Genomic DNA, 214,592 nt, shown 5'->3' with positions numbered 1-214,592 from the left:
ATTCCTATCTGAAGAACTCAAATGAGTGTATAATGTCCAAAATATGAGTGATGCAAAGAGAAAGGGTAAAAACAAGGAATAGAGTGACACACTAGAGATTGTGGAAGAGTGAAGAACGTGTTGTTCATTAGAAAGCACACACAGGCTCAAAGGAAGTGAGAGAAAAGCTTCAAGAATTAAAACTGGTTCTTGGTTCTAGACAACTTCCTAGAAGGCCAGCATATCAGTAAGGTTGGGTTCATCTGTATATGGGGGAAAAACCAAAATAATAGTGGCTTCAACAAGCTTGAAATTTATTTCTCTCTTACATTAAAAAAAAAAAAGTCCAGAAGAAAGCAGTGCAGAACTGTTAGAGCAGGTCCTTGTGTGAAGGATCCAGGTTCCTGCGATCTTGCTCTTTTACCATCCTTAGTGTATACGTCTTGGTCCAAAGAGGTTGCTAGGACTCCACCTATCTCACTGGTGTTGGGCTAGCAGGAAGGAGAAATGGGAAGAAAAAGATGTGTTCTCTCTTTTAAGGAGACTTCCCAGAGATCACTCATACTCTTTCTACTTATATCATGGGAAGAACCTAGCTGTGAAGGAGAAGGGGGAATGTAGTTTTTTAACTGGGTTACTAAAGAAAAAGGGGTGAAAGGATACTGGGTGGCAATTAGTAATGACCAACAGAGCCAGTATTAGGCCTTACATTGCCTCTTATATTCCTTCAGGACAAAAAACAGCATTATGCATAAAAAGTAACTTTTTAATAAAAATTATCTGTAAAGTTAAGAGGAAAAAAAGACCAAGCCAAGCTGGGAATAAACACAGATTTGCTTAGGCTAAAGGACAGGGACTTTGACAAAATGACAAAGGTGACTAAGTAAGCCTCTGATTCCCCTATTGCCCACATCCCAGCCTGTGGCTCCCAGCCGTCATCTTCCTTAATCCTCACATCTGCTCTGTGAGGTTACCATTATTATTATTACTATGCCAATTATACAGATCAAGAAACTGAAACACAAACTATGGAAAGAGGGAAAGATAGAATACTGTATTAGAACAGGAAGTGTTGGCTTGAAATTTGAGGAGATATCAGAGTGAACTCGAGTTCTAATATATACTGATAGCTAAATATATTCAAATGAATATAAATAAATAAAAATAATTCAATGGCTTGGCCACCCTGCCCAAGAGACTTCAGTTAACAAAAAATAAAACATACAGCTGGCTTGGAACTTGCTGTACTGCTCACAAAAAAGCAGAAAAATCAGCGTATTCTCCAAATGGATTTGTATTTAATTTTGACTGTAGATCACCTCACTTAGCCCCTACAGAAAAACCTATTACAAATCTATTTCACTTGTCACTTGAAGTAGGTGATTTCTTTTAATATGGAATACTAAGGAAAATCTCTAGATTTGTAGCATTCATTATTTTAGGGCCAGATGAACTGCTTTGAACTCTTCTGATTCAGCAAAGCCCCATAAGCCTTGTCAGAGTACTCTGGATGTGTTATTAAATACATAGGAATTTATTTTTATTAGTTACCCCAAAGATACAAAAACCAGGGTGGTTGTGCCTCCTCAACACCAAGTGACTTCAAAATTAAAAGAATAAAATAAACAAGAACCTTTACTTTTTACTTTATAGATTTTTGAACTATTAGAATATTTTAACAACAATCAGTTGTATATATAATACAAACTTTCAGTTATTAAATATAGGAAAAAAGGATGGTTTAAATTATAAGGTACCTATCATTATCAATGGCATTTCATTTTGTATAGGTCCGCTAATCAGGAGGATTTCACAAAACATGGTGTGATGTCTATTGCTGAAGACAAGCCATGAGGTGAGTGAAAATTGCAGAGAACTTGTTTGTAGTAAGAACACAGATAAACTGAGGGTTTAGTTTAAACCAATGCACTTGTACTTAGTTTAAACCAGTACTTGTACTTTATTCTTGAAGTGCAAATATTATAAATTGCTTTGAAGAATTTTGTAACCCTTCTTTGTTTAAAAACAAATAAACATATGGAGATTCCGTTATTAATTAGCAGTCAGTGCTAATAGCCACCTTATAAACCAGCCACGTTACATCAGAGTTTTACGTATATATAAATGTCTACACACGGTTTTGAGACAATAATAACCTATGTTTTAATTGAGTTCTTGGATGCCTTTGGGGATTGCAAAAAAATCCTTAAGAACAACAAAATTTATATTCAACTAATATTTACTAAGCCCCTATTTTTTGCTAGGCTTTGTGACATACTAGCTATGTGGGATAGGTAAGCATTATTCACATTTTACAGTTGAGGAAATTAGGTTTATAAATATTAAGTAAGTTCCCAGGGTCACAAAAATAAATAAGTAATAGAGCTGGGATTTGAAGCTAGATATTTCATGTACTTAAGAAAAAAGTTTCATAGTTTAAAACATTATTTTTGAGTTTCAAAACTAAAATGTACACATTGTAAAAGAAACAAACAAACGAGCTTGATCAAGACAGAAGAATATAAGTAAACTTTGAAAGTCCATCCACCCCTGCTCCCATCCCTCTTTCCAAGCATAACCACTGTTAGTAGTTTGGCATAAATCCTTCCATATTTTTACTTTTGCCCAATGTGCTTTTCATTGTATCACACTTCCTGTCTACTTAAAAACATTAATGAATAGAGAAGGTTGAATTTACTATATATTTACTAGTATACCCCTTTACCCTTAAATAATAACTGAAATGGTCATTCAACTAATATTAGGCACCTAATAGTAGAGACTCAAAGAACAATAGAATTCACTCTCTGTTTCCTAGAGATGCATAATCTAGAGAGCAGTAGTTCTTAATTTGGTTTTAAGAGAGTAAACATGAACTCCTTTTGAGAATCTGATACGAGCTCTGAACCTTCTCTCCAGAAGAAAACAAACCTACATCAAGTTTTGTCTATGGATACTCTGAGAGTGTATGAACCCCTGCTCTGGTAGAAGTAAGATTTTTAAATAAAAAATTTAACATAAATACTGTAATAGAAGTGTGGACAAAATACCATGGCAACACAGAAAAGCAATAACTTAACTCTACTGAGACATGTCAAGAATGACAGGGAAGAGTGATACTTGCACAGTATCTTGAAGGACTCGAGGAGTTGGACAGTCAGCCCAGGGTAGGGGAAAGATGTCCACTGAGGAACAGCATTTACAAAGCCTGGGGCCTAGAAAGGACAGAGAACTACAAGACTGTCTTTGTGATAGGAGCCCAGTTCGCGTATAAGAGTGACTGAAGATGAGTTTGCAGAGCTGGGCAAAGGCCAGATCGTGAAGACAGAAGACTTTTGTGTTAGGATGTTTAAACTTTAGGAGTCACTGAAGAATTTTGATCAAGATTCTCATAGGTAAGAAGTCTATAATTAATAAATGACTAAATGAATGACCATGGGAATAATAATTTGGATAATAGAATAACATATAAAAAGGAGATGAAGTTATTTGATTCAGATTTGTTGAGAGAATCATTGATGAAATAATGTACTATTAAAAAGATATGTTGCTAAACATCAGATGGAATTCTTGGAAGGTCATTGCTTTTACAAAGGAGATTGGGAGAATAAAGCTCGGAAACTGTGAGATAAAACTCAAAATTCCGGCAGCACATTGGCTGCCTCCTGCGGTGTCTCCTGTACAATCAAGCTAGTGTCAGTCACTCACGGTGTATCACTCCTGGTTGGCCACAGCCCCATGCCCTCTGCTGTCCTCCACTAACTCCACTAACTCATGGACGCTTCGGTTTCTCAGTGACTCTTCCACCTGCAAAGAGTAGGAAAGAGAAAGCGGGTAAAATGAGTCAGGTTCTCAGGATTTCTACACTGAGCTTGTATTGCTTCTATGTTTGTAATTTAGGTTTTAAAGTAATGTAGTTTAACACAAGGCTTATAAATACTGTCCTAGCTGGTTCATTTCTATTTGGCTGTACTAACCTGATATACCGAATATACCATATTAGTCTCACCTACTTCTTGGCAGTAGCTTCATAATTGAGGCAAGACTATAAAGTCTCAGGACATTTTACTTGATAATATTTATTTTTCATTTAAAATTTTACTTATCTGATGCTATAAAGGCTTTGAAGATGAAACTTGTACATATATTGTATATGCAATTTTATGTGTAGATGGATCATAACAATTTTTTTAAGTACAGAGAAGCATTTGGTCTTTGCCAAAAGATAGTGCTCCAAAATATTTCTCAGTCTACATGCTTAGATAGTGAACTTTTATTTAAACAAAATTTATAATTTAAGTGAAATAGCATTGATTTTCTGTTTGCCTTTTCTAGCTCACTAATTTTTAAAAAATGCATCTCTTTGCTATTAATATGAATAAATAAAATTCTGTGTTTTTTTTACCCCAGCTTTATTGAGGTATAACTAACAGATAAAATTGTAAGATATTTAAAGTGTGCAATGTTATGATTTGATATATGTTGTGGAAAGTCCCCCCCCCCACCCCATCGAGTTACTTAACACATCCATCACCTCACATATTTACTTTTTCGTGTGAGAACATTTAAGTTCTATTCTCTTAATAAATTATACAATACAGTCTTATCAACTACCATATTCTATATTAGATCCTCAGACTTTATCTATCTTATAACTGAAAGTTCGTATCCTTTTACCAATTTCTCCCTATTGTTTTCTTTAGGGAAATAAATCATTAACCATAAATATCCTTTGGAATTATATTATATCATGTTATACTATATTATATTATACTATATTATATTATTATTGTGTTGAGCACCCACTGCAAAATATTCTCAATGTTTTCACGCCTGTGATTTTCCTCAGGGAGAGATACTAGTAATGTGGTATGAGAATGCAGTGGAGGAAGGATTGAATATTGATGGCTTGGAGGATCCCGGTAGGCTTTATAGAGAAGGAGGTGCTTGAACTGAGGCTTGAAAGATGATAAATATTTCATTAGGTAAGAAAAAGTATTTGAGGCATAGAGAATGAGAGGAAGAAATGTAGAGATGTGTTCGATGAAATGCATGAACGGTGGTCATCTACATATCTATGTCATATATACTAACTACTACAAAGTTTTAATTGAAATACTATAAAACAGGGAAATATCAAATAAGTTCAGCTAGCCCGGTCATTAGTTGTTATAAGTAGCAAAATCATATCAACTAATGTCCAGCTGTCTACAGGGACCACAGGGAGCCTCACGTAGGCAGCCTCTCCAAAGTTCAGAAGAAGAGGGGCCCCAGAGGATATGGTGAGGTGGCGATTTGCAGAGTCAATGAGCTGGAGTTAGTGAGAAGTGGCTCCTGAGATATAAAATTCAGGCTAAAAACCTGGCACTCATTCAAAGGGATTTTTGGACAAAGCTAGTCCTGATAAGTATAGTTTTCTCCCTCTCACATTTACAGGGCTCTTTTAGTACCGCTGATAAGAGTGGTGCTTGTGCACCCCCTTGATCCAGCTCTAACCTCGTTTTCAGGCCCGAGATTGCCAAACAATTGATTGCTGGGGGCTCCCTCCCTCCCCACAGCTGGGCTGAGAGGCCTCTGCTATGGATGCCTATTGTCTGTTCTGGCTCCTACAGTCGTGACTGGCGCCTGCACGACCCTCACCTGAGCTAGGAGCTTCAGCCCACAGAAACTTAACAGATGGTCCCGATCCTTGAAGTCCTTTGAATCTAGACCCCTCGGGAGGGTCCAACGTTTGCTTTTTCTTTTAGCTCCATTGGTCTTAGGCTAGGGCTTCCAGCTTTGTCCTGGGCAAAAAATTGCAAATAGTACTATTTACTACCAGAGACTTATAATCAGAAACCGAGCTAATCAGACCCTTAGAGAAGTAATTTTCTCAAGATCAAGCAACTGTTCAAATCCTGGAGCTGGGATTTGAATCCAGATCTCCCATACTTAAAAGCTCAGATTCTCCATCCCCACCCCCTGTGGGCACCGAGCTTGGTTATCAGTGTTGCTCTCAACTAGCTAAAGTGTTGGCTGACACACCTGAGGTGCATTTAAAAAAAAAATCTCTCTAGATCCAAAGGAATAGAGTCATAGTGTTGATGACAGGTAGTGAGACTGATATATCTGAGCCAGGGAACTGATCTGACAGCCGTTTTATTCCACTTATTTACGAGGCCCACCTCACTGAGATTCAAACAGTATTATCAAATTCCGTAGTTACCATATTTATACAAAAACTTGGGACTCTGTAATAAGCCATTTTTATTATTCCCGTCAAAACATGAGCTTAAGACTTATTCTAGTCACTTAACCTTTCAACCTCATTTTCTTTGTGATGTGACAGGGTTTGGCTAGCTGATCTCTGTGTGTTCTCTCTGTTCTGATTTTCTTTACCATTATATGTTGAATCTTTAGTTTATTTTGTAAGTAGTTCTGGTGGGTGTCGTTTGGTCTTTCCAAACTATGACAAAAAACTCATTTATTCAACACCTATTTATTTGGAGCCTATTCTTTTTTTTTTTCTTTCCAGATTTGGTATGTGTTATTCAATAGAGGTTAAAACACATTGTGAAAAATCACGGGTACAACTCACCAAATATTTCCCATTCCCCCCTTTCCATGCACAAGGTTGGATTGGATAACCTCTATAATCTATTTTCAATCTAATCTTCAATTCCACCAACTTATTTGGAGCCTATTCTGTACTAAACCTTGTTTTAGACCTAGGAGAGTATAGACTGAAAAAAAAAAAGTCCAAGCCCTCATGATTTGGTAGGCCAAGAAGGATAATGAAAAAATAAGTAGATAGCACTGTCTTTTGGTGATAAATGCTGTGGAGAAAAATTAAGCAATGAAAATAAAAAAGAAAAAGACAGGCAGTGGACACTGGGTCCTGCTCTTATGTATGTGGTCAGGGAAGGCCTTTCTAATAAAGTGACATTTAAGCAGCGACCAGAAGAAGCTTTAGGCCTTTTTTATCCTAAGGGATATTGTAGATTCAAGAAGACTTTGAAGTTGTCAAGAGATGCAAATAAAATGGGCCCTGGTAGAGATGCCTAAAAGCTTGAATTTCAATCTCACTTTTCCTCTTTACATCCTTTATGTCCCGGGATTTTCGCAATAGAGCTTTTATCACTCCTAAGATTCTGAACATTCTGACATTTTAATGTACTGCATCTACTTCTCAATTTAATTTTTGCCAATGGGCTTTATGGCTATTAGCAGTAAATTTAAAAAGTTATGATAACTGAATTTACAGGATTTTAAGAAGTAGGGATTTGTTTTACATGTAAACTTTGCATCCAGATTTACAGTATTTCTCTCTTCAGCTTCATAAACCACAGGCTAGAGGGAGAATGTGTGAAGAGTTAAAGACTCAAGGTCTGGGCTGGAAATACTGCTTTCAAAGGGGTAGGTTTTTTTGTTTTGTTTTTCCTAGATTCATCTTGCACCTACTGGCTCATTCACTGCCTATCACATAGTTTGTTTTGGAGACTGAGCGCAGGCCAGGAGCATGGATCCCCAAGATGAGTGGCAGACACTACAGGCTGAAAGCAGGTTCTCTGGGTGTTACAAGGAAAAAAAGTAGGCAAGTAGTTAGGTTCCTAAGGGGTATTCCAAAGTGGGTGGAGGAAGAAAAGGATTGACTTTCCTTCTAAACCCAAAGCATTAGAATCTAATGTATAAATAACAAGGGCTAAACCATTGCAGACCATCCTATTTTACCGTAGGAGCCTATAATCTGAAAATGCCCTTTGGGGCTGAGATAGAGCATTAAACCCTGTTGTTCCACTCTCCTGGCCTGGATTTCCTGTGGCCAAATTCTTCCTCACTTAGTCGCTACATCCATGACTATTGATTACCAGCTTCCTAGGTAAAAGAACACTTAATTATTAATAGTTAACTCCTAATAATTAGAGGAGGATTATGTGCTAGATAGTTAACCATTGACAGTGTTTGGAAGGTTTATGATCTTAGTCAACAAACTTTTATTGAGCTTCATACTCTATGTGAGAACATAAAATGAGCACCAGAGATCTAAGAGGTGGGAACAATAGCCTCTTTTTTTCCGAGAAGTTTATAATCTATTTAGAAAATGAGATTATTTTTGTAATATAACTAACAGTAGAAAACTGTAGTTTTGTTTCCAACTGAGTTCTACAGATATTCCAAGAAAGGAGGGAAAATTTCCCATGGAATTGAAGGGGTCCATTCCAGAGGGGAAGAGGCTTGGATAGACTTTGGGGAATGAGTCAGGATTTGACAATTGAAGTGGGACAAGGAGAGCAGAGCAGGTAGCAGGGAAAGGGAGAAACCAGGTAGGAATGCCAGTAGTGAATAAGCCGCAGGAGGCTGGAGTATCTCCTACATATCAGAAATAAGACTACAGAGGAAGGTGCAAAAACTTTAGGCTTTTATTATATTTTATTAAGAGAGCTGTTCATGTTTTTGAGCAGGATCAAGAGATAATCAGAGTGATATTTAAAGGAAAAGAATCTAGTAGCAGTGTACAGGGTTGATAAACTAATCAGGACGCTCCTATCACTATTTGGGCACACAGCAGTCAGGCTTGGACCAAAGAGGTGACAATGAAAAGGGAAGGAGGACATTTAAGAAGCTTTATAAAGCAACATTCAGAAGGGTTTCACTACTGGTGGATTGTAGGATGAGGGGAAGGTCATTCTGTGTCAATGCTGCTGCTAGTGACAGAGCCAGGGAAACCTGAAGGGGGGCCTGGGTAGACTGAAGATGACTGATGTGATTTTAACAGGTTGGGTTTGGAACAGCCAAGTGAAAATATTTATTGGAAAGAAATGTAAGTGTACTCAGGGATATGCATTTAGCAGGGGAAAAAGTCAGAAGAACAGCCAGTTTTGTTTCCTTCCCTCAACATAAAGCCCTGTATACTAAAAAGTAGCTAAAGCTGCACAGTGTAAGAAGTAGGGATTAGGAAATTGTAAGCTGCTTAGCATGTGCTGTCTTTTTGTTTGGGGGTGGGGTTAGATTGAACAAAAGGCCAGTAGTGGAAGGCTGTGGACAAGGGAGGCCATTGGTTGCTGCATCACCACGTCACTGAGTAATATTTGGAGATGCCTTGTTAGACTTCAGCCTCAGCAGTTTAGAGCTGCAAGGATGCTGAGAGCTTCCTCATACTAGAGAAGAGGAAATGGAAGCCCAGAGAGGGTGCCTGGCTTTCCCATGGCCCTGCATGAGTGAGAAGTCAGGGTCGGCTCTGGCAGCCCAGTATTCTTCCCATTCCCCATCCTGCTGGTCAGCAGGGCACTACCGTCCGGACTCTTGGGAAGATGTTTACATAGTTCTACAGCGGGAAGCCTGATGACAATGTTCACAGGTTGCAGTATCAAAAAGCAAAATGATGACATACGGAGAGTTCTAAGTACACAGCACTGAGGGTAGGAAATGATGCGAGGCAGCAGGTGAGTGCCCTGTTACATCACCTTGTCTACAGGAACCGTTTTCCAGTGACATCAAAACAAGATGAAATGGGCATAATCTGCATAAAATGATTTCCGTATAGTGTGCTTAAGCAGCCCTAGAATAGATTTCAAGTGAAGTTGTTCAGTGTGGTTCTATATGTACTTTCGAAGGTTCTTTAGAACAGAATTGCTATCCAACTATCAGGGATGGGAGAAATATGTAATGTAGTTGGAAGCAGGAGAATGGAGCACTAATATTCTATATTTCATTTATTTATTCTTGTCCCAACTTGTTCCAAAAAACGAACTGCTGTGGGCACACAGCAGTCAGGCTTGAACCAAAGAGGTGACAATCAAAAGGGAAGGAGGAAATTTAAGAAGCTTTATAAAGCAACTTTCAGAAGGGTTTCACTACTGGTGGATTGTAGGATGAGGGGAAGATCATTCTGAGGTCTTAAGCCTGTGTCAATGGTGCTGCTAGTGACAGAGCCAGGGAAACCTGCACGGGGTGCCTGGGTAGACTGAAACAGTACAATAATTTAGGAATCAGAATATAGTTTCTTAGCAAAACCAGTTTCAATGTGTTCTAGTCTCTTTAAGGAATGTTTCTAGACCTTTTCTCCCTGTGCCAAAGGTACCAGATATGTTAAGAAATTACTCATTGGTTGGGTTCAGTATTCCTTAGTTCTAGGGAGGGCATGTATGAAATAGGCTGAAATTATAAAAGAAAGAATCAAACTAATGATGAATTTACATTTTTCACTGATCAATAAAAATGATGACTTTTTCTTGTATGTAGTTTACTGTGCTGTTGGACTCTAATAATAGCTGGTTATAAGTTATAAGTATCCTTAGTGAGGACACATGACAGTTGAGAATGGCCAAGGCAGGCTTATGAAGAGTCTGAGACATGAACTGTCCTTTGAAGGTCGAGCAGGACTTGGGTCAGCAGAGGGCAGAGTGTCTCAAGGCAGGGGACCGGCAGGGACTGAGGTCTTTAGGTGCACGTGCATATGGCCTGTAAGTAGACTAGTCCTACACGGAGAATGCTGTAGCTTCACTGGCAAGGGAATTTGCTGACCCTTGTCCATGGTGCACGGGTGGTGGGCTGTTCTTCCAACTGAGGTGAGAGAGTTGCAGGGTTTGTCTATGATTCCCAACTCCTGGAGTCTTTTCACCAGGAGGTAGTGAGAAATTACAATCATTCTGAAAAGTAAATTTTACTCTATTCTCCTTTCTAGCAGTACTGAAAGTGCCAAAGGCAGATCCAAATTGGATGTCATTTCATCTGAACTATGAAAAAAATTCTCTCAGGAGAGACAGCAGTACCCTGGTTTCCCCTCTCACCTAAAAAAGGCTTTGGTGACTGATGATCTATTTCACAAGGTTTTACTAACTCAGCTTCGTGATTCCAATGCTGTGAGTCCCACAACTGCCTCTGCTCCAGCAGGAGGAATACTTCCTGAGGACTAGTTATGATTTTACCACGTTGATATACCCTTTCTGCAAGTTAGGGTCACCCCTAGGGCTGGAGGGAGCTCTCTCTGGAGCTGAGAGTGCTTTTCCATCACAGTTCTCTTGGGGGCCTCCCTTGCCTTCATTGTCTTCCTTCTCTTCCCGTCAGGACTGACATAGTGAAAACAAAGTGACATTCACTTTTTCTTCTTTTGAAGTAGCTATTTACCTTGTTTTGGGGCAACTCTGTGCCTCTTGTTCAGACTGTCTCCCAGATGCTCTTCATTCCCACTCAGATGAATCCAGGCAGAGAACCTATTGGAAAGGCTGAAATTAAAGCGAGTCAAACTAGGGTAAGAAAAGAGATAGAGCACATCTTCCTGACCAGACCCATAGCCCATGAAGCAGTCAGGCTCACAAAATCGGATTCTGATACATTTATGTATGTGAATCAATAAAACAAGTCAGAAAAACCCCTGGAAGTAATAAGGTCTGAAATCTTTGATAGGTTTTGATGTCTTCAATGAGGCATTCATAAATTTGAAATAATTATCTCTAGCCATTGTTTTGTTTGTGTGTGTGATAGCATTCTGGTGTTCTTTTTTTTCTGATTCATGTGGACACATAGCAACTCATCCAAATTACTCTACCCTGACTGATATTATTAGGTAATCAAAAAGAATTAAAGTGGCAGTGGAGTGGATGTAGGACGATCTCTGCTATTCCATGTATTGACATAAAGAACCTCTGTGGCTCCTGGGCTTCAGAATTGCCCATTCTCTGTGCTTTGTCCTCTTCTCTCTGGGCATTGTGAGGTTGCTGGCAATGGTGGTACAGCAGTTATAACTAGAATGGGTGTGGGACCATTTGTTAGGAAATCCTGCTCTCTCTTGGTCTTCAAACCCAGTGGTGGACACAGGAGATATATTTCTGCCAGTGAAACTTTGCTTGATAGAATTAAATCGGATTTTTTTTCCTAACAACAATCATCTCCAGGCTAAATTATTTCTATATTTACCACTAATCTTTTTGCTTATGTGAAACGTGTGTTAAAAAACCCACATCTCTCTTGTCGTCTATTGGATGAGAATTTAATCCCCTTGCACATTCATTTGTTGAGCACATGCCCAGAACAGGGCTAGGAGCTGGAGATACACAGATGAATAAAATATCCCGTCTGCTCCCAAGTGGCTCACAGTCTGGTGAGGGAACTAGCATTCTAGCAGTTAACTAAGGATGCAGTGGGGGCCTTGTGACCTGGTTCAGTGGCAGGGGCAACACTGTTTCTAGCAACACTCATATTTGAGAAAAGGTCAAGGGGGAGGCTGACCTGAGGACCAAGGACCATTTTCAAATATGACTACTTATTGTTTAGGATGTCTGGTGGCACAGATCTTTTTTTATTCTTTAATTTATTGTCTTTGCCACTTTAAATTGTTAGGTATTCAAGGATGATTTGATTATACATGTATTTGGAAGTGGGTATAAAAAGTGACATTATCATTGAGGTATCCTAATTTTAAACACTTGGCATATATGCCTGTGTATTGTGAAGGTTGTCTTATCTCCTTATCATTTTGCTTCTAAGGGCCACACTGTGCTCTTTGTTTTCTTGCTGATTATGATGTCGATTAATAAATTATATTAATAGATATCTAAGTATCAAGCCATTTTTCTACTCTAGAACAAACTCTATTGGTCATACCATTGTAATTTTGTTTTCTGATATTTTATTTAGACTATTTCTATATTTATTTAGGCTATCTTAGAGTAGATTTGGTAACAGAACCTCCTAAAATGGATTTACTGGAATTTACATATACCTATTCTCTGGTATGGATTAAATAACTACATAGCCATTGTTATTTATAGAAGTTTCCTATTTTATTATTCTGGGTTATTTCTTAGTTTGGGGGTAGATGTTTGACACCCCCCTTGCAATATCTTCTATAGTTATTCTAGTCAACTTTCCAAGGTCATGAAATATGATACTTCATGAAATGTATGTTGCTTTTAAGTTGTATTAAAAAAAACAACCCATTTCATAATTTTTTTAAAGCATGTTTCTAATATTACAAAGGTCACATAGATTTTCCTCTCTGAAAATGTTTGCCGGATTTGTCCTCATGAATTACTTTAGTTTCAGGGGAAAATAATTCTGTATCACCCTCCCCCCAATAGAAAAAGTTCTCATTCTCCTAAATTAGAAATGTACACTAAAGACCCATTCAATAAAGGACACTGAAATGGAAATTAACTCAAGTCTGCTTTCAATTAATTTTAATTCCCCAAAGTGCCAAACTTTCCTTTTCTGTCACAGCAGTAATTGGAAAGTAATAGACAATCCTAAGTTTTTGTGGTCTTATGCGTGTATGTGTGTGTGGGGTATACCTTCTAGGTCAGTCTGGGGGAGGGTCAGGAAACTTTTCAGTAATCTTTAGGTTTCTATTAACTTTATTATTTGAATTGATTTTATAAAAATCTGACCATAACTCCTTAAGTTAGTGTTTCAAAATTCCTATTTCTCTATTGCATTAGTTTTAGTAGCAGAAACTAATTTTAAAAGGAAAACCTCACTCAAAAGCTGCAGTATATAAATCAGACAAGAACAGAGAGACTCTTGTTGAAGGGGATGGGGAGGGAGACCCAGAACCCCACAAGCTTGGTGGTCTTCTCTCTGTCAAAAAAAAAAAAAATCCTGAAGGCTTCAAAGAGTACAGTCTGAAAACCATTGCTCCATATACTGATCAGGCAAGGTTTAGAGATCAGGCTTTTTCTAAAAACAGTATTTTCCCAAGGGTCTGCCAAGGCCCAGATGGGAGTTTTTAGAGGCTAGCACTGCTATTGTGGAGATGGAAAGAAAGGAAGAGGGTTGGGGAGGGGGAGAAGCCATGTTAACTTGGTGAGAAGAATGGGGCAGCAGCGTCTGACTGTTATTTATTCCACTCTAGGCAGTGATTCAAGGACTGTGAAGGGCAGAGGAAAGAATTACTGAGCTCAGAGAATTGCTGGGCTCAGAGAGTGAGGGATTCCCTCATAGAAAATGAAGAGCAGACTACAAGTAAGATCTCAAAAGGAATTTTACAACATAGTAAGGCTCTTTCCACAAAATCATACTATGTTTCCTTGTAATCCTATTGTTATTCTCCCTTTTAAAACGTACTTTTCAGTATATATTACTCATTAATATGTTCATACTCTTGAAATAAGTAGTTCTCTTCTGGAAACCTAGCCTAAGGGGGGAAAATGTCTTAATTATGAGGGAAAAAAAGCTATATTCCTTCTTCTGTTCACTTATTGTAGTGAAAAACAGAAAACTATCCTAGTATTCAATAATTGGGGGAGAAAAAGAAACAAATGACAAAACAATAACAAATCTCCTCAAACATCTCTTTTATAGTAATTAAATATAATGATGGTGAAACTGTTTGTAGAAAGCCAGGAGTGATAAATGTACCAGCTCTGAAATCACAGAGACCTGAGTTCCAATTCTGACCCCCTCTGCCATTTCTTATGTGTGATCCTGGGCATATTATTACCTCATTTTCCCAGGCCTCAATATTCTCATCTATAAAATGAAGATAGGATACATGTTAAACAGGATCAATATGAGGATTATATTAAACATTGACGGTATAAATAAAATATGAAGCATAGTGCTTGGCACATAGCAGCTGTTCAGTAAATATAAACCTTTCAAAAAATTGAAAAGGATTTAAAGATCAGTCTATCTTTCATAAAAGGCACCTATGAAAAAAAGGTGCCTTTGAAAAAAAAGGCACCTATGAAATGTTTTCATAGCTATGTTCTGTTATCTTTTAAAGAACAGGTAATTCCAATTTAATTGAAAATTTTCTAGATTATAGAAATATATAGAAAATTGTCTCATTTTTTCAATTTTTAAAAATTACTTTATTGGGGTGACAATTGTTAGTGAAATTACATAGATTTCAGGTGTACAATTCTGTATTACATCATCTATAAATCCCATTGTGTGTTCACCACCAAGAGTCAGTTCTCCTTCCATTACCGTATATTTGTATTGTCTCATTTTTAAAGAAGCTTGCATGATCTTAATGCCCCCACAAACAAAATAAAAAACAATAAACCCACCATAGATCAAAATCATTCATGAATATAGATGCAAAAAATGTCTAAATATTAACAAATAGAATCCAGCAGTGTATCAAAAGAACTATAGCCTATGACCAAGCAAATATAAGGAACTATATCCTGTGACCAAGAAATATAAAGTTCATTCAACATCAGGGAATCAGCTAAATTCATTACAATAATAAACTTATGAAGAAAGCAATTCTATCAATAGCTACTGAAAGGGTTAATAAAATACAGTATCTGTTCTTAAGAAATTTCAGTAAAATAGAACTAAAAAGAAATTACTTAAGCATGATATAAATTATTTATCAAAGATAGCAAATATCAATCTAAATGACTTTAATCCATTTACATGAAAATAAAAAATGAATAATGATATTCATTGTTACCATTATTAGAAAACATTATCTGAAGACTCTAGCAAATACAATAAGATAGGACAATGAAATAGCCAGTATAAATATTTGAAAATATGATAAAAGTCACCCAGAAAATGAAAAAAGTTACTTACTTTAAAAATCTTCCATAATTATAAAGGAATTTAGTAAGGTAGATGAATAAAAAATAAATATACAAAAAAATAAAGAATACAAAAATAGCTACAAATGAAAGTGTGAAAAATGCCATTCACAATAGCAATAAAAATTATAAATGCTTAAGAATAAATTTCACAGAAAAAGTATAGGATATTTAAGAAGGAAACTACAGAGGAGGATGGTAGAAGAGGGTAAAGGGGACCAAATATATCGTGATGGAAGGAGAACTGACTCTGGGTGGTGAGCACATGATGTGATATACAGATGATGTATTATACAAATGCACACTTGAAACCTATGTAATTCTACTAACCATTGTCACCCCAATAAATTTAATTAAAAAAAGAAGAAAATTATAAAATTTGATCCAGAGAAATGGAAAGAACTACATGCTCTTGAATGACAAGATTCGATGTAAGACAAATGTCAGTTCTCCTAAATTAATATGTAAATAATGCAATTCCAGTGAGAATCCCAGGTTGTTTTTGTTTGTTTGTTTGTTTTTTGGTAATAGATAAAATAATCTTGGAGTTCATTTATTCATATGGAAAAATAAATGTCAGGTAAAGCAAATTATAAAAAAGAATAATAGGTGACTTGCCTTGTTAAATAGTTTTAAAACACCAAAGTACATCTATAATTTTTGATTTTGGAATAGGAATAGAAAGATAGATCAGAAAGGAATAGAGGGCCCATGATAAATCTCAGTGTATGTGATAATTTAATATGTAAAAATAATATTTCAATTCCATGACGGAAAAGGATGATTTATATAATAACTACAGTAGGTACATGTGACTATCCATCTGGAAGGTAAGGAAACTAAACACTCCCTTGTGCCATATATAAAAACAAATTCCAGATGAATTAAACACTTAAAAAATGATAAAAACACTAGAAGAAAATTTAGAAAAACATATATTAAAATCTTGGGGCTGCAGAAAGCTTTAAAACCGATACAAAAAACATAGAGCAATGAAGAAAAAGATCTATTTGTTTTTATAAATTAAAAAAATGTTCCAATAGCAAAAGTGACCACAAAGTCAGAAGACAAAAAAAAAAAAAGACAGAAAAATATTTAAAATTCATATGACAAATAAATATTAATTTGTATTATATAAAGGTTCTTACTAATTGATAAGGAAAAGACAGACGACTTAATATAAAAATATGCAAAGCAGAGGACTAGATAATCACAGAAAAGCAAATATAGATGTCCGGTAAGTATATATAGTGATGATTGCTCAATAGCACTAGCAATCAGCAAAAGTAACTATGAAATACCACTTGTCACTCATCTGACTGGCAAGAAATAAAAAGTGTTAACATCCACTATTGGCAGGAGAAAAGGTATTCGCGTAATATTCCTGGGGGGAATTAGAATAACTATAGCCTTTTTGGAAAGCAGCCCAGTCATACCTATTAAAACCCCTTATAAGTAAAGAACCAATATGTAAGGAAAACGTACATCAGTACAGGAATGATTAATATAGGTTATTCATGCCATGGGTATTATGCAACCATTGAAAATAATTTATTAGATCTATACCAATTAATTTGTAAAGATTGGTACGATGTATTATTAAAGGAGAGAGACAAGATGCAGAGATGCAGAGAGGTAGAGTGTGAACCTACACTGACAGCCCCACCCCATGTACGTCTACACGAGCGTTCTGTCTATTCGTTTGTGTGTGATTATCTGAGGATGGACAAAGGGATGGAAGGACACCCGCAGGTAGTTAACATCGACTGGAGCTGGGGAGGAATACTCGTACCTCTGCTCAAATGGCCACAGTAAAAATAATAGGAGTAATAATGATCACTCTAATTTTTAAGAAAAAAGTAAAATGCTCATGCTATAATGTAGATGAAAAAGTAGATACAAAATTGTAGGTGAGCTCCTATAAACATTAAAGAGAAAAAAAATTGGCAGGCACGACAACCAAATTATCATGATGGTTGTTTAAGTAGAAGCATTATAGTTGTTTTTTCCCCCCTCTATATTTGTCTTAATGTAATTTTTTCACTTTTGTAAATAAATAAAATTACAATTCTAATTCACTTTCTGTTAACCACACACTTTTTATTGTCTTAAATCAGTGACCGTATGTACTGTGGGCTTGATGATGTCCTTGCTCTGAAAAATGTGTGTTTACATTTTATCTATAATATATGGAGGGTTTTTTGTTTGTTTTCAATTAGTTGTAAGTTAAATAATGAAATCCCCAGGAAATAACTATCCATAAAAATATGGCTTTCAAGACTGTTTTTTCCCCAACAGTAACTGAAATCACTTCTAACAACAATTTTTAAAGCTGTGTGGCTTTGAGTAGGTCATGTCTCTTACCCCCCTCTAGGCCTCCATTGTTTCACCTATAAATGAAGAAGTTGGATGAAATAAGTTTCTCAAACCCTTTGACTCTAACATTCTGTGATTTAATTATATTAATCATGGAATGCATCAGATATCAAATACATCAGCAATTGCTAAGGAGAAGAAAGTTTTCATCCTAATATGCTTATATTAGCTGTGAAAGACATTCCGATAGCTAGGGAAGATGTTTTACTTTGGCTTAATTTTCATGCTCACATGAAAAATGTGCAAGATTGTAAATGGCATGTGGCCTTGACTCCTTGATATCTCTCATTTATTTATATGGCTGTTGATCAATGTTTTTTCATCTATGTGTATTCTCCTGCCCCCGGCAACTTGTTATTTTATTTTATTGACTTCAATATGGGAATGAAAAGTTTTAATTCTACTTTTTAAAGGTATAACTTACAGAGGATAAAATGCACCCAATTAAAATATGCATTTTGAAGAGGTTTGACAAATTTAGGCACCTGTATAAATAACCACTACCACAATTAAACAATAGAACATTTCTATCACCCTAAAACATTCCCTGTACCTTTTATCAGTTAAAACCACACTTCCTGCCCGAGGCAACTATTCATCTGCATTTTGTCACTTTAGATTACATAAATCTTTTCTAGAGTGTGAACAAAGTTTTAACTTATGTTTTCTCAATCTTGGATAGTGTTAATATATTTTGATTGTTTCAATCAGGTTTCTTAGTTGCAAACAACGGAAAAAAATTCTGGCTGATTTCAGCAGCAAGGGAATTTGTTGAAAGGATATGGGCAACTCATAGAATTGCTAGGAGACTGGAGGCTGGGATTATGTGGCCAGCAACAATGCCCCACGTTATACACTACCTCTGTTCTGGTGAGGAACGCACCAAAAGCAGCAGTTTGAGTTACCTAAACTGTACCAGGTCAAGGTCACTACCATTACCCTTGCTGCCATTGCTGTCTTAGGAACCTTTTATATTTCTTGGAAAGTGAAAAGTATACTAAATATATGTGCTTTAGGAAATCCTTCTGTCACTGCCATGAGTGGGTATATCTAGGTGACAAATCCTAGGTCATGAGTCCATCATGCATTAGCTGCAAGGGAGGCTAGGAGAACCTGGCACCTCCCTCTACAGTGGGAGGCATACTATCGAGCCTCACAAGGTGGGGGAAGTCCCACCTTATGGGTTAAATTCTAGATGGCTAAAAAGAGGGCCATCTAGAAATAAAAACTGACAGTGTTTATTTCTTTGTTAGACTGTACTCTGAATTTGTGGCTTCATGTCTAGTGGTCACTATAGCCAGGCCACTTTGGGTAAGCATCTCCTGGGTGTACAGGAGTCTACCAGATGCTGAGAGTGTGAACAAGGCCATCAGGAAATTTACTATTTAATGAAACAGAAACAGATGTATTGGTTTTCATAGTTCCTCAAGTTTTACTTAAGATAATTTTCCTAAACCTGCTAATAAAATCAGTGGGTCTAAATTAATTGATTTGATTCAAAAAAAGAATGTACCATATTAAAAACTAGTATAATTTTAACTAATGAATTTCATACTTATTTACAAAATATTTACCTTTAAGTCTTAAGCTAGTTACTCAACATTTTCACTCTTACGAAATTATATAAACCTGAAGTTGCTTCTAATAGCTGTGTTCATTTCAATTTTTTAAAGTTAACCACAAAGTAAGTCCAGTTAATTCTCCAGTTTTACTTGCTATCCCTTACTCTTGATTTCACTTGACAGGTCCAGGGAAGAGGGGGTGGCCTGATCCAGGGGCAAGAAGATGCAATGTTGAAGAATAAGCTGGAGGAGAGAAGCAACAGGCACCATGGAAAAAACCAAAACAAAGCAAGGTTAGATGTTTTCCCCCATGTCTTTCTTCAGGGCTCAATATTTAAGAAATGTAGGTTGTAGTATTGTCTTGTCATTGTCTCAAAGCATGGTAACATGTTAACTTGACTATTCTCATTTCCTTATGACAATATGATGACCATGAAGAGCACAGACTTTGTGCTGGAGAAATAGAAAATGCTGTCCGTATAATTTGGTCTGAGTAGTTACCTTACTTTTCTTAGCAATGACATTAGGACTGCCTCAGAGCAACCTGCTCAGGAAGGCCAAAATGCAGATTCAATGAGTAGATATCCAACACTTTCCAGGCTGGCCTAGATATACGGACTCTCTCTTTTAAACTTTACCATATAGAATCAAACATATATAAGTGGGCTTCTGTTATCAGCTCCAATTTACAGATGAGGAGACAGTAACTAAGACGTCAGGCTACAGTGCAAAATGTCAAAGTTCGATCTGAGAGCCTGGTCTCTGTTCCCAAGTTCTGATTCTTGCCATTTTACCAGGCTGTTGGGACAGCATAAAGTGGGCTAAGTAATCATTACTCAAGTGTATGTGGGAAGTTTGGGTACTCTCCAGCTATCTGGGCTTTATAGGGACAGCCTTCTGTGTGTATAAGTTCTGCGCTGAGGTTATGTACTATTTGTGAACTTAACATGCTGAGGCTGGTTAAGAAAAAGTTTCCTGTACCAGCATGTCTTAGGAGAACAATATACACATCCACACAACCAAATGTTTGCAACCAGGGCTTTTATGTGTAACTGCTTGATTCATACAATGGTACACAACGGAGATGTAGCTAAATGGACGAGCCAAGAGCTGCAAGTTTTACATGAATTGCTTTGTCTTCACAGCTAACCAGTATGGTTCTGAAAGGTATATTCTAGGCCAATCTTTTTTCTCCCTGGGTTTTAAATGGTTTTTTTATAACCTACTCCTTCCTTTGTGTTTGGCTCGTGTTTCACAATCTCTAGTATTGACAAGGCTGTTTTCTTTCTGCTGGCATCCTTCCCAGACCCTTTCCATTTATAATGCCCTTCTATCAATCCTTTTGCTCAGGAGAACAGCAAGACTCCTTTAGCTGATCTAGGCAGTGACAGGAGAGCAGTTTAGAAGTTTGGCAAGATCAGAGACAGAAGTGGGGTATTTCAAGTAGGCTTACAGAGAACAATATAGTGATAACTGGGCAGGTGCCTGGCCAAGCGCACCCTTCCTGACTATAGCATCATCCCATCCGGTAAACTTAGTCCCAAGAACACAAGGGAGACCCTCCATGCGCACTACCTCCTGGCTAATTAGTGATTGCTAATGATACAGTTTGGTTGAACATGGTTTTCTACTACAAGTTATATCAGGTACATATGATTTGGTTATTAAGATGTGACTATAAAATCACTACAGCAGTTTATGTTTTGTTCTTGTTAAATCATTGGTTCTTACAGGCATGGATTTAGGATCCTATAAGTCCCCTTATTCCCTGCATGTGTCTGAAGAGGATAGGGACAGAATGAGTCATGTTGATTAAACAAAGCTCTTTCTCCCTACAGGAGAGAATGAACATATGCCAATGAATAATCCTTCCACACAGATCTACCAGGTAAAGACAAAGAGATTGTTTTGAACTGTCCTGTGTGTAATAGTAATGAGTATCTTATAAACTTTTTAGTGCTCACAAATGCTTCCATATCTATCATCGTATTTGTTCACTTAACAAGTTCACTGGATTTGAGATAGGCAGGGCAGAGAGCACCATTCCCACTGCACTTTTGAGAAAACTGCTTATTACAGGACAACTCACCCAGTTTATAAAACACAGCCCACCTCTCCCACATCAACTATGTTTTCCTTGCCTGTTGCCACCGTCACTGGCCATTATACCGGGCAGTAACACTTCTGTCCGAGAGAAAGAGAGAGCAAGGTCTGTTTTTCTTAGTTTCCTATCTTAGCAGGGAGAATTGAGAGTTGAAAAGGGGTTAGCAAAAAACACAAAGAAAAAGAAAAGGGATTAGCATTATAAATGTTCAAATATGGTGATGGAAAAAAAATGTAAGTTCCTTTAAACAATGGGAATTGGATTTACAAGGAAGTTAAAAAATTCTGGAAAACATTTTGTAATATGTTTGCAGTGAGGGTCTCATTGGGCTGCTTTGGCTCTCTAAATAGTATTCACTTGGCTTCTATCATCCAATTGTAAATTTAAAGTAAATTTATGTCCTTAAAAGTCATGGAATTTTATTCAGACATAATTTGTAATGTAAAAAAACAGCTTGGGCTAGGGAAACCCATGATATTCTCCAGAGTAAGACAGTGTTATCTGGAATACATGAGAAGGAAGAAAGAATTGATAAGGCATGGTGGAGGTTGGAAGAAAAGGTGATTTCAAAGTTGGCTCTAAGGTTTTAAGCCCTGATAACCAGTAGAAAGAATGAGTGGTCTCCCGAAAGTGATATAGGAATTCAGAAGAACAGATAGTTTTGGGGAAATGTTATTTAGATTTGTTGAGTTCAAGTAACAGTAAAGTGAAAATAACAACTAGTTGCCAGAAATATCACGCAAGAGATTATTGGTGTGGACCCAAATAGGGCAAGCCAGCACAGGATTATGTGAACATTTTTAATTGTGTTGCTCCTAAACCCAGACAGGCAATGTGGGGGGATGGAGGAAACAGTTTCATTTCAACTTAATGCTTATTAATTGAACAGTTGCTGTGTGCAAAGTTTACTGCTTGGCCTAATGGGAGATGAAACTGACATTCTCACTGAGTTTCAAGTGTCCTGGCAAACACATACAATAAGTAGCTCATACAAAAAAAGCTGTTGGAAGGATTACAACAGAAGCATTGATAAAAGTCTATGGGATATGGGAGAAGGATGAATTAATATTGACTGAAGGATTTGAACCAGGCATTTAAGGACAAGTTGACCATTTGGTAAGTGGATATGGGGAAGGGTATTTCAGGCAGAGGGACTAGCTTGTACAAAGGCCGGGCAACAGAAGAGAGTCTTCTCAGTGCTGATTTGATGTCTCTCTTGTCCAAGAGTTCCAAATGCCTTCCCAGCCCACCTCCCCTATATTAACGTCTGACCTGTGCATGGCATTTCAATGAGGGTGAGTGTCTCTTTAAACTCAGGTATGATTTAAAGTCTGTTACAGATTTTATGTAGGTCACTCCCTGAATGTTGGCTAAATATAGCTGCAGTGGGGGTGGCCTCATTCTCTTACTGTATCACAAATCCAAGTACATCTGTTCACAGTGGAACAAATGAAGCAGTGGAAGTGAAGTTGGTCTATATGACCTCTGAGATGCTGTGATTATAACCCTACCCTTGCTTTAAAAGAATGCTTTCTAAGCCCCAGTTTGTTTACTCCAAGCAACATTTAACCAAAAGAAGACGAAGGAGGAGAAGTAAAGAAAGAAGAAGAGGAAGAGGAAGGAGGGAAGCAGGGAGAGGTTCACTATAATAGAATACAATCTACACAAAAAAGGGAGAGCAAAAGATGACATTTGAAGCAAAATATGACATTTCAGCCACTCTCTATCTTCTTATTTTCTTGACAGACCTCCCTCCCTACTTGACATTATAGTAAATATTAACTTGTTTGTTTTTTAATTGTCTTTCTCTAGAATGTACGCTCCAAGGGCAGGGATTTAGTGCATTTTGCTCTGTTGTATTCTCAGCATAAAGTTCAGTACTTGGAATATAAAAATATTCAATAAATATTAGTTGAATGAATGGACTATCTGTAAGGTGTGTATATTGCTTTGAGCCAAGAGGTTTGATGCAGCCATTCAGTCTGGTGCCAAATGGTGTTTGGAAATTGTCTGGTTCTTTGGGGAAAAAAAGAATAGATTTTCACTTCATACCCTAATCAAAATAACTCTAAAGTGGATTAAAGGATTAAATATAAAAAATAAAACCATAAACATTTATAATTAGTGAATATTTTGTCTCTGGATGTGAAATGTCTTTCTAAGTAAAAAAAGCATCGGAAGAAATGACAATGGAAAAAGTTAGAGTTCATCCACAACACAATTAAAAATTTTTCCAAGGCAAATATATTTTCAATAAATTCAAAGGCAAATAACAAAATTAGAAAAATCCTTAAAAAATATTACAAAGGTTTAAATATATATAATAGAAATCAATAAAAAAGAAAACTTCTGAGACCTCAGAAGAATATGGGCAAAGAACAAAAAAATTTACCAAAGTGGAATTACATATGAGAAGAAAAGGTTCAGCTCAAACAATGATTAAAACAAAGATTATTATTTTTTGACTGCCAAATTAAAAAGTAATAAAATAATTAATAATAGTTCTCATGAATGTGTATACATTGGTGGAAACTTTTACGACAATTATTAGTTAAAATGTAGTAAAAGTGTTAGAATGTTCATACCCCCACTTGAATCCCTGTTCTTTGGATGGATTTGACCTCCTTTGTAAAACTAATTAGGTCACAGACACCAACAGGAGAATGTGCACTACCATCTCCCAATTCATTCCAGGTAGAATTATTGCCAGATCAGGAGAATCAGTTTGGATACAATGACTGCTCCTTAGCTCAGTATATTTTCTTTTATTTGAACCCACGTCTGTTTTTCACTCATCCTTTGTCCAGTGTACATAGCCCTCTCAAAGTCCACCCCAATCTCTTTTCCAGAGTCAGACTGGGCTGCTTTATCCCTGATTACTTCATTTTGTATATGAATTTAAAAATTATGATTCCATTAACATGAGAATTGGGGGAGGGTCCCACAATTACAGCAACAGATGTGATACCTGCAGAATTTAGTCCTAGCTCAACTCTTACATTAAAGATTTGAACTCCAACTGTGTTTTTGGCTGACTTGCAGCCTTAGGAATGAAAACACTGCAGCTTCCTCCAGTTATGTTATCTATGTTTCATATATCTTACCCAAGACATATTTTCTAAATACACTAATTCAGGACATTACACATCATACACTAAGTTTCTAAGAATATACAACCATACTATTATAACTTTCAAACCCTCTGATTCAATACACTCGTATTTTGTATACATACTTATTAATTAATTGAATATATTGTCTCTCTCCAATACAGTGAGACCCTCTCTGCAAAGGGTTTTCCTTTGGGTTAAATATTACCTAACAGCCTTTGACTCACAGTAATTTCATATTTAGGAGTTTACTCGAAGGAAATAATCTGAAATTCATACAAAGCTTAAAATAAGAAGCATAATATATCAGCATTATTTATAATATAAAAAAATTACAAATAACGTAAATTTCCAACAAGAGTGAATGGGTAGCTAAACTCTGGCACACGCATAGGATGGAATATTATGTAGTCATTAAAAATAGACACTTAGAAAAATGTTGAAGGATATGGGAAAAGGCTTATAAGAATGTTAGGCAAAAAGGGGAGAGCAGAATCAAAAGGTATCTGCAGTGTGATTTCAACCACATAAACATCTGTATGTATATGCATCGAACAAAACAGAAGGAAATACACCTAAACATTATGGTTATTAAACATTAAAGTAATGAGATTTGGGGTGATTCTCTTTTTTATTTTTTATTTTTCTCTGTAATGAAAATAATTTAAGAAAAAAAGTTATGTGCCAAAAGGACCTCTAATTAAAAAACTATGGGAACCAGTCCTACAGTAATAGGTTTCATCATTAAAACTGCCATTGAAAGTTTTCTAGGATTTGTAAGTCCTGTCTGAGCCTCGCTCTCCTTTTACCATTGAAGAATGTCTTCGACCTCTAGAGAAGGGAACTCTACTAGGCCTGCAGTGCATCCGGGATCAATAAGATCTCTTTCGGGCATACCGGGCTTCCTACCAGCTTCAACAGCTCCCTGTAAGAATGACCTTAAGGGTCAACTTCTGCAGGGAGTTGTAGAGAAGTAGATTTGGGAAATTTACTCTTGACTGTTCAAATACCTTCCTCCCCACTTTGTGTTTTAAATCATTGCATTCCTGGGGATTACTAAAGAGGCCTATCATTGAGGAGATGATGCTGGCAGGAAAACCATGTTTCTTTTGTAGCAACCTTGGTTAAGGGGGAAGCCAAAACAATTACCCTGGCATCCTTGCCATCATGTGCTGCCTCAAAATGCCTGGGTTTTTGCTCTTATAGAGCCTTTCACCAGGTGTGGTAGGATTTTGGCATGTCTTGTGCAGGTTTCTCAAACGTTGACATTCATGAGTTTGCAGAATTCTCAAGGCACAGGCCCAGTCTCCTGAATTTGTCTCATAGTAGCTTTATGACTTTGATAATGGGACTGAAAAGAAGGACAAGTCTGTGTAAAAAACAAGTTGGAAAAACGTGCATACTTTATGAAAATTTAGTGTGAGGTATCTTTGGTAAAAAAAAATAAATTGGAAGATGTTGACTAAACTTCGTCTTATGAAGAGTTAAGAAGCCAAGAAAGTAAGAAAATTGAGAGAAAGAGCAGAAAATAGGAAGAATTCGAACTCCTCTCCCCTAATTCTTTAAGCCTAAGATGCCCTCTGTGGTACCCTAGGCTTCCAAGTACAAGTCTTCCCTGAACCTGCCTCCAGTGGGAGCCCGCCTCCAGCGGCAGGATGGAGGGATCATAACCTCTCTAGAAAATCTTCATGAAAAAATCAACGAGATGAGGAACGTGTTCAGCTCGCTGGAGAACAAGGTAGACACCCATTTCTAATCCTTCGGGTGGGCTGTGGGCTGTCAAATAAGAAAGCTGAAGAGAGAGCAGAAAAAAGATATTATGTCCATGAATAGAGTATTTTATAAAGCAGTAGTGTTACTTCAGTGGCAGGTACCTAAGGGGCTCAGAGTAATATATATGTAGGAAATGGGCTCACAGTTCAAAATGGTTTCAAAATTCTCAAAGTCCCTATATAAACTGGCTCTTAGAAAAAAATTTTGGTAGTTCTTAATGTTTTGAAAGCTGAGGTTCTACAGGTGAGGAACACTCCTTTCCTCTAGGAACCTGCTTGCTGCCTTTTGGCTCCTGGGGAAAACTCCACATGTCACCTAAGGGAGCAGTGATAATGAAACCTATTTCTGTAGGATACTGGTTCCCTTATTTTTTTAAAGCAGAAACCTGCATGAATTTCAGAGCACCTGAATGAATGTCAGGTTTTCTTCCTTCAGTTTTGAAACTTGCATAACTTTTGCTATGGTATTATACAAGGTGTGACAATTAAGTTCGCAAACTCATCTTAGAAAAAGTGCTACATACTTGACTATCACTATTGTCACCTTCAAATACTTCCCTTGGGAAGCTATGCATGGACGCCAGCGCCTAGTCCACCTTCAAAGCAATTTGAGAACTCTTTTTCTAGAATGGCCATCAGAGCTGTCGTCATACTACCCTCGATGTCCTGAATGTCATCAAAATGTCTTCCTTTCAATATTTCCTTTATCTTTGGGTAAAGAAAGATGTCATTAGGGGCCAGATCAGGTGAGTAGGGAGGGTGTTCCAATACAGTTATTTGTTTACTGGCTAAAAACTCCCTCACAGACAGTGCCATGTGAGCTGGTGCATTGTCATGATGAAAGAGCCATGAATTGGCGAAAAGTTCAGGTCGTCTAACTTTTCCACGCAGCCTTTTCAGCACCTCCAATAAGCAAACTTGGTTAACTGTTTGTCCAGTTGGTACAAATTCATAATGAATAATCTCTCTGATATAAAAAAAAAGTTAGTAACATGTTGCAACAAGTTCACAAACTTAATTGTCCACCTGGTATAGTTGTGAATTCTGTTTATTTTGGTCATAGAAGATGAATTTACATAATGAGAATTACCAGATCAAAAATAGTTGATCTGGTGATTTTAATCCATCATGATGACTGAATTAGGACATCATAAGATTAATTAAAATTAATTGGAATGAAAAACAGTTTGCTCATGTTGTTTCCCAGTCTTCTGGTCCCAAATACTTGACAGGTCCTGATTTTTCCTCTCTTTGGTTCCTCTTATTTCTCCCTACACCCTGCTCTCAAAAGAAACCTTTGTGAAGCACAAAACCCTATATTTTAAAAATGTGGTATAGGAGACTAAATCATTGTACAGTGGGAGATGCCATTGCAAGTTGGAATCATTTGGACAACCAGATTCCAAAATGTTTAGAAATACACACTTGAAAGAATTTTGTTAAGTTACCTGGATTTTAATTTCTATCCCTTTAAAATCAGAATACTTGGTGGATAATTTTAATTATAGAATGAACCTTCTAATAATTCTGTTTTAAAGAAAGACCTGAAGCTAAGAGCTCTTCTATTTGGCAGAGTATAAGATCATAAATGTTAAGAAAGTAATGTTATCTTATTGTTATTATTAACTTCCTGTCTATTGAAAATGTTTTTTTTTCATTCGTTCAATAAATAAAACAACTTTAGAAGTGCTCCATCTTCTCCACATTTCTTTTTTATTTTTCCTCCACATTTCTGTTTGCGCTGTACTTTTTGATTTGCCACCTAAAAGGAGAGAATTAAAATGTCTTGAAAACCTTCTAGTGTGTACCTAGCATGGGCCGGGACAGGCACCTTACTTACATTTATTTGTTTTATTCTCAAAATGGCCCTGTAAAACAGGTGTCACTAGTGTTATTTTATGTCTGAGGAAACTGCTCTGAAGAGGTTAACCAACTTGCCTTAGGCCTTAGTACTGTGGAAGAGCAGTAGGGTTTGCACCCTATTTAACTCCAGAATTGACCACCTTTTCATGGTATGGAAGTTGACAACAGAAGGTCACTGTGTGCACTCCTACAAGAGCAGACTTGACTGCTGAAGAGGATTCATATCACTACCAACAACCTGCTGAGTTCCTACCATTGTAGAGATTTCTATGCCTTCCTTGTGGATTGCAGCACACTGCCAATGAAAATGCCATTTTCTCCTTTTTCATGATAGCATCAAAGAATATAAAATTAAAAAAAAAACTTCCCTTTCCAAGAAATTCTCAGATATGCTTAGTTATTACTCATTTTATCATTTAAAATTTTAAGGAAAAAAACAAGACTTTCTTCATCTTCTGCTAACAACCAGGGATAATATGACCCAGCCCTTTTTTCATGGAATTTGAAGAGTTATGGGATCAAGACTATCTTGCACAAGCATATGTTGCTTTTCAAGTAAATCTCATTTTAATCAAAGGTGTTAGAATAAATAGTAGATTGCAGATGCACTTGTAAACCTAGTTACTTGCTTTGTTGTCACTATCAAGCTTCAGCATGTGCTGTATAAACAGACCCTCTTTTCCCTAGATGAATGTGGCCAACGTTGCCTTAAATTGTCGAAACTTTCATCTACCGGGAAGTGAGGTCTGTAAATTTTCAAGAGCCTGGTTTCTCAAACAAAAAGGAAAATTCAAGGGGTCAATGGTACTATCTACAATTATTTATAGCAAATCGAATTCACTCTTTGTGTATTATTTAGTTGCAGGCCCTAGCGTCTGAACTTAAAACTGGCTTCACAGAAGCGATGCAAGAACTGTCAAGAATTCAACATGGAGAATATGCTTTGGAAGAGAAGGTTAAGAGCTGCAAATGTTCTATGGAAGAAAAAGTTACTGAGATGAAAAATTCATTAAACTATTTCAAGGTAGGCCCCTCTTCTACTTCCCTACTGAAGAAAGAACTAGAAAACATGTTTTTTTGCATAGCAGCCAAATAAATATAAGAATCTTCCCTCTGGCTCATTTACTAATTATCATGGGAAAATATCTATTTTGTTTATCTTTCTTGGATCTTTGTGTTAAAATTAGGGGCCAAAATGGAAGTAAATTTTTCATCATTCATTCATTCAACAAATACGTATTAAAAGCTTACTGTGTACTAGGTACTATTATGTTATATACTTTTACCTCATTTTCCAGATTAAATACATATTGATTCTTATTTTTTAGGAAGAGCTGAGCAATGCCATGTCAATGATCCAGGCCATTACTTCCAAACAAGAAGAAATGCAACAGAAGATTGAACAGCTTCAACAGGAAAAGCGAAGAGAATCTCGAAAAGTGAAAGCCAAGTGAGTTTCTTACAAGAAAACTGACCAAAGGCAAACCCAGAAGCAGTAACTTGTACAGACAGAGGCACAGAGAACACTTTCCTCACTATCAGTATGTAGCTAGCTAGCCACTGGGATTCATGATTGAGCATGTGATAGAGAGGCTAGAGCCACATAAGCTGGTTAATACTAAAAATGGATGGTAACTATTACATGGGAAATGCACTTTATACAATAGGAAGTAAAATGAAAATTGTATGAAATGGCATGTACAATTTGATTTCGACTGTAATAACATATAACAACTAGAAAGATACATTTTAAAATAATGATTGTTGTGTTAAGAGAATCAAGTTACCAGTGATTTTTATTATTATTATTAGTTTTCTAAAATTTCTCTCATGCCACTATTATTTTACTTCTACCATGGAAAACAAATTTATGTTAAACAGTATATCAACCAGGTTGATTCAAGTGAAGTTTTACCTAAATATATGTACTCTTATTGTTGTATGCTTTTTAATATTATCAAACTTAAAATAGAAATACGGCAATAATATTTGTGTGACCCTGAAGAACATTTATGGTTTTCAGTTGAAGACCTGATGCTTCCTGGTACCTTTGTATTGCTTTGTTAAGCAAATGTTTATCATCCCAAGCAAATTGTCACCACTGCAAACTCTGTAAAGACCTGATGACAGGGAAGCCAGTAACAGAAAAATCAGAATGTAGACATTACAATTAGAAGGTGACTTATAGATATTTAAACTTTTCCTCCAGTTTTGGTGATGAATTAATGAAGTTGCTAATACTTGACCATATTTAATTCACAAAAACAAAAATTTTGTATGGTTCAACCTAATAATTCAGAAATTTTCTTGAATTTTTCTGAACTGAATCTCTTCCTAACCCATCAGGTATTAAGACCTTTTGCTTTCCTTCCCTAGGAAAACTCAGAAGGAAGAACATGGCTCACAGGCTGGGCCTGCTCAAGCACAAGGAAGTCCTTTCCGTTCAATCAATATCCCTGAGCCTGTTCTTCCAAGTGAAGACTTTACAAACCTTATGCCCTCTCAGGCCTATGAAAAAGGTACAGTTCACAAATCATATTGAATTAGTCAAGTATTTTTCCCTTGGTTCCTAAGGCTTAAGTAACAGTAAGAATGGGCCTACTTCCTCTATCCTTACTAGAGGAAAATGGTGCATTGCTCAGAATTTTCCCTCTTTGTCTGGAATTTAGAATAAGAATCCAGAAGATCTGAGAGGTCAGGAGAGTCTCTCCAATTTTAAAATATTATCTTTTTTGGGAAAATACTCATCTGGGTATTCAAAATTTAAAATGGGTTAGAAATACTTTGTTGCACAACCGGGAGAAAAGTATTTAAAAAAATTATTCTCTCTAATAAATCGTTTTATTTTCCACATTACTTTCTCAATTCTTGTCTCTCTGCATAGACATTTTAAAAATAGCTGTATTCTTAGCATATATAATATTGTGTGTTGTGCTTTTTTTTCAGCAAAGGTTTTACTGATATGAGAAAGTCATAGCTGCCCTAACTGGCAGGCAGTGATGTCAGTGGCAGTTTAACTCTGTATTCCTTTTTCTCTGGAAAATCACAGCTGGTCTGTCTGTGGGCTCAGTCACCAGCCACAGCCCTGGTCTGAGGGATGTGAGAACAAACATTAGAAAGTTGCACGTGGGCGGTACTGAAGAAACTGCCTTTCCAAGGGATATCTCAGTTTCCGTTAGTGACCTATGTTCAACTCAGGAAAATAAACAAAACAAAAAATGATGCTGCTTCTTTGTATCCTCAACAACATCTAGCAAACCACCTCTACACAGGATAATTAGTGTAGATATTCACAATGTTTAGATGAATTTTTCTCTTTTTCATGGTTGCATATAGAAAGTCTCCAAAAGAGGGTCAATGACTTCTCAACCAATTATAAAATCCTCAAGGGCAGGACTGGTGGTTTGCTACCCTTATGGCTTAATGAACATTTTGGCTCATATATTCAAAGAAAATACATGTATTTTGAATAACTGAATTTAAAAATCTAAATCAAATGGCTTTTAATCAGTATTAACTTCAAAGTACAGATTTGCTTTTTAAAACTTTTTACCCATTTTGAGTAGCTATTTTAGAGACTGATTGGTGGCACCTGGGAAAGAAAACTCACTTGGTCCATCTGGGGAGTGGGTTCACGGCAGGTGGCTCTAGTTTCTTTGCTCCCTGCCACGAAGAGCATGACATAAAAGGATGGTCTTATTAGGGAAGAATACAGGATGGGCTTGGAAAGCAGAAGTCAGATCAATGCCAGTTCAGGGGCAACTGAACATATTCACAAGACAGAAGATTAAAAACTATATTTGCAAAGTGCCCAGATGGATTTAAATGAGCTGTTCAGAGGCAGCTTCTCCTTCTTTCCCCTTATTTCGGAATGACTTATGTAACAGTTTATTCTACTGGGTAGCTGCAGAAATTAGGGAATAATGTACCATAATAAGGCATTCTGGATATGATTGGTGGTAGGTGATGTTAAAATTCAGGATTAAAGGGCCAAACTTTCAGAAAGGGTTTCCTCACCCACTGTTAATTATGAAATGGTGCCCTCAAATTCAGTAGCTTAAAATAGCAAACATTCATTATGTCCCAGTTTCTCTGAGTCAGGAATCTGTACACAGCTTAGCTGGGTGCCTTTGGCTCAAGGTCTCTCATGAGGTTACAGTCAAGGTGTTGGCCATTCCACTACCTCCTTTTACGTTCCTTCTATCCATCCTTCCTTCCTTCTATCCATCCAACCACTCACCCCAGGCATGGATTTAGGTGGTGGGATATAGTAATGAACAAAATAACAATTCCTGCCCTCATGGAGCTTTTGTTCTGAAGGAGACAGACAATGAACAAATAAATAAAATATTAGAACAAAATAAATAAAATATGTAGTATAAAAATAAAGAAACAAAGGTATAATTTTAGAGAGGCTGCCAGGTAAAAGACCTGAAGGAAGTGAAAGCTTACAGATAAGGAGAGGAAGAAAGGGAACAGCCAGTACCAAGGTCCTGGCAGGAACCTAACTGATATGTCCAAGGAATAGCAAGAAGACCAGCGATGCTAAAGCAGAGTGAACAAGGGAGACAATAGGAGATACAGTTTAAAACAAGGAAACAGCAGGCAGGGCATGGGGCAGATGTTTTAGGGTTTTATGATCATTATAAGGTCTTTGGCTCTTACACGGAAATGGGAAGCCATCAGAGGGCTAAGCAGAGGAGCAATGGGGTTTGATTTACATTTTAACAGCACCATTCTAGTTCTTCTCATCATTACCCTCCTCACCATCACAGTTAAACAATAATTTAGCTCTTACTGTGCACAAGGTACCATTTTAAGCAATTACAAGTATTAACTGATTCAATTCTTATGGTAGTCTATGAGGTCAGCACCACTATTATATATTTTTAACAAATGGGAAAATAGCACTTACAACACTATGTTGTAATTTCCTTCTTTCCTTCCTATCTTCCTTCCCTTCCTCCCTTCCTTTTTTTTTTTTTTTTTTTTTTTTTTAGTGCTGTCTCTCCCAGTAAACTGTGAAGTCTGTGAGTCTGTCCCCAGTCCCTAGCTCACAGAAGGTGCCCAGGCCATGTTAGTAGAAAACTGATTGAAAGCTTTCCTTTCTCTGCAGCCCAAGAGTCCAGATCCATGCATGTAGGAGATAGTAATGTGAAGGGAATGATGGGCCCCGGTAAGTGGCTCTTCTTTATCTTTTTTTCTATCAATTCTACCCTTTTCCTTCTTTCACCTTCCCTACTTCTACTCTCTCTGTCTCAAACCAGTTATGAAAGAACTCAAGTAAAATAAAGCATGCTAATTATTAATATTCCAAAATGTGTGCTAGAGTAGGTTAGTGACTCAGTTAAACCCAAGAACAGAGAAGGGATATGAGAGTTTACGACAAAACCAGTATTCTTGGTTCTTTCTGGCTCCTTTCAATGACCAATAAACTAGCATTTGTTGAGAACTCACAGGTGTATGTAGCATGACATAAGTTTTCTACGGACTACATATTTTATAGCTTAATTTGAAAGTTATTTACTAAATAGACAATTCACCAGATTATTTGTAGATTATTTCGTGTTCCCTCACTCACTTACTTCTTCCTTTCTGCGGTTTACCATCCTTACGGCCAAGGAGGACAAGTTCCAAAAGAAGACATTGTCTTTGGCGCCTTCTTCTTTTTCTGTGTTTTCTTCTGAGTAGTGCTACAGGCACTTCATGTGCTCACCTGAAAGGAAGTAGATATGGGGAGTCAATACATACTGCTAGAAATTCATTTATGAATTTATAAATGAATTTATAAATTCATTTTTTAAAACTCCTTCTTTAGTAGAGACTATGTGCCAAGAGTAGACCAGAGAGAGGTGATTCTTTGCAACGGCAGAAACTTTTAATCCTTAGTTGATGTATTTCACCCTCAAAGGATAGTTGGATCCAAACAGGAGCATAATATTTAAGAGTTAAGTTAGTAACAAATACAGTTAAAAAACAAACAAACAAACTCAGATCTTGATTGCAAGTGTTATTTTTCAGGAATGAACCCAACAACTCCAGAAACAGAAGAAAACCTCAAGTCTTGTCTCACGGCTGATATCCAGTCTAAGGGCCATCTGCCGTCTGGTGTGTGGAGGCAGCCTAAGGATGGTAAAGAATGGGGTGAGGAATATGTCACCAAAGACCATCCAGATAAACTCAAGGAAGTTGGCCAGGGCAGACACAGCTCTTTGGAAAATGTTTTATGTGAAACCTCTTTAGCTGGTAAGTCCCAAAGGGGAATGCAATCTGAAATTTTAAAGAACAGGATGGACCTAAGAGCTAGAATCCATACAATTTAAATTCAGTGGACATAAGAGACCACCTTGGCTCTGGTTTCCTTTTCAGATGAACAAACTAAAGCCTATAAAGGTGAAGGGACTCACCTGAGTCCATATGGCCAGCTGAACTACCAACTCGAGTCTGGGTATCCATGACATTTAGTAACATAGTGCTTTGGGGAAAAAAGGCATAAGGATGGTGTAGAAGAGGCAGAATTTTGTGAAGGGCACTATTTAGTCAATGATGCGGAATCTTCAATATATGAATCTTGTATCAGTACTTTGATACAAAAATATCATACACTGCAACAAGGTCTGTCCTTCCTTCCCCCCTCCATTTTCCCCTTCCTTCCTTTCCTTTAAATCATAAATTGTTACTGAATACTTACTAAGTGTCAGACAATAGCATTTCCCTCCAACTATTTTGTAGGAGGTAATTTTAAAAAGTTAATTATTGTTACCAAATACATGAAAAATTAAAACAGTACTAAAAGGTTTATTATGAAGAATAGCAGCAACCACTTTAAATTCTTTTGACAGTTTCTTCTGGTACTTGCTTCTATGTTTTTAAAAAAAGTTTATGCTATTTTTTTATCAGAACTTTATTGAGGGTTAATTCACAAAGCTAAAGTTCAAGCTCATTGACTTTTTATATATGTACCCCCCCTTGTGATTACTACCCAGATCAACATACACAATATTTCTATTACTCCAGAAAGTTCTCTCATGCACCCTTCCAGTCATTACCCACCCAAAGAACCACTATTCTGACTTCCGTTGCCATAAATTAGTTCTGTCTGTTGTTGAACTTCTTAAAAATGGAATAATACAATGTATACTTTTTTGTGTCTGGCTTCTTTCTCTCAACATAATGTGTTGTGTATAATTCATTCAGTAATTCATTCATGTTTAAAAACTGCATTGAACGAATTTACCACGTGTTTATCCATTCTCATGTTGATGGCCATTTGGAGTATTTCCGGTTTAGGGCTTTTATGAGTAAAACTGCTACGAATAATCTTGTACAAGCCTTTTTTTTTTTTTTAAGATTACAGGATAGGATTACATTTAACTTTAAAAGGAAATGTCAAGCAGTTTTCCAACGTGGTTGGAACATTTTATAGTACCAGCAATGTCGGAGAGTACCACTTGCTTCTTATTCTTCCCAGTATTTAGTATGGTCAATCTTTTTAATTTTAGCCATTCTCAAGGGTGTGTACTGGTATCACATTGTAGTTTTAATTTGCACTTCCCTGGCGACTACTGATGTTGAGTGTCTTTTCATGTGCTTATTGGCTATTTGTATATCTTCTTTTATGAAGTGCCTATTTAAGTCCTTTGTCTAACTTTTAAATTGGGTCGTTTATTTTTCTATTATCTATTAGTAGGATTTCTTAATATATTTTGGATATGAGTTCTTTGTTAGATATATGTGTCATGATTATTTTATTCCAGTTTATGGCTTGCCTTTTAACTTTCTTAATAGTCTTTTGATGAACAGATGTTTTAATTTTGATGTTTATCAATTTTAAACTTTTAAAATAGATTGTGACTTACATGTAGCTCCAAGCAATCTTTGCCTATCCTAAGGTTGAGAAGATATTCTGCTATGTTTTCTTGTAATATCTTTATAGTTTTAGCTTTCACACTTAGGTTTACAACTTACTTTGGATAAATTTTGGTATGTGGTATGAAGAAGGAATCCAGGTTCTTTTTTTCCCCAGATGGCTATCTATTTGCTTCAGTACCATTTATTGAAAATATTAATACCTTTCTTCCCACATTGAATTGCATAGGGAAAGTCAAGTGATCATATATGGGTAGGACTAATTCTAGATTCTATATTCCTTTTATTCCAATTAGCAGAGAATTTACATCTTGACAGTATTTTTTCCAATCAAAGAACATGGTATATGTTTCCCTTTACGTAGGTGTTCTTTAATATTTTTAAGTCACATAAAAATCTGTCATTTACATTTGTTTTTTTAAGCATTTGTCCTCTGCCATCCTACTCCATTGTGGCCCACTGTACTGCTGCCATCCTGGGACTCCCCAGTCTTCCAAGGAATTCCCTTCATAATTCTCATGTTACATTCCTGTTTGTTTGTTTGTTTTATCTGTGTGTTCTTGGTTTCTTGGTTTAGTCCTTGTTTTGATGGAACCTGTCATCCAGTAGCTTCCATATACCTTGTTGATAATTTAGCTAAATATAAAATAATTTTCCCTCATCATTTTGAAGCAATTGTTCCATTGTCTCCTAACTTCTAATGTTGCTATTGGCAAGTCCAATACCATTCTAATCCCCAGTCCTTTGTTACCTGATTTTTCTCTCTGGTAACTTTTAGGATCTTCTTTTTACGTTTGGTGTGCTCAAGTTTCTCAGTGATGTGCCTTACAATGATGTGAGAATCTTTTTCATGAATTATGCCGAGGACACTAGGCCCTTTCCTCTGGAAATAATGTCCTGATATATTTTTTTCTATGATTAATTTGATAATATTCTCTCATCCATTTTTGTTCTTTTCAATGGAATTTCTACTAATTTGATGTTGGATTGATTTTTCTCCACTACCATCTTTTTCTTCAATACATCTGTTTCTTGTTTTTTTTGTTTTGTTTTTTTGAGGAGAGGGGAGCAGTGGGCAGGGGATTTCCTTGACTTTATCTTCTACTCTTTCATCTTTGAAAAAGATGCCAAAAAGTTTCTTCTTTTTTGGATTGTTCTCTTTTTTTAAAATAGCAACCTATAATTATTAAATGGCTAGAGTATTTTTCTCATATTTCTTTAAGGATATTAATTATAATGTTTAAAAAATCTTTTCTTTCATTTCTGCATTGTCTCTGTTTTTTTAATTGAGGTATAACTGACATATAACATTATATTAGTTTTCAGATGTACAACATAATTTGACATTTGTATATGTTGTCAAATGATCACCACAGTAGGTCTAGATAACATCCGGTCGACATACATTGTTACAAATTTCTTTTTTCTTGTGATGAGAACTTTCAAGACCTACTCTCTTAGCAACTTTCAAATATACAATATTAACTATACTCACCATGCTGTACATTATGTCCCTTGCATCGTTTCTTTATTCAGGGTGTCCCCTCTTCTTTTTTAAAGAAAGATATACGTGTATATATTTTTTCTTTTTTTTATCTTTAGGGTGTAACCTTGATTCAAATGTCTGAGGATCCTTAGCTATTTATTTATATCTAAGATTTATTTATATCTAATTTATATCTAAATTTTTAAAAATCTGAAAATTCTGTCTTGGCCAAGCAGTGGGCTTCATTATTGGCTAATCAGGTGGCAAATTAACTTTGATAGGTGACCTTTTTATGTCAGTGTCTGTAGATCTTTCTTCCTTGAGCAGTTCAGTTTCTCCAGAGGAAGATCCTCTACTCTCCTCCCTGGAGAGTATGTTTGCCTATTTGGGGACCTGCAGAGGAAGAGGTTGAGGGGAATCTCACTGGTCATATGCAAGCCTCCTCTGAGTCCCTTGTTTTTATTTTAATCTCTACTCTGTTCTCTACTATAGCTGATGTCTTTAGCCCAGATACCAGAGATGAGGGCTTCTCTAGTTTAATTTTTCTCATTTCCCATGGGTGGAAAAGAAGAAACCATCTGGCATGGGGTTGGGGACCTGGAGGTTCAATTGCACTTATGCAGACTATGCCTCGTTTTCAGCATTGCCCCTTATTTGTACTTTCTGTTGTGCCTGGTGTCTCCAATCCTTGAGCCTTCCTGCTTCTCAGCAGATTTCACATCTGCGGATGAGAACACCATGGTTTTGTGCTCTTGACTCTGCTGAATTAATTACCATGGCTCCACTCTGTTTTCCATCTCCCCAAAACTTGCTGATGCCTCTTTTTATTGCTTTCAATATATTTTTATTGCTTTCTATCATTTTATAGGGTTTTGGGGAGGAGTAGTTAACAAAAATTCCCTCCCTGGTTTGTTTTTAAAGCTAAAAGACAGACTGTGGCTCTGGAACTGCTTGAATCAGAAAGAAAATATGTCATTAACATCTCTCTGATCCTGAAGATCAAGGCAACGTTCCAGGGCTCAGATGGAAAGAGGAATTCCAAAGAGAGAAGGTATCCATGTATCCATTGCCTTTGTTTTTCAGGTTGATTAAGATTTAAGGTAAGCTGTTTATTGTTTCCACTTTGGGAATTCTGGGACCTGTCAAGAGTTCCCGAAATAGCCTTTGAAAAGAGAATAGGCAGTGACAGCAGGTAACGTCTGGTTTTCTAAGCCTTTTCTGAAGCCTCCATAGGCTTCAGAAATAGACTAGCTGAATGAAATACAGAACAGAATGAGATTATTCCTTTTCCCTATTGGTGGTTTTCCCCCGTGCAAAGATAAAAGTTAATTTAACATATACTGTCTTTCACATCACAAACCACAGGCCTCAGCACTCTGCCCCTGTTGAAAAGTGACCTGGGGATGAAAATAACACCCACCACCACTACATATTTGACACTCAAACCTGAGGTCGCCGCATCTTCCCAAAGCAATAAAACAGAACTCCAAGTTTTCTCTAGAAAAACAGTGTGGTGCTCAGCAGCTCCTCAGGCTGTCTCAAGGCAGCCCTGGCCCGGCAGGGAGAGCTGGAAGCCCCAGGGGCATAGGCTGCCAGCAGATGCCTGAGTGATCTCGTGGGCTGTTGCTCACTGGTTGCAGGGTCACAGAACTTAGCTTTTTCTGGTCTGAGTCACCCAGATAGAGCCACAACCTTAGGATCAAACAGTCCTGTCTGGACACTTGTGCGGCGGGATTGCCAGCTAGACTTTTCAACGGAGTTCGAGGGCCGCATGCACCGGGAACTCAGCACGCTGTGTGCGCCGATCACCAGCAGGGGGCACATGTTTGATTATCGATGCCCATCAAACTTGGTTACATCCTGAAGCTGAAGCTCGGGAATTATCCTGGCCCTAATACTAGACTGGCAAAAGGAAAGTTATTCATTTGAAACTATAACTGGATTTTCCTTGATGGCTTTTAGTTTGTTTCCTTCATTAAGTACAGGACTGTGGGAGTTAAAATAATTTCGAAGGGCTTGAAAAGAATAAACTACTCATGATTTCATAATTTTACTCCTAGCAAGGAACAGGAAAGAACTTGAATACTTGATACTTTCACCTTCATGAAAAAGTGACCGCTGGGAGTCAGGTCTGGCTCTAGGCAAAAACAGTGAAATAGGTTAAGTGTGCCTATACTTCTTGCCTTCTTTCTCCCTCTGCTCTTCACCTCCTCCAGACTCTTCCCTGATTTCAAATAATATCCTTATTAAATTAAAAAACATTTTTAAGCCTGTTTTCAACATATGGTACAGAACGCACCGTAGGTCATTGTTCTTCGTGTAACTTATATGTTTCCACAATACAATGGGAGCATTATCCTTCTCCAATCCCACCCTGAAATTCCAAACTATTACTCCAGTGACAGTCCAGGAAGTACCCGGACTATAACCAAATTGCCAGCGCTCCAACTAAGCAAGTACACTGGTCACAGTGTAGCAGAAGTTTACTTTATGGAAAGAAAAAGAGAGGAAGGGAGGGAGGTAAGGAGAGAGGGAAAGAGGGACGGAGGGAAGGGAGGGAGGGAAAAAGGGAGGGAGGGGTAGGAGGGAGGAAGGGGCAGAAAAGAGAAGTGGAGGAGAGGAGAGGAGAGGAGAGGAGAGGAGAGGAGAGGAGAGGAGAGGAGAGGAGAGGAGAGGAGAGGAGAGGAGAGGAGAGGAGAGGAGAGGAGAGAAAGATGAGAGAAAGAAGAGAGAATCCAAGGCATATTATATAACTTATATGGACAACTCATCCCAAAGGCAGATCTCACCACGGTACCCTAACATCTTTTAGTGTCACCCCAGGAATATTACCCAAAGTCATTGACAGCTTCTGGGTGGGGAGCAATCTTTCATGCCTTGATCAGCACTGCAGTTGCATTGGTTGTGTTCTCTGTCATCTGTATGGTTTTCTCCAGTCCGACTGTCTCCTAGACACCCCTCTGAGCTGGACAGGGATGACTTAGATCTGGGGAGCCACTGCATCAACGTTAACAGTGCAGATCAGGCCTCTCTTGTGCTTGTGGATCAGCTGGCTTGTACATGTGACGCTTAGTAGCACAGGAGGTGGAGGGACGGCAGACGAGAGTGGAAGGAACCCTTGTATCACAGGGGGCTGGACACCATATTCTGCTGTTTGTGTGTCTTCTCTGAGCAAAAGCCACAGGGGAGTCTTTGCTTTACGTGGAGATGGATTGAGAAAACCTCCTATCAAAGTGGTGTCCTTCCTACTACTCTCAACAAAGGTCTGCTTGTTTGCAGTTGGCGAAGCACCCCAATAGTCCACTAATTTACTCTCATTGTATCCTGGGGAAATAGCCAAATAAGTTCGCTTTCATCTTTGTTAAACTTGAGGTCTTGAAAGCAGAAGGGAACCTACTTTAAATTCCTCTAAGTCACAGAGGTAGAGCTCAAATCCTTGCTGTAGCCCAACAAAACTTCGTTTCCTTCTATTTCTTCCTTCCTCATCTTTATAGGCCCCTGATCACATCACTCTACTCTGCTCCAGCCAATTCCCTTTCTTCCTCCCATGATTCTTTTGTCTCTCCTCTCCACCCCGTCCTTCTCTGACATCTCTCTTTCTCCCTTCAATTTCTCTGAAAAGAAATGAGGCATACTGAGAGTTCAGAAAGGGGTTTCTGTGAAGCTCCAGGAGTGTCCTTGTCCAGTGTGCACCTTAGAAGCTGAAGGAAAGGGAAAAAGGAACACTTTCATACCCCCTCCCCTGAGCTTTTAGTTGCCAACTTTAAACAAATTTTCCTACTCACCTAAATAGCAGATTCCTACCTGGTAGCTAAGAATGACGAAGGTCACCTTAGTGTTGTCATCCACAACACTAGACTCTTTTGCACATCTAATGAGAATAACTTTAAAATATTGAAAAGATTTCCCTTAGAATTTCCACTGTCGCATAAATGAGAATGGACCAGTTTGGCTTTAATAAGGCCTTTCAAGTGATGTGCTCTTTATTAGTTCAATACACTGTTACGTAGAAGCCATCAGTAAAGGGGTCTTTTTATATTCTGAGGACATCTGCTGTCAGGTCTACGATGACAAACTTTAAAATTTTTAGTCCTAAATGCAGATCTGTGACAGAATATTTCAACTGGGAAATATTTAACTGGGAAAATGGGACCTGCTGCATATATTCTTGTAGGGTCTTTTCTTCTCTACACCTGGTTGGTGTTTGTGTGATCCTATCTCTATTCTGTTTGAAGCCTCTTCCCTAGCTCTTTACGGTACCTTGTCCAGCAGCATTTGGATTTGCTTCATGCTCTGCAGGAAAGGGTCTTGAAGTGGCCACGTCAAGGAGTCCTTGGAGATTTATTCCTCAAATTAACAAATGATGAGGTAAGGGTTTTCTTTTTTTTTTAATCTTTTATAAACTTGAATTATATGCCTCTGAGTCTCTCTCGCCTACTATTCTTAATGGAGAATCTAGAAGCAGTTAATTTCAGAGTCAGAGGAACCACTGAGATCTAGTCTAACCTCCTTACTCTACAGATAATGAAATACAGTTCAGAGAAATTAAGACTTTGCTGAAATCACCCAGCGAGGTAGGCAGTTGTGATTAGATATGTAACTAGAACCGAAGTGTTTTAACTTCCAGTTCATCACTTTCCACTGTGCTATAATTGCTGCCATTGAATATGCATGTGGATGTGTGTATGCATATGTGTGTATTTGCATATAAATACATGTATAGATATGAGTATATATCCATACAAACATATAAAATAAATATATGAGGGTTTGTATACATGTATATACTTTTACACCCAATTTCATTCCTTAGAGATTTTAAAAAATATGATGGGCAGCTCTTTGTCTCAAATGTTCTTTGTTTTCACCTCTTTGGAGAAAGAGTGTAAAGTTTCAAAATCTCTGATGTTTCTACAAAAAAATATGATCCAGGTCAAAGTTGAAAACTCAAATGCCTATAGGGCCAGATAGTACTATACATGAGTGGAAGTAAGCTGAATTTAATCCAACATGGACTATTGGGAAGTGAACTTAAGTGGGACACATGCTTTTACAAAAGGAATAGCTACCGTGTTTCACCAAAAATAAGACTGGGTCTTATATTAATTTTTGTTCCAAAAGACATATTAGGGTATATATTCAGAGGATGTCATCCTGAAAAATCATGCTAGGACTTATTTTCCGGTTAGGTCTTATTTTGGAGAAAACACGGTACTCAGCTTTATCTAATAGTTATGCAGGAAAAAAGGATTAGAGTTGCCATATCTGATATTTTAACAGCAACTGGAAATCCAGAATTTTGTGTGAAATTTTCTTATCTTAAAAATATTGTGTGGGCTAATTAAAATTGGTCTGCAAGCCAGATTTTGCCTGCAATCAACCTCTGAAAATCAATGATTCTCAATTGTGGATAATAATACAAAGTTTGCAAATTATCCACTAGTATAGATTAGAATAGATGTAATGCTATCCTTGTCGTACACTTTTACTCATTTGTATTCAGTATACTTTCTTGGGCTGAGAATTGTTATATCTGTGGGAATATAACTATGGAAGCTGAGAACTTTTCCTGAAGTTTTCCTGAAGGCATGTTGCATTAGGTGAATATGAAATTAATGGAAATATGTAATTAGTGGAAAAAATTGAGAACCACTGACCTAGACACTATGAAGTTGGTTGGGCAAAGTTCCTCATTTGGATATAGACAATTGAAATTAAAAGTAATTTTAAAACCAGATATGCATTTTTAGTATTTAACAATCTAAAAATACTTTTTCAACTTACATGATTCCTCTCTTGCCTTGGTTTATCATTTCACTTTCTCTCATTAAAGCAGGCCTACTGAGTTTTGGTTCCTGAGTCCATAGGGATATTTACCTTAAAACCAAAAAGATAAAAAAAATAAAAAGGTGAATGAAAACACAAAAATATATTAATGAACACAATAAATCATTAAGATAATCTCTGCAAAGTACTTCTTTTTGATATGCATGACTTTAAAAAATATTAGCTGTTATCATTCCTGTTTCCAGGTTCTTACCCTGCACTTTTATGTTTGTTTTCAAGAATAATTTCTTGGATTATTATGTTGCCTACCTGAGGGACCTGCCTGAATGCATCTCTTTGGTTCATGTTGTGGTTCTGAAGGAGGTAGGTGAACTATCTGTGCACTGCCCTTTGGTTACGTGTGTATCTCTATGGTGTTGCTCATGCACCCAGGAATTACAGCCCATGCACTCTAGGCTTGTCTTGCAGGCTGGGAAATAACTTGAACAGAGCCACTGCCACTCCTCCGTGGGATTAAAGGAGCCCATTAAGGATCAGTGCCATTGTTTTGGTCCTTGCCCTACCTTACTGACCCTCTGTTTCATTCTATTCGAAGTTTAGACAAAGTAAACAGGTGTTCTAAGCAGAGTCATGTAACTTCAAGTATTGCTACTCCAGTGATATATTAGGTGCTCAATAAGCACATATAAATATACAACAATTCTAGTGAGTTTAGGTCAATAGGAAGAAACGATATACAGTTAAAAGTTAATCAAGTTTCACATGAGGTGAGGGTCTTACTAATTTTCTACTTCAAACCTCCACTGCTCCCAACTAAGTATAATCCCTACCACGTTAGTACTCAGGAAATAGAGAAAGGAAAAGCAGGAGAAGGGAAGGGAAGGAACACGGAGAAAGTCCAACGTGTTTCCTGCTGCCTGGCCAGCAGACCAGTTTAGTTTCTAATCATATTCCTTTCCCCAGTGCCATGAGGCTCCAATCCACCCTCAGTGCCTATTAATAAACGATTGTAATGATTACTTGCTAGAGAACCTGAATGAGTTCATTGAACTTAAATATAATTTATTGAGTATCTACTTCTGTATGACACTGTGCTAACATCTGCGGATGAGGAGGAATGGCGTAGTTTGGAAAGCTGGATGGAGTCAAAAGAATTATCTGATGTGCTCCTTGCTAGAGGAGTTGTCTCCTTGAGTATCTCCCTGAACAAGTAGCCTGTCCAATGAGAGATCAATGTGTCGTGAAACTCTAGAGGAAGAAAATGCTCTGGGAGTAAACGCTTCCTACTCTGGTGGGACCGAGACTGGGCTTCTGCAGCCTGAAGTCTAGGAGGGACACTGACAGGTGACTTTATCTTTTTTTCATTCAGGGGGATGAAGAGATTAAATCTGACATCTATACGCTGTTTTTTCACATAGTCCAGCGCATCCCTGAATATCTGATACATCTGCAGGTAGGTATGGCTGGGCAAGCCACCAAAGTGATTTTCAGATAAACTATTGTTTTTGGCTTCCAAGAAACACTGCAAGAGGTCAAGGGAGGAAAAATTAATATTTCTAAGAAATATTTAAATAATTTAGATTGTTATGATTACCCCATCCCCACCTTGTGGTATGAGCTAAAATCTCAATCTCTAAAAATGTTTGGCTCATGATACTCTGCTTATCCAAGATATTTCTATAGCAGCTCCTGCTGGGCCTTGAGCACTGTTCAGTACCTTGCACCTTGGTTCTACAGCCATCTACATGTACCCTCTAACCCCCAACTCCCAAGACCCTGGTGTCTAAGAAATAGCTAGATAACCTGCCCACTTAACTGCTATCCTATTTTCTTTTGGCTTGAGCCCAAGGGTCTATCACACATTGCTTCTGTCTTATGTCATAGAAGAAGCATGAAGAAGCTGATGAGCTGACTTCTTCACACCATTGTCCACAGGGGTTGGTGCACCTTGGAGAAAAGAGATTTGGGAGAGAAGGTCACCACCACCCACTTGTCCTGATTTAATTGCTACCTGATCTTCCTAAGTAATTCAGTGAAAACATCTTAAAAATGCTTGGGATTTATCTCAGGTATATGTAGCCCAGTATCAATATTAAAAAGGCTTTCAATTGTATCTGGCTTTAGATATTAAAATCATTTTCTCACAATAGTTATCTTATTTAGTTCTTTCAACAATCCCATGAAATAGGGATCATTATGACCATTTTTATTTAATCTTTTCCACAATCCCAAGAAATAGATGCCATTATTAGCATTTATTTAGATAAGGAAAGGGAGAGTAAAAGAAGTTAAGTAACTTGCCCAAGTTAACACACCTAGTAGGTGAAAAAATTATAGGCCTGAAACACAGGTCTTGTAAGCAGTATGGTAAGAGCCCTAGTTCTATTTGACTTGAGTTCAAATCCTAGCTCTATTATTAACTAGATTTGTGACCTAATGGAGATTACTTAACTTTGCTGTATACCTCAATTTCCTTGTTAAATGAAGGTAATAATGGTACCTATCTAACCAGCCTGTGGTAAAAATTAAATGAGAAAATATATGTAAAGGGCTTAATGTTTGGCACGAGGAAGCACTCAGTAAGTGCTAGCTTTTCCAAATCCAAGTTACATGCAGGTTCCACTACAGTACAGTAGGCAGTATAATAGGAGGGACCAGTAGGCCAGGCTTGATCCCTCTTCCAGCTTGTCTTTATGCCTGACATTTTCACCATTGGTCTAACTTATCTGGATTATAAGTATTGCTTATAAACAGTAATTGTTAGAATGACTCCATTACCTCAGACATCTAAATAGTAGATCCTTCTAATTTTTCACATGGAATTATCTTATGTTCTTATCCAACTCAAACAGGAGCAATAGCAACTATTATTTTCCCTTGGTGTGATGGACAACAAGAATAGCAAGTCTGACCTTCTAGCTTATAATTAGATTGGACATAGGTATGGTTGTTTTGATTAAATGGCTACCAAACTTTCATAACAGATCAAGGCAAGTTGCAGAAGAGACAGAACAACTTTTCACTCTCATTATGCATTGCTGTTTCCTTTTTCCTTCATCCAGAATGTCCTGAAGTTCACAGAGCAGGAACACCCCGACTATTACCTACTTCTGGTGTGTGTTCAGCGCCTTCGAGTATTTATCTCACACTACACATTGCTGTTTCAATGCAATGAGGATTTGCTTATCCAGAAACGGAAAAAGCTCAAGAAGTAAGGTTCTGATGGTGCAGTCTAGAGGGTTGATCAAAGGTTTCTGAAAACAGGGATACAGTCAATGTGGGTATCTGTCACAAGTAACTACATAATATGTTAAGCAGCTGACATGCAGTTGCAGAAGGTAAGAGAGGAAGAAAGGGAAGAGAGGTGGCCATTGGCTACAGGAGGGAGGCACCTACTACCTAGTGGAAATTACTTTATAAAAATAAGTACTTTCACTCTAATGCTTATACAGCCTCCCTCTTAGTTCATATTGCTAACTACCTCAAAAACAGTTGTTTCCCTAAACTTGCTAGGCTTAAAAATGCAGTCTAAAGGCCCGAATGTGGTTTATTTCACTAATTCAACAAATATTTATTGAGTACTTATTGTGTATCAGGCACTGTTCTATGCACTGAATATACTGTAATAAACAATAAAAAAATCATTACCACATGGAGCTTAGTATCTAAGGCCAGTTAATAAGTTAGTGATAAGTGCTATGGATAAAAATAAAACAAATAAGGGAGAGGGTGGTGGCTGCACAGATTTCATGCTAAGAACAAACAGGAAGGGCTGATTAGAGAGAATCTGGGCTTCAGAGAGAATAGAAGCAACCAATAGCAGAGCTAATGACCTGAATTTCCTTCAACCTCATCTCATCCCAATGAGGAAAACCGAAATCATTTCTGTGGGTACTTCAGACCAGAAAAAGGGGCTATCTACCAACCCAGGGCTCCACTAATGGAGGACATCCCAAATACCACCCCTTTGCCCCCAAATTCAATTCAGCCAGTTAATCAACATTTTTACTCCTGCCCAGTATCCAGCTTACACCCTATTATATAAGCAACCTGGTTTGTAGAGAGTCCTGGAAAGAGAGACAGAGAGAGAGAGAGAGAGAGAGAGAGAGAGAGAGAGAGAGAGAGAGAGAGAGAGAGAGAGAGAGAGAAACAAATGTCAAGCTGAGCTTCATCTGAGAAACGTTGTCTCCCTATGTTTCTTAGCATAATCTGTGTGTTCGAAGAGCCAATTTCCCACTGTATGGTCTGACAATTACTTCCATTCTGTTAGGTCATCCATGGCAAAGCTGTACAAAGGGCTGGCTTCCCAGTGTGCAAATGCTGGGCAAGATGCTTCTCCCACTTCAGGCTCTGAGGCTGTTCGTGATAGTGGAATCCACTCAGAAGAGATGCTGCAACCCTACCCTTCTGCTCCAAGTTCTGGCCCTGCTGTCACGTAAGCACCTGTTGCTATGGAAAGGTTAATGCCCTTGGGTCCCAGGCAGTCTGTGTGGGCAAGCAGTCCAATCTGAATTAGGAATATCACCAACAGGACTCATCCCTCCCTCTTACCACATAAGACCTTTACGTGGCAGGCAAGCAGCGGGGGCCAATGTTTGGATTCCAGAGGAAGACACTGATGTTAAGAGGCAGGCCTAGAGGCTGGCGATTACTTCCAACAACTTACCAAACATAACCACCCTCCACCTTTAGCATGAGTCTCTTTGGTTTTGAACAATAATAGAGTGGAAGAGAGTACCATAAGAAGACAGGAAAGCCTCTTACAGCCCCTCAGAAGGGCTCAAAAAGATATAGTGGAGAAAAGAGGAATCCCAGTCAGTGGTCAGTGGAAGTCTGGGCTCTGAGGATAAGAAACAGGTCTGAGGTAATCCAGAGAGAATGTTGTTTAGCCCTTTCCAATTCTCCTTAAGCTTCCTCAGAAAGGAACTTCACAAGCTCTGTCCTTCACTTACGACAGCTTCTCTGAAAGTTGTTCTGGGCAGTAGATGGATTTGACAGCCTTTTAAAGTCTCTCCATACAACCCTCTAGCACACTAAGCTGAATTCTCACTCAGCAAACTTCTTGATGACCTTTAGGGTAAGGATTAGACCCTTTACATATCTGGAATTCATTTTACGTCTAAAGGATAAGGATAGTCAGCTTGGCTACTTTTGAAACCAGGACTTCCAGAAGGATAAGGGAAACCCAAATTCAAAATTCCAAATCCCCACTTTACCAAATATAGACAATTCTCTCTTAAGAAAACTTACAAGTCATACAAGAAGCTACTTTTCTTTCCTATAATTACACTGAAGTAAGAGGTAGGCCATTGAGATTACTTGTTTTTAATCACTGCAGTTTTTAGAATGCCTTGGAAGGCACTTGTTGGAATTACAATCATTGGAAGGAGCAACTGATCAATAATGCAAAATAAGTTGTTTCCTCTTTCTGCCCTCATCTCTTAAAATTGAGATCATTTATCAGTGAGAGATGGAAGTGGAAATGTGGAGACAGGAGGGAGAAATTCCATAATCATTTTAAAACCTATGAGACATTAACTTTTCTATAAGTAGAGCCAAGAATCATTTTTTTCCTATAGAGAAAATCCTAAAAGTCCTGTAGGCAGAGAACTCCACACAGAAAAAAATACCTTTCCTGGGTGGAGAGTGGGAGAGATAGACAGGAAATAGATATTTACTCTGTGGATCACTTTAGCTCTTAAGATGATAAAACTATCTTCTTTGAAGTGCAAGAAATAAAACCTCAAACTGAAATCTCTAGAGATTATACCCAGACTGAACGGGATGGCTGCCATTGCAATCTGTGTTGGAAAAACAGCTAGAAAAAACCCAAAACAATCTTCCAAGTTAAAAGTGAATTTGAGTCAGATCAATATTCCATTTACTATTTCTTTTCACCTCTGTAAGTTTAAGACCTAATTTTCATCTTAAAATCACCAGAGAAAGATATTCAGTGTTAGCATTTAAATCTGTATTCTTTATGCATTTTGTGTGGTAGAATTAAATATGAATAAATAAACTAGCAGATTAACCATTTTGGGTCAGTGTATAGTAGTCTGCTCATATCTGTCTGGCAATTAAATTCCAGAATTGGCAAATCACATTCAATCCGATGAGTATGCTAATAGCCTATAAATTATCAGTTGTCCATGATTAAACAACAACAAAAACAGCTCCACGAAACTGGCATATTTAGAGTGACAGCCTTTTCATTTTGGTAATGTTTTTGTGGGTGAAGTGTGAGACAACTTATACAGCATGCTTTATAGCCACAAGGACCTTTTTAGTTTTTTTATTATGAAAATTTCAAATGTATACATTGAAGTTTACAGTGAACCCAATATGCCATCATCCAGATTCAACAGTTAAACAGATCGTACCACATTTACTTCCTCTAGGAATTTAATTGTTCTTAAGTGCTAAGATCCATGTGTCGGAAAAAAGTTGTTTCCATTGTTTTGTATGACTCTGCTAGTGCAAGAAAGGGAGAGAAGCGAGACAAGAGGTACCTTGGGGCCCTGACACTTGATGGGGCGGGTCAGAGCTTGGACTGGGGAGCGATGACCGTCCTTGGCCCACCAGCCATCTCTACACAGTGCCTCCGTGCTCAGACGGATGCTTCCGGCTTCCACTTTACGGACGGCCATTTTCATTCTCCCACTTGGGGGACCAGGGCTCGTGGGAACTCCTTAATCGGAGAGGCCTGTGGAGCTTGGTAGGTAACACACGCCGGTGCCTGGGAGGGGCAGAGGGGAGAGGCACTGGCAGTGTTGCGGCTCAGCAGTATCGGGCTCGAAGTGTGTTGCTCCTGGCCTTGCGCCGCTCGGTGAGGGGCCCCGCACTAAAAACTGTAAGCACACCTCTTTTGTATTCTGTTTCTCCTTTAAAGACATTTGATGCCCCCAATGAAGAAAAGCCAACAACAGCAAAGCTTGATGGAGAGCATGCAGCCCGGAAAGCCCAGTGAATGGGAGCTGGAGGGCAGAAAGCACGAGAGGCCCGACAGCCTCCTGACACCGGTGCAGTTCTGTGCGGCCGAGCAAGACGTGAAAGCGCTCTCCGGGCCCCTGCAGGCCATCCCGGAGATGGACTTCGAGCCCTCGCCGGCCGAGCCCCTGGGCAACGTGGAGCGCTCCCTGCGCGCGCCGGCCGAGCTCCTGACCGAGGCCCGCGGCTTCGTGCCCGCGGCCTACGAGGAGTTTGAATATGGCGGCGAGATCTTCGCGCTGCCCGCGCCCTACGACGAGGAGTCTTTCCAGGCCCCGGCCCTCTTCGAGAACTGCTCGCCCGCCTCTTCCGAGTCCAGCCTGGACATCTGCTTCCTGCGGCCCGTCAGCTTCGCCATGGAGGCAGAGCGGCCCGAGCACCCGCTGCAGCCGCTGCCCAAGAGCGCCACGTCGCCGGCGAGCAGCAGCGGCGCCTACAAGCTGGAGGCGGCGGCGCAGGCGCACGGCAAGGCCAAACCGCTGAGCCGCTCGCTCAAGGAGTTCCCACGTGCGCCGCCGCCCGAGGGCGTGGCCCCGCGCCTCTACAGCACGCGCAGCAGCAGCGGCGGCCGCGCGCCGCTCAAGGCCGAGCGCGCCGCTCAGCCGCACGGCGCGGCTGCCGCTGTGCGAGGCGCGTCCAGGACCTACTTCCCCCAACAGAGGTCCCAAAGCGAAAAGCAGACCTATTTGGAAGTAAGGAGGGTAAAGTAAAACCGAACCCAAACCCACAGCGCTGGCAGCCCCGGGCCTAGATCTCCAGGGAACAGCCTGAGCTCACCGAGGGTTGAGGGAAAGCGGGCTTGATAGAGAGTGGGAGCGGCCCGGCTGGGTGATGCCCGCCGGCCTGTTATGGCAGATACGGGGGGGGGGGGGGGGGGGGTGAAGGCTGGTACCGACCTCAGTTGCCCTCGAAGGCGAATGTTAGCACCCGTTCTGCAGTTAGCTCCAAGACACAAGAGCATGTCATGCTTAGATGTACCACGGCAAAGAGATATTATAGAAAAGACTTGGACTCTTCTGAGATCTGCTTACACCAGCATCCCCACACCCAGTGAAAGATGTTCTCTGGCTTCCTGCCGAAGCCGTAGTACCTTACCGTTCCTCTTCACTGTCAAAGCACTGCACACCTGTTTCTTCCTCTGCCTGTTAGGCACACCTCCTTTCTAAATGTTCAAAATACCCAACACTATGTGCCAGCTTACTCTACTCTCCAACCTGCATCAGCTTTGTAGCTAGTGGAAGAGGCAAGTTGCCCTGTCTCACAGTGGACAACCTGCAAAGTTCATTGCAAAACGAAGTTCATTTCCTATTGTTTTCCTTTTAACTGGAAAAGGGTGTCACATTACCTTACAGACTCCAGTGGAACAGGGACAACACAAAATAGTTAAGCACTGATTCACAAACACTTTTGGCCTCCATGTCAATGCTTAGTATTTTGATGTCTAACCTTGGTATCTGCAAGTCTTGGGCCATTTAAAGAGGTCAAACCCTATCCTTTAGTGTTCTGTCTCTAGGAAAGAAGACAGTATGCTTTATTGCAAACAGCACCTGACCAGGTGTCAGGAGATCTAGGTTCTAGTCTGATTCTGCTGCCAAATAGCTGTGTGCTTTTGGACAATTAACTTGGCTTCTCTGTGCCTCCAGTTTTTCTTATCAGTAAAAATAACACAATACATACCTTACCTATTTCACAAGGTTGTTGTAAGGATCAAGCCAAATAAGATAAAGTTAGTGAATATGCTTTGTAAAGTATGGAATGCTATAAGAATGCAAGATATTGCCAACGTCATGATTCCACGGAAAGTTTCTAAATAGACCCTAAAAGCCCACTTCTCAAAATGTGGTCCTTGGGCTAGGAGTGAATGTATTACTTGTGAGCTTGTTATAAATGCAGAATTGGGGCTCCACCCCAGACCCACTGAATCAGAATCTGCATTTTTAGCAAGATTCCCAGATGATTCATATAAACATTAAGTGCAGGTTGGCAGAAGCATACCTTAAATGACTGGTTTTCAAAATCTAAGTGTGCATAAGGATTGCCTAGGCCTAACTCAGAGATTCTGGTTCAGAAAGTCTGGGTTTGGGCTCAGGAATCTACATTTTAAATAGAGGCCCCAGTTGATCCTGTAGCCCCAGGACCACACTTTGATCTCCATTGTTTCGTTATGAATCTTAGTAGAATCTCAGAATCTCAGGGAATCTCTAGATCTGTTATTACAACCTCAAGTTAAGGTCTCAAACACACATGTTTCCTAAAAAAAAATCCATCAGCAAGCAGTCATCATCCAATTCATGAAACTTTCAGGGCAGTTTTTGCTTTGACTCGTTTCATTCAAAATTAAACATCTATTTTTGGTTATTTTTAAATTTCAGTCACCTGAAAGTAAATATTTTGTTCAGATGGAATATAATCATATATGCATATCTATTTTATTTAGTACATCTCTCATTTAAAAAGAAACTAGAGAGTTCACAAAAGGTAGAGTCTTATTTCTTATTTATTTTTACTTTATACTCCAAATACCATGGATTAAGAATTATAAAAACTAGATTAAAGGCATATCTGTAAATTGGAAATATTAGTTGACATTTACTTCTGAACAGATATGACCTCTCAAAAATTCCCTCCCTTATTTATATCTAAAATGTAGAGTTAGGAACGTGAGTTTAAAACTACTATTACAATCAAGGAACTTTCTTATTTTGTAGAAAGAGAAACATATCAAGAGATATGAGAGGACTACTAATGGTTTTCCAGCAAAACAGTATTCATTCCAGAATAAGAAGTTAATCTCTATACTCTTTAAACATTTGCCAATTTCTTTTATTTCCCGCTCTTTAACTCTTGTGATATCATAATTCCACTCTAGACTGTTTGCCTTGATACATAGAAAATACTTCTACACTCAGCAAAACAATTATCTCTTTTCAACTATTGATTTCTTAATTAGCCTAGTTTGCTTTAGTTGGAATAGGATATCCACTATTAGTCTTTGGGGATGGGAGAGGAAAGTGACAGTTAAAAAAAATATTGTCCCACAGTTAGGATAGATATTAACTCTGGAAAAGAGTGAAAAAACACCCTTTTTTTTGTGTGTTTTCAGGAGATGCATTTAGAAGACACCACCAGATTCTGTCCAAAGGAAGAAAGAGAAAGTGAACAAACATCTTTCAGCGATCAAAACCCCAGGCAAGACCAGAAAGGGGGCTTTCGCAGCTCCTTCCGCAAGCTCTTTAAAAAGAAGTGAGTAGCCCTTAGACAAGACAGCATTATAACTCATTTCCCTTTGAGCTAAGTCTTGAGGTTTTAACAGTAATAAGTGTCAAGTAGCCTGGTTTCACACAACTGCTTCAAGCTCAGTTCCTGCACCCAGTAGCCACGATTCCTGCCAGGTGAAGATGTGTCTCTCTGTAATCTCCTAGAGTAACAGCAAATCTGCTATCTTTTTGCCCTACTTCCTTGTTCTCAAAGTCATGTGTCCTGAGAGGAGTGAGCAGAGGAGGTCCCCTGGGAAATGAGCTGGTGACAATCAAATTCCTTTTAGACTGGGAGGAGTGGGATCCACTGTTGGGATTGGGGAAAATGGGTGGTCCATCAGAATCTCTCCACATGTGGGAAGTTTTCTAAGGCATCTCAGCACTTCCGCCTTCAGTTATCCTTATCGTGGATGTTAGTACATATTTATTGGGACTTCTGCTAGAGTCTTCCCTAGCAGAAATGATTGAATGGGTTGGCTTGGGCTGTAGTTTAAAAATCACTTTAATGGAGTTTCCATACTCCATAGGAGGCAAAAACAAGACATTTCCCTTCTGTGGTCCTTCTAAGATCCTAAGCCCTTGTATGAAATCATGCACCAGGCATTTTGGCCAGCTCTTACCAGCACTGTCTTACAGACTGGGAGACAGTGGCCTAACTAACTCCAGCATGAAATGCAAGGAACAGAGAGCTGAGCATTAGCGTTTGACCCCAGAGGGATTCTGCAGTCTAGCCACTGCCTGCCTGAGAGACTGCTCTCTCCGTGTCCACTGATCCTCAGGCCTACTTCCTTCTTCCGGAGAGAGATTTCCCCTCCTACTTAGTTTTGCTTGCTAGAGGAGAGTCTTGCAGTAAGTCTTCATATTTTAGTGGATGGAAAAATTAAGCAAACACACTGTTGCTGCCTTCGGAGAGTTGCTAATAAGTGAGGAAGCACAGGGAAACCACTTCCTCCTTGAGGGCAGAGGCTCCTGGCTGATTTAGATAATGATCTTGATGGAAGAATTGGGGGCAGGCTTTGAGGGAAGACTTTTTTTGGATGGTTTGTCTAATTCTTCTCACATTGGGAGGGTGGTACTGAGATTAGTGGGTCTCTGATTGTTGGACGGGGAAAGAGGAAGGAACAGCAACATTACTACACTCAGACATAACCCTATTCTATGAAGTCCCTTTCAGTTTTGCTAAGGTAGCCCCATGCATGCATAACTATTGCGAGACCCCCTTTATTTAGGGTGAGGAGATAAGAATTTTATCCCTCTCTCTAGGATCGCAGACTTAGACCTTTCCTGGCCCAGTGCCTACCTCTGTCAAGTTTGGCAGGGGTGGAGAGACCTTGAAGCAGACAACTTTCTAGTCTGACCTTGAGACTTAGGTTCCTAAAATTCTTCTAAGGACTCCAAATTCCTAAGGTCACTGCTTGAGCCTTTTTTTAAAAAATCCACAGTATCCCCCCCCAAAACAGCCACTTTTTGCCCACTGCTATTTATAATGACTGGGTACTGTCTGTTGGAGAGCAGTGAGCCATGGATCCACTACTGGTTTCTTTACAAGTTCCCACTTTTCAGAGAGAAGTAAGACAATGCTCTGCCAGTTACCTGAGGCAGAGGAGTAGACTTGTCCTCTCTGTATCCAGAGGACAGAACTAGGAGCAATGGGTACGAGGAAGAACTTTCTAAAAATGGAAACTGGATTTTTGGCTGCCTCATGAGGGAGTGAGTTCTCTTTAGTAGAAGCTGCAGGGATGACCCTGGCAGGAATGCTATGACGGGGACTCCACACTGGGTGAGAGATGGCCCCAGATAATTACTTGAGTCCTTTCTAGTGCTGAGATTTGCTTTACCTGTGGTTTGATTTTGTTGTAGATCAATCTGAGTAATCACAGCTTCCTAACATCTGAAACAAGAAATTAATGTGGCCTCGGGACCTATAATTGTAAAGACTTACCGTGTGGAAGATCAGATTTTATCATTCTATAGCCCCGCACAGCTCTTGGTACAATGCTGAGGACATGCTGTGTGGACTCTCCCAATTCATGTTGGTTACTTGCTTCCAGTCCTCTTGCAGCTTTTTGGGATTCTTCTTAGAGGGCCAAATGGATCCCCTTAGTCCTCTTCTCCTTTCTCAGAGTTCAGTCCCTCCTGTATCAATCATGTAATTTAAAACGTGAAATGTTACGTGGACAGCCACACGGATGGCTGCTCCCTCTGCAGGCTTTTCTGGCCATTTACACCTGGTGCAGGACTGTCAACACCATCAGGTGATGCTTGCTTATCGCTTTATGTGCAGGGTACCACGCGGGGCACTTTGGGGACTTGGCATAGGCTCATGAAGCAGCTTGAGTATTTTGCTGAGAATTTTCCTCCAAAAACCATGGAAAGTTTTCTCTTGTATGCTAAGGTAGAGAGAAAGGGCAGGGAGGCCCCAGCATAGCACACACAAGTCAGCGGCTCTTAACTCAGATGAGAACACACTTTCTTCTCATGAATTAGGCATTCTTTCTTACATGCACATACTCTGTGAGACATAGTCCCAGCTGTTATGTAGGGGCCGTTACAGAGGACTCTGAAGTCAGGCATGTGGACAGGTACAGGGAGGAACCAGAAAGATGTTCAGCTCATTTTCCTTCCATGTTGTTGGGAGCTCAGACTGGCAGCAAGCCCTGTGACTTTAAAAGTGGTTAATCCTGGGTGCTGGGACCATGCCCAAACCTGGCCTCAGAGGTCCAAAATGGACCCTGTGTCACATCTGGGGCTCACTGCCTACCCCACAGCCCTCTGGAGGCTCATTACTGTCTACACTGACACACTTTTTGTATCCATAGGGGCTTGTTTGGCTGGCGGCCCCACACACCCAGAATGCTGCTTCGGGATGAAGCTAGGCATGGAGCCAGATGCAGCAGAAAACCTGAGAAAGGGTTCTCTTCCCTCTGAGGCTGGGAGGGCCGAATGCTCATACCCACAAGGAGTCAAAAGAGAGAGTCAAGTTGACATCACTAAAAAAAAAAGAAAAAAAATTCCTGAAAAAATGCCTTAGATATTTGGGGGAAAGGACGATGCTCTGATTGTTTCTATCTCAGGCACATTTGTCCTGGCTAGATCCCAGGTCAAGTGTCTCTGAAAGCTGTCCAGAATTGATCAGAATAAAGACTACATATCTTAAAGTTTGAAAATGTTAAGTGACTTTAACATTTTTAAATGAGGATTCCTAGAAGCCAGGAACAGATGTAATGTGGTGCTGGACTGAATCCTTATCCCCCTGCCTTTGAGCAGGACGGAAGGCAAATTGCACTCTAGAAGGATCTATATGGAGGCTGTCAAAGACTTAAAAGTAGACTATCCTAAAATCCGAGGCAAATGCTACTTCATCTTTATATATAAATCTTACTCTTAGCTTAATAAGTATTCTTGGTTGGGAGTGCGACATAGGGGAAGAGGATTATGTAAGACAGTTTAGGGGTAGGGAATGTAAATGCTCCCTTTTTATCCTCAAATATGGGGGGAGTGGAAGATAAGGCATATGGCTTCTGAATGATGAATTCTGCTTCCTCACCCATTCTCTTCCTCTTCAGCACTTTGTAATTTACCTGCTGCAGAGTGTCTCCTTCCCTCCACCAGTCACATCAAAATGTCTCTATTTTCTTCATCACACACAGAGAGAGCACTTCGACAGGGCCCCATATCATTGAATGTCAGTGAATCCTCTTCTTTTGGTGTCTTATCAGCTGTTTTTCCATATGCCCAGCCTTGGCTATGGAACAGACCATGTAATTGAAAGTAGGCCTACTAAAGAATCAATTGATGATTTTATCCTCACCTTCTTCTTTACATCTGAAAGCCTATCTCAAGTCCTTCCCCCATTCTTATTCACTTTGGGCTCCTCTCTCATTTTCCATTTCATTTCCAAATACAACTTTAAAATTGAAGGAGATGGTTGATGGTAGATTACTCAGTCCTAATTACAAATGTTTCTCAATAGGTCATTTGAAATCAATCACTAAGTTAAGGGTCTTCAGTGTACTAGGTTCTGTCTAGCACAAAACAAGTAAATGAAATAGTTCTAGCCCCTTAGGAGTTTATAGTTCAAATATAAGGGTAACCTAGCTGCAAGGTAGAACATAGTCAGCACCCAACAGATATATATATAGCAAATGAATGCTCCTTGGTCACCCTGTAGTTTACTAGGGCCAACTGATTTGGCCAACAGGATGACGGTTCCCCTGTTTCCTTACTTCTCCAGGCGCATGTCTCCTAACGCATTCAAGGTAGACACTCTTTCCAATCAGAAAACCAGCCCTTCTTAGGTCAGATGGTTCTGTGGCACTGGATTCCACTCCTCATCCCTTCCCCGGCTCCAAACAAACTTTCAAGGCTTATTTGTAGCAAAACTATATTTGTGTGACCTACCCAACTTGTTTTCTTTCTCTGTCTCTGTTAATTGATTGGAAGGAAAGTTAGTAACAAGTCTGTTCTCTTTCCATCAAACACTTGGATGACTGTGTCAGAATGTACTGGCAGCACTCTACCCTTAACCAGCAAGTGTTTGCCTCCTGTCCCTTTAGGGTCTGCTCAGAGCTGCCCCGCAGTTAGCCACAATTGCCCTGGGAGCTCAAAAGCCATTTCTATAGAGAAAGGGAGTAAGTAACAGCAAATAATTTGGCCCTTTTTCCTAGATTCTGCAGGTGATTTCCTAGTAACTTAGGTATACATTACTTCAAAGCCTAACAGCCACACCTTTGGAAGAATCCCAGTGTGGAAATGGCCATATACTATGTAAGCATTATAAAGAGGTCAGTTAAAATGATCTTTTAAAGGATGAAAAGGAGCTTTTAGTCATGGCTATCGTGGATGCTGGATTTTGAAAAGGATTAGCAAGTTAGCCATTAATTAATAGTTCATATCAAACACAAAAATTCATACACCTGGAGACATATTGAAGGTGGTTTATGAGAAGAGCAGTTAAAAAAGAAAAAAACTAAGCTGAGTTTGTGGATTTTGAAAACTAGACAGGGCGATTTTGGCATTTGTTTCAGAAATGGGAACGCAACTGGTGAAGATTTCTGTGGTCCTTGGGGCTGGTGGTGACATCAAAGCTTTCCCATTTCCAGGTAAACACTATAAACAGTTGCATGTTGGAACCATCAAAGTATAACATGTTGGGTTTTGGAGCGATCAGATGTAGCTAAGAGGGGAAATGTGAGGTAAAGATGTTAAGGTTTGACTAATGACTTTCTGATGAGAAACTGCCATGTGGGGGAACAATTCAGAAGAAACATCAGTCAGATTCAAATCTTGCTTCCTACTTCCCACCCTCAAAACTATAGGCATTTCTAGTCTTCTGGATAACAGACCATATGGGGAAAGAATGAAATGGTCAAAAATACATCTTCCTAACCTTTTGGACACAACTGCATAATCAGGGATGATTTGAACGGGAGGTAGATGGGAGTTCTGAGAGTTGAGGGAAGGCCTGGAGTTTTAGGGTGGGATGTGGTGGCTTTCAAGGGAGAGTTCCCTGGGGGCTTCTGCAAAAAAGGAAGAAGACTTTCACCCCACCCAGATATCATCTTACCTGCTGAGTACCCAGATGTACTGGGCTTGAGAGAGAAATTTTCTTTTGTGCCCTGGGATGTAGTTAGAAAAGTGCTTCTTGTGGACCAGAGGTAGACAGCATGCTGGGCAGCTATGGCTTCATCTGTGATACCAAATATCAGGCTGAAGAGTAAAGAAGTCTAGTCAGTCATCAGATTTCCAGACATTAGGATTTTAGTCGTTTCGTGGATCCAGCTTCTTTCCTTGAATAATGTAAAGGGATGTTTGAATTCCGCCCAATTAACTCAGTAAATGATAGAGTCATAATTCACCTGTCTAATAACAATGAGAACTCAGAGCATACCAGTGATGGTGAGAGAACGTGTACTGCTCCTGTAGATAGTGGAAGGATGCCCGACTCTGCCTGCGCATATGGAGAACTTGTTCAGGTGTATAGGAGCTTTGGACAAAGAGAACATGTCTAACACCACTTTCATACATACTGCATGAGGTCTTTTGATACTGGTTCTTAGTCACTGGGTTAGTTTTACCCATTCTAGCTCAGAGTTTAAGCTAGCCAAAGGGCCCTAGCCTAGTGTATCAGAGGTTATTTCCAGAAAGCCTCCTCCCTCCAGGGACTTCTGACATGAACAAACTGGAGAAGGTGCAGAGCTGGAATGGATTACCCAACTGGCTTAACCAAGATAAAGGAAGAATGCACCCTGGACTGGGGACTCAATTGGACTGATCTGAGTTGTTGACTATTGATTGGGCTTGGTCTCCTTTGTGGTGGCTGAGATTATAGAATCTCCTCAATCTGATTACTGTACTAATTTCTGCATTCTACCAAATGTAGCATATATGTGTGGTTGGCTTCAATAAATCTTTCATTTAAAAATGAAAACAAGCAAAAGGAAGAGTTTGTAATGTAATGCCCAAATTCAGTAAAGGCCCTTGATAACTTTGGTTGAGAACAATGAATTCTATCCATTTTACTTTGAGGGCCTTGGTAATTTGTGGAGTAGTTACTTGGTTGAATCAAAATTGGATTTCTTGAATCTTCTGAGCTTTCATTTCCCTTTCGCAGTGTTATTACACAATATCTTACACTGACATACACAGTTGTTCCAATTATCCCCATAAAGCATTAGAAAGATATTCTTTTTATGTTTGCTGCAAATCTTAGATACACAGGTCCTGAGCCATGAAAGTCAGGAGAAGTAAAATTTATTCCAGATCTAGGAGGTAACTGTTTTACAAATGCAAAACAATTTGGATAGATAAAATATTTGAAAACAATTAAAACCAAATCAACCTGTACTTTATCTGTGTGCTGAGATTTTAGGTCCAGTGGATCAGAATACAGGGAAAAAACTAATGAGAACCCCTCAATGGATCCTTCACCCACCAAACAAGATTTCTTCAGAAACCGACTTGCTCTTGCAAATGACCTTGACCAAGGAACAGCTGTGTAAAACATACTTAAAGTTGTATTGTCAAGTGGTAAGATGAGGATAAAAAGCTTGTATATATCTGTGTAGGAAAATCTATCTATCTCTATATATTGATGTATACATCCCGGAGGAAAACTAATACAAATACTTACATATGAAACTAAATTAACATACAAACAAGACATTGAAGAGATGAAGATTAGTCTATGGTTGAGAGTTGGCTTTTTGAACCTCAACACCGGGGAAAAGGGAAACGAAGACTTCTCACAGCATAACAGAAAAACACAATAAATTTGGAGGAAAATAAATGTTTATAAGAACATAAACTTCCACCTTGCAGTTATTCTCCCAGTATAATATTGAGCACATTCATATTTAATGTGGATATGAATTTTATGCTTCCTAGGCATTTAGCTTAGAATTCATCCCAGTGTTCTTAGACTAATATACACTATGTTAGGGGCCAGTTCTGTCTTGCCATCTTGTCTTCCAGAAACTCCAAGGCAATACCTAGCATCCCTTGAGACAAAGGATCTATTAACAGAATTGTATTTTACATGTTGTAAATCAGAGTTATGGAGATTTTATGCTTAAACCACAATGTAGAAGGTTCAAAGCTTAAAGACACATTGATCTCCAAACAGGAAGAGAACCTTAAGAGTAGTATTTATCTTGTTCTATTTTTATGAAAATCAGTACAGGGAACTATGATTTCTTTAGAAATTGGGAGGCCAAAGAAATATTTTTCCTTGTGTGGGTTGTGCTGCAGATGGGAACAGTCCACAGTCCATGTTTTATCGCATACTCAGGATTCAGACATCCACTAGTGATCTTGAGTGTTGCGTACACTCATGACCAGATGCACTGGGGACAAAAAGCACTGATTTAGCCACGTCCTCTTAGTAAAATATTTTCTTTAGTCTGGAAAGAAGGTGGCAAGAGCATTAATGCTTTAATGGTTCACACACAGTGGTTGCTACAAACACCAGGCCGGAATGAAAACTTAGGGATGGAAGTAGCTTTTCCTGTTTTCCAGAAGTAAGTTGTAAAAAAACAAAATTCTTACAGCTCTGACAGAAGAATCATTGCAATGAGGCTTGCCTGGCTATGGGGTAATAAAATGTGCTCTGTTTCCACATGGATACGTCTAAGATGGTCTATGTCCTTGATATGCCCCAAATATCAGAATCATGACAGAAATAAAATTAGGTGTAAAGAATTTGTCTCTATTCCCAGGCAGTTAACTATAATAAATTATGGGCATTTGATTACTGTTCACTCAAAATCTTGGTACACAAACTGATTTCTTCAGAGACTGTTCCCCTAGTAATGCACTGTTTGAAAAAATAGGGGAAGTTTCATTTCTAAGTGTTACAAGTTTTCTTCTACTTGTCTGATGACTACTTAGGAACTCATTCGTTAGCACTTTGAACAATAGTTGGTCTGAACACTTACAGGATAGCTGCCACGATTTTGAAGTCTCCAGTATTTAAGTTTAAGCCAAGCTGTTCAGTTCCCTGAAATTAATGAACTCTTTTGAAATTAGATTTCTCTCTATTGTCCGGCCAGAGAAGTTTTCAGAGCAGTGCTTGATGGAGACCTATATATTTTAAGGGAAGAAATAGAAAGTGATATGTGACTCTAGATGTAAGTTTTAAACATTATAAGAACATAAGGAAGTGATTTAGGCAATGCTGAAAATATTGTTTTGGGACGTTTTCAGACATTCAAACTAGTCAAGAGTTTTGTACATAAACCAAATAACTTGTTTTCCAAAATTTATTGTTGTTTTTGAAGATCTTAGTGCATACTCTTTGATAAGTCATCTAAACTTGCTTCTAATCTATAGAGATTTTTATTCCTTTTTGCCTCATTCCCTTCAGAAATAGTAGCAGTAAATGCTGTTAATTCTCAGCAGGAAAGCTGAATGTGTTGTGTTCCTCGTGTATATAAACCTATCCATCTAATGATAGTGGGATCTACTGGATACCATCTGTCTTTCTATTAAATGGGTTGTTTCCACTTAGCACTAGATAGTAATCCCTCTCCTCATTATCACATTTTCCTTTTCAACTGGGGCAAACCCTTCAGCATGCAAACATTTCTCCCACTTTTTTTAAGCAAAAAAAAAAAAAATCTTCTCTTGACTGTTCTAGCTATGTCTCAGTTCCCTGTTTGCTTTTATAGTAAAACTTGCAAGAGAAAACTGCTCCAGTTCCTCACCTCCCATTTTTTATTAAACTCCTAGGCCCACACCACTCCCCTGAACTTGCTCGTCAAGGTCATCAGTGAATTTCTCCTTGCTAACTGAGTGGTCCATTCTCAGTCACCTTACTCTCTCTAGGAAATAGTATTTGACACGCTGACCACTTCCTACTTCTGAAATAATTTCTTTATTAGACCTCAGGGACAAAGTATACTCCTGGTTTTCATCTTTCTTCACCGGAAATTCTTTCTTGGTTTATTTGCTGGTTCCTCTTTTTTCCTCCCTCTCTTAATGTTAAGGTGCCCCAGGGTTCTATTTGCTTAGATCTCTTTTTCCCCCAGTTTGTTGGCTTTAAAATGTGATCTTTATGAAAGTGACTCCAAATTTTATATCTTCAGTCCAGAACTCTCTTCTAAACTCCAGACTTACATGTCCAACTGCCTCCTTGGCATCTCTCAGATGATAATATATTTATTGAATTTAACCCATCCAAGCTTGCTTCAACCCTATCTTCCCCACCTTAATGGTAACTTTGTCCTTCCAAGCCCAAAAACCTTGCAGTCATTCTTGACAATTCTATCAGCAAATTGGCTGTGTTCCAAATATATCAAGACTCCGACCTCTTCTCACCACTTTCGCTGCTGTCACACTGGCCAAACTGCCTTCTGTTGGGCTACCCTCCTTATTCCCATTCCTAACTCTTAATTATTCTCAATATGGCAACCAGAGTGGTCCTGTTAAAATGTAGATCAGATCGTGTCATTCCTCTGCTCAAACCCTCTAAGGGCTCTATTTCTTTCAAACAGAAGCCAAAGTCATTACAAATGATCTGGACCCCATTAAACTCTGATGGCATCTCCTGTTCTACCCACCCACATTCATTCCTCTCCAGACATGAGTAGCCTTGCTATTCCTCAGATATACTAAATATGTTCTGCCTCTGGGCTTTTGGATTGGCTTTTCCTAGTGGCTTAGCATATTCTTTCCCCTGATTCTTGCATGTCTCATTCCTTCTCCTCCTTCAAGTCTAACTTCGTCACCTTCTCCGTGAGGCTGACTCTGACTATCCCATTTAAATTTCACCTCCCGTCCCTGACATTCTCACCACCTTGTCCTTGTTCATAGCAGCACAATATTCTAATGTATACTATACTTATTTATTCTTCTTACCTGTTGTCCACATCTCCTCACTACATTATTAAGCCCATGATGATGCGGATTTTTGGCTGTTTTGCTATATTCCAAAATCAGAACTGTACCTGGAACAATAAATATTTGTTGAAAGTTAAATAGTCAGATGGGCCTTTATGAAATACTTATAATTAAGGTTACTCAAAACCAATTTAAGGGACAACAAACCTCAAACGAAGCTGCAAATCAAAATACGGAGACTTCAGGATGAAACATCAACCTCTTAAAGAAATCTAATAGCAAGACATATCCCTCATAACTTTAGTAGTTTATTAAGCAACTGGTCTGTAAAAGGCACTGACTGGGCTTTACACATATTATAGCAGGTCCTCAAATAACGTTTTGTTCAATGTTGTTTCATTATAACGTTGACGAGATGCTGTAGGAAATTAACACTTGTTTATATCAATTAACCTGTGGTAAAATCGGTTTCATTATATGTCGTTTTGCTTAAAGTTGCACAACCTATCAATGACATTTAGTGAGGACTTACATACCTTTAAACCTCACGATAGTCCCAAATGGATCTGTCAACCTCACGTATTGATGAGGAACAGACTCATTTTTTAAATAACTTCTCCAAAGTCACACATCTAGTAATAGAACCAGAATGTGAACGCAGATATGTGTGATATCAAAGCACCTGCTTATACTCTTGTACCACAATGATTCTTCCTTTTGTTGATGAGTCACGAAGGTAGAGAAACTAGCTTCTTAAAATGGGCTGTAGTTTTTTTCTTGCCTCCAATGGGACTCAAAAGTCCTAAAAGGTTAGAATGGGCATAAACTGCTTTTTTTGGAATCATACTCTGTCAAAGCTCTCCTTGTCTCTGGAAGCCACGTGCATCTATCTGCAAAGAGACAGGCTAAGCTGTGGGCTATACCCTAGAGACTTCAGCGCCCCCACTCTGTCATGAGCTAATATGATTAAAATAAGCAGAAAAGAAAACCAACTGGCTAAAATTCAAAGGAAGTGACGTGTCAAGAGCAAATTCAAAATCAGGTTTGACTAATATCAATATTAACGTTATTTTCACATAGCTGTTATTAAATTGCTAACCTAGAATATACTAAAAAATACATACTTGGACTTCACAATAGCCTACAAATGGAATTTGTACAAACATGATTTTGTGTCATTAAACCAGGGGTAAAAAACCACGAGTACATTTTAGCTATTCCTGAAAGCAGTCCTCCAAATACCAGGAATCAAATTAGAGTCAGTGGTCTCAATCACTAATTGTTAAGTCATCTCACTGCTGCCGGCCTCACTTGCTTCAATTTTTAAGTAGGTTTTGGATCTCTAAGGATTCATCAGTTTTTACATTCTATAGTTCACCATGAATAACCTCGCAGTTGCATAATTCTTTACCGTCTGCAAACTGCAAACTGTACTTTTTCATGACAAGCCTAGAAAGACTTGCTAAATGTCAGGCTGCCACGTTCCAGCAGATCTCAGCAAAACTTGCATGCGAAGGAACCGTGATACCATAAAACTTTTTATGGAACACAAATGCCTAAGTCCTCTGAAACTTCATCCAGGTGACACCTGGCCACTAAAGGACTAATCTTCATCCCAAGGGTCTCCCACTCACTATAATGATACTGAAGGAAATACCGAACTTCTTTTATGATATTGTGATACAGAAATAAGCACCTCCAAAGCAAGACCAGGATAAAGAGCAAACTATTTCTATATTGAAAATATGAGCTAAAATGAAAATCACTAATGACAAAATATTGCCCTCTAAAATAAATACATGCAAAAATAATACACTTGTGGGCTATGTAAGGCATTTTTCTTTATTATTTTTCAGTTTATCTTAGTAATGCCAGAAAAATAACAGCCATTATTTTCACTTAAAATGCAAACCAAATACTGCTGCACATAAGAGTACAAAGATTACCTACAAACATAGTTAGGTACAAAGGCCATAATAGATGTATAGACCACACTTTGTTTTTACATCAAAGTAAGACTTACAGAGCAAATTTTTTTGACAATTATTTTAGCAAATACTGTGCTACTAAACAAAGGCAAATACACATATATATACACGAACGTGTTTCAACTGAAGTTATACATGTCACTTTGACAAAGGCTTCTTCTCTGATGAGTTTCACCAGATGTTTGCACCCCAAAGTCCCCTGCCCTGATCCCGCCCCCAAATGCTGAATTGATCTGAAGAAAAAAATTAGAGATGTTCTTAATTAAAGGCACATTTGGCAGCTACTGAAAGTGGCATGCGTCTGGCACAGGTGCACTTTCACTCAATCCACACATTACGTCCACCTGTTATGCATCTTATTTCTTTGCGTGGTAGTTCAGTGTGATCCACCTTTTAGCTAACTTGTTTTATAATTTTGCAGCAATTGGCTACTTAATGCACTATTTCATTAAAGGCAAAAGGGAAATTTACTCACAGTTGACAGAAAATGCACTTTACGGTGTCAAAAATGGAAAATAAGGCATGAAATTTACAAAACAAGTTACAAGTGCTTTTGTTGTTTAGATTTATCATATAGACTTCATGCTTCTTTACTAGAGTTCAGAATATTTTATTGGCTCATGTATAAGGGATTATGAAGTGATTTTCAAAGTTAGTAATGAGATGTTTCAAAAGAAAATTGAAATAAACTAAATCATCACTTTCCCTTATAATTTTACTGCATAATTCTTTCAGCCAAACTGATTATTAACTTTGTGACGTTTATTTTACTGGTAAAGATTAATGTGCAACACAACAGGACCTGCACTTATATAACAGTCAAACAATATAGGTTAAAAAAATAAGTGAACCTACCCATAGCAGCAGAACACCAAGTAATAAATGGTTAAGTCTGTTTCTTTCTAAATCTGGAGGGGAAAAAAAAGTTTTTCTCAATATGTACAGTACTAATAAATCGGGACACCCCTCCCTCCATATGCATTATTTATTTTGCTGAGCCACTTAAAACTGAATTTAAGCTGTCATTAAAAGACAAGTGATGAAATACATGACTAAAGCAAGCTAAACGAGAATTAAGACAAGAGCATGATCTTAGATACCAACTAATTTTTGGTTTATGCAATTTTTATTTATGAAAAAACCCATTAAAGAATTTAAAACCATACTATAGCTTCCAACTGAAATAGTACTTGTTTACTAGACTGCTGTTGATTGTAGTATAATTTATGTGGCATGCTCTTTGCTAAAATCAACTCCCGTAAAACATTCTTGAGTTGTTAGAGCACAGTAACCTACGAAACACGTAATTTGATACCCAACAATCTTTAATTAAGCCAACTTTTAATATTTGCGTATTTCCTCATAATTTGTACTTTTAAAATACATTGGAAGACTGGAAAGAGTAAATAACCTGTCTTTCAATAAGTTTAGAAACATACTTATCTGTTCCTGCTTTTAAACATGCTTGGATGTGAAAAGGCTTCCTTTCTTTCAGCCCACCTAAGTAATATTTTACTGGAAATATTTTCATTGTGTGATCCAAAGATAATGAAACATCTATGAACATTTCCATTTCTAAAAGAAATGTTCCGTATTTTGGAATCCGGTTCAGAAAAAGTCATGCTGCATTGACTATCTTGCACTGTCCCAGATTCAAAAGCAGAATTTTGTGGTGATGCATTTATCTTCTCAGCCACTTCTTGTCCCTGATTTAAGTATGTTTTAGTTATTACAAAGAATAAATTGTCAGCTAGTTAATGTTCCACATGTGAAGGCAAGGATACATTTCTCTCACCTCCATTTAAGGACATCCAATTTTTTAAAATTAGTTACTACTTCAGCAAATATTTTTACCCAGATGTTACACTGCAAAATAAAAATATCCTCTATCCACAATGCATACAAAGCTGATGCACAGTGAAGTGGTCTCCTAGAACCACCGGGATTGAATGGTTCCCTTTGCAGAGAAGTATGATTTAGAACTCCAAATCTTGGTATTTTCCTCTTTATATGATCAGGCAGGTTGAAAACCCTTATTGAAGGCGAACACACCGGCCAGAAAGATATTGAGTGGGCTCCAATGTGACTTTTCTCAGTTTCTCATTTGGAGTAGGAATGGTGTAATTAAAAAAAGAAGCGATCAGTAAGACATATATAAGGAAATCCTAGGGACAATGAGGCTGGTCAATAACAAGCCATGGGAGATTCTGGAATGTGTATTATGATCAATTGTAGCAGCACTAGTAAATCGGCTTAAATACTTATTGAATGAATGGTCTTATGGACACTTTGCATACAAGAGGGGATTTGAAATTAATTTGGGGGGAGACTTAAAAAGCAGACATTTTACAAAAAGAAAAATGGCTACCATAATAAGAATGGTACAGATATTAAACAGATATTCAACTCTAACGAATAAGGATATGCTATGATGGATTTGCTCAATGACGGTGCAATCAATATTCTGGTCTTAGAGGACTGTATACTGTACTATTGTGATGTACATTTAATGCTCTAATAAATGTCACAGGAAATTAAAGCATTAGGTTTCCACCTAATGATACAGCACTTCTAAAAATGTCTCTAATGGCATGGTTAACAGAGCTGCTGAAATGTTGCTTCATTATTCAGAGGACACATGCACATACTGATGAACTGATGACTCTCTAAAGATGGAATACTGCACATCTCACAGACATTATAGTGGAGCTTAATAAAACTTTTTCTCTTCAACAAGCTGCATGCATTTCAGTTACAGTATTTGTTAGACGCAGAAGATCAGTACATAGGCTTAATGAATAATCCATATTATGATATTAATGATGTAGGCGGATGTTCTACTATGAATAGTTCTGATAGAGCAAAGACCTCAAGCAAGGTAGAATGTTTAATATAAACTTTAACAAGCTGTATACATGTTGCCTAGGAAATTAAAAAATGTACAAAATTCTGCTTAAAAGATACCCATCCTATTCTAACCAAATATTTTCCTACATGCCAAACTGCAACTTTAGATCATTAAGATGAATACATACATCCAGAACTTGAAACCAAGGCGTACCACAATACGTGCTTTTATGCTTAGTGTTGTTGCTGTGTGTGTGTGTGTGTGTTTCAACTGAAAGAAATAAGAATCAACCATTTTCGCCATAGAATAATTTAATATATGCCAGCCAAACAAAGTATTTTTATCTTTATTCAATTAAATTAAAACAGACCTGCCAAGTTTATTATATAACATTCACTATATACACATGATTTAGGCAATGCAATGTAATTCTAGATATGCTGATTACTCAGCGATTAGTAAAACATGAATGGTGTCAGTGATGCCCAGCAAGTACTAAGTGCTCCTTGTCACCGTGGGTGACCGCATTTCCACAGCATGGTTAGAGAGACAGCGACAAGCCAGGACATGGATTACCAGTAAACTTTTGTGGGGGGAGGGGAGAAATGACAATCGCATAGATTAACAGTCTCCTAAATGTAAATCATATACTTGACAGTTTTTAAAAAGTTCTTCTGTCATGTTAATGACACAAAAATTCTCATTTGAAGGCAACACCACCACGTTTTGTTTGTATAAGGACGGTGGGTAGGGGAATGCTCTTAAAATTGATATAATTATTCTTAAAAAAAAAAAAAGTACCTCTTTGGTGAAGCCTCGGTACCCATTCATTTCATTCAATTCACTGTAATAATCTGTAAACAGGACTGTAGTACAGTGCTGGGCCTTGATTCCAACAAGGTCAGGTACACAGCCTTTCCTCACAGTCCTTTGAATGATTTTTAAGAAAATATTCTAAAGTCGGACGAGTGAAAGCAAAGGAAAACAAAGGAGGATATGAAGATCCCTGTTTAAGATTTCTTTTTAAAAAGTGCATAATATTTTGAATTACAAAAACTGTCATCATGTGGGCCTGCTAGACACTAGACTGTATTCCATCCCTTTAATGACAAAGATCACTTCACAAAAACAGGACTCTGGCCCACTGGCTGGAAAAAATCCCTTTAATTGAGTTTCAGGTGCAATCAGCTGTCCAATTCCTCTGGATTAGTCTTTCCATATTCTAAACGAATACCATTTTCATTTTATAATTATGTCTAGGTTAAAATTCATTGTCTTTACTGCATCTTGAAGTAGAGTCGTTAGTGTTTGGAGTTCTCATTTTACCTCCTCAGTGCTGGCACATTCAGTGCATCCATTGCCAGCAATGGATCTGGGGGTAGGAAAACATACACCCTGGTACAGAGGACTCAGGAAGAATGGGCATTCTCCAACAGTGGTGGTCCATCTCTGTGCATGGATGGGTGTGTATGCTCCCTTTTGTAAGTTTTGGGAGGGAGTTTAGGGATATGCTGAGAAGTGCTTTGTCGTGGAGGAACAGGTGGCCCAGCAATGGAATGAAGGTCCACTTCTTGTGTCAATGGAGGTGACGGCAGATGCCTTCTGGTGCCATGAGGAGAAGGTGTCTGAGGAGGAGGTGGGGTAAAAGGGGAAGGGCTGTTTGGGAAGAAGGCATTGCCGTGATCACTCTTTTTGCCCAAAGGGGGTGGTTGGAGATGTAGTGGTGAGCTTGAGAAAACATCAGGTGTCCTCACAGGTTCTCGTGGTGGTAACAAGGGAGGGCTTTCAGGAGCATCTGATATAGAGGTCCGGTCTGATATTGAGTATCGTGGTGAATAAGCTTTTGATGTGGGTTGCCTAGGAGGAATTGCTGGGGGGCTGTCCAAATGCTTAGACATAATCTAAGACAAATGAAACAAATAAAACACATTTATTAATAATTTAATTTATGTAGTACCATGAATATCTTAAGAATTAAGTTGGGATTTTCAAACATTTTATTGGAAGAGCCCTAGGTATGGATCTGGGAACTTTGCCATATGTTTTAAATGGGGAGTTATGCCAATTCATAAAAAAAATTTTTTCTCAATGAAAATTTTTTCTCAATGAAAAAAAAATTTTTTCTCAATGTTAAATTTTTTACTGTAATTAGTTGTCTCAAAATTTTGTTGTTTGTTACTGCTTACCTATCACTCAATCTAAGACCATTTCTGATTTAACATAAGTTACCTGTTAATTTTACAATAAACGTACTATATTAACCTTTCATGATGTTCTGCAAAGAGTGCCTTGACTGGTCCAGGTGCTCTGCCCTCTGGACACTTTGAGAACCACTGAATCAAGTTAACAATTGGTAAAGAAAGAAGTTTAAATAGGTGGAAAACATAGCTATTTTCAGCCTTTTAAGGTCTCTTCTAACCCAGAATTTTCATGAAAATCCCATTTAAAAGTAAGTCAGATTCACTACTAAGGGCTCATACAGGTAATGTTTAGTATATGCTAAGATACAGTTTCACTTAAAATGTACTTTCATATAAAGCTTCAGACTTCTTCTCTCTGTGTGTATATATTTTTGAAGAACTGCTTGAGACTATAATACTCTTACTTTATAGATAACACTGTTTTCTCCTTGACAGTACCCCATGATTTAGATTTACTTTGAAAATATACCAAAAAAACTCCACTAATTTCATTACTGCATGGTAAATCCATATTCAATCCTTGTTTAACCTCACTTAAGCCTAAATACTGAGGTGTTAACCTGATCTAGTAAAAACTAAACTAGACACAGCAATTGAGCACAATGTAACGTTAAGACCCCCAATTCTAGGTACCAGGATTTTCTACTTCACCTTAGATGGTGACGACTCCGCTGGGGCAGACTCTGGTCGTCTCCGTGGAGGGACAGGAGGGGGGACGGGCCCTTCGTCAGTGCCCTTGGTTAAACTTATAGATGATACTGAAGCAGATCCTGTAGGATGTTAAAATTTTTTTAAAAGTTCGTAGCAATTTTATTTCATCTATTAATCCTGAAAAGGCTCAACGGGAAACTGCTTATATTTATTAAAAGAAATGTACAGAAGTACCAAAAGCAGTTCAATAAACCAATATCCAATAGTATTTCCTTTATTAAAGCAAACTGCTATAAAAGCATGCACAAATTTTTCAGCAGAATTTTCAGAAAAAAAAACTGCCTAACATATTCTGTAATTTTGCTTCTTGAACAAAACAACATTCCTATTGTTAATCTATAATTGGAATTTTAAATTTGGGTCTGATTCTCGTATTTCTGGGATAGCAAATTATTAAAAACCTTTGGAATGGTAACTTTTGTTAAGCTTTCATGATGGGCTCATTTTTTTCCTCTGAATGCATACATATATATAATAAAGTCACTGGATAATCCTTGGGATTCGTTTCTGATCTTAACCACTGTCCCCAATGTTTCTCCCCAAGGACGTCAGGGAGAGAATCTAATGTCTGCAGGAAGGGTCTCTTGTCATTTTACTTAGGTATAAGCTCTCCTTGCTGGGTAAGCAAAATCAGGTTCATCAGACTCTAATCTAAAAGTTTTTATTGTGATGGAGCTATTCAAGATGACTGAAGCAGCCCCGATAATAAAAACAGAAATTATGCTAGTATCTAACGAACCTGACTTAAGAATAAGTTGATGAAGTGGCACAAAAAAGGTGAGTAAAGCTTCTAATTGGAACCTATCTTACAGATATTTATGATGACAAAGGCATAATATAGGCATATAAATAATTACACTTTGAAAGAAATCATTTATGTAAGTTGATAGCTAGTTTATGAGCACTATAAAAAGATATGTAAAAAATACATAAATGATCACTCAAAATCATACTTGATGGGTTCTTTTTTCCTTTAATTATTGACTGCTTTTATTTTGTCAAATGTTATAACAATATAGAACTTAAAAATAGTACTTTATGTACTGATGTGCAAATGAGCAACAGTTTGATCACCTACCGTATTTCTTAAGAGACTATGTAAGTTAATTTAGCTTATAACTAGTATTTTCTGTTGTACACACATTTTGAAATCATTTATATAAAGGACAACAAACAACATTAACCTATTAGCTTAAAGTTGATAGAATAATTTGGAATTGGTAACCTACTTTAAAATTAAAAGTAAATATCTACAATGGAGCTTTATTTTGCTTAACAGTGATGAATATTTAGGCTGTATAATTTAAGTAGTTGCAATTATAAGATAGTTCTCCTAAAGTCAAATAACAGTTATTTGCCTACAGTCTGCATTGTCGCCAGGCTAAGTGTATTTTGTGGTTTAGACACGCATGTAGCTGCCAGCATTCCCATATGCGCATGCATGCTCTTGCTTTTTTTTTTTTTTTTTAAAGTTGAGCATTAAGAAATATTTAGACCTCTACAGTTGGAAAAGAAAAATGGTTAAATGTGGAAGCCACCCATACAATAATGTTCTTTTAAAAGAGAAAAAGCTTTTACAAAAAGCATGAAAAGTATGTAAGTTTAAGCAAATAATTTATGATCAAAAGATAGCATAAGTGAAGGCCTCACTTCTAAGATGTTGCAAGCAAGGTACCAATGCTGTCAGACCCAAGAAGAGTTTTAGCAGGAAAGGTTCACTTGGTTTAATTTTTAAAGCCAAAGCGAAAATTATGAGTCTTAAACCAAATATACTAACTTGGGCCATGGGACAGTGTAACTTGGATAAAGATGGTATCGCTGCCTGTGAAAGGAAACAAGAAAAAGTAGATTTTTTTTCTTTCAGTGATATATTCAACTCATCTGTAAAAATTTATTTTTGATAAAAATGTTATTTTTGTCATTCTAGTTTAAAGAATGGTATAACAGTCTATAGTGAAAGCTCATTACTACTTACTTTTGAGAAAAATAAAGAATTAAATTGAGTTAATATCATATTGGGAGTTTTGAATATTCCTTTTAGATTCACTAGTTGATGTCATAATAATTAAATGAAAAGCATTCATGAGAAAACTAAAATATCCCATATTAGTGGAAGACTTTTAAAAAATATATAAACCCAATTGAGCAAAGAATTCAGCTGGACATATAGAAATATGTCATGTGCTAAAGATTACATTGAAAACTCAAATTTGTGAAATAAATAGTAAATAATCAATGTTACATAAATTAAAAAATAAAAGGGATTTCTTACTAATGTTACTATTATATACCTTTGAAAATGTTCTTGAGGCATATATTCTCATCATAAAATAACTACAGCTTTGGATATTACCAAACAAGCTTGAAAGTGATATATTTATTTTCCTTTCATATTCTTGAACACCTTTTTCTTTAAAAAAAAAAAAATCAACAAAATTTGGTGCTTAGATACATGTTATATAGACAACTCACTGATAAACTTAGAATGTCTAATTTCAGTAATGTTAATTCTTTTAAGAAAAAAATTGAAAATCATAAAAGCCAAAACCCCAAGGGCATTGAAATAGAAAAAAGCAGACAAGAGGCTAATCTATACTGGTTTTAAATCAATATAGTCATTTATGTTACACTGCCTCATATTACCAATAGATAATATCCAACAGACTAAAATAATTCCTGTAATACTAGACTGAGCTGATTTTTTAAAATTCAGATTTCTCTAAGTTTTGCATAATAGGCAGTAACTGAAATAATTTGGACCTCGGTTTTGTCCAGCTTTTTTGGTCAGAACAAGGATAATTTTACATTCCAGGCTCATCTGGCAATAATATTAATTTGATTGGTTATATAGCTACAGTGGTCTTATTTCCCAGACAGCCCAAACTTCAAATAATTTACCCGATTATCTCCTTTCCACCTGTACTGATATTTATTTGGTGGCCACAGTTACTAAAGGGTAGCAACCCAGCTAATTCTAATAATCTCAGAAGATTAAAATTCATTTTTATACTTTGATGTTAAATGAAGGTATTGCTCTGTCAATGATTCTCCTCACTACTTACTTATTAGGCACCTATGACGTAACAGGGTTAAGGGAGTATCCAGCGCTAGTTTTTACCTACTTCTGTATTTTCTGCTTGGAAAGGAAATAAATATGCCTCCTGGAGAGAAGCCTCAAGAACATGGTAGTACAACTTAGTAAAATGTAGAAATAGAACTTAGTACAATATACAAATAAAATCAAAACACAAAGCTCAGGACAGCTACACACTGCAGGCTTTTAGAAAGAACGATTATACCTATGCACACACACTGCACACAGATGCAGGCTTGGCTTTCATCCTATTTATATACAGCATTCACGCCTATGGCAAATTTGGGGCACTTTTCAAATTTGCTTGCTCTCACAGCTGGGAAAATGCTATTTAAAAACTCTTACAATTATACAAGTTTAATCAAGAAATACATACTGAAAATTCTTGTCAGCCGGTACTGAACAAATTTATTGATAATGACTTAGGGGTGAAACCCAATGAATTAAAATAGTAGTAGCTAAGTACAAATCCCAAACAATAGATCAGTGGTTCTCAGTCTTGGCTTGCACATTAGAACCCCCTGGGGAGTTTTTAAAAAATACTGATGCCCAGGTGCCAGTGCCAGAATAATTCAAGAGTGGGCTGGGAAAATAGCTATATTTTTAAAGCTCCTCAGGGGATTATAATGTACAGTCAGGTTTGAAACCATTGTTGAAGACACTCTCTAATTTATAAACGAGTCATTCTTAAAATGGACCAAGCATTTTCCCATAGAAAACATATAAATCATGGATAACTTCTTTAGTTCACAAAAGCCTGCTAATGCAAATGTATTTGAGATTAGAAACTAATTACCTACAACAATCTTCTTTAAAAAAAATGCCATTGGGATTTTAATGGGGATTGCATTAAATCTGTATATGGCTTTGGGTAATATGGCCATTTTAACTATGTTGATTCTTCCAATCCATGAGCACGGAATGTCTTTCCATTTCTTTGTGTCTTCTTCAATTTCTTTCAAAAATGTCTTATAGTTTTCAGCATATAAATCATTCACATCCTTGGTTAAGTTTATTCCTAGGTATTTTATTCTTTTTGCTGCAATTGCAAAAGGAATTGTTTTTTCTATCTCTTTTTCTGAGATTTCATTGTTGGTATATAGGAAAGCAATGGACTTTTGTACGTTGATTTTGTAGCCAGCAACTTTACTGTATTCATTGATTGTTTCTAATAGCTTTTTGGTGGAGTCTTTAGGGTTTTCTATATATAGCATCATGTCATCTGCAAAGAGTGACAATTTAACTTCTTCATTCCCAATTTGGATGCCTTTTATTTCTTTCTCTTGCCTGATAGCTCTGGCGAGGACTTCCAACACTATGTTGAAAAGCAGAGGTGATAGGGGACAACCTTGTCGTGTTCCTGAACGTAGAGCAAAGGGCTTCAGCTTTTCACCATTAATTATGAGATTAGCTGAGGGCTTGTCGTATATGGCCTTTATTATGTTGAGGTATTTTCCTTCTATACCAATTTTAGTAAGTGTTTTAATCATAAATGGATGTTGTATCTTATCAAATGCTTTTTCTGCATCAATTGATAGAATCATATGATTTTTGTCCTTTATTTTGTTTATGTGATGTATCACATTGATGGATTTGCGAATGTTGAACCATCCTTGTGCCCCGGGGATGAACCCCACTTGGTCGTGATGAATAATCTTTTTAATGCATTGTTGTATTCGATTTGCTAGAATTTTGTTTAGGATTTTAGCATCTGTATTCATCAGAGATATAGGTCTACCTACAACAATCTTCTATGAAGAAAATCCTTGCATTCCAGCTTGAAATACCTGGAATACCTCTTCTGTTGTCAAAGCGTCCCCTAAGGGGTGGAGCTAAACCTCATCTGTAGCACAGCCCGGGTCAGACCTTCGGCTCCCTGGTATGACTAGGCAGCCTTCAGACAGGAAGGTCCTAAGAGCATTTCATCCTCCTCTCTTCCTTGCTATAGCAGCTGGTGGTCTTTCCCCTTTCCCAGCCACTGTCATTATCACCTGAGAGGTGAGCAGAACTCTGAATGTGAGCGTGTGGGTAGCAGCACTAACCAGGGGGCCAGTTTTCTTCTCTCTCTGTCTTGACTACACAGCTTTACATGACCGTTCTTGCCCATTCTGTGGTTATCTTTGTGTAACTTCTACAGCATTATGTCTTCACCATTCATTGAGCATTTACTAAGCATTTAAACATCTCTGGTAAAGCTTGCAATCTTACTGAGATGAAAAAATGATTGTAGTATAAAGAGAATCACAGCATTTAACAATGGTTAAACATTTAACTATGGTTTTCTTTTTACTATGATTGTTTTTCATTTCTCAGTAAGATTGTATGCTTTACCAGAGAAAATGTGTAGTGCTTGGCAAGGAGTGAAATATACAACAGATACTGTCTGAATATATTAATTACTGGTTTTAAAGTAAATTCTTTGGGATAAAAACTTTAAGAAGCAAAAAAGTACTATTATAACTAATCAAAATTCTAATCAAACTTTGCCTTTTTGAAAACCGTAAGCAGTGGAACTTTCTGCTGCTTCGTATTGAGTGGAATATGTTCAGATGACATAAGAATGTAGGCATAGCAGCTCTTACCTGCCAGAACCTAGGGAAACAAGGAATTAAGGATTCACTTTGGTGGCAACGTTGGCAAGTAGGGCGCTCTGGTGACCTCTCCTCCCTGCTCCCCCCCCCCCCACACACAAGCAGATCTGTTAAGCAGACGTGGGGTCAATAGCAGATGAGGACCTTTAATACACATATGCCACTGGTAAGTTTTAAGTAAGGGACTAACTAAGCATTCAGGTAGTTTTATATTATGCTGGTTCATTTGATTTCAAAACCAGTTATTTTCAATTTTTATTAAGAGCAAAGGGAATAGTAGTAGGATGAAAGCCAAGCCTGCATCTGTGTGCAGTGTGTGTGCGTAGGTATAATCGTTCTTTCTAAAAGCCTGCAGTGTTTATTGCAAAGAAAGAGAAATTGAGAAAATCCTCAAGGTTAAGAATACAAAGCCTAACTCTTAGAACAATGGGTTTCTCCTAAGTCAGCGCTCCTCAACCTCTTCCCCCATAATGTCATGGTGTCTCTGAGTTTTGGATTCTATTCTGTCAGATACTACAGCAAAATTTGATCTATACCTTGAGCTAAGACAGCCAAATGGGGAGAGCACAAGGAAGTGGTTGTGAGAAGGTTAAAGGTGGATTAGATTCAAGTTATGATTTAATAACGAACAAGTGAAAAAAGATAGCGTGTTCTCAGTAGAGCTTTAAAGTTCTGTATGAAATTGATTAGGAAATTAATAAAAGCAGGGTAATCTACATATAAAAGGCAGCCTCTTCAAATGCTAGAGCTGAGTTAAACAGTTTGGTAGCCACAAGCTACATGTGGTTAGTGATCACTTGAATATGGCTAGTCCGAATTGAGATGTGCTGTGAGTGTAAAATGCACACTGGATTTTGAAGATTTAGAACAAAAAGAGAATTTAAGATATCTCATTAATAAATTTTCATATTGATTTCATGTTGAAATGACAATATTTTACAGATATTGGGTTAAATAAAATAAAATAAATTTCACCTCTTTTTTTTTAATGTGACTATAGAACATTCAAAGTATACATGTGGCTCACATTAAATTTTACTGGATAATACTGATATAAAAACAAGAAAGGGATGAGCAATAGTATGCAGACTATGAGATTTGAATGGCTGGGCTTGAAAGCATAGGCAGTGTATTAGCAGGCACTATATACCTTCTGCTGGATGGTATAGACTGAGAAAGGTTAAGTAAGAGTTTGAATTTGATAAACTGCGATATTAGAAACTACAGAGTCTGGTGGGAAGGAAATGATGTACTGAGTAGTATTCAAATATAATCATTTTGGAGGCAGCATTTAAAGCACTGGACTGATATTCCTTTCAGATTTGACGAGTTTGTTACCTCTGGATATGAGGGATGCATTTTAAATTCACCAGTTGAAAACAAATACTCAAATGAAGTTTAAACTACCAATTTCATCACAAAAAAGTATGATAAATTCAGAGGGCTGTTCCAACAATATTTTAAAAAATTTTAAGGTGCTGGAGTTTAGAATTTGTTTTATGTTTTTATAATAATATCTTTGGAAATGGTATTTGTCTACAAATTTACAAAAAACAAAAAAAAATATTCTTTTTAGGTCTAGCACATATAATATTAACAATTACTTTAAAGAACTTAAAATTTTAGCACCTACTTGAGTGAAAAGGGCTCGAATGATCAGAATCAAATACGCTGCAAACATCTGTGGTACTAGAAGCACCAGAAGCAGGAGGAGGTGTTAACGGTGTTCTTGGAGAATTTGGTGCAGATGCTGTACTTTCTGTTTCACTTTCAGGGATCCTACTATAACTAATTTTCCTTGGCTCCTGCTGCAGAGGTGTGGGATGTCTCATGGTACCTGGTCTTGGGTTTGATGGACGAACTCCAGGAGATTTTAGAGGATAGCTATATTTTTTTGGCTGTAGACACATCAAAAGAAACACAATACTTACAACACCATAACAGAAAGGAAGGTTTTTCTACATATATGCCTTATAAAATTCAACTAATATTTAGGAAAACCATAAACCACTAATAAAGAAGTGACATAATGATTCGAATTAACGTCTTCAAGTTAAAGTATTCCATAACCCTTGGCTATCTAAATTACTAGGGAATGAATTTCTTTAAATAATTGAGTCTTAGTCTTATAAGTACCAGAGTATTTATTATTTTAATATTTTTGGACAGAAATCTTCCTAAGATATGTTGTATATTTCTCTGGCTTTTTAAACAGACTATGTTGAACTAATTTAACCATGATGGAAAAGCCAGGATCATTATAAATTGTGATACCTTACTACCGTTTCCCCAAAAATAAGACCTAGCCAGACAATCAGCTCTAATGCATCTTTTGGAGCAAAAATTAATATAAGACCCGGTATTATATTAATTATATTATATTATATTATATTATATTATATTATATTATATTATAAGACCAGGTCTTATATAATAGTAAAATAAGACTGGGTCTTAACATTAATTTTTGCTCCAAAAGATGCAGTAGAGTTGACTGTCTGGTTGGGTCTTATTTTCGGGGAAACACGGTATGCTATAATACAGTGATGCCATTAGGATCATTTGAGCTATTTACAAATGCATTAAATTGCCTGAGTTTTCATCTGTATGTTTATGTTAGTTTTATGGAATTTTCTTACATAATGATCATTTCTCAGTGATATTAGCATGCCCCATTGGAACAGATTATTGCCAATTTGCTGTTTTTAATCCACCTTTTAAAAAACTGTTTTAGGCCTTGAGAAATATTCTTGTGAGGTAATGGCATAAACTTTAATTCCAAGACATTTATGAGATTTATCTTGGTTACTTAAAAGCCATGCCATTTATGTGTCTTCTTGACTGTCTTGTGAATAAAAGAGATTATATTCAGTTCAGTGAGGTGGTGATACTGTACATAAATTTGGCCAAGCACTGACAAGTAATAAAAAACAATGGAAACTTTATTTTCCCCGAAAAGGTATCTTAGCCAAACCTGTTATTTTTATGGCTAGTGATTCACAATTAAAAGTTCTTATAAGTCATTACTTTGAAAGAAATCCTAAGTACATACATTATAAGTGAACTAGTATAAATTAATCAAATTTCTTCTTAATTTTTTGTTTAAAAATAAAAACTTTCATATTTTCCTAATTTCTTCATCTATATCAAGATTTGTTCAGGTTAGTATTAATGCTCATTTATGTGGAACCAAGTGGGATATTCCTGAGCATACTTATTAAGCACTTATTCATTACTTTCATCCATCACATGGGTACTTCATCCCTGAATGCCTTTACAGAAAACTAATCTGTACAACACATATGGTAGTGATGGCACCACCAGATATAGATGACAACTGCAGAAAATACATAAATGAAAAAAATATATAAATATATGAATGCTTACAAATCTTGGGAGAGGCTTAGGGTTTCGTGGTTCTATTTCTAGGGATTTGTTGAAAAGATAATCTGTAAATTCTTTTTCCATGCTATTTCCCATTGGATTCAAGTTTTCAAAGAACCTCTAAAATAAATGCAAAGAAACAAACAATTATTAATATTAAATATTATAAATTCAGTTTGAAATTCATGAAAATAATTTAACATTTAACATAAGAAAATTTGAATTATTTAAATTTTATTTACCTTTTCCTCTTCCACAAAATAAACCTGCCTTTTATCAGGCAGTTTATAAATCAGAAATATGTATACTCAAATAATTCAACTTACTTTGATATCTGCTTCTACTCGTAAACAATAAGGCTGATTTTGGTACTGCTGAATCTCTCCTGTTATTTCTGCTACTTTCCTCCTTTTACTAAAGTTTATGAGCTCTTTTCCATGCCTTTTTAGGACTTCAGGGTTGCCTTCCTCTGTTTTCAAGATATTAGTCAGATAAATTCCTAGAAGATATAATTAAATTATTTCAAGGATAAAGAAGGGAAAAGCTAGTTTATTGTTTTTTTCTCAGTAATTGTAGGTATTTTACACTGTACCATCTCAATCACCATGACCAAAGAATCAAGGCACAGATTTCCATTTCATGAAAAACAACAAGCTAAATAAGATTATCAAGAAAAAGAGTTTTGTAAGTATCAAATTCTGTGACAAACTGAAGTTTTACAAATACCCAAGAAAAAGAGACCAAGTTTAACAAAATTAATAGATTTTTCAGGAGGAATAATCAGTTTTTCCTTAACCGCCAAACCATGTTATTTGATGTAAGTCATGGTTTTGTAAAAGGAACTTTAAAAACAACCTGTCATTAATAAACACATATTTTTGGCAAAAGGGGAAAACGTTAAATTCAGAGGATCATACTTTCTGCTTACTCAGCTCTTGAGGCCCCACAAGAGCTTCTTAGGATTTGGCATTCAGAGATAGTACTGTTTGGACAGGCTCACTCATGGAAATGTGGAAGGATCTGTAAGCCTGTCACACACAGACTGTGTATAATGTGTGGATACTTCTAGAATTAGTGACAACCTGGTAAGGAGCACCTGTTTCCACATCACTGCAGGCTGTGTACACTGGATGAAGGGAATGAACAACATAACAAGCACTTTACTTCTTTACACAGCCCTCTGGTGCCAGGAGCACTTTAGTTCCTTTCAGTTCTAGCATGAAGGTTCTGGAGTCAACTCTGCTGCTTTCTACTTGCGTGATCTTGTGCAAGTCGCTTAGCCATTCTGTGCCTTGGTTGTCTAATTTGTAAAATGAGGATAGCAGCGTTGTTGTGAGAAATGAGTAAATTCATATGTAGGTTTAGAATAGGGCCTGATCAAAAGTAAGTGCTTAATGAGCTATGATTGTGAGTGTTGATGCTGTTGTTGCTCTTCTTGCCCTATTCTCTATGCTTCTGACTTTCCCCCTACAGTGCTGACTGTGATACTTTGGGGGGAAAAGGAGAGTGTGTGAACATCTGAGTTCATTCATTCAGTACACATATACTGAGTCTCCACTGCATGCCAAGCACTGCATTAGGTGCTGCCGAGATTAACAGAAAGATGGACAAGACACACAGTCCATAACCACAGGGAGTTCAGAGCTTTGAATGTCGGCTATTATAGTACAATTTGGTAAGTGCGAGGTTAGTACTAACACAGAAGATGCCATGAGAGCACAAAGGAGGTGTGCCTAACTGCCTGACCTGGTGGGAGTAAAAAAGCATCACAGATGAAGTGATGCTTAAAGTAAGTCTCAAAAAATGAGTAGAAGTTTAGTAAGTGGAAGAAGATGGGAGGGCATTCTAAGCAAAGCAGCAGTGTGTACAAAGGCACTGGTGTGTGAGGAAGCTTGGAAGGCACACGCAGAGAAAGTGTGTTGCTTGGTATGGCTAGAGCACAGGGGTTTGGTGTGTGGCGGAGGAGGAGTGGCAGGGTGTGAGGACAGACATAAGCACGGGATCAGTAGTTCTCATCCCTGCTCCATCACTGCAGGTTGTGCACTGGATGGGGAAGAGAATGAACAAAAGAACAGGCACGTTAGTTCTAATCATGTGTTAGTGGTTCTAACTGCTTTTGTATTTCGGACATACTTTTAAATACTGGAATTTTTGGCCACATTCTTGCGAAGATTAAATGACTCAAAATCAATAGTGAACAAGTTAGCAATTATGAAACATGACAGACATCAGTGCCTGTTTGATTCTATAAAGTATCCAGTTATTAAGAGTATTAGTTACTTGATTATTTCTCAGCCCCTAGGCCACTCTTGATTATATGAGTAGACTTGTAAGACAAATTTCCAGGTGTTCTAGTAAGCACAGGCTCTTTTATTTTCCGTGGCTGTCTGTTGGCTCTTTTACTTGCAGCCAGTTATATTCTCCTCTACACTGTTGCATGAGCCACTTAACTCAATGTTCAGTCTGACAAATAAGTCCATAACAGTACACATATTTAATGCAGCCAAAATAAACTTTTCATATTGGTCACAAATTGATGGCCTAACTGTGAAGAGTTTGTGAGTAGCAGCACCTGGACTGGGTCATGATGAGCCTTTTTAAAAGAGCTTAACTTTAACCTAGTAGGTAATTAGGAAATTATTAGTATCTTTGCGTTCTAGAAAGATTACTCTGGCTGTACTGTGAAGCCAGATGGTTTACAACAGGCGTGTCCAAACTGTGGCCCACGGGCCAACTGCGGCCCGCGATCCATTTTTAATTGGCCCGCAGCAAATTCCAAAAATATATTTAGTTTACTTAAATAAACCAGGTGAGGCAATACGTACTTCACCTCGAGTGAGTGGCCCGGCTGTTTGTGTATTTTACCGCATATGGCCCTTGGTGAAAACCGTTGAAAAAAGTTTGGACACCCCTGGTTTAGAAGAAGTTAAGCCTAGAAGCAGGAAGATCAGCTAGCGGGATCAAATAATCCTGGTGAGATGATGAGAGCCTACAGGGATAGAATGGAGTGTATAAATGAACTGATTAGCTGGCTGGGGCAGAGGGTGGGGGCAGAGGGCAGGAAGGCTCAGCTTTGTGCTTGAGTGACTGAGTGGCTGATGATGTGACCGACACAAGGAACATGGGGGATAAGTTATGGGACGTTGTAGGTGTTAAAAGTATACTTGAATGAAGTTATGCAAATGCTTGCACATAGCGTTTTGGGAGCCCTCAGGATAAAATTTGGAAATCATTTTATGACAAATTAATGGCTAGTTAAAAGGAGAACAAATGATCAAAGAGGCAGTATCCAAACTTTGTTGATCATATACTACATCAGTAAAAAATGTGTGCGCATGCATCCTCAATGTTTATACACACATATATACATATAATTTTTGAATTAAAAATGTAGTACAAATATATATATATATATATATATACCTGAATATTACATACTGTTAAAGCTTAATTTTTTCAATAGGTCATTTTACATACCCTGTGGAGACAGTTGTTTAAGGGAGAGGGAAAGCAGAGTATTATGACATAAATAATGAAGAAGGGTGAGGTTTCACCTTCTTGCCGATACCCTTCCCAACCCTTCCAGGAAAAGGTGGCTGCTCAGGATTCTAGGTTCCCATAGCACTTTATTCACACTTTGAGTTACACATTTTTACAATACAGTATTATACTTACTACACGATACTTTATTTTTCTGCTCTTTCAAGGGGGCTTATTGAGGGTAAGACTATGTTTTATTTGCCTCTCTATTCTCAGCACCTACCTAGCCCTGGGCGGGGCACATACAGGCATCCAGTAAATGTTTCTGAATGAATGAAAGAAATATATTACTTCAGAATAGAAGAGAAAACATTTGAAGAACAGACCAGGATGTAAGAGACATATAGTCAATTTTAAAATGGCAGGAAAGCAAGAGAAGAGATGAGTCAAATTGACAAGAAACAGAAGGACACAAAAGAGCAAAGCCAAAGCTACAGGTTTAGATGTTTGTGCGGAGAGGTGAGACGTGGTTGAGGAAGGAATCTACATCTTTTTAACTTAGAAGAAATGTTAGTTTGCTCATACATATCTATTCTACCTATGAGTAGAAGATTTTAGTGTCTGTAGGAAAATTGGGATATGAACTAGTGGTCTGGCATAGAATTCATTTGAAGGTGAAATTGCCTGACTTTTATTCTGTAAATGGTGCACTGTCAGCAAAAGACCCAAATAAGAATTTAAGTAAGATGACAGAGAAAGTGAAAGTGTCAGATACTACCCCTGACCTTCCCATAGAGGGGAAAAACCAAAACCAGTATGCCGAATTAAGGATAAGAATCTGGCAGGAGTTTCTACAGACTACCTAGACAAGATGGAATTAAGAAACAACTCTACCTACTGGGTCAGAACCATGAAAGGCTGCCTGGCTAACTCCGAACACTGATAATCTTTAGCTTTGGAATAGCAAAAGTCTTCCTAGAGTAGCAGAAATGGCCAGATACAATCCAAATAAATTACTTAAAAAAACAGAGGCTCAACAACCAGGAAGATAAGCAGAAATGGGTAGGAAAGCTGGCAGGTAGGCTGTCTGTACCTATCAAACTACCTACACATTTGTATCATGCAGCTCACCTTAAACCACAACTAACTGTACTCTAAATCCAGGTCTGAAACGTTCTTTGTTCATATAACAACATGTTATGAAGATTAGTAGTTAGTTCATCTGACAGAGTACTGCGGAGAGTTCAGTTTGTGTGAATAAACACCCACCTATCAGGGTCATGGAGTAGCAGGGGCCAAATCGTGAGTCCAGAGGCTTTAGGATAGATACTATAAGTAGCATGACTATACGCTCAGTTAGTGCTACGTATTTTTCACTTTTTCTAAGCATCTGACATAACCCCTGATACTTAGTGGGTACTCGGGAAATATTTGTTGACAGACTGAATGAGATGAACATCAGACCTACCCAGGTCGCTCCCCAGCTCCCTTGTATGAACTGGCACCATAGTCACCACACTTAAAAGTAAATGCATAGACTTGAATGTTTTACCAGAAGGAGAAAATTAATGAACTCAATAGTTTTATCAAGAATTTTTTTGGGGAAAAAAGTCCTCATGAAAACAGAATAAATTAATAATGATAAAAAGTAATACATGACATAAAAAACAAAATCAGAGAGAATTTAAGATTTTATCTTTTGGAAGAAAAAAGCAAATTAAAACAAACAACCACAAATAGAAATGGGAAAGACATATCACAAAGGAGAGCAGTTTTAAAAATAACATTTTGTAGATATAATTGAATGCTAGTATTTTTAAAATAATGAAATGAGACAACTGAAATTAAAATTAAGGAAGAAATAAAACATTATTAAAGAATTATATTCTACAAAGGATTACAGATCCAGATGGTTTTTCTTTTGGAATATTTCAAAATTTAAAGGCTAGATCGTTTCATGATATTCCAGAATACAATAAATAAGATGGAAAGGTACTTAACTCATGTTACAAAGTAAATCTAACCATAATAACAAAAGCTGAAAAATATAGTATACAAAGAAAAACCATAAATCAATCTTAATTATGAGGATGGATGCAAAAATCCTAAATGAAATGATAATGAACAGAATTCATTTGTATATTTAAAAGATTAATCCACCATGAATAAATAGGGTTTAATGTTAGTAAGTAGGAAAGGTAAGTATTAGTAAATCTATCATTTTAATTTGCTAAGCAAGAAAAATGTTTCTCTAAGATGGCAAACTATAAAAGTAAATGTATATTGCTAACAAAAACACAGGCGATGACTATAAACTTTCTTAACATAAAAAGCATCTAATCAAGCAAATAGAAAAATTATATGTATTTCTGCTAAAACTGAGACTAAAACAGAGCTGTTTGTTTTTATCATTACTGTTTAACATTTATTCAGGAAGATATGATCAATGTTATAAGGCATAACACAGAAATAAAATCAAGGGAAGAGCATTATCATTATTGGCAGACATAATTAAATATTTAGAAAATCCAAGAAAATTAAAAATTGACTATTAAAGGGTTATAGACATAGAATGAATTCCATTCACAACCAAAGACATCTAAAAAAAAAGCTATGTATCATAAATTATCTTTCTGAATTAATTGATTGTTTCAACTGTATTATGGGGAATTACCCTCCTCCCTTATAAAGTTCATTTGGAAAAATAAAGAGACAAAACTGGCAAAGAAAATACTGAAGAAAAATTGAAGAACCGAATTTATCGCATAAGAAAATACTGTAAAGCAGAGTTTGTCAGCCTTGTCACTACTGAGCTATTGGACTGGGTAATTCTTTGTTGTGGGGGGCTATCCTCCATTGCAGGATGCTAGCAACATTCCTATCCTCTGCCCTAGATGCCTCTAGCACCTTCTAATTAGAACAATAAAAAATGTCTCTAGACTTTACTAAATGTTTTCTGGGGAGCAAAAACTGTCCCCATTTGAGAATCACAAATTATAAAGTGACGATCATTAAAACTGGGGCATTAGTATAAGAACTTAATGGGAAACTATTTATTAAAATAGGAGGTACCATATATAAATGGGAATGAAAAAGAATTAATAAAACAAGGTCAACAAAAAAATAATTTGGTGGAGAAATAAAATTGAATATTTCAAATGATATCTAAAAGAGACTTCAATTTGATTAAAGAGTTAAATATAATTTTAAAAGTCAAGTCATAAAGCTAGGAGAAAATGAATGAATATTAAATTACTAGACTGGAAGAATTTTCTAAGGTTAGAACCAATAGAAATCATAATGGGAAAGATGGACATTATAGAATTTACAAAGTATTTTAAGTTGTTAACATACGTTAAAGAATAAAAACTACAAGGCAGATTGGTAAAATATCTAGCTCAAGAAAATATTCTCAAATAGAGAAAAATATGAAGATATTCATTATAACATTATTTAGGAAAGCCAAAAAACTGGAAACAATGTATATGTCCAATCACAGGGTAACAGTTAAATAGTCATACCAACTTTGTGGAATATTATGCAGTCATTATAAATGATAATTATGAAGACTAATAAAACACAATATATTTAGGATTTAAGATATGGTAAATGAAGAAAGTAAATGATAGTGTGTACATGTTATACAATTATAACTATACAATGTGCGTAACAAAAAGATTAGAAGTAAATACAAATAGGTTGATTATAAAGCCTAAAAAATGTGGGAAAATATGATATGTTAATTGAAAAAATCAGGACATAACAATATTATATAAAATATAACGTAAAGCTACATAATATATAACTATAGATGAGAAAATGGCTAGAAGAAAATATACCACATACTAAAAAGACTAAACATCAGACATATAATAGAGATCAGAATTTTTGTAAACATTCAGAGGAAGAATCATCAGCACACATATACAGGCAGAGAAAAGAAATCAGGGTGAAAGACATATTAAAAATATGAAATATAGGGAAAGAAATGACAGAATAAGACTGTCATTATAAGAATAAAACCTACAGGAAGGGAGAGGATTCAGAAGGTAGATGTTTCAGTCTTAAAAGGAAGAAAACGGCACTTCCTTTCTCTGGTGCAGAAGAGAAGGAAAAAGGGGTAGGTACAATTGTGATGTGCCAGAAGGTGTGCGCCCAAAGGCACATGTGCAGTGATTTAAGCCATGTGAAAATGTTTACAAGAAACATGATTATAAATATGGATGAGTATGGCCATACCTATTTTGTAGATTGTAGAGTGTTTGGTTTTTTAAAATTCAATAAAAAAGATTTCTATTAATATACAAACGCAAGCAAGCATTATATAATATCAAATGGCTGCTCAAGAAATAAAAAGTGGAATGTATATATTGGGCTTCATCTTAAAACCTCCTAACAGAGAAAAATCCTAAGAGGATTCAGGTGATAAATACTTGTTAAATAAGTATTTTCTGGTGCTATATTAAACATGTGTAAACTCAGTCATTTAATGAAATAAGTGTCTTGTTTTATCCAGAAACACAATAAAAATTCAAGAAATGCTCACCAAAGAAAGGCACACATGGTGGATTAATAGACCTGAGTTTTGCCAAATACTTCTTATAGTGATCTTCACTTAATTCATGAGCTTCTTCTAAAATTTTCTTTTGGCGACTTGGTATTTGCTACAATAAACAAATAATATTTAGGGAACATAAGTTTACAAAAGGAATCAAAGGTTTTGCCAAGAAATGCCCGGCTAAGAGTAAAGCCCAAACAGAACTGTATCAGTTTGATTCTAAGAAGAATATTGCCTCAAAGAGACAATCTCCATGGGCTCTAGTGCAAACTTACAGGTAGATAGTTTATCTTGCCATTCCTCACACAATTATGTGAGCATAATTGTACATTATATTACAAATTAAGTGCTGAAAGCTTTTTCTTCTTCTAACTTAGGCTAGGATCTGTAAATATATTTTAATGAGAATGCCAAATTTTAAAAGAACAATCATTCAAAATTTTGATAATTCCATCTTTTAAACTGTTACTGAATAGACAGATGAGGTACTTAAAAATTAAAGATCATAACTGTTAAAATTCTGATTCTTAGAACAGGGAATGGAAGTTCATTTAAAAAAAAAAGTCTATACAAACCTACCTCAAACGTGTGGTCTAGCCTGTAAACAGGTGAGGAGTTCATAGCACTGACAACCTCAAGGACACCATTGAAGTTGTTCAGCTCTTGAAAGACTTGCAGAATCTCAATTATTCGACTCACCACAGCTACTCTTTCTTCTAAGTTTTCAGTTTCTACAATACATCTGGGAATCAAAGACAAAAAATGAATTAAAAATTTTGTAATTTTTCCAACAAAGATGTGATTTAAATAATTTAGTAAATAAAATAATGTACAGAGGGGTGTGGCTATAGTGTAACCATAGACATTATATATTCAGAGTGATAGGCAAAGGCTGGAAGACAAGGCAGTACCTTCAGTCGGGCACGCTGCTCGTCACTGTTTTCTAGACTAATACCATCAACCAGTCAATCGTTATTCCACTATGTCTGGCGCATCCTCTCTCAGCATTAGAATCAACTGCTGAGTCTAACATCTTGTTCAATGTATGCTAGTTTTTGGGATGTGGTTTTGTTCTAGGGGAATTTATTCTAGAATTTAAGAATTCTGTATCTCCTATTCATCTAATTGCAAGATTTTAGTGATTAATGCTTAATTTCTTCGACATATGGAATTAGCTACATTTCTAGGAATAGCTCTTTACATAAGCATTGTAAGATTAAAAGTCAGTGAAAGTATTTTACCACAATTAAGAATAATATTTTAAAAATTGCTTAGAAAGGAAAAAAGTCAATGAAAACAAAAACACTTTACATTTAAATACGAAGAATCCTTGGAAAGTATATGTATCCTGGTAAATATCTAAAAGTAAATATACTATGCTCAAAAAAAGAAAAAAAAAATTCCTCAGTGGACATTTACTTTTTATTTCTAATATTTGAGAGAATTTATTTACTAATCAGTTATCAGTAAAGAAAAAAGACATTTTAAACTTGGTTTTCAATAATGTAATATTAAACAGCTTATAATCTAAGAAAAAACAGAATAGATAAATGGAAAAAATAATAATATTAAACATTGTTAAGAATGTAAAGTTGCAGATTACATTATTCTCTGATGAGGCTGATATGACACTAAGAAAAAAAACCATTGCAAAACTATCAAAATAAATTTGCCTTATTATCAAATTAAACATAGCATGTTTACATGTTTAAAGCATTAGCTAGATATATTCTAGCTAACTGGTTAGCTGGACATTTAAAAAGGTATAAGTATAATATGTTTATATCTTTTACTTATTTCGGTTGATATTAAGTAAGTATATAAATTGATATCATCTGTGGAGCTTTTGTAACAATTAGATAAGTCTGGGGTGATTTATCCATAGATGACTTCAATTCTAATGCACATCCACAGCTAAGAACTACTGTGCCAAATGAAAGGAAACCTCTCACATCGAAATGGCAGGAATTGGAACCCTTGTACATTGCTGATGGTGGGAATGCAAAATAACATAGGCACTAAGGTAAACAGTATGGAGGTTCCTCAAAAAATTAAATATAGAAATTAAATTAAATATGATTCAGCAGTCCCACTTTTGGGTGTTTATCCAAAAGTATTGAAATCAGGATCTCAAAGATATATTAGCACTTCCATGTTCACTGCAATGCTATTCACAATAGCCATGATGTGGAAACAACCTAAACGTCCATCTATGGGTGAATGTATAAAGAAAATGTGGTATATACATACAATGGAATATTATTCAGCCTTAAAAAAGAAGGGAATCCTGCAGTATGCAACAACGTGGATGAACACTGAGGACGTTATGTTAAGTGAAATAAACCAGTCACAGAAGGTCAAATACTGCATGATTCTAAATAAAGGAGGTGCCTAAAATAGTCAAACTCACAGAAGTAAACAATAGAATGGTGGTTGCCAGGGGCCACGGGGCGTGGAAAATGGGGAGTGGCTAATCAACATGTATAAAATTTCAGTTATGTAAGATGAATAAATTCTAGAGATCTGCTGTACAACATTATACCTATAAATAACAATACTGTACTGTATACTAAAAAAATCTGTTAGTAGGGGTAAACCTCATGTTAAGTTTTCTTAATACAATTTTAAAAAAGGAAAAGAGCAGGAAACTTCTCAGTAATCTATTAAAAAGACAGGACAGAAATGAAATGGTCTCTATGTCTTATCAGTTATGTTTTCTCTTTACAGACATAAGTTTTAATTATTATGATGGGAAAAAGTCTTCTGCATACTAAAGTATAGTTATTTAAGTTAATAATGAAGAAATCAGGAAATGACACTTAGAGCGCAAACCCTAAAGTTTTACTTTTTAGAGACTAAGAAGTAATAACATAAATAGAAAGAAACCCTAACTTGCAGATTACTTGGAATATTTATTTCTCTTTAGGAAATGCTTTCAGGTCTTTATACACATTCTATCTAGTTCAGGTTCCAGTCATTCCCTTATGTCACTGGCCTCTTGTTCTGATAATTCCAGTGTGATCTGTGGAATCCTCATATCACCCTTATAAAATATTAGTCAAGTAATCACATTGTTATTTACTCAACAAAAATTATGGCCAATACACAAAACTCCACTCTCTGGCCACAACGATAAAATTTCGTTGAGATTCTGGACTTCTGAGATGATAGTGTAAGGAGCTCTGCTTATCCAATCCCTCTGTGAAACTGGTGAAAATTATACACACACACACACACACACACACACACACACACACACACGTGTATATTATGTATATAAATTCAGTAAGCGAGGCAAGAGTTTGTGGTATTTGAACTGAGACTGTCCCCCCAGCCAGAACCCCTGGGGGGGAGGTTGTCTATGCAGACTGCTGCAGCCAGGACCACAGGGCTCCCTGTCCACCCAGCTTGCAGCTGGAGGGCTTTCTTCCCTAGAGGAGCAAGACTTGGCATTTCTCCCTCATCTTGCCCCAAGCTGTGGGTCGCTGAGGCTAAGTCCCAGGTGAGTGCAGCTGAGAATTGGGGACTCCCTTCTTCTGCGTAACCCCAATGTGAAACAGAGGCTACCTTGAATGTAGCATACTGAAAATAATGGGAAGATAGCTCCTCCCTGGTTCCTGAGGCAGTGGCTCCATGCCAGGAGAAGGAAGCCAAGAGGACCTCAGACTACTGAGTGCGTACACACACACCCATCATCACCAAGCACTCAGTTCCTAGAACAGGAATGTCACTCAGAGAGAAGCTTGTCATTGTCCCCAGCTCCAGAGTCCAGGCTCAAACAGCTCCTAATCTCGTCATTTGCAACAAAGTGTGGAGAAATTTAAACCTAAGGGGCTCTCAAGAACAGTGAAGGCTGTGGTGAAGAGCAATTGGGAGATTCGTGGATCTAATGAAGATACAGCCTAGACTGCTGGCCAACTAGTTTGCAGGTGAGATCCAGGGAATAAGACATCTGAGAGGCGCCCTCCTGGAGTCAGAACAAATATGTAAACAGAGACCTCAGAAACCATTCCTTCAGAGAAATCACAAGTTGATTGGGTTAGTTTGCAGAGCAACTTACCCTACCAGGGAATTGCTGGAAACAGTAGAGAAATCAGCTGGCAATTAGAGCAATTTAACAGGTGGGTGTGGTTAAGGAAGGAGTTGAAGAAAGTCCCACCTATCCACTGCCTTCTTAGGGTGACGGTGGTGTACCCTAATCTGTACCTCCCAGAAAAGGAATATCTCAATCTCTAACATCTCAGTGTGGGGGGCAGATGGAGGGTAACAGGCTTCACTAAAATCATCCAGCTAGTCACTAAACAAATAAACAAGCAATAATAACAAGTCCTGGGGGGTAGGAGGGGCGGAACTCACAAGTTGCTACAATATATTATCTACAATGTCAAGTGCCCAACAAAAAATTATGAGGCATGCAAAGAAACAGAAAAGTATGACCCATTCACTGGAGAAAAATGCAGGAAACAGTAACTGCAGGTGAGACAGACCAGACGTCAGATTTAATAGAAAAAGATTTCAAAGTAACCATTATGAATATGTTCATAGACCTAAAGGAGAACATGATTTAAAAAGTAAAGGAAGGTATGATGACAATGCACATCAAATATGGAATATTACAAAAGAAATTATAAAAGGAACCAAATGGGGACTCTGGAATTGAAAAGTACAATAATTAAAATAAAAAATTTCCTAGAGGGACTCAATAGTAGATTTGAACTGGCAGAAGAAATAGTTAACCTGAAGATAGAGGTATTGTTCAGAAGTGAAGGCAAAATAAAGACTTCCCCAGATACACAAAAAAGGAGAGAATTTGTTGCTAGCAGATGTACTGTACAAGAAATACTAAAGGAAGTTCTTTAGGCTGAAAGCAAGAGACCCCAGATGGTAATACGAATCCACACAAAGGTCACAAGTAAAGGTAATTATGTGATTATATAAGACACTATAAATGCATATTTTTTCTCATTGCTTCTCTTAACTGAGTATATATTATTTAAAAGTACTGTATAAAATAATGTGTATGTAATATATTGCTGGGCCTATAGCAAATAGAAATGTAATATATGTATACTATATTGCCAATAACTGCACAAGGGACAGTATGGCTGTTCCTTGTGGGTGAGAGTAAGCTGTCATGGGCTAAGAAATGACAGCAAATAGTAAAGCAGTAATTATAACAACGTATTGTTAGATTTGCATAATTAATTATATGTAATGCACATTACAATACCACCAAAAGAGGAAAGAAAATAGAGCTATAAGTGTAACATTTCCATGTCTAACTGACATAGAAATATGACTGCCAGTATAAATATGAAGCTGATTCTGATAAGATAAGGTAAATTTTAAAGCAACCACTAAAAAAAGCCCTTCAAAAAACAAAATGAAAAAAATCATTAATGAAATTAAAATGCTACATTAATAAGAAAACTATTCACTCAGTGCAAAAGAAAGGAGAAAAAGGAACAAAAAAATATGCAAAGAAATTTATAACATACCTGACTGCTACGAAATGTAAGAATGTCAGTTAACACTTACTTCTCAAACCACAGTGTGAGATTAGTGGTGTGCCGGATCATTTTCAGAAGATTAGGAGAATTAATTTCTTTGTCTTCTTTTGTCCACACACTTCCAACTAATTCTGATGGCTGTACAGCTCTAAAATCATCAAGACATAATTCTACATGGTACTTTTCTCTCTAGTATATTGTTTTATTAAGCTCATGAGATAAATAAAACCAAACTCCCATATAAACTTTCCTCTCACACCAACAGAAAGGTTTATAAAAAGGTATAATAAAAAATTGTAATTATACATCTTTTTCTACATATTAAAATACTTTTATGCATGTAACTGTATACTTTTATTATTGCTTTATAGTAGCATTTTACTTTAGGCAAGGTTGGGATTTCTTCATAATAGCTTTCCCAGCACTTAACAAATATTATTTAACAAATTAGGGTCCTGGGAAATAAAATAGATTCTAATACCGATTTTTGAGAATAGTGATCTTTGGTTTCTTTTGTCATTTATTAAAAAACAAATAGTTTGAAATTCTAAAGAGTCCTCATTTAAAACAAGAAGACATTTTTGAAAGAGTAGCTATATCAACATAGGAAAACTAAAAAGGTTGTACCTAGCCATAACTTAAATTCACAAGTACAACAGCACTAGCTAACTTACTGAGCCCTTACTTTGTGCTAAATAAACACTGGACATATATTAACTATTTTAATCTTTACTACATCTCCAGGTGTTAATTACTATCATTAGCTCCATTTTACTCTTGAGGAAACTGAGGGGCAGAGGGATAAAAGTTACACAAGAAGGTTAAAGTTGTCCAAGAATACCAAGCCAGCAATTGGTAAAGGCAGGATCTGAACCTAGCTTTACCAACGAGGGGTGAATGCAGACAGAGAAGCTGTAAATCCAAACAAATCAAGGGGGATCAGAGTAAAAAAGGAGAGCCTTCTCTACGTCAGGCCTTATTATTAGCCATTATTTATGCCTTATTACAATCCTATATGGCAGAAACCAGTATTACATATTAAAAATTAACTCCTTTGAAGTAATTTGTTAGCTTGAATGCCAAATTACGTACCGATATAGATCTGATTCGAGTAAAGTGAGTTGCCGAGCAATTTCTATTGGGTGTAAGGTGAGCAGGTCAAAAGTCTCTATGTGTCCAGGTCTGCTTATGTGCCACTCAACTGTGGGAGGCGAGCTCTGAAATGTAATATTATGACCTGGTCCATTGTCTCTTGCAATTTTTTTCCTTTGGATTATTTTAGTGATGGATTCAACCCATTTTTTCATTGCTTTACCTGAAATACATTACATTTTAAACAACATTTAAATACTTTTTACTCAATATTTTATTTTTTAAAATACTTTAAATGATACAACTGATACCTGAATATATCTTTGTTACAAAAAATTCAACTGATCAAAATTTTCACAATGCAAGCTCCCCTTTACCATTTCCCTCTTCCCTATCCCAATCTCATTCTTCAATGGGTAACCACTGTTAATAATTTGGTATATATTATTCCATATCCTTTCTAAATAAAATTAGAAAGTAATTCATTTGTAGAGATTTTTCACCTCTGTTGTTCTGAACTTCAGTTCAAAATATTATTTTATAATCCTCTGAAAAGAGATTTATCTTACACAAGTGAGATTTATAAGAACAGACTACACACATTCATTGTTAATCTAATTAACATTGCAGTTTTATAAACCCAACTCTAGCATGAGTTTTTGATGTGGCTTTCTTTTGTACTATGCATGAAAGTACTATTATTTAACCCTTTCTTTTCAGATTCTCATTTAGAATATATGGTGAAAATGGAAACAAGTTTGTCTAAGACCTCTTTAGACCTATATAATCATAGAATCTTTAAAACTAGGAAGGAAACTTTAAAGATCATCAAGCCTAGCTCTTCATATCACTGATGAGGAAACTGCAGTACAAATAAAATAATTTTGCCCAAAGTCATATATTTGATGAGTGGCAGTGTAAGGAACAGAAGAACCCCTGCTTCTCGCTCTGTTTACTGCCCTGCTGCCTTTCTGCTGTATGCACTATTCACCGAATTGTGGCCCGGTCAACCTCAATCAGTGCTGTTATCACGGCACAATAATTCCTAAATTGTCCTCTGGTACACACTTTCAGAAAGTGTATAGACAGCATAAATTGAGACTTTTTTTCATCTAATTCCAAAATAACCAAGAGTTGACTTACTAACTGAAAATATACTGGGCCAACAGGGTGATTACTGAGTAATCTGTCGGTCAAAAATGTTGTTTGATGAAATTTAAACATTTTCAAATTGTCATGCTGGCACTATTATAAACACCTATTAACAATAATGAGCAGTAATAACATCAATTGAAAGTCACCACATAGGTACTTTATTACACATAAAACTAGGCACTTAAAAAAAACACATACCTCTTACTGTTCCAATAAATTCCTCCATTCGCTGCAAAAGAGCTGTATCTCTTTCAAAATCATAGAAGTGGTGCTCTACCCAGTGCCGACATACATTTAATACTCTATGGCATTAACACAGAACAATAATTGACTTACATGGGAACTCAGACATAAATGTTTATCACAATGAATGGTATAAATGAAAACAAAGTAACTCTCACCAAATTAAATCTTATAAATGGCTTACCATTTTCAAAATTCTATGTTGATTAAGACTTATACAATAATTTCTAATGATTGTTTTTCACTCATTTTACTTATTACCTCTCCTCCTTGCTTGGGAAAGATCCTCACTTACTTCAACTCTGAAACAAAAGTTCAATAAAGACTTACTCACTTCAGTTATTTAGTTAATGCTTACCGCAGTTGTACAGGCTGTATATATTCTTTTCTAAATCTTTTTAGTTCAGCACTCAAGGGTTGATCTCCATTCTCTATAGCTATGCGATCTGCTTCTGTTGGCTCAGGCTCTGGAATTTCAAACCTAACATAAAACAGAACAAACTAATGAAAATACTAGTTATATCAAATCATACAAATAGAAAACTATAAACCTTTTCACTAGTCAGCACAATCAAGAGAGCACTGTAAAAAATTACTAAGGGCATACACATCAGTGAAAACAAGTAAGGCTTCTATAATATAAGGGTTAATGATTTCACTTTTTTAAAAAAATTAAAACTTGCCAAAATAGGTAAAACTAATGAGAAACACGATAGATAATACATGCAAAGTCTAAAAATAAATGTGATTATAAAGTCATGGGACTGGTGTTCATTTTTGGCTTGTGTAACTACTCTTAAGTCAGCTACACAATACTTTTTAAGTGTAATGCTTAAAAAGTTGACTGCTTTTTGGGTAGATGAAACACTTTTTTATATTATACTATTTGTTCATTGACTAGCTCCATTTTTTCAACATGTGGTATATTTGAAAAATTCTGTTTAGAACATCTAAATCATCAAAATTTCAATCTCCAAGTCTAAATTATACATTTTGTATAGTTCTTTGATTCATTTATAAATTTGAAATTTCACATACTGAGTTTCCATGTTAAAAAGAATAGCTATTTTTGTATTTAAATAATCAAAACTAACAAATTATAAAATAAATGGTCACCTAAGAAAGATTTTATTTCTTATAAATGGCTCATGAACTGCAATTTAAAGCTCATCCAATGTTTTTCCAAGAAACATAAAAGATCTTAGTTCAATCTCTTTAAAAAAAAATAATTTAAACATTTTAAATTGACAGACCTTTCTATTATAAGACTCAGTAGTTCTTGAGGTTTACAAAAGGATCTGTATGTTGTAAGAAATGTCCGAACAAAATTGGGATCTAAGGAGAAAAAGGAAAAAATATCTTATTAAAGTCTTTGATTCAGAATAGTTAACACTATTGTTTATAGTTTCAGAAGAGACTAAACAGTCAATTTTAAAAGTCCCAAAATGTTTGACTACATATAATGCTTCAGACTTTGCAATGAACAACTAGCTTTAGTGCTTCCTAAATTAGTGGCAAAACTATGGATACTAAAATTTTACATCAACTTATTTTCTTGATCTCTGCACAACTCTCACTAGCTGATCTTAACTCATCATCAGCCACAGGAATGCAAAGGGAAGAACGGGAAGGGCAAAGACAAGGCATGAAAGCAAGCCCCACCTGCTACCTAGATCTCAGAGCATCACCAGCTGGGTTTCTCTCTCTCGTAAAGAGAAAGGCCAAAGCAATACGCCATTGCTTTTCCTGACACCGAGACTAGTTTACCTAGGATCGGTTATCTAGATTTCTTTCAATCATGTTAACAGAGCATACAACTAGAAATTGGATCTTACACTGTGGTAGAAGATTAAATTAAATGGTTTCTAAATTATTTGCTAGAGGTCTTAATTAAAACTGTTAAAAGCTGCTTACAAATAACTGTTATTAAAACTATTAAGTGTGCAAAAATAAGCTGATTTGGTTCTATTTACAACTTTTAATTCCTTTTATTCCAAGTAGTCACAATGAGAATTCAACCATAAAAGCAGACGTCTACAACCCCTTGCATGAGAGGACCTACTTTTCATTCACAGCTCCATGAAGTAAAACAGGTGGTTAACTGAGTGTGATCACATCCCTAGGCCTGGCCGACTCCAGTCTCCCTGACAGTATTCTCCCAAGTTGTGGAGAAAGGCTGCTGTCATCAGCACAAGAGACCTGGGCTGTCATCTGCAGCATAAAGAGGGGGAGAAACTACTTCCCACAATGGAAAAAAAAAAAATCACTTCTATAACTCAAATTTCATCAAGGTCCACATTTAGTTGTAACAGTCATTAAAAAGGAGGAGGGAAGAGTTCATTAACTTGAGTTTTTTACTGGGAGCATCCTTTTCCAACACTGTGGACTGGTAAGCTCTAATTTAATGATAAACTCATTGAGAGTAGCAGCTACCTTTATTTTTGTTAGCCTCTACACTGTGGATCCTTTATAAGAAGTGCAGTGTCTTTTATTAGCATTGGATTTAGCAAGAATCAGAATTAATGTGTTTGGAAAATTTCTATTTACCTAAAGTTAGCCTTAAAATAATTATATTAACTTTTCCCCCAAAAAGCAAATTCATGGATTTATTATAAAATAGAAATCAATTTCCAATCTATTGGTATATGTGGTCATCAAAATAATGAATTGATTTAAATATCACACACCCTTGAATTTAAGACTATAGTAATACCTTTTGAAGTTTAAGGAAAATTTAGTAACAAAAATACGTTGGTTTTAAATGCCTGTCTTCTCCTTTAGCTTTTTACCTTTTGAGGCTAGAGTGGGTTACTGATAAAGTAATTTAAATACGTACGACCCTTTAGTAATTGCCTCTCTGTTGGTATTTTATTGTTTGTCTTCAGTTACAGAGTTCCTCAAACGTTAAAGACTAATGTCTCATCCAGAAGAAAAGATTTTAAAACAGAAGGCTGTACAAGATTTTAAAACAGAGATTTATATCGATTTCATCACAATCCTCCCTTTCAAGAATCTTCTTCTGTTCTGCAAATCTATTTGTAAGGTGAGGTTACTGAAAACATCATATGTTTAGGAAGCAAAAGCAGTGGCCACTGCAGAGATGCTGAGCTGTCCCTGCAGGAGAGAGCCCAGACATTTAGTACAAGGTGCTCCAAATATCCCTGAGCTCTATTCCAAATTTAAGATGATCCGTCCTTTTTTAAAAAGAAAGTTTATTTCAGTCTAAAAATCAATATCCAGATCCATTTCTTCTCAAATGACACTTGTCAGGCTAAAAAGTTGTGGCTTATCAAAGGTACTTTTAAGTTGAAAAACAATAAAAGTAAGTTCTAAGTGAATTAAAATATGTTTTTGAAAACCTGGCTATTCTTAAAGGCATACAACTTAAAAATGGTCTTTTTATCTTAACTCCGAGCTTCTGACCACTTCAGTACTTTAGTAACTGATGACAATGCTGGGCAAGTAATGGTGTGCCTCAGTGTGACATCAGTCACACGGGGATCACATCAATTCCTGACGTCTGTTATGTAAGGTTCTCAAAGAGCATTCTCATAATTTATTCCATACGATTTCTGTGAAGTGAATGGGTGATAGTTTTCCTTTTCCACATATGAGCAAAGTAACTAAGACTTATCTAGGGTCACACAGTTGAGTGACAGAGATGGAACCATATCTAGATGGTGTGATTCCTGATTTGGTGCATATCACATAACCTCCTGAATTAAAGAATTCCTGAAGGTTTCCACAGCTGTGAGATCTAAATATAAAGAATGAATCCATGAATTATATAATCACTATAGAAATTTACACAAATGATTAATTCAGAATGTAGCTATAAACTGCTAATCTTGACTAAAGGCACTAGAAAGTCATTGAAAACTTAGTAGTCTAATTGTGATTCTGTAATTCTTGTTAAGCCTTCTTCCAGATTTTAGGAAGTAGCATCTGTACCTTCCTGTACACTGTATTCAGAAGAGGAGTTTCTGAAGCTGCCGGTGAAATAAACACTCCCACAATCATCAGTTGTACTAAGTTCTAAAATGACTCAAGTTTAAGTTGTTTTTAGCTGTGTTACAAATAAGAGTGGTCTTGCCAAAAAGGAAAAAAAAAAAAAAAAAGCCAGCAGAAGCTAAAAATAAACCAAGAAAATTTGGCAAAAGTTTAAGTACTTTCAAAAAATATCTTAGAGGCTCTTCATATATTCCCAGGCTTGAATTAATTTAGACTCTATTTTTATTCTAATGCAGTGGGAAATTGCTAATGAATGAAAAACTTATATTAAGAGAGGACATAACATCTGTATTTGAAATTTTACACAATAGGGTACATATTCCAGAAGACATTTTTATTTCTATTGATTTCCCTATTCAGTGATTGTAACATACATGATGTCACACTAACCACTGGAGACCTTTATCTAACCAATGATATAAAGGACTAAGATAATTTGATATTTTAAAAATATCACTAATAAGGACAGGTTATATAATTTTGTAAGAAAACAAGTACCTACTTACATTTATCAAGCAATGATGAAAGCTAAATTTTATATTGCCTCTGTTGGTTGGGGAGTAGCAGTTATTCACCTACATTATAAAATGATGTTTCAGAGACAAATGAAAGGCAAATGCATAAAAATACAAAAGCCAGGATGGTTGGTTTTAAAATACAAGCACAAATATATTTGGCGAGAAAATGAAAATCAACTAGTTCGATAGTCTCCTTCTCTTTCTGTTTATCACTTGCTTGTGGATGTAATTCCACAAACTTTTCTCAAACTAACCCCTAATGAATTTTAATATAAGCAATGACAAAAACTTTACCTGTGGGTTTTCTCTTCTATATGATTCTCAAATTCCTGTACTAAGATTTCGACCATGCACACTAGCTTCTCATCATCCTTCTCTATACAGCCCCTCTCTACATATCAGGCCCCCCTGGTAGAGCTACATACCAGCTCTCCCATCAGGTCCCTGCTCTAGGCCCAGCTGGTTTCAAACATGAGCTGTACTTACTATTATCTGCTAGTCTTCTAGCTGTCTGTCTTCTTCACTCTAAAACTATTCTTTGATAATATTTTATTGTACAATTCTAAATCTGAGGAACTCAGAGTATACTTACATTAATGTTCAGAATATAGCATTCTAGATCTGAGGTGATAAATTCAATCCTTTTTTCTTAAGTGCTTATTTTGATCTACACTTGACATTTTATTTGACAGGGTCAATGACATTTATGAAATATTTATTACAGAGTTATTTATGTAAAGAACACCCCTCCCCCAATGACCACAGTGAAACAGTTAATCAGGATGTCTGTTCACTGTTCATGTGATAATTCTCCCTTTAATACAGCCATTTGAAAAGCTACAAGAAACAATAAGCTCCTCAACAAGGATTTATAAACAATCACTCTTGAATTCCTTAAAAAAGGAAACACGCTATGCTGACGCACAAACACTTAAAAAAAAATCACAGTTTAAAAATAGAACAGCACTGCCCTATAGATCAAAAGCTATTCAAAAGATTTTTTAAAAGTTAAAACACCCAAACTGAGCTTATGTTGGACACAAAGTCAAAAGAAATCTGATGCAAGTTTTTGAGGATTTTCTATATGAGGGCATAAAATAGCAGTAAATACTTTAAAGAAAAATAATCAACTGACTTAAGTTTTTTCAATACCATTTTCCATAAAAGAGAGGTTCACCATGCTTGGGAAACACCTTTTCCCCACACTTCAGTATGAAAAGCTTTTATTTCCATATAATGTCACTTCTGAATTATTATCCCTATACTTCAAGGTTACCTCATTTCTCTAAAATAGAACATCAAACATTTTCTTTACCCATGTTGTTTTAAGCCTCAATATGAATTTGTATTTTATTTCCTATACCTGTAACTGAAGAAAAATTCCCACTCATCTCCTCTTCTTTATGCATAGTGCTTTGTGCTTTCTTACTATAGGTAAGGAAAATTTCCTCATATCCTTGCCAGATTCAGAAAGATCTTTCTAACTAGATAATATTCCCCCTAGCATTTGGGATGAATTCCCAAGTTCTGATATAGTTAGTGAATTACTGTATGTCCAGAAACACTGGATCTGAGAGATAAGCTATAAATTATATTCCACATATGACCCTGTCACAATCTTTTAAGCAAGTTAAGCATTTTCTACTTCACCTAAATTTAATTTTTTCTCCCAGAAAGCTTTCCTTTATAGAGCAAACAACACTGATAGACAAATGAATGAGTTTTGTTACAAACTAAAATTATCATGACCAGTATACCTAACTATATACTAAAATCTATGCATTAAAATGGCAGTTATCTATAGTTAGAACTTATCACCTATTTCAAGAAGAAAATCACTCTGACTATATCTTCATAGTAGACCTGTGCTTGCCCAGAAATGAACAAGCCATCTATAGTACTGACAATTCAAACCAACCAGGTTTGAATAACCAAACCAATTATCTTTATTTTTATTATTCAACAAACATAACAAAAATTATATTCCAATGAAAAAAATTCACCGTGTATGAGTCAGGGTAACATGGTGGAAAGCGTATTCTATTAAGAGTCAAGATACCTAATTTCTAGTTCTCATTCTGCATTTACCTGATGATATGCTTTCTGGCAAATCACATAACCTTCAGGGGCCTTGGGTTTTTGTCTATAAAGTGAGGGACTGGTCACCTCATCTAGCACTAGAGATCTATAGCTTTATTTTATAAATTATTGTTAAAACACTTGAGGGGTCACGTTGGCTGGGGCCACAGTGAAGACTGAATTAAGTTAAACTAGCTTTTCTTCTGTTTTTTTATGACAATGTCTGGCCAACCTATAATCTGAAAAAAATGTCTGTAAGTAGTGTTTATTAGTTATTAAAGTTTCTCATTGTATTATAGCCAATATCTTTTATTATAATCCTATACAATATAATAAAAATGTGCAAGTTAAATTTTAGCTTTTCTTCAATGCAAGCCACAACTTGCACGTATGTTCACCAATAAAAATACCTACTAACTAAGCAAACAAACAAACAAAAAAAACCAGACCAATAATTCTTAAACAAATGGGAACTCGATCTATTATCACTGTAGTGTGGATTCAGAGCCCATCTGAACTGGAAGAGACCTTAAAAAAATAACTGCTTTCATGTTTTACAAGTTTACAGATGGTCTATTAAAAACATTCTATATTGCCAGTAATAAGTTCAGTGATAGACCTTACAGAAGAGCCCAAACAAACTAATAATTAATATTAACTTGTGTGTAAAAACCACAACTCATGTAAGTTGCTTGTGGATTCTAGTTACACCAGTAATATATTTATGACGTAAGTTAAAATATTCAGTTAAGCTTCAAAAGAAGAAAAATGTCAAAAAAACTTAGCCACAATACTTTTAAAACCAACACTGACATTTTATTCCTCAAGAAATTAATGAAAGAAATTTAAAAAAAAACAACTTTTAAAAAAAGTAAAACAATCTTGTCAATTTAAATTTGATATACTTAACTTTGCCAAGTTCTATAAATCTAGATATTTAAGTGTTTCACATTAACTAGAAATACGACTATTTAAAATATTATTCTATTTAAAAGCTAAAAATCAATATAAATGAGAGCAACTACCAAAAATAACTACTAAAACGCCATTGCAAAAGTACTGTATCCACTTGGCTAGCATTGTATACATTAAGCAGAGAAGACTGCCAAGTTTATAGAAAAACTACCAGCTATGATTGTTCAAGTTTTGTTTGTTTCGAAGGGTCTTCATTCAAAATATAAATAAAAGGCACAGTTCCCCCAAAAAGAAATATTTAATTGTAGTTCTACAGCTGCTTACTAATAATCATAAATTTTGTGAAATACAGCAAGCAGTTTAAAAAAAATTTTTATGATTAATAATCGAGTTTTACAGAAACAATTATATTACAAACTTTGGAATCTGCAAGTGATTTCCAACTCAAAAACCACTGACTTGTGGTAGTAACACTAGTAAGTCTTCTTCAGCACTTGCCACTTTTATTTCTCTACAGGAAAAAAATAGTACAACTTCTCCCTTAGGAGTTTTATTATTAAATGTATGGATTAATTTTACTTTAAACAGAACTCAAAACAAAGGTATTTAAAATAAATGATGGACAGTTTAGAAGTTTATGCTAAAAAATTCTGTGAATCTTCTAAGACAAAAATCAGAACGATGTGGCAGGAAGAGCAATTTGAACTTTCAGAACCTTAAAACTTCCTGATAAAGAAATCTATGCCACACACAAAATAATAATAATTTTAAAATTTTCTTAAAAGTAGCCAAGAAATAAGTATTTCGCAACCACCAATTTTGGGTAATTTAATAAAACATTTTGTAGTTGCATTCTAGATCTTAAAGAGTATGCAGAAGTTGATGAAGAGCAACTAAATAGATAGGTCATATTAACGAAAGTCATACTTCTCAAAAACAGTTTCATATGTAAAAAAAATGACAGAATAATCTATTTCTTTTTCATGTAAAGTCCTAGATAGCTTATCTAAATTTCCTGTGCCTTGATTTGTTTTTTTGTTTTTGGGCCAGTAAAAAGAACACCCTGATTACAGAAGTTTCCAGGTGAAAAATCAATGGTAAAATTAGAATCCCAGACTTGTCTTTTTTCACTATATTCATATTTCAGCTACTGCCTGCTACTACCAAATGGTATGTGCTCAGAAAACCCAAACTGCTCTTAAAATTAGCATATGGAAAACACCATTATTTTACTATAGAAAAGGCAATCAAAAGAACTACCAATCAGAGGCCAATAAAAACACTGGCTTATTTGTCCCCGAAAAATGTGGACATAATGAAACACATTATATTTATAAAGTGCTTTGATATGACTAATAAAAATACTCAAACTTGATTTTACTTTTCTGCAAGGTGACCCTGATTGATTCCATGCCATATAAGTAGTTCTGACTGAATATTCCATAAATCGAACAGATTAACATTACTGAATGCTATTCATCTTTATGACAGTGAAATAATGGATATCTGTAAAAGTTTAATTTAAGTGGTACCAGAATAGTTTTCAGAGAGAAGTAAGAACCTATGTATAGGACTTTAAAAATTTAAGGAGTATTTTCCCAGAAATATACATCTCCTAGAGATATGACTATATTTAAACATATGGAGATGGAATTTAACTTTCACATTTAACTATTTATGAATAGCATTTATAAGAATTACATTTGATTATACATGTTTTTAATAAAAACATTCTCTAAAAATAAGTTTGCCTTTATATTTACAAAGAGCTTTCACATACAGTATTTAATTTATTCTTCCCAACAATATTCTAAGGTAGCTGTTGTGATGTTGATTTTTGAGGTGAAAAACTAAGGTTCTCAGACCTTAAGCAACTATGATAGAGTGAGGGTCTAAATCCAAATTCAACGCTCTTTTTACTATACCACACTCTATAATATTTTACAATTATCAAATTTCCTATTATGTAGAGCAGTTGAAGGTTGAAGAACATTAGATTATCATTTGTTACTTTATTAGGAGCAATTAAATTACTTTAAAAATGAATCGTTGTATGTGTTCCTTACCTCTCAAACACTACATCTGATTCAGCAGATAGCAATCTTCCTACGTGCTTTGGACATGTTTGTCTCTAAAAAGTGCCTTGCTAAGGTGAAACTGTTTTCTTAAATAACCTCAAGTTGTAAAAAGCAAAAAATACAGAAAACTTAAATGACTTCCAGGATTGCTAAATTTAATAAGTTTTAGGAATGAAAATTAAGAAAAAGCAATGCTGTGCATATAGTATGTACTACCAGCACAGTTTTGTTGATGGATGTATGTTAAAATTTTTACTGATCTTAATCTCAGTAATAGAAAGAAAAAAAGAGGTAAAGGAGGGAAAAGGTTTTTAGATCCTAATGATAATGATTTATCACTACTTTTAGTTTTGTTTCTGCTACTTTCTAACTGGGTAAATTTAGCCAAGTAACTTTATTTTCTCATTTACAACTCTGGTTGTAAAATTAAAAATAGTGTATGTAAATGTGATAGGAAAAAGTATAAAATTTCAAAGAAGTATAAAGTGGCAGTATTTTTGTCAAAGAAATATGAACTCTGATAATAAAGAGGTCTTTTGTTGCTAGTTTGCTTTCTATTTTAGGTTACAATGACCAGGGCAGCAAAGAAAATTGGCTTGAAGCAGGAAAATAAAAGTGATAGGCAACTTCGTAATTCTTACCTGCATACATATGGTACGTGAGCCTCTCTATAAGTTTAATAACAGTTCCCGCTTTGATAATTGGAATTCCAGCCTTGGGCTGCATGTTTTCTTCAAATATTATATTCTCTTCAGAGTCAGGCTCTGCAAACCTATAAACGTCAGCACTGGGGAGCCTCATCTGCTCCTCCTTCTCTTCCTGTAGCATGGTCACATCAAGCATCCTTTCTAGTGTACTCCGGTACTGTAAAGATATCAGTGCTGCCATCCAATTGTTTTTCTCTTCAGCTGACTTGGCAGAAAATATAACACTATTTTCATCTTTTAAAATTATTTCAAAAGCATGCTTGTATTCACTGGTGTCATCTTTGTCATTAATTTGTACCTTTCTCATAAAAAATTTTTCTTTAAGACGATATTCTGCATTGCTAGCACCAGGAAGTCTTGGTTGCCCATGATTTGATTTACAGCAAATCATTAAGCCATCAAAGAGAAATATGTGTCTCTCATGTTTGGCTCCTACACGTGTAAGAGTTCCTTCCATTATAAACTCATTGCAACACTGTCCAATGTCTTTTCCCTCCCAACCATCAATATTCTTCTGAATCTCATTCATTTTCTTGATTGCTAGTTGTTTCCCCTTCATTTGCTGACTATAAAACCGACATGCAGATTCACTGGGATAAAGGAAAAAACATTATTAGTACACAGGTGACAGAAAACCTAGAATTCACGATAATAAAGGACAGTGTAAAAGTGTATTTTAAAAAGTTACATTGAGAGGTTTTCACTAATTCTCCAAATATATTAGTGTTACAAAAGTGCACAATTTTGGAAACTGAAACAACACAGTAGAGAATTTTTTTTTCACTCTAAAAAAGAACAAGGATAAAATTCTACCCTATAAATTCAGCCACAGAATGTTTATTTCTACCTTGGCTACTACATACTTAGAATGACAAATATTAAAAGGTAGCCCAATATAGTGAAAAAAAGTAATTTAAGAGGTTTTAAAAAATTATTTAGAAATGCTTAAGAGGACAAGACCCAAAGCGTAAAAACATGCACATATTATAATTAGGAAACTGGAAGCATTATCATCTGAATTAATACCTCAAGTTGTATAATCCCTAAAATAAAGGGCACTAGTAATTTTACTTTGACACAACAATGATGTTGATATAAATCTACCCAACACACTTTACTCTACCTCTCCTTTAGCTTACCAGTTGATTCTCAGGAGGTCTTGTCTGGGAGTATGCAAGGAAAATGCACAATATGAAAGGTTTTCAAACAATAACAAATTCTCTTGGCTTTGATGTCACTTCCTCTGAGAGACCAAGCTTGTCACTAAAACTATTTTCTTCATTGTTTACATGGGAGGGAACTGAGATCCCTGAATTTATACCATAATATTCAAGGTGAAAAAGAAGATTATAAAAAGGCCAAAATATTTACCTCAGTCTTCGTTTTGCAAGACTTTTAGAACATATTTTTTCCATACCACTCTGAACATTAAGCAAAGCTGTTATTGCTTGTTTCAAACATTCCTTGTCTTCTTGATCTTCACTCTTTTCTTCTAACTGCTATAAAGTAAAAATGACAAATCTGAACCAATAGAACAGTTTGGACAAAATATAATAAGCCTATTTTATTTAAGGATAAAGCTAAAACTGATTCAACTCTTTCTACCACGACAAAATTTTTAAATGTGTCATAAAATATATTAAGAATCTTTTTCTTCTTTATGTATTACTATCCATATCAACATGCAACCAAGTTTTCCACATTCAAAAAAAAAGTAGAAGCAGTGTTAAAAGATGTCACACCCTTGTGACAGGCAGTAATGTGCAGTTTCTCACATTGCATATGACTGAAAATAATGAGGGACATAAATTATCTTTTTAACTGCATAGGACTTAGTACAACAGTAGGCACAGAGATGAGATTTTTTTGAAGTGTGCAGTTGGTCTTAGGTCAATGGGATAATAAGGAAGATAAAAATACAGAGAAGGATGAAATATGGTGGAGAGGAACTTGAAGACACAAAAACTAGGATCAAATTTTGATTTTCCCTCTGTGTGACCCTGGGACAAATTATTTTACTTCTGAGCCTCATTTTTCCCATCTGTCAAATGAGTTTTATTAAAAAACCTGCCTTGCCTGCTTTTTGGAGCTGTTACTAAAAATCAAAGCACTTTGTAAATGGTAACATATAAGTGTACGTTGTTTTCTTTGTAATCCTACTAGAGAATTAACAGTATCATGAAGAACTTTGTCAGTATTCATGTTAAGATTTTGACTAAAACTAGGAATATACGTATTAGTGAAACTCAAGCAAATTTTCTTAGGGGCAAACATACTACAAATGCCAGACAGAAAGTCTGTACTTAACAAGGATTATTGTCATCATCAATAACTACTAATTATCAATACAACAAGGTGGCTGTAATTCAAGCACGCAATTAACTGAGGTATGAGTGACAATAATTTATTAAACTGCTAAACCTGTTTCTGGCAGCCAAAAAGGAAAAGTTAAGGAATAACATTTAGTCAATGGCGCTTTCATGCAACATTTAAGAACACTTAACTCTACCATAAAGGAAAAGACTTGAGAAATAAAACCATAAAATATTTGATGTTATTTATAAAGCCTTACTTTTCAATGAGCTTCATTAGTCATTAGTATTTTAAGGGTTTTATGTTCTTGAGAGGTATTCCTTAAAGATCAACAACAAATTCCTTTCTGCTTCAACTGATAAAGATCAATTATGCATACACACGTATACTCATGACTTGTGAAAAGTAAACCTATTTCTATTCAATGCCCCAAACAAAAATCTATTCATAATAATTTTCAACATAAGGTTAAAAAATACTCAAATACCTTTTACTCAGAGCATTGTTCTTTACTATGGCCAGCTAAATTAAAGCAAGTCAATGGCCAAGTGTTCCTAAAGAAAGATACTAGATTTTTACTTAACAGATATTACTGGTAGGCTGAAAGCTGGCTCTAAGTAATCTCTCAAAGTTCCTCTCATCTCTATCCTTCTAAATTATTTTCCTCTCATTTGGCAGAAATTTTTGGAGACAACATGTTACCATAAACCTTATCAAGTTTAGGCTTCAAAGGCAGCAATCTAACACTGAAAACAATATTCAATAAGAAAGGGCAAGATTCTACATGGTGTAATAATGAAAGTACCGCTAAAGAGTAAACTATTTCATCAAGTTGTTTCAGAATTTAATCACTCAATATTCAAGTCAATATGATACATGGCAATTGTTTAGTCTTACAGAGTTGACACCAATAGGTAGCAGAATATTACTGAGTCTTTCGCATTCTATCATTTGATATATTTACATTATTAATTCAGGCAAACATACCTAAAAGTCATACAAAAGACAGTTCTAACACACATAAAACGAATTATGAAAGTAACAAATCCATTTAGACATGCATTTTATTTTTCTATTCCAAAAACGGTTCAAGTTTCTGAGTCATTTATCTATCATTTAAACTATAGCATTTCACATACAGAATATACAAGTGTCTCAAAAATGATGTTAATATACTTTAAAACCACAAACCCAAAATCTATTTCAAATCCCATAAAACTTTGTATGTAATATAATTTAAATGAAATAACTTTTAAATGTAATTTTTACCTTCATAGCATTAGTCAAGCATCTATTAATAAAATAAATTTCAATGCAATAAATGGCTTTTCTTTTAAGCATTCTTTCCTTCTTTTACTCAATATAGCTGATTTGGTTTTGATATATTAGTATGGGTATTGGTACAAAATAATTCAGGCTGACTACCATCAAAGGGGTAGTTTATTGTTGCTACAGAAACAAAGCAGTGGCAATTAGTATGTAAATGAGACTCCACAAAGCAACAACATCCTCTTGTTACCAAAGTGATATTCAATACCCTGCTTTTCATGGGTGCCTATTTAATAACATTCATTGATTAATAACAACAATTTAATTTTACAAATGAAGTTCATTTAAATAGTTAAAAATATCAAGTTCTAAGATTATATTGTTGTATATGAAATTATATTTAAATTTATTTAGATAATCATATTTTAAAGAACAATGAAAACTCATATGTTCTACAGAGAATATAAAATTTGCATTTTCAAAAGAAAGCAGCCACCTTTACAAGTGATTACTTCTTTTTCTGGTTTTTAGAAATAACTAGGAGGGGCAGTAGTAAATATGGCACATTGCCTGTCCAATGGAAACCCCAGGAACTAAATTGGATTAAATTTGAGGATCTCTGAACTGGAAAACAATATTCATAATAGTATTCAGGAGAGGAATAAAACTCAAGGTTGGTTTATATATAAAAAATAAAGTGTTGTACCTGATGCATTTTATAAGATTTCAACTAATTCACAAACATATAATAATCTCCCTTTGTTTAAAAATAAAAACTTGAGTTCATGTTTTTATTTCTAGAAATTAACTTTCTCCAACATGAGAGTAAATAAAATTAAGGAACTGCCATTTATTTGATGGTACAGGCAGACAGGACCAAACCCCAGGATTCCTGACTCTCAGTTCAGTGACCTTTTCAATATACTATCCAAAGAATTGAAATGACTTCAAAATACCTAATTAGAAAAGATTCACCAAATAAAACCTACTCCATTCAAACAGCTAAACTGCAATGCATAAAGATGACAAAATGTACAATAAATATACATCATAACTGTCTAAGTTTTGGGACATAAAAATAAAGATTTATCTTTATTGTAAATATTGTATACATATAAAGAGATCATCACAAAATGTGAGAACACAGCAAGGATTGGGATCATGTTTTACTTTGGAATGGTTACTTGGAGACTGCTTGATGAGCTACTAGACCAGATTACAATGTAGAAAATATAGCCAAGAGTAAATTTAATTTACTAGTCTCTTAACAAATGTATGGAATATTATCCAATTATTCCAGAAACTAACTAATTAAACCAACTGCTCCTGACTCTTTGCTATGTCATAACTCAATATTCCGTTAACGGCTGAGCACAAGTAAGACAATGACATGCAAATAAATTAACTATTCTTTTATGGTAGCAGCACAACTAAAAGGTATGGGTGAAGACGGTGAAATTCTTAACAAAAATGAGATTGATTTAGAGCTTGCCTGTAGACTCTAATTACTCATATTACTTTTTAAGTCAGGAAGTAAATTTCATAACCAGTTCCTTTTCCCACCAAAAGTTATTTTTTGAGTTAAGTGACTTCATGTATGAAGATAATCTCTTATAATACACAAAATTTCAACCAGTAAGTGATACTAATGATATTAACAGAATTTGATCTGCTTTTACTTAACCAGCCTAAACCCCCTAGACAAGTGAGCACGTGATCATTACCAAGGTTCTATAGATTACATGAAATAGTACAAATTTACAGTATAAATAATATAAATCTTCCTTAACTGTAATTTAAATAAAACAGTATCTTTATTAAATTAGCCACTGGTTGAAAACATAAAAATGAAATCATAAAACATAAATTGAGACATGACTTATAAAAACAAAATTCACAAGCTTTCTGAGAAAACTGACAAATTTTATTGAGATAATTAGGTGGTTTTTTGTATACTTTTAGAAAGTATTTGAATATTAATAGTAGTTGAGTGAAGGAAAAAAACTTCAAAAAGGCAGACCTATAGGGGAAGTAGTCAAGTCCCAATAAGAATTAATTTGACAAATATTTAATTAACTATCCATTATTTATTAGCAATGAAAATATAATAGTGAGCAAGCCAAACCAGTCCCTGCAGTTAGAGCTTAGCATGGAAAACTGAAGACGAATGACAGAGTGCTATGATGGGGAAAATACTGGGCACTCTGGAAAAACATTAACAAGAGCTTCTGAGCTAATAAAGGAAGAGAGGATAACAGGGAAGTTTTCCAGAAGGAAATGATTAGAAGACCTGAAGGCTAAAGGATAAGAATGATTAGCCTTGGGAAACAGAGGTACAAGAATGTACTAGGCGGAGGAAATAGCATGTGTGATTCAGAGACTTTTAGGACCAGGAGTGAGAGAAACTGGCTGAAAAGTAGAGCCTGGTGGATGGGAAAGATGAGGGGTAGGGAGAGGTGATGAATCAAAATGTTGAAGAAGTACATAAGAAGTACATAAGTCATGACTGCAAGCCTTATTAGAAACTTGGACATTAACCTGGGGAATGGTGAACCACTGAACATTTTAAGCTAGTGACTAATGTGATCAAATTTACAATTTAGGAAGATGGCTTTGGTTCGTTATTGTCAAGAGCAGATTGTTGGGGGAAGGGGAGATGAGAAAGGCAAAAAAACGAAAGGAGATTTGTGATAATCCAGATGAGATAATCATGGCCCTGATAGAGTATTGGAGGAAAAGAAAAGATGAATCCAAAAGAAGATTCTTTTCAAGAATGAAAAGGACTTACTTGGTGACTAAGTGGATGTGATGTGGAGAATGAGAGAGAAGAGTTGAGGACTCCCAGGTTTCTATTCTAAGCAACCAGTTAGATTGTGGATCCCCTCACTGAGAGAATGAGCATAGAAAGAATAGTTTTGCAGGGAAAGATAGCGAGTGTTGTAGAAAGTGAATTTGAGGCACTTGCACAATAAATAAGCAAAGCTGTTCAACAAACAGTTGGACAATAAATAGCCTACATTTCCCTATTTCCTTTTTTATACCCCACTTTGCATTGATTTCCTTTAATCCTTATGAGACCAGCATAAATTCCTGATTTTCTTCATACTGCTAAAAATCAACCTTTGCTGTAACAGGTTTGTTACCTGACAGCAAAGGGGTCACTGCTTTTTCTAGAGCAACTTCATGAGTAAATGATGGGGTTGGGGGTGGTGGCAGGAGAAGGGTGTGATGGGGTTCAGGACACACTACCCCTCAAAAAATGGTACCTTGGCATATTGAATATTTTAACTTGAAAGAGTTTGAAACAGCAGAATGGAGAGGGAAGGTTACTGACCTTCCTGCTTGTTTTCTCAATCTCCTTCAGCTTAAAATATTCAATATGGCTCCTATGCAGTGTAAAAACCACATTAAGTAAATTTATATGCTCTTCTCCTGCTAATCTGTCTTTGTCAGTTTACTTTTCAGACCCAGCCAGGAAATCTAAGAGGGTTGAGAAAAAATTTTCCTTCCCTATAGGTGCTTAGAAGCTGAAATATTTTAAAAAATAATAATAAAAGTAAATATATTAAAATAATAAATAAAAAAACTAAAACAAAACATTTTAATGGAGAACATTATGGCATGTAAATTATATCTCAATAAAGCTATGGTTTTTTTTAAAAAAGCAATAATTTAACACTCTTAGTAGATGCTAAATATCTGCTCTTCAGCTTTCTGTATACCTTTCAGAGTAGAATGTCTTCATTCTTAAAATGGGCTTTTAATGGATTTATCCATAAGATTGAGGGTAAATTCAATTTCCAGTCTGAAATATGCATTAATCAAAGAAATAAGACAATATTATGAGGTTTTAGAAAAAGTAAATGGCATATTTACAACAACACTTTTATCTACTGAATTCAAATATTAAATTTAAAAATACATTCAACCAAGAGAAGGGAAAACACAAAAATTTTGGCATCCAGGTGAGGGAAAAGATAAAAGATGATCAAGAAAAGTAAGAACAGTTTTTAAAAAATAAATACAACCGATGTTTAACCATGCCCAATATTAAAATCATATTTTAAATAGGATCCAGCTATTCCTCTTTGAATTTATTGAAATACATTTTCTAACATTAGCAGCTCTCTTGTCTTCCTGAGGAATCTGAGCTGCATCCCTTCACTGTTTCCCCTCCTCTAATTGTAGACACCACAGCCAAAACAAATACTGAAGAATTATACAAATTCAAGAACTTCCAGTAATAGTGGAATGAAGAAGTCTTGAAAACCCTCCTGCAGATAACAACTATTCAATCAGTACAAAATATAAAACATAACTATTTACAGACACTGGAAACCATCTAAAAGAAAGTATAAGCTAGTAGCATGATTACTCTTGAAAAACTGCAACTAGAAAGTGTACATGGTGAATGAAATTAGGAATTTCCCAACACCCCATGGCGACACTGAGGAAGAATGATAGGAAAAGAGTAGCTTTATAGGCTAAGGATGAAAGAGAGCAGAGTTTAAGAGGAAATTTAAGGGGAAAATCTGTAAGTGAATGAACTGCAGAAGGGTTGGGATGCAAAATCTGAGAGTAAACTCTACCCCAATACCTGGCTGACTGCTAAACTCTGCCTCCATGGGAAGACCCCAGGGAGCCTGACAAATAAAGCAGGCTGAGACCAAAGAAGAATCTACTATTGCAAAATAGAGCTGTAATAGGATGAGTTCTGCTGCTTTTTAAAAATTTAGTTTATTCCCCATTGTACACAGCTCAAGCAGAAAGGTGAAGCCTGGTTTAAGGTGCCAGGATACAGAGCCGGAGGCTGGCAGAGCAGCTGGAAATAAGGGGGAGTCTCCAGGTATAAGGGAACCACAGAGACAGTGCCCCCAAATCTGAACCTAATCTCTGTCCAAACACCTGTCTGACTGTCAAATAACACATGTGTAGGGAAGACCCGAGAGTGTTAAGGTTAAAAAAAGCAGCATATGGAAATTCTAAAAAGTGAACAGAGATATCAGCGGCTTCAAAACACAGAAGAGACAAACTGCAGCTGAGTCCAGGAAAGTTAACAGCCTACTAGAGTAAAAACATCAACAGTAAAACAAACAAACAAACAAACAAAAAACCCACAAAACTCCCAAACCAAAAAAAAAACTTCCAACAATCCTCTCAATCCTCAGCACAACAGAATTCAGAGTTGTTAACTAGCCAAAAAAGAGACCATATTCAGGGAAAAAAGTCAATTAATAGAAACCGAGTGCAAATCGGCCCAGATGTTGGATTTAGGAAAGACTTCAAAGTGGCTTTTATGATCATGTTCAAAGAATTAAAGGAAAACATGGTCTTATTGAGTGGACAGATAGGGAATCTCTGGAAACTATAAAACAATATCCAAATGGAAATTCTAGAGTAAGTATAATAACTAGCTCTATCAACAGATCAATAGAAATTACCAATTTGAAGAACAAAGAGAAAAAAAGATTTAAGAAAAATTAACAGTCTGAGAGACTTGTGGAACAACATAAAGTAGTTAAACATACATGTAACTGGAGTTCCAGAAGGAGTGGAAATGAGAGAAAAATGGTGAAAAAATGCAACAATAATGCAAAAGCAAGTTAAAATCTAAAGGGTAGAAAGGAGTCAAACTTTATACAGGAAATCAACACTAAAAAGTGTTAGGATCTCTCATGAAAATAAAATACCTTTTAAAACCATCTCTTTGTTCTTAGAGAGAAAATTACCAAAACTATAAAAGCACCTCACAGTAGTTTAATTGATTTAAAATAAAAAAACTGTAGTACAATAATCAGCTGTTTATTTATAATGGCTCCTGAAATTACACTATCCTATGCTTAACTTTAGATATTCAACATTTTTGGTCAGATATACCACTTTGGCTCACTGCTTTGAGCCCATCATTTCTGGATAAGAATTCCTAAATTTAGAAAGCTAGTTCACTCAAGGGAATAAAAGCTAAAGAGATCTCTGCTGGGAGTATTTTTGTAAGACTCAGAGAGAAATTATGTTTTCTAAATATCCTCTTATTGCTGGTATTAAGACATCTGTTCATGGGCAGTATAAAAAAACGGTTTTAAGCATACAGCAATTAAACCAGATGCAAAACATGAATTAAAAAAAAGTAGAGAAAAAATGATCTAGAGAAGATATTTGATACTGTGCAGCTTCCAAACTGGAAAAGCAGCAAACCAAAGCCATGAACAAGTGCATACAAGATATTCATAGAAAGGATCTACACAGCATATTTCTTTACAAAGAGTTTTTGGCACACTATTGTGAAGGACATGAGTAGGTGTTTAAACTGTATGAGGTAGCACAATTCACAGTTGCCTTTTCTAATTTGCTTTATGTAGCATTAAAAAAAAAAAAGGCTACTTTGGGAGGGGAAAAAAAATCTACTTTTAATATTTCTTAGTTCTTGATCCTAAGGTTTCCACTCACTGCACCATTCAGTTTTAAATTTTTATCTCTAACCCTTTCCCACAATTCCCGTACTTAAGCATTTGGGGCTACAATTTGTGTAAATTTGTGATGTTAAGGGGGAAAAGTGAAGGACTATACTTCAAGTCAGTCTAGTTCTCAAAAATCTAGGCAGTAATATGAACCAGGGATACCCAAGCTTAAACCAATAGAAATCTTTTAAATTTCTGAACGATGCACTTACAAAATAAAAACTGTTAACCCACCAATTAAAAAATTTTTAGTTTGCTTGCACTTGGAGTAAATAATTACTCTTATATTAAGATGATTAGGTTTTACAGCTTTCTGTACCTTCATCAAAGCTTCTTTTCTCACTTATAAATTAATAACTGCTTTGAGGTTTCATATGGCCTTTAATTCTTCAGAGTTTCCTTAGTCTTGGTTTAAAAATCCCATTATGAAGGATTCTATATAACAAACTTGTTTGCAAATGTCCCATGACTATGGTTTGTCATAATGAATTCTTGGTAAGGAATGATTTTTACACACCAAGTGCTTCCTCTTGATTATTCTCTTAAAAATAATCATCCTATATTACCTGGTGGTGAAGAATGGTATTTTGTTTGAAGTCTAGAACAGAGAGCTAAGAGATCTGTAATTCTACCTGGTGATTAAATCCTTTAATTCCCTTAGTCCTTTCCCAAATCAAACATTCCTACTTGAAAAATCTAACTGAAGTCCAAATGACTACAATGTAAAGAGACCTAAGAAAATGTAGGGATGAGAGTTCTTCCAATTTACCAAATTCAGAGTCCTTCTATTCATTCAATGATTCATTACAGACAGTCCATTTCATCATGTGCTCCTGCAAACTACAAACATGATTTCTAGTAATACATTGTCCATAACAAAATCATGATATTAAATAGAACTTTTCTTTAATGAAACATTCTTTTAAAGCTTAAGAAATAATAATAGTATTAGTACATGCCTTAATTTTATCTTTATGGGGCTAGTTCAGTAAAGGTAAATAGAATATCTTTATTATCTCATCCATTATTTAAAATTTTTGAAAAAATTTTGTTTTTAGAGACATATTATCCATAATCTAAAGGAGACATCATTAGATACATAAAATATTTAAAAGTAAATAACTTTGAATTACAACTGAATTATTATTTATATAGAGTTAGGTTCCCTTTTTCTTAATTTCAATGTACAGCAAGAAAAGGAAAGGCGCCCGCCTTTCCCCCTTTGGAGGGGAAGCAAAACCCTTTCTTTTTGGTCTGCGCTTCTTAAATTGAGTATTTTGAACTGTGATCACATGGTGAATTTTTACTGGGATTACATACAGCTCACTGTTTCTAAAGTAGCAATTAGCAGTTTTATAGAGATATTTGCAAACTTCAGCTATGAAAACTGGGTAATTAATATTCCCTATTTGCCTTTATTCCCACACTATCTAAGTCCCTGAATTTGCTGAGGTCCCAAAATGCAGACTTGGATGCATGAGTTGTTTCCAAGTAACTGACCATGGAAACAAAACGTAAGGGCACAAGATAAAAACTATCTGATCACTGCTTTAAAATACACCATTTAAACTGGAGAAAATATGCCCCTCTTTTGCAGATTCATTTACATTTGCTTCTCAACTAAAACAAGAAAATAGATACAGACTAATGTCCATGCGTGCACATATAATAATTCACAAAAAAGTTGGTAAAAAAATTGCATCACACTTGAATATTTTTCTTACCTTCAAAAGTTCAAAGTAATGTAGACAGTGGTAAACCGGGGCTAGAAGCAGCCTGGGTAAAACATATTGAACAGCTTCTTTGAAACCTTCGCCTATTGACTAGAAAACAAAGTGATTTAATTTTTTTTAAGTTTACTTTTCAGACATCATATATATTGATTTAAAAATTACTATACCTGCAAATAAAGTGCCGCTCCAGGCTTTGATAACTGACTAAGGAAACGATCATGAAAACCAGGTCGTAAAATATCTCGAGCATATGATTCATATGGATCAAATGCCAGTTCCTTAGGAAACAAAGAGGGTAAAACATAAATAATCTTTCTCCAAGGTAGAACATAAAAAACCTCATAAACTCAGAAAGATTAAATTATAGGCACATCTATGCCAGCACAATTATATATTTCCTTTAAAGCCTCAAAACAAAATTACATGGCTAGTTATCATAATTTTAACAGAATAAATCTAATATTCTCAAGTAAGAGAGTAAATCAATTCTTTCCGATGAGTAATGGGATTCTTATATGTTATGACACCTCAACAAAGGATTCTAGCAGAGTATTATCAACAAACATGTTTATAAGAACGGGCAGACTTTTGGTTTTGGAAAACAAACAGGCTTAACCTAAAAATCAAAGAACACAGATAACTACAACCAGATAAAGTACAAACATTTAGAATACTGGTGCCAGACATGTACTTTCTCATGGTCATTTCTTAGTGGTAGACTTTTACTTTCACATTCTGTAAGCCAGAGGTAACAGTTAATATCATCTAAAATTCATTTTTCCAGTTTTCACCAAACAATTTAATCCAAATTGCCAATAATTTTTACCATCATCAATCATTAATAAACCGAACAAGTGTACTGGTATATCTAAAAGAGTAGAATCTACTGGTTTTGATGATTCCTGAGGCAAAATAGAGTAGGTGTCTTGATTTTAGCAGGAGGTAGGATCTCTACTCTCTTCCATCCTGCGCCTTATTCCAGGTTGAAAAAAAAATATATTATGAATATGGTGCTCTAGATTCTAGCAAGAACTCATTTCTATGAAGGGTAATTCTAGAAGGAAGAAGAGGACATCTAGTGGAGGAATACAGCAGAACGAAGTAAGAGAGAATGACAAGAACAAGTGATATTTGTGGATTAACTATGCTTAATGTTTCTCAGATCGTTTTTTAAAGATTGAATAATAATGACACAAGGTCAGAAATTAGAAGACCTGAGTTCTGTTCTTTGTGAAATGCAATATGGCACATAAAGTTCCAAGTCATCCTGAATCCTTGAGCTGGCTCTTAGTTCATTTCCCAGTTTCAATTCCTTCATTTGTCTTTCCAACTATTTTCTATAATAATATAACATTGGAAATTACAGTCCAACCCATTGAGATTTTTCAGGAATGGACAGTTTCAACATAAACAACAGAAGGGAGTCAGGTATGAATAGAGTATATGAGACAGAGGAATGAAAATGTGGTTAGATGCTCATATCTTAGGTCTCTTGAACTCTAGAAATTATCATATACAGCAGATAATGTTTGCCCTCCTACCCTTTCAATAAACTCTAGTATATTACAGAATCTTTATGAGAAATATATGAAATGCTAGACAGCATAGTGGCTTACAAGCATGCCTTTAGAGTCACAGTGAGTTCCAATTCTGATGGTGCTGCTTATTCGCTGTGTGACCTTTGACAAACTACTCTTTCTAAGCCAGTTTCCTCATTGGAAAATGTGAATAATACCTACTTCAAGGGGTTGCTTTAGGAATTAAATGAGGTATCATATGTAAAGCGCTTACAATTAGGTATGCACATAATAAGCACTGAATAAATGGTACCTAGTATTATCATTCTAAAATAGCTAGTATCAGAAAAAACAAATAATCCAATTAAAAAATGGGCAAAGGACCTGAATAGACATTTCTCCAAAGACATACAATTGGCCAATAGATATATGAAAAGATGCTCAACATCACTAATCATCAGAGAAATGCAAATTAAAACCAAAATGGAATATCACCTTATTCCAGTCAGAATGGCTATCATCAATAAATCAACAAATGACAAGTGTTGACAAAGATGTGGAGAAAAGGGAACCCTCATGCACTGCTGGTGGGATTGCAAATTGGTGTATCCACTATGGCAACAGTATGGAGGGGCCTCAAAAAGTTAGAAATAGAGCTACCTTATGACCCAGCAATTCAGACTCTGGGTATTTGTCTGAATGAAATCTAAAACGCTAATTCAAAAAGATACATGCAGTTCTATGTCCACTGTAGCATTATTTACAATAGCCAAGATATGGAAGCAACCTAAGTGTCCATCAATAGACAATTAGATAAAGTGTCCATCAATAGACAATTAGATAAAGAAGATGTGGTACATATATACAATGGAATATTACTTGGCCATAAAAAGGATGAGATTTTATCTGCAACAATATGGAAGGACCTATAGGGTGTTATGTTAAGTGAAGTAAGTCAGAAACACAAATACCATATGATTTCACTTACATGTGGAATCTAAAAAACAAAATAAATGAACAAACGAAACAGAATCAGACTCACAGAGAACTGATGATTGCCAGATGGGAGGGGGTTAAGGGAACTGAGTGAAAAACGTGAAAGGATTAAGAAGTACAAATTGGTAGTTACAAAATAGTCATGGGAATACAAAGTATAGCATAGGGAATACAGTCAATAATATTGTAATGAATATGTATGGTGCCAGGTGGGTATTAGACTTATCAGGGGGAATCACTTCATAAATTATATAAATGTTTAACCACTATGCTGTACACCTGAAACTAACATAATATTGAATGTCAGCTATAATTGAAAAATTAAAATTAAAAAAATTAGAATAGCTAATATTGAGAGAAAAAAATTAACAACTGGGAATCCAAGTTCTAATATTTTTTAGAATAAATTTGTGGCAAGCACTTCTAAGAATCCATTTATAAGTTAATAGATGATTTTATGATTAGTTTGCTGGTTAAAATGCAATACTTATAAAATTCATTAAAATTTCAATTATCAATATACATAATTGTGTGTAACAATTAGAATATTCTAAACATAAAGAAAAGTACAGAGAACAGCCTAACATTACTATATTCACCATCCAGCTCAGAAAAGCAACGTTTTATAATACCTACTTCAGATTTTTTTTTTTAAAGAAATAAAACACTATAGATGTAATTGATCTCCTGGACTTCCTTTCACAAACTTATCTCCTCTCATGCTGATGCCAGAGGAAATCACTATCCTGAATTTGAATTTTCATGTAGTTTTTATATCATAATTACATATGTATCAAGAAACAAGGTGTTTTCAAATTTTATATAAGTATAATGTATATATTCTTCTGCAATTTGCTTTTTTACATTCAAAATTGTTTTCAAGATTTATCCATTTTGATTCATGCAGTTCCTTCCGATTCATTTACTTTTAACTCTGTATAATATTCTACTGTATAAATGTATCTTTTGGTAGGTAAATTTTTTATTTGGAAACATACACAGTTAGGAGAAATAATAGAGAAAGATCCTACATGACACTACTCCGTTTCCCACAGTGGTAACATCTTGCAATAGTACAATATAGTGCAGTATCACAACCTGGCTATTCACACTGAGGTGGTAAAATGCAAAATACTCCCATCACCACAAGGATATATTTACCTCCCTCCCATCACCACCTACTCTTTAGCCCCTAGCAACCACTAATCTGTTCTGCATCGCAACAGTTTTTCCTTTCAAGAATGTTACATAGATGGAATTATACAGTATGCAACCTTGCTGAATTGCTGGATTATATAGTAATTCTACGTTTAACTTTTTGAGAAACTGCCAAACTGTTTTCCAAACAGCTGTACCATTACACTCCCACCAGCAAAGTATGAGGATTCTAATTTCGCCACCTCCTCATCAACACTTATTTTCCTTTTTATTTTTGTTGTAGCCATCTTACTGGGTGTGAACTGGTACTTCATAATGGTTTTGCATTTCACTGATGACTAATGATGTAAGCATCTTTTTATGTGCTTGGTGGCCATTAGAGTATCTTCTCTGGTGAAATTCCTGCTCAAATCCTTTGCCCATTTTAAAACCGGGTTGTCTTTTTCTAAGAGTTCTTTATATACACTAATACTACACTATTATCAGATATATGATTTGCAAATATTTTCTCCCATTCAGTGTGCTTTTAACTTTTGACAGTGTTCTTTGAAGCGCAAAAGTTTTTAATTTTAAGTTCAAATTATGTATTTTTTTCTTGTGTAGCTCGTGATTTTGGTGTAATATATCTAAGAATCCTTTGCCAAGATCATGAAGATTTAGCTGGGCTTTCTTCTAAGCGTTTTATAATTTTAGCTTACGTTAGGTCTTTGTTCCATTTTGAGGTTATATTTGTATATGGTGTAAAGAGTTCAACTTCACTCTTTTGCGCTTCTCATAACTTTGTCTTTTTGTGAATAGTTTTAAACTTTTAATCTGTTCTTTATGGCTTGCACTTTCTATGTGTTCTTTCAAGAAACTCTTTTTTATCTCAAAGTCATAAATATGTTCTACATTTTCTTCTGAACTACTAAAGTTTTGTTTTTCTTTTTTAGATTTTAATCTATTGAGAACTTTTTGTGTATGATATGAGCTAGGGAAGACATTTTTTCTTTTCATATGGATAACTATAGTTCTTTTTTCCCTATCTGTAATTATAATCTATAAGCAGTATTGCTATTCTTTTGGTGATTTTCCTAAATGTTTTAAAAATCAAACATAGTTTGTCATCTGTGAATTCTTCTAAATTTTAAAGAGTTTAAAGTTGTTCAGTTTTCCTATCCTGAATACAAGTGTACTTTTTACACACTGTACATTTTTATTGCTGGTGCTTAAAAGTTTAGTTTAACCCTTCTTTTTAAATACAAAAAATTAAAATTTGTTTTTTTCAAATATTCAATAGTTTACCAAGTTTACCAACACATTTCTCACCATTAGTCCTTGTATTCCTGACTTCCCTAAGTACAACTTTCCTTCTTGCTGAAGAACATCCTTTAATACTTCTTGCAATGTGGGCCTATGGGTAGTAAACTCTCTTGGTCAACGTATGTCTTTTTATTTGTTCCTTACTTTTTCTCTGATTTTTTATTAAATTGAGGTATAACTTACATAAAGTCCATAATTTGATCAACTTTAACATATTTATGCAATGCATCTGTGTAATTATCTGTGTAATTACCACCCAGACGAGGAAACAGAAATCCAGCACCTCAGACAAGCTTCTTCATGCACTACAGTCAACCACCATTCTAACCTCTATGACCAAAGATCTGTTTACATGTTTTAGAACTTCCTACAAATGCAATTAGACAGCATTACGTCTTCATATTTCACTCAATACTATGCTGCCTTTTTAAAAAATCAGTAGTTCCTTTTTATTGCCATATAGCATTTCACTGTATGAATATATCACAAATTATCCATTATGAACACACCTGTTACAAACATTCTTGAAAATACCTTTTGGTAAACACAGGCATTCATTTCTGTTTGGTATATACCCAAGAGTGAAACTGCTGGAAGAATATAAGGTACATCGTTTAGCTTTAGTAGATATGCCAAACAGTTCTCCAAAGTAGCTGTACCAATTTACACCCCCTCTACCAGTTATGCAGAGTTCCAACTGCTCCATGGTTTTAAATTGCATGAATAATGATGCTGAACACCTTTTGTTCTTTTAGGAAGTACCTGCTCACATCTTTTGTCTATTTTTGAAAATAACTAAGCTGTCTTTTAGTTATTGATTTGTAGTTCTTTACATACTCTGGATATGAGTCCTTCATTGGTTATAGATATTACAAACATTGTCTCCAGCCTATAGCTTGATTTTATCTATTGTTAAAAAGGTGTTCATACATTTAATGAAGTCTAGTTTATCAATCTTTTATGGTGTTTTTGTGTCCTGTTTAAGAAATCTTTGCCTATTGCAAGGTCATGAAAATTTCCTATGTTTGTTTCTGCAAGCTTTACTATTTTAAATCTTTCTACTCACTCTAGAACAAAAGTTTAGTTGGGTAGAAAATACTATGTCCTCTTAGTACTTTGAAGTTATCACTCGACTGACTGCTAGCCTCTTCTTGCAGAGAAGCCTCCTGTCATTCTAATTGTAGTTTCCCTTCTCTCTCACAGTTTAAAACATGTTCTATAGTTTCACTGCAATGTTTTTGGCTGTGGGCTTATTTTTATTTACCCTGCCCAATATTTGGAATTCATTTTTGATCTGGGAGTTTGTGTCTTCATTTCTGGAACATTCTCAATTTTTATCTCTTCAAATATTGCCATCATTCTTTGTCCTGAAACTCCTACTAGATGTATACTGAAGCCTTTCAATGTAGACTTTATTACTCTTAAGTGATCTTTCGTATTATCTTGGTCTCTGTCACATTCTCAGTGGACTTCTCAATTCTTCTAAATCTTCCAATTTACTAATTTTATCCTTGAAGTAGGTTTGGAAAATGTTATACTACATAATGAGTTTTTATTGTAATGCCTTATATTTAAATTCTAGTATCTTCTGATACCTACTTGTTCTTGTTTCCTTCTTGCCTGTTTTGTTTCACAATGTTTCCTTTGTAAATGAATAATGTGCCTTCATTTATCTCTTTAAGCATCCTAAACTTCTTTTAAACTCTTTTTATGTCTATTGTACAAAATTAATTTCATCTAAAATGAATTTATTTTGTAATTGTTGATTTTGTTAGGTATTATTCTAAGCATTAGAATTTGTCTTGCATTTTAGAATTTTGTATTATAGGCTTCTTAGAGGTAGGCTTTACATTTCTGTTTTCCTTTTTTTCTCTCCCATCCCTTCATGATCACCTTTGTAGACCAGAACCTGCTACTGAAATGAGTTTTCAGTCGCAGGCTCTGGGATAATATTGGTTTAATATTGTGCGATACTTTAAGTTTTAAGATATATTTGTTATAATGTAGTGATTCTGTTACCCCCAGTTTTCTATAAATCCTTGTAGGCAGCAGGTTGGCAGATTTCCCCAGCATCCTATTAAAACCAGGGTCTTGGAACAAGAAGTCTTGCTCCGTTTCATGGGCACATTTAGTCCTTATTATCCTTAAGAGCTAAACACCCAGCTACCAACAGCTCACTACCTTGAGTGTCTATTCCATTTCTGATCTTGTTTCTGAGTTTTGTCATATATATTCCTTTTTTTAAGATGCTTTATTGACATCTGTGTGCTAAAAGCAAGAGTAGAGGGGCTGTAGTGAAGTTTAAACTTACCATATTATTTTGCCTGAAAGTGTTAACTTTTTTTATGTTTTACAAATTCAACCCTGTGTTATAATAAAAGATATAGTGGATTTTAGAATGACAACAAAGTGAGAGCTAGAAGTCTCTGAATGATTATCAATGTTAACTATTAGGACAAACTCATATATTTTAGCCATTTGAAATATCCAAGGAAAGGGCAACCATTTTTCTACACCCATGATACCTGAATCATCTAGGTCCTGGACTTCTTTCCTACCCTGTTTCCCCAAAAATAAGACCTAGCCGGACCATCAGCTCTAATGCGTCTTTTGGAACAAACATTACTATAAGACCCGGTCTTATATTATATATGTTAAAATAAGACCGGGTCTTATATTATATAATATTATATAAAACCCGGTATAATATAATATAATACAATATAATACAATACAATAAATATAATATAATAAATATAACACCAGGTCTTATATTAATTTTTGCTCAAAAAGACACATTAGAGCTTATGGTCCAGCTTGGTTTTATTTTTGGGGAAACACAGTATTTACTTTACCCCTCCTATTCTTAATAATAATGTGCAGTTGTTATATATTGATTAACTGACCGTGTGAAAGTGGTTAGCTAACTAGTTTAGGTAGGTTATTTTATTTAATTTTCACAAGAATCCTGAGTCCAATAATTATCAGTATTTCACAAATATAGATATGGAGGTTTCGAGATGTGAAATAAATTGCCGCCGGTCTCATGAAACTAGTAAGTGGCAGGGTTTAGACTGGAACACAAGCAGTTTGACCTCATATCCAAGTTCTATGGTCTTTTCATTGACGAGGTACTCATGGACTTTCCTTAGCCTTGCTATGTTTAGACAACTGAGTGTCAGCTGTAAATGCCTCCCCTCCATGGGATCTGATTTTTTACAATGGATGAGTGACTACTTTTTCTGTGTTTTGTAAGATAATAGAAACAACTGTTGACAATGACCCTCTGAGGAATGGGCAAGAAAGCTGAGTAGACAGCAGTTAATACTATGGCTTTAGCTGGAAACAAGAAGATTCCAATTTTAATGGAAATGTAGGTTTTTTATGCAGATTTGTTTGGGTATGTAATTGAAGCACTTACCTCTGCTAAGTCTTCAAAGCAGCTTCCTACTAATGGATGGGGACTGCCTTCATCAGTCATTTCTACAGTATCTTCTATATGGCCCAGTAACTTTACACTAAGTTCATGTATATCTACTATCCGACTAAATATATTTTCTACATCCTGTTGGGAGAAAAAACATTAATTCAGTTAGGGTGTATAATAAAAACAAATTTTTAGCCAATAAGTCATTTTATAATCATAAAATTTAACATGGCAGATACAGTTAGAAATTTTAAAGACTTACAAATACAAGTAAAAGGTAATTCAAGAACTTTTGCAATAATGTACAATTTGCAATTAGATTTCTTTAGGTTAGTGGTTGTCAAACATTTTGGTCTCAGTACTCATTCACATTCTTAAAAATTACTGAAGACTCTAAAGGGCTTTTGTTTATAATCCATCATCAATATTTATTATATTAGAAATTAAAACCAAGAAAATTTTTAAACATTAATAGCTAGCACTTTTATGAAAAGTAACTACATTTTTCTAAAACAAAAATTTAGTGAGAAAAATAACACTGTTAATGTTTTTGCACATCTCTACATCTAGTTTAATAGAAGATGGGGATTTTCATATGTGTTTCCATGTTCAATCTGTTGTGGTACATTGTTTTGTTAAAGCATATAGAGAAAATCTGGCTTTACACAGATAGGTAGTTGGAAAAAGAAGCAGTATTTTAATAGTCTATTCAAATAATTGTGAATGTCATTTTCTTTTTGTAGTTTCTTTATTATGTCATATACCATAAAATTCACTCTTTTTGAGGGTACTATTCAATGGTTTTCACAGAGCTAGCTGTTCAATCATCAGTACTGTCAAATTCCAGAACGTCTATTAGCAGCACTCTCCAGTCTACTTTTCCCCTCTGTCGCTGGCAACCACTCATCTACTTTCTATCTCTATTGGTTTGCCTATTCTGGATAGTTCCTATGAATGCAGTAAATACCTTTCATGGTATTATACCGAAATTCAACAAATGGTAGTTTCTTAAAGGTTAGTTGCAACGTGGAATCTGAAAACATATCATTTTTATGCTGTTACGTTAAAATCCATTGGACTATTTTGAACTTTGAATGAATCTTTTACCCATGTGTGGTTTTGTATTATGAATTTGGTCACTTAGAAAATATTGGTCCATTGAGTTTTACAGATCTTCTGAATGTTAACACATATAATACATTTCAATATACAATATTAAAAGACCAAATCCATTAGTACCATCACTGATTGTGGGAGTGGATGCAAATTTCACAAAATTCTAATTTCACTTGAAAGTTCAAATTTTATCACTTTCAATACTGCCAGTTATTTTCCTTGAAGTGACATGTGGGTACACTTTATTTATTCCCACCACCACACTTCATTCATTTTTTAGAAATGTCTGTTAAATACACACGTCTGAATAATCATAGTTTGTCAATCATTCTTTAAGGTAAAAGTAGTGAAAAAAGTTGCTAGTTGTTAGCAACTCAAACAATCATACTCTTACAGCGCTTTTCCTCAAGACAATGACCACACTTGGGTATGCAGCACAAGTGCTTTATGCGTGCTATCTTCTCTAACCCAGGCTTTCTTGTGGCACACGAAGCTCTTGTTCTACCAGTAATGACAAAGAATCTATATGAATCCATATCGTCCCCTTTTACTTCATTTATTCATTCTATTCTTCTATTGTTTTATTTTTACTAATAATTGATACACATACAAGAATACTCAATACAACACTTCATAACTTGTATAAAATTTTCTGTAGGTTAGATTCCTGGATAAAGATTTTTGTCATCGGGTATATATTTATAATATCAATGGATATTTTCTTTAAAAAAGTCTGCTTGTTTAAACTCTCATCAGTAGTGTATGGGAGTAATAGTTTTGCCAAGACCTTACAACACTAAATATTGTCTACCCTAACTTTCAAAAAGATGCTTAATTGAAAAATAAGTACTAATTTGAATTTATCCAATTACTATTTTTTGATTTGATTACTTCTATCAGTGACTATAATTTTTTGGTTAAATCAACTTTGACATGTGATTTGTATCCAATAAGATACACCTATTTTAAATGTACTTTTTGATGAGATTTTATGTAGTTACTTACTTATAACTATGAACATAATCAAGATAAATAACACTTTTATTACCATAAGAAATTTCTTTGTGTCCCCTCCCCTTTAATCACCACTACTACCCCCAGGAAACCAATGCTTTCTATCATTACAGAACTGTCTTTTCTAGAATACTAAATAGAATCATATATAATCTTTTGTGTCTAGATTTTTTTGCTCATGTTTTTGAGATGAATCCATATTGTTCTATATATAACCACTTCATTCCTTTTTATGCTAAGTATTATTCCGTTGTATGGACAGACCACAATTTGTATACCATTCACTTGTTGGATATTTGGATTGTTTCCAGTTTGGAGCGGTTACAAAGAAGGCTGCTATGAAAATTCATGAACAAGTTTTGTATGGACATGTTTTCATTTCTTCTGGGTAAAAACCTAGGAGTGAAATTGCTAGGTAGTACAGCTAGTTTCTATTTAATGTTGTAGAAACCTGCCAAACTCTTTCCTAAGTATTTACACCAAATTACGTTCTCACAAGCAAAGTGAGAATTTTATATTCCCACAAGGAGTTGCTCCACATTCTTTTCAACATTACGTATTATCAGTCTTTTTAATTGTCTTTTTAATAAGTGTATAGTAGTACCTCACTGTGGTCTTTTTGCATTTCTCTGATGACTATTGATGTTGGGCATCTTCTGATGTGCTTTTCAGTCATTGGCATATCTTCTGTTATAAAGTGTTTGAATTTTTTGCCCACTTAAAAATACCAGGTTGTTTTTAAATTAAATTGTAAAAATTCTTTATATATTTGGATGTAAGTCCTTTGTTAGACATATGTATTTCAAATTGGTTCTACCAATCTGTGGCTTACCTTTTTATTTTTCTGACAATGTCTTTTGAAGAGCAAAAGATTTTCACTTTAATAAAGTCCAATTCACTAACTTTTATGGTTCTTGATTTTTGTGTCTTAAGAAATCTTTGCCTATCATTTACTCCTTTATTTTTTAAAACAACTTTATTAAAACACAACTTACATACCATGCAATTTATCCATTTAAAGTAAACAGTTCACTGGATTTTTTTTTACTGTATAGATCTGTGCAAACTGTAATCTACTCCTTTTTTTTTTCTTTTTTCTTTTTAATGTTCATTCCTTGCCTTAACTTGAGTGCTAGTCTCAGCCTCTGTAGTAAGCATTGCTTCTCTATCACTCACCCATGGCTATGTGGCAACATTTCTGGAAATTACTAGATCAGTAATCCCTTCTCTAATTTTTAATGTTATTGGCTCCCTCCTTTGTGCTCCACAAAATACTGTTGTCATACTTCTATTATGGTAATTACCACAGTGTATTGCAATTTATTATTATTTATTAAATTTATTTGGGTGACATTGGTCAGTAAAATTATATAGGTTTCAAGTATATAATTCTATAATACATCATCTATATACTGCATTGTGTGTTCACCACCCAAAGTCAATTCTCCCCCATCACCATATATTTGACCCCCTTTATCCTCTTTTACCGCCCCTTCCCCCCTTACCCTCTGGCAACCACTAAACTGTTGTCTGTGTCTAGGAGTTTCTGTTTCTTTGTTTGTCTTGTTCCTTTGTTGTTTTCAGTTTCATATCCCACATATGAGTGAAGTCATATGGTTCTTGACTTTTTCTATCTGACTTATTTCGCTTAGCATGATAATCTCAAGATCCAGCCATGTTGTTGTAAATGGCAGTATTTCATCTTTTCTTATCATCGATTAATATTCCATTGTGTATATCTTCTTTATCCAATCATATATGGAATGGTACTTTGGTTTTTTTCTATGTCTTGGCCACCATGAATAATACTGCAATGAACACCAGGGTACATATATCTTTATGGATAAATGTTTTCAGATTTGGGGGGTAGATACCCAGAAGAGAGATTATTGGGTCATGTGGTAATTCTATTCTTAATTTTTTGAGGAACCTCCATACTGTTTTCTACAGTGGCTGTACCACTTTACATTCCCACCAACAGTGTATGAGAGCTCCTTTTTCTCCACAGCCTCTACAACACTTATTATTTTTCTTGTTGATGATAACCATTCTAACAGGTATGAAGTGATATCTCATTGTGGTTTTGATTTGCATTTCCCTAAGAGTGAGTGAAGTTGAGCATTTTTTAATAAATCTGTTGGCTATTTGTATGTCTTCTTGGGAGAAATGTCCGTTCAGGTCCTCTGCCCATTTTTTAATTGGATTTTTGTTGTTGTTGTTAAGTTGTATGAGTTCCTTATATATTTTGGATAGTAACCCCTTATCGGACGTGTTGTTTGCAAAAATCTTCTCCCATTAGGTTGGGTGCCTGCAATTTAATTTTAAGTTTACAGCTCTATCTTGAGTAGTTAAATTTGAGGGAAGAACTGTTTCTTACTCATCTTTGAATCCCCATTGCTAAGTATGGTGCTTAACGATATAGGCAGCACTGATGAAGTGCTGGTTGAATGACTCAAATGAGCTTTATTCTTTGAAGTACATGGAAGATTCTGTGAATTCATTTGCACTTATACAATTAGTCTAGCTTAGATTTTGTCTTTTAATTTCTGATGTTTAACTTATCGAAACGGTTGTAGCAACTTTATTTGTGATCACAGTTACTATGAATTAAATCTCACAATTACAAAAAAAATCGACAAATGAGTGATCATGACCCATACAAATTTAAATGTCATTGGTCATGTAAAATTAACAACACACGCAATGATATACATGTACACAATGATACTTACATTAGCTGAAAACAATTTTGAGTTGGAGACAAAGGGCTCTCTAAAAACTTTTATAATTAAATTTAGTTCCCTTATGTATTGTCGAATTTCTGCCATAAAAGCTTTTACCAAATCATAATAAGTTTGCTCTCCTGAGGTGGAAGGCTCTTCATCAGTTAAAGATAATATATTTATATCTTCTACATCTTGATGAAACATATCCATCAATACCTACATAGTCAGAGATATAAAAAACAAGTATAATAAAATATGAATCTATAGGCAAATTTGAAGTGAAGCACCCTAAGTTATTCTTTGAATACAGTTCTTAAATGACAAAAAGCAAACACGCAATTATTTCTTCTTGGATGTACTGCCACTGCCCCCTCCACAGCTTCTCTAAAATAGAATTCTACATACGGCATCACAAACTGACTCCTCCAAGTTCTCTTATCAATAGCACTATCTGTCAGTCTGTCTATTACTTCTAATTTGTTCCCAAATCCTATCTTGGATTTCTATCTTAGTTCTCTCGTTTTATACCCTTGCCATCACCACTCATTCCAGGGCCTCACTACCTCATCTCTGAATAATTCTTATAGCTTTCTAGTTGGCTTCTTTACCTACATTTATTGGAAATTGATCAAAACAAGTCCTTTTTTCCCCAAGAAGTCTACTATTATTACTCTTGCTGTACTTCATGTTTCCCCTTGTATGAACTACCTCGTCATCCCCATAACAATAAAAAAAATCTTATCTTGTATTACTTGTTGCACAAATGTAAGTATCCCTTCATCAACTCTGAAACCTTGTTATACTTCTCTTGCATCTCCTCACTTTGTGAGTACAATATGTACTCAAAAATATTTTACTTATCTGAGTCATTTAAAAGTATCAAATATTTTATATTCATTGAAAAATCATTGTTTTTAAAACCAAATAGTTATTCATTTAAAAATATGAAAACATTTGAAATTCTCATCAGATCAATGATTTCTACTCTATACAATCACATTCTAAAAGAACAAATAAACACAAAAACATAATTAAGTTGATTCAGTAATCAGAAAGAATATTTCAAGTCACGTAGAGTACAGTGAGAAAAAAATGGAATGAAATGCTTCATCAGAAAATGTTTTCTTTTCTTCCAAGTCATTTTTATAAAATAAAAATGCATTACAGTGCAATGACTGAAACTTTAGATTCAGACAGATCTGGAGGTCAAATCTAGGCTTTGAAATGTCTCATAATAATATGAACCGATTTCTTTACTTCTGTGAACTTCAGTTTTCCAATCATAAAATGTAGATAAGAGCACCATAGGGTGGTATCATAAGGACCAAATGAAATGAGTCACAGATATACTTAACTTTCAAAAATGATTGCTGTTAATACTACTAGAGTAAAACCATATAAGTAGTAGCTAAAGAATGCTTTGTATTGAAATAAAAATCTCAAGAGTTTAGTATTTTTACATTTTCAAAAATTGTTTTCAAGTAAATCCATAACCTTCTAAGTCTTCCAAACCAAATAAAATTTTAAGAAATTCACTAATAAGAGATACTACTGTTATTAACCCTACTTGTAGAAACACATAAAAGAAAAACTGTATGACACTTTTAAATACATCTGAAGACTATATATAATAATTTATTTCCGTTAAGTGGTATCTTGAGTACTTGCTATTAGATTATTGGAAATATACTCTGACACATAATATACAATTTTACTCTGTCTGAGTAGTATGTTAGCATCGAATAAGTCACAAATAAAAATTTAAGAATAAAACTTATAGAAGATCAGTATCCTACCTTATCAGCACACATTGCTACTTTAATATCTTGTTTTGTAATTTCATAATGCCGTATATTTCGTACATAATTCCCCACCAGCTTTAAAATGTCTGCAGAAATATATTCTAATACTGCTACTATATAAACAGAAACCTGGTGGTCAATTTTATAACCTAGGACCTCCTGAAAAATTAAAAGAAAAGCATGTTTAAAAATCATACACTATAAATTTGACACAGTGATTAAAAAAACATGCATACAATTTAGTTTTACTTTTACTGAGGTGTGTGATTATTTAACACCATTTGATTTTAAGTGGCTCATCTATGAATAATATACGTATTGCTACTTGGAAACGTAAGCTAAGAAAAGGTATGACAAAGTTACCTATGATCATGTAAAATATCTAAGAAGTATTATACAAATTACTAAATAGATAATCCTTAACTTAGGAAGAGCAGCCCAAATTTGGGGGTGAGGGTGGGGAATGCTCATTGTTATCTAAGTCAGAATACCTGGAATTAACTACGACAAAAGAGGTTTTTTTCCCTCTATGCAGAAAAAGAGTTAATATATTATTGGTATATGGGAATGTCTACTAGTCTTATACCTCTATCCTTATTTCCAAAGAAACCTAGGGCTTCCCAAAATCCTAGTAGCTCATTTCCAGTATCTGGAATTGTTTCTATGGCAAAAATATTCATGCTATGTCTTACTGAACAATAATGGTTATTAAAAGCATGTTAAATAGTCCTATTATTAGACTTCAAAGAGAGCATGGACTTTGTGGGGCTTACCAGCCCTGTGAACTTGGACTAAAAGTTACTTAATCACTTTCTGCCTCAGTTACCTCACCTACAAACTGCGGATGATGATAATAACTGTGCTGAGTAATAAAATTTAGAGATAATGTACGTAAGCATTAGCATTTTGCTTATGTTATAGCAGGTACAAAATTATTGATATCAAAAGTATTAAGGTTTTAATTATTATAATACCTATATTTTTAATGTGAGAGTTAATCAATAGTTTATTCATTGTATTCAATAAAATAGAAATATCATTATTAGAGTTTCTAGAAGTTATTCTTTCTATCAGTTCTAGAGAAATATGACCGACTGACTTAAATGACAAGTAGGACTGGATGGTTTAGGTTTAGGAAATTTTTGTTCAAAGATTACACATAATTCCATGGCAGTCTCACTAAGGTCCTTACGCACCTAATGATATGAAGAGTAAGATCTGAAGGAATTATAGGGACATTTAGGTCTAACCAACAAGAAAGAGGTTTTATAAATTATCTTTGAGGTTCTACTAACGTCTGAGATGAACAACATGCACAATTACAACTTTTCCTAGTTCCTTCAATTTGCTTGACTATTACTATTGGTATGAAATTACTTTAAATCATGTTGCCCAACTTACACTTCCCTATTATCATATCATCCGCTCCACAACATGAATTCCTAGAAAAATTAAAATGACAAAATTTTACCCTTCACTTGACTCTATTACCCATAAAATATACTCTTTGTGTTTGAAAATTATGGGTTTTATTTTGCTTTTAAAGGGCAAAAAGGCAGTAGTTCAGCTTTACCTTTAACAAAGGATGAATTTTTTCTACTGGGAGAGATAAAGGGTTTCTTCGTTTCCTCTTTTCAATAGCCGATTGGGCATCAGCTATTGCCCACTTATCAATTGGATGAGGGAAACTTTTTTGAACACGTTCCTTGGAAAATAGGAAAATTAACAACTAAGCAACAAATATATTAAACAGTACTCTTCGCTTATAATTTATTTTTAAAATCAAAGAATACCAAAAGCAGGCTTTTCACATGTGGTATAACTTATACTACAAATATACTTAAGAAAAGCTAACTGTCAATGTATTAGTTTTTTAACTAGGCAATTAAGAGACTAAACATTCCTTGTATTATTTAGGGGGAAATCACATTCTGAATTTCAACTTCACTGTGAAAAAGCTAATGACAAGAATGAGTAGAAGCCATTTTAAACATTACTTACATAAAAATTCAAGGAACAAAACCTAAACTCAAGAAGTAAACATCTAAATCCAATTATCATTCATTTGTCCTTACTTTCAATACAAACTCAAGTAACATTTTGCACTTGAAACTTCTAAGAATTTTTTTCCTTTATCCATCATGCAAAACTTGACTTCAAAACTATTTACAAATCATGGAAATCAAGGGATTACACTGGTAACAGCAATTTTAATAGTCATACACGGTAGCTCATTATTCGAGTCTGCATCCTCCATAGGCCATTCATTAATTTTTAACAAAATGCTTCATTTTAATTTCCAGCACTTATTCGTTAGAATTTCTACTGAAAGTAAAACACCTCACGTTAATGTAAAAGTGGAATTTCCCTACTTTAATAAACTAATTAAATTCACTTCAAACAAAAGGTACTTTTATCCTCTCAAGTTTTTAAAACAAGATACAATAATTAAAACCAGTAGAGGTCGCTATTACATAATTTTAACACACGAATTTTGAATTACTCACTATTTACCGTAGTAGTTTTTACTGTAGTAGTCAACTAGATAAAATTAAACATCACTCCTCATTATAAAACTAAATAAAAGTTGTCAGTTGCTATTAAAATGGAAAATAAAAAAAAGATTTCCATGTGATACGGGAGGCAGGAGGGCACATTTATTCCAAGACATACTAAGAACAAATTTATAAATTGAGAAAAGTTTAACCCATTCAAGTTTAATAAACTTTCTCATCATCTATGTTCAAGGCAAAATCAGCTGACAAATATAAGAAGTGATCATTTTAAGTCTAATTAATGGAATTAGAAGTATATGGAAAGAATTATTGTAGTTAAAAATGGAGTTTGCAAACTTTTTTAAATGCCTACCTGAAAAGCTATTTGCATTGATATCTTCTATTTATTTAAAAAAATGTTAGCTGGGCAATACACTAAAGTGATTTTATAATTTACTAATGGGTGACGACCTAGAGTCTAAAAACCACTGGTGTATAGTGGTGATAGAAAAGTAGAAGAGAACAGAAGCTGAACTCAATTTGACAATTCTAAATATACTGTCTTTGAAAAGAAATCATTGGGGGAATTACAGAGGCAAGCTGTAAGCAGGGGTTGAGGTGGAAGAAAAAGAAAACAGAACAGCAATCCCTTCCCATCTCAATTTTATCCATCTAATCCCAAATTTATCTATTGTTTTAAGAAAGAAGGGGAAAGTAAATCAGGAATGACAACAGAAGACAAGAAAGAAAACATAATAATGACGTACACATTTTAAACTTACTTATTAGTGTATTATTGGAATTAAATTACCACTACATACTTATGTAACACCAAGAGTCGGAATGTATGGCAAAAGATTGGTAGGGTCAAAAAAAGGTGCTTTGAATGTGGAAAGGCCAAGTGGAAAGACATACTTTATCTCCTCTAGTGGCAAACTTTATTTGTACAATTAAAAAAATTTTTTTTAAAAGAGCCCAAGGAGGAATGATTAATGAAAGATTCATGAATTAGAATTCTATTTCTCTGCTACTTTTAAGGTTAGTAATTTCATTTGTTTGAAATAAGAAACTTCACCCTAATTAACATTTAGTTAATTAGGAACATTTAGTGGCTTTGGAAAAAAATAAATGAGATACCAAAAAATGCTAGGTTTGAGATTCAGCTCTCTCTCTTATTAACAAAACCTTGTCTTTTGCTTTACATAATAAAGGGGTCTAAATAGATAATCTTGAAGATCAATTCCAATACAAATATTCTAGGACCTATGAAAATTCCTACACATGCACTTCAGTGCAAAACTCCAGACCACAGGTACTTTTAAAGTCTTATTAATAGTAACAAAAGCTTAGAATATGTGGGAGATTTTTTTTTTTCTAGAAAGGTAGAAAATATGGAGAAATGACTTGGGAAATCTAAATGTTAATGAAAAACTTATTAGACATAAGGACTCTTTAGGATGAAAAAGAAAAGAGTTTAACAAAAAATGAATGGAAAGTAAACTTAAAAAAAATTTAGGATATGATTCATGGGAAAAACAAAAAGTCTAAGAAAAAACAGTCCAAGAAAACCTGAGTTAAATGAAAAGAAAAATGTATCAGTGTCCTAAGAAATGAAAGTTGGTTAAAAACAGGGCACAACGGCCAGAAAGGGAAACAGGAAAGACATTACAAATGGAAGTCAGTCTAGTCAACTAGAAAGAAATAAAGGACAAGTACAATTATGAAAGGACAAAACGTTTTAAGAAATTACCAGGGAAATATCGCACACAAAAAATACTACTAGTTTTTGCTTCTATTATTCTAAAAGATTAAGTATAGACAATGAGGAGAGGGAGAACAAACCAGATTGGAATAATTTTTATAAACTATCTCTTAAAACTTAAATTATTTTGAAAAGAGGGCCAAATAATATATATCCCTCTTCTGCATCCCCAGAGCCTTCCTTATGCATCTGGAATACTGCCTGACTGATAAGATACTCAGATACTGGTGGCATGGATGAGTGAATATTGGCTACATCAATAAAACAAAATCCCATTCATTTGGACTATTATAGTTTACAATTTGTGATGATCTTAATACAACTTAAAACTTTTTAATTAGCAAAATTATAGAAAAGTATGTAAACCATCAGTTTTCAAGCACTTCTGAAGTATCTATTTTCCTAAAACCATAGGGCAACTAAAAATCATTTTCAGTTTTTCATTAAAACAAATTCTATAGGGGCCAAATATTAAGCAAGAATTGCCATTCTACTCTGAATTATGCTTATACTTTAAAGTAATCAAAATGTATTCTTTAGAAAGATAAAAAAAATTCATATATTCCACTAGCTCAGACTGATCTATTTTAATAGTATATTTTTATATAGCTCTCAAAATTTTTTTTTAAATTTTGATAAAAATCTTACCCCAGGATGTATTTAAAAGACTTGCTAAATTCATGGCCCTTATTATTTTAATAGAGTGTCACAAATGTGTTTTTAAAATTAAAGAAACGTATTAAAAAAATAAAGAATCCGAATGAATGAAGAAAATGGAAAATTATTTCCTGATAAAAGAATCTAAGAGAACATTATACAATTATAGTCATCTAAATATCTCTGTATCTCCATATTCTTATCTAAATACCCTTAGGGGAATGGTATAGTAAGAAGGGTATTTGACTATTGACTAGAAAAAACACAGGTTTCCATCTTTTTTAATTTTTTTATTCTGTTCCACCATTTCAAGGTTAATTGTCTAATATATAAAATAAGGAGAATAACAACTTCTACACCGGGTTGTTGTAAGGATATAAAGATGTATATAACAGTGCTTTGAAATTACAAAGCCTGTTACACAACTGATTGCTATTTCTATTACTGTCTTATATTCTCGTTCAAAAATTCATTCCCAAAAATTCATTCCCAACAACACCAAAGCACCAAAGCCAGCTCATTGGAATATCACATGGCTATATCTATTTTAAGGGCCCTGGTTAAATGCTTAAAAATAACAAGATAGGACAGAGGGTAAATTATCTTTGATATGTCAGAAATTTTCTAAGTGTTAAAAAACTATAAAATACCCTATATTATTTAGTCTTGAGTACCTACATATTGATTACATCTGTGAAAGTGGGAAGACTGAGAGACTCACTAGTAACTTTCAAGAATTCATCATCTCCTCCAACATCGGAAAATTATAAATTAGTTTCTATATTAATTAAAAGGAGGAAATTAAATAAACACAGGTATAGTACAACATACCTGTAAAGAGCTGAATTTGAGAATGCAATTGTTATCAAACTAGCAAATTCCTGGGATGTACCAACATCGGAATGATAAGCAAGACAAGATCTGTCAGTTCCATTCTAATACAGTCTAGGCAAAGGGTTGGATGTTACATTTTATAAACACTGTGGGAGAACCTAACTAGGACCCAAAAGAGCAAATAGAATTGTTAATGAGAAGAGTCAGGCAATCAGTTCTGTTCAATACCTACTCTAAAGCCCAATGTAATTAGTGTCTAAAGGAAATGATGAATAAAGATATTTGACGTTATAATTCAATGGGAAAATAGGATAAAAAATGAAATATGGTTTGAATTATTTAAGCAATCAAGTAAATTAGTATTCCATAGTACACAATCTTTTCTATATCCACAACCTCTGCTGAATGTTCCTTAATATCTCTGCTCAGCTGAAATCTGGATCTCCCCTGACAACTTCTAGAGCAGGAAGTGCCCTTGTCCCAAAACCCACATGAAGGTGGATTTAGCTTCTTTTCCACACCATAAGCTGCTTCTGGAACATCACTTTTAACTACGCATGTAAAGGCCTCTGTCATCCCATGTGACTTTATTATCTACATTAAGGACACATAAAGTCCCATGGCCTCTTAATTCAGCACCTGTCGTCCAGCCACCAACACATGGCCACACCCTATTTTGTAACCATGTTACCCCAGAAATCTTACATTCCAACAACTGTCTCTGATCCCAATCTATTCTTCTATTTCTCTCACTGAGGTATTCTAGTGCTACCAGTTCTCTGACCTTATTGGGAAATTCAAAACCCTGTTCCCTCCATGTTTTTCCAATCTGTCTGATCTCTCCTACCTGTCAGAATAGTTTAGTGGAATGTTTGCCCCAGAAAAGTCTTGGCTTCATTATTTATTAGCTGTGACCTTGGGCAACTTAACCTTTCTGGGCTTCAGTTTCCACATTTATTCATTCAACATATATTTCCTGAGTGCCTTCTCAGTGCCAGACATTGTTCTAGGTGGTGGGAATCTGGCAGTGAACAACAGTGAAAAAATTCCTGGAGTTTACATTCTAGTAAGAGAAAAAAATAGCACCATCTTCATGGGGTTATTAAAAACTTGAAATATAAAACAGAATTGTTTAGACCAGTGCATAATACTGTACCAAGCATTCACATATCAGCTATTATTACATTTCACTTTTTTTCTTATCCAATGTAGATTCTCTGATGTTCCTTTCAGCAGCTTCTCATTGGATATACCTATATATCACTTTCTCAGGGAAATGGAGCAGGGCCTGCGATAGATAGAGATACCTCCTCGCCATTCACTGTGTGCCGTAGAATTATTATTATATTCTGTGTGTTGTGTCCTGAAAAGGACTACAAAGCACTGTTTCCACACTCCTCTGCCCTACTGTCCGCCTGTTGTATAACCATGGTGAAATACCATTCAACTCAACTATCTTTTTTATGCCCACACTTGAGTACTGCAAAAGAAGCGTCACAGAAACCCAAAGATGTGTACCTCTATACGTTCGAGGTCTTTCAAGTCAAATGATCCATCATCATTGCCATAAAACAACGTTTATTTTTCCAGCTCTATCTCCCATTTTCTACAGTCAGTACTTCAAAACTTCTTTCTTCTCCTCTCAAAGTTTTGACTCCTTCAGAACTCAATTTAAATGCTTGTTACTGAGAGGCTAATCCTGAGGCCCAAAGCCCATATTATTAATTTGCTCCTTTTAAACTTTCCCACATCTCCTTTACTCATAGTACATCACATTATTTTACTGCTCATACTCCTATCTGTTTCTCCACTAACCTATAACCCCTAAAAAGACAGGGGCCATGTCATCTCTGTAAAACATTATAGAACTTCCTTCCTAGATTTTTAGGTATTTTCCTTTCTTCCAATTTGTGGAAAGGGGTCCACCTATTATCTAAAATACATGTAACAACTGAAGATCAAAAAATTAACTGAAATTTTTTTGAAAGAATAGGTGGCTTTACAAACAAAAGAAACGTTTGGACACAATCCACTCTTAAAAGTATAAGAAAAAAATATACATATACATATATATACACATACAGTATATATATATATATATGTATATATATAATTCTAGCATTAACAAGTATTTAGAGGCCAACAAAAGTTCAGTTTTGATTAAAAGCAAAACATGGAATAATTCGACAGCTAAAACATAAATATGCTATCATATACCCAATAAAAAGTTAAAATAAATCTAGTCTTCATTTTTTTAAACATCATATATCTATTTTGTGAAACTGAAGAGCAAACTCCTCTTTCATTGAAATTATAATAAACACACAGATTAGATATATATAAAGTAAATACAAGGCAAATTTATCATACCTCTACATCTGAAACACTTCGGGGCTGAGCTTGGCATAGCATATTTAATAACTGCAAAATTAATTCTTCTACATACTGAAGAGCATCATCACTAGACTCAAGAGTAGGATGCACTTGCCCCTGGACCTATAAACAAAAAGCAAGGTAATTAAAATGTAGGTTGTTTCATTTAATTAAACAAACGAAAGGATTTTTTTTTAATGTGGGTTTGTACTCAAGAACATGGTCTGGCTTACAAATACAGATTTGAATGTTACGTCCCAGAAGTCAGGAGTTCCCATCTTTCCCCAGCAACATGCACCATACATGCTCATTAACATGCTCCTGGAGAGTCAGATACCTAACTGCATACTTTCAATATTGTTTTTCTTAAACCATGGTTACCCCGAGGTGGGGGATTACAGAGAGGAAGGGAGAAGCTGCGCTAGGGATAAAACATGCAGTTTACATGGTTTTCGCCAAGAACCTGTGGTAGTTAGAACATTTACTCAACACACGGGTTGGGTAAACCTGAACTCCTATGGATCTCTGTCCCTGGTTTAACTCTGCCTTTCCCATAAATGATAAAATCCAAGAGGGATATGTCTTATCTTATTCACCAATGTAACTCTAGCATCTAGCACTGCGCAGGGCACATAATACAAGATTGATAAATGTTTGTTGAACACAAAGTCACCATATATCAAAGGACACAAAATGGGCACTTTCGACAATCTGTGACTATCTGTGCTTTAGGAATTTAAGTTGGTGGTCACTCGTTTATAAACGCCTACTAACCTTTACCTACATTTTCTTGACTATTTCTTTGGAGGCACCTCATGCCTCTGACCTCTGTAAAACTTACATTTTAATAACCAGCATGATATACTTTACTTGTATCTCTATGGGTCAAAATTGTTCCCTCCTTTTAAAAAGTGGCAGAAAAACAGTTCCAGGAGACAAACAGTACACATTTCAAAATATGCACCACTCTCTAAAGGGCAGTAGGGCACTAATGGGATGAAAGTGCACACTGGCCAAGGGCACTTAAGTACATAGATATGTATATATACCAAGTGTGCCAAAAAATATATATACAGATGACTTGTATTCATCTTTTGCTATCGGTATATATTGAGTATTCCAATCTTAATACAGCTCTTTCCTTTCTTAAAATGTGTATACATTTTTTTGGCTCTCTCTATATGTACATATGCACCTCATAATACTTTCTAAAGAAATGTATTTTAGATGCAAATAACATGACAATTCAAAACTCTGTGTGTGGGGGGGAGGTACTACATTAAGTATGATGTTTAAAACAATTTAAGATTATTTCACAGGTGAAGACACTGAGCCCCAAAATTCTTCAATTATTTGCACAACCACTTTTGATCATTTTCAGTATAGCTATTACCAGCCTGATTCTGACTGATCTGTTTACAAATCTCTCAACCCTATTAGATTACTGAATGGTTATGCAGTTAAAATCATGGATAGAATTTGGACTAGAACCCAGGATTCGTGTTTCTCAGTTCAGTGCTTTCCATTACCATGGCCATCGCACTCTGACTAAAGTGCATAAGTAATGAACTTTGTAAACTTATTCTTCTTCAACACTTAATATGATTAAACACCGTTTTTCTTTTAACTGGAACTTGGCAAAAGTTTTATTTTTATACATTGAATTGCATGCCTCCATTGGCTTAAATTATTTTCTCAGATACCATTTACCTTCATGGCTGAGTTACTTTCATCTAGCAGTAAATCATAACACCATAGTGGGCTTTTTTTTTAAGGCTTTTAAAACTTATTAATATCAGTTACAAAATCCATTCTACTTCTCTTATTGCTTCTTTTCCATTTCCTTTTAAAGTTCATTATCTTCCTCCAGGCCTCAAATATGGATACTATACTCATCTGTCTGCTGTTCTTTCCCCAAGTAATCTCATTTACTTGCAAATTCTGAAGTATCCCCTGTGTGGATGATTCCAAATCCATATCTATCTAGTCCTGACTTCTCTCCTGAGTTTTAGACCCACACTTCAAATTACTTGCTCGGTAGCTCCACCTATCCTACCAAACCTCAAATATAACATGGGGGGGGGGGTTTGGTGGGGGAAGAACTTATCATAAAAGTTGAACAAGAAAAACTGTATCTCACACATAGAGCTGTATTTCACAAATGTGATATTTATTATATATGATATTATATATATATGAAAAACACAGTATACACAGCCCCTGGTTTCAGTAAGAAGTGGTCCTAGACAATGTAGCTCTACTTGGGGGCTACATTCCTGTCCAAAGCTCTAGCATCACAAACTATAGCTACAGATTTATAAAACCATGTAATAGAATTAAAAGGGGCTTTAGAACTCATTTAACTCCCTCCCTCTATTTAGCAAATGAGAAAAAGGAGACACCCACCACCCTGTAACTGTGGCTAACTGTAAAAGTGATGCTGTAAGTACTGAACCTGAGCCTCCTGGCATCTAGGCCAGAGCTCTTTCTACTAAACCTCTGACTTTCAAACATGGAGGAGTCTGAGTGTCCTAGTAGCCCCGTCAACATAAGGAGTGGAATGCCCATGAACTGTACCTATTTATATAGTAGATTTCTATATAAGACTTAGCTTAAAATATGCTGCCATACTTAAACACTGGCATGTCATAAATGCAAACACACCACTATTAATCTTCATAATTTGAAAAAGTAAAATCATAAAGGATCGTGGATTACACAAAGGATCCCTAATATATTATACAAAATTATAACTGTACCAAATATCCAACATAAGGCTAAAACGCTAGAGATAAATATTAAAATGAAAATATTTCATCAACAATAATTCTAATTAAGTTTTTAAAATATTAAAGTCCTTTAAGGAAGTGGTTCAGGTACCGTAAAACACATTTTAAAAAGTGTTCAGGAAATTGTAAATTGATCAGACAATTTTTAAAAAACAATGTTCTTTGTTATTCAAAGAAACCCATGGAAACAACACAATTCTTCATTAATTAAGGCTCCATCTCCAGCTACTCTTCAATTTACACTTTATGTTGAAGCAATTCAGACTGTTTGTAGTTTGTTGAAATGTGACAGGCAGTTTTCACTCACACTGTTGTTCTCCAGGCTTATCAATTATTCTCTTACCCTGTCATCTACCTATTTGCCTTTCAAAGCCCAGATCTCTCCTTATTTGTGAAGACATCCTTGTTTCCGTCTCTTTCCAAGGCAGAATTAATCTCATTCATTTAACTGACTTATTGAATCTATTAAATACCAGACCCTCTGTCAGGTGCTAGATATACAAGGACACCTCATTTTATTGTGCTTCACTTTACTGAGCTTTGCAGATAGTGCATTTTTTACAAATCGAAGGATTGTGGCCACTGCATTGAGCACATGTGTCAGTGCCATTTCCAACAGCATTTGCTCACTTCATATCTGTCACATTTTGGTAATTCTTGCACTACATCAAACTTTTTCATTATTATGTTTGTTATTGTGATCTGTGATCAGTGATTATCTATGTTAGCATTATAATTGTTTGGCGGCACCACAAACCATGCCCATATAAAACAGTAAACTTAATTGATAAATGTGTTCTGACTGCTACACCGACTGGTCGTTTCCCATCTCTCTCCCTCTCCTCATGCCTCCTTATTCTTTTAGACACATCAATGTTGAAGTGTAGTCCAATAATAAGTGTTCAAGTGAAAGGGAGAGTTGCATGTGTCTCACTTTAAATCAAAAGCTAGAAATGATTAAGCTTAGTGAAGAAGGTAGGTAGAAAACTGATAGGGTTAAAAATTAGGCCTCTTGAGCCAATTAGCCAAGTTGTGAATGCAAAGGAAAAGTTCTTGAAGGAAATAAAAAGTGCTAACCCAGTGAATACACAAACGAGAAGAAAGCAAAACAGATTTATTGCTGACATGGAGACATAGTGGTCTGGATAGAAAATCAAACCAGACATAACACTCCCTTAAGCCAAAGCCTAATCAAGAGCAAGGTCCTAACTCCCTTCAATTTTATGAAGGCTGAGAGAGGTGAGGAAGTTGCAGAAGCAAAGTTTGAAGCTACCAGAGGTTGGTTCAGGAGATTTAAGGAAAGAAGCCATCTCCATAATTGGAAAGAACAAGGTGAAGCAGCAAATGCTACTGCAGAAGCTGCAATAAGTTATCCAGAAGAAAAATAATGAAAGCAGCTATACTCAACAACAGATTTTTAGTGTAGATGAAAAAGTCTTATATTGGAAGAAGATGCCAACTAGGACTTTCATAACTAGAGAGGAAAAGTCAATGCCTGGCTTCAAGGCTTCAGAGGACAGGCTGACTCTCCTGTTAGAGGCTAATGTAGCTGGTGACTTTAAGTTGAAGCCAATGATCATTTACCATTCCGAAAATCCAAGGGCCTTTAATAATTCTGCTAAATCTACTCTGCCTATAAATAGAACAACAAAGCCTGGATGATAGCACATCTATTTACAACATGGTTTACTGAACCTTTAAAACCCACTGTTGAGAACTAGTGCTCAGAAAAAAAAGATTCCTTTCAAAACATTAATGCGCATTGACAATGCACCTGGTCACCCAAGAGCTCTGATGGAGATGTACAACGAGATTAATGTTGTTTTCATGTCTGCCAACACAACATCCATTCTGTAGCCCAGGGATGAAGGAGTAATTTCAACTTTTAAGTCTTATTATTGAAGAAATACATTTCATTAGGCTATAGCTGTCATAGGTAGAGATCCCTTTGATAGATCTCAGCAAAGTAAATTGAAAACCTTCTGGAAAGGATTCACCATTTTGAAGCCATTCCCAACATTTATGATTCATGAGAAGAGGTCAAAATATCAGCATTAACAGGACTTTGGAAGAAGCTGATTCCAACCCTCATGGATGACTATGAGAGATTAAATACTTCAATGGAGGAAATAACTGCAGATGTGGTGGAAATAGCAAGAGGACTAGAATTAGAAGTGGAACCTGAAGATGTGACTGAATTGCCGAAATCTCATGATAAATTTTTAATGGATAAGGAGTTTCTTCTTATGGATGAGCAAAGAAAGTGGTTTCTCAAGATGGAATCTCCTCCTGGTGAAGATGCTGTGAAGACTGTTGAAATGACAACAAAGAATTTAGAATGTTACATAAACTTAGTAAATACAGCAGTGGCAGGGTATGGGAGGGTTCACACCAATTTTGAAAGAAGTTCTACTGTGGGTAAAATGCTATCAAATAGCATCACATGCTACAGAGAAATTGTTCATGAAAGAGTTAATCAATGCAGCAAACTATATTGTCTTATTTTAAGAAATTGCCACAGCTACTACAACCTTCAGCAACTTACCACCCTGATCAGTCAGCAGCCATCGACACAGAGGCAAGACCCATCACCAGCAAAACAATTACGACTCACTGAAGGCTCAGATGATAGAAGGTAGCATTTTTTAAGCAATAAAATATTTTTATTAAGGTATATACACTGTTGTTTTAGTCATAATGGTATTGCACAGCTAGCAGACTATAATACAGTGTAAATATAACTTTTATATGCACTGGGAAACCAAAAAATTTGACTTGGTTTATCGCAATATTCATTGTATTGTGGTGGAACCAAATCCACCATATTTCTGAGGTATGTCTGTAATGAGATGAATCAACAATAGTCCCTGCTCATATGGGTCTTATACTCTGCTCTGAGCTAATCCTTGTACTAGGTACCACACTTTTGTTACAGGGTTTGTCATACTGAATTATAATTGCGTGTTCCCTTGTCTATTTCCTCTATTTGGACAGTGATGCTACAATTGGGCAGGACTTTGTTATCTATTTATAGAATCATTTTTCTCTTTGCTTTTCACTCCAAACCTATGACATTCAGGGAATACTCAAAGTCTGTGTACTTTAGGGGTTAGAGGAATAAAATCTTTCTTTCTTGGAATTAAGATTGAAAAGGGGTGGTGGGTAAGGCTAGAGTCTGGTTGATTTCAGGAGTATAAACCCTTAAAGCAGAAACCATTCAACATGGTTTAGTTAGAACTAAAAAAGATGTTTATTACATAGAATCAAATGAACTGTATATAATCACAGTGGTGAAATGCTACGGTTTAAGATAAAAACAACACTTAATAGTGTTTATAATTCAGGCACATACAATTCAAATGTTAGGTGTGACACATTTCATGACACATAATTTCAGAAATTCAAAGTTTTGTTCATTGATGGTTACTAATAGCCAAATAAAACCTATTAGGTGTAAAATGCATGATGTCAACTGTTCTTCTAAGTTTCTGGACATTAACCTTCATCATATCTTAAATCTGTCAAATAATGATCATAAGGTTCATTCATACAAGAAACTAATAATTTATTGTTCTTCCTTAAAAACAACACTTCAAAATCTCTGATTGAAAAACATGGGCAATGGTAAATGTTTAAGATAAGCAGAGAGCACCAATTCCTGAAATACACAGGAAGATACTGTTCTTTATTCTTTCAAGAAAGATACTGTTAAGAGAATTATTTAATAAGCAGACAGAAGTATTACATTTCCTATAAGTTAAAATAAAAAACACTTATCTTCCATGAGATAGTATTACAGCTAAAGTGTCCATTCCATCTAAATGATACTCAAAGATATTTAATAGATCAAATGATCCAAATTATTCAAGACTATACTGAATTGGTTATCCTGACAAATCTTATGACAGCCTTTGAAGCCATCAACAGTGGATATTCACTGAGTGTGAGTGTGTGTGTGTGTGTGTGTGTGTGTGTGTAATTAAAATAAACACTTAGAATTGGGTTTAAACTAGATGTGAGTTTTCCCTTATACACAGTTTTCAAAAACGTATTTTATACTTACATTTATTGACAGAGAAAAACTCACATGCTTCTTGAAATACAATTACTTTACGTAATTAGGTAAATAAATGCAAAAATTTCACTAAAAAATGAATGATAGCCATGAATAAGAATTTCATATGACAGTATTCTTTTAAAGTATAATCATCATATTCAACTAAAGATGCCACCCATTGAATTTTAAACCTTTCTAAAGTACTGCATGCTTCTATGCTGACAGTTCATTTTGTCTCCAGTAATTTCGAACAAATTCAGAAGCAACTTTGTTGGCTATTATTGCCAGATTTTGTGGACTCTGAAAAAGCAAAGGGATTAGGTCTAAATCAATTCCTAGTTGTTTGATACATGAGGCCTCTAACTATGTTCAGGGAACCCCTTGGGTAAACTGTCAGAAAACAGTATTGTGAATTCTGATGAATCTTTAATAGCTTTTTCTAACCAATGGCTCTCTGAAGGATTAGAAAGGCTTCTAAATTGCATTTTGTCATATCTCAAGCCCAGATCTGCTACTTTTATTTATAACAGGAGAATCTGAAATAAAATTGGTATTCTCAAAACCTTTACAATAGCAAATAATAAAGATTTGGATTGTTAAATCTCTTTCTCAGTGTTATGATTGTTTAGTCAATATTTGATGTTTTAGATGCTTATTTCGCCTCATTCGGAGGTTTATTTAAAAATCAAAGCAGACATCCTTTGTAAAAATATTTTTAAAGACAAAAATGAAACAAATTAAAGAACTTTTTTCCATAAATAAAATGGACTAAAATATTTTCTCATTTCTTGGCGCCTGTTCATTAGCCTTTAGGTCCATGTATATAACAATCTTATTTTTTTCCTTGAACTCCTCTTATTTGCTGGGGACACAAAAATGAATGAGGACATACCACCTGCCTTCAAAGATTTCAGCGCACAGATGAGCTAGACATATAAACAACTGACTTCACACAGTGTGATGAGACCAATATGGAGTTACTGTATTTTGCTGCGTATAATGCACTCCCGTGCATAACACACACCCATGTTTTTGGCCCCAATTTTCAGGGAAAAAAATCTTTTGCTTTAATGTTTTTTTTCAAATTTTATTTGTTTACATTTAGGTACTTGTTTTTTGTGTTATAAAGGAATTTTAGCATTTATTTTTTTAACATATTATGGTATAAGAAATTTTACGTAACAAATAATTATAAAACACAAGAACAGATACAAGGTACAAGAAATTTTATGTACTGGTAACAAATTTATGATATTTATGTATCAGAGAAGGCCAAAACTCTTCATTGTTGCTTCAGTCATAAGTTCAACGAAACCTATTATTGTATTCCAGGGTATTATTTTGCATACGGATATCGTTATTGATTTCTAGAGTTACACTTTTAACTCATAAGCATAAATAAAAGAATTAAAACATTTATATACAAAAACATTATATATACATATGTATATAAATGTATATACATTTATATACATAACGTGCATCCTTATTTTTTCCTCACAAATTTGGGCAAAAAAGTGTGCATTATATCTGACAAAATACGGTATATTTAAGGTACAGTGATGACAAAAAATAAAAAGAGTGACCCTTGCTGATGGTGGGTAAGGAGTATCAGAAATCTTCACAAGTCAAACATACTTGAACTGGGGCATAAAGGATAAATAAAGTGCACTAGGCAGCAGATAAAGAAGGGCTTTTACTAAGAGTTAACATTAAAAAAGGCACAGGGGATGGGGATAAGGGGGAAGGTGAGGGGATTAGAAAACAGTCAGTAACCACAAGATGGCCACAGGGTTTTGAAAATTAATTTGGGGAATGTAATCAATAATGTTGTAAAGATTTTGTAGCGTATCCGATGGACACTTGTCTGATTAGGGAGACCACCTCAGGGATGATGTAGATGCCTGATCACTGCACTGTACACCTGAAGCTGAAACTGAACAATAATGAATGTCCACTACAAGTTTATATATGTGTGTGTGTGTGTGTATGCATATGTATATACTTACAAGAAGCAGAGTACAGCATTAGGAATAGAGACAGTGGAAATGAAATGGCTCTGTGCGATGTCAAAGGGATAGTGGATGGGCGGAGGGGGGTTCACACAGTGTGAGGGATATAAATGATAAACGTCTAAGTATTACTTTGTCTTGTGCACCTGAAACTAATAAAAAAAAAAAAAAAAGGAAATACAGCCCAAATGCATAGTTACCGCAACTCCATTTTGGAAGTAAGCAATATATAGCAATATATATAATTATGAATGATTTTTTTGAGTGCATATGTTACTTTTAAGACAGGATAAACATATCTGGCCTACAAATTATGTGTATCACACCAAACACTCTATACTCATTTCAAAGATGTTCTAAAGTTAGTTATAAAAACTAATTTTAAATAATATTTTTTTAGTTAAATTCAATAAAAACCATTTTTTCCAAAGGCTCAATAAATTAAAAAAAAAAAAAAAGGCATAGAGGCCAAGACAAAATGTGTTGGGAAAACTACAAGAGTTGGACCAAAGAGTACTAAGAAGGCAAAACTGGAAAGGACAGGCTTGTATGTCACGCTAAGAAGGTGAGACATGACCAGCGGAAAATACCTGAAGGGTTTAAAACAACACTGACATAATTAGGATCTGTATGCCGAAGAATCTCTCTGATGTCAGTATGAAGGATGGGTTAAAATGAAGATGAAGTTGAAGGAAGCAAAACAAGTTGGAAGGATGCTGCAAACTGCAAAAAGAAAAATGAATGCCTTAACCAAGGGCAGAACAGTGGGAGGTAGAAATCATCTGAGGAGGTGGGTTTGGATAACTGTTTTGGGGTATGTGGAGGCAGCAATGATAGAGAACCATTCATTTAACCAGGATAGGAAATACTCAGTAAAAGGATAATATTTTGCAAAAAGGATAATAAATTCAAGTTTAATACTTCAGTTTAAATAATTTAAAATTGTTTTTCATCACGTGATTTTGAATTTTTTATTGTATTTTATTTTTTTGGTTGTAGGGAATTATTTGCCATAGTGTTTCAAATACTCAAGTAGCAAAAACCACCTAACTATTGGGTGTTTATGCTAAAGATAAATTTACTTGTCTAATGACTATGTTGCACACCTGAAACTAATATAAAATATTAAATGTCAACTGTAATTGAAAAATAAAATAAATAAAAACACACAAACAAAAAAATAAATTTACTTATTAACCTACTAGCTCTTATAACTACAAGAAGTAAACAGGGCTTATTTAATGAATATTTGCAAATAATCTAGTCATCATTTTCAAGATTTTTTTTTTTTTACTAATGTTAAAAGTTCATGGGAGCAGCCGTTTGGCTCAGTTGGTTAGAGCACAGTGCTCATGGCACCAGGGTCACCGGTTAGGTTCCCACATAGGCCAGTGAGCTGCACCCTCCACAACTAGATTGAAAACGACTTGACTTGGAGCTGACGGGTCCTAGAAAAACACACTGCTCCCCAATATTCCTCAATAAAAATTGAAAAAAAGAAAAGTTCATGGATCTGGAGCAGTTCACCCAATCACTCACAGGAATTAGCACAAACTAGAATAAAATCTCCCAGCCTATGGTAGACTGAGGAGCAATGAAGGACAGGATGGTATTGTGGGTGGCGCCTACATTCAAGCAGCAAACAGATGAAAATGAGGCAAAACAAAAACCAGTGTCCAGGAGTTTTAAATGCTACAAATCTCAGAATACTTTGAGAAGACCAATTAATGAGCAATTAGCACATAATTGGTGACTTTTGAGAGAAGAGTAGCAGGAGCAGAACCCAAATCACAGGCAGTTGAGGAGTAACTGGGACAAGAGAGAGGGGAAGAGAATTATGAGAAATGCAAATTAAAGGAACAATATCATTTCACTTCTATTAGACTAGCAAAAATTAAAATGATCGATAATACCTATTGTTGATAGGAATGCTAGGAAAAGGATTATTCTGTTACTGTGCTAGTATAAATGCTAACTGATAACAGACTTTTTGAAAAGTAATCCAGCAACCATACACCATAGGGTATAAATATACCCTGTGGCCCAGCAAACACATTCTTGGGAATTATCCTATAGAAATAAATGGATATACATATAAAGATTTTATTGCACCACTGTTCACAGTGGCAAAAATCTAGAATTAATGTAAATGCCTATCAGTATGGGAATATTTGAATAAATTACAGAACATTATTATTATGGGCTGAATTGTATCCCCTAAAATTTCATATGTTGAAGTCCTAATGCCCAGTACTTCAGAATGTGACTATATTTGGAGACAGTATCTATATAGAGGTAATTAAGTTAAAATGAGGTCATTAGGGTGGGCCCTAATCCAATATGACTGGTATTCTTATAAGAAGAGGAAATTTGGACACACACACACACACACACACACACACACACACACACACACAGAGGAAAGACCATGTGAAGACACAGGGAGAAGATGGCTGTCTACAAGCCAGGGAGAGAGGCCTCAGAAGAAATTAACCCTGCCCACTCCTTGATCTTGGACTTCCAGCCTCCATAATTGTAATAAAAGTAACTTCTGTTGTTTAAGCCACCCAGTGTGTGGTTGGTTCTTTGCTATAGTAGCCCTGGCAAACTAATACAACTATGTAGCCATTAAAAAGAATAAATTAGAGCTTTGCCATTTAACAGATTTCTACGAGGTATTCTTGAGTAAGACAGAAAAATTTAAAGTAGAGGGAATGCTCAAAAAACCTCACAAATATACACACACACACACACGTGCATGTGCATAATGTGTTATATACATATATATATTTGTACGTGAACATGACAACATGGAAAAAAATATGGAATAATGTAACAGGTTATTAACATGGCTTAGAGGGTCCTGAAGAGCAAGGATATGGATGGGAGGGAAGAAAAAAGGGGAAAGAATGAACTAATCACCCCAAAAAACTGTACTGAAAATAATTGTGTCATATTTATGCACTTTTATAACATTTTATGTATAGGTGTATATATAATACAAATTTAATTAATTTTTAAATTTTCATTTAAATAAAAATCTTTATGATTGCCTTTTTTTTCTTTTTTGCTGTGTGTACTTTAACTATGGGAAAGACAATATTCAAAAGACCTTTCCCACAGAAAATAGCTACACACATTAAATTCCAAACATGTGTCAAGTGCCAAGTTCATATCATCTTTCATTTGTTTTGGTTTAAAAACAGTAAGTATGACCTTCCCAAACAAATTTTTATTACTTTCTGTGATAACAGAGTTCCCACCCATAAAACAAAGAAATGACTCAAGAAAAGAATCTATTTTTTCAGTTCTTCTTCAAGCATTTTCTTCATCTTCACACTCAAGTCTTCCAAATGTGGCAGAAATTTCTTATTAGTGATGTTCTGACACAGGTAGGAGCTCTGTATAAAATTCCCAATTTTTTCTCCCTGGTGCTCCTATCCATCCTATCCTATTTTAAGTAAGTTTTAATCCCATTCTAAGAGGCTTCTTTAAAACTGGAATAGAAATTCATAATACCTGTGTATCTACTGTCTATTCTTTGTCATTTTTCTAAAAGTTCCAAAAGATGGCAGTTTTTGACTTGACTATCTAAGGTTCACCAATTGATTGCCCATAACCTCTACGCAGTAGATTCTAAAATCTAGTGAATCAAGGACATAAAAACAGTGGGGAAACTTTTTCAAATTCAAACTTCTCCAAATAGATCAGGTTCCTTGAGTGTGATCACTAACAGTAAATTGATTTACTAGATGAACTAAATAGATTTATTTCTCCATAGTTATAGATACTTTCACATCTACAAGGTAAAATGCTCACTGTGAATTCCACTTACAAATTATATCCATTTTCATACTTTCTGAGTATGAAACATGTACACATGCATGCGTTCAACTTTGCTATATACTAAGAACATAAGATAGACACCGTCTCTGCCTTCACAGACCTTAGCCATACAGGAGGGGATTGAGACATTCATTACAAAAATAGCTACACAGTAAGAAGCAGAGTAGTAAAGCAGTTAAATGTGGGCTAAATTGTTTAAATCCAAATCTCAGTTCTTTCAATTATCAGGGAATAACCCTGAGCAAAATTACTTAATCCCGCTGATAACATTACATACCCATACATAGTCAAAGTTTACTAAATGTTAGCTGTAGCAGTACTATTGTTCTTATTAGAGGACGAGGCCATGAGGCAGCTATGAAAAGAGGGACTAAGTTCTTCTAGTAGTTCTGGAAAGGAAGATTACAGCAGAAACCCCATGGGTGAGTATAAATTAGGTGAAAAGTGGGTTGGTGAAGTGAGAGGAAAACGCATGTACAGATGAGAAGGAAAGAGTAAAGGAGATAAAATAAAATAAGAAGGCTAGGTAGGGCCCAGATCACTGGCCTAATGCCCCAGAAGCAGATGCATTCACTAAGACGAGAGATACTATAAGAAGAATAGATTTCTTAGTAAGCAGGTAGGGGAACAAGGAGATTGAGTTTTATTCCGGACTTCATAACGCTTGAGATGTCTTTGAGACATGAAATCAGGAAACAATCAGTTTAGTGTATGGGCAAAAACTATGGAATGCTTTAAATAATTTTTATCATATTATGCCTGTATCTTATCAAAATGGCAAGAAGTGGTTAGATATTAAATCATTGTAAAATAAAAATATCACAAGAAACCAAATAAATCTTTTTTCCCCTAGACATCCATATTGTCCAGCAGAAATTAAAGACATTTTAATGCTTTAGTAGCCCAGCAAAAAAATGCCCTTATCCTACCAATGCCATTATGGTAGATAGTAAGGCTACAAGGGGTGTAAGTGTATTTTTAAAAGTGCTTTATCTTACATCTTTCTGCTATTCTAGAACATGACTGGATGTCCCTGGCAAAGGAGAGAGTCTACCGATTCCTGGGTGCAACTACGACAAATACATTCTTCAAAGGGAAGCTCTAAAGGAATAGTCACATTTATGAAAAGTGTACTGTACACAAATAGTTAGGTACAGAAATCATTTCAATGCAAGGGAAGAAAACAATGCCAAAGAATGATTTATTTGCTTCACATTTCTTAATAACTGGCACTGATTAGTATTTATTAAGTATCATACGTTTATATTTCATAAAACACTCCCTTAATAGAATCAGTATATCCTAATTTTATAAATAGTAAGCATTGCCAACATAGCAAGAACAGTAGAGCTGTCAAATGATAACCTCTGATCTGCAAAATAAAGTATTAAGTCTCATGATTCATTTAGTAATTTCACATTTTTCAGTTCACAAAACCATTAAATCCTTGGGATTTAATGTAACTTATGTGTAACTTAATATAACTTTATAGTAACTTAAACAAGACCTGCTATTTTCTTGGAACCTGCCAATGGAGTCCGTAACAGGAGCTGCAGTCAGAAGCCCGGTCTTGGTGGTCTGACTTTAACTGTATGATCTTAGGCAAGTCATTAAATCTCCTAAATCTCAAGTTTCTCACCTGAAAATGGCAACATCATTACTCATCTCCAGATGATACTGTGACGATCAAATGAAGTCATATATCTGAAAGTACTTTAATTGGTAGCATGCTAAAATAAATAATTGTGAGTAGTCATTATTCACATTACTACATGCAGGGAAGTACAAAATGTAACAGCTAAACACAAAAACATAAATGAAGATTGTATGTACTTGAACTCAATAATCTGATAAATTTCTCTTTGAAAATACACCAACAAAACTGTTTATCCTATTTTGCATTATATAATGTACCTGAAAAGTTTTTGTTTTGTTTTTCTTTTTTTAATGAAGCCTTCTGAGCCCCATCCCGAGATTCTGATGCAGTATGCCTGGGGTGGAGCCAAGAAAGGTGCTTCTTTTTTTAAATTATAGTAAAATACACATAAAATTTACCATGTAACCATTTTAAGTGTACAATTTAGTGGCATTAAGTACATTCATACTGTTATACAATATAACCACTATCTATCTCCAGAAGTTTTCATCACTGCAGACTGAAATTCTGTACCCATTAAACAATAACTCCCCATTCTCTGGTAACCACTGTTCTACTTTCTGTCTCTATAAATTTGACTACTCTAGGTACTTCATATAAGTGGAATCATATGACATTTGTCCTTTTGTGTCTGGCTTCTTTCTCTTAGCAAAATGTTTTTAAGGCCCATCCACGTTGCAGCATAAATCAGATTTTATTCCTTTTTTAAAAAATCTGGTAACGCCCCATAATCTTTTTTTATACAATAGGCTATTTTTAGAGCAGTTTGAGGTTCACAGCAAAACTGAGCAGAAGGTACAGAGATTTCCCATACCCCTGCCTCCCACATGCACAGCTTCCCCCATTATCAACATACCCCACCAGAGGGGTACATTAGTTACAGTTGGATGAATCTACACTGACACATCACTATTACCCCAAATCCTTAGTCTATATTAGAGTTCACTCTTGGTGTTGTATGCTCTATGAATTTTGACAAATGTACGAGGACACATATACCATTATAGCATCACACAGAGTAGTTTCACTGCCCTAAAATCCTCTGTGCTCTCTCCACCGGACCTCCTTCCCAACACTTGATCTTTTTTCTATCTCCATAGATTTGCCTTTTCCACAATGTGTCATATAAGTGGACTCATACAGTATATAGCCTTTTCATATTGGCTTCTTTTACTTAGTAACTTGCATTTAAGGTTGCTTCACATCTTTTCATGGCCTGATAGCCCATTTCTTTTTAGTGCTCAATAATATCCTATTGTTTGGATGTACCACAGTTTATTTATCCAGTCACTTACTGAAGGAAGACTTGGTTGCTTCCAAGTTTTGCCAATCATAAATAAAGTTGCTATAAAATCTATGTGCAGGTGTTTGTGTGGACATAAGTTTTCAATTCCTTCAGGTAAATACTAAGGAGTGCAATTGCTGGATCACATGGTAAGAGTCAGTTTTGTAAGAAATCACCAAACTTATCTTCCAAAGTGGCTACACCATTTTGCATTTCCACTAACAATGACAGAGTGACTGTTACTCCACATTCTTATCAGCATTTGTTGTCAGTGTTCCAGGTTTTGGACATTCTAATAGGTGTGTAGTGGTAACTCACTATTGTCTTACTTTGCATTTATCTGATGACATATTATCGTGTTTCCCCGAAAATATCACCAAGCCGGACTATAAGACAGGGTTTTATATAATGTAATATAATACCGGGTCTTACATTAATTCTTGCTCCAAAAGACGCATTAGAGCTGATTGTCCAGGTCTTATTTTGGGGGAAACAGGGTAAGTGGAACATCTTTTTATATGCTTATTTGCTATCTGTGTATCTTCTTTGGTGAAATGTCTGTTAAGGTTTCTGGCCTATGTCTTAGTTGAGATGTTTTATTATTGTGGAGTTTTAAAAGCTCTTTGTATATTTTAGATGACAGTCCTTTATCAGATATCTTTTGCAAATATTTTCAGCGAGTATGTAGCTTGTCTTTTTATTCTCTTGACAGTGTCTTTTGCACAGCAGAAATTTTTAATTTTAATGAAAGTCTATTCTTTCATTGATCAAGACTTTGGTATTATATCCAAACAGGTGTCGCCAAAATCATCTGGATTTTTCTCCTATGTTACCTTCTGGGAGTTTTATAGTCTTGCTATTTACATTTAGAACTGTGATTCATTTTGAGTTAATTTTTGTGAAGGATGTAAGGTCTGTGTCTAGATTCATTTTTTTACATGTGGATGTTCAATTGTTCCAGCACCATGTGTTGAAGAGACTATCTCTGCTCCATTGTAATTGTCTTTGCTCCTATCAAATATCAGTTGACTATAGTTATGAGAATCTATTTCTGGGCTCACTATTCTGTTCCATTGATCTATGTATCCATTCTTTCATCTATACCACACTGCCTCGATTACTGTAGCTTTACAGTAAGTCTTAAAGTCAGGTAGCATCAGTCCTCCAACTTTGTTTTTCAATACTGTATTGTTTATTCCGGGTCTTTTGCTCTTCGTATAAATTTCAAACCACTTTGTCAATATCCACAAAATAACTTGGGGGTATTCTGATTGAGATTGATTTGTATCTATAGGTTAGGTTTAGAAGAACTGACACTTGACAATATTGAGTCTTCCTGTCCATTAACCTTTAAGTATCACTCCATTTATTTAGTTCTTTGATTTCTTTCATCTCAGTTTTGTAGTTTTCCTCATATAGATCACACACACACACATGTATGTATGGTTAGATGTATACCTAAGCATTTCAGTTTTGGGGTGTTAATGTAACGTGTGTATGTGTATGTGTGTGTGTGTGTGTGTGAGTGTGTATGGTTAGATTTATACCTAAGCATTTCAGTTTTGGGGTGCTAATGTAAATGGTACTGTTTTTAATTTGAATTTCCACTTGTTCACTGCTGATACATAAGAAAGCAACAGAGTGTTGTATTTTAATCTTGTATCTTACAACCCTGCTATAATAACTTATTAGTTCCATGAGGTTTTTTTTGATCCATTCTTTTTGATTTCCTATATAAGCAATCATGTCATCTGTGAGCAATGGCAGTTTTATTTCTTTTCCACCAATCCTGTCCCATTTATTTCCTTTTCTTGTCTTATTGCAGTAGCTAGGACAGTATGACGTTGAAAATCAGTGGTGAAAGGGCACATCCTTACCTTGTTCCTGATCTTAGTGGGAATGCTTCAAGTTTCTCACCATTAAGTATGATGTTAGCTAAAGGTTTTTTGTAAATAATATTTATCAAATTGAGGAAGTTCTCCTCTATTCCTAGTTTACTAATTTTTTATCATGAGGATTGGATTTTGTCAAATACCTTTTTTGCACTTATTAATATGACCATGTGATTCTTTCTTCTTCAGCCTGTTGACCTGGTAGGTTACATTAACTGATTTTCATTCATTCCTTTTAAAGATTAAATAATGTTCCATTTTCCTTGTATGTATATAGCATATTTTCTTTATCCATTCATCCAGCGATGGATATTTGGGTTGTTTCCACCTTTTGGCTATTGTGAATAGTGCTGCTATAAATGGTGGTGTAGAAATATCTGTTCAAGTCCCTGCTTTCAATTGTTTGGGTTATATACTGAGAAGTGGAATTACTGGAACACATGGTAATTCTACGTTTAGTTTTTTGAGGACGCACCATACTGGTTTCCACAGCAGCTATACTATTTTACATTCCCACTGGTAATGCACAAGGGTTCCAAATTCTCCACATCCTGCCAACACTTGTTGTTTTCTGTGTTTTTTGTTTTATAACAGTCACGCTAATGGGTGTGAAGTGGTATCTCATTATAGTACTAATTTGCATCTCCCTAATCATTAGTGATAGTAAGTGCGGTTTTGGTTTTTTTAAATAAACACCCTAGGTGATTCTGATATAGGTGGCTGGTCAGAAGACCCCACTTTTCACAAAACACTGATCCTACTACATTAGGAATCCCTCAAAATAGGGAAGAAATAAGCACAAAGTTGACTCAACAGGAGCCAAGTTGAAAGAGCTCCTAATGACCAAAGTTGCAACGCTGAGCAACAAAATAAGTAACAACAGTATAATAACCCACAGAATAAAATAATATATTTAATTAAATATTACTGTGTCTGTCAAACTCTTAACACTTAACAGTCCAATGTCCATCTTTAACCTGTTAAAACAGAGATAGGCCTTTTCCTAAAGACTTAGTAAGAATTTGCCTTTGTCTACTTGGGGCTCCCAATCATGCGATATAATACCATGACGACTCTGTAACTTACGGGGAGCAGGAGATGCATCTTTTAACCCATTTCCTTGGACTACCACTCAATAAATTGGTGAATTCAGTGAAACATCAAATATCATCTGAAAATGAAAATTTGTAGTTTATAATACATTTTAAGTGAAGAATATTAAGGACACCAAGCAATAAAAATGTACTTTTGGAGAAAAATGTTGAAATGTTACTGACTAGTAGCTTAATTATTTCAATTACCTAGATTTAAATCAAATCTGCCCTAACATATAAAATAATGGTTTTTCTACTTCTATTTTCCTGAAATAACTAATCACCTGTGTAGTTAGGTCCTAGTAAACTATAGCAGTAAAGACAATTTTCAGTGTTTTCTCAACAGGGAGGCACATTTATGTACTCTACAGCAGAGTATTACCAATCCAAATGATCAGGTGCCATGTGCATTTCCCCCAACAAAGGACAGAGTCTGACACGAAGGTGGTGAATAAATGTTTCTGACTGCAGTGACAAGTACAAGCAATTCTACTTGGGGATTCTTCTTTTCATACTCAAAACCAGAGATATGGTCTGCCAATAGTTTTTCCTAAATGAAGATCATTTAACACAATGTCTTACTTATTAGACACTGTGTTATGTTACAATATCTAATAAATTAGAACTCAGAGGAATAGCAGTAACAAAAGCCCTACACAGGAGACTGCCTAGAGGAACAAAAAGCAAGTTCAGTGTGACTAGAGCCGACTTGTCAGAGTTTGGAAGACAAGCTCAAAGAGATAGCAGGAGGCTAGATCACGTAAGGAGTTGGACTTGGACTTTGAAGTGGAACAGCAATGATGGAAAGACAATGAGAAAGCCTGCAGAGCCTTTTTACAACTGCTACTTTTAATTCAGGGAATAAAAAGTGCATTGCTATAGTTTCAGATTCCACACTGTAAGTAAGAAATTACCACTTGTGGAGTCTGATGTCAAAGAAAAATAGTCATATTTTTAAAAGCTGTAAAATGCCCTTTCCCTTTCCAACTATCTATATGCATGAGGCTGGATTTTAATATAGTTCAACTAAAATAGTAATATCACAACTGACTGAATGTGGAAGCCAATATGAGAATCCAGGTTTATTCTAAGCCAGACATTAAAGAGATTGGCAAAAATGTAAAATAATGCCACTCACTGATTCTTTTGTTTTAGAAAAGTTATTTAAATAAAAATGTTATTGTTAACATGTAATGAGTTTATTATTTTTAAATAAGTTAAAATTTTTTGTTTTATTTTAAAAAATATGAATTCATGGGTATAATCCCTATAAAGTATTCTTTGGGAGCCTCAGTAATTTTTTTAGGAGCATGAAGGGCTCCTGAGACCAAAAATTGGGGAACTACTGATCTACCAATCTACGATGTCCTGGAGCAGCATTTCTCAATCACCAGTAAGCGTTTTGGAGGCTCACTCCTTGTCAGATTAACTACAAAGAAATCTATTTACAAATAATTTAGTCAGCCACACACATCATCCCAGTTCCCTCACCAAAACCCCAAACCATGAACCTTTTAGTCCAGTGACTTTGAAAACTTTTAGAGGGGAGAGGGGAGCTGCCAAAAGAAATCTCCACTGAATCGCAATATATAATACAAATAAAAACGAAGCTACCCTGGTAAAAGTGAGCGTGGTGACTCCTGCTTCCAGTTCATCCAACCTCTCAGCTACCATGAAGGCCCCCTAAGGCACTTTCTAGGATTACACAGAATGCAGTTTTAAAATCTTTATTTTAAACTGTGGCTCAAATTTGCTGGTTACAAAATTTCAGAAAGCTTTGCTGTTGTTTCAAAATAATCATTTCAACTTCATCCTCCGGTAAACACCAGGTGTATGGTATTTGCATCTATATAGAGAACCATAAAATTGTTTAAATCTCACAGAGAAGTCCCAGACCCATGAGGATGTCTAAAGATTCTTGAGAAATAATTTAAGGACTGGAGAATGGAGTTAATCTGAAAAGGCTTCCAGAAGACACTGTAATTAGGAAAGCAGAAAAGTCCTGGCTGGAAGACGAGAGGTTCAGTGAGGAAGAGCTCAGGTGAGGCATGTTTCCTAGGTTCTAAGGAAAACTAACTGCTAGACAGCATGTGACTCTCAGGGACCAGAGTTCTGCAGGCTACATTCAAAAGCTTGTATTTAAGTCATTGAAATGACTCTCCATTCCTGAATCTGGGCAGAAGTGCCTTTCTTACTTCAGTAAGTTCCCTAACTCTTAGCAAAATGTAAGCCTGAAGCCCTAATAGGAAAACTTGCTTCTGAGACAAAAATTATTCCAGTTCACATAATCTGAGATTGATATAGAATAAGGCTATGTCATTGTTCAAAGACAGAGGAGTTGTTAAAAGTTTTAACAGTGAAGCAGAAAAATTATTTTAGCAACATTACAGAATGGTTGGAATAGGCTACTGGCTGTACAGAAGTCTAGGCAATAGCTGACCAAGGACAATTATGAAATAATTTCATAAATCAGTCAGCAGTGCTGTCACAATCTATTTTTAGTGTGTAATAGTATTTTCTATGCCTTTTACAGTTGGTGCCTGAGAAGCTAGATGTTTATGTGTAGCTACCTATTTAGCTACCCAAACTCCTATGAAAGAAACAATGCAGATCAACTAATTTAAGAAAAACAAAACAAAAATCAAACATACAAAAAAACATTACCTAACTGTTAAGATAATGGGCTAAATGAAAAAAAAGAGATTTTAGTAATTCTGTAATTATTAAAATGAACATCTACTAGTCTATAACCTAGACTAGTGAAAGCAAGATTGTCTTTTCCCTTAAGATTTGCCGGAAAGATTTTTAAAACGGGGGATGGGTGGGCAAGCAGCTTTATACTTTTTCTATTACATGTCCTTTCCTCATCACTCTTTCTGAATTTTCTAATAGATCTAAGATGTCTCCAAGAAACAATTAACTCGCTCAATGTACTCCATTTTACATGAGTTTATTCATGGAAATCTATCCCACATCTCAGTAGCATATATTCCTTAACATCTGTTTTCTTCCTCTTGCACGTTCTTTAAGAACAGAACAAAAAAGACACCTATAAGGGGAGATATGGTCAAAGGGTCAAAGTTTCAGTTATACAGGATGAATAAATTCTGGAGGTCTAATGTACAGTATGATGACTATAGTTAATACTGTATTGTAAACTTGAAATTTGCTAAAAAAGTACATCTCAAGTACACACAGAAAATGGTATGTGAGGTGATAAACATGTCAAATGTTTGACTGTTTTAATCATTTCATAAGGAAATGTATACCAAAACATCAGGTTGTAGAGCTTAAATATATACAATTTTTGTCAATTATACCTCAATAAAGCTGAGGGGGGGAAAAGGAAAAAAAAGAAAAAGACACCTATAAAACATATCTTCTAAAACCTAATTATTTGTCAAGATATGTTTTGTTTTGGTATATAGTGAAGTAATAAAATATCATTTATCAGAGAAGTCAAGTGTAAAAAGTCATTTCAAAAATTGTAAGCTTTTTATTATCTAGTGAAATAATTTACCAAGGAGATCTGTATTTGAAAAGTCATTAAAAATGTATTAGCAGAAATAAATTTTTCCTTTTCTTCAAACAATAAAGAATTAGCAGAAATGAATTCATCAAGAACTCCTTATACCTACCACTAATTAGCTATGTGACCTTGGATTAAGTGATTTAATTAATCTCTATATGGGGGAGAAAGAAGAGGGATAAATTGGATGATCTGAAAAGTTCCTTTAAATTCTAACATTCTTTGATTATTAGACCTTTTCTTAAATTCAAGGAAATTTGTGAGACTCTGAAGGGAGACAACCCTATGAAGAAAACTGTACTTTACATATGCAGTAGTTTTGAAAGAAACTAAACAATTTAGCCATTAACCATGGGTAAATATAAGAAACATGTATGCTAATATATGGAAATTAAGTATGCAAATATGGAGTATAAATCTAAATTTTCTCTTTTATCGGGCAGAAATTCCTACTGATTAACATTTCTCTAATATTTTATGATAGTTCATAGGGATCATTAAGGCAGAGATCCACAAACCAACAGCATCAGCATCAACTGTTAGAAACGTAAAATCATGGGCCCCACCCAAGACCTTATGAAACTCAGGAACTCTGGGTGAAGGGCCCAGCAAAGCACCTTTTACCAAGCCCTCCAGGTGATGCTGATGCTTAATAAAGTTTGAGAATAACTGACCTAAGGCATAAGAGCTTGATGTTAACTTCTGAAACATTAATGATTGACCCATGATTAGAACAGTTTAAGTGCTAAACATTTCACTTATTGAAAATTAAATGTTTATATAAGCTTTAAATAAACTATTCTTTATTAATCACAACATTACAAGAATGCTCTGGTTCACATAACGGGAGAAAATATTTACAATTCATATATCTGATAAGAAACTTGTATTCAGAATATGTATAGAACTATTATAACTCAATAACAGAAAGACAAATAACCCAATTAATATATGGGGGAAAATATAAATAGACATTTCTCCAAAGAAGATATACAAGTGGCCAATATGCATATGAAAAGATGTTCAACATCATTACTTATTAGGAAAATGCAAATAAAAACCACAGTGAGATATCACTTCATACTCACTAGGGTAGCTAGAATCAAAATGATAATAAGTGTTGGTGAGGAAGTGGAGAAATCAGAACACTAACATACTGCTGGTAGGAATATAAAAAAATGGCACAGCCACCTATTAGGAAAACAGTCTGGCGGCTCCTCAAATAAACATATAATTACCATATGTGCCAGCAATTTCTCTTCGAGAGAAATGAAAATATTACGCCCACACAAAAACCTGTAAACAAATGTTTATAGTAGCATTATTTCTAACAGCCAAAAGGTGGAAACAACCCACTGTCAATCTGTTAATGAATGGATAAATCATAAAATATATCATAAAAATACATTGTATGTATATCCACACAATGGACTATTATTTGGCTATGAAAAGCAATGAAGTACTGACTGATAGATACCATGAAATGGATGAACCTTAAAAACATTTTGCTAAGTGAAAGCAGTCTCACACACACACACAAAAAACAACCATATATGATTCCATTTATATAAAATGCCCAGAACAGACAAATCTATAGACAGAAAGTAGGTTAATGGTTGCCTAGGGCTTGGGGGAGGGGTTGGGGGGTGAGAGCTGAAGGGTATGGAGTTTGTTTTTCCTTTTTTCACTTTTATTAGCATTTATTTGGTGCTCAATTTACTCCCGGGCCATAAGTTTTTGTTTCTTCAGCTTCTTCTGGTATATCTTTTTCTTCTGTGTAACCTCTCTTCTGATTTAGAAACAATCTGCTCTTTTTCAGTAAGGGAGTCAATGTGGCAGGGAGAGCTCATATGTGGGTTACTACGCCCATGAGCTTTGTAACTTCCGCACTGCACCTTGGGAGCTTTGTCCGCCTGGCTGTGCTCCGTGACCAGAGTCTACATCTAAACCCTTAAGTTCAGCATTACTCTCTGCATTTTTAAGCATGTGCAACAAAATTCAGCACTCTTTTTGGGCCATCGACCCCGCATCCAGTCCCACCGTTTGGTCTGGGCACACCTACCAACTCCACCATTGTAACAAAGGAATGGCTCACATTGCTTCCTGTAAAGTGACATCCTTCAGATACTTGGTGACTTTTCGGATATGCATACCCCCTTAATGATCTAGGCAGTTTCACAAGTGTTCTTGAAGTGACCACAAGATTTGAACATCTTGATTTGAATAATTTTGTGGGGTTTTCTGGGTGAACAGCAAACCATTTTCAGAGTCACCTCAGGTCACTTACTGGAAAAGTGGGTTTCTTTTTAAGGTAAAAATAATAATTGACTGTAGTGATGGTTGCACAACTCTGTGAATATACTAAAAGCCATTGAATTGTATATTTTAAATGGGTGGACTGTATAATATATAAATTACATCTCAATAAAGCTCTTACCCAAAGCAGGGGGAAAGGGAAGAAAGGAGAGAATAGAGCAAGAAAATAAAAACATTAGCTGCAAGAGTAATTTCAGTAGTATGCCTAAACCAATTGTTGAAAAATTAATAATATAAAAAATAACTTAATATATAGCATTAAATGAATCCTGACAGAATTCTGGGCATCCATCTTAAGCCTAGTCTGAATTATATTTATTTAGAAATTAACCACCCAAATTTGTTCCAAATGTTGAAACTTCTGACAAAGTAACATTTATATCAGAAATAGATATTTTTAAAATACACTTTTCTAAAAACTGGAAGTGTATCGTCTTCATAAAATGCTCAACTAATTTCTGGCTTTTAATTACCAGCAGGCACACAGGGAGCAGGAATTTCAAATTATGAGCACAGAACTGAGGGTTTCCCCAGAGGTACTCATAGTACCACCAGGTAAAGGTGAGGAGGCAGCATAATTCTACTCACTGCCTCTGCCAAAAAAAACCCTTTCTTTGTGATCTATTAATATATTGAGTTTTCATTTAAAATCTTTTTTTTAAATACTGTTTCTACCTTTGAAGAGGGAGATGGGCTCATTCATTATTGAGAGGAAAGAGCAAGGATTTTGAAGTTCAAAAAGATTAGGCTATACCAATTGTGGGAAGTGTGACTGGAGGGATGGAGGAAGGGAAAGAAGAGGAGGAGATTTTCACTTTTATTTTATAGGCCTTGGTATTATTTTCACTAACAATGAATACTGAATGTTTATTACTATTTAAAAAAGAAACAAGAACACCCCAAAATGAGTCAAAAGGAAGGTCTCAATCTTTGAAGTTCTTTTATTTTTAAGAAAGCTATAAAACCTTTATGAAGATGCCCATAGTTACCAACATATTGGCCATTTGAAACTCTTTTTTTAAAACTACAGAAATAAACTTGTATTTTCGCTATAATCAAAGTATCCAGACTAAAACACCGCATGGGGAAGAAAAACACAGAAAGAATGTTTTGGCTCATGCATGATATTTATGTACCATGGTCATGACTACATAAAAAAAAAAAAGAAAACTCAGGAGTTACTTAATGGCAGAACAATAAAATAAATTCTATAAAAGGTTGGATATTTTAATCATTCCAAAAGGTATAGTTCATTCCATATATCAAAACTATTGAAAGTATCAATAACTGTATTAAGTTATGTATTTTGCCAACTTCAAAGTTGTTCAACCTACATACTGTTTAAAAGGACTCTCAACAGAAGACAAAAATACAAAAAAGCAAAAGCAAACTAGAACTGGCTTATTATACAGATGTGAAAATATTTCTGGTTACTTATATTTTTCCCACCTTGCAAAGTTTTAAACTATCGCAGCTAAAATGTTAATGTAACACAGATAACTTAAAATATAGTTATAAGGAGATTCTACTGTACCAAGTCCTGGATTTACAGTACATGTATTAAGAACTAAGATATTTAATTCTGAATTTCAAATATGGTCAATGGAATGAAAATTACTTTTCATGAAATGAGTTTATAAATTATACTTTGCATAACTTGTTACAATGAAGTATTAAGTTGTAAGTTTTACAGGAAACATGTAAGTGTAATAATGTAAAGCACAAACACAATTAAACACACTGTAGTACACAATATGCAACAAAAATGTTATGTAAATTTGTTATTAAGTAAATCATCAAAATACTTGTTAGGAAAGACTTTTTAGCAGAGTTGGTTCAAAATTATTTCAAATTTATAAACTGATGACTACTCCTAGAGATTGTGTTTGACTCAGAATACATTTCCCATAGAAATAATGTTAAAAATGGAGATAAAGTCATCTGGATATCAGAAGTCCATTTAATGAAATTATTAGTATAATCATAGTCCTAAGGTAAGAGCCTGAATTCTAGAAGCTAAGAGCAGAAAATTGTGTGATTAAAAAAAAAGAAGAAAATAGGAAGAATATTTTATTCCCCTTACCAATATATGTTAGCCTCAGTTTCCAACTATATGCTGCCGACAAGAGACTCACTTTATACCCAAAGATACAAATAGATTCAAAGTGAAAGGAAAGAAAAAGCTATTTCATGCAAATAGTAAGCAAAAGAGAGTGAGGGTGGCTATTTTACTATCAAGCAAAATAGGCTTGAAGTCAGAAACTGTTATAAGAGACAAGGAAGGGCATTATACGTTAATAAAAGGGTCAATTTATCAGAAGATAAAACAATTATAAATATATATGCACAAACAACAGAGCCCTAAAATACACAATACAACAACTGACCGAATTAAAGGGAGAAATAAAACAATTCGACAATAATAGTTGTCAGTTCAATGCACCAATTTCAATAATGGATAAAACATCTACACTGAAGGTCAATAAGGACATAGTGGACTTGAACACTATAAACCAACGAGGACTAACAGACATATATAGAACATTTCTCCCAGGAACAAGAGAATACACTTTCTTCTCAGGTGCACATGGAACATTCTCCAGGATAAACCATATTATGCCACAAAACAAAGTCTCAATAAATTTAAAAAGGTTGAAATCATAAAAGCATCTTTTCTAACCATAATAGAATTGTTGTTAAAAATTAACAACAGCAGGGAAACTGGAAAATTAACAAATATGTAGAAATTAAAGAACACATTCTTAAACATCAATGGGTCAAAGAAATCACAAGGGAAATTACAAATACTTAGAGAAAACACAATGTACCAAAATTTATAGGATACAGCAAAGGCAGTGCTTAAAGGGCAATTTATGGCTATAAATGTCTACATTGAAAAAGAAAAAAGATCTTAAATCAACAGCCTAACTTTACACATAGGGATACTAGAAAAAGAAGAAGAAATTAAACTAAAAGCTAGGAAATAATAAAGATGAGAGATATAGAAAATAAAAAATAAAAAAACAATAAAGAGAATCCATGAAAACAAAAGTTACTTCTCTGAAAAAAAATTAACAAAACGGACAAACCTTCAATAGACTGTCTAAGAAAAAAAAGAAGACACAAATAACTAAATTCAGAAACGAAAGTAGGGACATTCACTTCACAGAAATAAAACACATTGTAAGAGAATACTCTGAACTATTATACACCAACAAACCAGATAACCTAGAACAAAAGGACAAATTCCTGGAAACACACAAATAAATTGACTCAAGAAGAAATTAAAAATCTCAAAAGACGTACAAGTAATGGCACTGAATCAGTAATCAAAACTTCCTAACATGGAAAAGTCAGGACCCGAAAAATACACAGGTAAATTCTACCAAACATCTAAAGAATTAATACCAATCTTCTCAAACTCTTCCAAAAACAGAAGAGGAAGAAACACGAATTCATTCTGTGAAGCCAGCATTACCCTGGATACAAAAAGCAGGTAAAGACATCACAAGAGAAGAAAATTACAGACTAATATCCTTTGAGTATAGATGCAAAACCCTTAACAAAATATCAGCAAACTGAATCCAACAGCATATTAAAAAAAGATTTTACACCTTGACTAAGTGGGATTTATCCCAAGAATACAAAAATGATTCAATGTAAAAAAATCGATCAATGTAATAATACACATTAATAGAATGAAGGAAAAACACACACACAATCTCTCAATTAACTCAGAAAAGATATTGAAAAAACCCACATCCTTTCATAATAAAAACACGTACAAAAACAGGAATAGAAGGGAACTTCCTCAATATAATATAGGGTATTTGACAAACCCACAGCTAATATTATACTGAATGGTGAAAAACTGAAAGCTTTCCCCCAAGGTCAGGAATAAGACAAGGATGCCCACTTTCATCGATGCTATTCAAAATTATACTAGAAGTTCTAGCCACAGCAATCAGACAAAAATAAATACATACATATATACATACATAAAAGGCATCCATAATGGAAAGGAAGAAGTAAAACTACTTCTATTTGCATATGATGTAATCCTATACATAGAAAAATCCCCAAAGAATCCACAAGAAAGTTACCAGAGCTAGTAAATTCAACAAAGTTGCGGAACAAAACCAATCACAAAAAGCATTTGTGTTTCTATACACCTGCAACATACAAGTCTTAAAAATAAATTAGGAATGTAATTCTATTTAGCAACTAAAAGAATAATAGCACCTAAAAGAATAAAATATCTAGAAATAGATTTAACCAATTGAATTAAGGTGAAAGACTTTTATCCTGAAAACAAATATGTACAAATTAAAGAACACATTCTTAGACATCAATGAGTCAAAGAAGAAATCACAAGGGAAACTACAAATACTTAGAAAAACACAACACAACAAAACATTGCTAGAGAAAATTAAAGAAGACCTAAATAAATGGAAAGACATTCTGTTTTCCTGGATAGGAAGACTTAATACTGTTAAGATATCAATACTACCAAAATATTCTACATATTTAACGCAATCCCTAGCAAAATTCCAACAGTCACTTTTGCAGAAGTGGAAATGCCAATTTTCAAATTCGTATGGAATTGCAAGGGGTGCTAAGTAGCCAAAACAATTGTGAAAAAGTTGGAGGATCACTTTCTGATTTCAAAACTTACTACACAATACTACAGTAATCAATATAGCGTGGTACTGCCATAAAGATGATGCGCAGACCAATGGAATAGAATCAAGAGTTCAGAAATAAATGTCTACATTTACGTTGAATTGATTTTCGACAAAGGTACCTCGTCTGTTCAATGGGTAAAGATCAAACTGTTCAACAAATGGTGTTAGGACTACCGGATTTCCACATGTAAAAGGAAACCTAACTCATGCCAAATACAAAATTTAACCTAAAACGTATCAATCCAAATATAAAGGCTAAAACCATAAATTTCTTAGAAGAAAACTTAGGAGTAAATCTTCATGACCTTGGATTTGGCAATGGATTCTTGGATATGATACCAAAAGCATAAGCAATGAAAGAAAAAAAATAGATAAATTGAACTTCATTAAAATTAAAAACTTTTGATTGGGTCTGAATGGGAGAAAATATTTAACAATCATATATCTGATACGGGTCTAATATCAAGACTATATCATGATCTCGTAAAATTCAACAACAAAAATACAAACAGCCTAATAAAAAACTGGGTAATAGACTTGAGTAACATTTCTCCAAAGAAAATATACAAATGGCCAACAAGCACATGAAAACATGCTCAGCATCATTAGTCAGTAAGGAAATTCAAACCAAAAGCACAGTGAGATATTTCACATGAACGAAGACGGCAATTAAAAAATATCAAGTGTAGGTGAAGAAACGGGGAAATTGAAAACTTGGTGTATTGCTGGAAGGAATGCAAAATGGTGAGGCTACTGTGGAAAACAGTGTTGTAGTTCCTGAAAAAGCTGAACATAGCATTACTAAATGACCCAGCAATTCTACTGCTAGGTATATGCCCAAAATAATTGAAAACAGGGACTCAGATACTTATACACCAATGCTCATTGTAGCATTATTCACAATAGGCAAAAGGTAGAAACAACCCAAGTGTCCATCAACAGATAAATGGATAAACTAATGTGATATATATATATATATATGATATACATGTGATAAATATGTGATAAGTATCATATATATATATATATGTATATATTTAGCCTTAAAAAGTAATGAAATTCTAATACATGCTACACCATGGATGAATCTTGAAGACATAATGCTAAGTGAAATAAGTCAGACATAAAAAGACAAATACTGTACGATTTCACTTATATGAAATAGATAAAATAGGCAAATTCATAGAGACAGAAAGTAGATTAGAGGTTACCCGGGGCTGGGGAGGGGGAAGTGGAGAGTTGCTTAATGGTGATGGTTGCACAACCCTGTAAATGTACTTATTGGCACTGAATTAATACACTTAAAAATGGCTAACTTTATGTAAAAAATATATATATTACCACAATAAAAAAATTAAAAGTTATTAAATGTGTGTACAGAAATCAGAATCCTAACAAAGTTTTTTAAACAGAACAGCTGTGAATGTAACTATCAGTAGCTGCATCCCATTACCAATTATTGGGGAATACATATAAATCCATTTACATGCAAATGATTTAGATTATACGTAAAATAGAAAATAGTACTTATCTATAAAGAAGGAGAACAGTTCGAAGGAGTCCCTGATTAATGGTAAGTGGCACCAACCAAGGGTAAATGAGTGAGTAACACAGAAGGCAACTAACCGACAGCAGCATTTCCAAAATGAATGCTGCTTGGAAACTGTAGGATGTGTTACTGGGGTATTCTGAAAGTGTTTCATGATCAAACAAATTTTGGAAATGTGGGATTAAACAAAGTTGAGATTTTTTTAGGACCTATAATACACTGATATGCACTGTGAATATCTAGGAGGGGATACGGAATTTGTGTTTTTAAAGCTTACTTTCTATGGAATTCTTTCTTTGAGCATCAGATAGAGTTTGAAAAACAAACTTCTTCCCTAGTGTTGGCAATTAAAGATGATATGAACTCAGGGGAGGAAAAAAAAAGAAAAAGGGAAAAGTTTGTTTCAGTAATTCTAAAAGAATAACTGGAATTTAAGTTAGCTTACTATAAAAAGTCTCTGTTAATTAAAAACTCAGCTTTTTTTTAATCTTCAAGAGTTGTTTTAATATTTACTTTTTAAGCTTGACCAAAACTGCTTTCTATATATGAGGATTAATCCCATTTGCAATTGGGATATTTTAACACATATGGGCAAATCATAATTTTTTTAATCACGAGATATAAGTTTCATAAAATCAACAATTGTTTTTTAATTGTAGAGACATAATGCTTACCATACAATAAGTGCTCAACAAGTTTAGTGAATAAAACCAAACGAGGAAAAATCAGCAGGAAAACAGCATTAAAGAAATTTTTTTTCAAAATTATCTTAGTGTTACAGTCTTAAAATATCTATTTTTAAAATAATATCGGAGCAATTAAGGTCCATAAAAAGAAAACTTTAAATTACTTTTCTCCAATGTGTACCCCATCCTCAACTCAAATGGAAGGTTTTTTAGAATTTGACTTTATGAGGAATTTCTTTTACTGATTTGTTTTCCTCTGCCTCTAAGGTAGTCCAGCGGAGAAAGGAAAACCCACAAGCAGTCATCTTCCTTACTGGATGGCTGGACTGCTCAGGGTACTGCTGAGGTGCCTGAAGCGTCCCTGGTCACTAGGTTCACATAGTAATACTATGAGCATTACCCGCATTGTTTACTTTTGTCTTTACTGCTATGTTTCTGGTTTCGTACATTAAAGGTTTAATGATGGAATACACTTTAATATGAAATGCACACTTCATCTGATAACCAGCACAGCAAATTGTGTACTATTACTATGTATGGCAATTAAGTTTTGACTTTTAGAACAAACCCTAAGATATTTTTTTAAACATAAAGGGTTTTGGAGGAACAAATTACCCACTTTAAGTGGGGGAAGACTATAATTCAATTATCTTGAATCAGGCAATTTATAGCCAGAGAGGACCCCAACTGGCTATGAGACTGAGCCTCTCAGATGTCTGATTACAGGGAACGTAATGGACTGAGAGCTGGTGCACTCTGAAATCCATCACTGTTTCCGTGCGAGGCCGCACTTCTCACTGGCTGCTCCCGGTCAGTGACTGAGCACAGCAGTGCTACACACTAAGCCTCCTATTCCTGGGAAACGAGGAATTCCTGTGATAGGCAACTTTCCCTCAAGTACTTCCCGATGCCTTGGTGAACTTTCCTTAGAACTGCACTCAGTCTAAGACACTTTCACCTAAATGTCCTTCCTTCCTTACTCTCCTCCACTTGGAGCCAGACTTGCGTCACAGTCTGACGACTCCTCATTTTCTCTCACAAGCACTTTTAATAAATTTCTTGCCTACTTGATCCCATCTTGGTATCTGCGCCTCCCTGGAAGCATTACACGTTTTCAAAAAATCTAGTCATTTTAAATTGGTGGTCACAAAATAGTCACAGGGATGTGAAATACAATACGGGGAATACAGTCAATAATGTTGTAAAAACTACGTATGGTGTCAGATGGTTACTAGACTTATCAGGGAGAATCACTTCATAAATTATATAAACGCCTAACCACTGCACTGCACACCTGAAACTAAGATAAAATAATACTGAATGTCAACTATAATGTAAAATATATATATACATATATACACATACACACACACACACACACACACACACACACACACACACCCTGTTTCCCCGAAAATAAGACCTAGCTGGACAATCAGCTCTAATGTGTCTTTTGGAGCAAAAATCAATATAAGACCCAGTATTTATTATATATTATATTTTGTTATGTTATGTTATGTTATGTTATATTATATTATACCTGGTCTTAAAGTAAAATAAGACCGGGTCTTAGAGTAATTTTTGCTCCAAAAGACGTATTAGAGCTGATTGTTCAGCTAGGTCTTATTTTCGGGGAAACACGATATATGTACATATATACATGTATGTTCATGGGATGTGAAGTACAGCATAGATAATATAGTCAATGGAATTGGAATAGCTACGTACAGTGTCACATGGGTAGTAGACTTGTTGGGGTTATCACTTTGTGAGGGGTGTAAATGTCTAATCATTATGTTGTTTTTGTACACCTGAAACTAATAACAAAAAAGAAAACATCTAATCATTTTAAATGAATTATTCCTAAAATATGTAGCATTTGCTTCCCTATTTGTTAAAATAGAATACACGGAACATGACAATTCCGATGCCTTTTGACTGGTGAAGATATCAACTAAGACCCATCTAACGCTATACATTACTAGTATGTTCCTGAGGGGACAGACTCAGAACCACATGCAATTTAATAAACATGTACTGAGCACCTGCTATGCATGAGAAATATGCTAAGCATTATAGAGAATACAAAGGTGAGTAGGACTGTATTCTTGCCCTCAAGTAACTCCCAATACAGAGGAGGAGAGAAGCCACAGATACAAACTTTAAATGGGAGATTGTCATTAAGTGCTAACATTGAGGTATATATAAAGTACTAAGGAAATTAAGAGATTCATTTTACTTAGGGGATAGAGTTGTAGTGGAAAGCCTTTGCAGAGGAGATGGCGATTGACATGTACTTTGAAAGACATCACCAGAGCCTTCAAGTTGTACCTGCCTGTAATTAACAAAAACAGTCCAAGAAAGATGCTTTCCATGCTTGGCATCTTAGCTACTCCCCAAAGTGTAAATCTGTCACAGTACAATTCTCTCACAATCGCTTTCCCGGAGTACTGATGGTTTCTTAGTTCCTCTTCAGTTATGCTCTTCTCTCAGTATCCTCTCTGGCATCATCATTACCATTTAGACTCTTCAGCCAAAAACCTGGGTATCAGCTTATATCCAGCTCACTACCCTGTCATTCAATCACCAATCTACCTCCAAATCTAAAATCTATCCACTTTTCTCTTTCCACACAGCTACTGCTCTAGTCAAGCCCACCATCATCCATTCCATGAATTGCTGCAAAAGTCTCCCAACTGGGGGCCCGGATGGCTCAGTTGGCTAGAGTGTGAGCTCTAACAACAGGGTTACCGGATTGATTCCCACATGGGCCAGTGAGCTGCGTCCTCCAAGACTAGATTGAAGATCACGAGATTGCTGCTGAGCTTCCAGAGGGGAGGCCGGATGACTCAGTTGGTTAGAGCACAATTTCTCAACAGCAAGGTTGCCGGTTCAATTCTCCCATGGAATGGTGAGCTGTGCTCCTTGACAACTAAAGATTGGAAACAGTGACTGGACTTGGAGCTGAACTGCGCCCTCCACAAGTAGATTGAAGGACAACGACTTGGAGCTGATGGGCCCTGGAAAAACACATTGTTCCCCAATATTCCCCAATTAAAAAAATAATTTTAAAAAAATGCCTTCATGCCTACAGTTCTACTGCCATTTAATCCATGCTGTATAAAGCAGACAGTGACCCTTTAGAATTCACACCTAATTTTCAATACACTGCTTAAAACCCTTCAGTGGTTCCCCACTGCTCACAGGCTGCAATAGTTTGGCTCACAATATCTGGCTGCACACTTCAGACTCCAGCTACTCAGGTCTCCTAAGATGCTGAGTTCCTCTTGAAACACACTTCCTCCTAATTCTTACCTGGCTAACTTCCACTTAAAATTTCACTTCTACAGGCGGTTGGAGCTCCGTGCTCCTAAATCCGAAGGCTGCCGGTTCGATTCCCACATGGGCCAGTGGGCTCTCAACCACAAGGTTGCCGGTTCAATTCCTCGAGTCCCACAAGGGATGGTGGGCTCCGCCCCCTGCAACTAAGATTGAACACAGCACCTTGAGCTGAGCTGCCGCTGAGCTCCCGGATGGCTCAGTTGGTTGGAGAGCGTCCTCTCAACCACAAGGTTGTCGGTTCAACTCCTGCAAGGGATGGTGGGCTGCGCCCCCTGCAACTAGAAAACGGCAACTGGACCTGGAGCTGAGCTGTGCCCTCCACAACTAAGATTGAAAGGACAACAACTTGACTTGGAAAAAAGTCCTGGAAGTACACACTGTTCCCCAATAAAGTCCTGTTCCCCTTCGACAATAAAATCTTTAAAAAAAAAAAAAAAATTTCACTTCTATCACTCCCAAACATAAACACACACGAGGATAGCTTCCTATTGCCACTATTTATCAGCCCTTTCCTTTATGATCGATCTTTCCATTAACTGGTACCTTTAAAATTCTTACTTTTTAAATACAACAGAAGCTTTTCTTTCAAATGTTATCCTTTGCAGAGCCCCAGTATGTAAAAGGGCTGAGCTTCTCAGCTAAAAGCAAGAGTTTTCAAAGCCCTCTTCATTCAGCTTCCCTCTCTCCTAACAGCACTTCTTCCCTAAAGTTGAAGGTGCAGGACAATTAGGATACTATTGTGCTGTATTATATATACTGCCTACTCAAAGCAAACAACACAGTAGAGTGGGAAGAGCTGTTTAAAGCTAGACAGACTTAGATTCAAATCCTAATTCTACTCCTTATTAGTTATGATGACAATTTGCCTCTCTGAGGATCCATTTTGTTAGCTGTAAAACTCAGCTGTAAAAATTGGCACCTTGAAAAGTCAATGAGTGGAGCAGAGATTAAGTATGTAAAGTACCAAGCATAGTGCCTAGAATATTGACACATAGCAGAAACTCAATAAAAAACTATCTACTATGGTTTATTCAGGAAATGTAAGGTTGTTTTAACATTGAAAAATCAATGTAATTTACCATAGTGACAGCATAAAAAAGAAAAACCTTATAATAACTTTAACAAAGAAAAATCTTTTGATAAAATTCAATACCCATTTATGGAAAAAACCTCCAAAACTCTCAGAAAACTAGAAATGGAAGGGGATATCCTCAATCTGATAAACTAACAACTAACATCACACTTAATGGTGAAATAAGAAATGCTTCCCTTAAGAATGGGAACATGGTAAGAATGACCACTCCCACTACTCTGAGTCAACATTGTAATGGAGGTCCTAGCCAGTAAAGGGCAGATAGGTAGAAAGATAATTACACAGATAACTATCAGACTGTCTCTATTTGCAGATGACATAATTATGTAAAAAAAAAAAATTCTATGGAGTCTACAAAACAAGTACCAATAAGGTCAAAGGCTACAAGATCAATATACAAAATCAGCTGTATGTTTATGTACTTGTAGCAAACAACTGGAAAATAAATTTTTAAAACAATTTATGATAGCATCAGAAAACAAAATATTTAGGATTAAACTTAACCAAAGACATGTAAGACGTCTACACTGCAAACTACAGTATTGCTGAGAGAAAAACCTCTAAATAAATGGACAGATGTACCATGTTCATGGATCCAAAGATTTAACATTGTTAAGATGTCAATTCTTTCTAGTGACCTATAGATTTAATGCAATCATAACCAAAATCTCACCAATTTTTTTTTTGGTAGAAACTGGCAGGCTAGCTCAAAATTTATATTAAAATGCAAAATCCAGAAACACTAAAACAATATTTTAAAAGGAGAACAAAATTGTAAGACTTACTGTAAAATTACAGTAATCAATAATGTGGTACTGGAGTGAAGATAAATAAATAGATCAATGGAACAGAATGGAGAGCCTAGATATATGTATACATACACACACATATATTGTATATAATATGTAATATGTTTATTATATAGTACATATTTAAATACTTGTATATAATCACATAAATATTACATATATTCATTTAATTTCCAGAAAAACATTAACACAATCCAACAGAAAAAGGAACGTCTCTTCAACAGATAGTTATAAAATAACTAGATTTCAATATTAAAAAAAAAATTTCAATTTCTACCTTATACCACACACAATTAATTTGAAATGAACCATAGATTATGTAAAAGCAAAAACTATAAAGCTTTTAAGAAAACAGCATTAGAAGAGAATATCTTCATGACTTGGTGGCAAGCAAGGGGTTCTTGGAACAGAGAGCAATAAATAACCTTCAAAGAAAAAAATTGATAAATTTGAACCCTTCAATATAAAAAACTTCTGCTCATCAAAAAACACTACCAGAAGATGGGAGAGGGGTTGGGAGGCTCGGTGAGAAAAGTGAAGGGATTAAGAACTAAAAAGTGGTAGTTAGAAAATAGTTACAGGGATGTAAAGTACAGGGAATATAGTCAATAATATTGCAATAACTACGGTATGGTGCCAAGTGGGTACTAGACTAATCAGGGGGATCACTTCATAAATTATATAAATGTCTAACCACTGTTCTGTATACCTGGAACTAATATAATATTGAATGTCAACTGTAATTGAAAAAAACAAATAATTTTTAAAAACACCATTAGAAAAATGAACAGACAAGTCACAGGCTAGAAGAAAATATTCATAAATCATGTAACTGATAAAAGACAGTTATCCGGGATATATAACAATATACTAAATTTTAAAATACTAAAAAGAAAAACAACTCAATTTTTTAAATGGGCAACAGATTTATGCAGACACTGTCCAAATGAAGATATATGAATGGTCAATAAGAACATGAATAAGTGCTTAATGTTATTAGTCATCAGGAGAATGCAAATTAAAATCACAATGAGATACCACTACACCTCTATCACAATGACTAAAATTAAAGACTAATAACACCAAATATAGGCAAGAATATGGAGCAACTGGAACTCTCATACATGGTGGGAATGCAAACTGTGTTACAACCACTTTGAGAAAAGGTTTGGCAGTTTCTCATAAAACTAAACAGACACTCTATGAGACATTTCTCCTGGCATTTACTCAAGAGAAATGAAAACATATGTATACAAAAAGACTTGTATAAGAACATTCATGGCAGCTTTAATTCATAATGGCCCCAAAATGGAAAACTCCCAGTTATGCATCTAGTTGACAAACTTTTGACATATTCCTGTGATAGAAAAAAGGACCAAATTCTTGATACACACAACCTCTAAAGCCTTACCAAAAATATACACTGCATGATTTTATTTATATGACATTCTGGAATACATAAATTTATAGTAGGATGACAAAAGATCAGAACAACAGTTGCTTCTGGGAGGGGACAGGGTTTGACTAAGAAGACACATGAAGGAAATTTCCCAAATGAAAGTAACATTTGACACCTTGGTAAAGCCTTGGGTTGTAGTCATTTGTTAAAACTTATTAAATGGCACAATTAATATTTGTGTATTCCACTGTACATAAATTTTACCTAATAAACAAAAAGAACCATAAACTAATACTAAACTCTAGTTAATGACACGAATGCTAAAATGTTTAGGGGTAAAGTATACTGATATCTGCAACTTACTTTGAAATACATCAAAACATAACATATATTGGTAGATGGATGGAAGTATGGATAAGCATGTGATAAAGCAAACACAATAAATGGGAAATTACGGACTCTATGTGATGGGTATATTGGTATTTATAATAATTCTGTCAACTTTCCTGTATATTTGAAATTTTTCATAATAAAATGTTGGGTAAAAAACTTGATCACAAGACAAACTATTCTAAAATGAGGTGCATTTTTTCCCCTATTCCATCCATATACATTATAGGGAAGTGGGGAGTAGCTGCCACTTTTATTGTGATTTGGCTAAAGCATCCTCACCGCTGTGATTTCTGGACCTCACTGCCACTGCTGCATTAGTCTTTTCTCCACTATAATACATTACACAATCCTCGTGGACTTCATCATCCATGCATGCAACACATCTCCTAATTATCTAATCTCCTTCCTCTCTGGAATCTTAAAACCCCAAAATATAATTATCATCATCTCTAACCATAATACCCTATCTACTCCCATTATCCTCCTCTTCCAATTTATCTAGATTTCTAATCCATGGAGCCTTCATTAATACCTCATTTACCTCTTTTGTAGTTTTGCTTTTTCTCTGTCACCTGAAATATCCCTATCTTCTTAGTCCCTACCACAGCCATGGGAAATCAACTATCCTTCTCTACTCATTTACCTGAACTAATGATTGCTGCTGGAGGAAAATCTCACAACCACCAGACCAATGAATGCTACTCCAAATTTATGGTCTCCACGCTCAACACTGCTGGGCAATTCCTTTCTAATTCACTGGTTGGCTCCTCCTCCACAATCTACAGCAGCAATTCCAAAATTTCATCATGCTTCTTAAATCCTTACTCATTTTTCTTTCCTCACTCTGTGTAAAGGCTCTTGCCTTTCATTTCATCATGAAAATAGAGGCTACCTAGCATGACCTCCCTGCTCTCCACCTACAAACCCATCTTTATCTCTTTCCCTCCCATTTCAGAAGAATGTCATCACCCCTGCCAGAGGTAGCATAACATAGTATTTAAAAATGCAGACTGTGTAACCAAATTGCCCTTTCCAAACCTCAGTTTCCTCTTGTAAAATGAAGGCAATAGCAGTATCCTGTGAGAATTAGAGAACATATGTGAGGCATTTAAAATAGTACCAGCAAATAGTTCAAGGCAAATCCCAAGCTTGTGTTCCGGAGCTTATCTTCTTGTTCAGTATTTCACCAGCACTCTCTACCAGCTCCTTCCCCAAAGGTTCCTAACATATACCAGATTCCCTCACCTTCAAATAAAAACAAAAGTGTCCTGCCCCACCTTGAATCCCCTTCTTGCCATAGATGTATCTCTTTTCCCTTTGTTTCCAAGCTTCTAGAAAAAATAATCTGAAAAAAAAAGTCACCTGTCCTTGTTATTCTTTTTCCACGCTCTTCCATCTTCTACCCTCAAACTGAAACTGCTAGGTCATAAGTGACCCCTTGGCTGTCAAATCTAACATTTTTTCAGGTACCTTACTTGACTTTTCTGTAGCCATCAAACCTAATACTTTTCAAGTAGCTTATTTGACTTTTCTGAAGCCTGAGTTAGTTAATTACTCTTTTCTTGAAACTCCTTTTTTTCTCAGCTTCTTGAACACTAGAGACTCCTTCTTTCTACCTGACTCCTTCCTTCTTAATCTCCTTTACTCACTCTTTTCCCTCTGCTCTCCCCCTACATGATATTGTCCACTGTCTTCTTCCACTTCTACTGCCAGTCCTATTTCAGTCTTACCTCTAGTCATTTTCAGTGGGTGACCTCATCTACTTTTTTTCAACACTTTCTTTGAGGTACAATGACATACAATGAATTGCAGATACTGTAGCTGTACAATCTGTTAAATTCTAACATATGTATACACGCCCGAAATTATCAGCACAATCAAGACAAATGAACATGAAAGTTTCCCCCCTAACACAACTACTGGCCTGCTTTTTGTCACTGTAGATTGGTTTGCATTTTCTGGAATTTCATATAAATAGAATTATACAGTATATACTCTTTTTTTTAGTCTGGCTTCTTTCATTCTCTTGAGATTCAGCCATGTTGTCCTGTGCATCAATAGTTCATTCTTTCTTTCTATTGCTAGTAGTATTCCAATATGTGGCTGTATCGCAATGCATTTATTCATTCACCTGCTGATGAACATTTGGGTTGTTTCTAATTTTTTGCTGAGCAGAGCTGCCATGAACATTCACGTGTAAGCATTTGTATGGATACAGGCTTCATCTATTCTTATGGCTTTACTTACACACCTAGAAGTCCCAAATCTGCCCCACCAGATACCAACAACCAACTGCCAGCTTGACAAGTCCACCTGGATAACCCAAAAGGACTTTTAAATCAACATGTCCAAAATTCATCACGCCACTCTCTCCTTCCTAACAACGGGTTCTGCCCCTACATTCTCTATCCTGACTCAAGGCATTCAAACCAAACACTTAAAAGAGTCTTCCTGCTATCTTACCACTTCCCCCAATCATTCAGCGAGTTACTAGGTCCTGTCAATTCTGCCTTTTAAACATCTTTCAAATAAAATCCACCCCCATACTTCCATCCTAGTTCAAAATGCACTCTTAATTCAAATGCATATCATCTCTTGGCTAGACTAATAAACTAGCCTTCTAACTTTTCTCCTTACTGCAGGTCTCATTCTTCTCCGATGCATTTTCTATTCTATGGCCAAAGTGAATTTTCTAAAATTCATATCTGATGTTACTCCCCTATTTAAAATTCCTCAGTAACTTCTATCCCCTCTAGACAAAATTCAATCTCTTTAGCTTAACATACAAAACATTCTCTAAAAACCAGTTTCCTCTCCAAACTCATGCCACTTCCCATCATATTCTAACTTAGTCATTTCTGGATGATGTCATTTACCTTTTCATCTTTAGTGCTGAGGGCAATACTTGGTCTGCAGTAGGCATGATACATTTGTGCAGTATTTAAGCTAGAACTTAGACTGACAGATGCAGTGAGACATTCTGGGCATATTCAAGAAAAATAGTATCAAATACATGGTGATGACAGGAGAACTGACTCTGGGTGGTGAACACACAATGGGATTTATAGATGATGTAATACAGAATTGTACACCTGAAATCTATGTAATTTCACTAACAATTGTCATCCCAATAAATTTAAAAAAAAATAGTAAAGCAGTCTGGCTGAAGCATAAAGAATAGAAATATAGGCAATCCAGTCAGAAAAGCAGAATGAAGCCAGATCATCTATCATCATCAATTCCATGATAAAGAATGTGCACTTCATTCTATGCCCTCAAAAGACATCCACGTTTCTAAACAAACCTGTGACATCTTCAGAAGTGTACTATAACTTCTAAAACTTGAATAATAAATAGACAGGGGCAGCCAGATGACTCAGTTGGTTAGAGTGGGAGCTCTTAACAACAAGGTTGCTGGTTCAATTCCCACATGGGACGGTGGGCTACACCCCCTGCAACTAATGATTGAAAATGGCGACTGGACTTGGAGCTGAGATGTGCCCTCCACAACTAGATTGAAGGACAATGACTTGACTTGGAGCTGATGGGCCCTGGAAAAACACACTGTTCCCCAATATTCCCCAATTAAAATAATAATAAATAAATAAATAAATAAATAAATAAATAAATAAATAAATAAATGAGAGGTGAGGGGCAGTGAACTCAGTTAAGTGGCTATCCCAGTAGTCTGGGAAGGGGGACTCAGAGCAGTTGGAGTAGGAGGGAACAGATTAGAACATGTCAAAGGGGAACGAATCTACAGGTTTACCTGGGTTGTAGTCAGTAAGGCAAAGAGAAAAGTCAGAGATGACTCCAAAGTTTTGAACCAGTCACAAAAAATAATAAAGCTATTAATCAAGAGAAAAAAATTGTAATGGTAGGTGGAAGGGAGTTGATGATTTTAGTTTGGATATTCCCTCAACCATTCATTCAAATTTAAGTGCTTACTAGGTGTCAGGCACTGTATACATGGGAGGATAAAACAAGGGTAAAATATTATCCTTGTCTTCAAGGACCATCCAAACTAGTTGGAGAAGAGCTGGGGTGAAGGGAGGGGGTCAATTATATAGACACTTAGAATTCATTGTTAAGTGCTAGGCAAGGGTACTAACAGAAAATAAAGACTATCCCACTCAGCCCTGAAGATTTGAGAAAAGATCTGAGGTCAAACTAGTGCAGAAGAAGTAGTGTTAGGCCAGGCAAAGGGCAGTCCAGGTGAAAAGAACAGACTCTCCACAGAGCTTCAGGTAAGATAATACAAGTTGGGCACATCGGCAAATAGTACAATAAGTCTAAAGGAAAAGTTCAAGATACGGAGATATCCAAATTAAATGTCTACCATGTTTCCCTGAAAAGAAGACCTAGCCGGACCACCAGCTCTCATGCGGCTTTTGGAGCAAAAATTAATATAAGACCCAGTCTTATTTTACTATAATATAAGACCGGTTCTTATATAATATTTATATTAATTTTTGCTCCAAAAGACGCATGAGAGCTGATGGTCTGGCTAGGTCTTCTTTTCGGGGAAACACAGCAGCATGCAGATGAAAATGCAGGTTTTGAGCCACCCAAAGCACGTCGATATGAAATATATTTTCAACCTTATTTTAGGTGGTTTAGAATCATCATTAGTAGATATTTTAAATAAGAATTGGGAGAACATGCTACACACCTGAAGCTGAAGTTGAATAATATTGAATGTCAACTATAAGTAAGTATGTGTATACATATATTGCCACGGGGTGTGGAGTACAGCATAGGGAATAGAGTCAATGGTATTATAATAGCTGCATACGATGTCAGAGGGGTAGTAGACTGGGAGAGGGGGTTATCACTTTGTGAGGGGTGTAAATATCTAACTAGTACATTGTTTTGTACACCTGAAACTAATAATAAATAAAAGAACTGGAAGAACCTCACCTATCAACCAGATTGTGTATACTTCCACCTCCTCCCATCACTTTTTCTGTCATACAAGGGCATTTCTGCTTAAAGTCAAATCTGGTTTAGGTAAATAAGCAGAGGTCTGGTGGAGGGCCGTGGTAAATTGAAAATACTACATGCTGTCTAAAGAGGGCAGCTGCAGCACTTTACTGCCTTGCTTGAAAGCGGGCCCATGTGGGGAGAGCTACTCTTCAAGAAAAGCTCAAAATTCTGATTTTATGTAATATCTCCCATTTTTAAACATTGGCAACTAATTACATTAAAATTAAAACAACACGGTGCCAGCCAAACCAAATGCTTCTGTGGACAGATTCTTAGCAAGGGCCACCAGTGTGGCAGAGTTGGACCTGGTCTGCCAACTCCTGCTCTTTTCACTGCTTCATAGTCCCCTCAATTGATAAGAGTATCTTCATGGTTCCCCTGGGATAGGCGTTGCTTGCTTCTAAACAAAATAGCCCCAAGTTGATAATGTTTTAGGAGGTTTTTTGTATTTTTTTTTAACAAGTTTTCTGTCTCCTCCCCACTTTGGTCAGGATACCAATCAGGTCTGGCATCACTGAGACCTCCGACTTACCTTCTTTTACAAGCTAAGATGTAGCATGTAGGTAAAGCAACAGGAAATACAGTGAGAGCCTGAAGAGATTTCTAATGAATAAAGTCTACAAGGCAAACAACATCTGTTTTTGGTTTTCTTTAAAACAGTATCACAGAGATGTGTGTGGCTAGTCAGATACCTAAGGAAAAAAGTCAATAACTTACATCTGAAATATATGAGCAAATTCTGCTAACAAACCAAATAGTTTCCACTGTAAGATACCAAGAGGGGGAGAGGGAGAACAGGGCAAAAGGGAAAGTAAAAGTTGCTGGCCTTTGAGAAATATCAGACACCTTTCAAGAAACAGTTTTTAAAAGGATAAATGCTTAGAACAAAAGGTACACCAATAATCTGAACTCTCAGTAGGAGTAAAAATATTTTCACCAGATAACATGAATCATTCTTTGAGCAACAAGAAACTGGGATTTAGAAACACTATTAAAAGAGAAAGCAATTTCTATATTTACAGAAAAGGTAAAAGCAAAACAAAAAAATACGTTGGTTGTTTCTAAGGTTCATTCAAGCACACCAGTTCCTGATGTTTTAATGTATTTGTTAAGTCACAATGTTGCTTTAGAAGCTTTTAAAATGTAGCAACATTTCCTAATTACACTAACATTTAAAAAGTACAAATCGTGGGGTATATAAGGTTAGATAACAATGTGGCAAACTTGAAGAAACACAGGAAGTTTAAAATTTCGGATCCACAAACCGAATTGATAGTGCCAAAATTCTCAGATTTTGGAAAGAAAGAAAAAGAAAAGAAAAAAGAGTGGCGTGCACACCCGCGCCTGTTAATGGGAGGAATGGAGGAATTCGGGGGAAATGAAGAGTGATTACAGAGGGCGAGCAAAGCAGGCCATATTCCTGCTGGCAGGCGAGCTCTGCAATTACTTAGAGCAAGCATTATGGCCAGAGCACATCGAGCCCACTGAAACGGGCAGACCGGACACCTAAAACCGGAGGCTGACAGCAGGTCTGGGTAAGACCAAGAAGCCGGAAAAGTGGCCTGCTTTGACCTCCGCGGAGACCTGAGGCTGCTCCAACTCTGCTGAGAGAATCAGGGGCAGGACCTTAAGCTGTCAGAAACTGGATGATCTGGACAAACGCTCCCCGCTTTCCTGCGGCCTTCTCACGCGCGGAGTGAACGTCCACAGCGACAGCCGGCGACTGTGGGGGAACCTCCGTGTGCGCCGTCCTTTCGGGGAGGCAATGGGACCGGGAAGAAAGACGGCCCCGCGCGCGCCCCGCCTCCCCAGCCCTCGCCCGGCCCGGCCCGGCGCCCTCGCAGGGGCTGCAGCCGGGAAGCGGGGTCCCCTGCGCTCCTCACCTTTTTCAGCGCAGGCACCAGCAGTCCCCGCCACTTGGGCGCGTTCTCCTCGCTGAAAAACTCGTACGGCAGCTGCTGCGCCTGCATGGTGCCCCCGGGGCGCCCTGGACTGGGAGGGGGCGGCGGCGGCCGGGCCGGGAGCCGCGAGAGGGCGAGCTCGCAGCGCGGAACAGGGCCGCGGCCCCACCGGACGGCCCGGCCCCCTCGGGGCGCCGCGCGGCCGGGCTAGCCGCGGAGAGAGTGCTGGGGGGCGAGGCCCGCGGCCGGCCACCCACCCGACACGGGCACCCGCCGCAGAGAGCGAACGCAGCCCAGAGGCGGTGGCGGCGGCATCCCGCACCACCGCCCAGGGGCCGGGCCCCCCCACCCCTCCCCGGCCCGCCGGCGCCGCCCCGGGCTGCCCTCTGCCGAGGCCGCCGCCCGCCCGCCTGCCGGGGCTGCGCTCCTGGGCCCGGCCTGGCCCCGCGGCGGAGCCGGCGGCTGGGGGAGGGCGTGTGGAGGGGCGCTCCGGCCGCGGCGACCGCTCGGCGCAGCGGAGACCGCGAAACGCGAGCGACCCCGGGCGGGGCGGAGCTGGGGCCGGGGTCTAGCGGGGGAGGGGAAAGGCCCGAGGTCGCTGTTGGGGGATCTGGCTGCCCTGCGGTGCCGCCGCGGCCGCCGCCGACGCGGGTGTAGCGCTGGGGCTTCCTACTAGCGAACTGAACCTGCTCGCCACTGAGCATGCGCCGCCGGACGGGGCCGGTTCGCTCCGGGTTTTCCGGCTCCCCGGCGCAGGAGGAGGGAAGCTCGGGGGGGCGGGGGGGCGCCCGGAGCGGCGGTAACTGCATCCCCGGAGCTGCAAGGGAGGAGCCACAGGGACGGGAGAAGTCGAACCCCGGCTAGAGTGGGGCTCGTGGGGCGGGGGTGGGGGGGGTCCGGAGGGGCAGGGGGCGAGCTACGGTGGTGGCCCCCATTGTGTGGTTGGGCCACGAGGGATCCCACCCCTCTCCGGGAGTCTGTGCCTTTCTCTTTTCGGAAAGGGGTGTGTATGTGTGTACTTTGTTCCCGAACATGAAGATAAGGACTGCCCCGAGCATGCAATGTATAGTAAACAGACTGCACAAAAGATAGGTGCCTTTCTCACGGTACCTGCTGTTCGGTATTTGTCAGATAATAGAAGTGCGCGCAGTGTTTCCCGTCGGCCTTTGCACGTCAAGAATAAAATGTTTATGTGTAATATTGATTTTCGGTGTGTTTAAAATTCAATGTGTTCGTCTTTCAAACCCACTTCAAATGAAATTCAATATTTTCATATTTCAAACCCATTTCAAATATGAACTCCGATAGCCGCTTAACTCCAGTGGAAATGAAAGCCTTGTCTGCAGCTCCCAGATCCCACAACACTTCACTGGTGGACATTTCCTTTATCTCTCCTGGGTCTTTCAGGGAGATACCAGACCCCTGCAAGGCAGATCTTTTTTCACCAGGGACTCTACAGAATAGGCACTTCGTGAATGTTTGGAAAGCTAAAGGAGCTTTACCTATAAAGTATTCCTCCATCCCAGGGATGCAGGTGTTTGTTTATCATAGTGGAACCGTGTGGCTGGCGCGCTATGGCTTACCATTAAGCATTTTTTAAAACATAATCTCATTTAATCCTCATAGCATTTCTAGTTTTCATTTCACAGGTGAGAAGACAACTTAGAGAACTAGCCTGGGTTGAAGTTGACATCGTACCCTGCTATTCCAGAGAACAAGAATCAGGATCACAGAGATGAGAGATGTTTAAGTGGTGGTGTTGAGAATCTCAGAAAAGCCTGAGGTCCTTTCCTTTAAAAATGCACACACCGGATTTACGTTAAAAATTCTCCACATTTTCAGTGTTCAGGATGACGTTTTGAAAGTCATTCATAACCCTTCTGGATAAAATGAAGTAGGACAACCATAGCTTCCAGAGGTGTTGGGGGCAGGAAAGGGGGTCCCAGGGGAAAACACAATCAGCCATGTTCAAATATCTAAAGGACTGATACGGAAAACCATATGATGTGTGACATGGCTTGTGTGGTCCTAAACAATTGAACTAAGATCAAATCTCTGCCCCACAGTATTCCTTGGTTTTTCCCATTGTTCTGTTCCAACGTCTTACCATGGCCCACGACGCCTGTGTCTGGTTCCTGTTTGCCTTCTCCACCTTGCCTCCTCTGGCCACACTGGCCTTGTCTTCCTAGAAGACACCAACCTCTTCCCTGCCTCACGGGCTTCGCTCTTTTCTCGGCTTGGAACTTATTCTGCTCCTGACCGTTCCCTTGGCTGGTGACAAATGTCAGCACCTCCAAGAGGCCTTGTCGAATAATGCTGAGTAGTTCCCACCTGTGTGTTCCTACCCGGAAGCCTGGTTTACTTCTTTGCTGACCTAAATCACAGCCTTTAATCATGGTCAGTTGTTTATCTGTCCCAACGAGGATAGAATGCAAACTCCAAGAGCGCAACCATCGTGTGTGTTCGCTCTAGTTCGTCATTGCATCCCCAGGACCCACAGTACTTGACGCACAGTTGGTGCTCAGTAAATAATTTTGAAGGAATGAAAGTTGCATGGAGGAAACTTCCAGGAAGGTTACCTAATCGGAGTTGTCCTCGGAAACGGACGGTCTCTGGGGGTGCAAGTGCAAAACATACGTTCCCGCACTCGAGGGGTAAGAGGTTGCACCTGAAGACCTGCACGGTCTTCAACTCCGAGCCCCTGGTATGACTGCAGGTAAAACACGCCTAGAAACATGGATCGCAGCCTGTGCTGGGGCGGCCGGGGCAGGTTTTCACTCGTGTGAACGTTTGGGCCGCGGATCGAGAGCAAGCCGCTGAAGGACTATCGCAGAGAAGCGAGCGACTCAGCACTTCTCAGCTGAGAGCCTAAGGGATGCGGTGCTGGGCTCGGCGCCGCTAAGGTCAGGAGGCGACCGAGCCCCTCCGCGCTGTTTGCCTGTATCTCTTGGGACAAATCAAAACATCTATGAGTGTGCAGTGACAGACGATAACCGTGACCCGCTCAGAAACAGGCTAATGCCAGCGCAAAACCTCGGGGGCCGCTCAGCAAGAGCCACCGACTGCGGCCCGGCGCAGGCGCAAAGGTTCTCCTCGCGCCCCTCGGCCCCAGCAGGCCTTGAATCAGAGCGGACGTGACGCAAGGCGCGGGCCCAGGCGGCCTAGCCGAGGCCCGAGGGGGCGTGTCCAGGAGGGATAAGACGAGTTCCGAGCGCGTCGCGCCGAAGCCCGAGCAGCAGGGAAGGGGGCGGGGGAGGGCGTTGCGCCGGGCGGCGCGCCCCCTGCAGGTGGGAGTGCAGCACTCAGCTCCTTCCCCAGCGCCGCAGTGGGACGCAGTCACAATTACCTTCCCGAAGCAAATTTCAGAGCCAGTTACTCTCCTACTCAAGAGCCTCCACTGCCATCCCGGGATAAAGTCTAAAGTCCTTGGCTTGGCATTCATGGTCTTGCACAATCGCGCCACTACTTATCTTTCCCGCGGTATCTCTCACTTAAAATGAACTACTGTTGCCTCCCACAAACCCATCATCTCTGTCTCTCCTTCCTGTCTATCCTGTTCCGTCTGCCTGAAATGCCCACAACCATTTTTCTTCAATCCCACCCGCCACAGCTTCACCCCACCACCCATATACACGCTCATCGTGGAACTAACCCACGCAGTCGCTCCAGGCCCAATGCCACCTGCTCTCTGAAGGCTTTCTCATCTCCCATTCAGGATTCCTACCCCTGAAACTGCAGAGCACAACCAGCATAGAAACAGCCGCTTCAGCCATCAGCAAAGTTAAGGTCCTTTCTCTTCAAGCAGCATATCCTCCCTTCATGCTTCTCACACTTTCTTCTCAAATTCCTGCTTTCAATTCCACTTCTCCAAATAGTGTGTACACAGAAAGTACGCCAGAGAAAGTGGTGGTGATGAAACCATTGAATACCACCTCTTATCACCTTTAGTTAACATTTTGAATCCCTCCCTTTCTCCCTCTCTCTCTCTCTCTCTCTCTCTCTCTCCTCTCCATGGTGGGGAGCAAGGTAAGTACAGTTAGAAGAAATGATTAAAAAGCGCTCCAAGATATATGGGGTTATTCCTAGCACTTTTTTCCAGGATCCCTAGAGAGTCGTTTTTTGCAAAAGTTCAGTTGATTCAAGCTGTAATGGCCCCTCAAACTAACTGCACACAAATCCCAGCAACTTTAATCAAGTTACCAATGGTTTGTCATGGAACTTAATAAACTGGTCTAAAATGTATATGGAAGAGCAAAACACAAAAAACTTAGTTCTTCTGTAAAAGAACAAGGTAGAGGAACTTGACTTACCAGATATGAAGACTTATTACACAGCTACAGTAGTTAAACAATGTGGCATCAGCACAGGAACAGACAAACAAATCAATAGATCAATAAAGAGCCAAATATATAGAAGCTTGATTTATGACAACAGGCATTGCCGATGAGTGGAGAAAGGATATACTATTCAATAAATAAAATATGGGCAATTGACAAATACATATTAAAAAATGAAATTACATCCCTAACTCACACCCTAAACAAAACAATCCCACATGGATGAAAGATTTAAATGTAAAAAAACAAAATTATAAAATTATGGGAAGAAAATAAAGTATCTTTATGAGCTTTGAGTAGGAAAGGATTTAACTTTATGACAGTTAAGAACTTCTGTGAATCAAAATATACCATAAAAAAGTCAAAGGACAAGCCATTAAGCAGGAGAAAGTAGTTGCAACTCACATAAGAAAGAATTAGTTTCCAGAACAGGTAATTTACTTTAGAGGAAATAATGATGGTTAGCTGTTCAATTCATTAGTAATAAGGGAAATGTAAGTTACAATCACAGTGAAATATTATACTATTTCATGCCCACTGAATTGGCAAAATTTAGAATTGAACAATACTAAGCTTTGTCAAGAATGTAAAGCAATTGAAATTCTCATCCACTGCTATGGGAAAATAAACGAGTACAACCACTCTAAATAACTATTTTCTTTCTTAAAAGAAAACATGGGCATATCTTATGTAAATTAGCATAGACATATTCCCATAACATATACGGGTATATCCTCACTGCATTGTTTATAATAACATAAATAGAATGGGTAAATAAATTGTGGAATACTATAGAGCAACAAAAATGAATGGACAATAGTCACATACCTTTCAATAGACTGAATGTTTATGTGCTACCCCCACTCATATGCTGAATCCTAATGTCCAAGATGATGGTATTTGGCGGTGGGGTTTTGGAGAAGTGATTAGGTCATCAGGGTGAAGCCCTCATGAATGGGATTAGTGCCAATATAAAACAGACCCCAGAGAGATCCCTCACCGCTTCTACCATGTGAGGACAAGAGAGAAGACAGTGAGCTATAAACCAGGAAGCAGGCTTTCTCCAGAAACTGAAGCTGCTGGTACCTTGATCTTGGACTTCCCAAGCTCCAGAACTGTGAGAAATAAATTTCTGTTGTTTATAATCCACGCAGTCTGCAGTATTTAAGTCCAAATGAACTGAGACACACATCAACATAGATGAATCTTTAAAAAATAGCACTGCTAATATGGAAATGTGCCTGTGAACCTCCTAAGAAGGGGGGCGGGGACATTGAGGAAGACACAGAAAACTACCCACTATATAATTCATTATATAAAGTGAAAAACAAAACAAAACAAACAAAAAAAGAAAAAGAAAAAAATAGAACTGAGTTGTGTAGTATTTATTGTGATACCCAACCTCCAAAATAGTGCAGTGAACCTTACCTTCTGGTAGTCCTGCCCTAGAATCGATAACAGTCCCACACTGAATAGACAATCCTATTCAACTGTCAATCTGCAAAATAAGATTTTGCAGAAATTATGTTATGTGATTTCTGAGGCTAAGTTTTAAAATACATTGTGACTTTACTCTCCTTCTCTCTTGGACCTCTCATTCTGGGAGAAGCCACTGCCATGATGTGAGGACACTCAAGCAACCCTATGTAGACGACCACACTGAGAGGAACTGAAGACCCCTGTCATCAGCCATGTGAGTAAACCATCTTGGAAATAGATCTCTCCCCCCAGTCAAACCTTTAGATGACTAAAATCTGGTCAGTATCTTGACTGCAACCTTTTCAGAGATTTTGAGCCGGAACTACTCATATAATCCACATCTAAATCTTTGACTCTCAGAAACTGGGAGTTAATAAGTGTATTTTTTTTAAGCCACTAAGTTTTGGGGTAGTGTGTTATTCAACATTAGAAAACTAGTATTTCTATGGATATATACATAAGGGGTAAATTTATTACAAAATATTAAATTAATACTAAATTCTTAATGGTTGTTATGAAGGACATAGAGATACTAAGAGATCTTTAAGATGTATTATTAATTGTAGGAAAAAATAGTGTAGAACAAGTGTTTGCAATTGGGAAGGTTTTATACAAGGATCTATTGAGATACTAGTAATGTTCTATTTCTAACCAGAGTATGTAGTAGGCACATAGTAGTTTGTATATTTATTTTAAAATGCAAACACATACAGTTTTTTGTATATATGTTACAAACACACACTACACACGGAGGAGTGGTGGCTGCAATGAGCCAATATAAGAGAGTATAGTGGATTCATAGACAATTCTGAACAGCATTGTGACAGACTTAAGAAATTAAATCTAGAACCTCTCGTGCATGTGGGATTTCTGACTCTCTCATGTATGTAGGGTTCCCATACATACGAATGTATTAAATTTGGTTATTTCCTCTTGCTAAAAGAGAAAGAGAGAGAGAGATATAAATCTACCTACTCCAACAGATCAAAGTTGGAAGAGGCTAGAAGTAAACACAAGTAGACAACAGTTTAAGGACAAACCATATGAAGCATCTGTAATGACTGCCAGTTTCCCTTTTCTCCTCTTCTCCCCAGTAACAAAAGGCTAAAGTTTACAAAGCTTCTCAAGCTCAGATTGTAAGGGTTAGAGAGGCAACTGAAGAGTGAAAATTAGAGCTGCATTTTGGTTTGAACCCAGGGCAGCCAACTCAAGTCCTTGTTGCCTTAAGCAAATGACTTAATATCCATTATAACAACTTGTATAATTTCTGTCCAGAGGAAGTAACCTCATCAGTCAAGCACCCACTCTATAAGGAGTTCAACGTCTGAATATGAGGAATCATGATATATAATTCGAAGATACTCAAAGGTTAATTTTAAAAATAATTTGGCACTTAAATTTTCAAACAAGTAATATACTCACATGATTCAAAAAGTATCTTTTTCACCCTGCTCACCAGCTATAGTGCTTCTACTGTATTCCCTAACAAATAATAATTTTTATTCGTTTCTTATCTATTCCTCCAGAGTTTTTCAATGCAAATACAAGCAAACAGAAATACAATTTTTAACAAAAAAATTTCAAAAATAGTACAAAGATTCCCATATACCTTTCATGCAGATTCACCAATTGTTAACATGTTGCCACATTTGCTATATCATTTCCTCTCTGTCCGTCTGTCTGTCTGTCCTTGTCTCGAATACATGCACACACACATATACGTGTGTGTATAATATTTCTTCAGAATTGCTTGAGAGCAACTTGCACACATCATCCCCATTTACCCCACACATTTCGGTGAATTAGTGTGCATTTCCTAAGAAGAAGGGCTTTCATTTCATTTCATAAGGTCATTTACATGACCATAGTAAAATTATTGAGTTCAGAAAGCTAACATTGATATAATACTATCATCTAATCTACAGACCTTATTCAAATTTCACCAGTTGTCCCAACAATGCTCTTTATAGAGACTGTTTTTCCTGGACTAGGACCCAACGCAGGATCATAAACTGCATTTACTTTTCATGTCTCTTTCGTCTCCTTTAATCTGGGACATCTCCTCAGTCTCTGTCTTACATGGTATTGATATTTCTTTAAAATGACACGCCATTTTGTTTTATAATGTCCTTCAATTTGGGTTCGTCTGAAGTTCTCCCATGATAAGATTCAGGTTTTGTGCTTTTGGCAGGAACAGAACATAAGTGATGTGTCCTTCTGAGTATATAACGTAGGGGGAACACAATGACAGTTTGTCCCATCATTAGTGATACTAACTTTGATTACTTGGGTAAGGTGAAGTCTTCCAAGTTTCCCCAATATAAAGTTATTTTTACCCTTTGTAATGAATTAGTAACTTGCACAAATACATGTTATTTTAAAAAAACACAGCTTTATTGAGATATAATTCACATACTGTAAAATTCACCCATTTAAAGTGTTCAAATTAATGGTTTTGAGTGTATTCAAAGAGTTGTGCAACGATCACCACTATCAATTTTGGAATATTTTCATCACCCCAAAAAGAAATTTCATATCTAGTAGCAGTCATGTTTTTTATAGCTACATAGAATTCTATTACGTGGATGTACAATAATTTATCAGTCTCCTTTTCAGGGACACTTGGTTTTTTTCTAATCTCTAATTATAAACAGTGCTGCAACAAGTAGAATTATTTTGCTTGTATCCAAGTATGTTTGAGGATAAATTCCCTCAAGAGGGATTGTTGGGTCAATGGCAAAGTACATTTGCAATTTTGATAAATGTTGACAAACTATTTAATGTTCATAATGTATTTTAGGGGTCATGAAGTAATAATAAGCCAAAGGAGAAAATTTTAGTTACCTAAAAATGACTATTTTTCTTCTTATTCCTATTATATTAGTATCTATAAAGATTCTCAAACAGTATTTTGAGTTACTCTGAAGTCACATGTCATGCCTTGAAGTGGTAATACCTTTTGAACTATATAGTACTATTGATCTTTTTTTATATTATCGTCTTATTCCATGTTCGTTCTGTAAAGCGTGTAGCTTAATTAAAACAGATACACTTATTCCACAATAAATCTGCTGTCAATTCTTTGAACATCAGGGGTGTTAACCCCTGTTAGAGCTCATCTGATCAGCCAGACTAGTAGAGTTTCTATGGATTGTGTTAGATAAACACACATGACCTACAAAATGCCTGTTTTCTGCCAAGTATGTAAAGTATATAAATGATAGAGCCAGTCAGGCCAGTTGGTCACTTGGTGTTTCTTGAAAACTAATATTGTTTTACACCCTTATCATTTTTAAAAAATATAAGGAAGCAGCACACAATTTGTTTTGTCCGTAACACTGATGCTAACTCGAGTCAGACGTGGCACTGCTGTGTAGCTCAAATGCCCTTTCAGGAAAGGACTTGTTGCCCAACTGCAAGGATTGTACAGTTAGCCGACAGCCTCCACCTGTCAACTCCTTCAAGTCTCCTTTGCTTTTGAGCCAAGGTCATACTCTTCTTGAGGTAACCCCAATCAGTGATGCAGCAAGATGGTGGAACAGAAGACTGGCCATTTCCCCCCAATGCAGTACTCTTCCAGTGGGCAGTCTTTGCTCTGGAACTCCCCACTGGGATGGCTGAGTCATTGGCAAATCTGCTTTGTGGTGTGATGGCTCCCCTGCCCAGTCCTGCTTCCTCCTTTTTGCTTTCACAGATGTTACCACTCAATAAGCCTTTTGCACTTTTAACTTCATTTCAGTTTCTGCTTCCCAGCAGATACAACTGATATATTTGTATATGAATATTGTTTTATAGGATATCAACAGATATCTTAAATCCTGATGCTTTCATACAAACACCTCAAATTCAATGATTATAGAAATACATCTATAATTTTCCAAAATGTGTTTTCTTATAATATGTAAAGAAATTGATATAGCTCTGAATCTCAAAGAGATTGCAGTTTACCCTAATTTTGGTTATGTCCCTTAAACAGAGTTTAGTTATGATAAATATAGCTAACGCATCCAAACTTCATCAGATCTACTTTTCTTCTTTGATACTTCTGACAGAGAAAATCTCTTCATTTTTTGGCCCATAAACTACCAGCAACTATAAAAAAAGAAAGAAAACAAAAACACACAAAAAAAACATATCCCATCATCCCTTGTGCAATAGTTCATTTCCCTAAATCTTTGAAAATTACTTATACACGCATGATTTATGAAGAGAATGCCAGGAACACAGTTTCATAAGGATTATATTAAAAGTTTCTTTCCCTGAGGCAGAGCATTCATTGCTGGTTCAGAATTGTTTTCGTCTTAACCTCCTTTGTCTAAAAATGAAAAAGTTTGCTTTGATTTATGGGTGTATAGTTTTTGTATTCTTAACTCTAACATAGAAATTAAAACAAAAACAAGAACCCAGAATGGAAAACAACAGTAACAGCTAAAGAAGAATTGAATTTTAATTTGCTCAGCTGATTGGATAAAAATAGGTTTTCTTATTACTGAGAGTTAAGTGGGAACAGTTCTCATGAAGTATTTTGTTATAATACTCCTTTTACTTGTTTATTGATTTTAGTTAGGAGAATGTGGAACATATTCTGAAAGTGAAACGGAAGAAAAAAGGATTGAAATGGAAACTGTGTGCTGAATAGGTCCAGCACATTTCTGGTAAGTTTATTCCTGATTCTTGTTAACTTTTTTTGTTGTTTGAATAGGGAATTTAAAATCACATTTCTACTTGATTATTGTTGGGTTAAAGAAAAACCATCATATATGTACATACACACACACACACACACACACATGTGTATATATACATAACAGTTGTCTTAAATCTGGCCACCTTATGTAATTCTTTGATTCCAATCATTTTCTTTTTAAAATAGTGTCTTTGATTCTCTGCATTTACAATCATCTTATATACAAACCATGATGATCTTTGCCTCCAGCCTTTTTGTAAAGGTGGGCGGAGTAGGACCAAGGCAACTCCTAGACCCCATAACCACTCTGCCTTGTCCAAAATTGGGAATGCTGCCAGCAGTGATGTTGAAAGCTGCTGAATCAAGAAGTCATCTCCCAAATTAATAAGCTGCTGCTACAGTGGTTGGCTCCAGATCCATGCCACCTCTTCCACAGTCTGCAACAACAAAGCACAAGCTTTGCTCACTGCCTCTCTCCACAGGTGACTCAGCTCCAATCAAAGTCTCACAAGACTTTTCTGTTTGGTGGGACCCAAAACACATCTTGAGCCCTAGCCACAAGAGATCCTGAGAAATGGCGTTTTTTAGTTTCCATCTGTGCATTCATTCTAGAGCATGACAATATGCAGCATCAGCCATGGTATTCTTTAGCATATCTAGAAAGCTTCCTTCTATTTCTTTTTTTTTTAATTGTGATAAAATACACAGTATATACATTTACCATTTTTTAGTGTACAGTTCAGTAGTGTTAATTACATTCACATTATTGTGCAACCAATTTCCAAAACTCTTTTCATCTTAAAAAACTAAAACTGTACCCATTAAATAATTACTCTCTATTTCCCCCTTTGCCACCCACTCCCCACCCCGCCACCCCAACTGCTAGCAACCACCATTCTACTTTCTGTTCCTATGAATTTGACTTCTCTAGATAACGCATATAAGTGGAGTCATACAGTATTTGTCTTTTTGTGACTGGTTTGTTTCACTTAGCATAACGTCCTTAAGGTTCATCCATGTTGTAACTTATGTCAGAATTTCCTTCCTTGTTCAGCCTGAATAATATTGCATTGTATGTATATAGCACGGTTTGTTTATTCATCCATCTGTCAATGAACACTTGGGTTCCTTCCACCTCTTGGCTATTATGTATAAAGCTACAATGACCATGGGTGTAAAAATATCTCTTTGAGACCCTGCTTTCAATTATTTTAGATATATACCCACCCTTCTATTTCCTTTGATCCAAGAGCTTTAAAAAGGAAAGGGCTGCTGAATTTTATCAAACCATTTTTTTCAGTATCTGTAGCAGATTGTATTTTTTAAGATGTCACAACATTCTCTCTCATCCCACATGTTGACACTTTTTCCACGGAGTTGTGGGGTTTATATTCTCTCTCCTGGAACCTGGGAAAATGTTTGCGACTGCCTTGACAAACAGAGTTCAGTAGAAGTGATACTGTATTACTCCCAAGGCTGGATCACAAAAAGGCCACACACTTCCACCTTCTCTTGGGATGCTCACTCTTGGAACCCATCAGACGTGCTACGAGAAAACAGATTAACCCATGGAGAAATCACTTGAAGAGGCTATGGGTACATTTTCCACCTGACAGCCCCGCTGAGGTCCCAGCCAACAGCCAACATCAAGTGCCAAACAAGCCAGTGATGATAACACAGATGACCGTGTCCTTCAGTCATCAAGTCACCTCGGCATTTGAGACAGTGAAGTGAGGTGCTGGGCATTGTGGTGCAGAGATAACTGGTCCCTGCTGTGCTCTGTTCTGATTCCTGACCCTCACAATTCACAAGTGTAATAAAATGGTTTTTTTATGCCACAAAGTTTTGGGGTGGTTTGTTACAACAGCAATAGATAACTGATACCGTATCTAATGATATGATCATTTGGTTATTCTTCTTTGCCTCTCTCCCTTTACCACACTTGCTTTGCAAAAAAAATGAAGCCTCAGTTAACCCCATCCATGCACTAGTTCTGCACCTGTGTACGGGCACGTAAGACAGGCTACAGAACCATACAATGGCACAGCTTGGCCTCACCTTTATTTCATGATTACAGCCTCAAAAGGGCACTCAGTATCACTCAGAAGTCTACCGAGTCTCTAGGAAACGCTGCATATCAATCTTCAGAACACCCAATTTACACCTTTTCCTCTTTCCTTACTTCTTACCTCTCCCGCCCATTTCTACCTCCCTTTTGCTCCTGATTTTGACTTTTACGTCAAGAAAAACAAAACCGTCAACCTGGAGCTCCCTCTTCCTGCTATCACCTTCTCCTTCATTTTTAATGCAAAGACCAAGCTCTGTCGCCTCGTGCTGCTGCGCTCAAAGAACTAGCTTGGCTATGAGCGAAGGAATATTCCAGACATCCCACGTGCCCTCCTTATATTTGAGCTTATGATGCAGGGGTTAGTATCCCCACTTTTCTGAGGAGAAAGCTGAGGCTCAGCTAGGTGAAGCACTCTGTCCTCCATCACTCTCTGTCACCCTCCGTCACCTCCGTGCAAAGCTAACTCCAAGGTCAGTGCTTGCTTCTCTCCCTCCCAGTGGCTCCTCATTGCCAGGACTGCATGTCCGCTGCTGTTTCAGATTTATCACTTTGAAAACTGAGACTGTGCACGAGAGGAACGTTCCAACCGCTTTGTTCCTTAATCTATTGAAGGACACCAGTGTGTAAGGCTATGGGAGGTCCAGCTGGGGCTGACGCAAGGCTTGTTCTTGAGCATGTTGTTTTTAGGAAATAAATAAGATCACGAGGCGCTATTCAACTCCTACCTTTACAACTTTGTACGAGAAACATGGATCCTTGGTCTAAGCTTGTGAACCTAAAAACATATTTCTGTTTGTGATATATGCATGTACCATTCTATATTTGGGAGCCCTATATGTTCTAAAAAATGAGAACAGCACCGAGTCTCACAAAAATGAGACCCATAGTAAGTAAATATAGCACGGTATAACACCATAAGAAGAAAAAAAGAGGATATTTTCTGCAATTTTACTATTCTTTTAAATTTTGAACTATTAAGACATTTTTGTAAAGCAAAATAAATAAGTGTGTATGTTTAAGTGCATGTTGAAATGTCTTTAATGATGTGTTTCTGTTGTATATAATTATCACTGAAGGTAGGTAAGCCAAAGGCTGGACACATTTACCCCTCCGGGTTCTCAATCTGGCACATCGGACTTTGGCTCTCCCTCTAAAGGCAACATCCCAACTAGAGTCTAGGAATTCCAAGGCCTCTTGGAGATTGGAGCTGAGGAGCTGGACAATGTAGACCAAGAAGAGCGGGTCACAGCCCTCTAGGGCTTGGCTCTGTGCTTTCCTAACTCTACAACCTGTTGCTGTGACATAGTGACAAGATGGTATCTATCTGGGGTAGAAGACTGTGAAGTAGGGGGACAAGGAGGCAGCACCGAATGAGGCATGGAGTAAAAATAAATGAAAATGTTTAGCCCAGAACTGCATCATTTCGGCTGATCAGCATTGCTGAAAGTGATATTATAATTCACTTGCAACACAAGGAAACAATGAAAGCAAGCTTGGTTTCTCTGGGTTGTCTTCTTCCCCACCTGACAGGCTCAGCCTTCAAGCTCCCCTCCACCTCTACCTCCCACCTGGCTGCCTCTGTGATCTATCTCTCTACTTCTCACCCAAGTGTCTCTTCCCAAGCCCCTCACTTGTCTAACTCCAACCCCCTCATTCCTCAGAGATTCTAATTTCACAGGCAAACCCTGTCATGTCATCTTAGTTTTGGCCTGTCCAGTCCCCTTTCCCCTCGTTCCCCTGAGAACTGTCTTTTGGGGAGCCACCTTTCTCCCATTGCATGCCCATCAAGATGACGTGCCCTCTCCTGGCCAACAGATGCTTTATTGATGAAATTTGTATAAAAAGGCAGGGGCCGGAGAAGTGGCCTTTGAGGCGTCCTTCAAGGTGTGCCCATTGCAGCTCCAACTGCATTTAGTACTTAGAATGGCCTCAAGACTGGAATCAAGAATCTGTAAAGGAGATAAGCCCGGGACCTGTCTAAATTGCATTGCGTATAAACTAGCTGCCTTTTACAGATAGTCAGTAGCAAGGAAACACACATTTTCTGATAAAGTCTCCCTTAATCTACCTCACTATCACACAAAAATTTATAAGTGGTTTATGACTTTACTTCTAGCAAGAAAGTAATACTCCACTCAATAGAATTGAGCTAATTTATTTCTGCAGAGTAAGGTGATTTCTAGACCCCTATATAAAGCAGAGTGGCTGCAGCAACATTGATTTTTTAAAACTTGTCTTAAAACATTTCTTTGACATTCTTTTAAAATCTATATTTCTAAGATGCTAAGACAAGCGTCTTTCTTAGAAAAAGAAATCCCTGATGCAATGTGATAAAAATAATTTTCACTAGAGATGGTGTCTCTGTATTGCCATTTTCCGATTTTTAAAGCTGCAGCATGCAGTCATTTTTCTTCCTTCCTTCCTTCCTTCCTTCCTTCCTTCCTTCCTTCCTTCCTTCCTTCCTTCCTTCCTTCCTTCCTTCCTTCCTTCCTTTTTTATTAGTTTCAGGTATACAAAACAATGTAATAGTTAGAGGTTTACCCCTCACAAAGTGATAATTCTCCACCCCCACTCTACTACCCCTCTGATATCGTATACAGCTGTTATAATTCCATTGACTCTATTCCTTATGCTGTACTCCACATCTTGTGACTATATGTATATATATAAAATTATAGTTGACATTCAATATTATTCAGCTTCAGGTGTACACTGCAGTGGTCAGGCATCTACACCATCCATGAAGTGGTCTCCCTAATAAGACAAATGCCCATCTGACACCCAATAAAATCTTCACATTATTGATTATATTCCCCTAACTGTTGTATCCCCATGGCAATCTTGTTACCAATTGTGCTTTCTAATCCCCTCACCTTCTCCCTCATCCCCAGCCCCCTCCCATCTAGCAAGCCTCAGTTTTTTCTCTATATCTCCGAGACTGTTTCTTATTAGTTTGCTCATTTATTCTATTCTTTAGATTCCACATATAAGTGAGTAATTTCTTTCAGCCTAATTTCTTCAGGCTTTGTAAGTCCCCGCCGTTAGGTCCATGGAAACATTTGGTTCAAGATCCTAATTTTGTAAACAAAGAGATAAAGCCCAAAGAAAAGTCAAGCACTTGTCCAAGGTCAAATTAATTGTTTTAGGTTGGTACAAAAGTAATTGCAGTTTAAAAGGTTAAAAATAATTGCAAAAACTGCAATTACTTTTGCACCAACCTAATAGAAAGTCTGTTAATACGTAGCAGAAACAAAAGTAGGATCCTTGGTCCTAACATGCCCTTAAAGTTTAGATGTGCTCCTGCCTGGCAGTTTCCGCGTCTGCCCTCTTCAGATCCCAAAATTTCAGGACCAGACAACAATATGAACAGTATCTGAACTTAGAAAAAGATATTGGTATTAGGTTGGTACAAAAGCAATTGCAGTTTAAAAGGCTAAAATTGCAAAACCCGCAATTACTTTTGCACCAGCCTAATAATTTCTGCCACTGTGATTCATTTCGGTTTTTTCTGTTGTTCTTTTTTTTTTCCTTTTAAATGTTTATTTTAAATAACCTTTGTGTGTGTGAATAACCTGCTTCTCAACAACCCATCACCTGATTGTTTACATCACCTGATTGGGACCAGCATCATATGGAAACTTGATAGAAAAGCAAATTCTTGGCCTGCACCCCAGACCTGCTAAATTCAGGGGGTAGCATCCAGGAATGTGTGTTTTAACAAGACTCTGGGTGATTCAGATGCATACTGATGTTTGAGAACCACTGATTTAGATTAATTCTTGCTTGAATTAATTTTAACACTCAGGTTGCAATATGGTGAATTTCCATCATTTATTGAACATTTATTAGCTGGCATTCTTCTCTTTTATTTAGATATAATTGTCTCAATAAAATAACATTGTGTAAGTTTAAGGTGTACACATGTTGATTTGATACATTATGTATTGCAATATGTTTACCATTGTAGCGTTAGCTATCATCTCCATCACATCACATAATTATCACTTCTTTTTTCTGCTGAGAACATTTAAGATCTAGTCTCTTAGCAACTTTTATACGGTATAAATATAAATTTATAAATAATACGGTATTGTTAACTATAGTCACCGAGCTGTGCATCAGATCCCCAGAAGTTATCCATCTCCTAACTGCAAGTTTGTATCTATTGACAACCATCTCCCTAATTCCTTCACCCCCAGCGGTAACCACCATTCTACTCTGTATTGCAGCTTTTTTAGATTGCACATATCAGTGATATCATATGCATTTGTCTTTCTATGTCTGATTTATTTCAGCATAGTGCCCTCAAGGTCCATTTGTCACAGATGGCAAGATTTTCTTTCTCTCGACGGAACAATATTCCATTGTATGTATACACCACATCTTCTTTATCCATTCATCCACTGATGGACACTTAGGTTGTTTCCATATCTCGGGTATTATGAATAATGCTGCAATAAACATAGGAGTGCAGATATCTTTTTGATATCCTGTTTCCATTTCTTTCAGATAAATACCCAGAAGTGGGATCCTGGGTCATATGGTAGTTCTATTTTTAATTTTTGGAGGAACTCCATACTGTTTTCCGTAGTGGCTGAACCAATTTATATCCCCACCAATAGTGCTCAAAGTTTCCCTTTTCTCCACATTCTCACCAATACTTGCTATCTCTTGTCTTTTGATTGACAGCCATTCTAACAGGTGTGAGGTGGTATCTCACTGTGGTTTTGACTTGCGTGTCCCCATAATTAGTAATGTTGAGCATCTTTTCATGTACTTGTTGGTCATTTGTATGTCTTCTTTGAAAAAAATTTCTATTCAATTCCTCTGCCCATTTTAATCATGTTTTTTTTTCTATTGAGTTGTATGAGTTCTTTACGTATTTGGATATTAACCTCTGATCTGATTTACAGTTTGCAAATATTTTCTCCCATTCCATAGGTTGTCTTTTCATTGTGTTGCTTGTTTAGCTGGCATTCTTCTATACAGAGAAACTTTCCTTTGCTTTGTCATTCCTTTTTCGCTCTTCTCCCCTGCTCCCCCATCAGTATGGATTTGTAGACTTTGCAAATTCACTGTGCTAAAATCAGTTATAGTTACCACTCTAGTCTACCTGGATTCAGGATTTGTTGAGAGCATCCTTGGTGTCTGACACAAGACAACTCAGTGATTCTTGATTGTGTATGGGCCTGTTTTTATACTGAATCTTGAGGGCAGGAACAAACTTGGCTGCTTAACACTTACCCGAAGAGACCTGATACCTAAATTATGTTTTCCACAATAAATGTATTCAAGCAAGGTAAGAGAGTTTGACCATCATTTTGGAAAGGGCAAAAGGCTGTTCAAAATTATATTGAATCTGATAACCATGATGTTTATGAAATAACTAATGGGCAGGGAGCATGTATAGCGTGGACATGCTGGACAAAGTGATGATTCATGTCTTGGGTGGGAGGAAGCAAGACAGCACAAGAGTCCATCATACTGCTCAGAATGGTGCACAATTTAAAACTTATGGATTGTTTATTTCTGGAGTTTTCCATTGAATATTGTGGAGCAGGGTTGATTGCAGGTAACTAAAACCACGGAAAGCAAAATCACAGATAACGGGGGAAACTATATATGAACCACCTGACATTCTAATCCCACATAGTTTCTTTCATGTGTTATAGTAAAACTCAAAGTGCGGCAAGTAGGTACAGAAATTTGATTCAAATACTGAAAATTTAGCTGAGAAGTCTGGAGAGAAGGTAAATGTTAAGCAGTATATTTATACATAAGTAAGATTTATATATTCTCAAAACTATCAATATGCAATCAACTAAAATTCCTTAACACAAATGAAAAAAAATTATATTGAAGTTCGCATGACTCTTAGACTAGGTTGGTTCAGAGTAGGTGTAAATTGCAGTGTTTTGTTGTGACTTTTGGTTAATTAATTTGACTCTGAGGTCTGCTCCTTGATCAAAGAGATACTTATTCATAATTGGCAAGAGCATGCTAGAGATAGTAAAATGAGATACTTGATTTTCTTCTTTTTTATTTTTTTATTTTTTAAGTGTGTTTTTCCAAGACCCATCAGCTCCAAGTCAAGTAGTTGTTTCAATCTAGTTGTGGAGGGTGCAGCTCACAGTGGCCCATGTGGGGATCGAACCAGAAACCTTGTTGTTAAGAGCACTGCACTCTAACCAACTAAGCTAACCGGCTGCCCCGATTTCATTCTTTAATTTGTATACTTTTTAGGGTCTATGTAACACAACACATACACAGTTACTTAAAATATCTCAATGTTTATTAGAGTAACCTAAACATAAAATTAATTTGCAAATATAATGCAGCCATTTAACATAATTAATATTTCAGTGCTTACTAGAGTATGTGGGGAGCGGGAACTGAGACCCTGCATGACATCCTGCATGACAAACCTAAAGATAAAAACTAATTGCAAAGGCAATAATACCTTATACTTTTTAAATGATTACTGTGAGTCAGGCACTGTACTATGTACTTAACATGTATTAACTCGTTTATTGCTTTCAAAACCCCTATGAGGTAGGTGCCTTTATTATTCCTGTCTTACAGATGAATAAATTAAGAGAGAGAAAGGTTTAATATTTTACCCCAGGTCACACAGCTAAGCAGTGGGTACCACAGCCCATGCTCTCAAACACCATACACACTGTGACACTTTTCTAAATTTGAACCAGTAAATATAACTAACTAAGGAGCTTGCTCTATGATTAACTTATTATTTAGTTTCATAGTATTTTCAGAAAGAGAACAGAAGCAGTGAAATACTTTGGCAAGAGCCCAGGAATTTTGAATGTCAAGACCTGTGTGGGTGGGTTCCAACTAAATCTCATGTACGACCTTGGGCAAAACTGTTCTGAGCTTCAGTTTCTTCATTTATGAAGTAAGTCTAATAATAACTTCTCTCCCTACCTCAGAGTCATGAGTATTAGATAGTATAATATAGGGTGTGAAAGTACTTTGTAAATTGGGTTAGACACATAGCCTTAACAGTATTTTTAAAATCTTAAGTTTTTCTCTTTATAAAACAAATTCATATCCCAGTTTTAAATATTGTAGATTTTTAAATGATTTCCCTTAAATTTATTCATGCCTGATTTTTTCAGACTGGCAACTTTATTTTTTCCCCCCATAATCATTTGACTTCCCATCTTGGACTTATTAAAAATGTTACAATATCATTATGCAAATAAAATGTCTTTTACATGCTTCTCCCAAGGGTAAATTTTAACTTCTTGTCATGTTTCAATTTTATCTGCAATATACAGGCGACATAATCTGCTGCTCTGGTGGCTCATGCACTTGTGTTTTGCATATTTCTTACAAGAAAATGGAGAAAAAAAGAGAAACCAGCCAGATGGGAGTCTCTTTCCAGGCAGAAAAGAACTAGAAAAAAATTTGCATGACCACCATCTCTTCTGTGGACAAAGGATGCTTGCTTTTAGGACTGGAAATTGGTCACAGGGTGACAACCCATCCCCGAATTCCTGAGGCAGCCCTAGGTTTATAATCTGAGGTTCTTAAATAGTTCCCAAGATGCAACTATTTCCAAATTTAATCAACTCCCAGAAACTAGCTAATTAAAAATAATCATATAAAACAGCAGGCCCTTTCTCCAAAATTAAACACACACTTTCTCTTACTGGCAGTTTAGACAAGTCTTGCTAAAGCCCAGCCACCTGTTCGGGAAGGAGTGGGGGGAGAAGAGGTGCTCGTTCCCAGAGGTGACTGTTCTTGGGAACCACCCCCATCCAATCCGTCTTGGAATCTGTCATTGTCAGCTTCTGCTAAGATATCTTTGTACTTGGTGGGTAAACATAGGCAAAGAATTTTCTTTACCTCTCTTCGAATCCCTTTTCCATACTCTTGTTTATATTCTTGAAATGACATAATTACAGTAAAGCTCCTAAAATTGTGTGTGGCACTGAGATGGGTTCAACAAATGTGACCCTTCCTGCCCTTCTCTGTTTCCCTATCTCCTGTAGCCTTGGCTGCCCCTTTTCCCCCAAGCTCTGCCCTCATACCCAGGAAGTTGGGTGTGGTTCCCAGATGGTTTGGTTGGGATTTACATTTTAGTTTGCATTGATGATTTAATCCATCCTTTTGGGCCTTTTTCAGTAGAAAACCAAGCAGAATACTTTCCTGACCAAATTTGTTTTTCTCGAAATTAAAACCTCATTGGATAGACTGCCACAGAGTAAAACTAGTACGTAGGGGAGTATTTCTCTAAAGTCAGGAAATTCTCAAGAATTTACAGACCATAAGGGAGCTACTTGGGAAAGCAATGCTTTGGAGTAGAGATTAACATTCTTTTCCAGTTCAGTTTCTTTCCTGATGAATGCTAACTTATCTTAACAGCTAACACAAACAAACAAAACCCCAAAACAATGAAAAAATCTTTTAAGTTCTCCTTGAGAGTTGTAGATTTTTCACGTTGACATCTGAGAGAAGGGGGTTCCATGACATGGACTGTTTGATAGTGGGGTTTCCATTCATTCTTGGGCTTTTAGCATATTAAAGGATTTGTGGAATATTGTAACCTAGGTGAGCCTACGTAAGTGGATGTACTGGAATATTTATATAACACTTTGTAATCAGGAGTATGGGGAACATCTAATTACATTCTTATCACTAATAATGATACTTTTAGTAAGAGCAATTTTTTGTACCATAATGACAAAAATAAATATTTTATAATGTACATGATTTGGCTTAGTGTGTACATGTGTATTACTTATAAGTTAGTAAATATAAATACATATTAGGAGTATATGCTTAAAACTTTTTTTAAGCCAATATATCCAAATTTTAACATGTAATTGATAAAAATTATTAATGACATATTTTATATGCTCTTTTCTCATACTAAGTCTTTGGAATTCACTGTATATTTACACTCAAGTACATTTCAACTAGAACCAACCATATCTCAAGGGCTCACATTGTGGCTACTGTATTAGAAAGCACAGCTCTGGAGAGTCTAGCTTTAATTATAATTTAACTTCCTTATTTTCAATGTCATTCTTAACTTTGGTTGTTTCATTCTGGACTAGGCTATTAAAAACAGGCAAGCGTAATATAAATTTTCTAGTAATCCTTCAAAACAACAAAAATCAGGAAGAAACAATCCTAGTTCTGTGTGTATTTCAGAAATAGTCTAGAGTTTCTGAAACTTTATATCTAGAATTCCTTAGATTTTATTTACTATTTTACTATTTTATTACCGTGTTTCCCTGAAAATAAGACCGGGTCTCATATTAATTTTTTGCCCCAAAAGATGCATTAGGGCTTATGTTCAGGGGATGTTATCCTGAAAAATCATGCTAGGGCTTATTTTCCGGTTAGGTCTTATTTTCGGAGAAACACAGTAGGTAGAATCAATGCTGGGGAAATCTTAATGTAGGTGCAGTAACTCCTATCTACTCTTCTCCAAAATAGGATTTTAGGTGATTATATTTCTAATCAGAATTGTGATATTTTAGCCACCACTTCTACTGACTTTATCAGGTAGTGGCAAGTACTTGTCTTGTTTTAATAACTCATCACTTGAACCACACTGTGTCTGCTGAAGGTTGTATATAGTATTTAAACAATGCAGATGTAATCTAATATAGCCTTAGTCTCCTACTAGAGAAAATATAGATCATGTCAAAGAAGGGAAATTATTAAACTAATTTCTATAAACATAACCCTGACAAATAAAGACCTCAGGTCTAAGAAACTGCCTTGAAATTAGCCAAAAGAGGCATAGGGTTGTAGATGTTGGTGGAAATTGACTTGGTTGATGCAAATGCAGGCTACAGATGAATCATTCCTATTTGTGCATAAAGCCTGGTAGGGCAGTAGAACATCTGACTTCTGGTTTTACTTTTGTGAATGAGATTGGTTATTTTAAGCAAAAATTATAGAAAACTGATCATTATGTGGTCAGTCATGCATTTTAGAGCTCTTGGAAAATATCCTGGTCACCTGGACCAGACTCCCTCATTTTATAGATGAAGAGACCAAGGTGTGTGGGCTGGGCTTCTTTTCAGGTCTTTTGACTCCCTGCCCAGTGCTCTTTTTACTAAGCTATGAAAGGACATGAATAAGCAACATTCAAAAGAAAACATACAAGTGGCAAAACTCCTTTGAAAAGCTTATAATTAAAGGAATGTTAATTAAAACCAAAAGATACTACTTTTCATTCAACAGATTGGAAAAGATACAAAATTATAACAAGTCTTTTTTATATGAAGCTTTTGGAAATGAGCACTTAAGCACTCAGCTGATTGACGTCTGAAATTTCACAAATAGAGATCTATTCATTTGGCTTAAAGTTTTGCCTTTAGTTAAACGTGAAAAAAGATGCAAAACGCTATGCTTTACTAATCATTTATACCTCAGGAAGAAGGAACACTTAGGCTCCTGCCCTGGGAATGGGGTTTTCATTAGAGTAAAGGGAAAAAGCAAAATGGCCCTAGCTTCCCCGAGCCTTATGTTTGTGTGCGGAAGTTCAGGAAACAGAGGCAAATGGCCTTTATCACAGTTGACTGATGGCTGGCTCTGATAATAACTTGAGTCCATGACTGGATAGTTTCAGGATGTTAGAGTTGCTTGGAGAAAAATTCCCAGAAAAATATTTTTGATCTCTTTTTCTTTTATTCCTCAGAGTCAGCATTTTGGTTTGGGGTTTATTTGGTGAGCATTCTTTTTTTTGCCTTTTTTACCGAATTTATGGAGAGGTTCTGTTTCTTAGAGATGGTCACTTGAAGCTGGAGATGAATGTGGAGGTCATCACGTCTAAAGTTCCTCCCTTACACAAGACCTACAAAAGGAAGGCTGCGACAGCCACAAGACGATGCTGCTACATGTTGGGTAACTTCTGTCCACATGTCCAAATGGCAAAAACGGAAAGCAAGAAGGTTCATATCTCAATTCCTTCAGATTTATGATCCGTGGTTAATGTTTTTATACAAACCTTGCCTCATTCCAAAATGGGTCTGAGGCAGCATGAACTATTATACAATGACATTCCACCCAGAGCTTTCATTTGCAGAGGAGAGATTGCCAAAGGACCCGGGATTTTGTAGAGTTTTGGCTGTTTGTTTAGATTCTTGCACTGTTATTTCATAGCAAGATAAACCAACTAAATCTGTTATTATCATGAGCAATTTAATATTTACATAATATTTTATAATTTACAGAGGACTTTAAAATCCTGTTACATTTGACTCTCCCAACAATCATACAAAGGAAAGGGCAAGAGTCTTACCAGTTTGCAGATGAGGAAACTAAAAATGGGAGACATCTAATCTCAAAGTACTAAATGGTAGGTAGAACTAAGATTTAAACCTAGGCCTCCTGATTCCAAGGCCCTTGTTCTTTTCACTATGCCACACTGGCTCTCAATAAAAACAAAGCAAAAAAGAATTCATCACTCCAATAAAGATAACAAATCCCCATCAACCTTATTGCTTAAAACAACCCCCTTGAAAGCATTCCTCAGCTCTTTCTGAGATTCCCCTGCGGCCCCCAGGCCAGTTCCTGAATAGGTTTCCTTTGTAATCTTCTGCTCTGGATAAGTCCTCAAATAGCCATTGACCCCTTTGCTATCACTGCCCCTCGCTGAGCTTATGTGACCACAGTAGCACAGAAAGCTGGCTGTCCATCAAGACCTACATTTCCTCTTTTCCATAGAAAATATATGTAGTCAGGACATGCCTACCCAGCCCGAGAGCACACTGCCCAGCCTCCCTGGCTCCTTGGTGTGGCCGACTGAGCTCAACCAATGGTATGGGAATGAGGGTGATGTGGGAAAGCTCCATCTCTGTACTTAACAGGAATTTCCTGGCCCTTGACTTTCCCTCTTCTCCCTTCCTTTTGGCTTGAAAGGTTATGCCTAGACTGACCTTAGAAGCAACATTTAAAGGGTGACAGAGCACCCATCAACACGGGTCCTTGAGTGTCCATGTGGGGCAGAGATGGCCACTAATCTGGAGCTCTCAGCGTGGACTATTACATAACAGAGAAGTCAACTTCTCTATAGTTTGAACCACTGGATTTTGAAGTCTCCTTATTACAAATGTTTTTTCTCTAATATGATCACTTTAGCTATTATCCCTTGACTGTTCTTTTCTTGGCTGGCCCATCACATCTATATAAAAGCTCTTTAATTTCTCACTGTACATCAATATGTGGCTACAATTTTTAATGAAGCATTAACAGAAAATTTGGGGATAAAGGAAGGAAAACATTCTAAGGTGGCAGCTTAGCAAGTAAGTCTTCAGTATCCACGTCAGCCCCCCCCCCCCCAACTTGCTTTATTGCTGGCCTGCTCTCCCCCATCGATGGCTCCACCCTGCAGCGAAAGCACTTTAGGCCTTTCTTTATCTGATGTAAGGATAGTCAATAGTGAGAATATCAATTTCTCTTACGGGAAATCGTATTCCCACTCACAGAGGGCAAAAAGCAATGGCAAATTGTGTGATGTCAGTTCTCTCCATGTCTGAGTTAATCAGTCATAAATAATACCACCTAGGAAGCACCAAAGAGCCCATGTTGGCCCAAACCAAGTTCAGGCGAGTTCTTTTTAAGGCTCTCTCCATGAAGAGTTCAAAACCTCCTGAGGCTCAATCTCACATCAAGTTACCTTGTTACACTTTGTCTTCATGTTTTCCTTTCTCTGAATTCTGGAAATATTTATTTCCATTTTGTGGATAATAAAATATACCCAGAACGACTTAGAGATAACTATACGTAACACTTACATTCTATTTTTCTTTTTTTGAGCGTTATCACACTTCTTTTGGCCCAAACCAAGAAATCCATCCATTACTCTACTATACTCCTTATAAGCACTCTGCACTTAAGTTTTGAGTGGATAAAATAATTTAATAATATTTTAATAGATGTTTAATAAAATTGAAGGGTAACACCATCAGAAATGGATAATAATATCATTTTCCTTTCTAGATGAAGAGGTCACCTCAGGAGACAACCCCCAGGGCTGTTTACTGGACTCATTTACAAAATCTACTCGAGAGAGAATTCAGCTCTGCTAAGGATAGGCTAGAAAAATAAGAAGGTCCTAGGGAAAGAAGAAGGGTCCCAGCCACCCATCAGATACTTTTCCTGACTTCCCTATCAGATGATTTACTTTTGAGGAAAAGAGTGCATGAACTAGGTGGGAGAAAGTGTGGAGGCTCATTCCCAACACTCAGAAGATGATAGATGCTACTTTACGGGTCAAGAAAGGAACATGGAGAGGAAGAGAATGGTTTCTTAAATACTGGACATTTCCCTCTTTTATTATTTTATATGAAGTTGTATTTACTAAGCAGAGATATTGATAGACTCCAGGTTTTCTACTTGAGTAGCTTCAAAGAAGCCCAAAACAACAAAGAGAACTAGAGGAGAAGCCACAGCAGGTAAAGTATTTCAACAAGCCTATGAACGATGGAAAATGGATGAGGAGAGGTTAAATGATGATGGAACGTGGAAAGAACTACAGCTTGGAGTTATGAAGAAGGGGATATAGTTCTGGAGAAAGCTGACATGCCTTGAAGAACCTAGGAAAGGTGGCTTGGAAATACTAGGTCCAAAGAGGAAGTAAGATATGGAGCTGAAAACAGTGGTTTCTTTCCCATCTGCACTTGGAAGGATCGATCAGTCAGGCCCACCTGCCATGCCCACCTGCCTCCCCCACACCACCCACACAACACCTGGCAGGAAGTGTTTGTTTCCCCCACCCAACCCCACACAAAACAGAGATTCTCTCTAATGGAACAATTTTGTGATAGAACAAAACCCCACATGTTGGCAGTTAGCAATTCCAGCCTCCAGCAGGCCTCCTGTTATTCATGCTTCTGTGTAGTCCCACCACACTGAATCTTGCTGGCCCTGGCATTCAGTAGGAAGTGGCAGAAGTGACACCCTGTCTGTTCTGGGTCTGGGCTTTACAAGAGCCTGACGGCTTCTGCTTTTGCACATCTTGGAGCCCTGGGCAAACATGTAAGAAGTCCTGCTGCCCTGTAAGGTATTTTGTGAAGAGATCACATGGAGAGAGAAAGGCCCTGAGATCACAGGGGTAGAGAGACAGGCCAGCCCCAGCGTGTCACCTCAGCTCAGCCTTCTAGCCAGGCATGGGAGTGAAGCCATCTTGGAGGTTTCGGCCCCACTATCTGACAGCAGCAGCATGAGACACCTCAAATGAGACCAGAAAAGATAAGCATGCTGCTGAGCTCTGGCTTGCCCACAGAATTGTGAAAGATAATAAAATGGCTGTTGTTTTCAGCCACTGAGTTTTGAGGTGGTTTGCTATGCAGCAAAAGATAACTGAAACAGGCACGTTTAATCTTCTTCTGTCAGGTCACCCACGTCCTGCTCAAGTTCCAGAATATCAATCCCAAAATTCCAAGAACTGAAGCGAGTCAGGCGGTGAGGAGAACAGACAGGACGACAGAGAGGAGAGAGAAGACAGCAAGATGTACGGTTGCTGCATGGGGTGAAGTGGGAGTGAAGAGACCCCATTGGTAGGGGAGTTAAAGGACTTTTATACCTGAGTGTCAAAATT

The 214,592-nt window shown here is 36.3% G+C and overlaps 2 protein-coding genes across 5 annotated transcripts; one reads left to right on the top strand and one right to left on the bottom strand.

The window, feature by feature from the left end:
• Positions 1 to 19,678: 19,678 nt before the first annotated feature.
• On the top strand, positions 19,679 to 62,760 carry ARHGEF33 (Rho guanine nucleotide exchange factor 33). Of its 2 annotated transcripts, none has more exons than XM_081068682.1 (16): positions 19,679 to 19,722; positions 21,268 to 21,317; positions 29,138 to 29,302; positions 29,607 to 29,728; positions 30,655 to 30,797; positions 33,395 to 33,454; positions 34,300 to 34,524; positions 38,555 to 38,684; positions 41,869 to 42,001; positions 43,700 to 43,783; positions 44,790 to 44,873; positions 46,483 to 46,631; positions 47,691 to 47,855; positions 50,310 to 51,108; positions 53,511 to 53,650; positions 60,536 to 62,760. In XM_081068682.1, exons 1-16 carry the CDS (start codon positions 19,698 to 19,700, stop codon positions 60,663 to 60,665), a joined length of 2,604 nt encoding a protein of 867 aa, XP_080924808.1. In that variant the 5' UTR covers positions 19,679 to 19,697; the 3' UTR covers positions 60,666 to 62,760. The 2 variants fall into 2 exon arrangements, with proteins under 2 accessions (XP_080924808.1, XP_080924809.1); XM_081068683.1 differs by lacking the exon at positions 60,536 to 62,760 and adding an exon at positions 58,692 to 58,768.
• A 3,068-nt stretch (positions 62,761 to 65,828) lies between these two features.
• On the bottom strand, positions 65,829 to 187,721 carry SOS1 (SOS Ras/Rac guanine nucleotide exchange factor 1). 3 transcript variants are annotated; one of them, XM_081068679.1, is made up of 23 exons: positions 187,420 to 187,721; positions 142,115 to 142,240; positions 135,570 to 135,701; positions 133,991 to 134,155; positions 132,201 to 132,410; positions 127,333 to 127,476; positions 119,106 to 119,216; positions 118,930 to 119,028; positions 108,537 to 108,664; positions 107,100 to 107,755; positions 98,111 to 98,192; positions 97,216 to 97,338; positions 96,813 to 96,916; positions 95,460 to 95,682; positions 94,396 to 94,515; positions 89,437 to 89,599; positions 88,846 to 88,963; positions 81,146 to 81,318; positions 80,823 to 80,939; positions 79,069 to 79,333; positions 73,528 to 73,572; positions 71,691 to 71,809; positions 65,829 to 70,739 (listed from the first exon to the last, which is right to left on the bottom strand). In XM_081068679.1, the coding sequence occupies exons 1-23, from the start codon at positions 187,504 to 187,506 to the stop codon at positions 70,248 to 70,250; spliced, it is 4,002 nt and encodes a 1,333-aa protein (XP_080924805.1). In that variant the 5' UTR covers positions 187,507 to 187,721; the 3' UTR covers positions 65,829 to 70,247. The 3 variants fall into 3 exon arrangements, with proteins under 3 accessions (XP_080924805.1, XP_080924806.1, XP_080924807.1); XM_081068680.1 differs by having other exon boundaries at positions 108,537 to 108,661; positions 187,420 to 187,650; XM_081068681.1 differs by lacking the exon at positions 73,528 to 73,572.
• Between the last annotated feature and the right edge of the window lie 26,871 nt (positions 187,722 to 214,592).

The sequence above is a fragment of the Rhinolophus hipposideros genome (assembly GCF_964194185.1).
Source record: "Rhinolophus hipposideros genome assembly, chromosome: 12".
Lineage (NCBI taxonomy): Eukaryota > Metazoa > Chordata > Mammalia > Chiroptera > Rhinolophidae > Rhinolophus > Rhinolophus hipposideros.
Note: the sequence above shows the minus strand (reverse complement) of the source record. Positions and strands in the feature narration are given on the sequence as shown.

Coding starts and splice junctions, on each gene's coding strand:
- SOS1 (XM_081068679.1), bottom strand. CDS start 187,506: ATGCAGGCGCAGCAGCTGCCGTACGAGTTTTTCAGCGAGGAGAACGCG. Junction 119,217..127,332: donor GCTTTGAAGACTTAGCAGAG/GTAAGTGCTTCA, acceptor TTGTTTCCTAAG/GAACTGGCATTTGATCCATA. Junction 81,319..88,845: donor ACCATGTGTGCCTTTCTTTG/GTGAGCATTTCT, acceptor TATATCTTCTAG/GAATTTATCTGACTAATATC.
- ARHGEF33 (XM_081068682.1), top strand. CDS start 19,698: ATGGAAAAAACCAAAACAAAGCAAG. Junction 29,303..29,606: donor ATTCATTAAACTATTTCAAG/GTAGGCCCCTCT, acceptor CTTATTTTTTAG/GAAGAGCTGAGCAATGCCAT. Junction 43,784..44,789: donor ATGTTGTGGTTCTGAAGGAG/GTAGGTGAACTA, acceptor TTTTTCATTCAG/GGGGATGAAGAGATTAAATC.